Source organism: Moschus berezovskii, chromosome 6, assembly GCF_049115385.1.
Source record: "Moschus berezovskii isolate FMDL1 chromosome 6, NW_MosBer_1.0, whole genome shotgun sequence".
Lineage (NCBI taxonomy): Eukaryota > Metazoa > Chordata > Mammalia > Artiodactyla > Moschidae > Moschus > Moschus berezovskii.
In genome coordinates this window covers 106,737,366-107,008,203 of record NC_142465.1, presented here as the reverse complement: position 1 = coordinate 107,008,203, position 270,838 = coordinate 106,737,366, and the positions used below count along the sequence as shown (strand labels likewise).

The 270,838-nt window shown below is 42.9% G+C and overlaps 3 protein-coding genes and 1 pseudogene across 8 annotated transcripts; 2 read left to right on the top strand and 2 right to left on the bottom strand.

Moving 5' to 3' along the window:
* Positions 1-23,055: 23,055 nt before the first annotated feature.
* PEX5 (peroxisomal biogenesis factor 5) lies at positions 23,056-40,136 on the top strand. Of its 5 annotated transcripts, none has more exons than XM_055395652.2 (16): positions 23,056-23,143; positions 24,795-24,957; positions 25,270-25,305; positions 25,639-25,771; positions 26,194-26,325; positions 31,955-32,060; positions 32,586-32,676; positions 33,069-33,179; positions 33,434-33,526; positions 34,029-34,148; positions 36,668-36,811; positions 37,011-37,081; positions 37,458-37,670; positions 37,898-38,063; positions 38,387-38,544; positions 38,753-40,136. In XM_055395652.2, exons 2-16 carry the CDS (start codon positions 24,811-24,813, stop codon positions 38,952-38,954), a joined length of 1,923 nt encoding a protein of 640 aa, XP_055251627.1. In that variant the 5' UTR covers positions 23,056-23,143; positions 24,795-24,810; the 3' UTR covers positions 38,955-40,136. The 5 variants fall into 5 exon arrangements, with proteins under 5 accessions (XP_055251627.1, XP_055251628.1, XP_055251626.1 ...); XM_055395653.2 differs by lacking the exon at positions 23,056-23,143 and adding an exon at positions 24,045-24,179 and having other exon boundaries at positions 34,053-34,148; XM_055395651.2 differs by lacking the exon at positions 23,056-23,143 and adding an exon at positions 24,045-24,179.
* A 13,297-nt stretch (positions 40,137-53,433) lies between these two features.
* Positions 53,434-54,797, top strand: LOC129536143 (transmembrane emp24 domain-containing protein 7 pseudogene; annotated as a pseudogene).
* A 16,748-nt stretch (positions 54,798-71,545) lies between these two features.
* On the bottom strand, positions 71,546-213,392 carry LOC129536142 (scavenger receptor cysteine-rich domain-containing protein DMBT1-like). Its single transcript, XM_088837051.1, is given in 43 exon segments — positions 71,546-71,710; positions 75,286-75,423; positions 76,218-76,310; positions 76,700-76,837; positions 77,391-77,423; positions 77,678-77,906; positions 77,908-77,993; positions 78,083-78,124; positions 78,715-79,029; positions 80,237-80,551; positions 80,628-80,720; positions 83,829-84,146; positions 84,240-84,548; positions 88,772-89,086; positions 97,890-98,204; positions 100,537-100,851; positions 100,928-101,020; positions 112,418-112,735; positions 112,826-113,134; positions 125,672-125,992; positions 135,861-135,947; positions 146,764-146,846; positions 149,465-149,606; positions 151,022-151,165; positions 151,643-151,690; positions 151,962-152,054; positions 152,502-152,639; positions 153,194-153,226; positions 153,479-153,793; positions 153,883-153,924; positions 154,298-154,612; positions 155,825-156,139; positions 156,217-156,309; positions 165,495-165,812; positions 165,904-166,212; positions 171,540-171,854; positions 183,136-183,450; positions 184,478-184,792; positions 184,902-184,994; positions 191,538-191,855; positions 191,947-192,255; positions 204,156-204,485; positions 213,181-213,392. Coding segments are annotated over 43 exon segments (8,784 nt in total). The 5' UTR covers positions 213,254-213,392; the 3' UTR covers positions 71,546-71,564.
* A 12,901-nt stretch (positions 213,393-226,293) lies between these two features.
* On the bottom strand, positions 226,294-269,742 carry LOC148777721 (antigen WC1.1-like). 2 transcript variants are annotated; one of them, XM_088837370.1, is made up of 21 exons: positions 269,623-269,742; positions 264,429-264,749; positions 259,442-259,750; positions 259,031-259,348; positions 254,792-254,884; positions 254,400-254,714; positions 252,922-253,236; positions 241,408-241,722; positions 238,821-239,129; positions 238,412-238,729; positions 233,539-233,631; positions 233,127-233,441; positions 231,787-232,101; positions 231,401-231,442; positions 230,997-231,311; positions 230,710-230,742; positions 230,410-230,547; positions 229,929-230,021; positions 229,613-229,660; positions 228,375-228,518; positions 226,294-226,572 (listed from the first exon to the last, which is right to left on the bottom strand). In XM_088837370.1, exons 1-21 carry the CDS (start codon positions 269,693-269,695, stop codon positions 226,427-226,429), a joined length of 4,368 nt encoding a protein of 1,455 aa, XP_088693496.1. In that variant the 5' UTR covers positions 269,696-269,742; the 3' UTR covers positions 226,294-226,426. The 2 variants fall into 2 exon arrangements, with proteins under 2 accessions (XP_088693496.1, XP_088693497.1); XM_088837371.1 differs by lacking the exon at positions 229,929-230,021.
* Between the last annotated feature and the right edge of the window lie 1,096 nt (positions 269,743-270,838).

Sequence of the window (270,838 nt, the reverse complement as noted above, 5' to 3'; positions counted from 1 at the left end):
CCACCAAATGGGAAGTCCATTTACCCCTGGAGCCCCCACAGTGTGGCCAAGACTCAGGACCCAGGGTCTTCATTTAAGTTCAAGCCCCAGCTCTTGGGAGCAGGTGGGGCAAGTACACACATCGGCAGCACAGAGTCCATCTCTTAGTGTCTGCCCAGTCCCGGCCTCCCTGGATCATCCATCTCTGGGACCAACCGGGGTTTCTTCTGAAATGTACCTTTCTGCATTGGTTTCCTGGGGACTCTCCAGGGTCATGGACCACTGACTGTGTCTTATAGGGGCAGCCTTTCGTGTCCCTCCTGTTCATCCCTAGAGATGACACCCTAGATGCCAGCCCATGGCTGCCAGAACCTCCTGACATGACAGCTGGGCAGGTGGTCATGTCACCATGGGGTGGATGGGTGCCTGGAGAAGACACTGAAGCCCATGTGCCCCCACATTGCCCCAAGTGACCACTCTTGCTTGTGGGCTTATTCTCCTCTCTCAGTCTTTCTCTCTCTCTCACACACACACTGAAAATGGGAATCAGGGGTGAGGCAAGATGCCAACTCCCATTGTGCAGAGAAGGGGTGGCAGGCAGGAGTCCAAATGGGTTTCTCTTTTGTTGCTCAAGATCTCCTGGAAAGTTCCCCAACCTCCATCACAGAACCTCCCAAAGCCTCAGGACACCAGGACTTGGGCAGGGTTTCCCATTTCTCTCCTCATGCAATTTGATACAGCAAACATCTCCTTTGGCCTCATTCGGATCTTCTCTTTCACACTGAAAGCCTGTTTTCCTCTTAAGTCCATTCTCTGCAGTGAAAATTGATGAGCTTCCTGGAAAGTGCATGATGGAGAGCCAGATCCTTGAAAGAAGCTGTAGCGGCAGAGATGGTAACCAAGTGATCAAGAATCAAGTGTGTCTGCAACCTATTACTAGACCAGAGACCTGAACGTTCACCTTTGCGTCTTCTGGGAAGGGGGACATGCACGCGCACACACACACACACACACCAGGGCTCTGACCACGTCAGGATTCCACCACACTGCAACCTTTCCACGATCCCCAAACCTGCATTTCGGCAGCTGCCAGCCCCTGCCTTGGGGGCTTTGCTGGGACAGGTCAGGCATGACATGTCTGCTCCCAGTCTCCTAGCACCCATGGAAGAGCTCATATTACCTTCACATTTTAATCTCCATGTTGTCCCCCCAAAATATGTCCTCTGGTTCCCCTCGGGGATCCTCTGGACCAGTCGACTGGTGAGTCACCTAGACCCTGGCCTTTCCTGGTGGCTCAGATGGTAAAGAATCTGCCTGCAATGCAGGATCCCTGGGTTGGGAAGACCCCCTGGAGGAGGGAATAGCAACCCACTCCAGTATTCTTGTTTGGAGAATCCCATGGACAGAGGAGCCTGGTGGGCTACAGTCCATAGGATTGCAAAGAGTTGGACACGACCGAACGACTAACACACACACACCTAGACGCTAGGATGTTCCAGGGTGCCTGTAGCATGAGCTGAGCTTGCATCCTCAGTGCTCCTCGGTACACTGCGGGACGACTCCTCCCTGGAGTCCTCTTCTCCCCCAGCGTCCTACTGAGGCCTCCCGCTCCGGGGCGCCCCCTCCTGGAGAGACGAGGAGCGGCAGGAAGGGAGCCGGTGCGGAGGGAGAGGGGAGAGTCCAGGCCGGCAGGCAGGCGCATCTGAGAGACGGGAGAACTGGCACGCTTATTTTCATCGCGCTGGTGTCGCTGCGTCTCCCGCGGCACCACGCTGCTGTCGCTCCCTAAAATAACCTCGTTCTACAGGAAAAGGACAGATGAGGGTTTAAATTTAGCAACGGTGGGTGGGAGGGGGTGGGGGAGTGCAGACTCTGGGATGTGATGGGGCTGGCTTTGTCATTGAAGGAATTGGAAGCCGCTGATGCCTGCCTGAGGATTCTCACCCACAGGATGAGGGGACGTCCAGTCCGAATGTAATGTCCAGTCTCGAAGACCTTCCCTAAATATCCGAGGTTCTCACCCCAAGTCTGCAGTCCCGCCCACCTCCTCACCAGACGTGATCTTTTCCCTTAAACAGCTGAGTTGGGGTTACGCTGCCATTTCTCCACGGGCTTTTGCGTGGCTGGTTCTTTGGGGAGAGGCTGTTAAAGGGCAAAAGCAGAAGTTGAGAAACCCTTGATTTTCAGTTAGGCTAAGGAAGGGAGAGGAGAGAAGAAGTCCAAAAGTCACAGGAGCTGTGGAGAGACGGTGATGTCACTTCCAAATGACAGAGGGCAAAGACCCAGGGTACCAGGCCCAGGTGACTCGTCCCCCTTGAAGTTCGGCAGCCCCCCACAGACCACCCAGCCAATGACCCTCCACCTCGGGGCCCTGCTCTTCCTGCATTATCTTGCTGTTTTGAGGAAATTCCAAAGCACAGGGGGCACCTCCTGCCAGGGATGGGATGGGGAGGATGAGTGAGGGAGGAGGGAGGAGGGATTGAGGAGTCCCCATCTCAGCAGCTGAGTGTTCGGCCTTGGTCTTCAGCTTCTCTAAGTGATGGCTCATTGGCTGTCAAAAGAATTGCTTACTCCAAGGGTTCAGTGAGGCTTCAATATGATCCCTTTTGCTGGCCCACTCCATGAACAGCCTAGGGGAGGTTTGCACCAACTGCGCGAGTGCAGCCACCAGTGCTTCAGAGTACTTCAGTCACTGGTTTGCCGAGAAGTTCCTCAGGGCGCACTGCTCCAGGGACCCATGCACTGACCTCTTCAAGCAGCACCATCTGTGTGTTCAGATCAGAAAGCAATAATGGAGAAGGAGATTCCCATTGAAGGACTGGAGTTCATGGGTCATGGCAAAGAAAAGTCTGAAAGCTCTTCTTGACCTTGATAGTCACCTTGAAAATGGATGTCTCAATTCAGGACATTGAGGACTCTGGTTCTTGTCAGTTAGAACTGAAGACAGCATTGATTTGATTAATTTAGGAGGGAGGAGTTTCCTCCTTCATATTTTTCTCTCACTTGTAAAAGATGATGAACCGTCACTCTTTGCTTTGAGATTTCTGGCTTTGGCATCTCAGCAGGAACTCGGTGTTCTAAATAATGGGATTTTGGGGGATTATGGTTGTAATACTTGGTCTGGGGTCAGTTTTAAATATATCTTGTATGAAAACACTCGTAACCTTGTCAGGATGTCTAAGATTGCCTGACCTTGAGTCATTCTTTGAAGGACATTAAAGGCACTCTACTGGGGTTATTTGTTCTTGGAAGTAACTGGTTAAGATCTCTTTTCTCTGAGGGAACTAGTGCTCCGGAAAGGGTTCCCAGCACAACAGTTGCAGTCAATGCTTGGGAGTGCAGTTTTATTTTTATATAGTAATTTAACTGTTAAGGTTGCTAGTGGACTGGGTTAGCTAAGAGGAAGACAGCTTTCAGTCTTCCTGTTAAGACAGTTCCCTATCTTAACAAGAGGTGTCAGAGCTCATATTAAGATGTAAAAGCTTCATGAATGCTGCATTTCAGAGTTCATGGGGTAGTTTAGGAATTAAAATCCTTGAAGTGGCTATGGAGAAAGATCCTAAATTACAAAGATTTGCTGCTGCCAGCTTCCAAACTAAGTCAATGAATTAAGTCAACCTGTGTATCGTGAAAATGCCAAAATGCTGCCCATGATTAAATGGGGGTGGGGTGGGTGGAAAAGAGATCGCTTTATTTGCCTTGTTTGTTCACCCTGCCCTGTAATGCCTGTAATCATGAAACTGGAATAAATTGTAATATTTAGTTTAAAAAAAATCACTTTTTCTGACGCAACTCAGAATCGGCATAATATGCATGAGCTATCATTATCATTAATTATTGGGAGATGGGCAGGTGATGAAGGGGTCTTTAAAACATGGCCTCTAGGGGATGGCAGGATCCCTGAGGATCCTGGTGCCCATCCACCACCGCCCCCAGACACCAACAGCATGGCTTGTAGAAAAAAACAAACAGTGATTGTATTTATTTCTAATGTGTATTTGTTTATTTTTTTGACTGTGCTATGCAGCATGTGAGATCTTAGTTCCCCGACAACGGATGGAACTCACAACCCCTGCATTGGGAGCACAAAGTCCTAACCACTGGACTGCCAGGGAAGTCCCCGGGCTTGTGGTTTCGAACACATGCTTTGGAGCTTGACATGTCTGGGTTTTTCTTCACTTGGCAGCTTACAGATTATTGTTGCTAATGCCCATAGGAGAGTGGCTGTTTTCATAGTTTTCAGGCTGATTTAGATAAGCACAGGGTTGTTTTTTTTTTTAATAGGTGGGGGATCTTAGCCACAGGAGTGGCTAAGGTCTCTATAAGCAAGAGCTCACTGGCTTTCAGTGAGCTGAAAGCCACTGACTTCCTGGTCAGAGGTGACCTGGTACTATAGATAAGGCAAAAATAGGTTACTATAGATAACCAATAGATGGTCTTTCCTCAAAATGGGCAGGATCTTAGCTATAAATGTTTTCCAGGTAAAACTCTGGTGGATGGAATAACTTTTTGTTCTGTAATGGTTTTCAGTCAGATTTTTAGGTTGAGCCTCAGACCTCAAAAGGAGCTGAGATTCATGTTTCATTCCTGACTGTGTGTCTGTGAGCCTTGTGCAGGCCCAGGTAGGCCATACCTGTCCTTGTGAACTGTGTCAGTCAGGGACAAGGGAGTGAAGTGTGGAGAGTTCAATATCTCAGGTCATTAGGCTTATCCACAAGCTCTCAAGAGATACTCACAACTATCTCCAGGTAGCTCTGGAATTGTAACCTTTGTCATTCTTTGGTCAAGTATATAGTCCTTGGCCTAGAATTTGAATTTTGGACTGTGGTTTTAGCTACCAAGGGTGGTATATTTTTTTCCAATGAAGATATCAAAAGGAGTGAAGATTGCTTATTTAATAGAGGATATGCCATTTTCATGTGAAGAATAATCGAACTTATTACCCTTATATACAGGGGCTTGTGAAGGCAATTCAAGAGGGCAGTGTCTGGAATATTCTGAGTCTAAGAAGCATGTTTCATCAAGGAGTCAAGAAAGAACTGCTTAAAAACAACAACAACACAATAACAATATAGGATTTGACCTTTCTCCTGGAGTATGAAAGGTGAAACTTTTGAAGGAAAAATACTGGGTTGGCCAAAAAGTTCATTCAGAGTTTTTGTATGATGTTATAGAAACAATTCGAATGAACTCTTTGGCCAATGCAATGCAAGGCTGATTGAGCTGGAGGAAGACGTCAATTTCTTTGGAAGAAAGGTCTGTGGTCTTTGAAGACAGGCTAGACACATATGAGAGGCGTGCGAGGTCTTGGAGGTCAGGCAGGTTTGAATAGGAATAGAAGGTTTATGTGGGTGGGTCTGATGACCCTTAATTAGAGGCTTAGAGAAAAGAGGCCATTGACAGGATCAGGTTAAAAAAAAAGGGTGCTCAGTTGCATCTGACTTTGCAACTCCATGGACCTCAGCCTTCCAGGCTCCTCTGTCTATGGAATTTTCCAGGCAAGACTCTTCCCCACCCAGGGATCGAACCCATGTCTCCTGAATTGCAGGCAGATTCTTTATCGCTGAGTGACCGAGAAAGCCCCCCAAAGAAAAATACAGCAGACTTAATAAGTGAAGGAAATTTGCTGACCTCTAGGTGGGAGTGTGGTAGCAGTCCATCTACCCAAGGTGGGATAAAGATGCCCTGCTGCTGTGAACTGTGAGCTAGTCCAGCTGAAAGATCGCCCTGCGGTCAGCGGTCAGCGGAGGTAACTCCACCTGGAGAAGTCTCAGTAAGTTCACGGGGGTGGAGGTAGGGGGTTATTGTGACTGCCTGTAGCCCCCGAGCTCTCCCACTCTGCTCTTCAATCTGACAGCCAACTGTTTACGGCACTAATTTTTTGACCTACTAACATCAGCCTTTCCAACAAGGTCAAACTGGTCTCCTGAGGAGGTGTAGAATTTAGTATAGAGACGGTGAAGTAATCGTAATATTTTGATGTTCAGGTAAGCTTTGTGTTTCCAACTTGAAATATCTGTTGATTTCAGAATTATGATTTTTAGTTGAAAGGTGTAAGACACTGCTCAAGTTTATAAACAAATAAATAAATAAACAAATTTAAACAAACAAAAAATATAAACAAATAAATAAAGTATTAGAACATTTAAGAGAAATCAAACAGCAGAACACAGTAAATTAAGTAATTAGATTTACAAGAGCTGCGTATATTATAAGGATGATTTTGTGAGTACTTTTAAGTCTACCTTGTCATGCAATTGAAGTGCACAAGGGGAAAAAAATCAGATATATCAAGCATATGAATATGGTGTAAAACAGTTATGGAAATTTCACTAACTTTGTAAATGAGACTAACTGTTAAGGAAATGTAAATTGTTCAAGTTGATTTAAACATCAATCAAAGAACAAGTAGAAGCAATTTTTGAAAAATTAGTGTACATTTGGAAATAGAATTTCAAGATTTGCAAGTTGAATTTCAAGGTTTGAGCAAAACTGTGTTTTATACTCACAATTTTAATAAATTATACATTAGTTTAAACCCCAGGTAACTGGAAATAGACTTTTCTATGCACATCAGACATCACTAATATTCACAATGATGGGGTGTTTGTGGAGCTGGTATCAGTGATTGGATCAGAAACTGATGGATCCAAAGAAATCTGAGATGGAGAAGGCATGGCCTGGACAAGACAGGGTGTGCCAGAAGGGCGCTCCCATCCAGGACACAACCGAGTGCTGTGCTGTGCTAAGTCGCTTTAGTCATGTCTGACTCTGCAGCTTTATCCACTGTAGCCTACCAGGCTCCTCTGTCCATGGCACTCTCCAGGTAAGAATACTGGAGTGGGTTGCCATGCCCTTCTCCAGGGGATCCTCTCCATCCAGGAGAGGGTCCCTCACATCTGCAGTACAGTTCACAAGGGAACAACTGAAAACTAGAAACAGCCCTGCCAACCCTTGGTTGGAAAATGCTTTCAGTGGAGTTTAATTTCATCATCTCTGGTACAGCATCACAATGGTAACCAGAAGGGTGGACTGTTGTAGATCGTCAGCTTCTCACCAAACCTTAGTCCAGCCCACTGTAGGCATTCAGCTAAATTATATTTCCCAGCCTCCTCTGCTACTAAGGTGACCAAAAGGCTGAGCCAATGGAGTGTGGGCTTAACATCACATCAGCCTCCTGATTGGAGAATCCTTTCAACAAAGTTTAATTTCATTGTCACTGGCATAGCCTGACCCTGAAACCAATATTTCCCCCATTATTCATTTTCTCTAGTTACTTCTAAACCTTAATTTTACTACGGGATTTGGCTGCATAGCCACGGAGTCTCTCACCTGCAATCCTGAAATCTACAAAATTTTGAAAACCGAAAGTGTTTTTAGGTAGTCTAATGCCAAAATTCATCCTGCCCTGAACAGGTAAAACTATTTATAGACTTCATTTCAAAGTAAATATTCATATTTTTTCTGAAGAAATATTTTAATTAATTAATTAATTTGATGCTTTTGAACTGTGGTGTTGGAGAAGACTCTTGAGAGTCCCTTGGACTGCAAGGAGATTAAACCAGTCAATCCTAAGGGAAATCAGTCCTGAATAGTCATTGGAAGGACTGATGCTGAAGCTGAAACTCAAATACTTTGGCCACCTGATGCAAAGAACTGACTCATTGGAAAAAGACCCTGATGCTGGGAAAGATTGAAGCCAGGAGGAGAAGGGGATGACAGAGGATGAGATGGTTGGATGGCATCACCAACTCGATGGACATGCGTTTGAGCAAACTCTGGGAGATGGTGAAGGACAGGGAAGCCTGGCATGCTGCAGTCCATGGGGTTGCAAAGAGGACATGACTGAGTGGCTGAACTGAACTGAACTGAATTAATTTGACTGCGCCAGGCCAGGTCTTAGTTGTGGCAAATGTGATCTTTACTTTTCGCGTGTGGAATCTGTTTTTTTTTTTTTTTTTTAGTTGAGGCATGGAAACTGTTAGTTGCCACATTTGGGATCTAGTTCCTTGAAGGGATCAAACCTGGGCCCCCTGCATTGAGACCGAGAAGTCTTAGCCCCTGGACCACCAGGGAAGTCCCCAGAAGAAATATTAATGTGCTTGATTCTGAGGGACTGCCCCAGAGCTGGCCGGGGAAGGTATGTAATTCACATATACTAGCGTATAAACATAGCCTATGTTTACCTCAATAAAATCCCCAGAGAGCTGGGTACTGACACATGTGCTGTGCTGCGCTTAGTCACTCAGTCATGGCTGACTCTTTGCGACCCCATGGACTGTAGCCCGCCAGGCTCCTCTGTCCATGGGATTTTCCAGGCAAGGATATTGGAGTGGATTGCCATTCCTTCCTCCAGGGGATCTTCCCAACTCAGGAATCGAACCGAGGTCAGATTGCAGGCAGATTCTTTACCATCTGAGCCACCAGGGAAGCCCTACTGAAACAAAACTGGTCCCAAGAGTTTAAGATGAAGGAATGTGGACCTGAGCAAATATATGTATCTGATTTGTATTGTGTATTGTTCCAGGTTCTGGGAGCACTGCTTTGCTTGGTCCAATCACTTTGAATTAGAGACCCAGGCTGTATCCATCTGTGCCTCAGCCGTTTCCAACATAGGATTTCCAAGGTCACCGTGTACGGTTGGCTGTACCAAGCTGGAAAGAGCAAGTATCAGAAGATGGCACGTGGAGGGATTTCACAGACCAGGCCTGGAATGGGTGATTATCATTCTGATCAGTTTCCATTGGCGACCACCCAGTCATTTGGCCACTTACACAGCTGGGGAGGCTTGGAAATGTAGTTCAGCTGTGTGCCCAGGGTGAGGAGGAGTGTTTCAGTAATCAGCGGGCAGTCTCTGCAGTAGTCCATCCTCCTGGTGTTTTGAGTGCAATATCCATTTCACCCTTCTTCCCACATGGAGAATACACACCCCTCCTTCCCAAGAGACACATCAGAGTCCCTGGAGTGGGGTGTCATCACCTTCTCCGGGTGTATATAGAGCCTTCTCCATATGACTCTTCATTGTCTGGTGACTTATGAGCTGAAGACATAAGTTATCCGAACACTGTCTCCTCCCCACAACCTTTGCTATGACTGCATTGGAGTTCAATTTTTTTTTTCCAATTTGGGAATATTACGGCCTTCCCAGGTGGTGCTAGTGGTAAATAATCCACCTGCCAAGGGAGGAGATGCGAAAAACTTGGGTTTGATCCCTGGGTCAGGAAGATCCCTTGGAGGAGGAATGGCAGCCCACTCCAGTATTCTTGCCTGGAAAATTCCATGGACAGAGGAGCCTGGCAGGTTATAGTCTATGGGAATACAAAAAGCCAGACATGGCTGAGGGACTGAGCACTACTTGTGAATATTATAGGCAATGCTGTTGTGTACATTTTTATACCTGTGTACCACCAGACATATATGTGTAAGAGTGTTCCTAGGTAAGCATGATAGAAGTTTGGTTATGTAATGATAAACAGACTTTTTTTTGTTTGTTTTTTGGCCACATCATGTGGTATATAGGATCTTAGTTCCCTGACCAGGGATCGAATCTGAGCCCCTTGCAGTGGAAATGTGGAGTTTTAACAACTGGACCACCAGAGACGTCCCATGACAAACTGACTTCTGCTCAGTAAATCAATTTATCTATTTGTCAGTACATTAATTTATCTGTTCTTATATCAAATACCATATTGTTTATAACTCTTGATATCTGGTAAAGCAAATGCTCTCATCTTGTTCTTCCTTGTCTGTATCTTTATTACTGGTTCATAGGGTTAGAGTATGCTTAATTTTGTCTTCCAAAGTGACTATACCAGTTTGCATTTCCACCAGCTATGAATGAGAGTTCTTTTTGCTCCACTACCCCACCAGCATTTGGTGTTCTCAGAATTTTAGATGTTGGCCATTCTAATAAGTGTGTTCTGTTCAGTTCAGTTCATTTTAGTCACTCAGTCGTGTCCGACTCTTTGCGACCCCATGAATCACAGCACGCCAGGCCTCCCTGTCCATCACCAACTCCCGGAGTTCACTCAAATTCATGTCCATCGAGTCGGTGATGCCATCTAGCCATCTCATTCTCTGTCGTCCCCTTCTCCTCCCGCCCCCAATCCCTCTCAGCATCAGAGTCTTTTCCAATGAGTCAACTTGTCGCATGAGGTGGCCAAAGTATTGGAGTTTCAGCTTTAGCATCAGTCCTTCCAATGAACACCCAGGATTGATCTCCTTTAGGATGGACTGGTTGGATCTCCTTGCAGTCCAAGGGACTCTCAAGAGTCTTTTCCAACTTGTTTCAATTTGCATTTCCCTAATTGACTCATAGGAAAAGACTCTGATGCTGGGAGGGATTGGGGGCAGGAGGAGAAGGGGACAACAGAGAAAGAGATGGCTGTTCAGTTCAGTTGAAAGAGATGGCATCACCAACTCGATGGACATGAATCTGAGTGAACTCCGGGAGTTGGTGATGGACAGGGAGACCTGGCGTGCTGTGATTCAGGGGGTCACAAAGAGTCGGACATGACTGAGCGAATGAACTGAACTGAATGACATTTGATGTTGAGCATCTTTTCACATGCTTGTCTTCCATCTGTATATCATCTTTGGTGAGCTGTCTCTTCAGATCTTTTGCTCATTTTAAAATTGGATTGTCATCTTCCTATTGAGTTTTGAGTGTTCTCATAGCTCAGACGCTGCTGTTCTGCTGCTTAATCCTGTCTGACTCTTTGCGAGCCCATGGACTGTAGCCTGCCAGGCTTCTGTGTCCATAGGATTTCCCAGGCAGGAATACTGGAGTGGGTTGCCATTTCCTTCTCCAGGGGATCTTCCTGACCCAGGGATTGAACTTGAATCTCCTGCATTGCAGGAGGGTTCTTTACCACTGGATGACACTCCTTTATCAGACATGTGTTTTGCAAATGTTTTGTTCCAGTCTGTAGCTCATCTTCTTATTTTCCTGAAGTGATATTTTTTAGAATCAAGGAATTCCACAGGGGCCTCGATGGAAGTCAGGTTGGGAAGCTGGGTGGGAGCAGCCTCTTTTAGGTTGCTACTAAGGGCAGGATATTGTCACCCTGCTTATTTAACTTATATGCAGAGTACATCATGAGGAACGCTGGGCTGGAAGAAGCCCAAGCTGGAATCAAGATTGCTGGGAGAAATATCAATAACCTCAGATATGCAGATGACACCACCCTTATGGCAGAAAGTGAAGAGGAACTCAAAAGCCTCTTGATGAAAGTCAAAGAGGAGAGTGAAAAGGTTGGCTTGAAGCTCAACATTCAGAAAACAAAGATCATGGCATCGGGTCCCATCACTTCATGGGAAATAGATGGAAAAACAGTGGAAACAGTGTCAGACTTTATTTTTTTGGGCTCCAAAATCACTGCAGATGCTGATTGCAGCCATGAAATTAAAAGACGCTTACTCCTTGGAAGGAAAGTTATGACCAACTTTGATAGTGTATTAAAAAGCAGAGACACTACTTTGCTAACAAAGGTCCATCTAGTCAAGGCTATGGTTTTTCCCGTGGTCATGTATGGATGTGAGAGTTGGACTGTGAAGAAAGCTGATCGCCGAATAATTGATGTTTTTGAACTGTGGTGTTGGAGAAGACTCTTGAGATTCCCTTGGACTGCAAGGAGATCCAACTGGTCTATTCTAAAGGAGATCAGTCCTGGGTGTTCATTGGAAGGACTGATGCTAAAGCTGAAACTGCAATACTTTGGCCACCTCATGCGATGAGTTGACTCATTGGAAAAGACTCTGATGCTGGGAAAGGTTGGGGGCAGGAGGAGAAGGGGACGACAGAGAATGAGATGGCTGGATGGCATCACCAACTCTGTGGACGTGAGTTTGAGTGAACTCCAGGAGTTGGTGATAGACAGGGAGGCCTGGCGTGCTGTGATTCATGGGGTCGCGGAGAGTCGGACACGACTAAGCGACAGAACTGAACTGAAGGGCAGGAGGTGTTGTGTGTGGTGCTGCTGGTGGGATAGGAAAGGTTAAGCCCCGGGAGTAGGATTTAAAGGTGATGTAAGTATCTGGTCAAGGCCTTTTACCAGTGTAAATAATAAGGAATTAGGGAATTAGCATAGGGGCTTGTGTTTGATGCATATTTACTGAAGTACTGAAATAAAATGGACTATCACACTGGCTTTTACGGAGGGCATTTAGCATTATTCACTGAATGACAGTCACAGCCTAACATCACAGATTTTCTAGATGGAGACCTTGTAGATATTTAATGAGTTCTATCTCCCCCAGGTTGTAAACGAGAAAATGAGGGGTCAGGTCAAAGTTACTGCAACTCATAGACAGTGAATATAACCAGCCAGCAGGAGAATTGTGATTCAAATCCATGTTTCATGCTTTTAGCTGGTGCTTATTCCAAACAGCAGTGCTATAATTTTGTTTCAACTGTCAAGCACATTTTAGAAAACCCAAGCCTATTGTATTGATCGGTATTTTTGCTTAGTATATTCTTTCTTCTTTTACGATGTTCCAAGAGTTTTTCTTAGAGAACTCGTTCTAGCCCTTCATTTAAGGCAGATCTGTGGTGACAGATTCTCTGTAGTTTTCCTTTATCGAGATTGTGTTGATGTTCCCTTCTTTAAAAAAAGAATGTATGTATTTATTTAGCTGCTCGGGTCTCAGCTGTGGCCATGTGGAACCCTTCACTGTGGTGCATGGACACTAGTTGTGGTGCCTTGGCTCAGTGGTTGCAGCACGTTGGGCTTAGCTGCTCCACGGCACGTGGGATCTTAGTTTCCCGACCAAGGGATCAAACCCACATTCTCTGCACTGCAAGGTGGATTCTTAACCTCTGGATCGCCAGGGAAGTCCTGATTTTCCCTTCATTTCTGAAGGATATTTTCAATAGTGTGGCGCAGAATCATGTCCCCTGAAAGATGCCTACGTCATAATCCCTGGAACCTATGGATATTTTAGACAAAAGGGGAATTAGGTTTGCAGGTGCATTAAGGTTGCTAATCAGTTGATCCTAATATGCGGAGATTATCCTGGATTATCCAAATGAGCTCAGTGCACTCACAGAGGTCTTTATAATTAGAAGAAGGAGGCAAAGAGGGAAGAAAGAGGGTTGGTAGTGTGAGAAGAACTTGGCATGACCTTGCTGGCTGAATGGAGATTGGAGGGAGGAGGCCATGAAACAAATAATCTGGGTAGCCTCTAGTGTCTTGAGAGACAGGAAATAGGCTTTCCTGAGAAGGAATAGAGCTCTGTTGGTTTTGGCTTAGTGGTAAAGAAAACACCTCCAAGGCAGGAAATACACAGAAGATGTGGGTTCCATCCCTGGGTCTGGAAGATCCTCTGGAACAGGAAATGGCAACCCACTCCAGAATTCTTGTTTGGACATGGACAGAGGAGCCTGGCAGGCTACAGCCCATAGAGTCTCAAAGAGTCGGACATGACTGAGCATGCACGTACAAACTGTCAGGTTACCTTAATTTGATCCTGGAGAGACCCATTTCAGGCTTTTGACCTCTAGGATGGTAAGTGAATTAATTTCTCCTATAGGCAAGATGTCATTTTCCTCTGGTAGTTTTTGAATAATTTTTCTTTGTCTTTGGTTTTCTGAAAGTTAATTTTGATGTATCTTGGTATATTCCTGTGGGTTAATCCTGTCAAGTCTTTTCTCAGTTTCATAATCTGTAGGATTATGTTTCTTGGCAAATTGGAGTTTTCAGCCATTATTACATTGACTGTTTATTTCAGCCCTGCCCTCTTTATCTTCTGGGACTGTGATGATACATACAAAAATTACATCTTTTGTTATAGGCCCAAAGATCCCTGAGACTCCGGGTTTTTTGTTTTTTCTTTCTGGTCTAATTTTTTTCTGTTGTAATTTCTATTGTTCTACCTTCCAGTTAACTGATTTCCCCCGCTCTGTCTTATCCATTCTATCATTGAGCTCATTTGCTCAGCTTTTAATTTGGTTACTGTATTTTTAAGTTATAAAAGTTTTCCTTTGTAATTTGTATGTATTTGCTTGTTGGAGCATATTTATCATGGCTGCCTGAAAATAACTCTAATATCTCTATCATCTCAGCATTAGCATCTACTGGTTGACATTTTTCATTCAGCTTGAGATCTGCCTGGTTCTGGATATGATGACTGATTTCTTATTGAAACCTGGATAATTTCTGCCTTTTGTTATGGACTCTGGATCTTCACTCTTTACAGGCTGATTTGTTCATTTTTAGCGGCAATGGGCCTTCACGGCTGCGCACTAGTTCTAGTTGCTCTGTTCTTCCTTGCGGTGTACCGTCTTCTCACTGCGTAGTTTCTGTGCTGTGGAGCACGGGCTCTGGGTGTGCAGGCTTCAGTAGTTGTGGCACGTCAGCTCAGAAGTTGTGGTGCAAGGGCTTATTTGCTCTGTGGCATGTGGGGTCTTCCCGGACCAGGGGTCGAACCTGTGTCCCGTACGTTGGCAGTCGAATCCCCAACCTCTAGTCCACTAGGGAAACCCTGTGTATTTTGTTTGACTGGGTTTGAATGGGTTATTTTTACATCACTTTTGCAGGGAGAGGGGGGGCACTGCCTTATCCTTACTACTTGGAGATTGAAGTCCAGAGTCCCCATTTGACCTTTGTTGACACCTGAAGGGCTGGGGCTTCTCCTACTGCTGGGCAGACTATCACACTGGTCCCCACTGACACTGCAGGGAATGGGGAAGAGTCTAATGACTGGTCTGTGGGAATGGGCTCTTACCTGGCCTCTCTGACATATCCTAGGGTGGGGTGTCTTGTTACAGTCTCATGAGGTTAGAAGTCTAGTCTTCCCTCTTGGCCTTTGCTGGTGTGGATATGAGTGGCTCCACAGTTTTTCAGTGGGCATTTGGCTAGAGCAGAGTGTTTATTTTCTGTTTAATTTTATTTTGTAGATTACCCCTTTTTTGTGTTTTTGGCTAGATGGCAGACTTTATCAGAGCTTATTTTTTGGTCTACGCATGCTGGTGCTTCCAGGTTGCTGACCTCCCTAGTATCAAGTCTGGGATGTATAAGGTAAAAAGAAAACCCATGAAATTCACTACCATCTTGTTTGTTGGGTCCTAGCCAGTCTGCTTTCTTTTTTCCACCTTTCAGAATTCTTCTTATGTTTGTTCTACATATAATATCCAGGGTTTTCAGTTGTATTTAATGGGAGAAATAGAGAAAAGTATGTCTGTGCCATCTTCTCCCAAACAGAAGTCTTCCTCCAAACAAACAAGTCAACATACAAACATATTGTGTATCTATATATGCTATAGATGTTTAGGAAAAATCCTGAAAAGGGAGCAAAACCACTAATTTGGGGAAATACTCCCAAGTCAAAAAACCTTGAATTGTTTTTTCCTCCCTTCTGTTCTTTGGGGGAAAAGGATCAAAGGTTTTCTAATTGGATTTTGGCAAGGGTGACAGATCTCTTGCCTAGTGGCGCAGATGGTAAAGAATCTGCCTGCAATGCAGGAGACCCAGGTTCAATCTTTGGGTTGGGAAGATCCCCTGGAGAAGGGAATGGAAACCCACTCCAGTATTCTTGCTTGGGAAATTCCATGGACAAAGAAACTTGGTGGGCTACAGTTTGTGAGGTCACAAGAGTTGGACACGACTGAGCAACTAACACACACACACACACACACAAGGGTGACAGACTGAATCCTCCCTGTGTTGCTAAAAATGGTAAGATTCTGCTCCAAGGAGGGATAAAGGGAATATGCACAGTCCTTGTTGCTGTCTGAGAGGAATTCCCTGCTATGTGTCCAGGCGATGGAGTTAGGTATCCAAATGTACATTGGGTTTATACCCAAACCTGAATTGGTAGTGCTGGCTGTATCTAGATTTCATTACTCTGAACACTTTTAAAGCAAAGCGAGCTTTGTCCAGGTATATTAGATGGAGACAGACAAAGCTTAGATGAATCCAGGTTTTCGATTGGCTCCATCTACACAAACAGCTTTCTTCCCTTGCCCAGCTGTCTCCACCACTGATGTCAACTGAAGGAGAAAGGATCATGTGTAAACACGCTCAACAAGCCCTTCCAACTGTACATACGTGAAGGCTGTACCTTCATTTGCATCTTCCAGAGCATGGACATTTCCATTACATTGCATCTTATGTCATCAAAAAACCAAAGAATCAAACCAGATAAGGAAATTCCTCTTTTCCAATTTTTCTCCCAACAAAAAGCAACAAAGTAACTCAACACCTACAAAAGGAATGACATTCACATACCCAAGTGAAGTTGTGAAAGAAATTAGTTGCACCTTGAATGAGACAATAAAAACTAGATAAGATTGTAACTTGTAACATTAGCAGTTGAAGCAAATGGCCTTGGGGAATCCATGACACAGGAGACAGACTTCATCTTTAAAAATGGGTTGAGAGTGTTTGCTTGTGACTGAAACAGCATCATCTTGGGAGTATGCAGGTCCTAAGTTTTGTCTTATCCTCTGTCATTCCCTTCTTCTGCCTTCTATCTTTCCCAGCATCAGGGTCTTTTCAAATGAGTCTGCTCTTTGCATCCAGTGGCCAAAGTATTGGAGTTTCAGCTTCAACATCAGTCCTTCCAATGAATATTCAGATTGATTTCCTTTAGGATGGACCGGTTTGATCTTGCAGTCCAAGGGACTCTCAAGAGTCTTCTCCAACAGCACAGTTCAAAAGCATCAATTCTTCGGTGCTCAGCTTTCTTTATAGTCCAACCCTCACATCCATACATGACTACTGGAAAAACCATAGCCTTAACTAGATAGACCTTTGTTGGCAAAGTAATGTTTCTGCTTTTTAATATGCTATATAGGTTGGTCATAACTTTTCTACCAAGGAGTAAGCGTCTTTTAATTTCATGGCTGCAGTCACCATCTGCAGTGATTTTGGAACCCCCACAAAAAAAGTCTGCCACTGTTTCTCCATCTATTTGCCATGAAGTGTGGGACTGGATGCCATGATCTTTATTTTCTGCATGTTGAGCTTGAAGTCAACTTTTTCACTCTCCTCTTTCACTTTCATCAAGAGGATCTTTAGTTATTCTTCACTTTCTGCCATAAGGGTGGTGTCATCTGCATATCTGAGGTTACTGATATATCTCCCAGCAATCTTGATTCCAGCTTGTGCTTCAACCAGCCCAGCGTTTCTCATGATGTAATGTGCATATAAGTTAAATAAGCAGGGTGACAATATACAGCCTTGACGTACTCCTTTTCCTATTTGGAACCAGTCTGTTGTTCCATGTCCAGTTCTAACTGTTGCTTCCTGACCTGCATACAGGTTTCTCAAGAGGCAGGTCAGGTGGTCTGGGATTCCCATCTCTTCCAGAATTTTCCAGAATTTATTGTGATCCACATAGTCAAAGGCTTTGGCCTAGTCAATAAAGCAGAAATAGATGTTTTTCTGGAACTCTCTTGCTTTTTCTATGATCCAGTGGATGTTGGCAATTTGATCTTTGGTTCCTATGCCTTTTCTAAAACTAGCGTGGACATCTGGAAGATCATGGTTCACATATTGTTGAAGCCTGGCTTCAAGAATTTTGAGCATTACTTTACCAGCGTGTGAGATGAGTGCAATTGTATAGTAGTTTGAGCATTCTTTGGCATTGCTTTTCTTTGGGATTGGAATGAAAACTGAGTTTTTCCAGTCCTGTGGCCACTGCTGAGTTTTCTAAATTTGCTGACATATTGAATGAAGCACTTTCACAGCATCATCTTTTAGGATTTGGAAGAGCTTAACTGGAATTCCATCACCTCCACTAGCTTTGGTCATAGTGATGCTTCCTAAGGCCCACTTGACTTCTCATTCCAGGATGTCGGGCTCTAGGTGAGTGATCACACCATCATGATTATCTGGGTCATGAAGATCTTTTCTGTACAATTCTTCGGTGTATTCTTGCCACCTCTTCTTAATATCTTCTGCTTCTGTTAGGTCCATACCATTTCTGTCCTTTATTGACCCCATTTTTGCATGAAATGTTCCCTTGGTAGCTCTGATTTTCTTGAAGAGATCTCTAGTGTTTCCCATTCCATTGTTTTCCTCTATTTCTTTGCACTGATCACTGAGGAAGGCTTTTTTATCTCTCCTTGTTATCCTTGGGAACTCTGCATTCAAATGGGTATATCTTTCCTTTTCTCCTTTGCTTTTCACTTCTCTTCTTTTCTCAGCTATTTGTAAGGCCTCCTCAGACAGCCATTTTGCTTTTTTGCATTTCTTTTTTTGGGGGATGGTCTTGCTCCCTGTCTCCTGTACAATATCATGAACCTCCGTCCATAGTTCATCATGCACTCTATAAGATCTAGTCCCTTAAATCTATTTTTCATTTCCACTGTATAATTTTTAGCGACTTAATTTAGGGCATATCTGAATGATCTAGTGATTTTCCCTACTTTCTTCAATTTAAGTCTGAGTTTGGCAATAAGGAGTTCATGATCTGAGCCACAGTCAGGTCCTGGGCTTGTTTTTGCTAACTGTATAGAGCTTCTTCCATCTTTGGCTGCAAAGAATATAATCAGTCTGATTTCGGTGTTGGCCATCTGGTGATGTCCATGTGTAGAGTTTTTTCTTGTGTTGTTGGAAGAGGGTGTTTGCTATGAGCAGTGTGTTCTCTTGGTGGAACTCTATTAGCGTTTGCCCTGCTTTATTCTGTACTCCAAGGCCAAATTTGCCTGTTACTGCAGGTGTTTCTTGACTTCTTACTTTTGAATTCCAGTCCCCTGTAATGCAGAGGACATCTTTTTTGGGTGTTAATTCTAGAAGGTCTTGTAGGTCTTCATAGAAACATTCAACTTCAGCTTCTTCAGCATTACTGGTTGGGGCATAGACTTGGATTACCATGCTATTGAATGGTTTGCCTTGAAAATGAACAGAGATCATTCTGTCATTTTTGAGACTGCATCCAAGTACTGCATTTTGGACTCTTGTTTGCTATGATGGCTACTCCATTTCTGTAAGGGATTCTTGACCACAGTAGTAGATATAATGCCATCTGAGTTAAATTCACCCATTCCAGTCCATTTTAGTTCACTGATTCCTAGAATGTCTCTTGCCATCTCCTGTTTGACCACTTCCAATTTGCCTTGATTCATGGATCTAATATTCCAGGTTCCTCTGCAATATTGCTCTTTACAGCATTGGACCTTGCTTCCATCACCAGTCACATCCACAACTGGGTGTTGGTTTTCCTTTGGCTCCGTCTCTTCATTCTTTCTGGATTTGTTTTTCCACTGATCTCCAGTAGCATATTGGACACCTACCGACCTGGGGAGTTCATCTTTCAGTGACCTATCTTTTTGCCTTTTCATACTGTTCATTGGTTTCTCAAGGCAAGAATACTGAAGTGGTTTGCCATTCCCTTCTCCAGTGGACCACATTCTGTCAGACCTCTCCACCATGATTTGTCCATATTGGATGGCCCTGCATGGCAGAGGATGAAATCGTTGGATGGAATCACCGACTCAATGGACATGAGTTTAAGCAAACTCTGGATTTGGTGATGGACAGGGAGACCTGGCATGCTGCAGTCCATGGGGTTGTAAAGATTTGGACATGACTGAGTGACTGAACTTAACTGATTGAATGGAACTGAAGTTTTGTCTTGGTCTCAGATCTCTGATCTTTAAGTACCTGTACAGTGGTTAAAATTTAACCCAGTAATTTTTACCTACCCGAGCCAGTAAATTTGCTTTCCAGATGTATGTATGTATTATAAATTTAAGTGTTTGATGTTTAAGAGAGTCTAATGTATTAACCTTCAATGTGGGAAGTAAAGTTTTATTTATTTATTTATTTTTTATTACAGAGAAGTTTTACTAAATGTTCAAGAAACAGATTATTCTAAATGTCCAGAATGTTTTCCAGATAAATGAAAAGAAAGGAGTATTCTTCCAAAGGATGAATGTAACTTAGAATCAAAATCAAAGACTGTATAGAAAAAAATCATAGGTCAGTCTCACTCATAAACATAGATTAAAAAAATCACAACAAAATTTTGACAGATTTAACAATGAATTTTTAAAAAAAGCATAGTATATACTTATCCCAGAAATGTAAGTTTGGCTCATCACAAATAAATAGAACCAAAAATAGCCAAGATAATTTACCACATAAATTATAGGAGAAACACCTATAGATTATAGGAGAAACATCTCAAAAGATACAGAGAAAGCATTTGATAAATTTCAATACTCATTTGTGGTAAAAAATCTCTAACAAACTAGGTATAGAAAATAAATTTCTTTATCTAATACAAGAGATCAAAAATCTATAATAAAAACACATCCAAAGCTTTTGTTTGAATCACATATAAGATGTATCTGAACTGAACTGAAGGTAGGATATTTAAAGAAGTAAAGTTTTAGACTTGAGATTTTAAGAGGACTAAGATGATTTGAAAAATGTTTATGTGTGATCTATTAGACTTACAAGGTTGACTATGGGTTTAGAAATTTTGCCTATAGGGTTGTGTGAGCTGTCAGGCATATAAAGTGCTTAAAAGGGACTTGCTTGGTAGTTAAGAATCTAACTGCTAATGCAAGGGACATGGTTTTGATACCTGGTCCAGGAAGATTTCTTATGCCTCGGGGCAACTTGCCCTATGTGGCACGACTACTGAAGCCTTCACACCCTAGAGCCTGTACTCCTCAACAAGAGAAGCCACTGCAGAGAGGCCCATGCAACACAGCTAGAGAGTAGCTCCCACTTGCTGAAATTGGAGAAAGCCTGTGAGCAGCAACAAAGACTCAGAACAGCCAAAATTAAATTAAAAAATGTAAAAAGTGCTTTAAAATATGTATTTAAGTGCCATGTAATTTAAAATATTTAAAGAAATAATTGAATTTTTTTCCAAAGGGTAAGTCTAACATAATGCTTAATAGCAGGGATTCTGGGAGCAGGTTTGTAGGTCAGGGATCATTAAACTATGTCCTATTGTCTGTTTCTGTACAGTCTGTAAGCTAAGAATGGATTTGACATTTAAATGGTTGAGAAAAATCAAAAGAAGACTAATATCTTGTGACATTAAAAAATAATATAAAACTCAAACTTCAGTGTCCATAACAAATTTTATGGGGTTATAGTCATTGTTGTTCAGTTGCCAAGTCATGTCCAACTCTTTGCCGCCCCATGAACTGCAGCACTCCAGGCCTCCCTGTCCCTCACCATCTCCCAGAGTTTGCCCAAGTTCATGTCCATTGAATTGGTGATGTCATCCAACTATCTCATCCTCTGTTGCCCTCTTCTCCTTCTGCCCTCAATCTTTCCCAGTATCAGGGTCTTTTCCAATGAGTTGGCTGTTTGCGGCAGGTGGCCAAAGTATTGGAGCTTCAGTTTCAGCATCAGTCCTACCAAAGAGTATTCAGGGTTGATTTCCTTTAAGATTGACTGGTTTGATCTTCCCGCTGTTCAAGGGACTCTCAAGAGTCTTCTCCAACACCACAGTTCAAAAGCATCAATTCTTTGGTTCTCTGCCTTTATTATGGTCCAGCTCTCATACCTGTACATGACTACTGGAAAGACTATATGGACCTTTGTCAGCAAAGTGATGTCTTGGCTTTTTAATACACTGTCTGGGTTTGCCAAGAAACAATAGTCTTTTAATTTCATGGTTGTCACCATCCATAGCCATTCCTTTATGTATCGTCAATGACTGCTTTTATGCTACAACTGAAGAGCTGAATGGTTGTGACAAAGACATATACCTGCCAAGACAAACATATTTTCTGCTTGGCCCTTTACAGATAAACTTTGATGACCCTGGTGGAGGTTCAAACCACAGCTTTGCTACTTACTAGTACAAGCTTGGCATGTCACCTAACTTCTCTGTGCCTCCATTTCCTCATCCGTAAAATGGGGATGATAATAGTTATTATCATGAGAATTAAATAAATAATCAGTATTTGAAAAATGCTTCAGAATAATGCCTGTTGCATAGTAAATACAATGTAATTGTTTAAAAATTGGAGAAAATTTAGCTGTGTGTTTTTGGCCAAGTCTTATTTGTGAAGTGAGACCACAGTTCTTGCTTCATAGGGGTATTAGGCAGATTAGAAGTGTTAATGTACATAAAATGTTTAGTGGGATGCCTGGATTTTAGTAAGAATTCAGTAAACATCAGTAATTATCATTGTTACCATTCTCCTGAAAGTGGCATACATAGTGAGTTATTGCTGCTGCTGCTGCTGCTAAGTCGCTTCAGTTGTGTCCGACTCTGTGCAACCCCATAGACAGCAGCCCATCAGGCTCCCCCGTCCCTGGGATTCTCCAGGCAAGAATACTGGAGTGGGTTGCCAAGCTAATCAGTTACTAAATGCCTAGCAGAGCTGAAGGTTATGTGTGTGCTATTGAATGGTACTGGCATCTGGTTGCCTTGATTTTCTGACATTCTACTGTATCAATGTGTTTTCAGTTAAACATTGTTCTGTCCAGGGATCCTCTTTTTTTTTTTTCTTATTTATTTTTATTCAAGTATGATGGCCTTCCTTGGTGGCTCAGTGGTAAAGAATCCACCTGCCAATGCAGGAGACATGGGTTTGATCCCTGGGTCATGAAGATCCCCTGGAGAAGGAAATGGCAACCCACTCCAGTATTCTTGCCTGGGAAATCCTGTGGACAGAGGAGCCTGGAGGGCTGCAGTCCATGGGGTCGCAGAATCAGACATGACTTAGTGACTAAACAACAATAGCAGCATTGAAGTATAGTTGATTTACAATGCTACTAATTCCTGAGGGATCCTCTTTTTAAAGTATGCACTTTCCAAAGGGGCATCCCTTCCTCCTTGGCATGGTTTAGTTTATTTAGGTACAGGTATTTGCTTTACAGTGGCAGCCTGAGAACAGAGTACAGGCAAGGGTTGGGATCTCTGGTAAAAAGCTAAGGAAAAGGAGAAATTTTGCAGTCTCAGATTTTCCCTGCCATTCTGTTTATCATCAGGGACATGTTTTCACAGCCTTGCCCTTAAGGTCCTGTGGGGCTTCCACCTTTGAATTCTACTGCACAGCCAGGAAGCAAGCGTGGCCCAGGGCGCCACCTGCTGATAACCTTCCTCTCCTGCACCCTAGGCTGGGATGGTACTCTTTTTTTTTTTTTTCCTTTTGGCACAAACTTGTCCTTGCTCAACTGCCCACAGCCCTGCGCACCTCCTGCCCTTCTTCATGACGTCAGGACACCCTGGGACTTGGAGGCCGGTGAGATTTCAGGGTTTGTCTTCCACTGTCCTTGAGGTTTGACACCAGAGTCAATTTTGTGGCAGATGGTGGGACCTGAGGCTTAGTCTGTGATTAAAAATCGTTTCTTGCATCGATAGTTGTGCTTTCCCAGTCTGGGGCCGTGGGAATAGGGTCACCACGGTGACCTTGACAGGTGGCAACGGAGGAAGGAGGAGAGAGAAGTGACTCACTGTGCACCTTCCCTGTAGGTTACCAGCTTGAAGTCTCAGGATGTGTTGAACCCTATTTTAGTCACCGGAATTTGTTGTCATTTTGTACTATTTTCCCCTATACGCAGATGTGGCTGAGGGATTCGGGGGCAGGCCTCTGTTACCATGGAAACTGTGACGCTGTCCTACTAGGGGCAGTTTGGAAGCAGGGAGGCCTGGAAGGCTGGGGAAGTCCCCGGATTTGACCTCCACTAAATGGCAGCCCACTCCAGTGTTCTTGCCTGGAGAATCCCAGGGACAGGAGAGCCTGGTGGGCTTCCGTCTATGGGGTCACACAGAGTCGGACACGACTGAAGTGACTTAGCAGCAGCAGCAGCAGCAGCAGCCGCATTTAGGGCCTTTCTCTAAAACCGAGACCCAGAAAGGGAGGGAACATTCCGGGGTCACAGTGCGCCCCCCGGGAAGAGGCAGAACGATCTGAGCCCACGATCCGCGTGCCTGGTTTTCCCACAAAACCCAGAAAGCCCTCCTAGCTCCATTCTTATTTGAGATTTCCATCAAATAAGTCCTAGCGTCCACGATCTTTTCGAACGCTCGCCTAGTCGATGCTCCAAGACTTCCCCTTTAAGGCTCTCTTCCCCTTTAAGCCCATGACCCCGCCCATTACGCTGCGCCTCATACTTAAAGCCCCGCCCTCTCCAACAGCTTCCGCAGGGCAGCGGCGGCCGGGACTGTCACTGCCCCTTTAAGCCCGAGCCCCGCCCCTGGCTCCCCGCCCCCTCCGCTCCCGTCCCCTCCGGCCAGCACCAGGTGCCGGGCCTGATCGTGCGGCTCCGCGCGCGGCGGTGAGCTCTGGGCCCCGAGGGCCGCGAGGACACCTTCCTGGTCTCCCCCCGGCCCTTGCGGTGTCCTCGCGGGGCGCGGGGGCGGGGCTTGCGCTGCTACCGGGGCGGGAGAGATGGGGTGCTAGGAGCGCGGGAAGGGTGGGCCAGGACCGGCCGAACAGGGGGAGGGGCCCAGGTGTCTCGGGGGGCGGGAATGGCCCCCCGCGGTGCTCGCCGGCGACAGGGGTGTGGGGGCCCGTACTGACGGCCCCGCGGCGTGCCCCCTCTTCCTTGCCCGGCCGGTGTCCGCGTACAGCTCAGCTGCGGAACCCTGGGTTCCTTGGGGTCCAGGCCCGTCTGTGGGGGTCGGTCGCTGTCCGTCCCGCTGCCTGAGATCGCAGTCGTGGAGGCCGCCGGAGAGGCCCCGGCGGAGCGCGGTAGCCTTTGAGGGGGGCGGCAGGAGGGCACCGGCCCCCACCCTCCTGGCAGAGGTGGGGGCAAGCCGAGAAGGCGCAGTGGCCCGCGGCCAATCACCTGGGACAGACGTCTGCCCGCCTCCCTCAGATCCGGGCAGAGTTGTGGGTTGGGGAAAAGGGTTTGGCTCTTGGACCTCAGTTCCAAACCTCTGCCCATCAGAGAGCCGGCGGTCACCATGGCAATGCGGGAGCTGGTGGAGGCGGAATGTGGGGGTGCCAACCCGCTCATGAAGCTGGCCGGGCACTTCACCCAGGACAAGGCCCTTCGACAGGAGGGCTTGAGGCCCGGCCCCTGGCCTCCAGGAGCCCCAGCCTCGGAGGCGGTGAGTGCTCTTGAGGTGGAAACCCTAGTGGGGACCTGGGATGGAGGGTCCAGATGCACACTTTGGGATAACTGCTTGCTTTATTGTGTTTCAAATAATAGCAGTTACTGCAGAGTCAGCGTTACTGTATTAGGCATTGAACTTTGTATAGAGGAAGGCAACCATTTTATAGATGAAGAAACTGAGGCTCAGAGAAGTTTTGTCACTTGCCCAAGGTCATGTGAATGGAAGAGCTGGAATTTTTACCCAGGGCTGAGTTATGGGTCTGTGATCTTCTGCTGTACCATATCATCACCCTTTCTTTTGTCTTAGGTCTCTAAGCCTTTGGGGGTAGCCTCTGAAGATGAGGTAAACATACCAGTCTTTCCTGTCTCATTTTTTGTTTGCTCACTGTGTTTTTACTTTAAATTTGGCTCACGCGTATTTCAGTCTGCAGACTTCCCTGATCCCATGAGAGTTGCCTCAGCTATCTTGTTTTAGTTTATTCTTTTTTTTTAAAACTTATTTGTTTTTTAATTGAAGGGTAATTGCTTTACAGAATTTTGTCGTTTTACGGGTTCTTTGAGCGTTTCAGAATCTATGGGTTCTGTGTTTCCCTTTCCTTGTGTTTGATGTTTGTGTCCCTCATGGGGTGGGCCCCTGTTTCTTGCTGGGTTGGCTTTACCATCTCTCTTCTGACAGTTGGTGGCTGAGTTCCTCCAGGACCAGAATGCACCTCTCGTGTCCCGTGCCCCTCAGACCTTCAAGATGGATGACCTCCTGGCCGAGATGCAGGAGATTGAACAGTCAAACTTTCGCCAGGCACCCCAGAGAGGTGGGTCCAGAGTCTGGTGTTAGGGAGGGGAATCACCGTTTTCTGTGCAGATGGGGACAAGGGGGTTTTGTATTTGGAAGCCGCTGATATTGGGGAACTGAGTTACAGAAGGAGACAGATAGAGTGTTTTCACGTGTACTCAGGGCTTCCCTGGTGGCTCAGACGGTAAAGAATGTGCCTGCCAATGCAGGAGTCGCAGGTTTGATTCCTGGATCTGGAAGATCCCCTGGAGGAGGAAATGGCAACCTACTCCAATATTCTTGCCTGGAGACTCCCATGGACAGAGAAACCTGGTGGGCTACAGTCCATGGGGTTGCAAAGAGTCGGACATGACTTAGAGACTAAACAAGAGCAACAGGGTTCCTGAGGCCTGATGGAATGATGTGTATTTTCCTCAGTTCTCTCTCTGTCTTTCTTTGAAGCTCCTGGTGTGGCAGACTTGGCCTTGTCCGAGAACTGGGCCCAGGAGTTTCTCGCAGCTGGAGATGCTGTGGATGTCACTCAGGAGTATAATGAGACTGACTGGTCCCAAGAGTTCATCTCTGAAGTTACAGGTGAGGCTTGTCATGGGAAAATCTAAAATGGTTCCTATGATGCAGTGTTCTACACTGTTATCCTCATTCATGTTTTTTTTTTTTTTTTAACCCTCATTCATTTTAAGATACAGAGTGATTTCAGCTGCTTATGACCTTCCTGAACTCTTGACTCTTCTATAGCACACTGAACCAGATTTCTCTTAGATGGTAATAGGGAATTGAAACTTATATTATGCAGAGGAGTGGGTTTGAACTGGTTAAGAGACTGTGAGGAAAGAGAGAACACGAGGAGTTAGGTTTTCTTTTTTGTTACCTGGAACTTTATTATTGTAGTTTGGTGGAGAGGATCCTCGGATTGAATGGGTGGCAGTGTTGCCTAGGAAGAAAGAGCTGTTCACGGCATCCCTGGGTATTTTGGCATTAAGTCATCCTGAGAACGAGTTTGGAGGCTTGGAAAGTGGGATTGTAGAGTTCAGAGGCCTGAAGTGTATGGTCTTGGTGATGATAATAAAAATTAATAATATTAGCTAATGTTTACTTTGCCATGAGCTAGGCTTTGTTTTAGTGCTTTAAATGCATTGTCCATTTAATCTCCCTGAAAACCCTTAAGGTTGTTAACGATTTTATTCTTAGTATATAGGTAAGAAAACTGAGGCTGAGGGATTAAGTAATTTGCCCAAGGAATCACGGCTTTGTAAGTGGTGGAGTTGGAATTTGACTCTGAGTTTGAATGATTCCAGAATTGGTGGGCTTACCCATTATGCTGTACTGCCAGGCCTGCATCTTGAGCTCTTCAGGGTCCTAGCCTAATTTTCCATCTTTGAGTTGTCCGAGGTCATCACACCCTGTGGGACTGCTTCTTCTCTCCTCAGCCTGTCTGATGACAGGCCTGAGCAAGGGTCTTCTCTTCAGAGCTTTGCTCTTCCTGATTGCTCTCAAAGTGAGCACTGTTTGGCTATTTCCATTTAAGAAATTAAGAATAGCAAGAGAGAAAAAGGGAGAAAGTCACAAAGATTCTGGCCTCTCAGGGTCCTCCTGTCATCATAGTTACTGAATTTTCATGACACGATTAATGACCTAATGGGTACCTCCCGCCCCCAATCATTTTTATTCTCCTAAAGATAGGCCTTCCTCTACGCATAGGAGAAAACCCCCAAAATCTAGCAACTAAAATAAAATAAAACTGCTGGTTTCTTTTATCACGACTCCCTTCCCTCTTTTAAATTGGAGTTTAAGGAAGAACGGTGGGTGTTCTTGGTTTCTGGGAACTTTATATTCTCAAAGCCAGTTGAGCTTCACAGTGACACACAAGGTAGATACTCCGCCTGCATTTTATAGACACAGAAATTGAGTTTTGAAAAGGTTAATATTTTGTCTGAAATCATTCAGTAACAGAGATGATATTCACACTTATGTCTGACTCCAGACTCTGTACTTAGAACCATTACACTATCATTGAGAATCTTCTTTGGAATTGCCCCAACTGGAAAATCTGAGCTTTCACCACAAAGTTCCCTCTACCCGGCTAGTACTCGCCTTTTTGTACAAACCTTAGCTTTAAGTGCCCTCTCTTATTACAGAGATACTTCTGTTATAACTCATGAGCATCAGTCATTTTTGATAACTCAGGATGAGTTTTTTGTTATTATTGATGAGATTTTTGTTATTACAATTACTCAAGTGCTCGGAGCCATTGAAATCTTCCTTATCCTGTAAATGAAGAACTACTTTAGAAAAATGTGTTGGACCTGTCTTACGTGTTAAATTCTCTTTGGGAGATCTCTCTCTTCCTCCTCTTGTTTCCTGGAGGCAAGGATGTGGAAAACTGGAAAGGAAAGTTGAGCTATGTGGGATCTATCTATGTAAATCTATGTAAATGCCCTGTTGCAGTAATATATTGCTTTGTATGTAGTGGCCCTTCAGGATTTATTGAGTGAAAGAGTTGAGATCTGGCAGAAAGAACTAGAGGGAACTGACTTCCTAGTACAGTCCTTTGTGGTATCTGCAGAGGTTTGGTTTCAGGACCGCTGTGGATGCGCAAGTCCTTTGTATAAAATTGCATTATATTTGCATAGAACCTAACCTCCCATATGCTTTAAATCTTTGGATTAATTGTAATATCTAATACAGTGCCAATGCTTTGTAAATAGTCGCCAGCATGGGACAAACTCACGTTTTACTTTTTGGGACTTTTTGTAATTCCCCTGCCCCACTCCTTCTGAATATTTTCCATCTGTAATTGGTTGACTCCATGTACGTGGAATCCCTGGACACTAACCTCATAGCATTTATGGCTGATATTTTCAGAGTAGTGACATAGCCTGTTTCTTTGTGGATAAGTAGACTTCAAGTTGAGAGAAGGTTATATTCTTTAAATCTTTATTATTTTTAAGTCCCCATTGTAAGGATTCCAGAATCTAGTTTAAAAGGAAACCGTTTTTTCTTGTTTTAATGTTGTATTTGGAAATATAGTTCCTATGGAAGTGGCAAAAAACATGTACAGAAAGTTTCTGTTTGTCTTTCCCTCTGTTTTCGCCATTGGTCATATTTTGCATTTGTTTGTTATGTACAGTATCAAAATCAGAAAATTGCCATGATCCATGTATCTCATTAGATTTCACCAGTTTTACGTACTTTTATATGTGTGTTTATAGTTTCATGTAGTTTTATCACATGCAGATTTGTGTAACTATCACTGCAGGATCAAGGTTCAGAATTATTCCATTACCACATGAAGCTCATTTTTTAGTCTGACGTATTTCCTGATGGAACTCCAACCTTCCCCCCTTATTGACAATCTTCTGGGCCAAATAACTATCCATCTTGTGACTGCTCAGCTCTGGAGAAGAGAAACATCTTTAAGGGGTTTTGAGTTTAGACTGCCTCAGGTAACATGGTGTGTGGGGTTTACGTGAGAGTCATGAGAGATAAACCTGCCCTTTCATAGGAAGACTGGTGGCCAGAATTAGCAGATGGTGATTGGCGATAGATCTCCCCTTGATGGCAGCAGAAAGGCTGTGGAATAAAAGGAATAACAATCTCATTATGATGTTTCCACTTTTGTGTGTCTTTGCCTTGAGCAGACAGGAATGATGATAGTAGCTGATACTTGTTACTCTGTGCTTTACCCTGGCATTATCCCATCTGGTCTTCACAAGAATCCTGGTGAGGAAGCTATTATTATCTCTGTTTCACAGATAAGGACTTAGAAACTTAGGGGGTTGACTGATTCGTGGGGAGGGAGTCGTGGGGCAGGAGATGCACAGTGAATCAGTGATAGAGTTGGGATCTGAGTGCAGGTAGGCTGACCCTAGAACCTGCCTTCTTTCTTTCTTTTTATTTTTTTAATTTAATGAATTAATTTGGCTGTGTCAGGTCTTAGTTGCGGCACACAGGCTTCTCTCTGGTCGTATCAAGAGGGCTCCAGAGGGCGGGGTCTGTAGTTGTGGCATGTGGGCTTAGTTGCCGTGCAGAGTGTGGGATCTTTGTTTCCCGAATCAGGGATCAAACCTGTGTCTCCTGCGTTGGAAGGCGGATTCTTAATGGCCCACTCGGGAAGGCCCTAGAACCTGCCTCTGGACCACTGTGTTATTTAGCAGATGTGGAAACTTCCATCGGTAGAGGTAGGCAATTCTGAGTTTTTGACTGTTGAGTTCACGTTCATGTTTCTAGATGAAATGAACACACACCGAGAATTGATGTGAGGTGGAGGCTCTGAGTCAGATGTCTGGTATCTAGGTTAGGTTGCTGGGTATCACTCTAGGATCTCCTGACTTTGGATAGTCCCTCCCACTCAGCAGGCCTTAGTTCCTTCAATCTCACAGGCAAGGAGATGGATCTGGTTTTCTATAAGATTTTCTCAAAAAGCATTGAAGGCCAGGTAGTATTCTTTTGATTATTTTATTTTACATCCTTTGTTGGAGTAGATTCCCAGTGCCAGAAAATCCTGAATCTCATGGTCAGTATGGTTAAATACCAAATTATGGCTCTTTGATGATGATGCATTGCTGGGATTTTTTTTTTTTTTTACCTTAACTTCTTGTCCATTGTAGTCTGGATCATTTTGTATTTTTTCTGTTACTTCTTGTCCTGTAAGGGAGGATTGCACAGAACTGGTGTTCTCTGTATCTGTGGCCAGAATATGCTTTTGCGAAACACTCCAGCTGAAAGCATGACTGGAGGTTGAGGAGAAGGGACTGGTTATTCTTCAACAGAACAGGATAGGGATATTAGGCATTTCCTTGTTAGGTCTCCAGACTTGAGCCAACAGTCTAGCTGGGGCAAAGGAAGGAGAAATGTTGCCTATAAAAGCCAGTGAGGGAAATCAGGATATAAATGTTAGGAGCTTTTGAAATTAAGAGACCAAGTCCATGATCAGAAAAGTTGTCAACCGTATCTTTCATTTTATTGCTGATTAGTTACTCATTATTTATAATTAGGTGATAATCTGTGAGTCTTGATTTTTTTTTTTTCTTTTTCAGATGTTGGCATTGTTTTCTCAGATGTTGAGATTAGCTTGTTGAAATTATTCAGACAGAGTGTCCGTTCAGTGGAATAGAAAGTTCTGTTATAAATCAGTACTGAGGTCAACTTGCCTCCTTGGTGTTAAAAGTGGTGACAGAGCTTCAAAAGACAGGGTGATCATGTGTAAGGGCAAGAGGGCAGAGCCGAAGGAAAGAAGACCACAAGCCCATCATTCACTTCGTGTACTAATTCCTTCAGTTCAGTTCAGTCGCTCAGTTGTGTCCGACTCTTTGTGACCCCATGAATCACAGCACGCCAGGCCTCCCTGTCCTTAGGGCCCTTTAAATCCTTTAATCTGTCTCTCTCTCTCTCTCTATTTCTGGCCTCACAATAGTAAAGAGCAAAGTCCTGCAGGTTGAGAAAAGTTCAGCAGCCTCATTTGTTATGTTTATTCTGAGATTGCCTTGGTGCAACCTTTGTCATGAGAGCTTCTGAGACAATTTCTGGAATTAGACTGAAAAACGTAGCTCTCAAAACCAGTCTGAAGTGACGGAAGTCAGAATAGTGTTTATCCCGGGTGGAGCGGTGGTGGAGGCCTGCAAGAAGCCGCAAGGGAACTGGAGATGGTCCGTGCTGTGGTTGGGAGTGTGTTCATAGGTAGAAATGAATGAAGCAGCACACCTAAATCTGGCTCACTCTACATACTTTCATGTTTGTATGTTACATCTCAAAAAAACAAGATCCAGTGGGCAGAGTGGACCCATGCATCCTGCTCCTCAGATTCTCTGGGTGGTTCATTATGTTGGGATTAAATACGAGCCTCCTGTGACCTGGGGGTCATGAACTGTATAGACAGAGGACAGACAGAGGCTTGATTACGGAGTGGGAGTGCCCATGTCTCCCCGGTCCCCAAGCCGGAGGCCCGACACCTGCTGTCTCAGTGAGTGCTCTTGTATTTCAAACAAAAAGAGTTTGGTCCATACCCCTCTCCTGAGCCGCCTCATTTGGTCTCTGTCCCCAGCTCAGTACACTTGTCCCCCAGGCCCCTGGGGAGTAGTTGGATATTGAAAACTTGGTAATGTTTTCTTCTGACCAGGGGTGTCTGTGGGATTCTGCCTTGACTTGGTTCATATTCTCCCCTCCCTGCTCCCTTGCCGACTGCCCATCTCTCTGCTCCTTGCAGATCCTTTGTCCGTGTCCCCGGCCCGCTGGGCTGAGGAGTACCTGGAGCAGTCAGAGGAGAAGCTGTGGCTGGGAGAGTCGGAGGGAACGGCTGCCGCTGATCGCTGGTGAGTCCAGCCTCTTCTCTCTGGATGGGCCCCATGGAACGAACGTTGGACAGTCCCCTCCCTCAACCCCCTGTGTGCTCCCGTGCCCCACCAAGCTCCTCCATCCTCATCCTCAAACCTACTTGCAGCCCCTTCATTGCCTGCTCTAAGGCTTCCACTTGTACTATTACCCAGTTCATTTATGTCTCAAATGTAATTGAATCAAGAACCCTAACTGTTGTACCAAGAATTCATAGCTTTATCTGACGCACCTGTTTCCCTTAATTTGGAGCCTGCTACTGTCTGTTCGTTCTCTCTGTCCCAAAGATGGTTTGGGGAAGAGAGAGGTAGAAGCACGTAGTTAGTGCTCTGCCCCTCCTGCTCAGAGGTCCTTCTTTAATGTAAAGTGGAATCCGTAGGAGTATGGTCACCCTCTTTGTTCCCCGATGAGAACTCTTCAACTTCCTCGGGCGGGGAGTGGGGAATGGCGAGGGCAAGGTAGCGGCAGACCCACAAGTACAGTTAGTGCGTCCTCGCCTGTTCCAGGTATGATGAATACCAGCCTGAGGAGGACCTGCAGCACACAGCCAGTGACTTTGTGGCCAAGGTGGATGACCCCAAGCTGGCTAACTCTGAGGTGAGCCGCATCTCACCACCACTGCTTCATCTGAGAAGTCAGGAGAACCCTTCCCTTACCCCTGTTTAGTTTAAAGAGAAAGAGCTGGGACCCGGGGTCCACTCCTTCCTCTGTGGGGAGCAGAGACTTAGGGCCCTGCCTCTTCCCCAAGTCTTCTTGTCCCCACTTCCTTCCCTGCTAACCTTCTGTCTTTTCTGTGCCTTCTCCCATCTTTAGAGCCAGAGATGCCCCTCTCTTTGCTCTCTGCTTTTGTCAGGGTCCTTAGCGTATCTTGTCTGCAGCTAGAGGTGGTCCTCAGGGGGAGGGGTCAGTGCAGGCTCCTCTGGGCATGGTCGAGAGGGCACACCTGCAAGTCCTCTCCCAAGTGGCCTGTGTGTGTCTCTGTGCCCCAGTTCCTGAAATTCGTGCGGCAGATTGGCGAGGGGCAGGTGTCCCTGGAGTCCGGAGCAGGGTCAGGCCGAGCTCAGGCAGAGCAGTGGGCAGCTGAGTTTATTCAGCAGCAGGTAGGCTCCTATCACCTCCCAGCCCCACCTTGGAGCTGCTGGTGCCCCCAGCCGTGGGCTCAGGGGTCCCAAAGGGTGAAGGGAACCTATTGCCAGCTTGTTTGGTAGCATCCAGGTCCTTCATGGGCGGGAAAGAGATTCTGAGAATGTTCTTCTCAGAAGTGCCCAGGTTGGTGGTGTCTAATGGGTGTTCATTGGGTGTTTAGTGGGTAGAAAATCGGTGGTGGTGCTATGACCAGCGTGCTTTGTTACAGGGCACGTCAGAAGCCTGGGTTGACCAGTTCACAAGACCAGTAAACACGTCTGCCCTCGATATGGAGTTTGAACGAGCCAAGTCGGCCATAGAGGTGAGAACACCTGGCGAAGTGTGACCAGGCCAGGAGGAAATGCTTCTGTGGAGAGAGTGGACGTCCCAGCATCAGAGATGACGGACATTGTATTTCATAATGTTTTGGATTATCTGTGTCAGAATTACTTGGGATGGGGTATGAATGTGAGTGATAGTCACTCAGTCGTGTCTGACTCTTTGTGACTACATGGATTGTAGCCTGCCACGCTCCTCTGTCCATGGAATTCTCCAGGCAGGAATACTGGAGTGGGTTGCCATTTCCTTTGCCATGGGATGGTGTGGGTGCCTGTCAGAAACACCAGTTCCTGGGCCTCCTAGACCACTGAGTCAGGATCTGAGAACAGCATCTGGGAAGAGCAGCAAAGGAAAACTTTTCGGTGATCTGAGACATGTGGGAAAGGAAGAGCTACTGCCACAGGGAGCCCATCGTAGTGGCACTCAGAGCGGGGCGGGGCGGTCATAATGGACCTTCTTCCCTATTTGCCCTCCCTCCCTTACAGTCTGATGTCGATTTCTGGGACAAGTTGCAGGCAGAGTTGGAGGAGATGGCAAAACGTGACGCTGAGGCCCACCCCTGGCTCTCTGACCATGACGACCTCACATCCGCTTCCTATGACAAGGTGAAAAGTGGCTGTTTTCACATTGCAGGGTTTCCTTCTTTTATTGTCTCTCTTTTAATCCTGAATTTGAAGGGTACCCACATTTAAGTAATCATTTTCTTGAGCCCCCTTCCATGAAAAGGAAGCCTGGATTACTCCCTAGCAGGCTAAGTCACTTCAGTGGTGTCCAACTCTTTGCGGCCCCATGGACTGTAGCCTGCCAGGATCCTCTGTCCATGGGATTCTCCAGGCAAGAATACTGGAGTGGGTAGCCATTCCCTTCTCCAGGGGATCTTCCCAACTCAGGGATTGAACCTGTGTCTTTTAAATCTCCTGCTTTGGCATGTGGGTTCTTTACTATTAGGGTCACTCCGTGTTCTTCTCCAATCATTGAAAGTATTCTTTATTTTTAGGATATAAAAATTAATAATAAAAACAATAATAAATGACATAGTTCCTGAAATAGAGGTTTCATGAAATAGAGGTTTCATTCTTAGCATGATGCGTTAAGAGCACAGAAGAAGGAGCTGTGCTCTGGAGGTTGGTTGAAAGCATTTTAAAAACATTGATAGCTCCTTTGGTAGAAAATGTTAGGTAGTAGGCCATCTCTGCCCTCTTAGTATCTATTTACTTATTGTTTTAAAAAATTAATTTATTCTTTTGGCCACTCTGCAGGGCACATGGGATCTTAGTTCCCCGACCAGGTCCCCTGCACTGGGAGGCAGACTCTCAACCTCTGGACTGCCAGGGAAGTCCCCGTTTTTAGATTCTTGAACCCTGTTTTGACATCATTGATACCTTGGGTGGGATATTGCAAAATTAGGATTAGAAACATTTGAATTAATGTTCCACAAAAATAAGCTAAACTTTATTTTCACATATGAACAATCCAGGTTTTATCTGCCTTTTGCTGTTATTGAATTATATGTCAGTAGTATGTTTTTTTTTTTTTTTTCTAGATGTGGCTCTGACTCTGTCAAGTAAATTCATGGGTCTCTGAATGTAAATTTTTTTATTCGTCGTCCTTAAATTTGCAAGACTGCTATACCTTGAGCAGCTATTGTAGACTGTTAAAATGAAGGAGAAAATTCTATGATGGGATACACTCTACTTAGTAGTGATCCTGTTTTTGCAGTATGAACCTATGAAAGTTTGAGCAGACCAGACAATGGATCAGGCCTAATGATTAGACTTTTTAGGCTGCAACAGTGATCCCAAGCTTATCTTGCATCTTGTAGGTTGTTATGGGCTTCCCTGGTGGCTCAGACAGTAAAGAATCTGCCTGCGATGCAGGAGAACCAGGCTTGATCCCTGCATAGGGAAGATCCCTGGAGAAGGGAATGGCTGCCCACTCCAATATTCTTGCCTGGAGAATCCCATGGACAGAGGAGCCTGGTGGGCTACAGTCCATGGGGTCACACAGAATTGGACACGACTTAGTGACTGAGCAACAACAACATCCCAAGTCCATCTCCTGTATGTTGTATTTCTTAAAATGCCATTGTAATTATTTTTTATCTGTCACAAACAATTTGCATCTGATGGCTTCCAGTGGTTTAGAACTTTGCTGGCAGGATTTGAGCATTTCTGGTTCTTGAGCTCTTTCACAATGATAGTGAAGAAGGGCCTCATCTATGTCCTTATTTCGTAGTTTTATTCTGGTTTGTCCTTCAAAAAGGGCCTTGCCCTGTGTTTTGCATCTTGTTTTCATTCTGGTGTGTTGTTTTGTGGTGGTGACCCCTGCTTTCCTCAAAGGAGTGTTTTGTTCCCTTGTCACAGTCACATGCTTACCTGGAATCCAGTTTACCTCACACCTCTCTGCTGCGTGGATGGCCCTGGGACAGGACTCAGCACAATAGCATCCTAACCCCTCAAATGAGAACACCTCCGCTAGAACAGAATGTGACTCTGAAGCCTTTTCTGCCCTCAGGATTTTGGAATTTAGCTTTCACTTACTATCAGATACAGATTAATGCTAATAACTTTTCAGAATGAAACTGGAGAATAAATTAAGTTTTTCAAAGTGCTCGAACACATACTATCCTGTCAGTGCGCACAGGACTCTGTGAGCTGGGTGAGAGTTGCATTTGAATAGCAGAGCCTCAGATACCATTTCCTTTATATATTATCTCACTATTGCAAGATAACAAGAAATGCCCTTTGAATAGTTAAAGAGAGCTTATCTCATACCCTAAGCAGATCCTGTGAAGAAATGTGCTCTGTCCAGTGCTGAGGAGTCAAGGATGTGGAAATAGCAGCCGATAAAGACTTCCTAAAAATAAGTTTAATTGCAGTGTGGATCAGTTTGCCAGGCTTTCCAGCTGCTGGGAGCAGGGTAGCAGTGTGGGCCCGGCGCGGGGTGACTTCACTGTGGTCGCGAACAGTCTCTTTCGTGACACAGAGGGTTTGCCAGCGTTTCCCCGGATCCCTTGTGGAGGCCCTCCGCTTCCTCTCCGCGTCTTGGTTGCCTGCTTCATGGTGGCTACCTCTGAGATCGCTCCCTCTGAGACTGGCTCTCACCTGGCTCCTCTTCCTTGTAGGGGTACCACTTTGAGGAGGAGAACCCCCTGCGGGACCACCCCCAGCCTTTTGAGGAGGGGCTGCGGCGGCTCCAGGAGGGGGACCTGCCCAACGCCGTGCTGCTCTTCGAGGCGGCCGTGCAGCAGGACCCCAAGCACATGGAAGTGAGCGGCTCCTCCTTCTGAGCTGATTAGAGAGGGCTCCGCCAGTCTTGAGGGAGGGCCCGAGGCCGGTAGTGCACAAGGCTTAGGGTCTGGGTGACGGCCTGGGGTGGGGGCCTGGGAGTGAGATGGTGAGTCTGTGGGGAGCCAGAGGAAGGGACGATGAATACCCAGGTGATGAAATCCGGCACCTTCTCTCTAGGCTTGGCAGTATCTGGGGACCACACAGGCAGAGAACGAGCAAGAACTTTTAGCCATCAGCGCGCTGCGGAAGTGAGTACTCTGGAGAGGGGGCGTGAGTGGGGAGGGGCGAGGTGGTCTTGGAGCTCTGCAAGCAGCGTTTGGAATGACAGGTCCTGGCCTTCTCTCTGGCCACTAACGAGTGTTTTCTCATGATGAAACTCTAAGGTTTGGAGTGAACTTGGGAATAACTGTCTCCATTCCCTCCCCAGCTTTTGGTTTTATTTGGGGGACCCTGGCTGGTTCCTTAGCTGCTGAAATGTCACCTTTCTCAGACCTGTGACTTTATTAATAACCCACCAGTAGGGGATTCCTCTGCATCTGAATGGAGGGAGTTGGCAAGTAACTCTTGGCTTGGATTGCAGGGTGCCGCTGCTAAAACCAGCCCCGTCCCTCTCGGTCCAAACAGGTGCCTAGAGCTAAAGCCAGACAACCGGACGGCCCTGATGGCACTGGCTGTGAGCTTCACCAATGAGTCCCTGCAGCGGCAGGCCTGTGAGACCCTACGAGACTGGCTACGCTACACGCCTGCCTATGCCCACCTGGTGGCATCCAGGGAGGAGGAGGCCGGTGGGGTGGGCCTGGGCTCCAGCAAGCGCATCCTGGGGTCCCTATTGTCCGAGTGAGTGGCGGGCTCCTGGTGTGGCGGGTGGTGACCAGGGAGAGGGAGGAGCTGGACAGTGGAAGTTGGGATAGATTGCCGCTCAGTTCTGGGGGGATGGGAGACTTGGGGTTGGAAGGAAGGAAGGGTGCAGGTGGACGGATGCATCGTGGGTTAGTGAAGGGAGCACTGGGAATAGAGACGCATCCACCCACCTGCCCGTCTGCATCTTTGTCTTCCCCACCCAGCTCCCTGTTTCTTGAGGTGAAAGAGCTCTTCCTGGCGGCTGTGCGCCTGGACCCGACATCCATCGACCCTGGCGTTCAGTGTGGCCTGGGGGTCCTCTTCAACCTGAGCGGGGAGTATGACAAGGCGGTGGACTGCTTCACCGCTGCGCTCAGCGTCCGCCCCGACGTGAGCGTCTGGGGAGGAGGGGAGAGAGGCCCTGACTCCGTGCCCCAGGGAGGAGTCATTTGTTGGGACCTTCAGTGTCACGGGGTGTTTCCTTCCAGTTCTGCGTTCTGGTTTCCTCGGGAGAATTGGGAGGGGAAGGGCGGGAGTCCAAGCTCACCCGGGCTTGGCGGAGTCTGTGGGGGTTAGTGGTTATGTCATGACCTGTGGAGACAGGAATGGGATCGTAACATGCTAAAGAAATAGAGTGGGGAACCAGGGGAGTTGGGGCAGAGTTGGATATGAGCCTGGCTGGTGTTTCTAACCCTTGGCCATCCCTGTCTTAGGACTATTTGCTGTGGAATAAGCTAGGGGCCACCCTGGCCAATGGAAACCAGAGTGAAGAAGCAGTAGCTGCATACCGCCGGGCCCTTGAGCTCCAGCCTGGCTATATCCGGTCCCGCTACAACCTGGGCATCAGCTGTATCAACCTTGGGGCCCACCGGTAAGAGTGTCTGCCGAGGAGGGAGTGAGTGAACAAGTGAATGAGTGAGTGAGTGAATGAATTAACTCCTCCCTGCCCTGGGCCCTGGCTCCTTCTCCTCTGACCTGTTACTTGACCACCAGGCCCAGCTTGCTTTCTCCCCTCGCCCACTGACCTGCCTCCTTCCCTGGGTTGTCCTCTCACCAGCTCTCATGCTTCTGCCCTACAGGGAGGCTGTGGAGCACTTTCTGGAGGCCCTGAACATGCAGAGGAAGAGCCGGGGCCCTCGGGGTGAAGGGGGCGCCATGTCAGAGAATATCTGGAGCACCCTGCGTCTGGCCTTGTCCATGTTAGGCCAGAGCGATGCCTACAGGGCAGCCGATGCCCGGGACCTGCCCACCCTCCTGGCGATGTTTGGCCTGCCCCAGTGACAGTGGGATGGGCTGCCCTGCGAGTGTCTGCTTGGAGGGGTCCCTGCTCTGGACATGATTCCCTCTCCCCAAATGGGCCTACCAAGGGGGCGGGCTGATGACCACAAGCAGTACCACCTCTCAGGGGCCGCCTCCACATAGGGGTGGGTAGTCTGCATTCTAGTTCCTGCATAATTGTAGGAAAAGGAGCCGTGTCATTGAAGCCCTTGGTAATTCAAGGGCTGTCCGTCCAGCTCCCTGTCTGTGCTCATCATGCTCTTTCTTGGTGCTGCTTTTTGGTTAGGACCCAAAGATAGAGGGTAACTGTTGTCATCAGCTGCTGTTTCTGATGGGTCTGCCACATTTGTAACATCTGTCCTCCCCCGACCTTTCCCAGGAATTGATAATCACGCAGCCTCCTCAGGCAGTGGTGTGGGGCAGGTCCTACCGAGCACCTCTGTGATAACCGTGTCTAGGGTGGCATGTGAGATTGAAGTGTAGATCTGGCTCAGCGAAGCCGGGTTTTTAGGGGTGCTTGTGCTTCTGTCATCCTTGGACCTCCCCTGGCTGCAGCTTGGGTTTCCTGGTTGCTGCTGCACAGTGATGGGCATCATTGCGGGAGGGGTCTTCAGGGGCTGCTGGGGTCAGTTGCTGCAGAGTGTTTGGGTGGGGGGATTGGGGAGGAAGGCTTGTTGTGGACTGAGCCTCGAAGGGACCAGATGGGCTCAGGTCCAGGGCTCTGGTCTGGGGCCTGCAGAGGGAGGACAGAGCAGGTGGGACGAGGACTGTCCTGAGTGCGCCCATCCCCTCCACTTAGAACCACCTGCGAGTCAGAATTGAGCCAGCTCTTCTGGAAAGCCAGTTCAGAAATTGCCACCTTGCCAGATCCCCAACAAAGAGGGAGTTCAGCATTACCTTGAGCCTCTGCCTTCCTTCTTCCCATGTACCACCTCCACAGGGGAAGGTGAGCATGGATTCTGCCAGGAGACACACTCACCCCAAAAATGCCTGTGGTGGCCACGAAGCCGCTTGCCTTGTCTTCAGTAGCTAGTGACCAGAGAGATTTTTTTTTTTTTAAACTACCATGGTCCCAAGGTTCCATCCTGAAATTTATTTTTCTTTGTATGAATATGTGTAAATGATTTAAAAAATAAAGCTGTAAAATATTTGTATGAAGAATAAATGAAACTGACTTGGCTTTGAGTCCTGCTATTGGGTGTGCAGTTGATGTGGCAGGAGGGGAGTTGCTGTTTGGATGTTGGTGTTCAACAGTTTTTCTCTCTTCATCTTTCAAATTCTCATTGGAACGTTGATTACCCAGCATCTACCCAGTAATTATTCAGCACCTAATACATGGGAGGTGCATGAATGAGATGGTCAGGGTCCCTGTGTTCATGGTGCTCATGGTTTAGCAGGAGAGACAGGTGCTTAGCAATCATGCATTTTTTACTGTGTTACTTAAATATAGAAAAATACGGGGTACAATATAATTGCTTGGTATTTTTTATTACAGATTATTACATGGAAGATATCAGTAGTCTTTCTCAATGCTTAGGGCAGTGAGATGCCAGCATTTCAATGCTGGCTCCACCGGGTTTTATCAGAAACTAGAGACATATCCAGGTGGGTCTCCATCCTAGGGAAAAATGTTAAAATATGCATATTTATATTTGCAGGTAAATGTCTGCGGCCATGTTAGAATTTGAAATGTCTAAAAGAGAACTGGTTCAGTAATCGAGACGGTAAAATATTATTTAGCTATTTAGTTATATTTAGGGAACAATATCCAATGACAAAGCTAACAATACAATGAGAAAGAAAGGTTAGCAAACTTTTTACAAGTTATCTCAAGAAAATGCATTGAAAAGAAATTCCCAGTATGTTAAATGTGTCAAGATTGTGAGCGAGTTTTGCCCGGCTTTGTCATACTTCTCTGTAATTTACAAATTTCCTTAGTGTGTGTGTAATATTTTTATAGGAAAAAAAAAAAAAAAGACAATGGGGAGGAGAGCATCTGTTGCTGGCACCTGGGTCTCTGTAGGGCAGTTGAGCAGGTCCCACAGTCCTGGGAGTGGGCTGGGCAGGCTGATGCAGAAGTTTGCGGTGTGGAGATAAGAAGAAATGTCTGGCAGAGTAAATAGCCTAGGAGTTGAGTTAACTTCTGGTTTAAGCAAAATCTCTAGGTTGATCTACTCTGCCTTGTGTTTGGCAGCATGAAGATGTCCAAGTGGATGCTTTTTTCATCAGGGCTAGATGCATCTTGAGTCCACATCAAATTCAGCCAGTATTTATTGAGCCCCCATCATGAACCAGATGCTTTTGGGTACCAGGGATGCCATTCACAAGGCAGACAAGGTCCCTGCTCTCATGGCTAATGTACTAGTTGAAGGAGCAACACAATAAACAAATAAGAAAACCTCAGGGACCTCTCTGGTGGTTCAGTGGCTAAGACGCTATGCTTCCAGTGTAGGAGTCTTGGGTTTGATCCCTGGTCAATGAACTAGATCCCACAAGCTGCAACTAAAGATTTCTCATGCTGCAGCTAAGACCTAGGGCAGCCAAATACAATGCACGAATAAAAAGAAAACCTCAGTCAATGTGCTGTGAAGAAATAAAATCACATGTTACACTAGAGAGTACAGTGGAGGGTTTGTCGGGGCAACGTTAGTATGGTCAGGAAAGGCCTTTGTCGTGGTCTGAGCGGGAGGAGCCAGTGGTATGGGAGGTTCTGGTGGGAGCCTGGTTGAGATCCCAGGGGGAAAGAGAAAGGCTCTGATCCGAGGCTAGAAGAGCCCCATGCAGCCCACAGGGAAGGAGCTGGAGTGTAGGGAGAGGAGTAGCAGACAGGGTGGAGGTGGTCAGGAGCATGATAGCTGGGCTCTTTTTAATTATAGTGGAGAATTTCAATTTTATTCTAAATTCCACAAGAAAACGCTAGAGAGTTTTAAGCAGACAAGTGACATGGTATGATTTAGTTTTAAAATCTGGGAGCTTCCATGGTGGCTCAGTGGTAAAGAATCTGCCCGCTAATGCAGGGGACACGGGTTTGATCCCTAATTTGAGAAGATGCCACATGCTGCAGAGCAACCAAGTCCCTGCACCACATCTATTGAGTCGGTGCTCTAGAGCCCAGGAGCTGCAACATACAGCACCTACTGAAGGCTGCATGCCCTAGAGCCCATGCTCCCCAATAAGAGAAGCCACTGCAATGAGAAACCGGAGCACCACAGTTAGAAAGTAGCTCCTGCTCACCACAACTAGAGAAACTGTGCAGCAATGAAGACCCAACGCAACCAAAAATAGTAAATAAAAAAGACAGCTCTGGTTGCGGGGTCTAGGCTGGAGATGACTTGAGGATAGGGATGGGTGGCAGAGAGATGCAGGAAATGGGACGGATTTTCTACAGCTGTTAGAACTTGCTGCTGGACTGGATGTAGAGGGTGAGGTTAGGAAGTGAAGGCTGACTCCTTGGCTTTTGGCCTCAACAACTGCAGGAATGGTGTTGCCCTCAACTGAGAAAGGGGAAACTGGGTGGAGCAGGTTTGGGAAGGAAAATACCAAGATCTATATGGAACACGTGAGATGGGAGGCAGAGATCTCTCCAAGTAGAGATATCAAGTATCGATAGATGAATTGTATATGTAAGTCTCGGGAAAAGTCAGGGCTTGGTATATAAATTTGAGAGTCTTATCTGTATAGATGGTGTTTAAAGCCCCAAGACTGGATATGTTTGCCTAAAAACTTAATCTAATTTCTCCCTCCCTACTGGCTCATTTAGGCTTTCCTGGTGGCTCAGTGGTAAAGAATCACCTGCTGATGCAGGAGATGTGGGTTCAGTCCCTGGTCCAGGAAGATCCCCTGGAGAAGGAAGTGGTGACCCACTCCAGTATTCTTGCCTGGGAAATCCCATGGACAGAGAAGCTTGGAGGGCTAAAGTCCATGGGGTTGCAAAAGAATCAGACACGACTTAGCAACTGAACAACAACTGGCTCTTTCATTTCATTAAATAAGCGTGCTCAATTATTTTTCATGCTAAACAGAACAAAAATCAAACCGATCCCCTGATCAATCAGCAACAAAATAATCTTTTCTCAGCCATGAATCCCCCCACCCCCAGCCTGGCCCCTATCTCAAGAAGCCAAGCTCCTTCAGGAACCATGCTGAGTCTGATGGAGCAGGGTTTTCCTTGACCATCAAAGGTGTTGCAGAGGACACTGACAGATGACAAGTTGCTCCCTGGTGACTGAGGGTGTTGCATGCTTGTTGGCCCTGCTTTCATTTACATGGGCTGGGAGGAAGGGGGAGGGTATTGGAACAGAGCTCCTCCATGGCCAATTGATAAGAGAGTCAGAAGAGAACTCCATAAACCACACACAGGATTCTCAAGAAAATGTCAATAGAGCATAAAAGGACTTCTTTGGACTAATAAACATTATTTTTAAAAAAACTTATTGAGTTGATTTACAGTGTTGCCTTAGTTTCTGCTGTACAGCAAAGGGAATCATTTATACATATACATGTATCCATTTTTAAAAAGACTCTTTTCCCATGTAGGTCATTACAGATTATTGAGTAGAGTTGCCTGTGCTATACAGTTGTTTAGTTGTTCAGTCATGTCTGACTCTTTTGCAACACCATGGACTATATGCTGCCAGGCTCCTCTGTCCATGGGATTCTCCAGGCAAGAATATTGTAGTGGGTTGCCATGTCCTCCTCCAGAGGGTCTTCCTGACCTAGGGATTGCACTCATGTTTTCTACATTGGTAGGCAGATCAGTAACCACTGAGCCACCAGGGGAGCCCAAATACAGTAGGTGCTCATTACTTAACTATCTTGTATACAGTAGTGTGTACATGTCCATCCCAATCTCCCTATTTATCCACCCCCTTTGCCCCTGGTAACCATAAGATTAATAACACGATTTTCTAAGTGAAAATGCAATAGAGAAACAAAAGGAGGACGATCACTACTGAGAACCAAACTGATGGTCTGAAAAGCAAGCAAAAACTGTAGAAAGTTATAAAAAAGCAGACATAATAATGAGGGGAAAGACAAGGGATTGGGACGACAGATCTAGGAAACCTAATGTGTAAAACTTAGAAATTGCAAAAGAAGAATAAACGAATAAGTAAATTAAATGAATAATGAAAATTGTCCTGGGGCTCATGGCTCAATTAAAAAGCTCTTCCAGGATCCTACCAACCCAAGTGACACCACAATTTTTAATTAATCTTAAAAGCTGTACTGAGCCCCATATAATTAATTGAAAATTGTACTTCCTAGCATCAGTTGGGATGATGGTAGGACTCTGAACAGCAGAGGCTGTTTGGAGACACTTAATCATAAGAGCAAGGCAGCCATAATCACTGTAATAGTTGGCAAGGTTGGAATGGAAATCAGACGACCTCTGACCCATAGGAAGCTAGGGCAATGACTAACAGACCGTAGCGTTCCATGGAGTGAGTGGTGGAAGTCCAAGAGAGAATTGCAACGGGCTGACGTCAGTTGCTGCGATGGAAAAGCACAATCCCGTGACCAGGTTCAAGGTCTTAGTTATTGATTGAAAGGAAAGCTACTTTCTTTGGAAAGGAGACCTGCAATGCTACCACAAATACATTCAGTAAATATTCTCCAAATCCTCTCTGAAGAGACCTATGGCTATATATCAGAGTACTCATATACTAGGCAAAGGAGATTTTTAAGAGACCCAGATTTTTAAGGGACATAAAATGCCATCAGTGACCTTGTCTGGTAAACTGAGGAGTGAATGGAAGCCGGGAGTAAATGGAGTTGGGACCCAAATCTTCCTCCTGTGGGTTTGATGTGTTTCCTTCAACATCTAGCTTTTCCTGACTAATGCAATTAGATAATAACTAAAAGCATCCTCCCCTCCAGTTTCCCACACTGGAAACCTTCCTTCCAACTCTCCCTCACTCCCACAGCGCATCGGTTACTAAATTGTAACTGAACCTTCCTTACTCATTGTTTAAAATGATCAGTTACATAACTCTTACTCCAAAGACTTCATTCAATTTAACACATAATTTATGAACACAATCAAGAAATCCCTTTTAACTTCCCAAGAATGTTATCAGTGGCATCGAAACTCTGCTTCCCTCTGTTTTTTACCTCCCTGCCTTTTCCTCCAAAGTAACCACTATCCTACTTTTTACAAAATACTTTTATCACACATTTATGCTTCTCTGTCGGACACGACTGAGCGACTGAACTGAACTGAAACAGTAATGTGTTTATTTTAGAGTTTTCTAAAAATGATATTCTGTTGTAGTTTTCTGAGATTAGTTTGTCTTCATTTAACATTGTATTTTGCAACCATTCTTATCTTGGTGCAGAGCTGCAAGTTCTTTGTTCATCCTTCTGTTGATTAATATTTTGGTTGTTTCCACTTTGGGCTATAATGAATGAATTATTGCTATAGAGTATTCTTGTTGCTGCCTCCTGGTGCACACGGGCAAGAGATTTCTGAGTATATCCCAAGGAATAGAATTATGAATGTTTAATCTATAAGATAATGCTTAATTGTTTCAAAATTGAGTGTGCCAGCTTCCTTTACCACTGGCAGTGTGTAAGAACTCCCACTGATCTGTATTGCCCCCGTACTTAGTGTTGCTGAATTCCAACTTGTTCTCTAACTTGGTATTAACTATTGTTGTTCAGTTGTTAAATGGTGTCCAACTCTGTGACCCCAAATGCAGCATCTTTAAGTTTTACTCAGGTTGTGCAAATGGGCTACGTTAGTAGTCTATGGAACTTAACTAATGACTAAGATTAAGAAAATCATTTTAAAAGACATTATTTGAATTATTAAATTTAAATATTAATAGAATAAACTTGTTTAAACATCCATGTGCCCACCTACACACTTTTATATGCTCTTAATAATGACAAAGGTAATAACTTACTTTATCTCTAAAGCAAGTATAAATAATTTAGGATGTTTCATTTAATCTTTAGGCTTTTATTTAAAAAAATTTTTTTAATTGGAGGCTAATTATTTTACAATATTATATTGGTTGGTTTTGCCATACATTGACATGAATCTGCCCCGGGTGTATATGAGTTCCCCTTTCTGAACCCCCCTCCCACCTCCCTCCTCTCCTTATCCTCCCTCTGGGTCATCCCCGCACACCAGCACCGAGCATCCTGTATTATGCATTGACCCTGAACTGGCGATTCGTTTCACATATGATAATATATATGTTTCAATGCCATTCTCCCAAATCATCCCACCCTCACCCTCTCCCACAGAGTCCCAAAGACTGTTCTATACATCTGTGTCTCGTATACAGGGTTATCATTTCCATCTTTCTAAATTCCATATATATGCGTTAGTATACTGTATTGGTGTTTTTCTTTCTGGCTTACTTCACTCTGTATAATAGGCTCCAGTTTTATCCACCTCATTAGAACTGATTCAAATGCATTCTTTTTAATGGCCGAGTAATACTCCACTGTGTATATGTAACAAAGCTTTCTTATCCATTTGTCTGCAGATGGACATCTAGGTTGCTTCCATGTCCTGGCTATTATAAACAGTGCTGCGATGAACATTGGAGTACATGTGTCTCTTTCAATTCTGGGTTCCTCGGTGTGTATGCCCAGGAGTGCGATTGCTGGGTCATATGGCAGTTCTATTTCTGGTTTTTTAAGGAATCTCCACACTGTTCTCCATAGTGGCTGTACTAGTTTGCATTCCCACCAACAGTGTAAGAGGGTTCCTTTCTCTCCATACCCTCTCCAGCATTTATTGCATGTAGAAAGAAAAATTCAAAGTCTTACATAAGGGTTAATGCCATATTTGCATTTTTATTTTACAATGTGGGAAAAATCAGAACAAAAATATATAGAAATCTTTTATGTCCAAAGTTCATGTACCAATTTACTTCAGTTTGAATGAACTTGGATTAAAATTTAATTCTCATTTATTTTTGCTATTGTAACTTCTATTTTTTGATTTTAAGATCTTAGGACAAGAAGATTTTAAAATATCTTTCAATTTGCAGCAATACATTTGAAGAGAATTTAGACCTGAAATCTTCTATATTCATTTTTACTTTCTCTTCAGCCTTTTATGGCTGATTGCCCATTAGCTTATTGTCGATTTGTATTTCTTTTGCACTTTTTCTGGGAACAGTGTGGGCTTGAGCTCATAAAACCAAAGTAATATTTCTTTATTTTCTTCCAAAAGTCCTTTAAAGGATTTTTTTTTTCTTAGAGAATTATTAAGAATTTGTTAGTTTATATACACTCATCCATATGTATCTAGTTTTTTTCTTCTTGTCAATGTACTATTTACTTCTAATCAAAGGATTTAAAATTCAAAGCATTTCAATGTTTCATTTGAAAAATTCTTTTCCAAGTAGAAAATCTCATCATTTTAAGATTTAGTTCTATGGGAATTCCCTGGCAGTCCAGTGGTTAGAACTTGACGCTTTCACTACCAAGGTCTGGTCTGGGTTCTATCCCTGGTTGGGGAACTTAAGATTTAAAAAAAAAGTTAGTCTTATGATCTATTATTTCATAGGAGATGCTAATGCATTTAATATATTTGGGCAAATTGGAGTGTAGCAACATACTGTACTTTCATTTTCCAACTAGAAAGTGAGTGAAAGTCACTCAGTCATGTCCAACTGTGGTTCTCTAGGCCAGAATTTTGGAGTGGGTAGCCTTTCCCTTTTCCAGGGGATCTTCCCAACCCAGGGATCGAATCCAGGTCTTCTAGCATTGCAGGCGGATTCTTTACCAGCTGAGCCACAAGTGAAGCCCAAGAATACTGGAATGGGTAGCCTATCCCTTTTCCAGGGCATGTTCCTGACCTAGGAATCGAACCAGGGTCTCCTGCATTGCAGGCGGATTCTTTACCAACTGAGCTATTAGGGAAGCCCTTTCAACTAGGAAACTTCTCAAAGAGCCAGTGTACTTAAAGTTTGGTTGGATATTTAGATTTTGTTCAGTTCAGTCACTCAGTCATGTCGAACTCCAATCTCAAAGAAAGGCAATGCCAAAGAATGCTCAAACTACTGCACAGCTGCACTCATCTCACACGCTAGTAAAGTAATGCTCAAAATTCTGCAAGCCAGGCGTTAATAGTACATGAACCGTGAACTTCCAGATGTTCAAGCTGGAATTAGAAAAGCCAGAGGAACCAGAGATCAAATTGCCAACATCCACTGGATCACTGAAAAAGCAAGAGAGTTCCAGAAAAACATCTATTTCTGCTTTATTGACTATGCCAAAGCCTTTGACTGTGTGGACCACAGCAAACTCTAAAAAGATTTTGTTGGGAGATGTATTAATTTTCTCTTGCTGCAAAAGCAGAAAACAAACAAACAAAAAACCACCCTGAAACCTAGTGGCTTAAAACAACAGTAATGCTTGATTTCTTCTCCTTTTTTTCTTTTTATGTCTCCTCCCTCTTGGACCTCCCTCCCACCTCCCACCCCACCCATCCCTCTAAAATCAGGTGCTCTGCGCGTGATTATTTCTCATGAACTGGGGTTGGCATCCCAGGTAGTTCTGCTGTACCTACTTGGGTCCCCTCATGGGGCTGCCCACAGTCATCTGATGGTTCATGAAGGGCCCATGATTGTTCAGGGTGTCAAAAGGGAACCAACAGGAATTACAAGACCTTTTATGACCAAGTCTCTGGGGCTCACACAGTCTGACTTTTGTCACCTTTTACTGGTCAAGGCAAATCATTTATTTTACAAAATTATACGTGAAACGATTCAAGGGTGTGAAGAAATAGACTTTGTCTCTTGGTGAGAAGAGGTGACACATTACAGAGATGCAGACACAGGAAGTGTGAGCTCTTTCTGTTTTTCAACATAACTCATTTTTTTATGAGCCAGACTCACGAGTAAACTTTTGTTATACCTTAGCTGCTTCATTTACTCCACAATAGTTTAATAGATGCCATTCAGAAAAAACAGTGCTTGAGTAAGCATGACATGTTTTGTTTCAAATATATAGCCAGACAGTTTGGAAAAAATATGAGTAAAGTTAACATTTGTTATAAATCAAACATGTCTTTTATAATTGCCAGAAAAGAAACTCCAGAAAAAATTATATTATTCACTCATTGCTAGATAAAAATAAATCGAAACTAATCAGAAGAATCACATTTTAGCTATGAAAAATAATATTTAAGAAAATTAAGTTTCAAGTTTGTATTCTAATTTTTTTTACAAAGGATGGAAATATAAATACAGATTTAAGAGTAATTGCAGTTACTATCACATGTGAATCCTCAGGAAGTTTGATTTCTTTGAGGACTGTGTTACAGTGATCTACCACAGTAGCCTTTGAGATTTCTTCCAGGATATATGTAGAATGCTTAATGGGCTTTCTTATATCATCCATAGCAATTTAGGCATTTCCTGGCCTTTAAATTTAAAAATATTCTAGAGACAGGCAAATGAATCGTGATCAAATTTTCCTTTAGTGGAGAATATACAAATGGGTTTTATTCAATTTATCACTTTTCTTCTTTTAAATTGTTGGTGTTCAGTTATTAAGTCGTATCCAACTCTTTGTGACTCCATGGACTGCAGCATGCCAGGTCTCCCTGTCCTTCACTATCTCCTGGAATTTGCTCAAACTTATGTCCATTGAGCTCATGATGCCACTACAAAACAATTTAAATTGAAGTAGTAGTTGATTTATAATCTTTTATTAGTTTCAGATATGTTGTACAACAGAGTGATTCAATCTTTTTGCGGATTATACTCTATTAAAAGTTATCACAAAAATAATAGCTATATTTCCCTGTGTTGTAAAAAATATCCTTGCTGCTTATCTATTTATACAGAGTAGTTTTATCTCTTAATCCAATACCCTGATCTTAATTTTCTGTATCTGTGATTCAGTTTCTGTTTTCAATTTAGCCATTTCTTTTCTCCAGAAATATATCACCGCTGCAGATGCTGCTTTTGAGTCCAAAGGCTGGAGTTCCCTTGAGGTCCAGACATTGCAGTTTTCTGCTCACTGTCTTTCAATGTTCCTGGGCACTCATATAGGGAAACCAGCTGCCAGTTGTTCATACAATAGATGAAAATTATTAAAGTTTGGTCACATTGGCCATTACAGGGAGTCTTGCGTTTCAAAGAAAAGAAAAGAAATAGCCCAATCAGGGGGAAAATCCCTGCCCACAATCTCAGGAAAAGATACTTAAACAGAGTGTCCTAGGATTTCTAGTAAATCATACATTTATCCCACACTTTAAGGCAGTGGGGCCCTTGTCTTGAGAAAAGGCTGTCACCTAAAGTCATATCTTTTGTTCTCCTTTAAGTTCTATTTTGGGCTTCCTAGGTGGCTCAGTGGTAAAGAATCTGCCTACCAACTCAGAAGCCTTGCTGGAGGAGGAAATGGTGACCCACTCCAGTATTCTTGCCTAGAGAATAAAGGAGTCTGGTGGGCTACAGTCCATGGGGTTGCAAAAGAGTTGGACACAACTTAGTGACTAAAGAACAACAACAGCAAATTCTATTAATATTCCAGTAAAAGTTTCCTAGAAGTTTGGGAATACTCACACCTCTTTCCTGCTGGGCAACTTAATTGCAAATGTCACAAAGAAAGAAATTATTTGTCTCAAGTTGAATAAATGTGTATCTAACTTGGTAGCATCTTCAGATAATTTTGAAAAAATTCAAGAGGAGAGAGGATATATCACTTTTCCTGTAAACTTGACTCCACAGGCTTCATCGGTTCAAAATATTTATGTGCTGATGCCACTAACAACATCTGGGAACCACCACTGTGCAGAAAAAACTATGACTGCCACCACTGTTATATATTTGAAGTTCTCTTACATGTTGATGGTTCTCAAAGCCAAAGTAATTTCAAGTTCTTTGGACCAGGTTAAGGTAAGCGCAAGTCAGACCAGCACCAAAACTCAGAGAGGAAAACTCATCTTGGAATCTTCATCTTCTGCCTTTCAATCCTTCCCAGTTTAATCAACCAGTTCAAGGTACCATAGGTTAAATGAGAACCAGTTAATCTCAGTCTCTTTATTTGAATAAATGATCCAAACATAAGAAGAAAACATCATATGCATATGATCCAGTAAGAGGAAGAAAAAACCATTAGAAGGAACCCAGACCGTTTGCTAGTGCCAACCCCGAACCAACAGCAGATGGCGCCAAAGGACCTCAGTAGGAGCCAATAGCTTTGCTACCATTATTACCTTCTATTTCCCACACCATTTACCCAGGATTTCTAGGGAGGAGTCATGGTTCGGAGCATAGACTCTGGAGTCAGACTGCCTGGCTTCACAATACCGCAATTGCTAGCTGAGTGACCTTGGATCAGTCTTGAACTTGGCTTTCCTCTTTGTGGAATAGGGATGTTAAAAGCTCTATCTTGCAGGATTGTTGTGAAGATTATGTGAATTCTTACATATAATCACAGGCAATGGCTTCTTGCACACAATGATCTTTCAAAGTGTTATTTGTCAGTGGACACACAATATGAAAAGAAGTTCTGTTGTGAGAGCAAAAGCATAATATTTAGGAGGGTGAGCAAAAGGGTAAATTTTGTGGAGGATTGAAATTAAGTTTCTATCAGAATAAAATTGACTGTAAGTTCTCTCTGTAAAGTGTTTTTTGTAAGCTTCTTGGACACCAAAAAGTAAAAACCTACAGTAGACATGCAAAAGGTAGAGAGAAGGACATCAAAGCACACCATCATCCAAAATTATCAATTTACAAAGGAAGATCACAAGTAAGGAAGAAGCAAGAAACTAAAAATGTAGGGGCAAGAAACCAATAGGATGGCATTAGTAATTACCTATCAGTAATTATTTTAAATGTAAATGGATTCAATTCTCCAATCAAAATAGAGTGGCTGAATGAATAAAAAAACAAAGCCCAGCTATATGTTGCTACAAGAGAGTCACTTCACTTTTAAGGATACATATAGGCTCATTAAAAAGATGGAAAATGATATTCCACGAAAATAGAAACCAAAAGAGAGCTGAGGTCCTATACTTATATCAAACAAAATAGACCTTAATTCAAAAGCTGTAAAAAGAGACAAAGATGGCTATTATATTAGAATAAAGGGTTCAATTTATCAAGGATAATCAATCATCATTATACATATACATCCAACATCAGAACACCTAAATATAAAAGCAAGTACTAACATCTCTAAAAGGAGAAATAGATTACACTACAGTCAGGAGGCCAAGAATAGTCAATGGAGAAAGGATAGTCTTTTCAACAGAAGGTACTGGGAAAACTGGATAACCATGTGCAAAAGAATAAAATTGGATCCCTATCTTACTCAACATATGCACATCGACTTGAAATGTATTAATATTAAAGACTTAAATGTAAGCTCTGAATCTATAAAATCTTAAAAGAAAACATAGAGGAAAACTCCATAACATTGGTTTTGGCAATGATTTTCTGGAAAAGACACCAAAAGCAAAAATCAAGTGGGACTACCTCCAGCTAAAAAGCTTCTGCTTTTAAATGAAAATGAAAAGGCAGCCTGTGGAAGGGAGGAATATATTTTCAGACCATATATCTGACAACAAGTTATTATCCAAAATACGTGAAGAGCTAATATGATTGCATGGCAAAATAATAAATAACATGATTAAAAGATCTGAATAGACATTTTTTCCCCCAGAAAAAGACATACAAATAGCCAAGAGATACACAAAAGGATGCTCAACATCACTAATCATCAGGGAAATATACATTAAATCACAGTCAGATTTCATATCACATTGTCAGGATAACTGTCATCAAAAAGCTAGGAGGTAAGTGTTGGTGAGAATTTGGAGACAAGGGACTCCCCCTTAAGCACTTTTGGTGAAAAAGTAAACTGTTGTAGCCACTATAGAAAATGGTTCGGAGGTTCCTCAAAAAATAAAAGCAGGATTACCATGTGATTAGCAATCTCACTTCTGGGTATATATTCAAAGGAAATGAAATTATTCATTTTCATTATTCAAAATAATGAAATTATTTTTCAGAGGTATTTGCAACTCCATGTTCATTGCAGCATAGTTCATAATAGGCAAGACAGGGAAACAACTTGAGTGTACATCACTGGAAGAATTTTAAGGATAATATATACATATATATATGTGTGTGTGTACATACACACAGAGTGGAATATTATGCAGCCATAGAAAAGGAAATCTTGCCATTTGAGACAAGGTTGTGGGACCTTGAGGGCATTATGCTAATGTAATAAGTCTGATCAAGAAATAAAAATAACTTTTTTTTTTGCCTGTTCTCTGTTCACTATATTTCTGCTCCCCAGGTTGTTCTGGCCCCTGGGCCCTGGTCGCTCAGTACCTTCCACCATACCCAGCAACTCATTCCGCATCTTCAATTCCTCTGAGGCTCGGAGCAACTCGGCGGTGAGTCTTCGTGGTGCCACCTCAGCTGAGGCCTGCAGCGCCTAGTGAGTCAGTGCAGACCCAACCCCGCGTCTCCACAGCTCCACTGAGGCCACCGCCTCAATGCCCCGCACAGTGCGGGTGGCCGCTGTGGGCCGTTGGTACTGTAGGCTGCTCCTGCTGCTGCTGTTCCTGGTGCCAGGCTCTGGCAGCGCCTCCGAGATCAACTTCGAGCTGTCTGACAATGCCAAGCAGTGTTTCCACGAGGACATCATGCAGGGCACCAAGTGCACCCTCGAGTTCAAGGTAATTGCTGGTGGTCACTATGCTGTAGATGGTCGACTAGAAGATCCTGATGGTAGCGTGTTGTACAAGGAGATGAAGAATCAGTATGATAGCTATACCTTCACAGCCTCCAAAAACGGGACATACAAATTTTGCTTCAGCAAAGAATTTTCTACTTTTACACATAAAACTGTATATTTTGATTTTCAAGTTGGAGAAGATCCACCTTTGTTTCCTGGTGAGAACCGAGTCAGGCCTCTTACCCAGATGCAATTTGTCTGTGTTTCAATTCACGAAGCCCTGACATCTGTCATTGACTATCAGACTCACTTCCAATTGAGAGAAGCTCAAGGCTGAAGCAGCGCTGAGGATCTAAATACAAGAGTGGCCTACTGGTTAGTAAGAGAAGCCCTCGGTAACCTTAACCCTGTATACGAGACAGCAAAAGAGACATAGGTGTATAGAACAGTCTCTGGGACTCTGTGGGAGAGGGTGAAGGTGGGATGATTTGGGAGAATGGCATTGTAGCATGTATATTATCATATGTGAAATGAATCACCAGTCCAGGTTCGATGCATGATACAGGATGCTTGGGGCTGGTGCACAGGGATGACCTGGAGGGAGGATATGGGGAAGAGGGAGGTGGGAGTGGGGTTCAAGAAGGGGAAAACATGTACACCCGGGGCGGATTCGTGTCAATGTATGGCAAAATCAACCAATATATCTTGAGAGTCCCTTGTACCGCAAGGAGATCCAACCAGTCCATTCTAAAGGAGATCAATCCTGGGTGTTCATTGGAAGGACTGATGCTAAGGCTGAAACTGCAATACTTTGGCCACCTCATGCGACGAGTTGACTCACTGGAAAAGACTCTGATGCTGGGAAAGGTTGGGGGCGGGAGGAGAAGGGGACGACAGAGAATGAGATGGCTGGATGGCATCACTGACTCTGTGGACATGAGTTTGAGTGAACTCCGGGAGTTGGTGATGGACAGGGAGGCCTGGCGTGCTGTGGTTCATGGGGTCGCGGAGAGTCGGACACGACTGAGCGACTGAACTGAACTGAACTGAACTGAATTTGCCTCCAATAAAAAAAAATAAGAAAGAGAAGCCCTCCTTCTGGTGGTTAGCATAGGGCAGGTATTTCTTTTAAGAAGCTTTTTCTCAGATAAAAGAACCAGGAGGACTTGTGTTGAATCGTAACTACGTTTTGAGAATTGATGCACCATTGCCACTGCAATATTGCTGTCCTCTAATTAACTTTAGCTACAGAAGAACTCAATATTGGCAACATTTTTAGACTCTTATACACTTTGGGGGCGGGGGGTGGGGATGTACAATGCATATCCCCAAGCTGTGGAAAGGACACCTTTTTTTATTTGTAAAGGTAGAAAAACTTTGGGGCTTATTTTGGGCTATTCAAAAATATTCAACACTTTTCTGAGTTGTTTCTTTCTACTCTTCGCACACTAAACTTTGGTCGTTTTGATAACTTTTATCTATTTAAAAGTACTTTTCTAGTAAGTTATGATTATTTTTAAAGCCTTTAGTTTAATGTCAACATGCGTTGTGGAGGAAGAAATTTACCTTTTAGTTGTTTATAGTAAAAAGTTTTGCTTTTAAGAAAACCAAATGTGATTAACTGTAGCTCAAACCCTATTCTGCACTGTTTAATTTTATGAGGAAAAATATCTACCATAGAAATGTTAGTTAATATTGATAAAATTTAAAATTGACACATCATGGTTTAATTTTTTTCTCAGTAGCTTGGAAAATGTCATTTTTATTCTTTGGGTTTATTCTATGATCTATAACCAGTTATGTTATATTTTTTTCCATAAAGACATTCTGACCACACAGGAGCTAGTATGTTTCAGTAACATAACAGAGTTTACACAAACCTTAAAAATCAGACTATTGTTAACAGGTAGAATAATTACAGAATAAGACACTACATTGGGAGCAAATGACATGAGAAAACTTTTAGTGAGTTGTTAGCACTGTTTCTCTTGGAGCTTTTACAAAGAAAGAAGGTGATCTGTTTCATTGTAGACGTTTGAATTGACTAGTTCTTGCTCTGCTGCTGCTGCTGCTGCTAAGTTGCTTCAGTCGTGTCCGACTCTGCGTGACCCCAGAGACGGCAGCCCACCAGGCTCCCCCGTCCCTGGGATTCTCCAGGCAAGAACACCAAAATTGGTTACCATTTCCTTCTCCAGTGTGTGAAAGGGAAAAGTGAAAGTGAAGTCACTCAGTTGTGTCCGATTCTTAGCGACCCCATGGACTGCAGCCTACCAGGCTCGTCCATCCATGGGATTTTCCAGGCAAGAGTACTGGAGTGGGATTCCACTGCCTTCTCCGGTTCTTGCGCTAATGTGGCTTTTATGTCTGGAGTCATTCCCAGCTTAAATTGACAGTTGTTAATATAAAAGTAAAAGTGTAAAAGTGCCATACCTTTTATTCTAGTGGGTGTGATGCACTGAGAAGTTAGTTTCTGTGTTTTTTTCTTTCTTTTTCTTTTTTGTTGTTTTTTGTCTTGCACATGTAATTTGTACGATCTCTGATTTAGCAGCCCTAAGATGATTTAAAAATTTAAAATGTTGTGTGTGTTTTTCTTATTTGATAATCTTCATTGGGTTCGTTGAGTATTAATACTGCATTTAATGAGTATTAAATGGTGCATTTTCTGTACACTATAGGGTTTAGTCTGTGTTCATATTTTATAACTTGTATAGATTGAGCTGACTGAAATAAGATTTTGTTCCAAGTATTCTAAGGATAGAACACAAGATGATGCAAAATTGTGTTTAGAGCTCTTATGCTGTTTTTTTTAAAAAAATTACGACTGCTTTTTCCGTGTTTCTCTTCCCTACCTAAAAGTGATGAGTGCTGGCAATATGATATTGTTAGGACTTTGGTATGTGGCACCACAGAACACTGGACAGCGATTTTAGTCACTTACCGCCGTGGACTAGAAGTTAGCTCTTAATTCTTAGTTGTCTTAGAATGCACATACACTTCTGCATATAAGAGCAAGATGAATTCAGGTTGTCCTGCTTGCTAATTTAAAATGCTACAGTGTAGCAAAGGATGAACATATTTTCAACCCTTTAATTCTAAAATGTTTGAAGACCAAATAGCTACTCCTTCAACAATATTTATCAATGGATTAAGAACTGAGTCAAGGCAATGGTTTTTCCCATGGTCATGTATGGATGTGAGAGTTGGACTGTGAAGAAGGCTGATCGCCGAAGAGTCGATGCTTTTGAACTGTGGTGTTGGAGAAGACTCTTGAGAGTCCCTTGGACTGCAAGGAGATCCAACCAGTCCATTCTAAAGGAGATCAATCCTGGATGTTCATTGGAAGGACTGATGCTAAAGCTGAAACTCCAATACTTTGGCCACCTCATGCGAGGAGTTGACTCACTGGAAAAGACTCTGATGCTGGGAAAGGTTGGGGGCGGGAGGAGAAGGGGACGACGGAGAATGAGATGGCTGGATGGCATCACCGACTCTGTGGACATGAGTTTGAGTGTACTCCGGGAGTTGGTGATGGACAGGGAGGCCTGGCGTGCTGTGATTCATGGGGTCGCGGAGAGTCGGACACGACTGAGCGACTGAACTGAACTGAACTGAACTGAAGAACTGAAGTTTAAGATTTTGCAGGTTTCTCTGTTGGGGTTCTTATATTGGAGTTGTCCTGCAGCTTTTTAAGTGTCCCTCTATATTTAGATCTGCAAATTTTAAGCAGTAATATTAAAGTGATAAAGCTGAGAGTATGTTAAATGTCCCTTTCTGGTTGCCTGCCTACTCTGTTGTGTTCAGATAGTTATACCATAATTAACCAGAGTTGGGTATCATTAAAGTGCTGAGTTTGGCATCAGTTCAGTTCAGTCGCTCAGTCATGTCCGACTCTTTGTGACCCCATGAATCACAGCACACCAGGCCTCCCTGTCCATCACCAACTCCCGAAGTTCACTCAAACTCATGTCCATTGAGTCGGTGATGCCATCCAGCCATCTCATTCTCTGTCGTCCCCTTCTCCTCCTGCCCCCCAATCCCTCCCAGCATCAGAGTCTTTTCCAGTGAGTCAACTCGTCGCATGAGGTGGCCAAAGTTGGAGCTTCAGCTTTAGCATCAGTCCTTCCAATGAACACCCAGGACTGATCTCCTTTAGAATGGACTGGTTGGATCTCCTTGCAGTACAAGGGACTCTCAAGAGTATTCTCCAGCACCACAGTTCAAAAGCATCAATTCTTTGGCGATCAGCTTTCTTCACAGTCCAACTCTCACATCTATACATGACCACGGGAAAAGCCATAGCCTTGACTAGCCGGACCTTTGTTGGCAAAGTAATGTCTCTGCTTTTTAATATACTACCTAGGTTGGTCATAACTTTCCTTCCAAGGAGGAAGCGTCTTTTAATTTCATGACTGCAATCAGCATCCGCAGTGATTTTGGAGCCCAAAAGAATAAAGTCTGACACTGTTTCTACTGTTTCCCCATCTATTTCCCATGAAGTGATGGAGTGTGGCATAGATAATGCATTTATTTAATCTGTGCCTATCAAAACTTCATGAAATTTAAAGACTATTACCACAGATAACTTGTAATGAAACTACTGAGGTGTATTAAAAAGTTTTAAATCACCACTGTTACTTGTTGTAGAAAATAATACTGACTTAATCTAGTCTGTAACTTGTTAAAGTTTGATGGCTCGTCTATACTCAATAGATATGTATATAAAAATTAGAAAATACATATCTACCTGGATATGATTATTACATAGAACTTTTCCTTCTATATAATTTGTAGCTCATCCTTTTTCTTTAATCCTTTCATAACTTGTTGCAACAGTTTAAATTTTATATTTGGACACATGGCTCAGAATACTTATTTAAATATCATTAGCTGTATATATTTTTAAAGTAGAATAAATAATGGGAAGGGACTTGATATGCAAGTTTATATTAAAATTCCAACTGTGTGAAGATACATTTAAAAATGTTACTTTGCTAATAATCTAAACATTCTTTTTATTAAAGAAGCAGATGGTCTGGGGTTCACAGCTTTCTTCCTGGTTTGATGATAATCAACTTTGAAAACACAGTGGACTGAAAAGCAATTTTATTCTTTTAAAGGTTTCCTTTAAATCTCTGTATTATCCATTTTTGCTCCAGTTTGTAAATATGTAACATTTTTTTGTTAAATAGGGCAAAGCAGACCCTATGACTATTGTTTTCAAAAATTAAACAGATATATATATACATAAAGAAATAAAAATGCGGTACAATTGTTTTGCAGAACGTTTTCACTTTTGTCTCAGGTTCAAAGGATTTTTTAGCAAAATAAGCCACTTGTTCTATATAAATTAGTAATATTTCTTAGAGAATTATCTAGCTTGCTTTCAACACACTAACAGTAAAAGGAAAAAGAAATAGAAGAGGACACATCACCAAATTGGGTTTTGGCCAACATCTTCTAGGTGTAAACAGCGCTGGGCAGTCCTGTGACACAGCACATCTGGAATCCCCACTGGGAAAAGGTCCTAGGCAGCCCATCTGTCCACTCCATGTGTGAGGCTTTGGACTGCTGTCTGTGGGCTCCCGCTCACAATCTCCAGGCCACAAATGGTATCATCAGCCTGTGAGCAAGACTGCAGTTCTCTATTATGTTTTTATTTTTATTTTTACAATGCTGTTTGCTTTGGTCTTCAAATCTTGGAATGTAGTCAAGTCCCCAGTTGGCTCGATCCTCTCCAGGGGCTCAACAGACTCCAAGATCTGCCCTCTTGTCTATCTATGGTGCCTCTGAGCCAGCACTCACAGCAGGAGTGGCTGACACAGCAGTAATCAGGGCAGGGTCAAGCAGGTTAGAAGCAGGGTCTGAGGCCTGCTCTACTTTGCCTCTGAAGCCTAAACAAGACTATCTATTTAATTTCTCTCACTTATATGTGGCATCTAAGAAAGCCAAACTCATAGAAACTGAATAGGATATTAGCTGACAGGAGCTGGGGTTGGGGAAATGTGGAGATGTTGACAAATGGGTACCAACTTCCAGTTATAAGATGAATAAGTTCTGGGAGTCTAATGGACAGTATGGTGACTATAGGTAGCAATATGGTATTATATACTTGAAAGCTGCTGAGAGAGTAGATCTTAAAAGTTATCATTGTAAAATTAAAAAATGGTAATTATTGTATTGTATGTATGTGAAAATTGCTCGGTTGTGTCCAACTCTTTGCGACCCCATGGACTGCAGCCTGCCAAGCTCCTCTGCCCATGGGATTCTCTGGGCAAGAATAGTGGATGGGTTGCCATTTCATCCTCCAGGGGATCTTCCTGACCCAGGCATCGAACCTGGGCTCCCACATTGCAGGCAGATTCTTTACTGTCTGAGCCACCAGAGACATTTTGCAATATTTACATGTATCAAATTATCATGCACATCTTAAACTTACAAATATGTCAATTATATGTCTAAAGAACTGGAAAAAAAGAGTTCCTATTTTGTTTTAGGATGGGGAAATGTTATATTGCAAGGAGCAGAAGCTTCTGGGTATTGAGAGCCTGGGTATGGAGGTTTTACTGGGTTAGTCACGCTGCTTAAGAGGGCTGAGGACCCCATGGATTCGGATGGTGACTGTTAACATATAGTTAATGATATTGTGTTGTGTATTGGAAGTTGCTAAGAGAGTAGATCTCAGAAGTTCTCATCACAAGAAAAAAACGGTAACTATAGTGTGATGGATGTTAACCACACTGGTGCTAAACATTTTGTAACATATGCATTCAGTAATCCCCACTCACCTGCAGTTTCCCTTTCTGGTGGTTCAGTTACCACCAGAAAATAGCAAATGGAAAATCCCATAAATAAATAAATGAATGAGTTGCAAACTGTTCACTGTCCTGAGATGGTGATGAGATCTTGCACCTCCTTCCTTCCTCCAACCTGGTGTATGAATCAACCCTTTGTTCCGTGTATGCAGTTGTAGGTGCTACTCACCATTCATCGCTTAACAACCATCCACAGTTAACAAACTGACTGTCTGGACATCGCCGTGCTTGTGTTTAAGTAACCTTTATGTTACTTAAGGGCTTCCCTGATAGCTCAGTTGGTAAAGAGTCCGCCTGCACTGCAGGAGATCCCGGGTTGATTTCTGGGTCGGAAAGATCTGCTGAGGAAAGGATAAGACACTCACTCCAGTATTCTTGGGCTTCCTTTGTGGCTCAGCTGGAAAAGAATCTGCCTGCAAAGAGGGAGACCTGGGTTTGATCCCCTGGAGAAGGGAAAGGCTACCCACTCCAGTATTTTGGCCTGGAGAATTTCATGGGCTGTGTAAGTCAACGGGGTCGCAAAGAGTTGGATATGACTGAGCGACTTTCATTTTATGTTACTCATAATGGCCCTGCAGCACAAGAATAACGATGCTTGCAATTCAGATAGTCTCTTACTGTGCTAATTTGTAAATTAAACTTCATCACACATAGGTATGTATAGGAAAAAGCAGTTTGTAATAGGATTTGATACTGTCTATGGTGGCATGTATTCTCTGGGGGTCTTGGAATGTATCTTCTGAGAATAAAAGGAGACTGCTGTATATCAAATGATTATGTTGTACACATGAAATGAACATACTATTATATGTTAATTGTAGCTCAATTAAAGTAAAAGAATCAGGGAATAGAGACAATAGCTGAAGGAGCATCTAGGGTCAGAAACCCTCTCTTCATGGGTGAGACAGAAGTCATTGAAGTACTGGAAGGTGAAGTGCTGGCCTCCTCCTTAAAGTGTTATGATGGTAAATCTCCTTAGTATGGGGACCAGAATGGATTGCATCTGGAGAATCTCACCAGAAAATAATTCAGAAATCATCAGGGCATCAGGAAATGGATTTGATCCTGAGCCATGCAGGTTCCAGAAAGCTACAGGTTGGATTCCTCACCTAGGCCTCCTCCAAACTTCCTCACTTTCTTCCAGTGAAGCACTCTTAGGACAGAGTGAAGTTCTTCACAATTAACCTGTGTTCCAGGGACTAAAGCACTCCATTTCTGTAACACACAGTTTATATTCTTCTTACTTCCCACTTGACACTTTTTCTACCATCCTCTAAATAATCTTGAGCTTTTGGTATTTGAGGTTTGGTACAGGTGCTTCATTGGTTGTGTTGTTTACCCAGGCAGCAGCCCATCATCCTATGGTGGGAGGAGGCAGATCCAGTTTTAGCTGCAGTCTATCTGTATTAACCATACCATTCATGCATCTGCCTTTCTTCTACTTGAGAAATACCACTTTCTTTAAAACATGTATTTTGTGTGATGTGAGGATTTCCATGGGCTTTCTCTTCCACTCTCTTTTATGGGAAAAATTCCTACAGGAATTATTCTGGTAAATTCATATAAAATATGATTCTGGATTTCTAGTTGGATTCTATAATTCACTCTCTTCTGGGTTTCAATATCTTGATTCTTTCTTTGTCCTTGTAGCTCTTTGTCTCTGGAAAGTGATATTTAGCACCCATAATTCTTCGTGCTAAATCTCCCTGTCTCCCCCAACCCCCACAAGTACCTTTCTGCTAAGAGTGTGGATGGCATGGCGGCATATTCTTGGTATTTTTACTGAATGCTTTGGTAAGCTAAGTTGGTTTCTTGTTACTATATATAAATATTACAGTTTACCAATTTTGGAAAAGTCCATATAGAAAAGCCTTACCAGCCACTCTGTTTTCTAAAATTTAGAAAGTCATGCAAATTCAAAGCCAAAAAGAACTCAAACTGGACTTTCCTTGTGGTACAGAGGATTAGAATTTGCCTGCCAATGCAGGTGACACAGGTTCGATCCCTGGGGAGAGTCCACATGCCGTGGGTCACTGAGCCTGAGTGCCACAACTACTGAAGCCTGGGTGACCTGGAGCCTCTGCCCTGCAAAGAGAAGCCACCATAACGAGAAGCCTGTGTACCAGAATGAAGAGTTCTCGCTGCAACTAGAGAAGGTAATCACAGAGCAACAAAGACCCAGCACAACCCAAAATAAATAAATTATAAAAAAGGGGATATAAGACTTCAAAACAAGTATCACTTTTTTAAAAAAAAGAACCCAAACTTCCTGTATTTGATCATGAACATCTGTGAAATCCAGATGATAGAGCCAATCAATCAATTAATTAATCATTAACTTCTCTATAAGGTTGCGTCTCTGCAGTCTTACTTAGATGGATGCCTCAAAGCCCCTGTTTCCTGGCATTCTCTCATACTTTGATTTCTTTCCTTCCCTTCTCACACTTAAGGGTACATCTTGCTACATTACCTGAGTTAATGAGGTGACATGTGTGTGTATGAGCATTTTAATTTCATCTTTAATGACTAATTTCTTTCTGCTTTGGGAAAGTAGCAATAAGTTACAGATCAGGGAGGTCCAGACTTCTTGGGCCATGGAGTCTCCGGGGAAAATCCTAGCAATTTGTCAGGACTAATACGTCCTGTCTCAGTAGCCTGACTCTCTTGCTCCTCCTCTGACTGGTTGTACAAAGCAATTGAACTGTCTGGGTTCTACGGCATCCTTCAAAGTCAGATCCAGAGGGCTCTCCTCTCGTAAAGTGAAAGACTAATGAAGCTGTTTTCGTTTTTAAGCAAAAAGAAGCCTTCTTGCTCATCTCCTTCCTGATGTCATATAGACGAGGCTGCAGTACTTTTTTAATTGCAGTTTTTCTTCCTGTGATGTTCCTGTGTGGTTTTCACTTGAAAAGCAGCCAAATGATAAATCACATATAAATATCCTGTCTCCTCTATCAGATCTGATAAGACTTCATAAGAAGCCACATGGCCTTCACCTTCTGGTATGTTGTGATTTGTCTTGTATATATCTTTAGAGACTGAGATTTGCAGAACTGGTTGTTATGTTAGCAACAAGCTGCTTGTTTTTGAAGATTAAATTTGCCTTATTAATTGCTGAAATCCTATATTTTTTAAAAAATAACTATCTGCTTATTTTTATTTTGGACTGCGCTGGGTCTTTGTTGTTGCACAGGCTTTTCTCTAGTTGCAGCGAGCAGGGCTACTCTCTCACGGGCTTCTTGTTGCAGTAGCTTCTCCTGTTGCAGAGCTCAGGCTGTAGGGCTTGTGGGCTTCAGTAGTTACTGCTCACAGGCTCTAGAGTGCAGGCTCAGTAGTTGTGGCGCATGGGCTTAGTTGCTCTGAGGCACGTGGGATCTTTCGATCAGGGATAGAGCCTGTGTCTCCTGCATTGGCAGCTGGATTCTTTACCACTGAGCCACCAGGGAAACCCCTTAAATCTTATATTTTTAAAGTGAAAATAGCAATAACATAAGCAATGTCCTAAAAATATTCCTTCTTATTTAAGGTAATTTCTTTTAAATGTCTAGCACAGTGCCATTCAGTCATTCAATAGACATTAGTTGTTGTGGTGGTAGTTTAGTGGCTAAGTTGTGTCCAGCTCTTGCGATCCTGTAGACTGTAGCCTGTCAGGCTCCTCTGTCCGTGGGATTCTCCAGGCAAGAATACTGGAGTGGTCTGCCATTTCCTTCTCCAGGGGATCTTCCTGACCCAGGAATTGAACCAGGGTGTCCTGCATTGCAGGCAGATGATTTACCAACTGAGCTATGAGAGAAGCTCCCCTGATATTAGTTGAGCATCTATTAAATTATAGAGAGCATCTATTAAATTATATAAACAATACAGAGCCAGTCTCCTCGAAATCTGGTTTGGGAGAGTAAGCGGCACACAACAAAATGAGCTAAAAACTTCTGGGGCAGGAAAGAGAGACACTAGAGAGTCATACTCAGACTTTTCATGCCTCCACTTACAAGTGACACAGGTGACACCACCCACATTTCATTGGCCAGAATGAATCACCAAGGACTAGAAAAATAACTGTTTGATGAGTAATACTGTCTATGCCACATCCTTCAGTACAACTCTTGATAACAGTGCTGTCAGTTTTTTCTTGCCTTGGAGAAGCTTCTGAGGTACAGCTTTGTGCAGAAATTGAACGTGATCTGACCCTCCCTGAGGAGGATTTGAAGGCATTTTCTATGTGATTCCTTTGGCTGGTGTGTCTCTGACTCCTTCGGTAATAATTATCTTGCCGATTTTATGTTCACACTCCCTGCTGAAATTGATTTTTCAGCAGACATCTTCACTGTTTATCTTTCCGAGATGGTGTCTGGGACAAGCGGGTGTCTTCTCTCCAGTGGCAGTGGGGAAGGGTCCTTGGTCTGCATGCTCTCCACTTAAAATCTGCTTGTCTTTGATTTAGTAGCTTTGATCTGGTCTGGTCTCTGGGCATCTGATGCTGGACCTGTGGAGAAATGAATGAGGCCAATTCAGGGCCAACCTCTTTGTTAGACGTTGCTGATCATAGACTGCAAAAGGCTGAACAAAGATGATGGGCTGGACCTCAGCTAGCTCATGACCTTGCTCCTTCCTTCACGCCCTTGTGATGAAGTGATCTTTGGTAAAGGAGCCTTTACTAATCCCGGTACCATCCATGCAAGGAACACAGATGATGAGGTGGGTCTCCAAAAGTTTGGTATAATATCTCAATTAATTATTTCCTCTTAAAATTATATAAATCATTTTTAAGTCAAAACTATCTTGTAAATTAGTCACTGATTGGTCCTGAGGGAATGTTGCTCATGTGAGGATGCTTAATTATTAACTTCCCCAGGAAAGAGATTAACTTCGCATCTTAAACCTCCACTTTCTAATGTGCATACTGGGAATAATACTGCTACATTACAATGTTGTTGTAGCATGTTGTACCGCCTTACAATCCACCAGGCCAGTTAAAGTTGTCCTAAGACAAAGAACGGAGTTCTCTCTGCTCTTTACTTCTGCACTTCTCAACACAGAAACTGTTGAGCAAAATGTTTTTTTATAACAAAATTTTCTTCCTGTTACAGTCATGTGTGGTTTGGATTGAAAACATGACAAATGGTAAATATATCAACATCCTGCCCTCTTGGCCATATCTGATTAAGACCAGAACATGAGACTTCAGGTTTTCACCTGTCAGTGAGTTCTGGTTTGTCAACTGTATCTTTGGATACACAGACACTTGCTGCATCCATACAGTTTTAGAACTGGCTGTCTCAGCACTGCTCTGAGAATGGAGTTACCTTTGTTTCTGGTTATTGGAAATTACTGCATTCATTGCAGAAATGTCAAAGTTGTAGTGAACTGTACATAGCTCGTACCATTTAATAGTATTGAAATGTCATTACAACCAATGATGCAAATTGCAGTGTGCTGTTAAGCCCTCACAACAAGTTGAATTGTGTTTTCGAAACAATTCTTTTTAATAGGGATGATTTGTGCAAAACACCTCTCAGTACCATTCATTCATTTATTCAACAGACATCATTTGGCACTGGGGATACGGGGTTGAATTAGACACAGAACTTTTACCAAGTATATTCCAGCTTATGAAGCAAAATGAGCAAGTGCACAACTTAATTCATGACAGTGCACGGATAGCAAGATAGTTTCACGAGCAGCGCAGTGGTGGCACAGGCTTCCAGCGTGGCTCAGTGGTAAAGAATCCACCTGTAATACTTGGAAACGTGGGTTTGATCCCTGAATCTGGAAGATCCCCTGGAGGAGGAAATGGCAACCCACTCCAGTATTCTTGCCTGGAGAACTCCATGGACAGAGGGGTCTGGTGGGCTATAGTCCATGGGGTTGCTAAGTGACTGAGTGACTAATGCTTTCACTTTCACTCTTCTGTCTGGGGCAGTTCCTTTAAATTATATTTTGTATCTTCTTTAGATATGGTTTATAAAACAGTTGTGTTCAGAATCCTACCAAATCAAACCCTCAATATACAAAGGGGAAATATGTGAAGTTTAGAAATGCTTCGTCTTTCTAAATTATGTATTTTCTTCTTGGTCTCCAAAATCATATTTTGGAGGGCTAGAGTTGAATGATGACTCCTACTTTCTCTTTATTTCCTGTAACAACAATCTCTTTCTCTCCCTGAAACATTAATTGGTGACTAGCTGAAATGTAATAAAAGGAAAGAGATTTAACATGTTTTAAAAGCCCCTTACATGTACATATTGTGTCTCTGTATCTACGTATCAATATATTCATCTGTCACCATCAATCCATCCTTAAATCTATCTATTTCTTTAGTGTCTATCTATATTTCTATTGCAGTTTATTTCTTTATAGTTCAAACAATGAAATTCTGATGTCTTTATCAACAGACCATTCTAAGATATTTAAATATGAAAATAATATTGTGATCGTCTAAAAAATACCAAGCACTTAAATTTTACTTGACCCTACCTTCTGGGAATTTGTCATTCCCAGCTCTGCCACCTTGTGGTAATTCTGTAAACTGCATGCTTACAAAGTGGAACCTGATCGTGATTGATATTAGCTGAGCAAGGTAATGCTCAAAATCCTTCAAGCGAGGCTTCAACAATATGTGAACTGAAAACTTCCAAATGTACAAGTTGGATTTAGAAAAGGCAGAGGAACCAGAGATCAAATTGCCAACATCCACTGGATCATAGAAAAAGCAAGGGAATTAAAAAAATCTGCTCCATTGACAATGCTGAAACTTTTGTGTGGATCATAACAAACTGTGGAAAATTTTTCAAAAGAGATGGGAATACCAGACCATCTTACTTATCTCCTGAGAAACCTGTATGTAGAACAAGAAGCAACAGTTAGAATCAGACATGGAACAATGGACGGGTTCCAAATTGGGAAAGGAGCACATCAAAGGCTGTATACTGTTACCCTGATTATTTAATGTATATACAGAGTACATCATGAGAAATGCTGGGCTGGATGAATCACAAGCTGGAATCAAGACTGCTGGGAGAAACACCAACAACCTCAGATATACAGATGATACCATTCTAAAGGCAGAAAGTGGAGAGGAACTAAAGAGTTTCTTGATGAAAGTGAAAGAGGAGAGTGAAAAAGTTGGCTTAAAACTCAGCATTCAAAAAGCTAAGATCATGGCATCTGGTCCCATCACTTCATGGGAAATAGATGGAGAAACAATGGAAACAGTGTCAGACTTTATTTTTTTGGGCTCCAAAATCACTGTGGATGCGGATTGCAGCCATGAAATTAAAAGATGCTTACTCCTTGGAAGGAAAGTTATGACCAACCTAGATAGCATATTGAAAAGCAGAGACATTACTTTGCCAACAAAGGTCCGTCTAGTCAAGGCTATGGTTTTTCCAGTGGTTATATATGGATGTGAGAGTTGGACTGAAGAAAGCTGAGCACTGAAGAATTGATGCTTGTGAACTGTGGTGTTGGAGAAGACTCTTGAGAGTCCCTTGGACTGCAAGGAGATCCAACCAGTCCATTCTAAAGGAGATCAATCCTGGGTGTTCATTGGAAGGACTGATGCTAAAGCTGAAACTCCAATACTTTGGCTATCTCATGCAATGAGTTGACTCACTGGAAAAGACTCTGATGCTGGGAGGGATTGGGGGCGGGAGGAGAAGGGGACGACAGAGGATGAGATGGCTGGATGGCATCACCGACTCGATGGACATGAGTTTGAGTGAACTCCGGGAGTTGGTGATGGACAGGGAGGCCTGGTGTGCTGTGATTCATGGGGTCGCAAAGAGTCGGGCACGACTGAATGACTGAACTGAACTGATACTTTCTGTATTTGATGTCAGAATTTACCTCTCTTTATATTGTATATCCAGTAACAAAATATTTTTCTCTATAGTTATTTTAATATTTCCTTTAGAGTTAATTGGTTAGCACACTACCATATTACAGTGTTAGAGTATCCTGAATTGGATTGCATATTTAGGTTTACATGTGTGTTGTATATTTTTATTTCTTTCATATAATAATTAACATCCTTCATTTAGCTTGAAAAACTCCCCTCAGCAATCTTGTAAGGAAAACCTGTGTTGGTGAGCTCCCTTTCAGCTGTTGTTTGGGAAAGTCTTCATCTTGTCTTCATTTCTGAAAGACAACCTTCCTGAGAAAAGTATTCTTGGCTGGCAGGTTTACTTTCATCAGTTTGAATATATCATCCCTTTCTCTCCTGGCTTAACAAGTTTCTTCTCCAAAGTCTACTGATATTCTTAAGGGAATTTCTCTTTTGTGAGCATTTGCTTTTCTCTTGATGCTTCTAAAATTCTCTCTGTGTTGATTATAAACAATGTGTATTGGAGACAGTCATTTTGAATGAACTCCGAGGGATGATCTATTAGCTACATGAACTTTATATTTTATATATATCATCAGATGTGGAACTTATCTGGTATTATTTCTTTAAGTACAGTCTCTGTCCCTTTCTCCCTGTCTTCTGCTTCTGGGACTCTAATAATGTTGTTTCTGTGAATGTTATCCGATTGTTCACACAGGTTGTTTCACACTTTTTTGTTCTTTTTTCTTCTTCATCCCCTGGCTGGGTAATTCAGTTGTCTTGTCTTTGGCCTTACAGAGTCTTCTGCTGTTGCTGATGCTCTCTGTAGCATTTTTCATTTTGCTGCATTTCATTCACTGTAATCTTAAACAACAGAATTTCTATTTGTTTCATTTGTCTGGTTCTTTTTTTTTTTCCTTTGCCTCACTGCACAGCTTGAGGGATCTCAGTTCCCTGACCAGGATTGAATCCAGCCACAGTAGTAAATGCATAGAATCCTAACCACTAAGCCATCAGTAAACTCCCTGTTTGTTTCCTTTTTTATGATTTATATCTCTGTAAAAAAAAAAAAGATTCTGAATTTATTCTGCAGAGCAGCTCAGCCTGTGCACAACAAATACTGAACCTGTGTGCTGGGCCCTTAAGCCACAAATACGAGCTCGCATTCTGCAACTACTGAAACCTGCTTGTCTAGAACCTGGGCTTCACAGCAAGAGAAGCCACTGCATAGAGAAGCCGCAAAGAAGAGTAGCCCCTGCTTGCCACAACTAGAGTGCTGGTGGCAGCAACAAAGAGCAAGTGCAACCAAAAATTAAAAGCAGTAACAAAAATGATGTTAAACGGTTTCTTAAAAATTCTTATTTTGTCCACATATTCTCTTCCTGAATTTGTTCAATAGTATATTTGCGTCTTCTTGGAGTTCACTGAACTTCTGTTTGGATATACTTTATTTCTTTCATCAAATGTTATTTGTTTCCTCTCTTCTCAATGGCGAATGGCCATGTGAGCTGCACTGGGAGAAGTCCTGGGCATCTTCCCATTCCCAAGCACAGCCGCGAACTATGAGGACTGAAGGCATGAGTGTAGGTCGGAGCTCTGGGTCATGCATCAACGAAGTAACTGGGTGGGTTCAGCTCACGTCCAGGCCACCACTCTCAGGTCTTATGTTAGATCAGCAGCTTCTCCACATGTCCACAATGGAATGGGGGGCGGGCTGGGTAAATGTAACCTTGACTTAGGCACTCCTACATGACAGCTCTCTCTACCCTGAGGAATCATAGCAGGATCATGTTTATATTTTCAGTAGTAGCCAGATTAAGGCAATCTTGAAACAGCATGTTTTCAGAGAAGCCCATTGGTCTGAAATTCTTCCTTTAAGAGTTTAGTCATATCAGACCCCTCCATCCACATCTTTGAAACAAGTAGTCAAAAGTTCCTGATCATTCTGTCTACATCCCTTCTTCTAGATCGCATCTGCTTAGGTCTTTCTTGCCCTCTCGTCTGACCTGGATGCAGGTATGGGTGAGCACCAATATGTGCTCCATCAGCTTGAAGAGGTATGTAAGCTGATATAATTCACTTAGAAGAGATAACTGGAGAGACAAGAAATAGCAGCATCCTGAAGAAGTAGTAGGAAGTGATGGAGAGGAAAGGATGGATTGATAAGGATTTGATAACCAACTGGACATGGGGGAAGAGCAAGGAGGAGCCTGTACCAGCTTGAGGAATAAACAGATAAAGTAACCAGGGAATGACAGATGAAAAAGGAGGAGATAGTTGTGCAGAGTTCCATTTTTAATCGGCCTGTGAAAATTTAGTCAGGATAAGGAAAACTGTATCCATTCTCTCCCACCAACTAACTTCCCTCTTTGAAACTCACATCCAACTCCGGTGCCCAAGAACAGGTGATGTGACATCTCAGGAAAGAACACACAGGATTAGTTTTTTTCCACTAGTTTGTGAAATGAAAATATTTCCTGCCATATCAATAAACAAGAAATGTCACAGCCACCAGCGATTTCTGGCCTCCAAAGGTAAATGAGGGCTCCCAAAACTTTGATCCTGGGGATGCTGCCACTCCCCATGGTGACTGCTGAGGAGCTGGGGGAATGCAAGAAGCAGCCATCTGCCATTCCTTAAGGTGAACAAGGAAACGGGATTGGCCCCAGATAGCTGATATGCATATGAAAGAATTGAATTCAGTGAGTCCAGAGGCTTGCATCTTCTCATATATAGAACACTAAATTCCTTAACTTGGTACCTGATCTTTGATCTTCAGACTGCATGCTTCCTTTGTTGCCAACTCATGTATAGCCTGACTTGCCCTCCTGCCTTTTTGGAGCAGTTTACTCAGAGTTACTGAGATGCTGTCTCCAGGGCCTGGAGTCCTAAACATTCCCACCAAATAAAATAACACTACTTTCAGGTTCTGACTATAGTTTTTGGTTGAGAAGTTCATTTTGCTAGGAAGGAGGGTGTGAATGTGGACCAAGTTTAGATTCTTTTTCTAAGTAAGAGTGACCTGGAGCATTTGTGATCCTAGGCAAAGTCATGCCCTCTTTAACCTTTGAAGGAGGTGAGAAAACAGGGCAGTGCACTCATCTTGTATTTCCTTTGAGGAAAATGGTGTTTGAGGGCCAATCATCTAAAAGCATCTGACACGGAACTTGCTAAATTATCAACAAAGCAAAAAAGTTACTTTATTCAGAATATTTCATTTTGAGCAATTTTCATGTAACACAATTACATGTCAACATTGCTCTATTGAAATACAGGCAATTAGAATATCTGAGGCTTCATCTCATATTTAATACACCATCACCAGAAAGTTACTGTGGATGTTCCCGGGACACTGAGTTCACCATCATCATACTCAGGGTTCCCTTTCTCCCCCTGGAGCAGCCAGGGGCTCTCTTCTCCTTCCCCAGGATTAGCTTCCTCTCTAGAGACATTTAGAGAAGAGCCTGAAAGAGCAAAGAGAAGTACAATTAGAACTGAGACAAGGAGACCAGACCGTGTTGTGGAAGTGAGTCAAGTAAGTGGTGATGACAAAGCACCCCTGGGACCCAGGTGTGGGCAGGAGGCTCAGGCTATTTCACATCAGTTACAGTGAGGATGGACCCGGGCTGTCCTCTCAGATCCGGTCCATGTGGTCTCTGGGGCCTCAGCTCATGTGGAAACCCTGCATCACAGGAGACCTGTGCTCACACAGGAGCTCTGGCAAGACCTGCCTCCAGGCTACACAATCAGCAGGGAGATGCCCAGGAATGGTAAGAATCATAACAACGAATTTAAATGTTCTCCTCTCACAACAGACAGACATGAAATCACAATGAGAGAGTGGAGACAGGAAAACCTGAGTTCCTCACTCACAAACCAGCTCTGCTCTTAGCTGACTTGACTCCTGTTCCCAAATGTCCACAAATACTATCACAGGTGCAGCCACAGAGGCCCCTCCCCAGGGACTACTTAGGCCCTCAGATGGAGAAATGTTCTTTTCCATAGAATGAGTGTCTTCTTTTGGCTACTGAAACATCTGGAGCAAATTAGACTTTCAGTTCAGTTCAGTTCAGTTGCTCAGTCATGTCCGACTCTTTGCAACCCCATGAATCACAGCACGCCAGGTCTCCCTGTCCATCACCAACTCCCGGAGTTCACTCAGACTCATGTCCATCGAGTCGGTGATGCCATCCAGCCATCTCATCCTCTGTTGTCCCCTTCTCCTCCCACCCCCAATCCTTCCCAGCATCAGTCTTTTCCAGTGAGTCAACTCGTCGCATGAGGTAGCCAAAGTATTGCAGTTTCAGCTTTAGCATCAGTCCTTCCAATGAACACCCAGGATTGATCTCCTTTAGCTGACCTCAAACTCTGAGTCCATGACCCACCTAATTGCCTTAATGTTAAGGCCACCGTGTATCATTGATGCTTTTGCACTGTGGTGTTGGAGAAGACTCTTGAGAGTCCCTTGGACTGAAAGGAAATCCAACCAGTCCATCCTGAAGGAAATCAGTCCTGAATATTCATTGGAAGGACTGATGTTGAGCTAAAACTCTAATACTTTGGCCACCTGATGCGAAGAGCTGACTCATTGGGAAAGACCTTGAAACTGGGAAAGATTGAAGGCAGGAAGAGAAGGGGATGACAGAGGATGACATGGTTGGATGGCATCACCGACTCAGTGGGCAGGAGTTTGAGTAAACTCCGGGAGATGGTGATGGACAGGGAGGCCTGGCAAGCTGCAGTCCATGGGGTTGCAAAGAGTTGGACATGACTGAGTGACTAAACTGACTGACTGGCCGTGTATCATAGATTTGTACATGTTAGTGCTGACACATAAACAGAGCTCATCTTAAATTATCAGAATGCCTCACAAATTCAATACAGCAGTACATTTTAAAAAAATCTCTAGATACTTTTCATGCATAAGACAACACAAAGGTGTTATCAAATATTTGTTTTATTTTTGGATTTCGTAATGGAAGGACTGATGCTAAGGTTGAAACTCCAATACTTTGGCCACCTCATGCGATGAGTTGACTCACTGGAAAAGACTCTGATGTTGGGAAGGATTGGGGGCGGGAGGAGAAGAGGATGACAGAGAATAAGATGGCTGGATGGCATCACCGACTCGATGGACATGAGTCTGAGTGAACTCCGGGAGTTGGTGATGGACAGGGAGGCTTGGCGTGCTGTGATTTAAGGGGTCACAGAGTCGGACACGACTGAGCAACTGAAGTGAACTGAACTGAACTGAAATATGCTCAATTAATCTATAAGTTTTCTTTTTCTTTTGGCCACTGAGCAATGCTTGTGGGATCTTAGTTGCTTGACCAGGGACTGAACTCAGTTCCTAGCAGTGAAAGCACAGAATCCTAACCACTGGATTGTCAGGAAATGCCCTAATCTTTAAATTCTAATGTAAGCATATCACATAATTTATGTTGTAGTACTTCAAGCAGGTTTTAGAAAAGGCAGAGGCACCAGAGATCAAATTGCCAACATCCGCTGGATCATGGAGAAAGCAAGAGAGTTTCAGAAAAACATCTATTTCTGCTTCATTGACTATGCCAAAGCCTTTGACTGTGTGGATCACAATAAACTGTGGAACATTCTGAAAGAGATGGGAATCCCAGACCACCTGACCTGCCTCTTGAGAAACCTGTATGCAGGTCAGGAAGCAGAAGTTAGAACTGGACATGGAACAACAGACTGGTTCCAAATAGGAAAAGGTGTACGTCAAGGTTGTATATTGTCACCTTGCTTATTTAACTTATATGCAGAGTACATCATGAGGAACGCTGGGCTGGAAGAAGCACAAGCTAGAATCAAGATTGCCGGGAGAAATATCAATAACCTCAGATATGCAGATGACACTACCCTTATGGCAGAAAGTGAAGAGGAACTCAAAAGCCTCCTGATGAAAGTGAAAGAGGAGAGTGAAAAGGTTGGTTTGAAGCTCAACATTCAGAAAACAAAGATCATGGCATCTGGTCCCATCACTTCATGGGAAATAGATGGAAAAACAGTGGAAACAGTGTCAGACTTTGTTTTTTTGGGCTCCAAAATCACTGCAGATGCTGATTGCAGCCATGAAATTAAAAGACGCTTGCTCCTTGGAAGGAAAGTTATGACCAACCTTGATAGTATATTAAAAAGCAGAGACATTACTTTGCCAACCAAGGTCCGTCTAGTCAAGGCAATGGTTTTTCCCGTGGTCATGTATGGATGTGAGAGTTGCACTGTGAAGAAGGCTGACCGCCGAAGAATCGATGCTTTTGAACTGTGGTGTTGGAGAAGACTCTTGAGAGTCCCTTGGACTGCAAGGAGATCCAACCAGTCCATTCTGAAGGAGATCAATCCTGGATGTTCATTGGAGGGACTGATGCTAAAGCTGAAACTGCAATACTTTGGCCACCTCATGCGACGAGTTGACTCACTGGAAAAGACTCTGATGCTGGGAAAGGTTGGGGGCGGGAGGAGAAGGGGACGACGGAGAATGAGATGGCTGGATGGCATCACCGCCTCTGTGGACATGAGTTTGAGTGTACTCCGGGAGTTGGTGATGGACAGGGAGGCCTGGCGTGCTGTGATTCATGGGGTCGCAGAGAGTCGGACACGACTGAGCGACTGAACTGAACTGAACTGAACAGAGACATAAATGCCAAAAGGAGAGTGATTCCTCACTGCCAAAGAGTATGACACCATTAAAGAAAGCATATGGTTGAGAAGTGAAGTGATACTCAGTCGTGTCCAACTCTTTGTGACCCCATGGACTGCAGCCCAGCATGCTTCTCTGTCCATGGGATTCTCCAGGCAAGAATACTACAGTGGGTTGCTATTCCCTTGTCCAGGAGATCTTCTCATCCAGGGATCAAGCCCAGGTCTCCTGCACTCCACGGATATTCTTTACCATCTGAGTCATCAAATGCATGAGACTGCCCAAATTTGAAACTCTAGAGAGGCTGGGCGTTGAGGAGCTCAGATTAGCCCTTTCCATGACAGGAGAAAAGACTGCAGGAGATCAGCTAACCCCACTCACCTGTCTGAGAGGACCTCATCCCATCTTCCTTCTCTGGGAGCACTTCCTCTTCATTACCCTGAGAGGCAGGAGGAACTCCAGGCACTGGCACCTCTTCAGCATCATCATAATCCTCACCAGGGGCATCAGTCCTCTGATCTGGGGCTTCCAAGGGCAGAGCAGAGGTCAGATGAAACCACAGTATAAGTGGGTGATCTGGGAAATAACTAAGATCCCTTCTGACCCAGAGTTTCTGAGCTGCTAAATAGAAGCACCTTGTTTCAAAAGATTTTTTTCTCTAAGACCATGTTTCAGTTTGAAGTGTCTAGAAGCCAAAGCATGATTTTACACATCTTTCTCAAATGAATTCTTATACCATCGAGCATTACTAAAGTATTTTCACAAATTATGCTTTCCAGATGTTATTTTTAAAAACATCGTGTGCCTGTCATGATTCTGGACACAGAGAGCCCAGCCCCAATGTGACACATCACAGAACAGTCAGAGAAGAGAAAGGGCAGACCCCATCTGGAGACAAGGGATGCCTCTGGTCTATCAAAGGAAGACTGTTCCCCTTACATCTTATCTCTATGAGGGAAACTCTCCTCCCCAAAGCCCAGCCGAGGTGGGTCCACCTCTATCACCTGGAGTGGACCTGGAGTCATTGTTGTCCTCACCATCTGACAGGAAGGCTAAAGTGGAGACAAACATCACACGACACACAGAATGACCCTCCCCACACCCACAGGACCTGTGTTAAGGTGAAGAAGGGACAGACTTGGCTCCTGCAGTGTAGGCTGGGAACTCTCAGGGCTCTGAGAGGCCATCCTACCACTTTGGAGGAGCCGCCTCTGTGAGCCTGGGGCACACATGGGGTCTGCAGACGTTGAGATGCACACAGCCAGTGGGGGGTGACAATCGAAGATCCCAGGAGGGCAGACAGAGACACGCACCTGGGCTGCCCAGAAGACCCTCCTTCTGAGTCACAAGGTAATCGAGCTCCTCATACACGGCTTCAGCAAGAGCATCTTCATAGCTGGAAAAGGCTGAGAGATGCCCCAGCAGGTCAGAGAAGCTTCCCCAGACACCCAGGTCCAGCAGGTCCACTTCATCTCCCCAGCGCTCACATGGGGGCTGCCAGGGCCTCAGCATCGTCTCCCACCCCGTGCACCATGTCAGCACTTTCTCCCATCACCTGACCTGAATCCACAGCTCAGCCCTGACTCTTTCTGGTCTCACAGGAGAGGCCATGACTTGTGAGAGTTCACACCCCAGTCCTAAGAACCTCTGCACACTCAGCCCTAAGAGCTCAGCACAGAGCACGTGGAGCTCTACAGACTCAGAACAGCACCTGGCCCAGGTTCCCCTCCTCACACCTGCCCCATCTCCTGCCTCCACACACTCTCCCTGGCCCCCAGGTCCCCCTGCAGCCCACCTCTGCACTCTGCTCTCCATCTGAGCAGCTGAGTCACCAGGATGATGAGGACCAGGAAGAGAAGGGCCCCCAGGATGAGGCAGAGGACCCCAGGCAGGGAGAAGATGCCAGGGAGAGGATTCGAGGCTGGTCTGGTCCCTAGGAGAGCAAGGCAAGTGGGTGTGGAGAAGGTCATACAGAGGCACAGACAAACCCCTGTGCCAGCATTTCCAGAGGCTCCGGACAATGGTGTCCCAGCCTCAGACTCAAGTGAGCTGACAGTGACTGGGGTTCTCAGGGCCTTGTCCTGAGACAAGTCAATTCCATTCAAGCCGAGGCAGAGCCAGGGATTGTCAGGGACATGTCCTGCCAAGATAGCCTCTGAGGACCTGGCTCATCCCCTCTCCTTGGGCTTCAGAAGACAGGGCAAACAGTTCTGGGACCTGCACCTCACTGATGAGGAGCAACACTCAGGGGCAGGTGGGAGAACCTTAGCATCTACACCATGGGAACCAGACTCACTAGGACCCTGGGCATGAGAACCTTCTGACCCCAGGAACCAAGGCAGGGAATTTCCCCAAAGTAATGCCCTGGCTCCTCCCCACCAGCCAGGGCTCCTCAGGCTCTTTCCTCTCCTGAGCTGTCAGAAAGCCCGCAGAACAGACCCCCAGTATTTGAGTATTCTCCCCTGCCCATGGATGGATCACAGTACCTGCTGTATTTGGGGACAATGTTGTCCTTGCACCTAGAAAGAAAAACAGCAGATTGGAGCAGGATGATTGGCCAGAATGTGGGGCAGCCCATTTTTCCTTCCTGAGCCTGAAATCATCCCTCAGTCTCAACAACGTCAGTGTCCGGTCCTTCCAGCTCCTCCGTCCTAGATCAGAGCCCCAGCACCGGGACACTGTCCAAACACAAACTCCCCACCACGCCCGGCCCAGCCCAGTACCCCTGCGCTGCCCCAGCTCACCCAGGGCGGACCCCGAGCCCCTCACTCACCAGAGCACCTCACACCGGCATCCTCCTCGTGCTTGCAGTCGCTCTGCCCCCAGGGCTCCGCAGCACAGTCCCACAGGGAGGACTCCCGGCCCCTGCACCGCACCTCATCCAGCCAGATGCTCCCGTTTCCAGGGCCAAACGCTGCAGCCTGCACGGCTTCCAGGGCCTGGCCACAGCCCAGCTGCTGACACACCACCTCGGCCTCTGCCAGGCTCCAGGAGTCATCGCACAACGGTGCCCCAGGAGCCGCTGTGCCAGACCTCCACCCGCCCTGAGCACTCGCTGTCTCCTCCCCTGAGCCAGAGCTTCTCTCTGTCTGAAAAGGCAGCAGCCCCTCCTGTGACTGCCCCTGGTGGGAGGAAGGCGCCCCTGGGGGCCACGGGGGAGGGGGCGGGGCTGACGTACCTGTGCAGGGGGCAGCACTTGGACAGCTCTTGGGTCTTCTTCCTGCAGAAGCAACAATGGGAAGCTCTGGTTCAGGGACAACTGGGGGAGGTCTTGTCCCCATACATGAGTAACTAAGGTTTTTGCTGCTGCTAAGTTGCTTCAGTCGTGTCCGACTCTGTACGACCCCATAGACGGCAGCCCACCAGGCTTCCCCGTCCCTGGGATTCTCCAGGCAAGAACACTGGAGTGGGTTGCCATTTCCTTCTCCAATGTGTGAAAGTGAAAAGTGAAAGTGAAGTCGCTCAGTCGTGTCCGACTAGTAGCAACCCCATGGACTTAGCCCACCAGGCTCCTCTGTCCATGGGATTTTAGTCACAGTCAAATGACAAGAGACAACAGAAGCTTCACCATCTACTTGGCTGAGAGGTTCACTGCTTATTATCAGCAGCTGAAATTACTTTATCTAATTAGTAGTTTACCAGACTCCACATCCCATAACAACAGCAAACAAACAGACACAGAGACAAATACAAACATTCACCTACCTTTCGTAGACTGAACCAAAACCCATGAATTAGATCTGAAAATGTAAAATCATACTAACGACATCCTACATGGTTGGGAGTGACACAGAAACAGACATAAGTCACCTGCACACGAGATGTAGGCCTCCTCCTTCGGAGAGCATGAGTTGTAGTCCCAAGGGTCAGAAGGACACTGCCAGAGAGAGGTATCAGTTCTCTGACACTGGATTCCATCTACCCAGCGGGGTCTAGAACCTTCTCTAAGAGCAGGAGGAGAGTTGAGACTTCCACTGTCCCCACAGCCAAGCTGCCTGCAGATCATGGACACAGTGATGTCTTCCATGGGGCTTCGGCAGACACTGCCCCAGGTCCCGTTGTAGAAAACTTCCAGCCACCCAGCACACTGATGGTCCTCGCTGACCATCCTGAGGGCCAGGAACTCTAAGGTTGAAAGGGGAAGAGACAGGACACAGTGAACACTCCACTCAGTGTTTTGGGTTTTCCTCTCCCCCAGAAGTTGTGACCATACATCCCTGACCCAGCAGAGGAGATGCCCACTGGGTAACAAGACTGACTTTTGCCTCCCTTTCACCTGACTTTGTCCATTAACGTCTGTATACCTATTTCTACCACAACAATGTCGATACGAACAGAGAGCAAGACGAACCTGGGCAGCTGCAGAGACAGGAGCTGATTCCTGCTTCCCGACAAAACTTCTAAGAGAACAGAATGTGATGTGGACAGTGAGGTGGTCGACAGAATAATGGACCCCCAGAGGCGTCCACAGCCTAATCCCCGAACCTGTGACATGTTACCTTACATTTCAAAAGGGACATTACAGATGTGATTAATAAGGACTTTGGGATGGAGACATAAAGCTCAAATATTGTGGATTAACCATGTGAGCCCCGCCTAACACATCTTTAAACCCAGTACATTGAGAAATGCATCATCTTTCCCAGCCCCAGTCAGAGGGAAATGTGTGAGGGAGAACAGTCAGGAGAGGCACTGTTGTCTGAAGAAGAGGGCTCTGAGCCAAGAAATGAGGCCACACAGAAACCATAAAAGGCTGGGAAAGGAGTCCTCCCCAGAGACTCCAGGAAGAACGCAGCCCTGTAGACACTGGGATGTTGGCCAACAGAGACCCTCGTCAGACTCCTAGCAAACAGAACTGTAAAGGAAAAATCTGAGTTTTCACTATGCCAGGCTCCTCCGTCCATGGGATTCTCAGGAAGAATACTGGAATGGGTTGCCATGCCCTCCTCCAGGGGATCTTCCTAACCCAGGGACTGAACCCGCATCCCTTACATGTCCTGCTTTGGCAGGCAGATTCTTTACCACTAGTGCAACTTGAGAAGCCCAGGATTTCAAGGTGTTACTACCACAGGTAACTGCAGAATGAGCCCTGCTTTCAAGTGGAAACTGTAAGGAATGACTCTGCCAGGAAACACTGGTGAGAAGAAAGGACCAGAATCTCAGCTGCTGCGGGAGGCAGTGAAAGCACCTCATCTTCACGGCTACTGGAAAGACAGTTTCCATGGGAGGAAGCTTCCTTCTCTGGTCCTTTTAGCATCTCTCCATCAGCGCTCAGACCCCGTCCTCCAGGGCCCTCCCCTCCCCCAGCCTGTGGAGAGTGTGCAGCGCGGACCTGAGCAGATGACCCCCGCGTCCTCCTTGTGTCTGCAGTCGTGCCGCCCCCAGCCCCGGGAAGGGCACCTCCACACGTGGGACTCCTTTCCTGTGCAGTTCAGGTCGTCCAGCCAGATGGGCCCTGATCCCGCCCCGAAGTGAGCAGACCTCGTGGCATTGAGGGCTTCTCCACAGCCCAGCTGCCTGCACACCACGCGGGCATCGTCCAGGTCCCAGCCGTCATCACAGATGGTGCCCCAGGAGCCCTGGTCAAAGATCTCCACTCTCCCGGCGCAGGGCCCGCCCCCGTCCACCAGGCGGAGGGGCCTGCTGTCTGAGGAGAGAGAAATGGGACAATGGGACGTTGACCTGGGGAATGAGAAGGGTCTTCTGTCCTGTGGGACCCTCACCTGAGCAGTAGGGGGCGCTCTGCTCTGAGGCCGCAGAGCCTGCTGGTTCTGACAGGGAGTCATTGCACTGGGGCAGCACCTGGGTCTGGTTTCCTGCAGAAACAGCGATGATCAGGGTGTTGGTGATTGAAAAACAGGAAACTGAATTAAACTAAATAATGACAAGCAGTGGGGTCTGAGAAGAAAAATGGAACATAACAGGTTTTGGAGTTGTTTCGTTGCTCAGTAGTTTCCAACTCTTTTTGTCCCTATGGACTGTAGTACACCAAGCTCCTCTGCCCATGGGATTCTCCAGGCAAGAATACTGGAGTGGACTGACATTTCCTCCTCCAGGGGATCTTCCCTACCTAGGAATCGAAATGTCATCTCCTGTATTTCCTGCATTGGCCAGCGGATTCTTTACCACTGAGCCTTTAGGGAAGCCCAGGTTAACATAGTAGTAAAATTTTCATAACTGTATGTTCGCCTTTGCTATGGAGAGTTCTGCTTCTAACAGTGCGTCATTTTTTGTCTCAAGCACTAAGAATGAGTGAAATAAGTTCTGTCCCTAAATCTATCCCTAAATAGAAGAAGCAAAATAAAACACTTTCTGAAGTATTTCTACAATTTGTCATCTACAATGTCTGTTTTAAAAAATATTTATTGAAAATAGATCTCATGAGAAACCAAGAGGACATGTAGGCATTAGAAACAATTTCCCAGGATACCCAGCTACTAGAGTTACTTGACAGAGATTTTAAAAAGGCTTGATTAAGGTGCCCATGGAATTAACTGACAAAATGTGTACCCTGATGGAAAAAAACAAATAATGATAACAACAGCAAAAACAAAAACAATTAAAAAATCTAGAGCTGAAAAACTTAGTAGTTTTGAAATTAAGAACTAAAGAATGAACATACCAGCACATTAGCTCAGCATAAGGGAGAATCAATAAAGTGGAAGGTCATAGGACAAATACGCCTCTAGTTAGAAAGGCAGGCCACATGATAAGTGTCCCGATTACACTGCTGTATAACACATTACAAAAACAGCCTCTGAAGCTAGATATGTATATCTCCACACTCTTCATTTTCTTAAGACTTCCTGGGTCAGTAATTTGAGAAAGACTCAACTTGGCAGTTGTGTCTTGGGATCTTTCATGTAGTTGCACTTAGATATTAACTGGGGTTGAAGTCAGCTGAGGACTTGATTGAACTTTGGTTAATAAGGAAATTTCTTGAATTATTTTAAGGATAAAAGGACATCATGACTGCAACCTAATTCAGAAAGACTTTATATATTTATGGAGAAATGGGGCAGGAGGGGGACAGAGAGAGAGAGAAAGAGAGGAAGATTAAAGCAAAATACTAATATTGAGAGATCTAGGTAAAAGTCATCTGGGAATTTTTATACTATTTTTGCGACTTTCATGTCTCACATTAGATCAAAATAAAAAAAAATTAAAAGGTGAAAATAAGTCAGAAAGAATTAATTCCTAGGACACTTTCACTAAAAGAAACACAAATAATTTCAAAAACGTGAAACACCTAGGAGAAAATCTAATAAAAGATGGGCAAAACCTCTGATAGACCTAACTGAATGGATGGATATGTCATGTCAGTGAATGGGGAGACTCAAAATAGTCAAAGTCAGTCATCCTCAAATTTCTGGTAGACTAAATATAACCTCAATCAAAATACATTTATGAAGTTTCTTTTGGTGAAAAATAACAAACCAATTCCAAAATTTTTTTTAAACATAAAAGGCCAAGAATGATCAACACAGTTGGCAAGAAAAGCAACATAGTTAATATAAAGTAACTCTTGTAAATTAAAATTACCTAAACTTACTGTAAAATTACAATAATTAAGAAAATACAGTATTGGTGCAAGGATAGACAAATGATACAATGGAACAGAACAGAGAGTCTCAAAAAGGCTTAGACACACATGCCCTTCTGCTTATGGCAAAACTGGCACACAGTGGAGACAAAACCTTTTCAGAAAAAGATTCTGAGTCACTTAGATGTCAATATGAAACTTGACCCTTATCTTATATAGATATCAATCTCAGAAGGAATATACAATTATATGCAAGAGAAAAATAAACTTCTATAAGATACTATTGAAGAATGTTTTTATGGTCTTGGAGTAAGCAAAGTTCTTTTCAAAAGGATGTAAGAAATACTAAAGATACCAGGAAAAACTAGTAAGTTATATTTCCTTAGGATTAAGAACTTTGCTCATCTGAGGACATGGTACCATTAAGAAAATGAAAATAAAAGACCAAGGATTAAATAAATAGCATAGATTTTCACCAAAAGGCATTGTCATGTTAAGTTGTGGCATCATATTTGTAATACTCAAGGACAGAAAACAATTAAAATCTCTACCATCAGTCGAATGGATCAGTATATTGTTATGTGATCATTCAAAGAACTACTCTACAGTAATAAAAATGAATAGTCAGCTGCTGCAAACAACATCATGAGTGAATCCCCAACATAATGTTGAGTCAAAGAAGTCAGACACACAAGAAACATACTGCATGATTTTATATAAAGTTCAAAAATCAATAAAATATCCTATGGTGTTGTTATTATTGTTGTTCAATTGCCCAGTCATGTCCAACCTTTGTGACCTCATGGACTGCAGCATGCCAGGCCTCCCTGTCCCTCACTGTCTCCCGGAGTTTGCCCAAGTTCATGTTCATTGCATCAGTAATGCCATCTAGACATCTCATCCTCCGACACCCTCTTCTCCTGCCCTCAACCTTTCCCAGCATCAGAGACTTTCCCAACGAGTCATCTGTTCACATCAGATGATCAAAGTACTGGAACTTCAGTCCTTCCAGTGAATATTCTATGGTAGTAGAAGTTAAACTGTTTCACTGGAGAGAACACAGGACATAGTTACTAGGAGGCAACAGTGACTCTGTAGTGCTGGGAATGTTCTCTTGGCTTATCTAGGTTGGGGAACATGACTGAGGTCTACACTTACTGCTGGTACATTGTTTTCTATGATTATTTGTAAATAATAATGCTGCTTAAAAATATATTATTCCCCTTCACACTTCTTGCCCTGACCTGAAAAATGAATGAACAATGAGAGGAAGCATATTTCACCATGAAATATCTGATTTTTGAAGCCAAGTTTCCCTTACTCTCTGCTCTTGGGGACATCTCACTCCACAAGTACCAGTAACCCTTCTCCCTTCTCTTACCTGAGCAGATCACATAGGCTGTGTTGCCATGGGAACAGTCAAGACCACCCAGGGCAGTCACAGGGCATGTCCATAAGAAGGGCTCAGCCCCCGAGCAGTGAAATCTGACTGTTGAGATCTGATCACCTTCTTCTACAAAGTGTGGTCCTCTGGGGGTGGAGATGGCAACTCCACAGCTGAGCTGACGACAGACAACATTGGCGTTGGCCAGACTCCAGTGGGAGGCACAGAGCACTCTCCATTGTCCAGAAATGTTCATCTCCACCTGCCCCTCACACTGAGAGGAGCCGTTTGTCATGAGCCGGACTTCCGAGTATGCTGGTAGAAGAAGACAGGATTTCAGTAAAACCTCATTTTTTAAAAAACCTGAACAGACTGTGCAGGAAGGTTAAGTCCTGACCTACATCTCACCTGAACAGACAACCTGAGCAGCTCCACTGTGGTGACAAGTGCCCCCTGGACAGGGCACTCGGGGGCAGACCCAGAGCTCAGGCTCCTCCCCTTTACACCTGAACTCTTCAGCCCAGATCCGGCCATCTGACTCTCTGAAGGGCACATGTCCCAGGACAGACACAGCCTTGCCACATCCCAGCTCTGCACAGATGACCTGGGCAGTGGAGAATGTGAAGTTTCCATCAGGCACTGGGGTCCAGTCTTCTCCAGAATGTACTTCTACTCGCCCTGAGCAGGGTCCTTCTCCTCCAGCCAGACGCACAAATCCTAAGGGAACCAATCAACAGCAGCAACAAAATTTGACAGTTATTGTCAGAATTGTATTAATATTTTCATGAGCAAATTTATGAAAAGAAACCCAGAAAAATTTGCAGTCAGTAAGAATGCATATTTTGAGGTTGATTAGGATGAGGATTCCAGAGAAGGCAGTGGCAAGCCACTCCAGTACTCTTGCCTAGAAAATCCCATGGATGGAGGAGCCTGGTAGGCTGCAGTCCATGGGGTCGCTAAGGGTCGGACACAACTGAGCGACTTCACTTTCAATTTTCACTTTCACACACTGGAGAAGGAAATGGCAACCCACTCCAGTATTCTTGACTGGAGAATCCCAGGGACGGGTGAGCCTGGTGGGCTTCCGTCTATGGGGTCACACAGAGTCGGACACGACTGAAGTGACTTAGCAGCAGCAGCAGCAGCAGGATGAGAATTCCTCATCTAGGGGCCTGGAAACGACAAGGCCCAAGGAAACTGCATTGCAGTGGGCATCAGACTTGAGCACAGAGCTGAACTAACCCAGAGTGAAGTAGGTTTATGGGATTCAATAGTTTAAAGGACTAAGATCCAGACAAAATTAGAAGGCCATCTGAGATTTCTGGAGCTAGAATTCTGGCCAGTTTTCTCTCAGGAGCCAATAATCAAGTCACTGAAGACAGGGAACCTCATAGCGGGATATCTATTAATTCAGGCTAGACTGTAGACAGAGTTAGGGCTCACAGGAGGAAAGCTAGACATCATACCAAGTCTACAAGTTTATTATGATTTGATATATATTATAACAAGCCTATTATGATTTCACATATATTGGCATTGGAAACAGCACAATTATTTCTCATAATTCTTGATGGTGAAAAATTCCCAGAATTTCTTAGGTGACTTGATTGTGAAAAGAAGTTGTCTATAGATGAGTTTGAATATTAAGAAAGTTCAGAGAGTCATAGGAGAGGGAGGGGCTGGTCCTAGCCATCTTTCTTGAAAGCCTAGGATTTATCAAGGGAGAGAATGAGTTTTCAGTGGGAGTATGCAAATCAGCTGAGTTTGATTACTTTCTGCTAGACATGGTGATGGACAGGGAGGCCTGGCGTGCTGTGATTCATGGGGTCTCAAAGAGTCGGTCACAACTGAGCGACTGAACTGAACTGAACTGAACTGAGACATGGAAATCTAAGACATAGGAATCTTAGCAAATACTAAGAAATTATTATAATTTAATGTATTTTAATCTTACATATATGGTAACTGCGTATTCCTTTCCTATTTGGATTCTTGAGAAATAGCTAGCATGCGTAAATAAAGGAGAGGGAAAGAAAGAGAGCAGAGAGCAAACAAGCCATATGTAATTTAGAGATTTCCAAATGCAAAAGCCTCAATATAGATGAAAGATTGACAGACTTGAGGAAAATATTTGTCCAAGTTTTTGACACATTTTATCCACTGTGCTCCTCCCATCTGGCCACTTAACTCTGCCACCCTTTCCCATTTTACCCACTGCAGACAAGAGAACAATCTTAAAAGCTACAAATGGATGGAAAGGAGACTCTGAAAGGGAAGAACATCTGTAGGAGTGGAGTGTGGGTGGGATGTGTGGTAGATTAAACTGGGATGGAGTATAAAACTGAAAGAAATCAAACTGGTCTGGTGGGGAGTTCGATTACAGGCTACTCTTTCTAATTAAATAATTTTTACTCAACACCCTGTTAGTTTCTGTATTAATCCCACCAGATTAAGAATTTAGAAAGAACAAATATTGCTTACATGTTATTGTAGATAGCCTGACACATGTTAGACACTCAGATATATTTGGAACAAAGTCTTATATATATCAGGATAGTCTCCGGAGACAAATTATTTCTTTTTTACTTTATATTTGCCTTTAAATTTTACATGGAAAAATAAGTGTGTGAACATTGTAAGAAAATTTATGAACTAGAAGGCTGATGTGAGGGGTAAGTTATTAAAAATAATAAAATCAACTATGTTCTTTTATAACAACAGAGAGAATGGAGCAGAATATAAATATCTAACAGACACAAAGACATACACACACAGAAATTTAGTATTTGAAGAAGGTAATACTTTATATCATCAGAGAAGACAAACTGTTCAATAAATAGGCAGAAACTCTTTTTGGCCTCCATTTTCCAAGTTTAGTCCATTTGCAAGAAAGACCTCAACCTGAATCATAGGAGGGACCTCAGGGGCCAGGCTGTCAGGAAAGGATTCTTTCTGCACCTGTGCCTGGGCCTGGGAGAGATCTGATTTTCTGTATCTCAGCTTCTTCTTAGGGTCCTTTGTCCCAAAGGCTATCTCACTGTTATAGCTTTGGGGCTGGATTTTATCCAGGGAACCACGAGGGCATAAGGGACGGGGTGGGTTTTCTTCATTGTTCATGTACATCACATCCTTATTTCTCTCCCTCTGATCAAGGTGGCCTCCACTCTTCTTCCTGTAGCTGGGATGCATCTGCCTCCAGACCAACTCTCAGCCCTCTGACTTTCAGCCTCACCTGACCCTGGACCCTCTGGCTCTTCACCCATCACTCTGGACTCCTACTGGTTTGACTGGAACAGAGCACTGTGTGGCCTGAGGTGTAGGAAGTATCTCTGTTGGATGAGGTATCTGGCCTTTCAGAGATCCTCAAAATGAGGTATCTGGCCTTTCAGAGATCCACAGTGATCAAGTATCTTCCTAGAAGACCAGACCTGCCCTTAACCCTTGGGCTGACCATTCCCCTCTGAAAACCAGAGGGGATCAGTGTGAACTTTACATCAAGGTACATCAAAGGCCAAGAAGGGTGGGTCCCTAGAGGCCCAGAAATAGAACCTCTGATTGGGAAATGAAATGGAGAGAGAGGAGAGGCTGCAAAGGAGTCATATCTGAATCCTCTGCAGAGGTCTGATGTTTAAGTAGGAGGATGTTATTTTGAAGGCAATATTGAGAATCTATTTTCATGTGGTTTATTACAAATACAAGCATCTTTTTAGAGTCTGTTATATTCAGGAATTCTGGCTGATGTTGGGAATGTAAATCACAATAAAACAATGCTCTTATCTTTTTAGAAGTGCAGGAGAAAAACAAGTAGACAGTTTTAAGTCCTCTAAAATGTTTATGAGAGACTTGGATAATCAAAGGGAAACTGCCCTTTCAGAGGGCCATTTATTTATATGAATCAACAGCAACAAAGGCAAAATGAAACTGTGGTCAGATATATCCTTGTCTGGTCTCTTGCTATACGGACAGCCTGTGTCCTTAGGCACACATAGCATCCTCCACACCACACCTGGACCCTCAGTGCTGCTCAGAGAACCCCACAGGTGCCTTTGTCAGATCCCATTTCCCTGCCATCCCTCTTAGCTATGATAACTCTCTTTCAGCTTCTTCAAAAATTATTTTTGTCTCCTTATTTCTAGCAAATAAACTCCCAAGTGTAATTCTCTTATAGCACTGAAATCATCAAGTGTGAACTATATAATCTCTTACTATAAAACACAGAATCAATATTTCATTGCCTCCACCATTGATGTGTCAGTGAGCAACACATGGCTAAGTGTTCTTTCAAAGTTCTGGTTTATGCAGATGTTTTAAAAGAAAACATGGACAAAGAATCTTTTCTAATAACAACGGAAGGAGAAGCTATGACTCAGAGCATTTCATCCACAGTTCTCTGGTTCTACCAGCGAAATGGCTATGAATATTTACATTTAAATTTGCAAAGGAGACTTAAAATTTGGCATAAATCCATAAATTTCTTTATGATTTATTTAATGATATCCCCTGTGCCTCCACTTCTACTGTGCTTTCCACTTCTAGTGCAAAATAGTGTGTCATAGGGTAACTATGGAAACAACTCCACCCAGGGAGGTGCACCCTCATTCTTGTCACTCCCTCCTATGGGTTCACTGCGCAAAGGGGTGTGTGTGTGGTGATTTGTATTTCACTATTTCAAAAATTATATTAAAAATTATGAAGATTAATTTTAATTGGGAATAATAGATTAAACTCTGTCAGGTAAGATAACTGAGGAAGAAATATCAGAGACTGACAAGAGGAAAGCAGTTGAAGCCCATCGCTCACAGGTAAATGTGCCCTCAGGGAGGATGGGTAGATGTCTTATACCTCTCTAACTCAGTCATCTTCTATTGCCCAGGTGATCAGACACCAACTTCCTTGGAACTTTCTACTTTCTTAGCCCATGGACAATGCACTGACCGTACCTGAGCAGACGACCCCAGCATCCTCTACATGCCCACAGTCGTGCCGTCCCCAGCCCCGGGAAGGGCACCTCCACACGTGGGTCTCCTTTCCTCCGCAGTTCAGTTCATCCAGCCAGATGGGTCCTGATCCCTGACCTAATTGAGCAAATTTCAAGGCATCGAGGGCTTCTCCACAACCCAGCTGCCTGCACACCACGCGGGCATCGTCCAGGTCCCAGCCGTCATCACAGATGGTGCCCCAGGAGCCCTGGTCAAGGATCTCCACTCTCCCGGCGCAGGGCCCGCCCCCGTCCACCAGGCGGAGCTGTCTGCTGTCTGAGGAGGGAGAAATGGGACAATGGGGCGTTGACGCGGGCGTCGGGGAGTGGGATGGGGCGGTGGGGATGAGAAGAGTCTTCTGGTCCTGAGTCTCCTCTGAGGCTGCAGAGCCTGCTGGTTTTGAGACACAGAGTTTTTGCATTTGGGCAAGTTCCTGGGTCTGGTTTCTTATAGCAGCAATGAGAATAATGAGGTTGAAAATGGGCAAAAATAGGAAACATCACTCTACTGAGTAGTGTGAGACAGATGTTGTTACCCAAGTCCTATTGGTATTAACCTTCTGATTTGTAGAGTTCTGCATTGTTGTGGTGGAGTCCCCAAGTCATGTCTGACTCGCTTGTGACCACATGGACAGTAGTTTGCCAGGCTTCTCTGTCCGTGGGATTTCCCAGGCAAGAACACTGGAGTAGGTTGCCATTTCATTCTCCAGGGGATCTTCCCAACCCATCGATCAACTGGATATCTCCTGCACTGGCAGGTAGATTCTTTAACACTGAGCCACCAGGGAAGCCTGACAAAGGTCTGTCTAGTCAAAGCTATGGTTTTTCCAGTAGTCATGTATGGATGTGGGAGTTGGACTATAAAGAAAGCTGAGCACAGAAGAACTGATGCTTTTGAACTGTGGTGTTGGAGAAGACTCTTGAGAGTCCCTTGGACTGCAAGGATATCCAACCAGTCCATCCTAAAGGAAATCAGTCCTGAATATTCATTGTAAGGACTGATGCTGAAGCTGAAACTCCACCCCTTTGACCACATGATGGGAAGAACTGACTCACTGGAAAAGATCCTGATGCTGGGAAAGACTGAAGGCAGGAGGAGAGGGGGATGACAGAGGATGAGATGGTTGAATGGTATCACCGACTCAAGGGACATGAGTTTGAGCAAGCTCTGGGAGTTGGTGATAGACAGGGAAGCCTGGCATGCTTCAGTCCATGGAGTCACAAAGAGTCGGACACAACTGAGTGACTGAACTGACTGATAAATAAATAAGAAAATTTTAAACATTCTAGAGAAAAATAAAAATGGTAATGAAACCTATCATAAAGTCTTCTAAAATAACTTTAAATATTTACTTGTTTATAACTCCTTGCATCTAATAACAAATATAGAAACAGATATACAGACATCTCCAAATGTGTACACACACACACCCCTACCTGAATTAAAGTTTCACTAGAGGAAGGTCTTTGCATATCTTATTTACCCTGTGTTTCTGCTATTAGGACAGTGCCTACATATTGTACGCACTCATTCAACAAGATTCAACAAGTATTATATTGAGAAGCTTTTCTAAATACCTTGATAGTTGCTTAATAAATATTTATTGAATCAATGTGTAGATGAATAAAATTCAGTGAAACAGAAGTCCTTTCAGTTCAGTCCAGTTCAGTTCAGTTCAGTCACTCAGTCGTGTCCGACTCTTCGCGACCCCATGAATCACAGCACACCAGGCCTCCCTGTCTATCACCAACTCCCAGAATTCACTCAAACTCATATCCATCTAGTCGGTGATGCCATCCAGCCATCTCATTCTCTGTCATCCCCGTCTCCTCCCACCCCCAATCCCTCCCAGCATCAGACTCTTTTCCAGTGAGTCAACTCGTCGCATGAGGTGGCCAAAGTATTGGAGTTTCAGCTTTAGCATCAGTCCTTCCATATTAATAGTAAAGCAAATATAAATTAAAGGTAATGGTTTATGATAATAAATAGTGCATATTAAAAATAAGTTTAATTTAACACACAGCATTGCTATAGATAGGCATTGTTGGGTTTCCCCAGTGGCTCAGTGGTAAGGAATCTGCTAGAAATACAGAAGATACAGGTGTGATCCCTGGGTCAGGAAGATCCCCTGGAGAAGGAAATGGAAACCCACTCCAGTATTCTTGCCTGGGAAATCCCATGGGTAGAAGAGCCTGGCAGGCTACAGTTCATGGGGTGGAAAAGAGTTGAACACAACTTAGTGACTAAACAACAGCAACAAAGTTAATTTGTCCATAAGCACAGAATTAATTTATATTCAAAATTTCACTTACATAATGTTAAAGGAAAATTATTAAATAGATTCTAAAGCTACTCTTATCTATTATTCATATGACACATAGGCAATTGTACAAGAACAATAAAATACTTAGGGATAAATTTAACAAAGGAGGTGAAAATCTTGAACAGTGAAAGCTATAGGACACTGATGAAAGATATTGAAGAAGACACAAATAAATGAAAAGATAACCTGTGGTCATGGGTTGGAAGACCTTATATTGTTAAGATGCTCATGCTACACAAAGAAATTGAGAGATTCACTGTAATCCTTAACAAAATTCAAGTGTACATTTTCACACATATGGAATAAACAATCCTAAAGTTTCTATGGGGCCACAAAAGACCCTGAATATCAAAATCAGTCTTGAGAAAGAAGAACAGTACTGGAGGTGTCATGCATCCTGATTTCAAGCTATATTACAAAGTTATAGTAATCAAAACAGTATGGTATTGGTATAAAAAGGAACACAGACATCAACAGAATAGACAGCCCAGAAATAAACCCAAATATATACAGTCAATTAGCTTTTGACAAAGGATCCAAGAATACACAACAGGAAAATGACAGTCTCTTCAATAAATGGTGTTAGGAAAGTTGAACAGTCACATGCAAAAGATGCAAAGGCACCACTATCATACACTATTCACAAAAGTCAACTCAAAATGGATGAAAGACTTGATCATAAGTCCTGAAGTCATAAAAATCCTAGAAGAAAAAGTAAGGGAAAAAATGTCCTTGACCTCAGTCTTTGTGATGATGCTTTGGATTTGATGCCAAAAACAAAGGCAAAAAAAGAAATATAACCAAGTGAAACTACATAAAAGTTAAAAACTTCTGCATAACAAAGGAAATGATACACAGAATGAAAAGACAATCTACGGAATTAGAGAAAATATTAGCAAATTAAATGTACTTGATAAGAGTTAGTATTCAGACTATTAATATTTAAAGAACTCATACAACTCAATAACAGAAAAAAAAGGTCTGATTTCAAAATGGGCAGAAGACCTCAATAGACATTTTTTTTTTCCCACAGTAAACATACATCTGGTCAACATGTACATGAAAAGGTGCACAATATTACTAGTCACCAGGTCAATGGCAAATCAAAACCTCAATAAGATATCACCTCACAGAATTGCTTTTATCAAAAAAGAAAACAACAAGAAATAACAAGAGTTGTGATAATGTGGAGAGAAGAAAAAGTTTATACACAGTTGCAGGAGTGTAAGTTGATGCGTCCCCTATGGAAAACAGTTTTGAGGTTCCTGAAAAATTAAAAACAGAACTGCTGTATGATTTAGCAATTTTCCTTTTGGGTATTTATCTGAAGGAAATGAAAACACTAACTTGAAAATATATGTGAAACCCAATGTTCACTGCAGAATTATTTACAATCCCAGACAATGTAAGCTTTCATTGATGGGTAAATGGATAAAGAAAATGTTACATATATATATATGTATACACAGCCACCAAAAAAAGAAGAAATTCTCATCATTTGCAACAACATGAATGTACCTTGAAGGCATTATGCTAAATGGGCTAAGAAAAATATCATATAGTCTCATTTATATGTGGAATCATAAAATAGCTTTTTTGAAAAAGGGTTCAGAGATGCAGAGAGCAATTTGGTGGTTGTCAGAGGTGGGTTGGTGTAGGCAAAATGGATGAAGGTAGTCAAAAGGCACAAACTTCCAGCACTGAAATTAATGTCATGAGGATGTGATGTACAGTATGGGGAGTACAGTTAATGTGTGCATGTGTGTGTACTCAGTCTTGTCCATCTGTTTGTGACCCTATGGACTATAGCCTGAGAGGTTTCTCTATCCATGGGATTTCCCAGGCAAGAATACTGGAGTGAGTTGCCATTTCCTTCTCCAGGAGATCTTCACAACCCAGGGAGGGAACCCACATCTCTTATGTCTCCTGCACTGGCAAGGGAATTCTTTACCACTAGTGTCACCTGGGTTAATACTATATCATATATTAGAAAGTTGGTAACAAAGTACATCTTACAAGTTCTCATCACAAGAAAAAAGTAAGGGTTTCCCTAGTGGTCCAGTGGTTAAGAATCCACCTTGCAATGCAGGGGACACTGGTTCTATCTCTGACACAGGAAGAGCCCACATGCCACAGGGCAGCTAAGACTGTGTGCCACAATTACTAAGCCTGTGCTCTGGAGCCCTTGGACCAGAACTACTGAGTCAAGAGTGAACATTGACATTCTAGGAATCAGTGAACTAAAATGGACTGGAATGGGTGAATTTAACTCAGATGACCATTATATCTACTACTGTGGGCAGGAATCCCTTAGAAGAAATGGAGTAGCCATCATGGTCAACGAAAGAGTCCAAAATGCAGTACTTGGATGCAATCTTAAAAATGACAGAATGATTTCTGTTCGTTTCCAAGGCAAACCATTCAATATTACAGTAATTCAAGTCTATGCCCCAACCAGTAATGCTGAAGAAGCCGAAGTTGAATGGTTCTATGAAGACCTACAAGAACTTTTAGAACTAACACCCAAAAAAGATGTCCTTTTCATTATAGGGGACTGGAATGCAAAAGTAGGAAGTCAAGAAACACCTGGAGTAACAGGCAAATTTGGCCTTGGAGCATGAAATGAAGCAGGGAAAAGGCTAATAGAGTTTTGCCAAGAGAACGCACTGGTCATAGCAAACACCCTCTTCCCACAACACAAGAGAAGACTCTACACATGGACATCACCAGATGGTCAACACCGAAATCAGATTGATTATATTCTTTGCAGCCAAAGATGGAGAAGCTCTATACAGTCAGCAAAAACAAGACCAGGAGCTGACTGTGGTTCAGATCATGAACTCCTTATTGCCAAATTCAGACTTAAATTGAAGAAAGTAGGGGAAACCACTAGACCATTCAGATATGACCTAAATCAAATCCCTTATGATTATACAGTGGAAGTAAGAAATAGATTTAAGGGTCTAGATCTGATAGATAGAGTGCCTGATGAACTCTGGATGGAGGTTCATGACATTGTACAGGAGACAGGGACCAAGATCATCCCCATGGAAAAGAAATGCAAAAAAGCAAAATGGCTATCTGAGGAGGCCTTACAAATAGCTGTGAAAAGAAGAGAAGCGAAAAGCAAAGGAGAAAAGGAAGGTTATAAGCATCTGAATGCTGAGTTCCAAAGAATAGCAAGGAGAGATAAGAAAGCCTTCCTCAGCGATCAATGCAAAGAAATAGAGGAAAACAACAGAATAGGAAAAATAGATCTTTTCAAGAAAATTAGAGATATCAAGGGAATATTTCATGCAAAGATGGGTTCGATAAAGGACAGAAATGGTATGGACTTAATAGAAGCAGAAGATATTAAGAAGAGGTGGCAAGAATACACAGAAGAACTGTACAAAAAAGATCTTCACGACCAAGATAATCACGATGACATGATCAGTCACCTGGAGCCAGACATCTTGGAATGTGAAGTCAAGTGGTCCTTAGAGAGCATCACTACAAACAAAGCTAGAGGAGGTGATGGAATTCCAATTGAGCTATTTCAAATCCTGAAAGATGATGCTGTGAAAGTGCTACACTCAATATCCCAGCAAATTTGGAAAACTCAGCAGTGGCCACAGGACTGGAAAATGTCAGTCTTCATTCCAATCCCAAAGAAAGGCAATGCCAAAGAATGCTCAAACTACCGCACAATTGCACTCATCTCATACACTAGTGAAGTCATGCTCAAAATTCTCCAAGCCAGGCTTCAGCAGTATGTGAACCGTGAACTTCCAGACGTTCAAGCAGGTTTTAGAAAAGGCAGGGGCACCAGAGATCAAATTGCCAACATCCGCTGGATCATGGAGAAAGCAAGAGAGTTCCAGGAAAGCATCTATGTCTGCTTCATTGACTATGCCAAAGCCTTTGACTGTGTGGATCACAATAAACTGTGGAACATTCTGAAAGACATGGGAATCCTAGACCACCTGACCTGCCTCTTGAGAAACCTGTATGCCAGTCAGGAAGCAACAGTTAGAACTGGACATGGAACAACAGACTGGTTCCAAATAGGAAAAGGAGTACGTCAAGGTTGTATATTGTCACCCTGCTTATTTAACTTCTATGCAGAGTATATCATGAGGAACGCTGGGTTGGAAGAAGCACAAGCTGGTATCAAGATTTCCGGGAGAAATATCAATAACCTCAGATATGCAGATGACACCACGTTATGGCAGAAAGTGAAGAGGAACTCAAAAGCCTCTTGATGAAAGTGAAAGAGGAGAGTGAAAAGGTTGGCTTGAAGCTCAACATTCAGAAAACGAAGATCATGGCATCTGGTCCCATCACTTCATGGGAAATAGATGGGAAAACAGTGGAAACAGTGTCAGACTTTATTTTTGGGGGCTCCAAAATCACTGCAGATGCTGATTGCAGCCATGAAATTAAAAGACGCTTACTCCTTGGAAGGAAAGTTATGACCAACCTAGATAGCATATTAAAAAGCAGAGACATTACTTTGCCAACAAAGGTCCATCTAGTCAAGTTTATGATTTTTCCAGTGGTTGTGTATGGATGTGAGAGTTGGACTGTGAAGAAAGCTGATCGCCGAAGAATTGATGCTTTTGAACTGTGGTGTTGGAGAAGACTCTTGAGAGTCCCTTGTACTGCAAGGAGATCCAACCAGTCCATTCTAAAGGAGATCAATCCTGGGTGTTCATTGGAAGGACTGATGCTAAAGCTGAAACTCCAATACTTTGGCCACCTCATATGACGAGTTGACTCACTGGAAAAGACTCTGATGCTGGGAGGGATTGGGGGTTGGAGGAGATGGGGATGACAGAGAATGAGATGGCTGGATGGCATCACCGACTCGATGGACATGAGTTTGAGTGAACTCCGGGAGTTGGTGATGGACAGGGAGGCCTGGTGTGCTGTGATTCATGGGGTCACAAAGAGTCGGACACAACTGAGTGACTGAACTGAACTGAACTGAACTGAAGGGAACATTTCATGCAAAGATGAGCATAATCAAGGATGGAAATGGTATGGAACTAGCAGAAGTGGAAGATAATAAGAAGTGGCAAGAATGCACAGAAGAGCTATACAAAATGGATCTTCATGACCCAGATAACCACGATGGTGTGATCATTCACTTAGAGACAGACATATTGGAATGTGAAGTCAAGGGGGCCTTAAGAAGCAACATTAGGAACTAAGCTAGTGGAGGTGATGGAATTCCAGTTGAGCTATTTCAAATTCTAAAAGATGGTGCTGTAAAAGTGCTGCACTCAATACACCAGCAAATTTGGAAAACTCAGCAGTGGCCACAGGACTGGAATAGGTCAATTTTCATTCCAATCCTAAAGAAAGGCAATGCCAAAAAATGCTCAAACTATTGCACAATTGTACCCATCTCACAAGCTAGCAAACTAATGCTCAAAATTCTTCAAGCCAGGCTTCAACAGTACACAAACTCTGAACTTCCGTATATTCAAGCTGGATTTAGAAAAGGCAGAGGAGCCAGAGATCAAATTTCAAACATCTGTCAGATCAGTGAAAAAGCAAGAGAGTTCCAGAAAAACATCTACTTCTGCTTTACTGACTACACCAAAGCCTTTGACTGTGTGTATCACAACAAAGTGGAAAATTATTCAAGAGATGGGAACACCAGACCACCTGACCTGTCTCCTGAGAAATCTGTATGCAGGTCAAGAAGCAACAGTTAGAACTGGATATGGAACAACAGACTGGTTCCAAATAGGGAAAGGAGTGTGTCAAGGCTGTATATTGTCACCCTGCTTATTTAAGTTATATGAAGAGTACATCGTGAGAAATGCTGGGCTGGATGAACCACAAGCTGGAATCAAGATTGCCAAGAGAAATATAAATAACCTCGGATATGCAGATGACACCACCCTTATGGCAGAAAGTGAAGAATAACTAAAGAGTCTCTTGATGAAAGTGAAAGAGGAGAGTAAAAAAGTTGGCTTAAAGCTCGACATTCAGAAAATTAAGCTCATGGCATCTGGACCTATCACTTCATGACAAATAGATGGGGAAACAATGGAAACAGTGACAGATTTTACTTTTCCGAGCTCCAAAATCACTGCAGATGGTGACTGCAGCCATGAAATTAAAAGCTACTTGCTCCTTGGGAGAAAAGATATGACTAACCTAGACAGCATATTAAAAAAGCAGAGACATTACTTTGCCAACAAAGGTCCATCTAGTTAAGGCTATGGTTTTTCCAGTAGTCATGTATGGATGTGAGAGTTGGACTATAAAGAAAGCTGAGCCCTGAAGAATTGATGCTTTTGAACTGTGGTGTTGGAGAAGACTCTTGAGAGTCACTTGGCCAGTCAATCCTAAAGGAAATCAGTTCTGAATATTCATTAGAAGGACTGATGCTGAAGCTGAAACTCTAATACTTTGGCCAGCTGATGCGAAGAGCTGACTCAATGGAGAAGACCCTGATGCTGTGAGAGATTGAAGGTGGAGGAGAAGGGGATGACAGAGGGTGAGATGGTTGGATGGCATCACCGATGCGATGGACATGAGTTTGAGTAGGCCCTGGGAATTGGTGATGGACAGGGAGGCCTGGCCTGCTGCAGTCCATGGGGTCACAAGGAGTCAGACACAATTGAGTGATTGAACTGAACTGGTCTTAACTTCATTTAGTGGACCCATGGTAAATTCATGAGTTAAATATGAAGATATAAAATCTCACTATTAACAGTCTATGCGTTTAAGACAGACACAGAAGCAGACATAAGTCACCTGTACATGAGATGTAGGCTTCCTCCTTGGGAGAGCAGGAACTGTAATTCCAAGGGTCAGAAGGACACTGCCAGAGAGAGGTATCAGTGTTCCGACACTGGATTCCATCTACCCAGCGGGGTCTAGAACCTTCTCTAAGAGCAGGAGAAGAGTTGAGACTTCCACTGTCCCCACAGCCAAGCTGACTGCAGATGATGGACATGGTGACACCGTCCATGGGGCTTTGGCAGACACTACCCCAGGTCCCGTTGTAGAAAACTTCCAGCCACCCAGCACACTTCTGGTCCTCGCTGACCATCCGGAGGGCCAGGAACTCTATGATCAAAAGGGAGGAATCAGGACTGGTGAGAACTTCACTCAGTACTCTGGGTTTTCCTCTCCCAGAAATAGTGGCCTTTCATCCTTGAACCAGCTGAGGAGATATCCATTAGGTGATAAGACTGAAAGTTATCTCCTTTTTACCTGACTTTCCATTTGTGCCTATCTTTCTAAAACCTTTCTACCACCATGACGTAGTGAATATGAGCAGAGAGGAAGAGAAACCTGGGCACCTTCAAGGAGGAGAGATGAATTCAGCTTCCTGACAAAATCTCTAAGAGAGTGTGAAAGGGATGTGATATGATATTGGGGAGGTGGCAGAATAATGAACCCTCAGATGTCTCATGCAAATCCCTGGAACCATTAATATGTTTCCTTACCGGGCAAAAGGGATTTCACAGATGTGATTAAGGTAAGTATCACATGGGATGGTGAGATTAAGTTGGACTATTGTGGATTAACTATGTGAACCCAGTCTAATCACATTCTTATTGGGGTGACCAGAAAGTTCCTTTGCTTTTTAAGTAAAAATAAAAGATATTTTTCATGTTCACCAAGAACTTGACTGAACAGCATATTCATCATTTTGTTACACTACCTTCTTCCATTTTCAGCCAACTTCATATTTCCCTCTTCCTAAAACTTTTATCTTTCTAAGCAAAAACTATTCTAAGTATGTTTTATAGTCTTCCAGGGAATTTAAACTTTTTTCCACTAAGAGAATTTTGTAAAGATCTAAATAAATGGAAAGCTGAAACTTCAATGTCTGGTAAATACAGCTGATGAATCAGAACTAGCCAAACTGTGGCAGATTTTGCCTGGCCTACAAAGAAATATGTGGTCTTACATTATCCTGATGTGAGATTATGCATTTTCTTTGGATCAGTTCTGAATGGTTTTCATTAAGTACTGCTTTCAGTTGGTCTAATGGGGAATTATCATTCAGTTTTCTGGAAGGTACTCCCTTAATAGAGGACTCCCTTCCAATACCGCCACATATACAACATCACCTTCTTTGGAGGAAGACTGGCCTTTGATGTGGTTGGCGGTGGTTCATTTCACTTGCCACAATCTCTTCCATTCCATATTATTGTGCAGTATTGACTTTTCATCACCCATCACAATTTGTTTTAAAAACGAAATGTTTTCATTATGCTTAAGTAGAAAATCTCATGTAGAAATACACCATGATGGTTTTTTCACTTATGTGAAACTCAAACATCAAAGCAAATAATATAACCAAGCTGGTACAAATGACTATTGAAGCTTGATTTGGATATTTTGAGTATATTGGCTATCTCTTGCATTGTTTAACATTGATTGTTTTCAAGTACTATCTCAATTTGACTGCTCTCAACTTCAACTGGTCTACCCTACCGTGCAGTACTGTCCAGTGAGAAATCTCCAACACAAAACTTCATAAACCACTTCTGATGAGTTTGATCAGTCACCACACTTCCATACACTCCACAAATTTGTTTTTAATTTCAGTTGCATCTCTATCCTTTCTTGAAATAATAAAGCACGATATGCCAAAAATGTTGCTTTTTCTTCCATTTTCAATATTAAAATGACTACACAAAAATTCAACAATTTTGATTTTTTTTTTTAAAAAGACGCATGTTGATGTGATAGTTGTCACAAAACAATCTAACAAAATCGTTTCAAATGAAGTGAAAGACAACTGTTACTGACCATCTTACAGGAAAAAAAGAAAGAACCTTTTGGCCAAACCTATAGAGCACTCTTTCTTGACTCTGGCTAGAGGGAGGTGTGACTCTGGATAATGGTTGGAAACCTGCAGTATTGCTGGTCTGATGATGGATCAAGGGGGTCTATGAGCAAAGGAATGCAGAAGGTTTTAAAAGAAACTTGATATAAAAAATAGGATTCTTCACCAAAGCCTCAGAAATGCTGAAACCCTGATTCAAGCCCAGGGAGATCCTGTTGAACCTTGAACCTACAGAACTCTAAGACAATAAATATATGTTGTTTTAAACCACTATGTGGTAATTTGTCACAGAAGCAAACAGAAACTAGTACCATGGACTTAAGATTTTTGTCCCATATGTAAGGCAAGGTAAATCCAGATTTCAACTGGAAATTCTAAGAAATGGCTCTGCCAGGAAACTCTGCTGAGAAGAAAGGACTAGAATGTCAGCTGCTGCAGGAGGAAGTACAAATGCCTCGTCTTCACGTCTGCTGGAAAGACAGGCTCCATGGGAGGAAGCCTCCTTCTCTGGTCCTTTCAGCATCTCTCCATCAGCGCTCAGACCCCATCCTCCTGAGCCCTCCCCTCCCCAGCCTGTGGAGAGTGTGCAGCGCGGACCTGAGCAGATGACCCCCGCGTCCTGCTTGTGTCTGCAGTCGTGCCGCCCCCAGCCCCGGGAAGGGCACCTCCACACGTGGGACTCCTTTCCTGTGCAGTTCAGGTCGTCCAGCCAGATGGGCCCTGATCCCGCCCCGAAGTGAGCAGACCTCGTGGCATTGAGGGCTTCTCCACAGCCCAGCTGCCTGCACACCACGCGGGCATCGTCCAGGTCCCAGCCGTCATCACAGATGGTGCCCCAGGAACCCTGGTCAAGGATCTCCACTCTCCCGGCGCAGGGCCCGCCCCCGTCCACCAGGCGGAGCTGCCTGCTGTCTGAGGAGAGAGAAATGGGACAATGGGGCTTTGACCTTGGGAATGAGAAGGGTCTTCTGTCCTGTGGGACCCTCACCTGAGCAGTAGGGGGCGGTCTCCTCTGAGGCTGCAGAGCTTGCTGGTTCAGACAGGGAGTCATTGCACTGGGGCAGCACCTGGGTCTGGTTTCCTGTAGAAACAGCAATGATTAGAGGGTTGGTGGGTTGAAGAACAGGAAATTGAATTAAGCTAAATAATGACCTAGTGATGAAGTCTGAGTTAAACAAAATTAATGTTCAGTTCAGTTCAGTCACTCAGTCGTGTCCAACTCTTTGCGACCCCATGGACTGAATGCAAGCCAGGCCTCCTTGTCCATCACCACCTCCCGGAGTTTATTCAGACTCATGTCCATCAAGTCAGTGATGCCGTCCAACCATCTCATCCCTCTGTCGTCCCCTTTTTCTCCCACCTTCAATCTTTCCCAACATCAGGGTATTTGCAAATGAGTCAGTTCTTCACATCAGCTGGCCAAAGTATTGGAGTTTCAGCTTCAGCATCAATCCTTCTAATGCATATTCAGGACTGATTTCCTTTAGGATGGACTGGTTGGATCGCCTTACAATCCAAGGGACTCTCAAGAGTCTTCTCCAACACCACAGTTCAAAAGCATCAGTTCTTCAGTGCTCAGCTTTCTTTATAGTCCAACTCTTACATCCATATGTGATTACTGGAAAAATCATAGCCTTGACTAGATGGACCTTTGTTGGCAAAGAAATGTCTCTGCTTTTCAATATGCTGTCTAGATTGGTCAAAACTTTTCTTCCAAGGAGGAAGCATCTTTTAATTTCATGACTGAGGTCATCATCTGCAGTGATTTTGGAGCACCACCGCCCCCCCCCCAAAAAAAAAAAATTAAGTCTGTCACTGTTTCCATTGTTTCCTCATCTATTTGCCATGAAGTTATGGGACCAGATGAATGTTGAGTTTTAAACCAACTTTTCCACTCTCTTCTTTCACTTTCATCAAAAGGTTCTTTAGTTCTTCTTCACTTTCTGCCATAAGGGTGCTGTCATCTGCATATCTCAGGTTATTGATATTTCTTCTGGCAATCTTGATCCCAGCTCATCCAGCCTGGTATTTCACATGATGTACTCTGCATAAAAGTTAAATAAGCAGGGTGACAATGTACAGCCTTGACATACTCCTTTCCCTATTTGGAAACAGTCAGTTGTTCCATGTCCAGTTCTAACTGTTGCTTCCTGACCTGCATACAGATTTCTCAAGAGGCAGGTCAGGTGGTCTGGTATTCCCATCTCTTTCAGAATTTTCCACAGTTTGTGGTTGTTCACACAGTCAAAAACTTTGACATATTCAGTAAACCAGAAGATGTTTTTCTGGAACTCTCTTGATTTTTTGGTGGTCCAGCAGATGTTGGCAATTTGATCTCTGTGGTTCCTCTGCCTTTTCTAAAACCAGCTTGAACATCTGAAAATTCATGTTTCATGTACTGTTGAAATGTAACAGTAAGGTTATCAATTTAGGGTTCAACTTCTCTAGGGAGAACTCTGCTTCTGACAGTGCTACAATTGTTTTCAGCCAACCATTGTGCTAAGAATGAGTTAAATAAGCTGTTCTGTCTCTAAATCTACTCATAAACAGAAAAAGTGAAATAAAATATTTCCCAAAGGGATTCTACCACTTTTTCATCTACAGTGTTTGTTACTAAAAGCAATACACATATAAAAGAAATCTCATAGAAAACCAGGAGGAAAAAGACATTAGAAAGAATTTCCCAAGTTATTCAGTTACTAGAGTTATCTGATGGAGAATTTAAATAGCTGTGATTGAAGGCCTCATGGAATTAACTGACAAAAAATGTGACAAAATAAAGACATAAAAATTCTAGTGCTGAAAAACTGAACAGCTGATGTTAAGATATAAAGGATGACCGTTTCAGCACATTAGTTTGGCATAAAGTAGAAACAGTAAACAGAAGATCAGAAGACAAATAGTCTTCTATTTAGAGATGCAGGTCTTATAATAAGTGTCCTGGTTGCTATTGTTGTTTAGTCACTCAATCTTGTCTGATACTTTTCGGGGTCATATGGACTATAGCCCACCAAGCTCCTCTGTCCATGGGATTTCTCAGGCAATAAAATTGGAGTGGGTTTCCATTTCTTTCTCCAGGGAATCTTTAACATCCAGGGGCAGAACTCATGTTTCCTGACGTGGCGGGAAGGTTCTTTACCACTGAGCCACCAGGGAGGTGTGTCCTGGTTAGATTGCTGTATAATAAATTTCCCCATAGAGTTTAGCCTCATAAGCAAAAATATATACTTTATTTTGCTTAAGACTTCCTGGGTAAGTAATTTCGGGAAGATTGCACTTGGCAGTTCTGTCTTAGAGTCGTTCATGTGGTTGCACTTAGATGTCATCTGGACAAGTGGTCTGATGACTTGACTGAAATGTGGTTACATAAGGAAATCCCTTGAAACATTTTAGAGGTAAAGAGACATCATGTCTGCAACCTAATTCAGAAAGACTTTACATATTCATGGAGAAATGTGGTGGGAGGGGGACAGAGTGAAAGATAGAAACAGAGATAGACAGAGATGTCAACTGGGGGGAGAGATTAAAGCAGAACACCAACACTGGGAAATCCAGCTGAAGGTCTTCTGGATTTTTATATTATTCTTACAGCTTTTCTGTAAGTCTCAAAGTACATCAAAATAAAAAAAGGGAAAAGTAAAAACAAGTCAGAGATAAATCATTCCTAGGACACTTTCACTAAAAGAAATACTTATAACACCAAAAACATAAAACGCCTAGGAGAAAAACCTAGCAGAAGATGGGCAAAACCTCCGAGAGAAATTGGAAACCTAACTGAATGGAGGGATATATATATAAATATAGTGTCAGTGAATTGGAAGACTGAACATTGTCAGTCAGTCACCTCAAATTTCCATGTAGATTAACTCTAATCTCAAAAAAGACACACTTTTTTTTTTGGTGTAAAATGACAAGCTGAGGGATGTTTCTCCCGGTCCAGTGATTGAGAATCAGCCATGCAATGCAGAGAACTCAGATTCGATCCTTGGTGTGAGAACTAAGATCCCACATGCCACAGAGCATCTCAGCTGGAGCCTCACAACTAGGCAGTCCATGTGTCATAACAGAAGATCCCTCAAGACATAATGAAGATCCATAAGCTGCAACTAATGCCCAACACTATCAACCAAATACACAATTTTTTTTAAAAAAATGAAAAACTGATTCCAAAATTGAAATAATATACAAAAGAACAAGAATGACCAACACAGTTGACCAAAACAGCAACAAAGGTAGAAGAGTTAATATTATAAAGTAACTCTTTATATTAAAATTATCCAGACTTACTATAAAGTTACAATAATAAATGCAGTATTGGAGCAGTGGAATAGAATAGAGAGTCTTAAAAAGACTCAGACATATGCTTTTCTTATGACAAAAGTGGCACTGCAGTGGGGAAAAGTGTGTTTTCAGAAAAAGATTGAGTCAAGTGGATGTCATATGAAACTTGATCTTATCTTACACAGACATCAATTGCAGAAGGGATGCACAATTCTATGCAAGAGAAAAATAATTAAACTTATATGAGATACTTTTGGAGAATGTTTTTATGGTCTTGGAGTAGACAAAGTTCTTTTGAAAGGATATAAGAAGCATTAAAAGTAAAGGAAGAAGTTGATAAATTGTAATTTCTTAAGATTAAGAGCTTGGCTCATCAAAGAACACCATACCATTAAGAAAATGAAAATGAAAGACCAAAGGTTAAACACACAAGATAAATAACATGTTTGCACCCAAAGTCATTGTCATGGTAAGTTGTAGCATCATATTTGTAATAGTCAAGAACAGGAAACAACTCAAATCTCTACTATCTATTGTGGAATGGACCAATTCATGGTCGTGTAATCTTTCAAAGACATACTTTACAGTAATAAAAATGAATAAAATGCTTCTATAAGCAACCTCATGAGTGAATCTCAAATATAATGGTGAGGCAAAGTTATTCACAAAAGAGAACACACTGCATAATTTTTTAAATTTTTATTTATTTTAATTAGAGGCTAATTACTTCACAATATTGTATTGGTTTTGCCATACATTGACATGAATCCGCCCCGGGTATACATGTGTTCCTATCTTGAAACACCTCCCACCTCCCTCCCCATAGCATCCCTCTGGGTCATCCCATTGCACCAGCCCCGAGCATCGAACCTGGACTGGTGATTCATTTCACATATGATAATATACATGTTTCAATGCCATTCTCCCAAATCATTCCACCCTCTCCCTCTCCCACAGAGTCCAAAAGACTGTTCTATACATCTGTGTCTCTTTTGCTATCTCGTATACAGGGTTATCGTTACCTTCCTTCTAAATTCCATACATATGCATTCAGTTCAGTTCAGTCACTCAGTCGTGTCCGACTCTTTGCGACCCCATGATTATATACTGTATTGGTATTTTCCTTTCTGGTTTACTTCACTCTGTATAATAGGCTCCAGTTTCATCCACCACATTAGAACTGATTCAAATGCAGTCTTTTTAATGTCTTTTTAATATACTCCATTGTGTATATGTACCAAAACTTTCTTATCCATTTGTCTGCAGATGGACATCTAGGTTGCTTCCATGTCCTCGCTATTATAAACAGTGCTGCGATGAACGTTGGAGTATATGTGTCTCTTTCAATTCTGGTTTCCTCGGTGAGTATGCCCAGGAGTGCGATTGCTGGGTTATATGGCAGTTCTATTTCCAGTTTTTTAAGGAATCTCCACACTGTTCTCCGTAGTGGTTGTACTAGTTTTCATTCCCACCAACAGTGTAAGAGGGTTCCCTTTTTTCCACACCCTCTTCAGCATATATTGCTTGTAGACTTTTGGATAGCAGTCATTCTGACTGGCGTGAAATGGTACCTCATTGTGGTTTTGATAAGAGTGATGTTGAGCATCTTTTCATGTGTTTGTTAGCCATCTGTATGTCTTCTTCGGAGAAATGTCTGTTTAGTTATTTGGCCCATTTTTTGATTTGGTAGTTTATTTTTCTGGAATTGAGCTGCAGGAGTTGCTTGTATATTTTTGAGATTAATTCTTTGTCAGTTGCTTCATATGCTATTATTTTCTCCCATTCTGAAGGCTGTCTTTTCACCTTGATTATAGTTCCCTTTGCTGTGCAGAAGCTTTGATTTTTAATTAGGTCCCATTTGTTTATTTTTGCTTTTATTTCCAATATTCTGGGAGGTGGGTCATGGAGGATCCTGCTGTGATTTATGTCGGAGTGTTTTGCCTGTGTTCTCCTCTAGGAGTTTTATAGTTTCTGGTCTTATGTTTAGATCTTTAATCCATTCTGAGTTTATTTTTGTGTATGGTGTTAGGGAGTGTTCTAGTTTCATATTTTCACAGGTGGTTGACCAGTTTTCCCAGCACCACTTGTTAAAGAGATTGTCTTCTCTCTATTGAATATTCTTGCCTCCTTTGTCAAAGATAAGGTGTCCATAGGTGCGTGGATTTATCTCTGGGCTTTATATTTTGTTCCATTGATCTATATTTCTGTCTTTATGCCAGTACCATACTATCTTGATGACTGTGGCTTTGTAGTAGAGCCTGAAGTCCGGCAGGTTGATTCCCCCAGTTCCATTCTTCTTTCTCAAGATTGCTTTGGCTATTCGAGGTTTTTTGTATTTCCATACGAATTGTGAAATTATTTGTTCTAGCTCTGTGAAAAATACAGTTGGTAGCTTAATAAGGATTACATTGAACTTATAAATTACTTTGGGTAATATACTCATTTTCACAATATTTATTCTTCCAATCCATGTACATGGTACATTTCTCCATCTATTGCTGTCCTCTCTGATTTCTTTCACCAGTGTTTTATAGTTTTCTATATATAGGTCTTTTGTTTCTTTAGGTAGATATATTCCTAAGTATTTTATTCTTTTCGTTGCAACGGTGAATGGAATTGTTTCCTTAATTTCTATTTCTATTTTCTCATTATTAGTGTATAGGAATGCAAGGGATTTCTGTGTGTTGATTTTATATCCTGCCACTTTACTATATTCATTGATTAGCTCTAGTAATTTTCTGGTAGAGTCTTTAGGGTTTTCTGTGTAGAGGATCATGTCATCTGCAAACAGTGAAGAGTTTTACTTCTTTTCCAATTTGGATTCCCTTTATGTCTTTTTCTTCTCTGGTTGCTGTGGCCAAAACTTCCAAAACTATGTTGAATAGTAGTGATTAGAGTGGGCACCCTTGTCTTGTTCCTGACTTTAGGGGAAACGCTTTCAGTTTTTCACCATTGAGGATAATGTTTGCTGTGGGTTTGTCACATATAGCTTTTATTATGTTGATGAATGTTCCTTCTATTCCCTCCTTCTGGAGGGTTTTTATCATAAATGGATGTTGAATTTTTTCAGGCTTTCTGTGCATCTATTCTCTGCATCTATTGAGATAATCATATGGTTTTTATTTTTCATTTTGTTAATGTGGTGTATGACATTGATTGATTTTTGGATATTGAAGAATACTTGCATCCCTGGGATAAAGCCCACTTGGTCATGATGCATTATCTTTTTAATGTGTTGTTGGATTCTGATTGCTAGAATTTTTTGAAGGATTTTTGCTTCTATGTTCATCAGTGATATTGGCCTATAGTTCTCTTTTTTTGTGGCATCTTTGTCAGGTTTTGGTATTAGGGTGATGGTGGTCTCATAGAATGAGTTTGGAAGTTTACCTTCCTCTGCAATTTTCTGGAAGAGTTTAAGTAGGATAGGTGTTAGCTGTTCTCTAAATTTTTGGTAGAATTCAGCTGTGAAGCCATCTGGACCTGGACTTTTGTTTACTGAAAGATTTCTCATTACAGTTTCAATTTCCATGCTTGTGATGGGTCTGTTAAGATTTTCTATTTCTTCCTGGTTCAGTTTTGGAAAGTTGTATTTTTCTAAGAACTTGTCCATTTCTTCCAAGTTGTCCATTTTATTGTCATATAATTGCTGGTAGTAGTCTCTTATGATCCTTTGTATTTCTGTGTTGTCTGTTGTGATCTCTCCATTTTCATTTCTAATTTTATTGATTTGGTTTTTCTCCCTTTGTTTCTTGATGAGTCTGGCTAGTGGTTTGTCAATTTTACTTATTCTCTTGAAGAAGCAGCTTTTGGCTTTGTTGATTTTGGCTATGGTCTCTTTTGTTTCTCTTGCATTTATTTCTGCCCTAATTTTAAAGATTTCTTTCCTTCTACTCACCCTGGGGTTCTTCATTTCTTCCTTTTCTAGTTTCTTTAGGTGTAGAGTTAGGTTATTTAGCTGACTTTTTTCTTGTTTCTTGAGGTATGCCTGTATTGCTATGAACCTTCCCCTTAGCACTGCTTTTACAGTGTCCCACAGATTTTGGGTTGTTGTGTTTCATTTTCATTCGTTTCTATGCATATTTTTATTTCTTTTTTTATTTCTTCTATGATTTGTTGGTTATTCAGCAGCGTGTTGTTCAGCTTCCATATGTTGAACTTTTTAATAGTTTTTCTCCTGTAATTGAGATATAATCTTTCTGCATTGTGATCAGAAAAGATGCTTGGAGTGATTTCAATTTTTTTTTAATTTACCAAGGCTAAATTTATGGCCCAGGATGTGATCTATCCTGGAGAAGGTTCCGTGCGCCCTTGAGAAGAAGGTGAAATTCATTGTTTTGGGGAGAAATGTCCTATAGATATCAATTAGGTCTAACTGGTCTATTGTATCATTTAACGTTTATGTTTCCTTGTTAATTTTCTGTTTAGTTGATCTGTCCATAGGTGTGTGTGGGTTATTAAAGTCTCCCACTATTATTGTGTTATTGTTAATTTCCCCTTTCATACTTGTTAGCATTTGTCTTACATATTGCGGTGCTCCTATGTTGGGTGCATATATATTGATAATTGTTATATCTTCTTGGACTGATCCTTTGATCATTATGTAGTGTCCTTCTTTGTCCCTTTCACAGCCTTTGTTTTAAAGTCTATTTTATCTGATATGAGTATTGCTACTCCTGCTTTCTTTTGGTCTCTATTTGTGTGGAATATCTTTTTCCAGCCCTTCACTTTCAGTCTATATGTGTCCCTCATTTCGAGGTGGGTCTCTTGTATGCAACATATGTACCATTCAGCCAGTCTTTGTCTTTTGGTTGGGGCATTCAACCCATTTACATTCAAGGTAATTATTGATAAGCATGATCCTGTTGCCATTTACTTTCTTGTTTTGGGTTTGAGTTTATACACTCTTTCTGTGTTTTCAGTCTAGAGAAGATCCTTTAGCATTTGTTGGAGAGCCGGTTTGGTGATGCTGAATTCTCTCAGCTTTTGCTTGTCTGTAAAGCTTTTGATTTCTCCTTCATATTTGAATGAGATCCTTGCTGGGTACAGTAATCTGGGCTGTAGGTTATTTTCTTTCATCACTTTAAGTATGCCCTGCCATTCCCTCCTGGCCTGAAGAGTTTCTATTGAAAGATCAGCCGTTATCCTTATGGGGATCCCCTTGTGTGTTATTTGCTGCTTTTCCCTTGCTGTTTTTAATATTTGTTCTTTGTGTTTGATTTTTGTTAATTTGATTAATATGTGTCTTGGGATATTTCGCCTTGGGTTTATCCTGTTTGGGACTCTCTGGGTTTCTTGGACTTGGGTGATTATTTCCTTCCCCATTTTAGGGACGTTTTCAACTATTATCTCCTCAAGTATTCTCTCATGGTCTTTCTTTTTGTCTTCTTCTTCTGGGACTCCTATGATTTGGATGTTGGGGCATTTAAAATTGTCCCAGAGGTCTCTGAGATTGTCCTCATTTCTTTTAATTCATTTTTCTTTTTTCCTCTCTTCTTAATTTATTTCTACCATTCTATCTTCTAACTCACTTATCCTATCTTTTGCCTCCGTTATTTTACTGTTGGTTCCCTCCAGAGTGTTTTTGATCTCATCTATTGCATTATGGCTGGATGGCATCACCGACTCAATGGACATGAGTTTGAGTGAACTCTGGGAGTTGGTGATGGACAGGGAGGCCTGGCGTGCTGTGATTCATGGGGTCAGAAAGAGTCGGACACGACTGAGCGACTGAACTGAACTAAACTGATTGCATCATTCATTGCATATTGACTCTTTTTTTTTATTTCTTCTAGATCCTTATTAAACCTTTCTTGCATCTTCTCGATCCTTGTCTCCAGGTTATTTATCTGTAACTCCAATTTGTTTTCAAGATTTTGTATCATTTTCACTATCATTATTTGGAATTCTTTATCAGGTAGGTTTCCTATCTCTTCCTCTTTTGTTTGGGTTGGTGGGCATTTATCCTGTTCCTTTACTTGCTGGGTATTTCTCTGCCTCTTCATTTTGCTTATATTGTTGTGTTTGGGATGGCCTTTCCATCTTCTGGCAGTTTGTGGAGTTCTTTTTATTGTGGAGTTTCCTCGCTGTGGGTGAAGTTGGACGGGTGGCTTGTTAGGGAAGCTTGTGTTGGTGTTCTGGTGGGTGGAGCTGGATTTCTTCTCTCTGGAGTGCAATGAAGTGTCCGGTAATGAGTTATGAGGTATCAGTGGGTTTGGAGTGACTTTGGGCAGCCTGTATATTGAAGCTCAGGACTAATTTCCTGTGTTGCTGGAGAATTTGCGTGGTATGTCTTGCTCTGGAACTTGTTGACCCTTGGATGGTGCTTGGTTTCAGCGTAGGTGTGGAGGTGTTTGATGAGCTCCTATCGACTAATGTTCCCTAGAGTCAGGAGTTCTCTGTTGTTTTCAGGATTTGGACTTAAGCCTCCTGCTCTAGTTTTCAGTCTTATTCTTGCAGTAGCCTCAAGACTTCTCCATCTGTCACTTCCAAAGTGGTTCCCTCTGTTTTAGCTTCTTCTGTTTGCTGGTCTCTTCAGTGTCTAATTTCTGTCCTGACACTAGGGGGTGGTGGTGGACACTTTTTAAGGCTCACTTGTTCAGTCATGCTGTGGGGAGGGAGGAACGCTGCAGACAAATATCACTGGCATCTTTGGGAAGTGCTCGCAGTGTCTTGGCCACACTGGGTTTGCCACCACTCACGGCATGTGTGCTGTCCCAGTCTACCCTGCACAGGCTCTAGTTTGCTCTGCCAGGAACTGTCTGAGGCTGGCGCTGGGTTGCATGCACATTCCAGGTCTAAGCCGCTCAGGTTCAGGTACTCAGGTACTCCACAAAGGCGCAGACTTGGCTGGGCCTGCATTTTGTGCCCTTTCCTGATCTGAGCAGCACAGGTGGACCAGGTGTTTGGCGAGTGCAGTCGCTGCCACTTAGCGCCTCCCTAGTCCCTGCTGTTAGGTTTTCTGGGTGTACAACTGGTGCATCTTCTGAGGCAGATGTCGACTGGCCAGAACCCAAGAAGTCTTGGTTAGCAATGAAGCCTGCTTGCAGTTTGGTATTGGATGCCTCTCTGGGGCCGTGATTGCCTCCTTCCGGCTCTGGCAGCCCTCCGCTGCCTGTCTCGGCGGGGGATGGGGGATAAGCTGTCGCAGCAGGGAACTCTATACAGTCCTTTGTTCTGTGAGCGTGTCTGGGGTGTCTTAGGTTAGGGCTTTTCACCTTTTTGCAGGGTAGCTATCCCACAGTCTGCTTTGCTATCTCAAGTTAGTTCCCTCAGTTTGCCCTCGGGGCATTTAGGCCCGGTCCTCTTTCTAAGCAATGCAGCTGGCGCCTCCCTGCCCAGGCCCTGCTTGCTAGTTGCGGATGAGGGTGTCTGCGCTGCTTCTCCACTGGGAGTTACCATCATGTGCATAATCTGTGGGTTTTAATTATTTATTTATTTTTCTTCCCAGTTATGTTGCCATCTGAGTTTCCAAGGCTCGCCACAGACTCGCCAGTGAGAGTGTTTCCTGGTGTTTGGAAACTTCTCTCTTTTTTAAGCCTCCTTTCCCAGGGCAGATCTGCTTCCCGGCCTCTTTTGTTTCTCTTTTTATCTTTTATATTATTTCCTACCTTTGTATTATTTCCTGCCTTTTGAAGACAATGGGCTTCTTTTCTGGGTGCCTGATGTCCTCTGCCGGCATTCAGAAGTTGTTTTGTGGAATTTACTCAGCGTTCAAATGTTCTTTTGATGAATTTGTGGGGGAGAAAGTGGTCTCCCCATCCTATTCCTCCCTCCCCCCTAAATGAATCCACAATGCATAATTTTATATACAGTTCAAACAATGACAAAAGACTCTATGGTAGTAGAAATTAGGTAAGCAGTCTTAACTGGAGAGGAGGGAGACACAGTTATGGGGAGGAAACAGCGACTGTGGTGCTGGGAATGTTCTCTTTGATGATCTGGGTACATGACTGAAGCCTACACTTACTGCTTATACATTGGTTTCTATGATTATATTTAAATAATAGTGTTGCTTAAAATTACATTATTTCCCCTTACCACTTCTTGCCCTGGCTTGGAAAATGAATGAACAATGAGAAGAACCACAGTTCACCATGAAATATCTGACTTTTGAAGCCAGTTTCCTGTCACTGTCTGCTCTTCAGGACATTTCACTCAGGAGCATCCTGAGTACCAGTAACCGTTCACCCTCTCTTACCTGAGCAGATCACAGAGGCTGTGTTGCCATGGGAACAGTCAGGACCACCCAGGGTAGTCACAGGACAACTCCATAGGAGGGACTCAGCCCCCAAGCAGTGAAATCTGACTGTTGAGATCTGATCACCTCCTTCCACAAAGTGTGGTCCTCTGGGGGTGGAGATGGCGACTCCACAACCGAGCTGACGACAGACAACATTGGCATTGGCCAGACTCCAGTGGGAGGCACAAAGAGCTCTCCATCGCCCAGAAATATTCATCTCCACCTGCCCCTCACACTGAGAGGGGCCATTTTTCATGAGTCGGACTTCTGTGTACATTGGTAGAAGAAAACAGGGTTTCAGCAAACTCTGATTTTCTCACCTGAACAAGGTAAGCAGAGAGGTTATAAACTTGATCTACATCTCACCTGAACAAACAACCTGAACAGCTCCACTGTGTTGACAAGTGCCCCCTGGACAGGGCACTCTGGGGCAGGACCAGAGCTCAGGCTCCTCCCCTTTACACCTGAACTCTTCAGCCCAGACCTGGCCACCTGACTCTCTGAAGGGCACATGTCCCAGGACAGACACAACCTTGCCGCATCCGCGTTCTGCACAGATGACCTGGGCAGTGGGGAATGTAAAGTTTCCATCAGACACTGGGGTCCAGTCTTCTCCAGAATGAACTTCTACTCTCCCTGAGCAGGGTCCATCTCCTTCAGCTAAACGCATGAATCCTAAGAGAAACAGACAAGCAAATCCAGTGAATGTTCTTGATCCTGACTTGACAAATGAAAACAGCACATCACAGGCAATGATGTGAATGCTTTTCTTTTCCAGGAATGGGGCATGGAGAGAGAATTTGATAGTTGGTTCCAGAATTGCCTTTTCATGAACAAGATTCTGAAGAGAAATTCAGAAGAATTTGCAGGGTCAGCTTGGGATGACTGTATCCCAACAATGTATACTCTGAGAATGGATAGAAATATGAATTCCTTATCTACAGACCTGGAAACTACAGAGTCCAAGACCTATCATCAGAAATGGCTGAATACCAGGAACATGTAATTTATCATTGATTGGAGAAGTGAATTTCACATTTAGGAGCCCAGGACTACAGAGCCCAAGGAAATTGCATAATGTGTTGGCACTCAAATATGAATGCAGACATATGAAGAACAGAACCACCCCAGAGAGACATAGACTATGACAGAGTAGACATCTGTCCTCCAGACAAAGTTAGAAAACTTTCCTGAGACTTGTGAGGGTATTATTTTGAATAGTTTTCTCTCCCAGGAGCTAGTCCTCAAGTGACTTAGGTAAGGAAAATCATGAAGCAGGATCTAAGAGTGCATGCCAACCTGTAGGGAGGTTGTCTAAGAGAAGAAATATAGGCATTATAAATAATCAACATTTATGGTTTTTATAATTTTCTGATAATTTTTAATGGCAAAAATTCCAAGAATTTCTCAGGTGACTTCAGGGGAAAGAGCATGAGTTAAGAAAGCTCAAAGAGTCATAGAAGAGGGGGTGTGGTTCTAATCATCTCTCTTGAAACCCCAAGATTTGTCAATGAACTTGGGAGAGAGTGAGTTCTGATTGGAAGTTTATGGGACTGTGAGTTTGCCAAACGGTTCCTATTACAGGTTTTTCTTCTGAGACAGAAATCACAGAAAATCTAAGGGGTGATTTAACTGATATTAATTCTATTATTTCACTTTTTCTGTGTTCATATCTGACATCAAGATGACAGAAAAGGAGATTCCCCTGCCCTCATCCTCCCACAGAAACATGGCTGCCAACTTCAGACAGAACTGTGGACTGAAAATCAGCTCCATCATGTTGCTCCAATCCTGCACCACCGTGGTCCTGGGCAGTCCTGTCTGCCCAGACATACAGAGGAGGCACAACCTGTTGGCAACTCTGGTAATAGGATGGCCAATTGCAGAACTGAGTACAGGTTATGAAGCAGCCCTTTGACTTGAGTCCAGACCCATTCTACCACAGTAGGGAGGCAATCCTGACCATGCCAGAACCCAGAGAAAAACACACCCATCCATGTCTTTTCTACATACCCACTGACCATAGACCCCAAAGCAGCTCCAGTAGCAGCCACCTAACCTGACTCCAGCTTTGCTAGTCCATGATTCCAGAGGCAGTCCTATCAGTTCAAGGACAAGGTAGTAAACCTTTACTTGTGGAAACCAGTCTGTAAAGTCTGGAAGAAGTGTCTGCTTCTTCAAATGCACAGTCATCAGTGCAAGCCTACCCAAATCATGAAGAATCTAGCAAACATGACAACATCAAAGGAAACTAATAAAGCTCCAAAACTGATACTAAAGAAATAGAGATCTATGAACTGTTTGATACAAAATTCAAATTCATTGTTTTGAAGCTTAGTGACCTACAAGAGACTACAGAGAGACAAGTAAACACAATCAGGAAAACTATACATGAACAAAATGAGAAGTTTCATAATGAACTAGAAAACATAAAAAAAGAAACCAAACAGAAAATCTGGAGCTCAAGGATTCAATAATTGAATTACAAATCCAAAGGAAAGCATCAAGCAAACTCTATCATGGAAATCAAAGAATCAGTAAGCTTGAAGAAATTCCATTCGAAATTATCAAGTTAGAAAAAAAAAAAGTGAACAGAATACATAGCACATATGGGATACCACAAGCAATATATATATATATATATATTTGAGAATCCCAGTAGGAAAAAAGAAAGAAAGGAGCAGAAAGCTTATTCAAAGAAATAATAACTGAGAAATTCCCAAATCTAGGGAGGGAAATGGACATCTTGATTCATGAAGCTGATGAATTTCTAATTAGTTGGAACTCAAAGAGGTCCACACCAAGACATGCTATGATTAAATAACCAAAATTTAAAGACAAAGAGAAATTTTTGAAAACAGAAAAAAAAGTGACTTGTCACCAAGAAAAACCCTTTAAAACTAGAAATCTTGAAGGCCAGGAGAGCAGCATGATACTTCAAAAGTACCACAGGAAAAAAAACCTTGTCAACCCAATCATCAAAACTTTACATGGCTAAACTGTCCTTTACAAATGGAAGTATTAGATATATGTATGTGTGTATACATATGTGTGTATGTACACACAAAAGGGCTTCCCACGTTGCTCAGAGGTAAAGAATCAGTCTGCCAATGCAGGAGATGCAGGTTTAATCTCAACCACCACCACCACCAAAACAATAATAATATATGTATATTATATATGTTATATAATACATGTGTGTATATGCTATATAATGTATACATGTTATACATACATTTCTGTGTGTGTTAGTTGTTCAGTAATGTCCAACTCTTTGTGACCCCATGAACTATATATAGCCTACCAGGTTCTTCTGTCCATGGAATTCTCTAGGCAAGAATACTAGAATGGGTAGACAATCCCTTCTCCAGGGGATCTTCCAAACCCAGGGACTGAATCTGGGTATCCTTCACTGTAGGAAGATTTTTCTTTTACCATTTGAGCCACCAGGGAAGCATACACATATAATATATACATATACATATATCATATCATATATATATATACACACTATATATATATATCATATATAAAAATAAATGACAAGCAAAATCTGAAGGATTTCATCATCACTACATTACCAAAGTGCTAAAAGGAGTTCTTCAAGTTTAAATTAATAAACAAAATAGTGATACAAAAGTATCTTCATATATGAAAGTATAAATCTTATTGGTAAATCTAAAGAGAAATACAGAATATTGTAATACTGCAATAGTGGTACATAACTTGCTTTTAACATTGGTATGCAAATATAAATCAAAAGACAATCATAAAAGTAAAATTACAGAAAGCTGCTGTTGGAAACACAATATAGAAAGAAGTAAAATCTGATATCAATCACTTAAAATGTAGGGGAGGAGTAAAACACAGCTTCTGCATGCTATTGAAATTAAGGTGCTTTCATAACAGTACTTCTGCTATATACTGTTATAGTTATAAAATGTTTTATACAAGTTCCATGGTAACTACAATAAAAAGTATAGTACATACACACAAAAAAAGAGAAATTAATCAAAGCATCCCACTATAAGAAATCATCAAGCCACAAATGCAACACCGAAGAAAGCAGGAGCAAGAAATTATAAAACAGAAAACAATTAATAAAATGGCAATGAAAGTCCTTATCTTTCAATATGATTATAAATGTGAATGTACTACACTTTCAAATGAAAAGATATAGATTATCTGAATGGATCAAAAACAAGATCCAACTACATTCTGTGTATAAGAGACTCCCTTTAGATTTTATGACTCACGTAGGCTGAAAGTGAACAAGTGGAGAAAGAGATGCCATGCAAATAATAACTAAAAGAGATAAAAGTCAGGCAAAAGAGACTTTAAGTCAATAACTGTCACAAGAAACAGTTCAACTGGAAGATATAACAACTATAGATATATATGCACCCAACATTATAGCATTTCAATATATAAGACAGCATGGACAGCTCTTAAGGGAGAAGTAAAAGCAATACATCAACAGTAGAAAACTTTAGTATCCCACTCTCTATAATTAATAGATTGTTCAAACAGAAAATCAATATGCATTTTTCTCAAGCAAAATGAAAATTTGAATCATTCCAAGTATCTTTTCTGACCACAATGGAATGAAACTAAAAGTCAATAATGGTAAGAAAACAAAAAAATCATGAATAGATTTAAAGTAAATAATGTACATATTTTAGACTGTATTTTAAGATTGTATTTTCTATATCTATAATGAATGCCTTTGGACTTTTGAGGGGGAGTGCATAAAGCCTGTAGATTACTTTGAGTAGTGTAGACATTTTAACAGTATTGATTCTTCCAGTCCATGAATACAGGATACTTTTTCGTTTATTTGTATCTTCAATTTCTTTCATAAATGTTTTATCATTTTGAAAGAAGGTGGCATGCTGCCAAAAGAGAGGGAGAAGGGAGTAAGAAGGAAGCAGAAATCAAGTAAGGCCTAATTTGTAGAGTTCTGAGTTTCAAAATCCTCAATTTGTATAAAATACACAAGTATTTGGGGAAAATAATCGTTAAATTAGTAATTAGCATATTTCATTGCACTCTACTTCTCCTATGTGCCACCTGACTGTTCCATCCTTTCCCATTTCTCCCACTTCAGACAAGCAAACACAATTTTAAAACATGGATGGATGGCAAAGAAAATCCATAACGTAATTTATGTATGTGGCAAGCAAAAGTGGGATAACAAGAAGTTTTGAAGTTAAAGTAGAGAAACCAAAATAAAAATGTATCACTTTGTCACCCAAGGAACATATTTTGAAGAGAATGCAATGTAATTCAACGTAAAACATTGTTTGATTCATCAAGTACAATTCCCTGCCATCTGACTGTATTCTGATTCTTTATTGCTAGAATTCTTTCTGTTAAAGGACTTCCAAGCAATGCCTAACATCCAATAAAAAAAATTACAAGCCTTTATAAAAAGAAAAATGTAACTCATAGCAAAATTTTAAAAGAGCAATCACTGAAAACAGATTCCAGAATTACAGAAATTATTTAACTGACTGCTAATATTTTAAAACACCAATATAAATATGCTTTATGTAGCAGCAAAATAAAGCAGAGAGAAAAAACTAGAAAAAAAAAGACATGGAACTTCTAAAATCGAAAAATCAATATATGTAATGAAAAATTGTCTGAATTAACATAAAAAGAGATTAGATAGGGCAGAACAAAAAAAGGGGATGGGGAAATTAAGCACATATCAATAGAGACTATCCAAACTAACCAGAGAGAAAAAAAGGCAGGAAACAAACCATTAGTGGAAACTGTGGCACTTGGGACAAGAGTAAACCATGTGAAAATGTGTATTTGGAGACTCAGAATAAGGGATGAGTAGAAAACTAGTAGTAAATAATGGACGGAATTTTTTCCAAATTTAATGAAGGCTATAAACCAAACTAAGAAGCTAAACAAACTCTAAAAGGTAAAAATAAGAAAAACTACCTCAGACACTTGATAATATAATTGTGGACAACCAGTGATAAACAAACAAACAAAAATACTCAGAAGCACCATGAAATATTGACATGTTATGTAAAAGGGGACAAAAATAAGTATTACTGGCTATTTATTAGAGGCAATGCTAGCCATAAGCCAATATAAAAATATCTTTAAGATAGTGTGGCAAAATTTTCTAAACTAGAACTCAGTCACCAGTGAAAATATTTTTAAAAATTATTAAAAGTTAAAATGTTTCATATAAAAAAGATGATAGAATTTGAGACCACTAGACCATCACTACACAAAAATGTTACAGTAAGTTATTCAAGCTACAAAAAAGTGATAACATGTGAAAACTTGGGTCTACCCAAAGCTATAAAGACTGCTCTAAATGATAATTCTGTGGGTAAATACAAAAACTATTGCGCATTTTTGAGATAATAGAATATTTAATACAAAAATAGCAGCAACATTGTATAAGGTTTATTAATTTGTTTTATTATTTGTTAAAGAGCTTCTTGATGAAAGTAAAAGAGGAGAGTGAAAAAGTTGGCTTAAAGCTCAACATTCAGAAAACTAAGATCATGGCATCTGGTCCCATCACTTCATGACAGATAGATGGGGAAACAGTGGAAACAGTGACATACTTTATTTTTTGGGGCTCCAAAATCACTGCAGATGGTGACTGTATCCATGAAATAAAAAGATGTTTACTCCTTGGAAGAAAAGTTATGAATGACCTAGACAGCATATATAAAAGCAGAGACATTACTTTGCCAACAAAGGTCCATCTAGTCAAGGCTATGGTTTTTCCAGCAGTCATGTATGGATGTGAGAGTTGGACTAGAAAGAAAGCTGAGCACTGAAGAATTGATACTTTTGAACTGTGGTGTTGGAGAAGACTCTTGAGAGTCCCTTGGACTGCAAGGAGATCCAACCAGTCCATCCTAAAGGAAATCAGTCCTGAATATTCATAGGAAGGATTGATGTTGAAACTGAAACTCCAATACTTTGGCCAACTGATGCGAAGAGCTGACTCATTTGAAAAGATCCTGATGTTGGGTAAGATTGAAGGTGGGCGGAGAAGGGAATGACAGAGGATGAGATGGTTGGATGGCATCACTGACTCAGTGGACATGAGTTTGAGTAAATTCTGGGAGTTTGGTGATGGACAGGGAAGCCTGGCATGCTGCATGCAGTCCATGGGGTTGCAAAGAGTCAGACACGACTGAGTGACTGAACTGAAATGAACTGAACTGAACTGACAAACTACATTTTAAGGGCTTCCCTGTGAAAGTGCTGCACTCAATATGCCCTCAAATTTGGAAAACTCAGCAATGGCCACAGGACTGGAAAAGGTCAGTCTTCATCCCAATCCCAAAGAAAGGCAATGCCAAAGAATGCTCAAACTACTGCACAATTGCACTCATCTCACATACTAGTAAAGTCATGCTCAAAATTCTCCAAGCCAGGCTTCAGCAGTATGTGAACCGTGAACTCCCAGATGTTCAAGCAGATTTTGGAAAAGGCAGAGGCACCAGAGATCAAATTGCCAACATCCACTGGATCATGGAGAAAGCAAGAGAGTTCCAGAAAAACATCTATTTCTGCTTCATTGACTATGCCAAAGCCTTTGACTGTGTGGATCACAATAAACTCTGGAAAATTCTGAAAGAAATGGGAATCCCAGACCACCTGACCTGCCTCTTGAGAAACCTGTATGCAGGTCAGGAAGCAACAGTCAGAACTGTACATGGAACAACAGACTGGTTCCAAATAGGAAAAGGAGTACGTCAAGGTTGTGTCTTGTCACCCTGCTTATTTAACCTATATGCAGAGTACATCATGAGGAACACTGGGCTGGAAGAAGCACAAGCTGGAATCAAGATTGCCGGGAGAAATATCAATAACCTCAGATATGCTGATGACACTACCCTTATGGCAGAAAGTGAAGAGGAACTCAAAAGCCTCTTGATGAAAGTGAAAGAGGAGAGTGAAAAGGTTGGCTTGAAGCTCAACATTTAGAAAACAAAGATCATGGCATCTGGTCCCATCACTTCTTGGGAAATAGATGGAAAAAACAGTGGAAACAGTGTCAGACTTTATTTTTTTGGGCTCCAAAATCACTGCAGATGCTGATTGCAGCCATGAAATTAAAAGACACTTACTCCTTGGAAGGAAAGTTATGACCAACTTTGATAGTATATTAAAAAGCAGAGACATTACTTTGCCAACAAAGGTCCGTCTAGTCAAGGCTATGGTTTTTCCCATGGTCGTGTATGGATGTGAGAGTTGGACTGTGAAGAAAGCTGATCGCCGAAGAATTGATGCTTTTGAACTGTGGTGTTGGAGAAGACTCTTGAGAGTCCCTTGGACTGCAAGGAGATCCAAGCAGTCCATTCTAAAGGAGATCAATCCTGGGTGTTCATTGGAAGGACTGATGCTAAAGCTGAAACTGCAATACTTTGGCCACCTCATGCAACGAGTTGACTCACTGGAAAAGACTCTGATGCTGGGAAAGGTTGGGGGTGGGAGGATACGGGGACGACCGAGAATGAGATGGCTGGATGGCATCAGCGACTCTGTGGACCTGAGTTTGAGTGAACTCTGGGAGTTGGTGATGGACAGGGAGGCCTGGTGTGCTGTGATTCATGGGGTTGCGGAGAGTCGGACACGACTGAGTGACTGAACTGAACTGAATTGATTAACTCAGTTGGTAAAGAATCTGCCTGCAATGCAAAGGACTCCAGTTCGACTCCTGGGTCAGGAAGATCCACTGGAGAAAATATAGGCTACCCACTCCAGTATTCTTGGGCTTCCTTTGTGGCTCAACTGGTAAAGTATCCACCTGCAATGTGGGAGACCTGGGTTCTATCCCTGGGTTGGGAAGATTCCCTGGGATAGGGAAAGGATACCCACGCCAGTATTCCAGCCTGGAGAATTCCATGGACTGTATAATCGTCCATGTGGTTGTAAAGTGTTGGACATGACTAAGCGACTTTCATTTTCAGTTTTCACTTATCATTTTAAGGTAATATGTGCAAGATGGCAAAGTATAAGGACTTAAGCTCACCTCCTCTCAAAAAAGCACCAAAATCAAGACTAGCTGCTGAACAACCATCAACAAAAAAAGAGTGTAACTTATCAAAGAAGATATTCTACATCCAAAGAGAAAGAGGAAGCCACAATAAGATGGTAGGAGGGGTGCATTTACAAGATAACCAAATCTCATGCCCACTAGGTGAGTGATCCACAAACTGGAAAATATTTATATGACAGATTCTCCACTGAATGCTTCTGAAACTCAGGTCAAGCTCCCCACCCTGGGGGTCTGGCATCAGGAAGAGGAGCCCCCAGAGCACTTGGTTTTGAAGGCTAGGGGGTTTGATCACAGGAACTCCACAGGAACAAGGGAAGTGAAGTGAAATTCGCTCAGTCATGTCCAGCTCTTTGCAACCCCATGAACTGTAGCCTGCCAGTCTCCTCTGTCCATGGAACTATCCAGGCCAGAATACTGGAGTGGGTAGCCTTTCCCTCCTCCAGGGGATCTGCTCAACCCAGGGATTGAACACAGGTCTCTTGCATTACAGGCAAATTCTTTATTGTCTGAGCCACCAGGAAAGCCCAAGAACACTGGAGTGGGTAGCCTATTCCTTTTCCAGTGGGTTTTCCCAACCCAGGAATTGAACTGGGATCTCCTGCATTGTAGGCAAATTCTTTACCAGCTGAGCTCCCAGGGAAGCCCACTGGGGCCCAGGGAAAAAGCCATGACTTCACAAAAGCCAAAGCCAGGCCTACCTGCTTGTCTTATAGGGTCTCCTAGGGAGGTGGGGACAGCTGTGGCTCACTGCAGGGAAAAAGACATTGGCGTCAGAAATACCAGGGAGTACTCATTGGCATGAGTTCCCCTGGAGGCTGCCATTTTGTCACCAAGATCTGGCCCCACCCAACAGCCTGCAGGCTCCAGTGATGGGATGCCTCAGGTCAAACAACCCACAGGGCAGGGACACAGCCCTGCCCATTAGCAGATAGGCAGTCTAAAGTATTTCTGAGCCCACAACTGCCTTTATACACATATTTTGGCATGGCTCTGCACACCAGAAGATCAAGGACTAGCTCCACCCACTAGTCAGTAGGCACCAATCCCTCCCACCAGGAAGCCTGCACAAGCCTCCAGCTGAGTCTCACCCACCACGGGGCAGACACCAAAAGGAAGAAAAAGGACAATCTTCCAACCTGTGGAAGAGTAATCATAAATGCAGAAAGTTAGGCAAAATGAGATAGCAGAGGAATATATTCCAGGCAAAGGAACAAGATAAAATTCCAGAAGAACAACTAAGTGAAGTGGACATAGGCAATCTGCCTGTAAAAAAAATGCAGAGTAATGATAGTAAAGATGATCCAAGATTTTGGAAAAAGAATGGAGGCATGGAATGAGATGATGCAAGAAATGTTTAACAGAGAGCAAGGAGACCCACCCAGTCCATCCTAAAGGAGATCAGTCCTGGGTGTACATTGGAAGGGCTGATGCTGAAGCTGAAACTCCAATGCAAACTCCAATGGCCACCTCATGCAAAGAGTTGACTCATTGGAAAAGACCTTGTTGCTGGGAGGGATTGGGGACAGGGGGAGAAGGGAACGACAGAGGATGAGATGGCTGGATGGCTTCACCAACTCGATGGACATGAGTTTGGGTGAACTCCGGGAGTTGGTGATGGACAGGGAGGCCTGGTGTGCTGTGATTCATGGGGTCGCAAAGAGTCAGACATGACTGAGCAACTGCACTGAACTGAGAAGATATACAGAACAGAATTGAAGAATAATGCAGAAAAAGATATGAAAAGTATGCTGAAGGAATCAATAGAAGAATAAATGAGGCAGAAAAATAGATAAGTGAGCTAGAAGACAGAATGGTGAAAAATCACTGGTATGGGACAGAAAAAAGAATGAAAAAATGTGAGAACAGTTTAAGAAACCTCTGGGACAACATTAAATGTACAAACATTCACATTGTAGGGGTCCCAGAAGGAGAAGAAGACTGAGAAAATATTTGAAAAGATAATTGCTGTAAACTTCTCTAACATAGGAAGGGAAATAGTTACTGAAGTCCAGAAAGCACAGACTCCTAAAGGGGATAAACTCAAGAAAGAACATATCAAGAAACACATTAATCAAACTGACAAAAGCTAAAGACAAAGAGAAACTATTAAAAGCAACAAGGAAAGAACAATAAATAACTTACAAGGAATCCTCATCAGTTTATCAGCTGCTTTTTCAACAGAAACTTTGCAGGCCAGAAGGGAGTGGCATGATATATTTAAACTGATAGAAGGGGGAAACCTACAATCAAGGATACTCTACCCAGCAAGGCTCTTGTTCAGATTCTATGGAGAAATCAAAAGGTTTACAGACAAGAAAAAGCTAAAAGAATTCAGCACCACTATCAGTCAGTCAGTCCAATCACTCAGTCATGTCTGACTCTGCGACCCCATGGACTGCAGCACACCAGGCCTCCCTGTCCATCACCAACTCCTGGAGCTTACTCAAACTCCTGTCCATTGAATCAGTGATGCCATCCAATCATCTCATCCTCTGTCATCCCCTTCTCCTCCTGCCTTCAATCTTTCCCAGAAACAGAGTCTTTTCAAATGAGTCAGCTCTTCGCATCAGGTGACCAAAGTATTGGAGTTTCAGCTTCAACATCAGTCCTTCCAATGAACACCCAGGACTGATCTCCTTTAGGATGGACTGGTTGGACCTCCTTGCAATACAAGGGACTCTCAAGAGTCTTCTCCAACACTACAATTCAAAAGCATCAATTCTTTGGTGATCAGCTTTCTTTATAGTCCAACTCTCACACCCATACATGACTATTGGAAAAACCATAGCCTTGATTAGACAGACCTTTGTTGGCAAAGTAATGTCTGTGCTTTTTAATATGCTGTCTAGGTTGCTCATACCTTTTCTTCCAATAAGTAAGCATCTTTTTATTTCATGGCTGCAGTCACCATCTGCAGTGATTTTGGAGCCCCAAAAAATAAAGTCTGCCACTCTTTCCACTGTTTCTACTGTTTCTACGTCTATTTGCCAAGAAGTGATGGGACCGGATGCTGTGATCTTTGTTTTCTGAATATTGAGCTGAATGTTTTCTGAATGTTGATTGAAAAAGTTGGCTTAAAGCTCAACATTCAGCACCACTGTATCAACTTCCAAGTGCTAAAGCAACTTCTCTAGACAGAAAATTAAAAGGCCAGAGAAGAAAAAAGAAAGTATGAATGAGAAAGCTTGCCAGTAAAAGCAACATGCAGTAAAGTTAGGAAAGCTTTCACACACAAATATGATACCAAAACTAGCAATCATGAAGAGAGTAAAAATGCAAGATATTGGAAACACATTGGAAATTATGAGACCAGCAACTTACAATAGACTGCATTCAAAACCTCATGGTATCCACAAATCAAAAATCTACAGCATATATTCACACAAAAAAGAAAAAGGAATCTAAACACAACATTGAAGATAGCCATCAAATAATGAGAAGAGAACCAAAGAGGAAGGGGAAAAAAAAAAAAAGACCTACCAAAAAAAAAATACAAAGCAAATAACAGAATGTCAGTAAGAACATATATTTCCATAATTCCCTTAAATGTAAACTGATTCAATGCTCTAACCAAAAGACATAGATTGGCTGGATGAAAACAAAAACAAGACCCATATATATGTATTGTCACTTGTTCATGGGTCCTCACATTCCATTTTGGAGGCACCACTGCTTGGATCAGGATGTTCTATTGGCACCTCCCCCAAGTACCCACCTACTGATATTCTGTCTCTCTAGGACCTGTAAGTATAATAAATTCACACCTCTCCTTACCTTTACCTCTCCTATATCACCTCTTATAGCTGCACTTGTCTGACCATCCCATGGAAAAACAAAAATCTACCATGATGAACCTAATTAATATAAGTTCAACCAAGCAGTTGTACATGTATGATATATTTAATCTCATCTCACTGCCTCCTGTGACACATCACACAAACCTGAAGGGTACAGTGACCAATGGATCTGGAACTTTTACTGTTCAGGGCCAAGCAAGCCCTCTGCTCCCTTGAACACCTAACGCTCTAGGAATAACTATGTGACTGGAATCTTCACCCACGAATGTACTAAAGGCTGTGATCTGTATTTTTATAGTTAGGCTGGGAATGAGACTGAGGCTTTTCCTGCTAGAGATCCCCCCTAGACCAGACAGGACTTACCTGAGCAGACTGCTCCAGCATCGTGATCATGGGATAAGCCCTCAGGACGATAGTCTTTAACAGTAGGATAAGAACACTCTGTGATAGCTGACTCTGTCCCACTGCAGTGAATTACAAAAAGCCAAATGGGGCCAACTGCTGGTCCAAAGTAAGCTCCTTGGGGAGCATCAACAACAGCTCCACACCCCAGCTGTCTGCACACCACAGTTGCCTCTTCTAAGCTCCACTTGTAATCACTCACTGTGCCCCATTCTCCTTGGTGCTTCAATTCCACTCTTCCCTCACAGCGGTGACCTCCATCCTTCAGCCTCAGCTCCAGATCTGCAAGAGAGACACAGACACAAATGCAGGACAGGTCTTAGGATACCATGCATTAGCGTGCTGCCAAGTAATAAAAAATGAACACTCTGATCTCTGGAAAAAATTCTCTGTGTATAGCATTTGTTGACTTCTGTGGTATATATATTCCCACCATGACCAACTCTAAGCTCCCAAAGTGCCATCACTGAACATGGAGCAGGAAGGGAGGCACCAGGTATTTCTCATGAACCTGTACAACAAGCTCCAGGAACACCACCGAGGACAGGCCTTCAGAAACTCTGGATGCTGCCCTCCCTGTAGATGTGCCCAAGGCTACTAGGGCCCAGCTTCCCCATCTCAGTTACAGCTCATGGCCCGGGATCCAGGGAGGAATCCTCTCTCTCCTTCCCTATTCATAGGGAGCATCTCATCCAGCTTAGGAACAGGGCTGGGGTAGTACATCATGAGGAACGCTGGGCTGGAAGAAGCACAAGCTGGAATCAAGATTGCTGGGAGAAATATCAATAACCTCAGATATGCAGATGACAGTACCCTTATGGCAGAAAGTGAAGAGGAACTCAAAAGCCTCTTGATGAAAGTGAAAGAGGAGAGTGAAAAGGTTGGCTTGAAGCTCAACATTCAGAAAACAAAGATCATGGCATCTGGTCCCATCACTTCATGGGAAATAGATGGAAAAACAGTGGAAACAGTGTCAGACTTTATTTTTTTGGGCTCCAAAATCACTGCAGATGCTGATTGCAGCCATGAAATTAAAAGATGCTTGCTCCTTGGAAGGAAAGTTATGACCAACCTTGATAATATATTAAAAAGCAGAGACATTACTTTGCCAACCAAGGTCCGTTTAGTCAAGGCAATGGTTTTTCCCGTGGTCATGTATGGATGTGAGAGTTGGACTGTGAAGAAGGCTGATTGCCGAAGAATCGATGCTTTTGAACTGTGGTGTTGGAGAAGACTCTTGAGAGTCCCTTGGACTGCAAGGAGATCCAACCAGTCCATTCTAAGGGAGATCAATCCTGGATGTTCATTGGAGGGACTGATGCTAAAGCTGAAACTGCAATACTTTGGCCACCTCATGCAACGAGTTGACTCACTGGAAAAGACTCTGATGCTGGGAAAGGTTGGGGGCGGGAGGAGAAGGGGACGACGGAGAATGAGATGGCTGCATGGCATCAGCGACTCTGTGGACATGAGTTTGAGTGTACTCCGGGAGTTGGTGATGGACAGGGAGGCCTGGCGTGCTGTGATTCATGGGGTCTTGGAGAGTCGGACACGACTGAGTGACTGAACTGAACTGAACAGGATCTAAAGTGTTCTGATTATTTCTGCTGCTTGGTATTCACATCCTTGTGTAATTCCCACACTCAAATGTACCTAGTAACATGCATCTAATAAATGGAATTTGGCAAAAGTGATGAGATGTCACTTATGAGATTAGATTTCAGTTCAACAATCTACCAAAGTCTGAATGCTGCTAACAACCAGGTAAGTCCATGGGCAATATCCTCCCCTGGTTGAACCTTCAGATGATGGCATCCTTGTGAGACATCATGACTCCGAGGACCCAGGTAAGCCATGTCAATTCTTGACCCACAGAAAGTGTGAGATACTAGGTGTTTGCTGACTTCAGCTGCCGAGTTCAGCAGTAATTGGTTGCACAACACATAACTGATGCAGAGCTTCCCTTCAGAGTCAGAAGACAGCAGGTGAACAAGCTGGAGGTTTATCTGTGAGGCTTCACTGCTTCATCCAGACGAGACTTCTTCCTGTGACCAGGTCTGCTGCCTGGTCCCCCCTGGAACTGGAACCCAAACCCCCTCTCTCTATCACATCAGGTCTCACCCAGTGTCCCAGGCTCCTGCCTGCCTATCAGGAACTGAGAAGTGAGTTCCCTGAGACCTTGATCAGCTCCATTAGCTTTAAATTCAGATCAGAAAATGAGAATCTCTCTTATAGTCTAACGAGACGTTGTCCCTGGGGCACCCTTAACACCGCTCAGATTTCTGCCCTGCCCCATGTGCTCTCACTCTGGAAACCAAAGTGGTGCATCACAGAGGGAACATCTGGGGAAATGCTGAACTGGAGAAGATCCTAGTGTATAGTCAGATCAGGCAGGCAGCCACCCAAAAAAACAGAGTCTGGCTGGTTAAAAAACAGAAATTATTTTTCTTATCACAGTTCTGGGGGCTGGTAAGTCCGAGATCAACGTGCTGGCAAGGCTGTGTTCACTGTGAGACCTCTGCTCTTGGCTTGTAGCCATGGCTCCCTCACTGTGTGCTCACCTGGCCTTTCCCTGGGACACATGCACAGGGAGAGAGGGAGGGAGATCTGTCTCATCCTTTTCTTATAAAGTCACCTATTGGATTAGGGCCACATCCTTAGGACCTTATTAAACCTTGGTGTTAGAGGTTTAGTGGCTAAATTGTGTCCAGCTCTTGCCACGTCATGGACTATAGTCTGCCAGGCTCCTCTGTCCTTGGGTTTTCCCAAGCAAGAGTATTGGAATAGGTTGTCATTTCCTTCTCCAGGGGATCCTCCTGACCCAGGGATCAAACTTGCCTCTCCTGCATTGGCAAGAGGATTCTTTACCACTGAGCCACCAGGGAAGCCTATTTAACCTCAATTACTTCCTAAAGACCTTATCTCCAGTGGTCACCCTAGGGTCTAGGATTCAACATATTAATTATGGAGGGACACAGTTTACTCCACAGACCCAGGGAGGTCCATTCTAAGCAGGAAATATAGATACTTGGGGTGGGGGGTAAGGGAAACAGGAGAAGTAGACTTCTACTATGGTGCTGAATCAGATTTTTTAGAATTCTGACACTGATGTAAGAATAAAGGATTGAAAAGGATTCTGAAAGCACACAAGAAAATACTTTTATTAATACTAAATATTTTAAATCTTATTAATGATAAAATTATCTGTGGAGATGCAGGTCTTTTTTAAGTACTATAAATACAGAAAATAATAAGACAATGTCCTTGCCTACATGGAGCTTTCATCTAATTTATGACACAAACACATGGGTGATTTCATTACTGTCAAGAGTTCTAGGAGATTTTCTCGGTAATGGTGGGCTTGCTTATTGACGCTATCTTTTCTGGTGAAAAAGTGGAATTAACTTACTAAAAATTATCTAAAAGCATTAAAGACCTGATAAAATAGAAGGGGAAAATCAGCCCAAATCTGATGGGAGCTTATAAATTCATTGAGTTTTAAACAGATAGAAAACATTAAGAAAACCCCAAAAAACTAACCAGAAATTCTGGAGCTTCAATACAATGAGTGAACTGAAGAATTCAACACAGAGCATCAAAAACAGACTTGACTATCAGAGAAGGAGAAATATCATATGATATCCCTTATATATGAATCTAAAAAGAAATTTTAAAAATGGATTTATTTACAAAACAGAAAGAAACTCACAGATTAGAGAACTTAACTTATGGTCGCCAAGAGAAAAGAATGAAGGGAAGGGATACTCAAGGAATTTGGGACCGACTCCTACACACTGCTATATTTAAAATGGGTAATCAACAAGGGCCGACTGTACAGCACAGGGAACTCTATTGAATGTTAATGTATGGCAGCCTGGATGAGAGGGGAGTTTGTGGGAGAATGGATACACACATATATATGTATGGCTGAGTTTCTTTGCTGTTCACCTGAAGCTATCAAAATATTGTTAACTGGCTATACTCCAATATGAAACAAAAAGTTTTAAAATATGCAGACTTGACCAAGCAGAAGACTCAATGAAATAAAACAAAGATCAGTTGAAATTATCCAATCAGAGGAGCAAAAAGAATGCAAAAGAATAAAGAAAAGCTATAGGAATTATGGATGCCATCAGGAGAAACAAGGTATCCAAGATGCCTGCTCAGTCGCGTTTGACTCTTTGCAATGCCATGGACTTAGTCGGCCAGGCTCCTCTGTCCATGGGATTCTCCAGGCAAGAATACTGGAGTGGGTTGCCATGCCCTTCTCCATGTGATCTTTCTGACCCAGGGATAGAACCCATGTCTCTTACATCTCCTGCATTGGCAGGTGGCTTCTTTACCACTAATACCACCTGGAAAGGCCAATGCTCGGGTTCTAATTTTACCAGTGCTACTTACTCAAATCTTAATCTGTCTTATTTAGGCAGGTGATTTTGGAGAAGGAAATGGCAACCCACTCCAGTATTCTTGCCTGGAAAATCTCATAGACAGAGGAGCCTGGTAGGCTACAGTCCATGGGGTCGCATGACTGAGCGACTTCACTTTCACTTTTCACTTAACTTTGCTTTGCCTCAGTTTCCTAATCTGTTTTTTGAGATAAATGTATCCTGCCTTGTAGGACTGTTGTGCACTCAAATTCATATAGGTAACAACTAGTGGAAGTGATGGAATTCCAGCTGAGCTATTTCAAATCCTAAAAGATGATGCTGTGAAAGTGCTGCACTCAATATGCCAGCAAATTTGGAAAACCCAGCAGTGGCCACAGGACTGGAAATGATTAGTTTTCATTCCAATCCCAAAGAAAGGCAATGCCAAAGAATGCTCAAACTACTGCACAATTGCACTCATCTCACACACTAGCAAAGTAATGCTCAAAATTCTCCAAGCCAGGATTCAACAGTACATAAACTGTGAACTTCCAGAACTTTGAGCTGTATTTAGAAAAGGCAGAGGAACCAGAGATAAAATTGCCAAAATTGCTGGGTCATCGAAAAAGCAAGAGAGTTCCAGAAAAACATCTACTTCTGCTTCATTGACTACACCAAAGCTTTTGACTGTGTGGATCACAACAAACTGTGGGAAATTCTTAAAGAGATGGGAACACCGGAACACCATACCACCTTACCTGCCTCCTGAGAAATCTGTATGCAGGTCAGGAAGCAGCAGTTAGAACTGTACATAGAACAACAGACTGGTTCCAAATTGGGAAAGAAGTACGTCAAGACTGTTTATTATCATCCTGCTTATTTAACTTATATGCAGAGTACATCATGAGAAATGCCAGGCTAAATGGAGCACAAGCTGGAATCAAGATTGCCCGGAAAAGTATCAATAACCTCAGATATGCTGATGACACCACCCTTATGGCAGAAAGTGAAGAAGAACTAAAGAGCCTCTTGATGAAAGTGAAAGAGGAGAATAAAAAGTTGGCTTTAAGCTCAACATTCAAAAAACTAAGACATGGCATCTGGTTCCATCACTTCATGGCAAATAGATGGGAAAACAATGAGAATAGTGGCTGACTTTATTTTGCGGGGCTTGAAAATCACTGCAGAAGGTGACTGCAGCCATGAAATTAAAAGACACTTGCTTCCTGGAAGAAAAGCTATGACCAACCTAGACAGCATATTAAAAAGCAGATACATTACTTTGCTGACAAAAGTCCATCTAGCTGAAGCTATGGTTTTCCCAGTAGTCATGTATGGATGTGAGAATTGGACCATAAAGAAAGCTGAGCACTGAAGAATTGATGCATATGGACTGTGCTAAAATGGACTGGAATGGGTGAATTTAACTCAGATGACCATTATATCTACTACTGTTGGCAGGAATCCCTTAGAAGAAATGGAGTAGCCATCATGGTCAACAAAAGAGTCCAAAATGCAGTACTTGGATGCAATCTTAAAAACGACAGAATGATTTCTGTTCGTTTCCAAGGCAAACCATTCAATATTACAGTAATCCAGGCCTATGCCCCAACCAGTAACGCTGAAGAAGCTGAAGTTGAACGGTTCTATGAAGACCTACAAGACCTTTTAGAACTAACACCCAAAAAAGATGTCCTTTTCATTATAGGGGACTGGAATGCAAAAGTAGGAAGTCAAGAAACACCTGGAGTAACAGGCAAATTTGGCCTTGGAGCACGGAATGAAGCAGGGCAAAGGCTAATAGAGTTTTGTCAAGAGAAGTCACTGGTCATAGCAAACACCCTCTTCCAACAACACAAGAGAAGACTCTACACATGGACATCACCAGGTGGTCAACACCGAAATCAGATTGATTATGTTCTTTGCAGCCAAAGATGGAGAAGCTGTATACAGTTAGCAAAAACAAGACCAGGAGCTGACTGTGGCTCAGATCATGAACTCCTTATTGCCAAATTCAGACTTAAATTGAAGAAAGTAGGGGAAACCACTAGACCATTCAGATATGACCTCAATCAAATCCCTTATGATTATACAGTGGAAGTGAGGAATAGATTTAAGGGACTAGATCTGATAGAGTGCCTGATGAACTCTGGACGGAGGTTCGTGACATTGTAAAGGAGACAGGGACCAAGATCATCCCCATGGAAAAGGAATGCAAAAAAGCAAAATGGCTATCTGAGGAGGCCTTACAAATAGCTGTGAAAAGAAGAGAAGCGAAAAGCAAAGGAGAAAAGGAAAGATATAAGCATCTGAATGCAGAGTTCCAAAGAATAGCAAGGAGAGATAAGAAAGCCTTCCTCAGCGATCAATGCAAAGAAATAGAGGAAAACAATAGAAAAGGAAAAACAAGAGATCTCTTCAAGAAAATTAGAGATTCCAAGGGAACATTTCGTGCAAAGATGGGCTTGATAAAGGACAGAAATGGTATGGACCTAACAGAAGCAGAAGATATTAAGAAGAGGTGGCAAGAATACACAGAAGAACTGTACAAAAAAGATCTTCACGACCAAGATAGTCACAATAACGTGATCACTGACCTAGAGCCAGACATCTTGGAATGTGAAGTCAAGTGGGCCTTAGAAAGTATCACTACGAACAAAGCTAGTGGTGGTGATGGAATTCCAGTTGAGCTATTTCAAATCTTGAAAGATGATGCTGTGAAAGTGCTGCACTCAATATGCCAGCAAATTTGGAAAACTCAGCAGTGGCCACAGGACTGGAAAAGGTCAGTCTTCATTCCAATCCCAAAGAAAGGCAATGCCAAAGAATGCTTAAACTACTGCACAATTGCACTCATCTCACATGCTAGTAAAGTGATGCTCAAAATTCTCCAAGCCAGGCTTCAGCAGTATGTGAACCGTGAACTCCCAGATGTTCAAGCAGGTTTTAGAAAAGGCAGAGGCACCAGAGATCAAATTGCCAACATCCGCTGGATCATGGAGAAAGCAAGAGAGTTCCAGAAAAACATCTATGTCTGCTTCATTGACTATGCCAAAGCCTTTGACTGTGTGGATCACAATAAACTCTGGAAAATTCTGAAAGAAATGGGAATCCCAGACCACCTGACCTGCCTCTTGAGAAACCTGTATGCAGGTCAGGAAGCAACAGTCAGAACTGGACATGGAACAACAGATTGGTTCCAAATAGGAAAAGGAGTGTGTCAAGGCTGTATATTGTCACCTTGCTTATTTAACTTATATGCAGAGTACATCATGAGGAACGCTGGGCTGGAAGAAGCACAAGCTGGAATCAAGATTGCCGGGAGAAATATCAATAACCTCAGATATGCTGATGACACTACCATTACGGCAGAAAGTGAAGAGGAACTCAAAAGCCTCTTGATGAAAGTGAAAGAGGAGAGTGAAAAGGTTGGCTTGAAGCTCAACATTCAGAAAGCAAAGATCATGGCATCTGGTCCCATCACTTCATGGGAAATAGATGGAAAAACAGTAGAAACAGTGTCAGACTTTATTTTTTGGGGCTCCAAAATCACTGCAGATGCTGATTGCAGCCATGAAATTAAAAGACGCTTACTCCTTGGAAAGAAAGTTATGACCAACCTTGATAATATATTAAAAAGCAGAGACATTACTTTGCCAACCAAGGTCCGTCTAGTCAAGGCTATGGTATTTCCCGTGGTTATGTATGGATGTGAGAGTTGGACTGTGAAGAAAGCTGATCACCGAAGAATTGATGCTTTTGAACTGTGGTGTTGGAGAAGACTCTTGAGAGTCCCTTGTACTGCAAGGAGATCCAACCAGTCCATTCTAAGGGAGATCGATCCTGGGTGTTCATTGGAAGGACGGATGCTAAAGCTGAAACTGCAATACTTTGGCCACCTCATGCAACAAGTTTACTCACTGGAAAAGACTCTGATGATGGGAAATGTTGGGGGCGGGAGGAGAAGGGGACGACCGAGAATGAGATGGCTGGATGGCATCACTGACTCTGTGGACATGAGTTTGAGTGAACTCTGGGAGTTGGTGATGGACAGGGAGGTCTGGCGTGCTGTGATTCATGGGGTCGCGGAGAGTCGGACACGACTGAGCGACTGAACTGAACTGAACTGATTGGAGAAGACTCTTGAGAGTCCCTTGGACTGCAAGGAGATCAAAGCAGTCAATACTAAAGGAAATCAGTCCTGAATATTCATTGGAAAGACTGATGCTGAAGCTCCAATACTTTGGCCACCTAATGGGAAGAACTGACTCATTTGAAAAGACCCTGATACTGGGAAATATTGAAGGCAGGAGAAGAAGTGGAAGGGAAGATGAGATGGTTGGATGGCATCACCGACTCGAGGGACATGAGTTTGAGCAAGTTCCAGGAGCTGATGATGGATAGGGAAGCCTGGCGTGCTGCAGTCCATGGGGTCGCAAATAGGCAGACACAGCTGAGTGACTGAACTGAACTGGCGTAGTAGTCACAGTTGTAGTATGCTGCTGCTGCTGCTGCTAAGTCGCTTCAGTCATGTCTGACTCTGTGCGACCCCATAGATGGCAGCCCACCAGGCTCCTCTATCCTGGGATTTTCCAGGCAAGAGTACTGGAGTGGGTTGCCATTGCCTTCTCTGACAGTCATAGTATAGAGAGCTCCAATATAAATCATGCCAAAATGACAAACATCACAGTTTAAAAAGCACAGATGTCATGAGGAAGCAATGAGGGAGGAAATGAAGCATTAAATTAGTGAATATATGCTAGTTTTTGCCTATGAAACTGGATAAGATTTTAAAGCTTGGTAAAAAGCAAATGTAGGTGAGGGTAAGTGGAAACTAATATTCTCACACAATACTAGTGGAAATAAAACTCAGTGCAAATGTTTCAAAAAGCACATACTCTCTATGTACCAAAAGCCTTAAGGATATTCACAGCCCATGAAACAACAGTTCCACCCAGAGAATATCATTAGAGAAATAATCATGAATGGTCCTTATATTTAAATACAGAAAAGCTCAGAGCAACTTTTTTCATAATAGCAGAAATGTTGAAAACTACTAAATGCCTGATGAAATAAAATTTACATTTTGAGGCAGGACAAGAAATATGGGAGGCCAGAAGATGGAAGAGAGGACCCAGAGAGAGGCAGGCAGGTACACAATGATCTCTGATCTGGTTACATGCAGCAGACATGACACCCAGCCCTGTGGGCACCCTGTGTGCTTCACAGACCAACACCCCCAGTCCCTGCTCAGCAGTCCCATTCCTCTCACACAGCCAGGCTCCACACCCTCATACAGCCTCATACACCCACAGACAACCTTTACATGCCCCCTCACACACTACAAACACAAACACACACACACAGAGAAGCACAGAGCCCACAGGAGCACAGACACAGGAAACATGGGGACCCAGGGGCAGTGCTCACACACCAGGCTTGTGGAGCATGTGGGAACAGCCCAGAGTCCCAGCTGAGGTTAGTCGCTGGAGCTTGCACACACAGGGAGCCACTGGGACTCCTAGAAGCTCCCTGAGAACAAGGCAGACAGTGGAGGGACTCAGGCTGACCCAGCTCGGTCCAGACCAAACCTCACTGCTCTGTAAAATCTGCCGCTACGACAAGTGGACCCCCCCACAGGAGAGGGACCAGTGTTCACAGTCAGCGTGGCTCCTTTTTGGTCAAAAACACAGAGACTTGGCTCCAGAACTCCAGACACCTTTCCCTTCACCAAGGCATCCACTCCCTGCTGTGGACCCAGGACAGAGGGCAGCTTTTACCTTGACCACACACCATGGTGCCGAGGAGGAGGACACAGAGTCCGCGCAGGGCAAGGTGTCTGCTCAGAGCCATCCCGACTCCACGTCCTCAAGGTCACAGTCCCAGCTGCAGGATCAGCCTGTGAGGGGGCGTCAGGGTGCCGACCGGGGTCTATATAGACCACCCCTACACCCTCCCTCCTGAGAGCCAATAGCGACACCTGTCACCATTTCAGGCACTATCGGAGGCTGCATCTGCCCTTTTCTGAAGCTCAAACACCAATGAGCTTCTGAATCTTCCACATCTCCTTATATGAGCAACACGGTCCTTTGACCTCCTGCTTCTGTGGTCCCTAAGAGCCGGGCTCCGTGACAGAGGCTGGTGTAGAAAAGTTGCATCAAAAAGCATGACTGACATTTTCTCATCTGATCACCCTGACCAATACCATAGAGTGTGAGCTCTGACAGGGTTAGAGTGGGGGATCTTTTGGCCTGTGGAGAATATCTCTGGTGGAATCAAGGATTGATCTTCTATGGGACTGAGCTCAGGGACAAGGAAGGGCACTACAAGAAGGCTTGAAATACAAGAATATTTATCAGGCCAGCAGAAAGTGAGGACCAGGAGCACAGGAATTCATAGGTGACCACAGTGGGAGTGAGGTGGGATCCATCAAGTTGAGGGGATGAGTTTGCTGGTCTTTCCCCGCCTTCTCAGAAGGATCTGGAGCCTGGGTACTGGAGCACATGCATGCATTCTCAGTTGTGTCTGACTCTTTGCAACCCCATAGATTGTAGCCTACCAGGCTCCTCTGTCCACAGGATTTCCCAGGCAAGAATACTGGAGTGGGTTGCCATTTCCTTCTCTGGGGGATCTTTCTGACTCAGGGATTGAACCCATGTCTCCTGTGTCTCCTGGATTGGCAGGTGGGTTCTTTACTGCTGAGCCACCTGGGAAGCCCTGTAAGGGATTTTCAGACACACTAAATCCCTTCCCCTTTATTGCATTTCAGTTTTTGTGAAATATCCCTTTCGGCTAGCCACCAAATAATGCTTCAAGAGAGAAAGAGATTGCTGTTATAGGAAACAAAGAGAAAGTAGGAGTCATCATTCAACTCTAGCCTGCCAAAATAGGATTTGGGTATCTCTAGAATAAAACATACAGTTTAGAAAGACTTAGGTTTCCTAAACTTCACAATTTCCCCCTTTGCATATTGACAGTTTGGTTTGATAAGATTCATTGTATTATAAGCCATTACTAAAGAAGATGCAAAATATAATTTAAGGGAACTGCCCCAGACAGAAGGATAAATAGAAAGTATTCTGCTACACAGTAGCTGCAGTTCAGTTCAGTTCAGTTCAGTCGCTCAGTCGTGTCCGACTCTCCGCGACCCCATGAATCACAGCACGCCAGGCCTCCCTGTCCATCACCAACTCCCGGAGTTCCCTCAAACTCATGTCTCAGAGTCGGTGATGCCATCCAGCCATCTCATTCTCTGTCGTCCCCTTCTCCTCCCGCCCCCAACCTTTCCTAGCATCAGAGTCTTTTCCAGTGAGTCAACTCGTCGCATGAGGTGGCCAAAGTATTGCAGTTTTAGCTTTAGCATCCGTCCTTCCAATGAACACCCAGGACTGATCTCCTCTAGAATGGACTGGTTGGATCTCCTTGCAGTCCAAGGGACTCTCAAGAGTCTTCTCCAGTACCACAGTTCAAAAGCATCAATTCTTCGGTGATCAGCTTTCTTCACAGTCCAACTCTCACATCCATACATGACCACGGGAAAAACCATAGCCTTGACTAGACGGACCTTGGTTGGCAAAGTAATGTCTCTGCTTTTTAATATACTATCAAGGTTGGTCATAACTTTCCTTCCAAGGAGTAAGCGTCTTTTAATTTCATGGCTGCAATCAGCATCTGCAGTGATTTTGGAGCCCCAAAAAATAAAGTCTGACACTGTTTCCACTGTTTTTTCCATCTATTTCCCATGAGGTGATGGGACCGGATGCCGGCAAGGGGTCTAAATGAGGCCTGTGAAGCAGAAAAGAGAAGGGGTTCATGCTGCCCGAAATTATCAGTGACCCCACCTCCTTCATCCTACATTTAAGGGGAAAAGCAGTGACAAGAATGGAAGCCCAGGTGGATGAGGGGACAGAGAAAAGCAGAAGGGGCTGAAGTTCATGTGGCCATTGCTGCCTTGTTCTGTTTCCACTGATCAGAAGCTCCCAGATGGTAACCAGAAAGTAGTCCTGGGGTGAATAGAGACCGAGAAGGACAGTAAGGGGATATAAGATAGTGACAAAACTCAAGGTCACTAACATGCTCCCCCCATGCCTCATGCCTTCTCAGGCTAAAGATTCCCATGATGCACCCCTGTGGTCCACACAAGCCCACACTGAGGCCCCCTCACCCTGACTCTCATCATTTCAGCAGAGATGGGGGAAGGACAGATCTGTGACACACACACTTCAGAATCCCCACCAGAGCTCAGAGATGGATGGCTCCATGCACCCCCCACCCCCCCCACACACCTTGAGGTCTCAGTGAAGCCAACACTGAGGGCAGCTGTGGGCCAGTCCACAGCCCTGTCATATCCCCCACCAGATGGACTCCTCATCCTGGTCAGCAGACAGAGCTTCTCAGTCCTGTCATGCCCGTCCTTCCTATTTGAGACTCAGGTAAATGAAAAGGGAGAAAAGTCAATTGAACACATTTTTTTCTCTTTCTATTTAAAGGTGCTAATATTTTATTTTATAACAGTCACTTACTTGTTCTGTGTTCCTCTCACTTCCAAGCCCCCATCTGTACATGAACTCCATCTCCTTCTGGATGCTTGGCACAGTAGTGATAATAACTGATTATAAATGTCAGAACCAGAATATAAACTCAGGGGCTGGAATAGGACCAGGATCTGCTCAGTCACTTAGAGTCGATGCTCTACTCCCCCTGGGGCCCAGAGTCATCATTCCTTACCCAGTTATGGACTCCACAGCATCACCAGAATCCATGAGGCAGACACCTAGAACACAGGACATGCTTCCTGGGGTCCACTCATCCCTCCCACAGGATGACACAGGGATGCGTTTAGTGAACCAGATACACATGATCTCACCTCGGGATTGAGATATCACAGGTAAGACACTGTTAGGGGCTCCAGACTGTATTATAGGGAGGGGTGGGCTGCAAAGGCGGGGCTAACTCAGGGCTAGTATAGGGTCCCCAGCACCTGCGACCCCAAGAGCTGGGAGTGCAGCATCAACACGGACCAATTTACCCTCTGATGAAGGTATGTCTTCTCTGACGCATAAGAAAACCTCAGTGTCCAATCTCATCCAAGATTTGAAGGAGGAAAGCTTTAGGGAGGCCATTAACCAACTTTGTCTAAAATAAACTTGAGAGAGTGCAGGCTCAGGAACCAGTCTGCCCTGGCCTGACTCAGAGCTCAGCCACATGCCATGTGTGTGACTTTGTACAGGATCCTTACACTCTCTGTGTAGTGGCTTAGTCTGTAAAAGGAGAGTTATCTTTGTGCCTAATTGACAGAGTTTTGGTTAGAATTAAATGAGTTGGATTAGTAAGAGATATAACCACTAGTTAACAGTAGTACATAGTAGTGATGGAGAAGCAATATTAGGGCCCCTCTCTCCATCCCATCCCAGGAATCACAGAACTCTAAAACAGGAATTAAATTCTATTATCTGGAGCCTTGACTGGAGCTATCAAAACTCTCCTAGAGTTCTGACTTCTGTGATGGTGATTGGTGCCAGAGTTGTGAGTCTTCCACACGTCACCCCTTCTCTCTGTCCCCCATTCTACTGCTCATGAACTTTGACCCTACCAACTATGAACCTCATGAATTAAGTTGTTTACTTGCTAATTTTACTTTATTAATGGACTTGGTAAAAGTTCTGTGTCTAATTCACCTCCTTATCCCCAAAGCCTGCTAATAAAAAATCCTAAATGGTGTCTCTTGTATACCTGAATGAATGAATGAATGTCAGTCAGGTGTTTTACACAATTCATTTCAATCAAAAGAAATCTTTTGAGAAATAATTTAACTTGTTGTGAGGACTTAAGAGCACAATGCAAGTTGTGTCACTTGTAATGATATTTCAATATGATCAAATGGTATAAGCCATGGTTCACTTCAACACTTTGCTGCAATGAATGCAGTAAATTGCAATACCAGAAACAAGGCTAGCCCTATTCCAAGAGCAGTGCTGAGAGAGCCAGTTCTAAACACGTATAAAAAAGCTGCAAGTGTCTTTGTATATCTGAAGATAAAGAAGATAAACCACAGCACCCTGACAGGTGAAGGCCATGAAGCCTCCTGTTCTTGTCTTAATCAGATATGGCCAAGTGGTCAGGATGTTTATGTATTTATCATTTAGCACATTTTCAATTCAAACCACACATAACTGTAACAGGAAGAAATTTTTTTATAAAAATTTTATTTCAACAGCTTCCATATTGAATTAGAAGTGCAGAAGCAAAGAGCAGGAAGAATCCAGTTCTTTAACTTAGGCTAACTGTTTACTTGGTCTTATGGTAAAGCAATACAATCTGTAGCATTATTATTCCCAAATCACCATGAGAAAATAGAAGTTTCAGAGGTTCATTATTTTTATTATTATTTGCCAGGAAAGTTAATAATTAAACCTGCTTGCTTGAGGAACATTTCCTCAGGACTAATCAGACAGAGTGACTAAAATACAAGATATTTTAAAATTAAAATAGTGGTACACAATTTAAAAGGAAATAATTCATTGAGTTGTTACACCAAAGCATTGGAGACCTGCTTCACCATCTGTGTTCCTTGCGTGGATGGATGGGACTAGGGTTTGTAAAGTCTCCTTTACCAAAGACCACCTCATCACAAGGGCATAAAAGAAGGAGCAAGGTCATGAGCTGGTGACGTCCAGCCCATCATCTCTGTTCAGCCCTTTACGGTATATAACCAGCAATATCAAACAAAGAGTATGGCTCTGAATTGGCCTCATTTATTTCCCCATAGTGCAGCATCAGATACACAGAGACCAGAGACGATCAAAGCTACTAAATTAAGGACAAGCAGATTCTAAGTGGAGAGCAAACAGACCAAGAACCCTTCCCCATTGCTGTTGGAAAGGAAGAAGCCCTCCCACCCCAGACACCATCTGTGGGAGGAGAGACAAGAAGATGCTTCCTTAAATACAGGAAAACTGGTCTCAGCAGGGACCTTGAACTAGAAATGACAAGATAGTTATTACAATGAACCCAACCTAAGTTGCGGGACAAATTTTAAATAGGAGAGTCTGTGTTAACTTTATGGAACTTTCAATCCACACAAACATCCCTTGCTAGTGCACAAGATGAAAACAGTGATAAAAATAGAGAATATTACATTTATGTATATTTGAATTCTAGAGGACACATTTTTAAGCCTATTACAAAAAGAAAATTTATAAATCTCTTGTTTTTAAATGCATAGAGTTGTCACCTCTGTGAATTCTTTCTAATTCCTCCAGCTAAAACTTACTGCTGTATCTATTTAATCTATAAAACCTTTCATATATATACTATATTGTCTCCAAAGTGTGGGCTTCTGGAGAGCAAGTATAATGTCTTCAGTGTCTCCTTAAGGTCAAGTAAAGGCACATAGGAAGAGTTTAACAAATATTGGAAAGCTAAAGAAATGAATGCATGGACAAACGCTGAAAATCACCCTGCAGTCAGTGATACTGAGTGGAGAAGGCAGGTGGGGGATGGGGAGACACGAATCTGACTAATCCCACTCGGCATAGACTGAGGTGGAGTACAGAGTCAGGGACACACTAGCCAAAGGGTCCAAACAGAAAACGCCTTCAAATCCCACCCAGAGAGGGTAGCATCACGTTCAATGTCTGCACTGAGCTGTACCTCAGAAGCTTCTCCAAGGTGAGAAAAAACTGACAGCACTGCTCTCAAGAGTTGTACTGAAGGATGTAGATGGACAGTATTGCTCATCAAATAGCTGTATTTCTAGTCCTCAGTGACTCCTTCTGGGCAATGAAACACAGGCGGTGTCACCTGTGTCACTTCTGAGTGGAGGCATGAAAAGCCCAAGAGTGATTCTCTAGTCTCTCTCTTTTCTGTCCCAGAAGCTGTATGTTCCAGATGGTGGACATGAAAGAGTCTCACTGACCACAAATGACTATAGGTTGTGATGAGTGTGTGTGTGTGTGCATGTGTATGTATGTGTGTGTTTCTATATGTGTGTGTGTATGTGTCTATATGTGTGTATATGTGTGTGTGTTTGTGTCTATATGTGTGTGTGTATGTGTGAGATTTGGGGATCACTTCTTCCAGCGGCAGAGCAGAGTCTCTTCTGATGGATACAAAGGAAAAAGAAAACTTGAAAAGAAGACAGAATCTGTCACATGAAGCAGGTCCTTTCCTGGATCTCCTCTTCTTTCTGTGTCTTTGTTTTAAGCTAATCCCTCTGATCTCACCTTGCTTCCTCTGTTGGGCTTGGTTGTTTCTCAGTCACCATTTCTGATTTACAAACAACTAGATCTAAGTTCTGTTTAAGAGCACCCGCCCCTGCTGCATCTCCTGTTCCCTTTACATCACTCTGTGCTGACAGTCAGGCTCAGTTTCCCAAATTTGTCTCTTAGCGTCTCAACCTTCATCATTAAACAGCTCTCCTTTCCTCTGAGTTAGTCAGTCCATCATCTCTGATCTTATTTTTACCTTCCACCAATCAAGACGCTTACTCCTTGGAAGGAAAGTTATGACCAGCCTAGATGGCATATTAAAAAGCAGAGACATTACTTTGCTAACAAAGGTCCGTCTAGTCAAGGCTATGGTTTTTCCCATGGTCATGTATGGATGTGAGAGTTGGACTGTGAAGAAAGCTGATCGCCGAAGAATTGATGCTTTTGAACTGTGGTGCTGGAGAAGACTCTTGAGAGTCCCTTGGACTGCAAAGAGATCCAACCAGTCCATTCTAGAGGAGATCAATCCTGGGTGTTCATTGGAAGGACTGATGCTAAAGCTGAAACTCCAATACTTTGGCCACCTCATGTGACTAGTTGACTCACTGGAAAAGACTCTGATACTGGGAGCGATTGGGGGTAGGAGGAGACGGGGACGACAGAGAATGAGATGGCTGGATGGCATCACCGACTCTGTGGACATGAGTTTGAGTGAACTCCGGGAGTTGGTGATGGACAGGGAGGCCTTTCGTGTTGTGGTTCATGGGGTCGCTAAGAGTCGGACACGACTGAGCGACTGAACTGAACTGAACTGAATCCTGTACTAGTGAAAAGGCAGCATGTGCTTTCTAAGCCCCCTCAGTTTCTTCTTGATTTCCTGAACAAATCTGATTCCTGCATTTACTGCTCTATGCACGTAATTTACTTCTTCACCTTTCAGTTCAGTCTAGTCGATCAGTAGTGTCCAACTTTTTGTGACCCCGTGGACTGGAGCACACCAGGCTTCCCTGTATCACCAACTCCTGGAGCTTGCTCAACTCATGGCCATTGAGTCAGTGATGCCATCCAACCATCTCATCCTCTGTCGTCCTCTTCTCCTCTCATCTTCAATCTTTCCCAGCATCAGGGTTTTTTCCAATGAGTCAGTTCTTTGCATCAGGTGGCCAAAGTATTGGAGTTTCAGCTTCAACATCAGTCCTTCCAATGAATACTCAGTACTGATTTCCTTCAGGATTGACTGGTTGGATCTCCTTACAGTCCAAGAGACTTCTCCAACACCACAGTTCAAAAGCATCAATTTTTCGGTGCTAACCTTTCTTTATGGTCCAGCTCTCATATCCATACATGACTATTGGAAAAAAACATAGCTTTGACTAGATGGACCTTTGTTGGCAAAGTAATGTCTCTGCTTTTTAATATGCTGTCTAGGTTGGTCATAACTTTTCTTCCAAGAAGCAAGCATCTTTTAATTTCATGGCTGCAGTCACCATCTGCTTTGATTTTTGAGCCCCCCAAAATAGAGTCTTTCACTGTTTCCATTGTTTCTTCATCTATTTGCCATGGAGTGATGGGACCAGATGTGGTGATTTTCATTTTTTGAATGTTGTGTTTTAAGCCTGCTTTTTCACTCTCCTCTTTCACTTTCATCACGAGGCTCTTTAGTTCCTCTTCACTTTCTGCCATAAGGGTGCTGTCATCTGCATATCTAAGGTTATTGATATTTCTCCCGGCAATCTTGATTCCAGCCTGTGCTTCATCCAACCCAGCATTTCGCATGATGAACTCTGCATATAAGTTAAATAAGCAGGGTGACAATATACAACCTTGACATACTCCTTTCCCAATTTGGAACCAGTCCATTGTTCCATGTCTGGTTCTAACTCTTGCTTCTTGACTTGCATACAGATTTCTCAGGAGACAGATAAGGTGGCCCGGTATTCCCATCTTTGAAGAATTTTCCACAGAAAGAATTCTTCACCTTTGAGTAAGAAATAATTTTGCTAATTTTTTTTCCCCTCAACTCAATAAAATGGCACATTCAAAACTTATATCCTTGTGAGCACAGCCCTAGGGCCTGCCTCGGAACATAGGAGGAGTTGGTGCAAGGAGAGTCTGTGAAGGTGAGTCTTCATTACCTTCATGATTAATCCATCTCTGCTCAGAGTTGATGTAATTACCAACTCCAGAGCTATTGAGTTCTTGCAGGTGGTCATTCTTAAACCACTTAAATCCAAGATTAGTGCCACTGGGATGGCACTCAGTGTTCAAAGGCTGAGTGGTTGCTCAGACTTCAACTCTATGACCTGATTCTCTACTGCATGTGGAGCTTTGATGCAGCTGAGTCCAGCCTGCAGATCAGCCAGCCTAAAGTGAAGGTGAAAGTGAAGTCACTCAGTCATGTCTGACTCTTTGCGACTTCATAGACTGTAGCCCACCAGGCTTCTCCATCCATGGGGTTTTCCAGGTAAGAATACTGGAGTGGGTTGCCATTTCCTTCTCCAGGGGAATCTTCCCCACCCAGGGATCGAACCCAGGTCTCCCTCTTTGCAGGCAGATGCTTTACCCTCTGAGCCACCAGGGAAGCCCGCAGATCAGCCTAAGAACACTGGAAATACAGCAAAATGTGTTCCTCCTTTAACATCTAAAAATCTGTGAACACATTCTCTTTTCCTTATCATTGACTCCTTCCCCATCTGGGCATGTTGCCCAAGGCTCCTGCAGGCTGCAAGTATCTGCTAAGGCCCTTCCAGGGCCCAGGATTGGAGTGAGGCCTGTACCTGAGTATAAGCTCTGTATTTCCACTCTCTTTAACTTAATAGATGCTCAGATAATGTTTATTGAATGACTGAATTAGACCCTGCTAGACATTCAAGAGAAATTATCTTAAATACAGAGAACTATTTTTGAGGACATCACTTAGCTAACTGACATTTTTGTTTTAAAGGCAAAAGTTTTCAGCCATTAACAGGGCAAATTTTGATTTTCAAACAGAGGGAGCTTATCACCAACAGACATGTCCCAACAAACGATGCAAATCTCTATCTCTAAGGATATACAAGACAAACCGCAACATACTAACATGTGGCCTCCTATTAAGTCTTAATCAGACCCAACGAAGGAGACAGGGTATTCATATGATTTATCATTTGGCAGTTTTTCAAGTAAAACCTCACAGCGACATCACAGGAAGAAAGTTTGCAATTAAAAATTACAGCTGCACTGTCTGTATGACATAAGGAAGGAAATGAGCTCCAGAAAGAGTTCTTTTGCTTAAACAACAACAACAACAACAAGCAGACTAATTCATCTTTCACTTTGTGAAAGGAGAGTCCTCTGGGGCTGATCCTGAAGGATGCTGTAGAGACCAGGACAACTCAACTGTTCTGCACAACAGTTAGAACTGTGAGCTGATAACTTTGGATAATGGTGTGGTCTGACTCCTTTCTCTTTACTTTTTGTGACTCTACTGTAGGTTTTTACATTTTTGTTGCTGTGAGGCTCATATATAACATCTTATAGACACAACAGTGTATAGTACACTGATAAATTAATTTCAATCACATACAAAAGCTATACCTTTTTATCCCCTTACACTTTCTGTTTTTGATGTCAGAATTTGCCTTTCTTTATATTGTATATCCACTAACAAAAAACTTTTCTTTATAGTTATTTTAATACTTTCTTTAGACTACAGTTAACTGGTTAGCATACTACCATATTCAGTATTAGAGTATTCTGAATTGTATTGCACATTTACATTTACGAGTCCAAAGTATGTTTTGTGGGCTTCCCTGATAGCTCAGTTGGTAAAGAATCCACCTGCAATGCAGGAGACCCCGGTTCCTCTCCTGGGTCAGGAGGATCCCCTGAAGAAGGGATAGGCTATCCACTCCAGTATTCTGGCGTGGAGAATTCCATGGACAGTCCAGGGGGTTGTAAAGAGTTGGACACGACTGAGCGACTTTCACTTTCACTGTATAGTTTGTATATTAGAGTATTCTGAATTGGATTACATATTTACATTTACAAGTCTGTTGCATCTTCTTTCATATGATAATTAGTATCCTTCTTTTAGCTTGAAGAACTCCCTTCAGCAATCTTGTAAGACAAACCTGTGTTGGTGAACTTCCTCAACTGTTGTTTGTTTGGGAAAGTCTTGATATCATCTTCATTTCTGAAAGACAACCTTCCTGAGAAAAGTATTCTTGGTTGGCAGAGTTTTACTTTCATCAATTTGAATATATCATCCTATTCTCTCCTGGCCTGCCAGGTTTATTCTCAGAAACCCAGTGATATTCTTAAGGGAATTTCTTTTTGGTGAGCATTTACTTTTCTCTTAATGCTTCTAAAATTCTCTCTTTGTCTTGATTATAGGAAATGTGTCTTGGAGAGAATAGTTTTGAATGAACTCCGAGGGATGACCTATTAGCTACATGAACTTGGATGTCTAAATCGGATCCAGTTTGGGGCTTACCTGGTATTATTTCTTTAAGCACAATCTCTGTCTCTTCCTCCCTCTCTTCTCCGTCTGGGACTCCAATAATGTGCAGGCTGTTTCTGTGAATGTTACCCCATAGTTCACACAGGTTCTTTCACATTTTTTCTTCTTTGTCTTCTGGCTGGGTAACTTCAATTGTCTTCTACATTACAGATTCTCCTGCTGTTGCTGATGCTCTCTGTAGCATTTTTCATTTTGTTGCATTTCATTCATTGAATCTTAAGCAACAGAATTTCTTTGTGGTTCCTTCTTTTTTGGCCTCACTGCAGAGATTGAGGGATCTCAGTTCTCAGACCAGGATCGAATCCAGGCACAGCAGTGAAAGCATAGACTCCTAACCACTAAACCATCAGTAAACTCCTTGTTGCTTCCTTTTTTATGCTTTCTATCTCTGTAAAACAATCAATTTCCTTTGCGGAGCAACTCAGTCTGTGCACAACAACTCCTGAGCCCGTGCTCTGGTACCTGCAAAACGCAAATAGGAGCCTGCACGCTACCTCTACTGAAGCCTGAGTGCCTAGCGCCTGTGCTCCAAACAAGAGAAGCCCCCGCATAGAGAAGCCTGCTGCCCTCAAGAGTAGTGCCTGCTGTCCTCAAGAGCAGTGCCTCCTTGCTGCAACTAGAGAAAGTCCATGTGCAGCAACAAAGACCCAGTAAAACCAAAAATTAAAAAAAAATAATCATAATGATAAGAAATATTTTAAATCTCATTTTGTTCAAGTATTCTTTTCCTGAATTGGATTGTTTATCTGTGTTTTTTGGGGTTCACTGAGCTTCTTGGTGGGTATACTTTATTTCTTTTATCATATGTCATTGATTTCATCACTTCCTAATGGTGAATAGATATGTGAGCTGCCCTGGGAGAAGTCCTGGGCATCTTCCCATCCCCAAACACAGCCTAGAACTACGAAGACTGCAAGTGTGAGCGTAGGATAGAGCCCTGGACACCATGCAGGCCGTCAAGCAGTAAATGGGTGGACTCAGCTCACAGCCAGGCCAGCACTCTCAGTTCTTATATTAGTTCAGCAGCTTCTCCATGTCCACAATGGAATGGGGGTGGGGGGAGACGTGTTATGTAAAGGAAGGTAATATTTACTTGGCCGCTCCTACATGACAGCTGTCTCTACCCTGAAGAATCACAGCAGGATCATGTTTACATTTTCAATAGTAACCAGATTAAAGCAATCTTGAAACAATATGTTTTCAGAGAAGTTCACTAGTCTGAAATTCTTCCTCTAAATTTTCAATCATATCAGACACCCCCATCCACATATTTGAAACATAAATACCCAAATGTTCCTGATCTTCCCATCTACATCCTTTCTTCTGCATCCCCTTTGCCTAGGTCTCCACTTTCTTGCCCTCTTGTCCCACCTGGATGCAGGGTGTGGTGAGAACCAATTTGCCCTCCATCAACTTAGAAAGAGAGATGAGCTGATGTAATTCACTCAGAAGGATAGATAATGGCATAGACAAGAAATAGCAACATCCTGAAGAAATAGTACAAAGAGATGGAAAGAATGGATTCATAAAGATTTGGTAACCAACTAGATATGGGAGAAGAGCAAAAAGGAATCTATATCTGCTTGAGAAATAAACAGATAAAGTAACCTAGGGAATGAAAGATGAAAAAGGGAGATGTAGTTACCTAGATTTTTAACTGGTCCGTGAAAATTAAGGCAGGATAAGGAAAGCTGTATCCATTCTCTCCCACCAGCCAATGCCCCACTTTAAAACTCACATCCAAGTCTGGTGCCCAAGAATAGGTTAAAAACAGGTGATGTGACATCTCAGACAAGAACATACAGGAATGGGTTTTTTCCCATGAGTTTGTGAAATGAAAATATCTCCTGCCATATCAATAAAGAAGAAATGTCAGTGATTTCTGGCCTTCAGATGTGAATGAGGGCTCCAAAACTTTGATCCAGGGGATGCTGCCACCCACCATGGTGATTGCTGAGGAGCTGGGGGAATGCAAGAAGCAACCATCTGCCACACCTTAAGGTGAACAAGGAAACAGGATTGGCCCCATATAGCTGAGGTACATATGAAAGGAAAGAATTTAGTGAGTCAAGAGGCTTGCATCTTCCCAGAAACAGAATGCTAACTTCCTTAACTTGACACCTGATCTTTGATGTTCAGACTGTTCCCTTTGTTGCAAACTTGTATATAGGCTGACTTCCCATCCTGCCTCCTTGGAGCAGTTTTCTCAGAGCTACTGAGATGCAGTCTCCAGGGGCTGGAGTCCTAAACATTCCCACCAAATAAAATAACTCTATCGGGTTCTGACTATAATTTTTGGTTGACAAGTTCATTTTGCTAGAAATGAGGGTGTGAATGTGGACCAAGTTTGGATGCTTTTTCTAAGTAAGAGTGACCTGGAGCATTTGTGATCCTAGGCAAAGTCATGCCCTCATTAGCCTTTGAAGGAGGTGAGAAAAGAGGGCAGTACATCTTGTTTTCCTTTGAGGCAAATGGTGTTTGAGAACCAGACCAGTCCTTTAAAAGCATTTGACGTGGAACTTGCTAAATTAGCAACACAGCAAAAAGTTACTTTATTCAGAATATTTCATTTTGAACAATTTCCATATAACACAAATACAGGTCAGGATTACTCTTTTGAAATACAGGCAATTAGAATATCTCAGGCTTCATCTCATATTTAATATAACATCACGGGAAAGTCACTGTGGATGTTCCTGGGACACTGAGTTCAACGTCATCGTACCCAGGGTCCCCTTTATCCTCCTGGAACAGCCATGGGCTCTCTTCTCCTTCCCCAGGATCAGCTTCCTCTCCAAGGACGAACAGAGAAGAGTCTGAAATAGTAAAGAAAAGTACGATTAGAACTGAGACAAGGGGACCAGACCGTGTTGTGGAAGTGAGTCAAGTAAGTGGTGATGACAAAGCACCCCTGGGACCCAGGTGTGGCCAGGAGGCTCAGGCTATTTCACATCAGTTACAGTGAGGATGGACCCGGGCTGACCTCTCAGATCCGGTCCATGTAGTCTCTGGGGCCTCAGCTCATGTGGAAACCCTGCATCACAGGAGACCTGTGCTCACACAGGAGCTCTGGGAAGACCTGCCTCCAGGCTACACAATCAGCAGGGAGATGCACCAGAATGGTAAGAACAGACCAACGAATTTCATGTTCTCCTCTCACAACTGACAGACGTGAAATCACCATGAGAGGGAGAGTGGAGACAGGAAAACCTGAGTTCCTCACTCACAAACCAGCTCTGCTCCTAGTTAACGCCTGTTTCCAAATGTCCACAAATAGTATCAAGGTGCAGCCACAGGACACCCCTTCCCAGGGACCACACAGGCCCTCAGATGGAGAAATGATCTTTTCTAGAAAATGAGTGTCTTCTCTCGGCTACTGAAAAGTCTGGAGCAAATTAGACTTTAGCTGACCACAAACTCTGATCTATGAACTACCAACATGGCTTAATGTTGAGGCCACTGCATATCATAGATTTTGTACATTAGTGCTGACATATACACAGCTCATCTTAAATTATCAGAATACTTCACAAATTCAATACTGCAGTACATTTTTTAAAATCTCTGACTACCTTTCATGTATAAGACAGCACAGAAGAGTTATTAAAATACTTGTCCTATTTGTGGATTTCATAAATATGCTCAAATAATCAAGTTTTCTTTTCTTTTTGGCTACTGAACAATGCTTGTGGGATCTTAGTTGCTTGACCAGGGATTGAACTTGGGTCCCAGCAGTGAAAGTGCAGAGTCCTAACCACTGGCTTATCAGGAAATGCCCTAATCTGTACATTTTAATGCAAGCATATCACATATAAAGTGAAAATTTATGTTGCAGTATGGAGACGTAAATGCCAAAAGGAGAATGATTCCTCAACGCCAAGGAGTGTGATAGCATTAAATACAGTATATGGTTGAGACTGTCACGTCCAGCTCTTTGTGACCGTACCGGACTAGAGCCTGCCAGACTCCTCTGTCCATGGGATTCTCTAGGCAAGAATACTGGAGTGGGTTGCCATGCCCTTCTCCAGGAGATCTTCCCAACCAGGGATCAAACCTGGGTCTCCTGCATTGCAGGCAGATTCTTTACCATCTAAGACATCAGGGAAGCCCATCAAATGCATGAGATTACTGATGTTTTGAAATTCTAGAGAGGCTGGGCATTGAGGAGCTCAAATTTACCATTTCCAGGACAGATGCTGAAGATTGTAGGAGATGAGCTAACCCCACTCACCTGTCTGAGACCTCATCCCATCTTCCTTCTCTGGGAGTACTTCCTCTTCTCTCACCTGAGAGGCAGGAGGAGCCCCAGACACTGGTACCTCATCAGCATCATCGTAATCCTCACCAGGGGCATCAGTCCTCTGATCTGGGGCTTCTGAGGGCAGAGCAGGGGTCAGATGAAACCATGGTAAATGGGTTCATCTGGGAAATACCTAAGATCCCTTTTGACCCAGAGTTTCTGAGCCGCTAAATAGAGGCACCTTATTTCAAAAGATTTTTTTTCCTCTAAGACCATGTTTCAGTTTGAAGTGTCCATAAGCCAAAACATGATTTTACATATCTTTCTCAAAGGAACTCTTATACCATTAAGCATTACTAAAGCGTTTTGACAAATTGTGCTTTCCAGATGTTATTTTTAGAAACGATGTGTTTCTGTTGTGATTCTGGACACAGAGAGCCCAGCTCCAAATGTGAGACATGACTGAACAGCCAGAGAAGGCAAAGGATGGACTCCATCTCTACACAATGGATGCTACTGCTCCATCAAAGGAAGACTGTTTCCCTTGCCTCTCATCTCAGTGATGGAAACTCTCCTCCCCAACACCAGCTGAGGCAGGTCCATCTCTATTACCTGGAGCAGATTTGGAGTCAATGTTGTCCTCACCATCTGACAGGAAGCCTAATGTGGAGACAAATATCACACGATGCACAGAATGACCCTCCCCACACCCAAGGGACCAGTGTTAAGGTTGAAAAGGAACAGGCCTGTCTCATGCAGTGTAGACGAGGGCTGGGGGCTCACAGGGCTTTGAGAGGCCATCCCCACCACTTTGGAGGAGCTGCCTCTGTGAGTCTGGGGCATGCATGGGGGCTGTGGACACTGAGAAGATGCACACAGCCAATGTGAGGTGACAACCAGAGGTCCCAGGAGGGCAGGCAGAGACACCCACCTGGGCTGTCCAGAAGACCCTCCTTCCGTGTCACAAGGTAATCGAGCTCCTCATATACAGCTTCAGCAAGAGCATCTTCATAGCTGGAAAAGGCTAAGAGATCCCCCCAGCAGGTCAGAGATGCTGCCCCAGAGACCCTGGTCCAGCGGGCTGAGAGATCTTCCAGCAGGTCAGAGATGCCATCTGAGATACCACAATCCAGCAGACACACCCTTTATCTCCCCCTGTGCTCACACAGGGCTTGTCAGGACCTCAGGATAGCTTCCCACCCAGTTCACCAGCTGGCACCTTCTCCCCTCATCTGGCCCTGAACACAGCTCAGCCCCAACTCTGTCTCATCTCACAGGAGAGGCTATGACTTATGAGAGTTCATATACCAGTCCTAAAAGCCTCTGTCTACTCAGCCCTTAGAGCTCAGCACAGAGCACGTGGAGCTCTACAGACTCAGAACAGTACCTGGCCCAGGTTCCCCTCCTCACACCTGCCCCATCTCCTGCCTCCACACACTCTCCCTGGCCCCCAGGTCCCCCTGCAGCCCACCTCTGTGCTCTGCTCTCCATCTGAGCAGCTGAGTCACCAGGATGATGAGGACCAGGACGAGAAGGGCCCCCAGGATGAGGCAGAGGACCCAAGGCAGGGAGAAGATGCCAGGGAGAGGACTTGAGGCTGGTCTGGTCCCTAAGGAGAACAGACAAGAGGGCTGGGGAAGGTCCTGGGCAGAGAACCCCCGTGCCAGAATGTTCAGGAGCTCCGGACGAAGGCGTCCCAGCCTCAGGCTCAAGTGCGCTGACAGTACTCGCCAGGTCCCCTCCTCAGACAAGCCAACCTCTGTCTAGCCAGTGCTGCCCCAGGCAGAGCCAGGGATCGTCAGTGAGCTGCCCTGCCAAAACAGCCTCTGAGGACCCGGCTCATACCCTCTCCTTGGGCTTCAGGAGACAGGGCATCAAACAGTCCTGGGACCTGCACCTCACTGATGAGGAGCAACACTCAGGGGCAGGTGGGAGATCCTTAGATTCTGCAACATGGAAACCAGACCCACTTGGACCCTGGGCATGAGAACTTTCTGACCCTGGGAACCAGGGTAGAAGATACACCCCAATGTACCACCCTGGCTCTTCCCCAACAGCCAGGGGCTCCGCAGACTCTTTCCTCTCCTGAGCCGTCAGAGAAGCCCACAGAACAGGTCCCCAGAATCTCAGTATTCTCCCCTGCTCATAGATGGATCACAGTACCTGCTGTAGTTGGGGGCAAAGATGTCCTTGCACCTAAAGAGAAAAAGAGGAGTTTGGGTAAAGGGAATTGGTCAGAAGGCAGGGCAGACCCTTTTCCCCTCTTGAGCCTGAAATCACCCCTCAGTCTCCACGACAGCAGTGTCCAGTCTTCCTGGCTCACCTGTCCTAGATCAGAGCTCCAGCACTAGGGATGTCTGAACACAAACTCCCCACCACGCCCAGCCCAGCCCACTGCCCCCGCGCTGCCCCAGCTCACCCAGGGCGGACCCCGAGCCCCTCACTCACCAGAGCACCTCACACCGGCATCCTCCTCATGCTTGCAGTCGCTCTGCCCCCAGGGCTCCGCAGCACAGTCCCACAGGGAGGACTCCCGGCCCCCGCACCGCACCTCGTCCAGCCAGATGCTCCCGTTTCCAGGGCCAAACGCTGCGGCCCGCAAGGCTTCCAGGGCCTGGCCACAGCCCAGCTGCTGACACACCACCTCGGCCTCTGCCAGGCTCCAGGAATCATCACACACGGTGCCCCAGGAGCCGCTGTGCCAGACCTCCACCTGCCCTGAGCACTCGCTGTCTCCTCCCCTGAGCCGGAGCTTCTCTCTGTCTGAAAAGGCAGCAGTCCCTCCTGAGACTGCCCCTGGTGGGAGGAAGGCGCCCCTGGGGGCCACGGGGGAGGGGGCGGGGCTGACGTACCTGTGCAGGGGGCAGCAGTTGGACAGCTCTTGGGTCTTCTTCCTGCAGAAGCAACAGTGGGAAGCTCTGGTTCAGGGACAACTGGGGGAGGTCTTGTCCCCAGACATGAGTAGCTAAGGTTTTTGGTCACAGTCAAATGACAAGAGACAACAGAAACTTCATCTACTTGGCTGAGAGGTTCATTGCTTATTATCAGCAGCTGAAATTACTTTATCTAATTAGTAGTTTACCAGACTCCACATCCCATTACAACAGCAAACAGACAGACACAGAGACAAATACAAACATACACCTACCTTTCGTGGACTGAACCAAAACCCATGAATTACATCTGAAAATGTAAAATCATACTAACGACATCCTACATGGTTGGGAGTGACTTATGTCTGTAAAGAAACAGACAGACATAAGTCACCTGCACACGAGATGTGGGCCTCCTCCTTCGGAGAGCATGAGTCGTAATTCCAAGGGTGAGAAGGACACTGCCAGAGAGAGGTGTCAGTTCTCTGGCACTGGATTCCATCCACCCAGTGGGGTCTAGAACCTTCCCTGAGACCAACAGAGATGTCGAGATTTCCACTGTCCCCACAGCCAAGCTGACTGCAGATGATGGACACGGTGACATCATCCATGAGGCTGTGGCAGACACTGCCCCAGGTCCCGTTGTAGAAAACTTCCAGCCACCCAGCACACTGCTGGTCCTCGCTGACCATCCTGAGGGCCAGGAACTCTGATTGAAAGGGAAGAGACAGGATACAGTGAGCATTCCACTTGGTGCTCTGGGTTTTCCTCTCTCCCAGAAAGAGTGACCATACATCCCTGACCCAGCAGAGGAGATGCCCACTGGGTGACAAGACTGACTTTTACCTCCCTTTCACCTGACTTTGTCCATTAATGTCTGTACATCTATTTCTACCACAACGATGTAAATATGAACACAGAGGAAGACCAAACTGGGTAGCTGCAGTGATGGGAGCTGAATCCTGATTCCTGACAAAACTTCTAAAAGAACGGAATGTTATGTGGACAGTGAGGTGGTCGACAGGATAATGGACCCCTAGAGGTGTCCACAGCCTAATCCATGAACCTGTGACATGTTACCTTACATTTCAAAAGAGATTTTACAGATGTGATTAATAAGGACTTTGGGATGGAGACATAAACCTCAAATACTGTGGATTAACCATGTGAGGCCAGCCTAACACATCTTTAAACCCACTATGCTGAGAAATGCATCATCTTTCCCAGACCCAGTCAGAGGGAAATATGAGTGAGGGAGAACAGTCAGGAGAGGCACTGTTGTCTGAAGAAGAATAAAGATGGCTCTGAGCCAAGAAATGAGGCCACACGGGAAACCAGAAAAAGCTGAGAAAAGAGTCCTGCCCAGAGATTCCAGGAAGAACACAGCCCTGTGGACACTGAGATGTTGGCTCATGGAGACTCTCCTCAGACTCCCAGAAAACAGAACTGTAAAGGATAAATCTGTGCTTTCACTATGCCAGGCTCCTCTGTCCATGGGATTCTCAGGAAGAGTACTGGAATGGGTTGCCATGCCCTCCTCCAGGGGATCTTCGTAACCCAGGGACTGAACCCGCATCTCTTACATGTCCTGTATTGGCAGGCAGGTTCTTTACCACCAGCATAACCTGGGAAGCCTAGGTTTCCAGGTGTTACTCCCACAGATAACTGCAGAGTGAGCCCTGCTTTCAAGTGTTAACTGTAAGAAACGGCTCTGCCAGGAAACACTGCTGGGAAGAAAGGACCAGAATCTCAGCTGCTGGGGGAGGCAGTGAAAGCACCTCGCCTTCACGGCTGCTGGAAAGACAGGCTCCATGGGAGGAAGCCTCTTCTCTGGTCCTTTCAGCATCTCTCCATCAGTGCTCAGACCCCGTCCTCCTGGGCCCTCCCCTCCCCCAGCCTGTGGACAGTGTGCAGCGCGGACCTGAGCAAATGACCCCTGCGTCCTCCTTGTGTCTGCAGTCGTGCCGCCCCCAGCCCCGGGAAGGGCACCTCCACACGTGGGACTCCTTTCCTGTGCAGTTCAGGTCGTCCAGCCAGATGGGCCCTGATCCCGCCCCGAAGTGAGCAGACCTCGTGGCATTGAGGGCGTCTCCACAGCCCAGCTGCCTGCACACCACGCGGGCATCGTCCAGGTCCCAGCCGTCATCACAGATGGTGCCCCAGGAGCCCTGGTCAAGGATCTCCACTCTCCCGGCGCAGGGCCCGCCCCCGTCCACCAGGCGGAGCTGCCTGCTGTCTGAGGAGAGAGAAATGGGAGGATGGGGCGGTGACATCAGGGGTTGAGAAGCATCTTCTGTCCTGTGGGACCCTCACCTGAGCAGTAGGGGGCGCTCTGCTCTGAGGCCGCAGAGCCTGCTGGTTCAGACAGGGAGTCGTTGCACTGGGGCAGCACCTGGGTCTGGTTTCCTGCAGAAACAGCAATGATCAGGGGTCTGGTTGGGTTGAAGAAGAGGAAACTGGATTAAACTAAATAATAACCTAGTGATGTAAGCAAGAGAGTTCCAGAAAAAACATCTATTTCTGCTTTATTGACTATGCTAAAGCCTTTGACTGTGTGGATCACAATAAACTGTGGCAAATTCTGAAAGAGATGGGAATACCAGATCACCTGACCTGCCTCTTGAGAAACCTATATGCAGGTCAGGAAGCAACAGTTAGAACTGGACATGGAACAACAGACTGGTTCCAAATAGGAAAAGGAGTACATGAAGGCTGTATACTGTCACCCTGCTTATTTAACTTATATGCAGAGTACATCATGAGGAACACTGGGCTGGAAGAAGCACAAGCTGGAATCAAGATTTCTGGGAGAAATATCAATAACCTCAGACATACAGATGACACCACCCTTATGGCAGAAAGTGAAGAGGACCTAAAAAGCCTCTTGATGAAAGTGAAAGAGGAGAGTGAAAAAGTTGGCTTAAAGTTCAACATTCAGAAAATTAAGCTCATGGTGTCTGGTCCCATCACTTAATGGGAAATAGATGGGGACACAGTGGAAACAGTCAGGTTTTATTTTTTAGGCTCCAAAATCACTGTGGATGCTGATTGCAGCCATGAAATTAAAAGATGCTTACTCCTTGTAACCAACCTAGATAGCATATTAAAAAGCAGAGACATTACTTTGCCAACAAAGGTCCGTCTAGTCAGGGCTATGGTTTTTCCCGTGGTCATGTATGGATGTGAGAGTTGACTGTGAAGAAAGCTGATCACCGAAGAATTTATGCTTTTGAACTGTGGTGTTGGAGAAGACTCTTGAGAGTCCCTTGGACTGCAAGGAGATCCAACCATTCCATCCTAAAGGAGATCAGTCCTGGGTGTTCACTGGAAGGACTGATGCTAAAGCTGAAATTCCAATACTCTGGCCACCTCATGCGAAGAGTTGACTCATTGGAAAAGACTCTGATGCTGGGAGGGATTGGGGGCAGGAGGAGAAGGGGACGACAGAGAATGAGATGGCTGGATGGCATCAGCGACTCGATGGACGTGAGTTTGAGTGAACTCCGGGAGTTGGTGATGGACAGGGAGGCCTGGCGTGCTGTGATTCATGGGGTTGCAAAGAGTCAGACACGACTGAGCGACTGAACTGAACTGAACTGAGACTTATTATAAAGTTATAGTAATTAAGAAAATGCAGTATTGATGCAAAGATAGACAAATGATACAATGGAATAGAATAGAGCAGTGGGGAAAAAAGTCTTTTCAGAAAAAGATTCTGAGCTAATTGGATTGGATGTCCCTGTGAAATGTGACTTATCTTACACAGATATCAATCCCAGAAGGAATGTACAATTACATGCAAGAGAAAAAGAAAGTTTTGTAAGATACTCTAAGAGAATATTTTCATGATCTTGGAGTAGGGAAAGTTCTTTTTAAAGGGATATAAGAAGTATTAAATATACAGGTAAGGGAAGGAACAAGATGGCGGAGGAATAGGACGGTGAGACCACTCTTTCCCCCACAAATTCATCAAAAGAACATTTGAACGCGGAGTAAAGTCCACAAAACAACTTCTGAATGCTGGCAGAGGACGTCAGGCACCCAGAAAAGCAGCCCATTGTCTTCGAAAGAATGTAGGAAAAAACATAAAAGATAAAAAGCGAGACAAAAGAAGTAAGGACGGAGCTCCATCCCAGGAAGGGAGGCTTTAAAAAGAGAGGTTTCCAAACACCAGGAAACACTCTCACTGGCGAATCTGTGGGGAGCCTTGGAAGCTCAGAGGGCCACATAACCCTCTTTTTTTTTTAAGATTTTTTTAAAACCCACAAATTACCCGCCAAACGGTAACTCCCAGCGAAGAAGCTTGCAGACACCTGCATACGCCATTAGCAAGCGGGGGCTGGGCAGGGAGGAGCCGGCTGAACTGCTTAGAGAGAGGACTGGGCTTGAATGCCGCGAGAACAATTTGAGAGAACTGGGGAGAGCAAAACAGACTGTGGGATAGCTTCCCCATGAAAAGGCAGAAAGCTCTAACCTAAGACTCAGCCAGCCCCGCTCACAGAATAAAGGACTGAGCAGAGCGAGCCAGCTACGGCTGGCCCATCCCCCATCCCCCGCCGAGACAGGCAGGGAGCGCAGCCAGAGCCGGAGGGGGCAACCGCGGCCCCAGAAAGGCATCCGATACAAACTGCATGCAGGCTTGTTGCTAATCAGGACTTCTTGGGCTCGGGCCGGTCGATATCCCCCTGAGAAGGTGCACTGGTTGTACACCCAGAAAACTGAGTGGTGGGGACTGGGGAGGCAATAAGTCCCAGAGACCGTGCTTGCCAAACACCTGGTCCCCTGAGCTGCCGGGGAAGGCGCAAAACGCAGGCCCAACCAAGTCTGCGCCTTTGTGGAGTACCCGAGAACCTGAACTTGAGCTGCTCAGACCTGGGAAGTGCATACAACCCGGCGCCGGCCTCGGACAGTTCCCGGCAGAGCAACTTAGAGCCTGTGCAGCGTAGACTGGGACAGCATACGTGCTGTGAGCGGGGGCAAACCCAGTGTGGCCGAGACACTGCGAGCACTCCCCACAGAAGCCAGAGATATTCGTCTGCAGCTTTCCTCCCTTCCCAGAACAGGACTGAACAACTGAGCCTTAAAAAGTGTCCACCCACCCCCTAGTATCAGGGCGGAAATTAGACACTGAAGAGACCAGCAAACAGAAGCTAAAACAGAGGGAACCACCTTGGAAATGACAGATAGAGACGTCTAGAGGCTACTCCAAGAATAAGACCAAAAACCAGAGGCAAGAGGCTTAAGCCCGAATCCTGAGAACACCAGAGAACTCCTGACTCCAGGGAACATTAATCGATAGGAGCTCATCAAATGTCTCCATACCTACACTAAAACCAAGCACCACCCAAGGGGCAACAAGTTCCAGAGCAAGACATACCACGCAAATTCTCCAGTAACACAGGAAACTAGCCCTGAGCTTCAATATACAGGCTGCCCAAAGTCACTCCAAACCCACTGACATCTCATAACTCATTACTGGACACTTCATTGCACTCCAGAGAGAACAAATCCAGCTGCACCCACCAGAACACCGACACAAGCTTCCATAACCAGAGAACCTTGACAAGTCACCTGTTCAACCCCACACACAACGAGGAAACTACATAATAAAGAGAACTCCACAAATGGCCAGAAGAGGGAAAGGCCACCCCAAGCAAAGCATTATAAGCAAGATGAAGAGGCAGAGAAATACCCAGCAAGTAAAGGAACAAGATAAATGCCTACCAACACAAACAAAAGAGGAAGATATAGGGAATCTACCTGATAAAGAATTTCGAATTTTGGTGGTGAAAATGATTCAAAATCTTGAAAGCAAAATGGAGTTACAGATAAATAACCTGGAGAAAAGGATTGAGAAGATGGAAGAAAGGTTTAATAAGGACTTAGAGGAAATAAAAAAGAGTCAATATACAATGAATAATGCAATAGATGAGATCAGAAACACTCTGGAGGAAACAAACAGTAGAATAACAGAGGCAGAAGACAGGATAAGCGAGCTAGAAGATAGAATTGTAGAAATAAATGAAACAGAGAGGAAAAAAGAAAAACAAATTAAAAGAAATGAGAACAATATTAGAGACCTCTGGGACAATGTTAAATGTTCCAACATTCGAATCATAGGAATCCCAGAAGAAGACAAAAAGAAAGACCATGAAAGAATACTTGAGGAGATAATAGTTGAAAATTTCCCTAAAATAGGGAAAGAAATAATCACCCAAGTCCAAGAAACCCAGAGAGTTCCCAACAGGATAAACCCAAGGCGAAATACTCCAAGACACGTATTAATCAAATTAACAAAGATCAAACACAAAGAACAAATATTAAAAGCAGCAAGGGAAAAACAGCAAATAACACACAAGGGGATTCCCATAAGGATAACAGCCGATCTTTCAACAGAAACTCTTCAGGCCAGGAGGGAATGGCAAGACATACTTAAAGTGATGAAAGAAAATAACCTACAGCCCAGACTACTGTACCCAGCAAGGATCTCTTTCAAATATGAAGGAGAAATCAAAAGCTTTACAGACAAGCAAAAGCTGAGAGAATTCAGCATTACCAAACCAGCTCTCCAACAAATGCTAAAGGATCTTTCCTAGACAGGAAACACAGAAAGGGTGTTTAAACTCGAACCCAAAGCAGTAAAGAAAATGGCTATGGGATCGTACTTATCAATAATTACCTTAAACGTAAATGGGTTGAATGCCCCAACCAAAAGACAAAGGTTGGCTGAATGGATACAAAAACAAGACCCCCATATATGTTGTCTGCAAGAGACCCACCTCAAAACGAGGGACACATACAGACTGAAAGTGAAGGGCTGGAAAAAGATATTCCATGCAAATAGAGACCAAAAGAAAGCAGGAGTAGCAATACTCATATCAGATAAAATAGACTTTAAAACAAAGGCTGTGAAAAGAGACAAAGAAGGAAACTACATAATGATCAAAGGATCAATCCAAGATGAAGATATAACAATTATAAATATTTATGCACCCAACATAGGAGCACCGCAATATGTAAGACAATTACTAACAAGTATGAAAGGGGAAATTAACAATAATGCAATAATAGTGGGAGATTTTAATACCCCACTTACATCTATGGATAGATCAACTAAACAGAAAATTAACAAGGAAACACAAACTTTAAATGATGCAATAGACCGGTTAAACCTAATAGATATCTATAGGACATTTCACCCGAAAACAATGAATTTCACCTTTTTCTCAAGCGCACACGGAACCTTTTCCAGGATAGATCACATCCTGGGCCATAAATCTAGCCTTGGTAAATTCAAAAAAGTTGAAATCATTCCATGCATCTTTTCTGACCACAATGCAGTAAGATTAGATCTCAATTACAGGAGAAAAACTATTAAAAATGCCAACACATGGAGGTTGAACAACACACTGCTGAATAATGAACAAATCATAGAAGAAATCAAAAGAGAAATCAAAATATGCATAGAAATGAATGAAAATGAAAACACAACAACCCAAAACCTCTGGGACACTGTAAAAGCAATGCTAAGGGGGAAGTTCATAGCAATACAGGCACACCTCAAGAAACAAGAAAAAAGTCAACTAAATAACCTAACTCTACATCTAAAGCAACTAGAAAAGGAAGAAATGAAGAACCCCAGGGTCAGTAGAAGGAAAGAAATTGTAAAAATTAGGGCAGAGATAAATGCAAAAGAAACAAAAGAGACCATAGCAAAAATCAACAAAGCCAAAAGCTGGTTCTTTGAGAAGGTAAATAAAATTGACAAACTGCTAGCCAGACTTATCAAGAAACAAAGGGAGAAGAACCAAATCAATAAAATTTGAAATGAAAATGGAGAGATCACAACTGACAACACAGAAATACAAAGGATTATTAGAGAATACTATCAGCAATTATATGGCAATAAAATGAATAACCTGGAAGAAATGGACAAATTCCTAGAAAAGTACAACTTTCCAAAACTGAACCAGGAAGAAATAGAAAATCTGAACAGACCCATCACAAGCACGGAACTAGAGGCTGTAATCAGGAATCTTCCAGCAAACAAAAGCCCAGGTCCAGACGGCTTCACAGCCGAATTCTACCAAAAATTTAGAGAAGAGCTAACACCTATTCTACTCAAACTCTTCCAGAAAAGTGCTGAGGAAGGGAAATTTCCAAACTCATTCAATGAGGACACCATCACCCTAATCCAAAAACCTGGTAAAGACCCCACAAAAAAAGAAAACTACAGGCCAATATCACTGATGAACATAGATGCAAAAATCCTTAACAAAATTCTAGCAATCAGAATCCAACAACATATTAAGAAGATCATACATCATGACCAAGTGGGCTTTATCCCAGGAATGCAAGGATTCTTCAATATCCGCAAATCAATCAACGTAATACACCACATTAACAAACTGAAAAATAAAAATCATATGATTATCTCAATAGATGCAGAGAAAGCCTTCAACAAAATCCAACATCCATTTATGATAAAAACCCTCCAGAAAGTGGGAATAGAAGGGACATACCTCAACATAATAAAAGCTATATATGACAAACCCACAGCAAACATTATCCTCAATGGTGAAAAACTGAAAGCATTTCCCCTAAAGTCAGGAACAAGACAAGGGTGCCCACTCTCACCACTACTATTCAACATAGTTCTGGAAGTTTTGGCCACAGCAATCAGAGCAGAAAAAGACATAAAAGGAATCCAAATTGGAAAAGAAGAAGTAAAACTTTCACTGTTCGCTGATGACATGATCCTCTACACAGAAAACCCTAGAGACTCTACCAGAAAACTACTAGAGCTAATCAATGATTACAGTAACGTTGCAGGATATAAAATCAACACACAGAAATCCCTTGCATTCCTATACACTAATAATGAGAAAATAGAAAGAGAAATTAAAGAAACTATTCCATTCACTGTTGCAACGAAAAGAATTAAATACTTAGGAATATATCTACCTAAGGAAACAAAAGACTTGTACATAGAAAACTATAAAACACTACTGAAAGCAATCAAAGAGGACACTAATAGATGGAGAAATATACCATGTTCATGGATTGGAAGAATAAATATTGTGAAAATGAGTATACTACCCAAAGTAATTTATACATTCAATGCAATCCCTATCAAGCTACCAACGATATTTTTCACAGAACTAGAACAAATAATCTCACAATTTGTATAGAAATACAAAAAACTTCGAATAGCCAAAGCAATCTTGAGGAAGAAAAATGGAACTGGGGGAATTAACCTGCCGGACTTCAGGCTCTACTACAAAGCCACAGTCATCAAGACAGTATGGTACTGGCATAAAGACAGAAATATAGATCAATGGAACAAAATAGAAAGCCCAGAGATAAATCCACACACCTATGGACACCTCATCTTTGACAAAGGAGGCAAGAATATAAAATGGAGAAAAGACAGTCTCTTTAACAAGTGGTGCTGGGAAAACTGGTCAGCCACTTGTAAAAGAATGAAACTAGAACACTTCCTAACACCATACACCAAAATAAACTCAAAATGGATTAGAGAGCTAAATGTAAGACCAGAAACTATAAAACTCCTAGAGGAGAACGTAGGCAAAACACTCTCTGACATAAACCACAGCAGGATCCTCCATGACCCACCTCCCAGAATATTGGAAATAAAAGCAAAAATAAACAAATGGGACCTAATTAAAATCAAAAGCTTCTGCACAGCAAAGGAAACTATAAGTAAGGTGAAAAGACAGCCTTCAGAATGGGAGAAAATAATAGCAAATGAAGCAACGGATAAAGGATTAATCTCCAAAATATACAAGCAGCTCCTGCAGCTCAATTCCAGAAAAATAAATGAACCAATCAAAAAATGGGCCAAAGAACTAAACAGACATTTCTCCAAAGAAGACATACAGATGGCTAAGAAACACATGAAAAAATGCTCAACATCCCTCATAATCAGAGAGATGCAAATCAAAACCACAATGAGATACCATTTCACACCAGTCAGAATGGCTGCTATCCAAAAGTCTACAAGCAATAAATGCTGGAGAGGATGTGGAGAGAAAGGAACCCTCTTACACTGTTGGTGGGAATGCAAACTAGTACAGCCACTATGGAGAACAGTGTGGAGATTCCTCAAAAAACTGGAAATAGAACTGCCATATGATCCAGCAATCGCACTCCTGGACATACACACCGAGGAAACCAGAATTGAAAGAGACACATGTACTCCAATGTTCATCTCAGCACTGTTTATAATAGCCAGGACATGGAAGCAACCTAGATGTCCATCTGCAAACGAATGGATAAGAAAGCTTTGGTACATATACACAATGGAGTATTATTCAGCCATTAAAAAGAATACATTTGAATCAGTTCTAATGAGGTGGATGAAACTGGAGCCTATTATACAGAGTGAAGTAAGCCAGAAAGAAAAACACCAATACAGTATACTAACGCATATATATGGAATTTAGAAAGATGCAAATGATAACCCTGTATACGAGACAGCAAAAGAGACACAGATGTATAGAACAGTCTTTGGGACTCTGTGGGAGAGGGTGAGGGTGGGATGATTTGGGAGAATGGCATTGAAACACGTATGTTGTCATATGTGAAACGAATCACTAGTTCAGGGTCAATGCATGTTATAGGATGCTCGGGGCTGGCATGCGGGGATGACCCAGAGGGAGGATAAAGGGAGGAGGGAGGTGGGAGGGGGGTTCAGGAGGGGGAACTTATGTAAACCCAGGGCGAATTCATGTCAATGTATGGCAAAACCAACCAATATAATATTGTAAAATAATTTGCCTCCAATAAAAAATAAATTAATTACAATAAATAAATAAATATACAAGGAAAAGTTGGTAAGTTATATTAAGATTTCCTTCAAATTAAAAACTTGCTTCATTAAAGGATACTGTACCACTTAGAAAATGAAAAGACCAAATGTTAAACACACAAAATAAGTAACATATATTTGCGCCCCAAGTCATTGTCATGCTCCATTCTAGCATTGTATTTATAATAGTCAAGAGCAGGAAACAACAAATCTCTAATATCAGTTGAATGGATCAATGGCCATGTTATCAATGAAAGCAATATTCTACAGTAATAAAAATGAATAAAGTACTGCTATAAACAACATCATGAGTGAATCCTAAAGAACGATGGGTTGAAGAAGTCACACACAAAAGAAAACACACTGCCTGATTTTATGTAAATTTCAAAAACCAACAAAAGACTCTGTGGTAGCAGAAGTTAGATAAGCAGTTTTCCCTGGAGAGGAGGGGGCAGTTATTGGAGGCGGCAGTGACTGTGGTGCTGGGAATGTCCTCTTTGCTGCTCTGGGAACATGACTGAAGCCTATACATATTGCTTAAACACTGTTTTCTATGATCCTTATGTCAATAACAATGTTGCCTTAAAATATATTATTCCCCTTCACACTTCTTGCCCTAATCTGAAAAATGAGTGAACAATGAGAAGCACCATATTTCATTATGAAATATCTTCCAAAGCCAGTTTTCCCTCACTCTCTGCTCTTGGGGACATTTCACTTCAGGAGCATCCTAAGTACCAATAGCCCTTCCCTCTCTTACCTGAGCAGATCACAGAGGCCTTGTTGCCATGGGAACAGTCAAGACCACCCAGGGCAGTCACAGGACAACTCCACAGGAAGGACTCTGTCCCCGAGCAGTGAAATCGGACTGTTGAGATCTGATCACCTCCTTCTACAAACTGTGGTCTTCTTGGGGTGGAGATGGCGACTCCACAGCCGAGCTGATGACAGACAACATTGGCATTGGCCAGACTCCAGTGGGAGGCACAGAGCGCTCTCCATTGTCCAAAAATGTTCATCTCCACCTGCCCCTCACACTGAGAGGAGCTGTTTGTCATGAGCCGGACTTCTGAGTATGCTGGTAGAAGAAGACAGAAATTCAGAAAAATTTCATGATTTCTCACCTGAACAGAGTGTGCAGGGAGGTTAAGTCCTGATCTGCATCTCACCTGAACAAACAACCTGAGCAGCTCCACTGTGGTGACAAGTGCCTCCTGGACAGGGCACTCTGGGGCAGACCCAGAGCTTATGTTCCTCCCCCTCACACCTGAACTCTTCAGTCCAGACCTTGCCATCAGACTCTCTGAAGAGCTCGTGTCCCAGAACAGACACAGCCTTGCCACACCCCAGCTCTGCACAAATGACCTGGGCAGTGGGGAGTGTGAAGTTTCCATTAGACACAGAGATCCAGTCTTCTCCAGAACGTACTTCTACTCGTCCTGAGCATGGTCCATTGTCTCCAACCAGATGCACAAATCCTAAGAAAACAGCAACAAGAAATCCAGTGAGTGCCCATAGTCCTGGTCTGGCAATTAGAAACAATGTCACGGGCAATAATGTGAAAATTTTTCTTTTCCAGGAGTGGTGCCTGGAGAGAGAACTGGACAGTTATTCTCAGAATTTCATGAGCAAGTATTTTCATGAGCAAGTTTCTGAAAAGAAACCCTGAAGGATTTTCAGGGTCAGTTTGAAATGGCTGATTTCCAAAAACATGCATTTTGAGGCTAATTAGGAATGTGAATTCCTCATCTAGAGGCCTGGAAACTACAGAGCCTAAGGATACTGCTCTGTAGTGGGCACCAGACTCAGGTTCAGAACTGAACTAATCCAGAGTGAAGTAGATCCATGGGCCTCAAGAGGTTAGAGGACTAAGAGCCACACAAGGTTAGAAGGCCATCCCGAGATTTCTGAGGTCAGAATACTAGCCAGTTTTCTCTCAGGAACCGATACTCAAGTCACTGAAGATAAGGAAAATCACGCGGGCTGGATCTGTGAGTGCTCGCTGACAGTAAACAGACTTCTGGCTAACAGGAGGAAAGTTAGACATTATAACAAGTTTACTGTTATGATTTCACATATGTTTCTTATATTTTTTCATGGTGAAAAATTCCAAGAATTTCTTAGGTGACCTGATTTTGGAAAGTTGTCCAGAGATCAGTTTGGATAGGAAGAAAGCTCAGAGTCAAAGGAGAAGGGGCTGGTCATAGCCACCTTTCTCGAAAGATTCAGTTCAGTTCAGTTCAGTTGTGTCCGACTCTTTGCGACCCCATGAACCGCAGCACGCCAGGCGTCCCTGTCCATCACCAACTCCTGGAGTTCACTCAAACTCGTGTCCATCGAGTCGATGATGCCATCCAGCCATCTCATCCTCTGTCATCCCCTTCTCCTGCCCCCAATCTTTCCCAGCATCAGGGTCTTTTCAAATGAGTCAGCTCTTCTCATCAGGTGGCCAAAGTATTGGGAGTTTCACTTTCAACATCAGTCCCTCCAATGAACACCCAGGACTGATCTCCTTTAGGATGGACTGGTTGGATCTCCTTGCAGTCTTATCAAAGAACCTGGGAGAGAGTGAGTTCTCAGTGGGAGCATGCAAAACAGCTGAGGTTTTTCATACTAGATATGTAAACTTTAGGAAATGCTAAAGAGTAAAGATAAGTTAAAGTATTTTAATCCTGTCCATGTGCTAACTGTTTGTTCCTTTCCTATTTGGATTCTTGAGAAATAACTACTATGCTGTAAAGAAAGAGAGGAAGAGAGCAGAGGGCAAATAGTGAAGTGAAGTGAAAGCCACTCAGTCATGTCTGACTCTCTGCGACCCCATGGACTATACAGTCCATGGAATTCTCCAGGCCAGAATACTGGAGTGGGTTGCCTTTCCCTTCTCCAGGGGATCTTCCCAACCCAGGGATTGAACCCAGGTCTCCCGCATTTCAGGCAGATTCTTTACCAACTGAGCTACAAGGGAAGCCCAAGAATACTGGAGTGGGTAGCCTATCCTTCTCTGGTGGATCTTCCCAATCCAGGGGTCTGACTGGGGTCTCCTGCACTGGAGGTGGATTCTTTGCCAACTGAGCTATGAGGGGAGCCCAGCTATGAGGGGAACTTCAGTTCAGTTCAGTTCAGTCGCTCAGTTGTGTCCGACTCTTTGCGACCCCATGAATCACAGCACGCCAGGCCTCCCTGTCCATCACCAACTCCTGGAGTTCACTCAAACTCATGTCCATCGAGTCGCTGATGCCATCCAGCCATCTCATTCTCTGTCGTCCCCATCTCCTCCCACCCCCAATCCCTCCTAGCATCAGACTCTTTTCCAGTGAGTCAACTCATCGCATGAGGTGGCCAAAATATTGGAGTTTCAGCTTTAGCATCAGTCCTCCCAATGAACACCCAGGATTGATCTCCTTTAGAATGGACTGGTTGGATCTCCTTGCAGTCCAAGGGACTCTCAAGAGTCTTCTCCAGCACCACAGTTCAAAAGCATCAATTCTTCGGCAATCAGCTTTCTTCACAGTCAACTCTCACATCCATACATGACCACGGGAAAAAACCATAGCCTTGACTAGACGGACCTTGGTTGGCAAAGTAATGTCTCTGCTTTTTAATATGCTATCTAGGTTGGTCATAACTTTCCTTCCAAGGAGTAAGCGTCTTTTAATTTCATGGCTGCAATCAGCATCTGCAGTGATTTTGGAGCCTAAAAAATAAAGTCTGACACTGTTTCCACTGTTTCCCCATCTATTTCCCATGAAGTGATGGGACCAGATGCCATGATCTTCGTTTTCTGAATGTTGAGCTTCAAGCCAACTTTTTCACTCTCCTCTTTCACTTTCATCTAGAGGCTTTTGAGTTCCTCTTCACTTTCTGCCATAAGGGTAGTGTCATCTGCATATCTGAGGTTATTGATATTTCTCCCGGAAATTTTGATTCCAGCTTGTGCTTCTTCCAGCCCAGCATTCCTCATGATGTACTCTGCATATAAGTTAAATAAGCAGGGTGACAATATACAACCTTGACGTACTCCTTTTCCTATTTGGAACCAGTCTGTTGTTCCATGTCCAGTTCTGACTGTTGCTTCCTGACCTGCATACAGGTTTCTCAAGAGGCAGGTCAGGTGGTCTGGGATTCCCATCTCTTTCAGAATGTTCCACAGTTTATTGTGATCCACACAGTCAAAGGCTTTGGCATAGTCAATGAAGCAGAAATAGATGTTTTTCTGGAACTCTCTTGCTTTCTCCATGATCCAGCGGATGTTGGCAATTTGATCTCTGGTTCCTCTGCCTTTTCTAAAACCTGCTTGAACATCTGGGAGTTCACGGTTCACACACTGCTGAAGCCTGGCTTGGAGAATTTTGAGCATGACTTTACTAGCATGTGAGATGAGTGTAATTGTGTGGTAGTTTGAGTATTCCTTGGCATTGCCTTTCTTTGGGATTGGAATGAAGACTGACCTTTTCCAGTCCTGTGGCCACTGCTGAGTTTTCCAAATTTGCTGGCATATTGAGTGCAGCACTTTCACAGCATCATCTTTCAGGATTTGAAATAGCTCAATTGGAATTCCATCACCTCCACTAGCTTTGTTCGTAGTGATGCTCTCTAAGGCCCACTTGACTTCACATTCCAAGATGTCTGGCTCCAGGTGAGTGATCACGCCAACTTGATTATCTTCATCGTGAAGATCTTTTTTGTACAGTTCTTCTGTATATTCTTGCCACCTCTTCTTAATATCTTCTGCTTCTGTTGAGGGGAGCTTATGTATGTAAAATAAACCATACATAATTTAGAAATTTTCAAACTGCAGAAGCCTCAATATGGATGTAAGATAGAAGATTTGGGGAAAATACTTGTCCAACAAGTTTTTGACACATTTTATCCCCCGTGCTCCTCCCATCAACCTCTTCACCCTGCTACCTTTCCCATTTCTCCCACTGCAGACAAAACAATCTTAAGAACCACAAATGGGTGGAAAGGAAATTCTGAAAGGGAAGAACTTCTGTAGGAGTAGAGTGAGGTAGGGTGTTTGATAGGTTAAATGTGGAGTGGATGGCGTGCGAAACTGAGAGAGAGACCAAAGAAAAAACTCATGATCATAGTTTGAACTTCAGGGACCATATTTTGGGTAGAGGAAGGTAATCCAAATAAAAAAGAACCTACAACATAAAAGACTTTCTTTAACACACTTGTCTGATTTCAAAGTATGCTCATGATAATTTATGGACATGGTGAAATTCTTTCTGGTAAAGGATTCTGATTATATGTGAACTTTGAAGGTTCAGAAAGAATATTCTAACAAAATGAAAATCTACTACAGAAAACAGGAAAGAACAGAAAAGACTTAAAAGAAATTAAAGACTTGAAGAATCAGCTTGACCACTTATACAAGAGTGAATGATGAGACAGAAGATATTCTGCTTGCCTTTTATTATTTATCACTTTCATCTTCCCAGAGAGACACAGGTTAGAACTCCTACTCTGGTCTGGTTGGGAGTTCGCTCATAGGCGACACTTTCTAATTAAAGTATTTTTACTCAACACTTTTTAGTTGCTATATTAACCCCGTAAGATTACAGATTAGGCAGAACTTGAAAGAAATATTTGTTATATGCTGTTTTATGTACCCTGATACATGTTAAATGCTCGAAAATACACTGAATAATCAATAATGTCATATACACATAAGGATAGACTCTTCTGAGACAAATTATGACTTTTTTGTTTTCTATTTGATTTTAAAATTCATGTGGAAGATTATGTGTGTGAAAATTGTGAGGAAGTTTGTGGAATAGAAGGCTGACGTCAGTGGATAAGGATATTAAATATAATGAAAATATATCCTTCTCTTGTCTCTTGCTGTACAGACATTCTGCATCCTTAGGCACACACAGCATCCTCCACACCACACCTGGACCATCAGTGCTGCTCAGAACACCCCGTATGTGCCTTTTCCAGCTCCTATTACAATCCCTCTCCCTCCCAGCTGCTATAACTCTCTTCTACCTTCTTCAAAAATTACATCTGTCCCCTTACTCCTATTCATGTCAAACAAACCCCCAAATTAAATTCTCTTAAATCATTGAAGTCATCAGGTATAAACTATACAGTTTCTTACCATAAAACACAGAAATTGTTTTGCTTCCACTTTTGACTTGTCAGTGTATGGCTAAGTCTTCTTCCAAAGTTTGGGCCTATACAGATGTCTTAAAAGAAAAAATGGGCAGAGAATCTCTTATAGTAACAGTGGAATGAGAACCTATGACTCAAAGCACTTCATCCAAAGGTCTCTGGTCTTACCTGCAAAGGCCTACTAATATTTACATCTAAAATTTCAAAAGAGACTTGCAATTTGGCCCAAATCCTCCAGTTCCTGTCTGATCTGTTTAGTGACATCCTCTGTGCATCCACTTCTACTAACCTAGTGTAAAATAATGTCTCACTGTATATACAGAAACAACTCCATCCACAAAGGTGTGTTCTCATTCTAGCCCTCCCCTCCCATAGGCTCACTGTGCAAAGGAATTTGTGTGGTGATTTGAAAATGTCTCATGTGATTGATCTTCATTATGAAGATCAATTTTCATTGGAATAGTTTAACCTACTATGTCAGGTAAGATCACTGGAGAAGAAATAGCAGAGACTTAGAGCAGGAAAGTAAATGAAGCACATCACCCACAGAAGCTTTGTGCATTCAGGGAGGATGGGTCTGTCTCAGGCCTCTCCAGCCCATCTATATCCTGTTGCCCCAGTGATCAGACACCAGCTTCCATGGAACTTTTCATTCTGCCACCACAGGGCAATACACTGACCATACCTGAGCAGACGACTCCTGCATCGTTCTCATGACTGCAGTTGTGCCGTCCCCAGCCCTGGGAAGGGCACTTCCACACGTGGGATTCCTTTCCTCTGCAGTCCAATGTGTTCAGCCAGATGGGCCCTGATCCTGCCCCGAAGTGAGCAGACCTCGTGGCATTGAGGGCGTCTCCACAGCCCAGCTGCCTGCACACCACGCGGGCATCGTCCAGGTCCCAGCCGTCATCACAGATGGTGCCCCAGGAGCCCCGGTCAAGGATCTCCACTCTCCCGGCGCAGGGACCTCCTCCGTCCACCAGCCGGAGCTGTCTGCTGTCTGAAGAGAGAGAAATGGGACAAAGGGGCTTTGACAAGGGGAATGAAAAGGGTCTTCTGTCCTGTGGGACCTTCACCTGAGCAGTAGGGGGCGCTCTCCTCTGAGGCGTCAGAGTTCCCTGGTTCTGACAGGGAGTCTTTGCACTGGGGCAGCACCTGAGTCTGGTTTCTTACAGCAGTGATAAGAGAATACTAACATTGAAAATGGGCAAAAACAGGAAATATTACACTACTGAGTAGGGTGAGACAGAAGTGTTAACCTCTGATTTGTAGAGTTCTGCATAACATCTGAGAAAGATTTACAGGAAATGTTAGTCTCTCTACCCGGAGCAGTTGAATGAGTTCAGAATGGGCTGGCTGCTGGATGGATTCCTTATAAACCACGCACACGTTAGTGCCCTTGACCTGAGAGTTAAAGGGATTAGATTAAAGGAAATGGAGTCAGGAACCGTCCTCATCAGAAGCCTCAGGTAGCAGCCAAGAATCCTCTATCGTTAGAATCATTCTCCTTGGTACAGTCACGCAGAACTGAAAAACAAATGGACCTTGAGATGTCTTGGTTTGACCCAGAATATTTCACTGATGGTTCTAAGCTTCAGACTCCAGATCTGGATACTTTGTTTTAAGAAAATGTGATCTCTTTGAGTGGACTGGGCAACGTTGCATGAGAAATGTGTCAGGTGATGTTGATTGACATTGACCAGATTCCACTGGGAATCTTGGAATGCTGCCTCTTCTCTCAAGTAAATATCTTTTCTTGCACTTTGTGTCAGGAATCGCTATTATTCAAAGTTGGGGGTTATTTGTTCTCCAGGGGGAAAATATTACGCATTTCTAACTTTACCATAGAGCAGAAATAGGTTAAATTCTTGCTCTGAAAGTGCTTGAACAAACGATATTGACAGACTCACTGTGTTGTTCTTTAATACATAAAAAGCAATGTAAAGAAAGGTTGTGAAGTGAAGTGAAGTTGCTCAGTCATGTCCGACTCTTTGCGACCCTGTGGACTGTAGCCCACCAGGCTACTCCGTCCATGGGATTCTCCAGGCAAGAATACTGGAGTGGATTGCCATTTCCTTCTCCTGGGGATCTTCCTGACCCAGGGATCGAACCCAGGCCTTCTGCATTGCAGGCAGACGCTTTAACCTCTGAGCCACCAGGGAAGCCCCAAAGAAAGGTTAAATGATGTCTATTCAGTGTAGCACTTTAAGTGAATGATGAAGTAGAGAATAAAATCTAGAATTTTGTACTTCCATGAAGAAGGATTCCAATGGAGGGGTTCACAGCAGGCCAATGGTCTGCTGGATACAACTTTAAATGCTATAAAATGTTAGATAAAAAATGAAGATATTAGACATTTGTGGACACAATATGAACTAAACATGCTAAAATTCTAAAGAGTGGAGATCATTTCATTGTTAGCCAAGGATCTGAAGCTTCTCTTTCTCTATGGGAATTTCCCAATTTGTTGCCTGGGTTAATGGACCAAAGTGGGACAGAGAAGCCTGCATGATTTTGGGGTTACCTGGTGCTGCAGTGACAAAACTGGAGACTTGAGAGCCTCTCCCATACAGCAGATTTTCTCCTCAAATATCTGCCCAGTAAACACGCTGTCAGTGGCAGGTGGCCAAAGAACTGTGTCAAGCCCCTTGGAAACAGTGGATATTCCCTCATCCTCCTGACTGCTGGGCTACCAAAACATTCAAGTTTTCAGTTACAAACTCTGAAAGCCCATAACACAGGGGCAAAGAAATCAGAGGTAGACTGAGTGCTACAAATACTGCAACCCAGATGTGTTACAGCTCAACTCTAGCTAGTATTTAGACATCTGGGTGGTCTGAACCCCTTCTCCCACTTGCTTAACAAAACAGAATATGAATCCTTTCAGGTGTTAGAAAATGTATGTGGGATATCTTATTTTCTTATGCATCATTTCTCTCATTCAGTTAAAAACTGCATGGCATGTAAAGAGATGGAGGCCATGACAAATTTAAAAACTGAAAAAAGGAAGGTAAGAGAAGACAGAGACACATGCTAGACGTGCTGGAGTCAGCAGATGAGGATTTCAGCCGTGAGCAGCGTGTTTAGGGGAAGGGGGAAAGGAAAGAATCAATAGATGAAAATGAAAAGTTAACAAATAATTGTAGCTATAAGAAAATCAAAGGAACAGCTGCCAACTGAAAATAAAATATCTAGAATTAAGAACTGAATCCATAGGTTTAAAAGAACTTTAGATAGAACTGAACACAGAATTAGTGTCTTCCAGGAGTCCTAGAGTTGAGAGATGAGAAGGAGGAAAAAGAGAAGGAGGAGAAGGAAAAAGAGGGGGAATAGGAGGAGAAGCGAAACAAAGACAGTGCAGCAGAAGTAATACTTGAAGATATAATAATTAAGAATTTTTTTTTAGATGGATGGAAGGCTATGAAAACCTCCACATCTAGTAAAACTGCAGAAAATCGAAGGAAAATCTGGAATAAATTTGTTTAATACCAAAGAAAGTAAAAACGGAGAGAAAAAGGAACATGAAGCACATGGGTCAATTAAAAGGAAATGGTAGATACTAACCCAACAACAATTGGAGAAGGAAATGGCAACCCACTCCAGTATTCTTGCCTGGAGAATCCCAGGGACAGAGGAGCCCGTTGGGCTGCCATCTGTGGGGTCGCACAGAGTTGGACACGACTGACGTGACTTAGCAGCAGCAGCAGCAACCCAACAATATCAGTAATTGGATTTGCAATCTAATTACAATGGATTAGATACTTCAAATTAAAGCCCCTCTACTAACAGATAAACCAACAAAATTCATGTAAATGCCACCTGCAAGATACTCGCATTGTATATGAGAGCAAAGAAAGGTCAAAAGTAAAATGATGGGGGAAAATGTGTATATTATGTTAATACTAGGCTTCCCAGGTGGTGCTAGTGGTAAAGAACCCGCCTGCCAATGTAGGATACATAAGAGACGTGGGTTCAGTCCCTATCAGGAAGATCTCCTGGAGGAGGGCATGGCAACCCACTCCAGTATTCTTGCCTGGAGAATCCCATGGACAGAGGAGCCTGGCGGGCTACAGTCCTTAGCAAAGAGTTGGATATGACTGAAACGACTTAGCAAGCCCGCACACATGTGAATACTAACTGTAAGAAAGCTGCAGTAGCTATAGCAAGGTCATAGAAAGGAGACTTTAAGGGAAGATGTGCTAATTTTGTTAAAGAGAATATTTTCATGATTAGACAGTGATACGCCCTTAATAAAGATATTACAGATATCAGAATCCAGGGAAGATATCGAAACATAGCTTTGACATGCAGAATAATACTTGACAGAATGAAAAGAAGAAATAGACAAAATAACAATCAACCTGGGGGAACTTTAACAAATCTTTTTCAGTACCATGCAGACCAGGCATACAAAAAAGAAGGAAGACTATCATAGATGTAAAACACCACAATCAACACATTTAGCTAAATAACATATAAAAAGCAATGCACCCGATAATGAAAGAATTCACATTATTGTAAATGCACTAGGAACATTTATCAAAAATGACCATATGGTAGGACAAAAACCTTCAGATAATTGAATTTATACAGACTATTTACCCGACCACAGTGTAATTAAATTAAGAATTAATAAGAAAATATGGTTAGCCATCCTTATTTGGAGAAATAAAGCAACACCCTTCCAAAACAGTACCTGGGTCTGGGAATGAATTTGAATATTAGAAAATATTGTGAAATAGTGATAGCAAAGATATGATATAACTAAATTCTTCTAATGCAACTAAAGTAGTGCTTAAGGGAAATTTATATCTTAGATTTAGAAAAGAAGAAAGGCTGAAAATGAAAAAAACATGAAAGCTTCTATTTAAGAAACTAGGAGAAGAGAAAATAAAGCCTAAAGGATACAGAAGTTGGGATTAACAAAGAAAAAAACAAAAATTAATTTTATAAAAGAAGGTAAGGACGGTGGTAGTGATGGTGGTTTAGTCCCTAAGTCAAGTCCTACTTTTGCAACTCCATGGACTGTGGCCCACCAGGCTCCTCTGTCCATGGGATTTTAGGCAATAATATTGGGGTGGGTTGCCATTTCCTTCTCCTCGGGATCTTCTTAACCCAGAGACTGAACCTGTGTCTCCTGCATTGCAGGTGGTCTCCTGCATTGCAAGCGGATTATTGCTGAGCCACCAGGGAAGCCCAAGATAAGCATGATAGAGAAAACAGGAAAACCTTTCAAACATAGCTCCTTGAAAATTGATAACCACTGAGCAATACTAAACAAGAACAAAGAGAAAATGAAGTTAACAATACCAAGAATGAAGAAATGTCTCTATAAATCATACAAATTTTTTGGTCATAGTTTTATTGAGATTAAATTTACATATCTAATGTGGATAAATACTCAGAAGATTTTAAATTTCTCCACAACCTTGCCAACACTTATTCTTTTTTTTTTTTTTAAATCATAGCCATTTTGAGAGATGTGAGATGATATCTCTTATGGTTTTGATTTACATTTCCCTGATGACTAATAATGTTGAGCATATTTTCCTATACCTATTGGCTATTTCTATATCTTCTTTGGAGAAATGTCCATTCAAATCTCTGGCTAATTTTTTAATTGGGTTATTATGGTTTTCTCCTTGTTGTTGTTTTGCTCTTGAGTTGTAGGATTTTCTTATATATTTTGCAAATTGTCTATTTTTGCCTGTTCTTTTGGTGTCACATCCATTAAATCATGAAATAATGTATATTTATTTGGTGAGGAACTAAATTATCAGGTATCTAAAATGTAATTTGTTGATGATATTACAACATCACACACAGTAAAATAAATTCAGATTCAGTAAGGTTATAAATATTCTTTACTCAAATTGTAAAATTATTTGAAGAAAATAAAATGATCAAAAGCTATTTTGAGATGAAGAATGGCATCTGAAACACTGCATTAAAGGCAGAATTCATAAAAGTAAAACAGTATATTTGATCATATAACCACACCACATACACAACCCTAAAGACATATGCAAAAAATGGGGTAAATACTTTCAGTAGTATTTTAAAAAAGCAGTAAGCGGTGTTAATTTGTAGAAAGTTCCTATAAATAAATGAAATTTTAAACATTCTAGAGAAAAAATATAAACGATGATGGGAGATACCTTAAAGATATCTGAAATACCTTTGTGTATGTACTTGTTTATCATGTCAACATTCCACAACAAATACACACACACATATACCCCTGAATGAAAGTTCCACTAGAGGAAGGACCTTGCATATCTTATTTACCCCGTGTTTCTGCTACTAGGATGGTGATTGCACGTTCCCCGTTCAACAAGAGTGCATGGAGAAGCTTTTCTAAATACCATGATGGGGCTTGATAAATATTTATTGAATGAATAAGTAGATGAATAAAATTCAGTGAAATAGAATTTCTTTAAATTCATGGTAATCAGCAAAATAGTAAAGCAAATATAAATTAATGGTAATGTTTTCTGATAATAAATGGTTCATATTAAAAGTAATTAGTGCCTAAGCACAGAATTAATTTATATTCAAATTTCCACTTATGCAATTTTTTAAAAAGTTTTCTTAAATTTATTTTTTGCTGTACTGGGTCTTGGTGCTGCATGTGGGCTTTCTCTAGTTGTGGAGCACAGGCTTAGTTTTTCCATGGCATGTGGAATCTTCCTGGTGTGTGTGTGTGTGCTGTTTTTTCAGTCGTGTTTAATTCTGTGTGACCCCATGGACTATAGCCTGCCAGACTCACCTATTCATGGGATTCTCCAGACATGAATACTGGAGTGAGTTCCCATACCGTCCTCCAGAGGATCTTCCAGATGCAGGGATCAAACCTGCATCTCTTATATGTTCTGCACTGGCAGGCAGGTTCTTTACTACTTCCTGGATGGGAGATCAGACTCATGTCCTCTGCATCGACAGGTGGATTTTTAACCACTGGACCACCCGGGAAGCCCCACTTATGCAATCTTCAATGGACAATTATTAAATGAATTCTAAGCTACTGTGGAAAATTCTGAAAGAGATGGGAATACCAGACCACCTGACCTGCCTCTTGAGAAACCTGTATGCAGGTCAGGAAGCAACAGTTAGAACTGAACAACAGACTGGTTCCAAATAGGGAAAGGAGTGTGTCAAGGTTGTACATTGTCACCCTGCTTATTTAACTTATATGCAGAGCACATCATGAGGAACGCAGGGCTGGAAGAAGCACAAGCTGGAATCAAGGTTGCTGGGAGAAATATCAATAACCTCAGATATGCAGATGACTATGGAGATGACACCACCCTTATGGCAGAAAGTGAAGAGGACCTAAAAACCTTGTGATGAAAGTGAAAGTGAAAAAGTTGGCTTGAAGATCAACATTCAGAAAACAAAGATCATGGCATCTGGTCCCATCACTTCATGGGAAATAGATGTGGAAACAGTGGAAACAGTGTCAGACTTTATGGTTTTGGGCTCCAGAATCACTGTGGATGCTGAATGCAGCCAGGAAATTAAAAGACGCTTACTCCTTGGAAGGAAGGTTATGGCAAACATGGATAGTGTATTAAAAAGCAGAGACATTACTTTGCCAACCAAGGTCCTTCTAGTCAAGGCTATGGTTTTTCCCGTGGTCATGTATGGATGTGAGAGTTGGACTGTGAAGAAAGCTGATCGCTGAAGAACTGATGCTTTTGAACTGTGGTGCTGGAGAAGACTCTTGAGAGTCCCTTGGACTGCAAGGAGATCCAACCAGTCCATTCTAAGGGAGGTCAATCCTGGGTGTTCATTGGAAGGACTGATGCTAAAGCTGAAACTGCAATACTTTGGCCACCTCATGCAAAGAGTTGACTCACTGGAAAAGACTCTGATGCTGGGAAAGGTTGGGGGCGGGAGGAGAAGGGGACGACAGAGAATGAGATGGTTGGATGGCATCAGCGACTCAATAGACATGAGTTTGAGTGAACTTCGGGAGTTGGTGATGGACAGGGAGGCCTGGCATGCTGTGATTCATGGGATCACAAAGAGTCGGACACGACTGAGTGACTGAACTGAACTGAACTGAACTGAAGCCACTGTCATGTGTTATTCAGTCTGACATTGGTCAAGCAAAATTGCTGTGAAGAGAGAAAACTCTTAAAAAAGGGAATATATAGAAAAAAATCAGAAAAAAACCAAATAGCTACCTAGTAAGGCAGAAATGTGTGCATAGACTCAAATAAATTTTCTAAGAAAGATTTGTATTTAGAGGAAGCAAAAATAACCCCCAAAAAAGTCACAAAAGAATTGTAAGTGAAAGAAATACACATAAGTTCAAAAACAAGAAAATGGAAGTGTAAATGGTTCTTGTCATAAAATATGAGAACTTGTGTACTCTCTCCACATCATCCTAGCAAACTTTCTACCCACTTCATGGAGAGAACCTCTGAAAAAATGATGGCAGGGCCTCTGTGAGGTGATTGCTCACTTTCAGGGTCAGAGACTTCACCACAACCCATTTTATGATGCTTTGAACTGTGGTCCTGGAGAAGACTCTTGAGAGTCCCTTGTACTGCAAGGAGATCCAACCAGTCCATTCTAAAGGAGATCAATCCTGGGTGTTCATTAGAATGACTGATGCTAAAGCTGAAACTCCAATACTTTGGCCACCTCATGCGATGAGTTGACTCACTGGAAAAGACTCTGATGCTGGGAAAGGTTGGGGGCGGGAGGAGAAGGGGACGACAGAGAATGAGATGGCTGGATGGCATCACCGACTCTGTGGACATGAGTTTGAGTGAACTCTGGGAGTTGGTGATGGACAGGGAGGCCTGGTGTGCTGTGATTCATGGGGTTGCGGAGAGTTGGACACGACTGAGCGACTGAACTGAACTGAACTGATTGTCAAAAAAATATCATAAATAAAAGTTCAATAGTTTAACACTACTTTGGCCTTTGAATGAAAAGACAAAGATGAAGAAACAGAGGCAAAGAAAGGGACAAATCTCTGCTTTTGAAATATCTATCTCATTTAGTTTAATCTATCTCATTCTCTCATTTGTAGATTTCAGGCAAGGCCCAACATATCATTCAAGGAATACCTGAATGGGGTGTGTGTGGAAGGTGGGGAATAAGAGAGAGAAATGTTGAAGGAAGTAAGGTGCTATGGTTTGACTATTTGTCACCCCACCAACATTTTTTTTGAAATTCCAATTTCCAGTGTAATGGTATGAAGCGGTGGAGCCTCTCAAACTCTTCCAAAAAGGATGAAAGGAACACTTCCAAAGCCATTTTATGAGGCCGAGATTATCCTGATACCAAAACCAGACAAGGGCACCACAAGAAAAGAAAATACTGGCTAATATCCCAAATAAATATAGATGCAAAAATCCTCAACAAAATATTAGAAAACCAAATTCAAAAATACATGAAGAGAATACTGAACAACCCACTCTAGTATTCTTGCTGGGAAATCTAAGACAGAGGAGCCTAGTGAGCTATAGTTCATTGGATCGCAAAGTATCAGACAGAACTTAGCGACTAAACAACAACAATAACAACACCAAGATCAACAGAGATTTGTTCCAAGGATGCAAGGATGGTTCAATATTCACAAATTAATCAATGTGATACACCAAATAAGATAAAGGCAGAAATCATACCCTTTCAACACATGAAGAACAAATATTTGACAAAATTCAACAGCTGTTTATTCAACAAAAGATCTTTACAAAGTAGGTATAAAGGGATTACGCCTCAAAAAAATAAATATCATATGACAAACCCTCAGTAAACATCCTACTCACCTGCTCAACTGTAAAAAGCTGAAAGCTTTTCTTCTGAGATCAAACACAAGGCAAAAATGCCTACTCTCATCACTTATATTCAACATAGTTTTGGTAGTTCTAGTCAGAATCATCAAGCAAGCAAAAGAAAATAAGAACATCCAAATCTGAAAGGAAGAGTCCAAACTGAGACACTATTGAAAACTTTAAGACACTGTGAAAGATATTAAAGAAGGCACAAATAAATTGAAAGATATTCTGTACTCATGGATTGGAAGACCTAATATTGTTAAAATGATCATACTACACAAAGCAACGTACAGATTCACTACCATCCTTATCCAAATTTCAATGAAAATTTTCACAAATATGGAACAAACAATTCTGAAATTTGTGTGGAACCGCAAAGGACCATGAATAGCCAAAGAAATCTTGAGAAAGAATGACAGAAGGGTCATGCTTCCTGATTTCAGACTAGATTACAAAGCTGTATTAATCAAACAGTATTGCTATAAAAATGAACACATAAATCACTAGAACAGAACAGAGATCCCAGAAATAAACCCAAATATATGTGGTCAATAAATTTCTGACAAAATGTAGAGATTATAGCATTGGGAAAGGACTGTCTCTTCAAAAATGGTGTTGTGAAAACTGGACGGTTACATGCAAAAGAATTAAACTGAAAAACTCTTACACCATTCACAAAAATTAACTCATAATGGATTAAAGACTTGATCATAAATCCTGAAGCCATAAAAATCCTAGAAGAGGGGCTTCCCTTGTGGCTGTGGTAAAGCATCCACCCACCAATGCAGGAGACTCGAGTGTGATCCTTGATCCAGGAAGATCCCACATGCCACGGAGCAACTCAGCCCATTGGCCACAACTGTTGAACCTGTGCTTTAGAGCCCGGGAACCACAACTATTGAGCCCACGTGCCACAACAGCTGAAGTTTGGTGCCCTCCAGCCTGTTCTCAACAAAAGAAGTCACTGCAATAAGAAGCCTGTGCAATGCAATGAAGAGTAGCCCCTGCTCACTGCAACTAGAGAAAAGCCCGTGCAGCAACAAAGACCCAGCACAGCCAAAAACAAAGAAATTTTTAAAATTATAAAAAAATAATCCTAGAAGAAAAATTAGGATGAAAAGGTCCAGATATCAGTCATCGTGAGGATCTTTTGGGTTTGATGCCAAAAGCAAAAGCAACAAGAGCAAAAATAAGCATTGAAACTACAGAAAACTAAAAACTTCTGCACAACAAAGGGAAAAGTTCAACAAAATGAAAAGGTAATTTATGGAGTTGGAGAAAATATTTGCAAATTACATTTCTGACAAGAGTTAATATCTGAAATACTTAAAGAATTCATACATCTCAATAGCAAAAGCAAACCAGCAAACAATCTGATTAAAAAATGGGCAGAGGACCTGAATAGACATTTTTTTCCAAAGAAGACATAAAGCAGGCCAACAGGTACATGAAAAGGCGCACAATGTTATGTCATCAGAAAAATGCAAATCAAACTATAATGGGGTAATATCTCACATCTGTTAGAATGGCTTTTATCCAAAAGACAAGAAATAACAGGAGTTGCTGAAAACGTGGAGAGAAGGCAAATCTTGTGCACAGTTGGGGAGGGGGCAGGGGAGGGAATGTAAGTTGATGCAGGCCCTATGGAGAACAGTACTGAGGTTCTTAAAAAATTAAAAATAAAACTGTCATATGGTTCATCAATTTCACTTCTGGGTATTTATCTGAAGGAAACAAAATACCAACCTGAAAAAATATATGCAACCAAATGTTCATTGCAGCATTGTTTACAATAGCCAAACAACGTAAGTTTTCACTGATGGATACATGGGTGAGGAAAATGTGATATGTACGTATGTCCAGCCAACAAAAAGAAGAAAATCCTGCCATATGTAGCAACATGGATGAGCTTTGTGGGCATTATGCTAAGTGAAATAAATACCATATGATCTAATTTATATGTGGAATCTTAAATCAGATACAAAAAAAAAAGGGGTTCAGAGATGCAGAGAACAGTTTGGTGTTCACCAGAGGTGGACTGATGTGGGCAAAACAAGTGGAAGTAGTCAGAAGGTACAACCTTGCAGTTCTAAAGTGAATTCCATGAAGATGTAATGTACAGCATGGTGACTACAATGAATTCTGTACTGTATACTTGAAAGTTGGTAAGAAAAATTCCCCTCTTAATGAAAAAATTGTAATGATATATGGTGATGGATATTACTAGATTTACTGTAGTGATCATTTACTAATATACAGAAATATATAAGCTTTACATTTTACACCTGAAACTAATGTTATGTGAATTATATCCAAATTAAAACTCTAAATAACAAGGTTGAAATGTGGATTAAATTAGCTCCATCCTAACGTCATTTTGTGGGCCCAACTTAAACTCATCACTTAGATATTTTAAAATATAAAATCTCACTCCTGACATCCTACAGGGTTGGGACAGACACACAGAAACAGACAGTAAGTCACCTGCACACGAGATATAGGCCTCCTCCTTGGGAGAGCAGGAAGTATAATTCCAAGGGTCAGAAGGACACTGCCAGAGAGAGGTATCAGTTCTCTGACACCGGATTCCATCCACCCACCGGGGTCTAGAACCTTCTCTAAGAGCAACAGCAGAGTTGAGACTTCCACTTTCCCCACAGCCAAGTTGTCTGCAGATGATGAACACGGTGACATCTTCCATGGGGCTGCGGCAGACACTGCCCCAGGTCCCGTTGTAGAAAACTTCCAGCCACCCAGCACACTGCTGGTCCTCGCTGACCATCCTGAAGGCCAGGAACTCTAAGATTAAAAGGGAGGAGACAGGACACAGTGAGCACCCCACTCAGTGCTCTGGGTTTTCCTCTTGCCCAGAAATCATAAACACTCACTCCTGACCCAGCTGAGGAGATACCCACTAGGTGACAAGACTGAAATCTGTCTCCCTTTTACTTGACTTTGTCCATTAATGTCTGCCTTTCTATTTCTACCACAATGATGTAGTCAATATGAAGAGAGAAAGACCAACATAGGCACCTGCAGGGAAGGGCCCTGAGCCTTGTTTCCTGATAAAACCTGTAAAAGAGCATGTGAAAGGGATGTGGGTAGTGGAGAAACAGGCAAAACAGTGAATCCACAAATGTCTATGCTCCAGTCTTATATTTCAAAAGGGATTTTACAGATATTATTAAGACAGGAAACTTAGAAGCTTGCGAAGGTGAGACCAACCTGCAATATTATGAATTAACCATATAAGCCCAATCTAATTATCCCTAAAATTGGAATACTCTTCCTGAGTGTGGCTAGAGGAAGATGAGACACTGAAGAATGGTCAGAGGAGGGAAGGTTGAAGAAGAAGATGGGCTCCAAGTCAAGGAATGAGGCCACAGGAACCAGAAAAGACTGGGAAAGGAGTCCTCCCCAGGGCCTCCAGGAAGAATGCAGCCCTGTGGACACTGGGGTGTTGGTCTTGTCAGATCCCTTGTCAGACTCCTAGCATACAGAACTGAGCAGAATAAGTCCGTGCTTTCATTACAACATCAGCAGGATCTCCAGACTGTACTACCACAGGGAACTGAAGAGAGAGCCCTGTTTTCATGTGGAAACCATAAGAAATGGCTCTGCCAGGAAACACCACTGAGAAGAAAGGACCAGAATCTCAGCTGCTGCGGGAGGCAGTGAAAGCACCTGGTCTTCACGGCTGCTGGAAAGACAGGCTCCATGGGAGGAAGCCTCTTCTCTGGTCCTTTCAGCATCTCTCCATCAGCGCTCAGACCCCGTCCTCCTGGGCCCTCCCCTCCCCAGCCTGTGGACAGTGTGCAGCGCGGACCTGAGCAGATGACCCCCGCGTCCTGCTTGTGTCTGCAGTCGTGCCGCCCCCAGGCCCGGGAAGGGCACCTCCACACGTGGGACTCCTTTCCTGTGCAGTTCAGGTCGTCCAGCCAGATGGGCCCTGATCCCGCCCCGAAGTGAGCAGACCCGGTGGCATTGAGGGCGTCTCCACAGCCCAGCTGCCTGCACACCACGCGGGCATCGTCCAGGTCCCAGCCGTCATCACAGATGGTGCCCCAGGAGCCCTGGTCAAAGATCTCCACTCTCCCGGCGCAGGGCCCGCCCCCGTCCACCAGGCGGAGCTGCCTGCTGTCTGAGGACAGAGAAATGGGACAATGTGGCGGTGACAGGGGCGGTGACCCGGGAGGGTGGGCGGGGTTGGGGGCGGAGGATAAGCGCCTTCTGTCCTGTGGGACCCTCACCTGAGCAGTAGGGGGCGCTCTCTTCTGAGGCTGGAGAGCCTGTTGGTTCAGAGAGGGAGTTGCTGCACTGGGGCAGCACCTGGGTCTGGTTTCCTGCAGAAATAGCAATGATCAGAGGGACATGAATTAAAGCAAACTTCGGGAGATAGTGAAGGGTAGAAAAGCCTGGCGTGCTGCACTCCAGGGAATCGAAAAGAATTGGACACGATTGAGCGACTGAACAACAGCACATAATCTTTGCAGTTACATTCACTGAGAAGTGAGGTCTGTGTTTCCTTCCCTTAAAGTTCTGCTGACCTTCGTGAATTCCTAACAAGTAATGCTGCTGCTGCTAAGTCGCTTCAGTCGTGTCCGACTCTGTGCGACCCCCATAGACGGCAGCCCACCAGGCTTCTCTGTCCCTGGGATTCTCCAGTCAAGAATACTGGAGTGGGTTGCCATTTCCTTCTCCAATGCATGCATGCATGCCAAGCCTCCTCAGTCATGACCGACTCTGTAGTAATAGAAGGGAGTTAAAAAAAGCATCAATTCTTCGGTGATCAGCTTTCTTTACAGTCCAGCTCTCACATCCATACATGACCACGGGAAAACCATAGCCTTGACTAGACGGACCTTGGTTGGGAAAGTAATGTCTCTGCTTTTTAATACACTATCTAGGTTGGTCATAACTTTCCTTCCAAGGAGTAAGCATCTTTCAATTTCATGGCTGCAATCAGCATCTGCAGTGATTTTGGAGCCCAGAAAATAAAGTCTGATGCTGTTTCCACTGTTACCTCATCTATTTCCCAAGGACTGATGCTAAAGCTGAAACTGCAATATTTTGGCCACCTCATGGGACAAACTGACTCACTGGAGAAGACTCTGATGCTGGGAAAGGTTGGGGGCGGGAGGAGAAGGGGACGACAGAGAATGGGATGGCCGGGTGGCATCACCGACTCTATGGACATGAGTCTGAGTGAACTCCGGGAGTTGGTGATGGACAGGGAGGCCTGGCGTGCTGTGATTCATGGGGTCGCGGACAGTCGGACACGACTGAGTGACTGAACTGAACTGAACTGAAGGTAAAGTTGCTTGACTCTAAGCACTAGGTCTGAAAACTCTTGCAATCTCCTGTGAAATCACTGAGGACTTTTGCTTTAGGGCAAGTCTGCCCTGTTGAGACTCTCGTCCTGCGGAGACTGTCATATGCTGATCTCTGGTCACTCAGTTCAACCAAGCTGACCTTCCAGTTGCCAGGCTTGTCCTCATGAACCAACCTGGATCCCCAGCCCAGTTGTGTCCTCAGATGATGTCAGCCCCAGCTGATACTGGGCTGCAACCTGATAAGACTCCAAGACAGTACAAATCAGAGCACTTCCCAAATTCCTTCCCAAACTCCAGGAAATCGTGAGCAAAAGTAAAAAGGAGTGTTAAGATGCTAAGTTTTGGGGGAAATTTGGTTATGCACCAATAGTAACCAAACACTTATAATTACCATACTACTAAGTATTTACTGAAGACAAATGAAGTGTTTGTTTTCAGAAGAAAACTATATGCATTTGTATATGCATATATACCAAAGAGTAAGGCCACGTACAAATACAAATGGCCACATACAAATGAGTCCACTATACACATAAATTTCTATATGCATATGCAAAGCAAATGGCAATCCACTCCAGTGTTCATGCCTGGGGAATCCCAGGGACGGCGGAGCCTGGTCGGCTGCCGTCTATGGGGTCGCACAGAGTCAGACACGACTGAAGCGACTTAGTAGCAGCAGCAGCAGCAGCATGCATAGCATCTTTATCCATAATGGCCCAAATTTGGGATGCCACCTAAAACATGTGACATTGCTTTTGGAACAAAGTAACAGGCAAAAGTTAGAAGGGGTGGAGGATGTTATTAGCAGAAGCCTGATAGGCTTGGGCAATGCTGTCAATGAGGATTGAAAGGAAGTGAGGAAATACAATTGGGGCTGAAGGAAAAATATATGGTGATATTCATGCAAAATAAAATGGTTGCCATAAGTGACTAGATTTTGAAGTACTTTGTTACCTGGCAACAGTAACCAAGAACACCTTTCTTCAGTCTTAGTAACTATAGAGCAAAACAAGCAAAGCCAGTCACTAAATATTTAGAACATTTGAGTGGGGTGATTTAACAAACATACCTCTCAAAACTAGAGAATACACTTTATTCCAAGCCCTTACAGGTCATTTTCCAAGGCTGATCATATATTACACAAAAAGTGAGATGCAAAAAAGTTTCAAAGGGTAAAATAATTAAAAATATGTTTTTTTTAATTGAAGTAGAATTAAGCTAAAGACAAAAGACAAATAGTAAAATCTTCTGTTGTTTGTTTAGTAGCTAAGTCATGTCTGACTCTTTTGCAGCCTCCAGGGCAATAGCTCATCAGTCTCTATCCATGGGATTTCCCAGGCAAGAAGACTCGAGTGGGTTGCCATTTCCTTCTCCAAAAACCTTCTTTAGTGAGGTATAATTTTCATGCATTAAAATACACGTATTTTGAGTATGTTTTCATAAGTTTTGACAGTTGCATGTGCTAGCATAACCGTTACCACAGTTAAACTTCAGAATATATAGCATTATTCGCAAAGTTCCTATATGCCTCTTGCAACCAATAAAAGCCCCACAAACCCAGACCCAGGCAAATGCTGATCTGTCTCTTATCATAAATAGATTAGTTGTGTTTTTTGAAAATTTAATAAAATCATACAGTATGTAATCCCTTTTAGATGGTTTCTTTCATTTAGCATGCTTTGAGATTTTCTGTGTAGTTGGATTTATGAGTAGCTTTTTCTTGCTATTGTTAAAGCCTTACATTGTAGGAATATGCTAAAGAAAGCTTTTCTTTCTTTCATTAAAGAAAATTAGTGTGGCTTATACTTTTTAGTCTTTTAAATAAACATGTCTGACTTTTCTGCCTAAATTTTTTGAGGACATCTTTTCATCCCTCTTGGGTAACAGAAATTTTGGGTAACATAGAATTGCTAAGAATTGTTTTCTGTTACGTTATCATCAGCAATGTATAAAGGTTCTAGTGGATCAATAACCTTCTCTAAACTTTGAATTGTTAGTCTCCTTAATTCTAGCCCATCTAATTTGTGAATTTATACGTCATACTTTAATTTGAATTTCTTTCATAACTAATGATATTTGGTATCTTTTCATTTACTTATTGGCCATTTGTATATCATCTTTGGGAAAGTGTCTTAATATTTTGCCTATGCTTAAACTGGATAGTTCTTTTCTTATTTTTCTGTTATAAATTTTTCACTTATTTTTGTTACAAGTCCTTTGTTAGATATATGTATTGCAATTAATTTCTCCCTATCAGTTGAATGCTTTTTCATTTTCTTAATATTTTTTTTCAAAAAGCAAAAAGTTTTAATGAAAATCACATCTCATTTTTTAATGGTTAATGTCTTATCTGACTTAGGAAATGTTTGCCTATTCCACAATCATAATAATTTTTCTTACATTTTCTTCTACCGGTTTTATAATTAAATTTTATATGGGAATATCCATTTGTTTGAGATACCCTGATGGGTTGGGGTTTTTCTTCAGAGTGAGGAGGGGAGGAATGGCGCTTATTATGTGAAATAAGGATCACAGTTCATCTCCTCCCCCCATGCAGATATTCAATTAACAGATCAATTTTGAAAAGAATATATTTTCCCCTTTGAAATATCTCTATGCTTTTGTAGAATTTCAACACGTACATGGGTTTGGGTCTTTTACTGAACTTTATTGTGCTCTGTTGATCTATTTGGCTCTTCTTATTCAATGGCCATGTTGCTGTGGATATGTAGTAGGAAACTTGAAGTTAGCTTACTTCTTTTTGGCCCTTCTTTTTCAAAATTGTTTTGTCCATTCCACTTCTTTCCCATTTAAATAAATATTTAGAATTTGCTTGTAAAGTTCTACAAAAATATTGCTTGGCTTTTTATTAGGGTTAGATTTAGTTTGTATATTAAGTGAAGAGAACTGACAGCCTATTAAGTTTTCTAATCCATGAACATGGTATATGTCTTTATTTTTTTAGATGCTCTGTGACTTTCAATGCAAGCCCTTTAGATATTTTAAGTTTATTCTTACATATTTAATAGTTTTCATACTATAATTAATGGGATTTCCCCCTAGATTTTGCTAGTATAAAGAAGTACCACTTATGTCTGATTTATGGTTTATTGGTCATTAATGAAGACAGTCTGTCTACATGAATGAACTATATGTAAGTCATCAATCTGCAACCCTAAGCAATGTGAAAATGCTGGTCCTGCATCTGATCAGCAGTTTCAAATTTTAAACAGCACACTAAATAATCATTTAGTTATTCCACTTTATTCAATATTTTTTTCTGCTACTTTTACTGATTTTTTACAGTTTATAATATTTCTGAGAAAAGGTCTTTTGCATTAGGGTTATAAGGTGACCTATTAGTTTTATCAGCTTGAATTTTCGAGCCTTTCCCCAAGTTAGAAAAGTATTATTCATTTAAATACTCTTTTCCCCATCCTCTCCCTCTCTTCTCCTAGATAATTTTATGTTAGTGTAGACCCATAAATCAATAGGGTATATTCTTCCTTTTTTTACTCATTTTTAACCACTGATTCTATCTTTAATTTGATCTACTCTGTTGTAGATGCTCTCTGTTGCATTTTCCCCCATTTCATTTATTAAACTCTTTAGCACCAGAATTTCTGTTTGGTTCTTTTTAGGACTTGTCTTTGTTAAACTTCTCATTTTTTCATCTATTGTTTCCCTGATTTCACTGAATTGCCTTTCTGTCTTTTCTTACAGCTCATTCAGTTTCCTCAAAACAGCTGTGTTGGATTCTTTATAAGCTACATTACAAAGATCCATGTCATTGACATGTGTCTTTGTCAGTTTTGGAAAGTTACTGTTACTCTTTGGTGAGGACTACTTTCTTTAATTCTTCAGGTTCCTTGCAATTTTGCCCTGCTGCTTTTGCTTTAGATGCAGCAGACACCCATGAAATCTTTACTGATTACCTTCAGGTGGTATATACTGTTCTCTGACCTTATATAGACTCGCTCTACATTTCTTGCTTCCTTTTATAGAAAATACCTTAAGTTTTTATGTCTTCTTTGGTCCTTAAAACTCGGCAGGTTGCTGAAAACCTCTTTTGTTTTGCAGAATGTTGAGCTACAGCTGAAACCTGTGGTTACCTCCCTTCCCACAGACCCAAGTCTGTTTTTGGAGATCACTCCATTTACTGGAGTTTGCTTTCATCTCCATACTTGGAAACACATAAAAGCAGCTGTCAGAAGGGTGGCAGTAAAGATGATTTACTAAAGATTTAGTACCCTCAGGGACTTGGAGTATCTACGGACCCAGGGAGAGAGATCTTTGGGTGACATTCTCCTAGAGGCTTATGGATGGGCTTCCTGCTGAAGCCCTGAGTGTAGTCACAGGAATTGCATCCCTTTTACACTCTTTGACCTTATTAATGATCTTTCATATTTCCTTTCTCCCCTCAGTCATAGAGGTTCAACCCCAGAACTCTGGGTGCTGCTGGAGGGAAACTGGTTTCCCCAGCAATATCAAGTGGGCACTAGCTCACTGCTTTCCTTTTTGCCCATAAGAGAGGCCCCACTGGCTAGTTCAAATTTATGCTGTCACCTTGGGGTAAGGAGCAGCACTGGCAAAATCCTTTAATCCTCTCCAATAATTCAAACTTACTTTTCTTGCTCCAACAGAGTAATGAAATCTCCCTTCAGGAATCCTGGACTTCAAACAACTTCTATAGGTGTCTGACCAAATGAGCTCTCATCATGTTTCTCCATGTTTTCCCTGACCATGGCCCAGGGGGCTGGGACAGCTTCACTAGCTCCTGCTGGCTCCAGTCCATACCAATGTCTACCTGCCTGTTACTGGATGCCCAGGTGAGTGACCATCTTCCTGGTTCTTTGATATAAGTTATGGGATCCCACAACTTTCACAGAGGCACTTTTAATCATGGATGTATGGCTAATTAGTTGTTAAAAAGAGAAGCAAATAGGAAGGAAGCAAACCACCATGATGCTGACATCACTCTCTCTTTGCCAAAACTTTTACACAATTAGCTGAAGTAGAGAAATTCTTTGAATAGTTCCATTTGAAATGACATAAGGATGAATAGAAAATCTGAATAATTCTGATTTATTAAAAATATGGAATTTGTAGTTAAACCTTTCTACTATAACTTCAGAACAAAACAATTTCAAGTTCAGATGCATTTCAAAATAGTTAATAATGTTGTGTGAAATTGAAATTTCCTGAATTTGAATGAATGTCTTAAGAAATACATGCTGAGGTTGTCAGGTAAAGGAATCTGATGGGTATAGAAATTCTCACATGGTTCAGTGGGGGAAAATCCCTGACTGAGGTATACCCTTTTTGCTTATACATTGTTCGCTATGATTATACTTAAATAGCTATGTTTACTTAAAATATGTATTCACCTTTATACTTCTTGCCCTGATCTGAAACATGAATGAATAATGACAAAACCTGTATTTCATCATGAAATATCTAACTTTTGAGGTCAGTTTTCCATCACTCTCTGCTCTTGGAGACATATCACACCAAGAGAGTCCTGAGTACCAATAGCCCTTCCCTCTCTCTTACCTGAGCAGATCACAGAGGCAGTGTTGCCATGGGAACAGTCGGAACCACCCAGAGCAGTCACAGGGCAACTCCACAGGAAAGACTCGGCCCCCAAACAGTGAAATCGGACAGTTGAGATCTGGTCACCTCTGCCCACCAAGTGTGGTCCTCTGGGAGTGGAGATGGCAACTCCACAGCCGAGCTGACGACAGACAACATTGGCGTTGGCCAGACTCCAGTGGGAGGCACAGAGCACTCTCCATTGCCCAGAAATGTTCATCTCCACCTGCCCCTCACACTGAGAGGAGCCGTTTGTCATGAGCCGGACTTCTGAGTACACTGGTAGAAGAAGATAGGATTTCAGCAAAATCTCATGATTTTCTTACCCCAACAGAGAGTGCAGGGAGGTTAGTCGTGACATGCATCTCACCTGAACAGACAACCTGAGCAGCTCCACTGTGGTGACACGTGCCCCCTGGACAGGGCACTCTGGGGCAGACCCAGAGCCCAGTCTCCTCCCCCTCACACCTGAACTCTTCAGCCCAGACCTGGACATCAGACTCTCTGAAGGGCATGTGTTTCAGGACAGACACTGCCTTGCCGCATCCCAGCTCTGCACAGATGACCTGGGCAGTGGGGAGTGTGAAATTCCCGTCAGACACCGGGATCCAGGCTTTTCCAGAATGTACTTCTACACGCCCTGAGCAGGGTCTGTCCCCTCCAATCAGACGCACAGATCCTAAGATAAAAATAACAACAAACACAGTGAGCTTTCATTTTTCTTGCTTGCAAATTGAAAACTATGTCACAGGCAATGGTGTGAAAACTTTCCAGGAGTTGAGCATGAACTGAGAATTTAACAGTTAGTGTCAGAGTTGCATTTTCATGACCAAGTTTATAAAGAGAAACCCAGAAGCAGGGTCAATTTGGAATGACTGAACCCCAGCAAGGTATACTTTGAGGTTGGTTAGAAATGTGAATTCCTTATCTAAGGTCCAGGAAACTACAGGGACCAAGACAAATCATCTGTAATTGCTGAATACCAGGAACTTATATTTTATTTTGGCTGGAGAAGTTTCTCATTTAGGAGCCTGGGATCTACAGAGCCCAAGAAAATAATGCGTAATGTGTGGCACTCAAACTTGAGTATAGAGACAGGAAGAGCAGAACCAAACCAGAGCAAAATGGCTATGAGAGTGTAGAGATCTATCATTTAGACAAAGTTAGAAAGCTTTTCTGAGAGTTTCTGCTACTAGTCTAATCAGTTTTTTCCCCCATGAGCCACTCCTCAAGTGGCTTGGCATAGAGAAAATCATATAGGCTGGATCCATTAGTGCATGCCAATCTATAGACAGATAATGGCTCAAGAAAAGAAATACTGACATAATAACTAATTCACTTTTAAAGTAACAAATTTTATTTTTCTGATAATTTTTGATGACAAAATATTCCAAGATTTCTTAGATGACCTAAATGGGGAAAAATATGAGTCTGTTCTGTTAAGTAAGCTCAGAAAGTCACAGGAGAGAGAAGGGATGGTTTTAGACATTTCTCTTGAAAACTTGGTATTTGTCAACAAACCTGGGATAGAATGAGCTCTGAATGGAAATTTATAAGACAGTGAGTTTGCCAAAGAGTTCCTACTACAGACTTTTCTTCTGAAACAGAAATCATAGAAAACCATAAGGAGTGATATTAATTGATTTAAATTTTATCATCATGCTAATTCTGTATTCATATCTGATATTAGTGAGATGTCAAAAAAGGAGGTTACCCAACCCTCATTCTCCCACAGAAACAGTGTGCCCCCATCAAAATGCCTGCCAACTTCAGACAGAACTGACTCAGAAACTGCTCCCTGATGTGGCACCAACCCTGCACCACTGTGGTCCTGGGCAGTCCTGTCTGCCCAGACATCCAGAAGGAGTCACACCATTTGGCATCCCTGACAACAGGATTATCAACTGTGGATGTGAGTGTGAGTGCAGATTCTAGTGCACCCTGCCACCTAGGCTCAGTCTCACTTTACCACACTAGGGAGGCAATCCTGCCCACCTCAGCACCCAGAGGAAGCAACATCCATCCACGCACCTGCCAACAGGCCCACTGACCAGAGACACAACAGCATCCCTGGCAGCAGCCACATAACCTGACTCCAGCTTTGCTGGACCACAGGACCAGGGGCAGTCCTATCAGTTCAAGGACAAGGCAGTAGATCTTTATTTGTTGAAATCAGATTTCAACAAATCTTTATTTGTTGAAATTCTGGAAGAAGTGTCTGCTCCTTCAAATGCACACTCACCTATGCAAGGCTACACAGATCATGAAGAATCTGCAAAACAAGATGCCGCTTAAGGAAACCAATAAAACTCCAACAACCTACCCTGAACAAATGAAGATTTATGAACTGCTTGACAAAAAATTCAAAATAATTGGTTCAAACTCAATGGCTACAACAGAACAGAAACAGACAACTGAATACCATCAGGAAAAGTACGTGAACAAATGACAAAGTTTAATTAAAAAATAGAAAACACAGTGCTCACTTCAGCAGCACATATACTGAAAAACAGAAAACACAAAAAGAAACCAGACAGAACTGCTAAGAATACAATAACTGAACTGAATATTTCAATAGAATGCTTCAGGCAAACTATATTGTCCAAAACCAAGAATCAGAAAACTTAAGGACAGGTTATTTCAAATTATCTTGTTAGAGGAACAAATCAAGTACTGACAGAAGACTTGGACCATAAAGAAGGCTGAACACCAATGAATTGATGCTTTTGAATTGTGGTTCTGGAGAAGACGCTTGCGAGTCCCTTGGACATTCAAGAGATCAAACCAGTCAATCCTAAAGGAAATCATCCCTGAATATTCATTGAAAGGACTGATGCAGAAGCTGAAGCTCCAATAGTTTGGCCACCTAATATGAAGAGCCGACTTACTAGAAAAGACCTTGATGCTAGGAAATATTAAGGCAAAGGAAATGGGGGTGGCAGAGGATGAGACAGTTAAATAGCATCACTGGCTTGGACATGAATCTGAGCAAACTCTGGGACATAGTGAAGGACAGGGGAGCCTGGTGTGCTGCAGTCCATGGTGTTGTAAAGAGTCAGACATGACTTAGCAACTGAACAGCAACAACAAGATGAAAAAAAGTGAAAATTATTCATAACACAATACATGGGAAACCATACAGCAAAATTATTCATGCATTATGAGAGCTCCAGTAGGAAAAGAGAAAGAGGCAGAAGGCTTATTTAAAGATCTAATGACTGAAAATTTCCCAAATTTAGGGAGAGAAAAAGGACAACTTGATTTATGAAACCCAAAAGTTCAAAGGTAGGTAGAACCTGAAGAATTCTACACCAAGACTTGCTATAATTAAATTATCAAAATTCAAACACAAAGATAATTTTGAAAGCATTAAAAGAAAAGTGACTTATTACATATAAGGGAGTACCTGTCATAAAGTAGATTTCTCAGCAGAAACCTTGCTGACCAGAGAGAGCAGGGTAACATATACAAAGCACTTAGAGAAAAAAATCTGCCAATCATCAACTCTTTATCTAGCAAACTGTCCTTTAAAAATGAAGAGAGATTTAAAAAAGCAAAAACTGAGAAGTTTCATCATCACTAATCTTGTCTTGCCTCTCATTAGTAAAGATAAATATGAAGAGAAGTACAGAATACTGATATATTGTAATCTCAGCACGTGATTTTAACCATGTTTTGTAAATCAAAAGTCAAACACAGCAAGAATAACTATAACCACAGAAATTTGCTGGTGGAAAAAGAATATGTAAAGAAATAAAATCTGACGTCGATGATATAAAGTATTGCTGAGATAGTAAAATATAGAGTTTCTGTGTGCTATTAAATTTAAGTTGTTACCTTAATTGTACTTAACTTCACTTATAGACTATTATAGCTATCAGTTGCTTGATACAAGTTCCCAGGTAACCACAGTTGAAAGTATAGTGGATAACAACATAAGGAGAAGAGTCAGAGCATATCACTATGAAAAGTCACTTCACAAAGAAAGCAACAGAAGAGAACAAGAAAACTACAAAACAGACAGAAAACAATGAACAAAGTAGTAACAATAAGTCCTGACCTTTCAATAATGAGTTTAAATGTAACTGTATTAAACCTTCCAATTGAAAAATGTTGAGTGGCCTGAGTAGATTAAAAAACAAGACCCAACTACATACTTTAGATTTCATGACACACGTAGGATGACAGTGAAGAGGTAGAGACAGAGATTCCATGCAAATAGTAATCAAAAGAAAGCAAAGTCAGGCAAAAGAGAAGTTAAGCCAAAACCATCACAGGAGACATAATGATTAAATAGTCAGTTCAACAAGAATCGATAACCCTTGTAATTACATATATATTCAACATAAAAATGTAAATAAACAAAGCCAATATTGACAGATCTTAAGGAGAAATAGAAACAATACAAAAATATCCCACTGTTTATAATGGATGGGTCGTTCAGACAGAAAATCAATAAGAAAACAACAGAACTGAGCAACACTATAGGCTAAATGGCATTACCAGACACAGTGCACATTCACCCAATACAATGACCCATAGAGAACATTTTCACCCAATGTATAGAAAAATACACATTTTTCTCAGTGACACATGAAATATTCTCCAGGACATGCTAGATCACAAACAAGTCTCAGAAAATTTAGGAATATCAAAATAATTCCAAGTGTCTTTGCTGACCACAATGGTAGCTAGAAATCAAGAATGAAAAGAAAACAGGAAAAATTCATAAATACATGAAAACTAAATGACACACTCATATTTTGAGGCGTTTCTCTATTTATATAAATTTGCTATTAAGATTTTGATAGGGATTGCATCAAGTCTATAGATTACTTTGAGCAGTATAGACATTTTAACAATATTAATTCTTTCAATCTATTAACACAGAATGATTTTCCAATTATTTGTATCTTTAATTTTCCTTCATGCAGGTTTAATGTATCAAACATTTTATAATTTTAAAAGAAACTGACATTTTTAAAAAAAGGTAGACAATTAAAGTAAAGAGCAAGCAAGCCATTATTTGGAGAGCTCCTAATTGGAGAAAACCAAGATCATGGCATCCAGTCCCATCACTTCATGGCAAATAGATGGGGAAACAACGGAAACAGTGACAGACTTTATTTTGGGGGGCTCCAAAATCACTGTAAATGATGACTGCAGCCATGAAACTAAAAAATGTTTGCTCCTTGGAAAAGCTATGACCAATCTAGACAGTATATTAAAAAGCAGAGACATTACTTTGCTGGCAAACTTCCACCTAGTCAAAGCTATGGTTTATACAGTAGTCATGTATGGATGTGAGAGTTGGACTAGAAAGAAAGTTGATCACCGAAGAACTGATGCTTTTGAACTGTGGTGTTGGAGAAGACTCTTGAGAGTCCCCTGGACTACAAGGAGATCCAACCAGTCTATCCTAAAGGAAATCAGTCTTGAATATTCATTGGAAGGACTGATGCTGAAGCTGAAACTCCAATACTTTGGTCATGTGAATGTGAAGAACTGACTCATTGGAAAAGACCCTGATGCTGGGAAAAACTGAAGGTGGGAGGAGAAAGGGATGACAGAGGATGAGATGATTGGATGGCATCACCAACTCAATGGCCATGAGTTTGAGTAAGCTCTGGGAATTGGTGATGGACAGGAAAGTCTGGTGTGCTGCAGTCCATGGGGTCACAGAGTCAGACATGACTGAGCAACTGAACTGAAGTTGCATAAGCCTCAATACTGATAAGACACATAAATATTTTGGGAAAATATTAGTTGAATCAGTTTTTAGCATATTTCATTGGACTGTGAAGAAAGCTGATTGCTGAAGAATTGATGCTTTTGAACTGTGGTGCTGGAGAAGACTCTTGAGAGTCCCTTGGACTGCAAGGAGATCCAACCAGTCCATTCTAAAGGCGATCAATCCTGGGTGTTCATTGGAAGGACTGATGCTAAAGCTGAAACTCCAATACTTTGGCCACCTCGTGCGACGAGTTGACTCACTGGAAAAGACTCTGATGCTGGGAAGGATTGGGGGCAGGAGAAGATGGGGACGACAGAGAATGAGATGGCTGGATGGCGTCACTGACTCAATGGACATGAGTTTGAGTGAACTCCAGGAGTTGGTGATGGACAGGGAGGCCTGGCATGCTGTGATTCATGGGGTCGCAAAGAGTTGGACACGACTGAGTGACTGAACTGAACTGAACTGAACTGATCACCCTCTGGTCCTCCTATCTATCACCTCACCCTGATTTTGTCATTTCTCCCACTTCACACAAGTAAACATGATCTTAAATATACAAATGTTTATTGATTTAAAGATGGGTTTGTTGAAAAGGGAAGCAACTGCTGTAGAAGTGAAGGGTAGGTATACAGGTGGGACTTGTGGCAAGTAAGGTGAGATCATAAAAAGTTTTGAAGCTAAGGAGGCAAACCAAAATAACAATGTATCACTGGTCATCCAAGGAACATATTTTGAAAAGAATAAAAGGGAATCAATTAATTTTTTAAATTCCCTTGTTTCTGAGTATATTCTGATTATTTATTGCTAGAGTTCTTCCTGGTAAAAGACTACTTAGTAATGCCTGAATCCAGTCAAAAAACTAGACTTCCAAAGAAGAAAAATATAACCCATAAAAAAATTTTTAAATGAGCAATCATTAAAAGCAAATTCAGAAATTACAGAGTTGAGTTAATTGGCTGATAAGGTCTTTAAGCTTCTAATATAAATATACCTACTGAGGCATAAAAACAAAGTAGAGAAAAATAAATAAATGGAGCTTCTAAAACTAAAATACAATATCTGGAATGAAAAATTGTCTCGATTAACTTAACAAGAGAGTAGACATTGCAGAATAAAAGAATTGGAAATTCAACACATAGCAATTGACTATCCAAATAGAAGTAGAGAGAGAAAAATATGAGTAGAAATTAGTATCATGAAGGATAATATCAAACCATGTAAAATATGTTATTTGGAGATTCAGAATAAGGGATGAGTAGAAAAAAAATTTTTTAAATGATAGATGGAATTTTTCCAAATTTAATGAAGCTATAAACCCACTGATCCAAGAGGCTAAACAAACCTCAAACAAGATAAACTAAATAAAACCACCTAGGGCACCTGATAATATTTTGCTGAAACCCATTCATAAACAAAAATAACTCTTAAGAGCAGCCAGGAAATTTTGACACACTATATATAGGGGAACAATGTTAAGTATTACTGACTTCTTATTTGAAGTAATGCAAGCCAGATAATAATGTAAAAACATCTTTAGAGTACTTGGCAGGGGGAAAATATTTACATAGAATTCAGACATTTTTGAAAATAACATTCAAACCTGAAAGAAAATTAAAGTGTTTTCAGATGAATAACAGATGATAGAATGTGAGGCTATCAGACACACGCTACACAAAAATGTTATCTAAAGGTCTAAAAGTTAAAGGAAAGTGATAATAAATGAAAGCTTGGATCTACCCAAAGCTATAAGAACTGTATTAAATGATAATTTTGCAAGTAAATATTTTTAAAACTTCTTCTCATTTTTAAAATACTGCAATATTTAAGACAAAAATAACACTTTTGTATTACAAAATTCATAATATATTCATGAGTAGAATATATGACAACGGTAACATAAATAACAAGAACAGGGAAATAGAAGTATACTATAATAAGGTCTTACATTATATATTAAGTGACATGATATCTAAAGAAAAATGTGATTAAAGAGTAATATTTTCAACATTATGATAAGCTCTGCAAAAAGAGATATAGTCAATAAACCAACAGAGTACATAAAATAGAGTATTAAAATGCTCAATTAAAGATTAAAATAGGAACAAAAAAGCATAAAACAAACAGCAAGCTAGTAAAGTTAAACACAAGTATATAAATAATTACATTAAATTTAAATAATTTAAATACTCCAACTAAAAGCAAGATGATCAGACTAGATAAAGTAAGACACAATCAAACACTGTATAAACACATAACCATAGGGTCACAAAGATATTCCAGGCAAACGCTGATCAGAGAAAGCTGTATTATATATATTAATATTATACGAAGCAGGCCTATAGGATAAAGAATATACTCAGAGAGAAAAGTGCATTTCATGATGATAAAATACAAAAGAAATTATGTAGTTTCAAAATCAGTATGAAGCAACTGAAATGGTGTTTAGAGGAAAATTTACAACCTTTATGCTTCCTTGAGGCTTACATTAGAAAAGAAAAGAAACCTGAGAGCAAATGACCTAAGATTCCACCTCAAGAATCTATAAAAATACAGCAAATCAAAACCAAATGAGAAGAACAAAAACTAATAGAAATCAATGAAATAGGAAACATACACAATAAAGAAAATCAACAAAGTCAACTGGTAATTCTTTTTGAAAGGCTAATGAAACTGATAATCCTCTAGCAAAAAATTCAATCAAGAAAAACTAAGAGAACACAAATTTAACGACACCAAGAATGAAAGGGAGGTTATCACTTTAGATCTTACCAATATTTAAAAGATACATTGTTGTTCAGTCACTAAGTTGTTTCCAACTCTGTGACCCTATGGACTGCAGCACCCAAGGCTTCCCTGACTTTCACTATCTTCTGGAGTTTGCTCAAATTTATATCCATTGAGTCAGTGATGTCATCCAACCACCTTGTCCTCCGTCGTCCCTTCTCTTCCTGCTCTCAATCTTTCCCAGCATCAGGGTCTATTCCAATGAGTTGGCTCTTCACATCAGGTGGTCAAAGTATTGGAACTTCAGCTTCAGCATCAGTCCTTTCAATGAATATTCAAGGTTGATTTCCTTTAGGATTGACTGGTTTGATCTCCTTGTTGTCCAAGGGATTCTCAAAAGTCTTCTCTAGCACCACAGTTCAAAAACATCAGTTCTTTGGTGCTCAGTCTTCTTTATGGTTCAACTCTTACATCCATACTGGACTACTAGAATAAACATAGCTTTGACCTTTGTCAGCAAAGTGATTCTGCTTTTTAATATGCTGTCTAGGTTTATCATAGCTTTTCTTCCAAGGAGCAAGTATTTTTTAATTTCATGGTTGAAGTCACTGTCTGCAGTGCTTTTGGAACCCAAGAAAATAAAATCTGCCACTGTTTCCATTTCTCCCCCATATATTTGCTTCCCAAGTGATACTAGTGGTAAAGAACCTTCCTACCAATGCAGGTAGACATACGAGACGTGGGTTCGATTCCCTTCCATCCTGGGAAGATTCCCTGGAGGAGGGCATGGCAACCCACTCCAGTCTTCTTGCCTGGAAAATCCCATGAACAGAGGAGCCTGGCAGGCTACAGTCCATAGGGTTGCACAGAGTTGGACACAACTGAAGTGACTTAGCACTGCACATTTGCCATGAAGTGATGGGACTGGATGCCATGATCTTAGTTTTTTACCAATATCGGGCATGTTTAGGGTGGTGTGACCATAGACTGATCTTAGTTTTTGAATGTTGAATTTTAAGTCAGCTTTCTCACTCTCCTTTCACCTTCATCAAGAGGTTCTTTTGCTCCTCTTCACTTTCTGTCACTAGAGCGATAATATCTGCATATCTGAGGTTGTTGATATTTCTCCTGAAAATCTTGATTCCAGCTTGTGCTTCATCCAGCCCAGCATCTCGCATGATGTACTCTGCATATAAATCAAATAAGCAGGGTGACAACATACAGCCTTGTCATACTCCTTTTCCTGCGTTGAACCAGTCCATTGTTCCATGCTTGTTCTAACTGTGCTTCTTGACAGGTAAGGTAGTCTGGTATTCCCACCTTTTTAAGAATTTCTTACAGTTTGTTGTGATGCACACAGTCAAAAGATTTAGCATAGTCAATAAAGCAGAAGTAGATTTTTTTCTGGAATTCAATTGCTTTTTCTATGATCCAACAGATGTTGGCAATCTGATCTCTGGTTCTTCTTCCTTTTCTAAATTCAGCGTGTACATGTGGAAGTTCTCAGTTCATGTACAGTTGAAGCCTAGCTTGAAGGATTTTGAGCATTACCTTGCTAGCATATGAAATGAGTGCAGTTGTGTGGAACTTTAAACTTTCTTTGGCATTGTCCATCTTTGGGATTGAAATGAAAACAAACTGACCTTTTCCAGTCCTGTGGAACTCCCTTGCTGAGTTTTCCAAATTTGCTGGCATCTTGACTGCAGCACTCTAACAGTGTCATCTTTTAGGATTCGAACTAGCTTAGCTGGAATTCCATCACCTTCACTAGCTTTTTTCACCTTAAAGCTTCCTAAGGCCCACTTGACTTCAGACTCCAGGATATCTGGCTCTGGGTGAGTGACCACATCATCATCGTTATCTGAGTCAATAAGACCTTTTATGTGTAGTTCTTCTGTGTATTCCTGCTGCCTCTTTTTGATCTCTTTTACTTCTGTTAGGTCTTTGCCATGTCTTTCCTTGAAAATACAACTACCAATATTTGAAAGCACAAAAAATGGAAAATCTGAAAAAAATCTGAAGTTTCTTAAAAACTTCCCATTAAGAAAATTGCAGTCCTTCAATGTCAGCTCTTCCACAGAGCTCAGAAACGATTTTTACTCTGGATTTATCCTAAACACAGTACTTCACTTTCAACAATCTGATAGGGTGAAATTCTCTTTCACACCACTTTCCTAAAATTGAGAAGAAACTCCAAGACTTCAGTTTTAATTAGAGAATTGAAACAGACATGCTATTCTCTTCTTACTTCCCCTGTGTCACCACTTTGACCTGCCTTCACTAAAACATGTTTCTGAAAATGTAGAAGGGATAGACCAGAGGGAAGAAACTGACAAAGAGATTAGCACAACAAAACTGGAACAGTTCATAAACATGTGAAAATCTAAATTAGAGCAGCGTTAGGGAGTAAAAACCATAATCAAGGTTAAAATGCCATAGCACCCTGTTAATTTTTAAGTGTATCCTAACTGAAATTAATATTGAGACACTGATTTTCTCAAAACAGTAACATTAAGAGCTCCAACATCACATAAACTTACAGCACCACACACTGCATTTTTACTCAGATGCTGATTTATCAAAATAAGGTGGAAACCCATGCAGTGTTTCCACAAGTTTTTCTGCAATTGAAACCATGATTAGGGCATGGAGACAAGAGAAATGTTACTTGAAATGCCAGAAAACAGATTTTCTTAAAACAAAAATTTCCTATCTGAAACTCAAATGCCCCTTGAAACTAATTATTTTTAATAATAACAGAAGAAAACATTCCAGTGGTTAATAGGTTTTTGCATAGATCATGGTAATGATTTCACAGATGTATACTGACCTCCCAAAGTTCTAAGTTGTATACATTAAATATATACAGCTTTTTGTATGTCAGTCATACTTCAATAAAGTAGCTTAAAATGAAAGTAATTCTTTTCTTAGGGGTCTCAACTAGTGTCATCAAAGATCCGTTGAGGGTGAGATTGGAAACTTTTCCAGTGATCTTCCCCAAAAGAACTGATCAGCCATGAGCTGCTAGAAATGTACTGCAAATATTCTCAGGGTTTCCCCTGTCTCAACCACCAGATGGCTGACCATTTTTAAAGACTCAGCTACCTACATTAGGAATTCACTGTGATATCTGACTTTTCCTCTAGTTCACCTGGTCTGATGGGATTAACGTGTAAAGCATCTAGATCTTCCACCATTGTAATAACAACTGGAAACTGCGACCACCTACTCACACCCTAGTCTCACTGCTATCTTTACTGTCTCCACCTTGGCACAATCCAATGCACTTAGCACTGAGCACTTCTCGATGAGTCACTTCAGGTCCTATTAGCCTCACTGACTGTTACACTTGATGTGCTTCAGCTGCTGTGTTGTTAATTTCCAAGCTTCATATTTTGCTTCTCCTTCAACAACCCCACAAACAGAATGCGAGCTCCCCACGGAGGCAGCCAGGTGATGAGACTAGCTCCTGCCAAAATCCTCCTTCTTGCCCTGACTGTGACCTAGGGCCTTCAGATGCACCAGTGAAATCCCCTCAGACCTTTTCCCTGTGTTGCACCTTGACTCCCGCTGCTGTCGCTTCTCCGTGTGTCTTCACTCTCTCTTTTGGCTTCTCATACTTTGTTGAGTCAGCCTCCTCGCAGCCTCCCTGATATGACCCCTTCATGCCGCTGGTGACTCTGTTTCTTTAAGACCAGAGAGTGTAATAAACTATGCTTGCCTGCCCCTCTAGTATGCCCTCTCTTGTGGCCAAACCTGTCTGGCCATCTCAACAGAATAAAAAATAATCATGATGAAACTAATCTGTCACATCGTTGTATAAAAGTATAACCCAGCTGTTGTACCTGTTTGTAACATTTGACCTCACCTCCCTGCCTCTTATGACATATCACAGAAGTCTGAAGGGTCCAGCTGTCCACAAATCTGGAGTTTTTACTGTCCAGGGCCAAGCAAACCTTTACACCCCCTTGAGAATCTAATGCTGTTTATCAAGTGTGACCAGAGTCGACCCCCAAGGGTGCTCTAAAGTATGTGATCTGGTTTCCCCATGGTCATTCTGTGAATGAGACGGAGGTGTTTCCTGCTGGGAACCCCCTCCCAGACCAGACAGGCCTTACCTGAGCAGACTACTCCAATATCCTGGTCATGAGAGAAGGTGTCATTATAGTTTTTAAAATGAAGATGAACACACTTATAGAGACTCAAGGTTGATTCATCCTTTCTACTATCGCAGGAAACATACACAAGCCAAATGGGGCCAAGTCTTGGTCCAAAATAAGACCCTCTGGGAGCATCAATGGCAACTCCACATTTCAGTCGTCTGCACACGTCTTCTGCAGTTTCTGTGAGCCACTCCTCAGTATACACTGTGCCCCATTCCCCTTTGTACTTCGCTTCCACTCTCCCCTCACAGCGGTGGGCTCCATCCTTCAGCCTCAGCTCCAGATCTGCAAGAGAGACACAGACACAGGACACAGGGGAGATTTTAAGAAAGAGTGCAGTGGTGTACTGGTAAGTATTTTTTTTAAAAAATATCTCTGAGGGGAAAAAAAATCCCTGCATTTTTTGACTTTTATGGTATAAATATGGAGAAGGCAATGTCTAGCCACTCCAGTACTCTTGCCTAGAAAATCCCATGGATGGAGGAGCCTGGTAGGCTACAGTCCATGGGGTCACTCAGTCGGACACGACTGAGTGACCTCACTTTCACTTTTTACTTTCACTCATTGGAGAAGGAAATGGCAACCCACTCCAGTGTTCTTGCCTGGAGAATCCCAGGGACAGGGGAGCCTGGTGGGCTTCCGTCTATGGGGTCGCACAGAGTCGGACATGACTGAAGCGACTTAGCAGCAGCAGCAGCATGGTATAAATATTCCCACCATGGCCAACTAGAAGCTCCCAATGTGCCATCACTGAACACGGAGCAGGAAGGGAGGCACCAGGTATTTATCATGAGCCTGTGGAACCAGCTCCAGGGACACCACTGAGGACAGGCCTTCAGAGACTCTGGATGCTGCCCTTCCTATAGATGTGCCCAAGTCTACTAGGGCCCAGCTTTCCCGTCTCAGTTATAGCTCATGGCCCGGGATCCAGGGAGGAATCCTCTCTCTCCTTCCCTGTTCATAGGGAGCATCTCATCCAGCTTAGGAACAGAGCGCTGGGGTAACAGGCTCTAAAGTGTCCTGATTGTTCCTGTCACCTCGTGTTCACATCCTTGTGTAATCCTCATACTCGAACGTATCTAGTAACACACATGTAACAAATGGAATTTGGCAAAAGTGATGAGATGTCACTTAAGAGATTAGGTTTCAAGATGACTCTGGTTTCCCTTTGGTGACCTATCTTTCTCTCTTGCTCTAATGAAGCCAGCTGCCACGTTGCAAGCTGTGTATGGAGAAACCCTCATGACAAGGAACCAACGGAGGCCTCTTGGCAACAGCCGGCAAGAGACTGAGGTTCTTCCTAAAGTCTGAGTGCTGCCAACAACCAGGTGGGTTTGAGTGGTACCCACCCCTTGTTGAACCTTCAGATGATTGAACCAATGAGACAACAAGAGTCAGAGGACCCTGGTAATCCTTGTCGATTCCTAGCCCATGGAAATTATGAGGTGCTAGATGTTTGCTGCTTTAAGCTGTTGTTTTGTTTTATTTATTTATTTTTGGCTATGCTGGGTTTTTGTTGCCACTCACAGGCTTTCTCTAGTTACAGAGAGTGGAGGCTACTCTTCATTATGGTGTATGAGTCTCTCATGCCGGTGGCTTCTCTTGTTGCTGAGCACGGGCTCTAATCACGAGGGCTAAGATGCCAAGTTTTGCAGTAATTTGTAGCACAGCAACAATGGCACCCCACTCCAGTACTCTTGCCTGGAAAATCCCATGGATGGAGTAGCCTGGTAGGCTGCAATCCATGGGGTTGCTAAGAGTCGGACACGACTGAGCGACTTCACTTTCCCTTTTCACTTTCATGCATTGGAGAAGGAAATGGCAACCCACTCCAGTGTTCTTGCCTGGAGAATCCCAGGGATGGGGGAGCCTGTGGGCTTCTGTCTATGGGGTCGCACAGAGTCGGACACGACTTAAGCAACTTAGCAGCAGCAGCAACACATAACTAATGTAGGAAGGCATTATGCTAAGTGAAAGAAGTAAGACAGAGAAAAGCAAATACTGTTTGATCTCATTTATATGTGAATTCTAAAAAAAAGCCAAATTCATATATAAGGAGAGTAAATTGGTGGTTGCCTGGGTAGGGGTGGGAGTGGGAGGAAAGGATGATGGTGGTACAAAGTTTTATTTAGAACATAGATAAGCCCTGGGGATGGAATGTACATGTGACTGTAGTTGACAATTGTTGCTGTTTAGTCGCCAAGTCATGTCCTATTCTCTGCAAGCCCATGAACTTCAGCACATGAGGCTTCCCTGTCCTTCACTATTTCCTGGAGTTTGCTCAAACTCATGTCCATTGAGTTGGTGATGCCATCCAACTATCTCATCCTCTGTCACTCCTTTCTTCTCCTGCCCTCAGTCTTTCCCAACATCAGGGTCTTTTCCAGTGAATTGGCTCTTCATATCAGGTGGCCAAAGTATTGGAGCTTCAGCATCAGTCTTTCAATGAATATTCAGGGTTGATATCCTTTAGGATTGACAGATTTGATCTCCTCACTGTCCGAGGGACTCTCAAGAGGATTCTCCAGCACCACAGTTTGAAAACATATCTTCTTCGGCGCTCAACCTTTTTTATGGTCCAGCTCTCACAACCATACATGACTACTGGAAAAGCCATAGGTTTGATTATAGGGACCTTTGTTGGTAAAGTGATCTCTCTGTTTTTTAATATGCTGTCTAGATTTGCCATAGCTTTTCTTCCAAGGAGAAAACATCTTTTGATTTCATAGCTTCAGTCACCATCTATGGTGATTTTGGAGTCCAATCTGTCACGGTTTCCACTTTTTTACCCATCTTTTTGCCAAGAAATGATGGGTCATGATCTTAGTTGACAATACTGGATTGTATATTTGATCATTACTAATAAAGTCAATCTTAAAGTTCTCATAACATACACACAGTAACTATGTGATGTGATAAATGTGTTAACTAACTTAATTATGTTAATAGTTTCAAAATATATATACATTTCTTTTTTAATACTTTAATTTTTGGAATATAGTTGTTTTACAATGTTGTGTTAGTTTCAGGTGTACAGTAAAGTGACTCAGTTTTATGTTTTAATACATATACTCATTCTTTTTTAGATTCTTTTCTCTTATAGTTTATCACAGAATACTGATTAGACTTCCCTGTGCTATACAGTAGGTCCATGTTGATTATCTTTCATGTACAGAGTAAGGTGCGTGTGTGTTAATTTCAAATTCCTGATTTATCCCTCTCCGTAACTCCCAACATTTCCCCTTGTGTAACCATAAGTTGTTTTGGAAATCTGTAAGTCTGCTTCTGTTTTGTAAATAAGTTCATTTGTATCTTTTTAAGATTAATTTTTATTGGAGTATAGTTTCTTTCCCACTTGATTTTAATGAGTATCTTTAGACCTGCCACTATTGAGGGTGTTGGTCATTGATATGGAATATATGTTGAGAACCCTGGAGAAGGAAATGGCAACCCACTCCAGTACTCTTGCCTGGATAATCCCATGGACAGAGGAGCCTGGTGGGCTACAGTCCATGGGGTCGCGAAGAGTCAGATACGACTGAGCGACTTCACATCATCACCATCGTCATATCATAGCCGCTTTACGATGTTGTATTCCTCTGTACAGCAAAGTGAATCAGTGATTTGCTGTTGTTCAGTGGCTAAGTCATGTCTAACTCTTTGTGAATTCATGGACTGATGCACGCCAGGCTCACCTGTCCTCCACTATCTCCTGAAGCTTGCTCAAATTCATGATGATTTCTAACCATCATGCTATCTAACCATCTCCTCCTCTGCCGCCCCCTTCTCCTCTTGCCTTCAATGTTTCCCAGCATCATTCCCAATGAGTCTGCTCTTGGTTGAGTCCCTTTTCTCCACACCATCCCCAGCATTTATCATTTGTAGCATTTTTGATGATGGCCAGTTCTGACTGGTGTGAGGTGATGCCTCATTGTACTTTTGATTTGCATTTCTTGGATAATTAGTGATGCTTAGAATCTTTTCATGTGCGTTTTGGCCACCTGTATGTCTTCCCTGGCTCTAGGTGAGTGATCACTTGCCAACAAATGTGTCTAGTCAAAGCTATGGTTTTTCCAGTGGTCATGTATGAATGTGAGAGTTGGACTGTGAAGAAAGCTGAGCACCAAAGAATTGATGCTTTTGAACTGTGGTGTTGGAGAGGACTCTTGAGAGTCCCTTGGACTGCAAGGAGATCCAACCAGTCCATCCTAAGGGAGATCAATCCTGGGTGTTCATTGGAAGGACTAATGCTGAAGCAGAAACTCCAATACTTTGACCACCTCATGCAAAAAGTTGACTCATTGGAGAAGAGTCTGATGCTGGGAAGGATTGGGGGCAGGAGGAGAAGGGGACAACAGAGGATGAGATGACTGGATGGCATCACCGACTCGATGGACATGAGTTTGAGTGAACTCTGGGAGTTGGTGATGGACAGGGAGGCCTGGAGTGCTGTGATTCATGGGGTCGCAGAGAGTCGGACACGACTGAGCGACTGAACTGAACTGAACTGATGTCTTCACTGGAGAATATATACATATGTATTTCAAGTCATCATATTGTACACCTTTCACTTATATCTTATTATATGGTGATTACCTTCCAATAAAGCAGGAAACAATAGATAAAAAACTATATATAGAGACAAAAACTTTTGCAAATGCAAGGGAAAAAATGACAGCAATAATAGTAATGGGAGCTTGAAATATATTTCTCAGCTTTTAATACTTGAAATGGTCATCTGAATTAAATTCAATGTGGAAAAAGTGGAAGTAGTGACAGATTTTATTTTCTTGGGCTCCAAAATCCCTGTGGACAATGACTGCAACCATGAAATTAAAAGACACTTGCTCCTTGGAAGAAAAGCCATAACAAACCTAGTCAGTGTATTAAAAATCAGAGACATCACTTTGCCAACGAAAGTCCGTATAGTCAAAGCTGTGTTTTTTCCTGTGGTCATGTATGGATGTGAGAGTTGAACCAAAAAGAAAGCTGCATGCATGCATGCTAAGTCATTTCAGTAGTGTTCAACTCTTTGTGACCCTATGGACCACAGCCTGCCAGGTTTCTCTATCCATGGGATTCCCCAGGCAAGAATACTGGAGTGGATTGTCATTTCCTTCTCCAGGGGATCTTCCCAACCCAGGGTTTGAAGCTGCATCTCTTATGTCTCCTGCATTGGCAGGTGGGTCCTTTACCACTAGCACTACCCGGGAAGCAGCACCGAAAAATTGATGCTTTTGAACTGTGGTGTTGGAGAAGACTCTTGAGAGTGTCTTGGACTGTCAGGAAATCAAAACAGTCAATCCTAAAGGAAATCAACCCTGAATACTCATTGGAAGGACTGATACTGAAGTTGAAGCTCCAATACTTTGGCCACTTGATGCGAAGAGCCAACTCATTGGGAAAAAAAAAACAAAAAACCCTACTGGTGTCCCCACTGATGACACTTATCAGAGTTTATTATAATTTCTAGTTTTATTGTCCAGCTTCACTAGACTATCAGTTAATATGGGCCAAGGAGCTTTATTCACCATCATTAGGGCCTTAGCATCTGGTGAATTGCAAAGGGTATGGATTGAATGCCCCACAAACCCATCTTTAAATTAATAAGCATTTGTGGAATGAAAGTCTAAATAAATTCTGAAAAGAAGGAATGGAAATGATATAATTTAGCACATTTATGGTATTCAAATCAGTAAGAAAAGAAAAAGAAATAATTCAGGAATGACATTGGAAAAAATAAAATAAAATTAGGTAGAATGTCATATATAAAATAACTTACACAATTATTTAGTATTTCCACATTTAAATATATTCATAAAATTATTACAGATAAAAATAATTTATTTAACTTGAAGTGGGGAAGAACATGCTTGAAAGGCTCTGAAAGTGGAAACAAAAATGGAAAATTTTAACAGGCAATTAATATTATTAGAAACTTCCATGAGGGACTTCCCTGGTGGTCCAGCAATTAGAACTCTGCACTTCCAATGCAGGTAACACAGGCTTGATTCCTGGTCTGCTTTGGTACAGCCAAAAAAAATCAAACAATAAACTGAAGGAAGCATCTTCAGTCTATAAATAATGTAATTCAGTAAGACAGGGACTTGCACCCAAACTGCTTGGTTTCAAGTCTTACCTCTATTTCTTATAACTGACTCATCTTGGGCAAGTGACTTTGCTTTGCCTCAGTGATCTGTTTCATGGATAAAAAATATATTCTGCCTTGTTGGACTGTTGTGTGCTCAAATGAGTTCATATAAGTAAATGCACTGTAGGTTGTTGCAGTGATGATAGTAGTAATAGTATAAAGAGCTTCAATACAAATCATGACAAAGATGATAGACATCACAAGGTAAAGAGGACAAATGTAATGAGCAAAGTAATTCACAAACGAAGGATTAAATTAGCTAATATATGCCAGTATTTGCCTACCAAACTGGCTAAGATTTTAGAACCTCGTAAGAAGACAAAGTTAGTGAAGCCAAGTGGAAACTAACATTATCATTCACCATTTGTAGAACTAAAGTTCAGTGCAGCTACTTCTGGCAAGCATTAATCTCTATGTACAAAAAAACCTTAAAGGTATAGGTACAAAGTCTTAAAGACTTAGAGGTACTCAGCCTATAAAGCAACAACTCCACTTTTTTTTTCAACATTTAAATACTTGTTTACTTATCTATTTATTTGACTGCCCAGGTCTTAGTTGGCATATGCAGGATCTTTAGCTGCAGCATGCAGACTCTCAGTTGCCACATGTGGAATCTAGCTCCCTGACCAGAGATCGAATCTGGGACCCTGCACTGGGAGCATGGAGTGTTAGTTACTGGACCACCAGGGAATTCCTGGAAACCTCACCTTTAGAATATGATGAAGAGAAGCAGTCATGGATGGTCCTACATTTAAACACGGGGAAGTTCAGAGTAACATTTTTCATAATGGCAAAAAGTGTTGAAAACAACTAAATGCTCAATACAGACGGTCAGGTGAGCATATGGCATTTCTGCATATAGTGAAATTGCTGGAGGCAGTTAAAAAATTCAGTACTCTGCCTGTGATAGCCTGTATTTTTAAATTCTACGATAAAATGCTTTAGTGTGTAAAAGAATAGTTAATGATATAGAAAAATGCCCAAAATATATTCTGGATTGTAAAAACAGGATACAGAACAATACATGCCAAGTTATCTAATCTTGAGGATCTATGTTTTTGTGTCTAATGGCATTTGAGAGACAGTTTTATGCCAGTGCCCATCATGAATTTCAAGGTGGAGATTCCTGTAACATGTGAGAAATCATCAGGTGCTCAGAAAGGCCAAGACTGTTATTTTACAAGGAGCAAGTCTACTGTAACATGAAGTAGAAGAATAAACTGTTATAGGATAACTCTGAATCGTGTTGTTTCAAAGAAAATGAAAGTAGTGCTTGCTTTGGTGAAATATTCTTGCTTCTTAAAAAAAACTGATGAAATTTCCTATAATTTTCCTTGTAAGAGGAGGGGGCCATGCATCAAAACATCCATCATCTCCCCCTGTGCAACCAAAACCCACCTCTGACCTCCAGAGCCCTCAGAAGGAGATGCTTCACGAGCATCTGCCCAGCACTCAAGGAGCAGAGATGAGGAGGGAGGGGACTTCCCAAGGAGAACTGTGGACTCGAGGCTGAGGTCCAGGGGATGACAGTGAGCCCTGAGATGAGATGGGGCTGCACGGAGTCTCAGCCAGACCAGCACTCACATCTGAGAGAGCCGCCTCCTCCAGGCTGGAGACCAGATTCTCTGCAGCCCCAGCCCTGACGCCCGCCATCCTCTCACTCAAGGGAAACCAGCTCCAGGGAGGGACAGGACGGAGCACAGAGAGAAAGTGCTCCCTGCAGAGTTACAGCAGATCCTGGGAGGGGAAAGGACCATACCAGGCCCCCAGCACATCAGGAAATGTCACAGGGACCGGGGCAGGGACTGGGGAACTTATACACCTGGGACTGCACGTCACCTGGTCTCTACAGACAAGAGGTCCCCTCTCCTGGCTGTGGACTCCCCTCCTCCACAATGGACACCTGGTGGTAAGAGGTGAGGCCAGCAGGCAGAGCCTCTTACAGAGCCCAGTGCTGGGCAGACACGGCAACAAGCAGAGGGGAGCCCGGGGAATGGGGAGAGGAGCCAGAGAGAGGCAGGCAGATGCGACATTATCTCTGATCCGGTTACAGGCAGCAGACATGACCCCCAGCCCTGTGGGACCCTGTGTGCTTCACAGACTGACAGACTCAGTCCCTGCTCAGCAGCTCCGTTCCTCTCACAGAGGCAGGCTCCACACACTCCTCACACACACTCTCACACACACACAAACTCCTCAAACACTCCCACTACACACACACACACAAACTCCTCACTCACTCCTCACACACACACACACACTCACACACCCTCACACATGCCTCACAATCACACACACACAACCTCACACACTCCTCACACCCTCACACACTCCTCACTCACCCACTCACACACACACACACACATACTCCTTACCCTCACACACACCCTCACACACTCCTCACCATCACACACACACACACAAGCACAGAGCCCACAGGAGCACAGACAGGAAACATGGGGACCCAGGGCAGTGCTCACACACCAGGCACATGGAGTGTGTGGGAACAGCGCAGAGTCCAAGCTGAGGTCAGTTGCTGGACCTTCCACACACTGGGAGCCATTGGGACCCTAGAAGCTCCCTGAGAACAAGGCAGACAGTGGAGGGACTCAGGCTGACCCAGCTCGGTCCAGGCCAAACCTCACTGCTTTGTAAAATCTGCCGCTACGACCAGTGGACCCCCCACAGGAGAGGGACCAGTGATCACAGGCACCGTGGCTCCTTTTTGGTCAAAAACACTGAGGCTCGGCTCCACAGCTACAGACACCTTTCCCTTCACCAAGGCGCCACTCCCCTGCTATGGACCCAGGACAGAGGGGCAGCTCTTACCTTGACCACCCACCATGGTGCCGAGGAGGAGGACACAGAGTCCGCGCAGGACGAGGTGTCTACTCAGAGCCATCCCGATGCCACGTCCTCAAGGTCACAGTCCCAGCTGCAGGATCAGCCTGTGAGGGGGCGTCAGGGTGCCGACCAGGGTCTATATAGACCACCCCTACACCCTCCCTCCTGAGAGCCAATAGCGACACCTGTCACCATTTCAGGCACTATCGGAGGCTGCATCTGCCACTCTCTGAAGCTCAAACACCAATGAGCTTCTGAATCCTCCACATCTCCTTATTTGAGCAACACGCTCCTTTGACCTCCTGCTTCCGTGGTCCTGAGTGCCAGGCCCCCTGACCAGGGCTGGAGTAGAAAAGTCTCATCAAAAACTATGAGTACCATTCTTTCCTCTGATTACCTTGGCCAATTCTCAAGGACTGTAAGATCTTGCAGGGTCAGGTTGTGGAATTCACTGGACCATGGAGAATAACTTTAGTGGTATCAAGCATTGATCTTCCCCAGCACTGAGCTCAGGGTCAAGCAGAGTGCTACGAGAAGGCTTCAAACACAAGAATATTTCTTGGGCCAGCAGAAAATGAGGACAAGGATTTCAGGAATTCACAGGTGACCATGGAGAGGGTGGGGAGGGAACCATTAAGTTGAGGGGATGAGATTGCTGGTCTTTCTTCTCTTCTCAGAATGGTCTGGAGATTGGGTCCCAGAGAAAGTGCATGTGTGCTCAATTGTGTCCTACTTTTTGTGACCCCTGGACTGTAACCCGCCAGGCTCCTCTGTCCACAGGATTTCCTAGGCATGAATACTAGAGTGGGTTGCCATCGGCCCAGGCATTGAATCCACGTCTCTTATGTCTCCTGCATTGGCAGGTGGGTTCTTATTAATAAGTCACCTGGGAAGCCTATAAGGGATTTTCAGACATGCTAAGTCCCTTTCTCTTTATTGCATTAATTTTATGTGAAATATCCCTCTCAGCTAGTCAACAAACGATGCTTCGAGAGAGAGAGATTGCTATTACAGGAAGAAAAGAGAAAGTAGGAGTTATCATTCAACTCTAGCTTGCCAAAATAAGATTTGGGGATCTAAGAGAAGAAAATATATAACTTAGAAAGATTTAGGCTTTCTAAACTTCACATTGTCCCTCTTTGCATATTGAGAGTTTGGTTTTATAGGATTCAGAACACCCTTGTATTATAAGCCATAACTAAAGAAGATGCAAAATATTATTTAAGGGACCTGCCCCAGACAGAAGGTTAAACAGAAAGTATTCTGCTGCACAGTGGCTGCATGCAAGGGGCAAAGAAGAGGCGAGTGAAGCAGAAAACAGAAGAGGGTTCATTCATTCTGAGTCTAAGAGGAAAGTTGGCAGCAAGAATGGAATTCCGGGTGGATTGAGGGCACAGAGCCAAGCAGAAGGGATTGATGTCCAGTGGCCATTGCTGCCTTGTTCTGTTTCCACTGATCAGAGAAACTCCTAGATGCTCTCCAGAAAGTAGCCCAGGGATGAGTATAGAGACTGAGTAGGGCCATAAGTGATGCAAGATAGAGCTCCCCCATCGAAATTCAAGGTCAGTAACATACTGCCCTCATTCCTCATACTCCCTCAGGCTCAAGATTCCCAGATGCACCTTGTGGTCCACACAAACCCACCCTGAGGCCCCCTCACCCTGACTTCATCATTTCAGCACGAATGTGGGAAGGACCCACCTGTGGCACACACGCCCCAGCGTGCCCACCAGAGCTCAGAGATGGCTTCACATCCTCCCCCTCCTACACCTGAAGGTCCCAGTGGGGCCAACACTGAGGACAGCTATGGACCAGTCCACAGCCCTGTCACATCCCCCAATGGAAGGACCCCTCATCTCGTCAGCAGGCACAGCTTCTCTGTCCCTGAGACTCAGGTAAACGAAAAGGGAGAAAAGTCAATTGAACAATGCTTTTCTCCCTCTAAATATGCTGATATTAACCCATTATTTTACAACAGTCACTTATTTGCCCTGTGTTCCTCTGACTTCCAAGCCTCCACCTGTACTTGAATCCCATCTCCTCTGGATGCTTAAAACAGTAGTGATAATAACTGATTATAAATATCAGAACCAGAATATAAACTCAGGGACTGGAGTAGGAACAGGATCTGCTCAGCCACTAGAGTTGATGCTCTACTCCCCCTGGGGCCCAGAGTCACCATTCTTTACCCAGTTATGGACTCTGCAGCATCACCAGAAACCACCAGACAAACACTTAGAACACAGGACATGCTTCCTGAAGTCCAGTAATTTCTCCCACAGGATGACACAGGGATGCTTTTAGTGAACCAGGTACACATGGTCTCACCTCAGGATTGAGATCTCTCAGGTAACATACTGTTATGGACTCCATATCCTGTTATAAGGATGGAGTGGGCTGGAAGGAGGGGCTAACCAAGGGCTGGCAGGCTGTGCTCAAGCAGCACCCTCTACCCCAGAGCTGGGGATGCAGCATCAGCATGGACCAACTCACCCTCTGATGAATGTTTGTCTTTCGGACACATAAGGAAATCTTAGTGTCCAATCTCACCAAGATTTGAAGGAGGAAAGCTTTGGGGAGGACACTAACCCAGCTGTGTCCACGATGAACTTCAGGGGTCAGGAGAACAAACTTGGGAGCCAGTCTGCCTTGTCCTGACTCAGAGCTCAGCCACATTCCACGTGTGTGACCTTGAACAGGGTCCTTACACTCTCTATGTAGCAGTTCCATCTGTAAAAGAAGGGTTATACTTGTGTCTAGATGACAGAGTTTTGGTTAGAATCAAATGAGTTGGCATTAGTAAGAGATATAACCACTAGTTAACAGTAGTACCCAGTAGTAGTGGAGAAGCAATATTAGGGCCCCTCTCTCCATCCCATCCCAGCAATCACAGCACTCTAGAAAAGGAATTAAATTCTGTTACCTGGAGCCTTGACTGGTGCTGTCAGAACTCTCCCAGGAACCACATGCTGTGATGGTCATTGGTGCCAGAATTGTGAGTCTTCCACACATCACCCCTTCTCTCTGTGCCCCAGAGAGAGGTTGTACTGCTCATGAACCTCAAACTTACCAACTGTGAACCTCATGAATTAAGTTGTTTATTTGCTAATTTTACTTTATAAAATCAAACGGAATTGGAAAAGGTTCTGTGTCTAATTTACCTCCTCATCCCCAGTGCTTGCTAATTAAAAATCCTAAATGATGTCTCTTGTATATCCGAAAGAATGAATGTCAGCCTGGAATTTTATGCAAATAATTTCAATCAAAATAAATCTTTTGAGAAATAATTTAACTTGGTGTGAGGATTTAACAGCACAATAAAGTTATGTAAATTGTTGTAAAGATATTTCAATACAATTAAATGTTATAAGCTATGTATGGTTCACTTCTACACTTTTCTGCAATGAATGCAGTAAATTGAAATACTAGAAACAAGGCTAGCCCCATTCCAAGAGCAGTGCTGAGAGAGCCAGTTCTAAACACGTATAAACACTGCATCTTTGTATATCTGAAGATAAAGAAGACAAACCTCAGCACACTGACAGATGAACACCATGAAGCCTCCTGTTCTGGTCTTAATCAGATATGGCCATGTGGTCCGGATGTTTATATATTTATCATTTGGTATATTTTCAGTTCAAACCACACATAACTGTAACAGGAAGAAATTTTGTTATAAAAAATTTTAGTTTAACAAGTTCCATATTGAATTAGAAGTGCAGAAGTAAAGAGCAGGAAGAATCCTGTTCTTTAACTTAGACTGTTTATTCAGTCTCATGGATTGTAAAACAATACAATATGTAACATTCAGTTCAGTTCAGTTCAGTTCAGTCGCTCAGTCGTGTCCGACTCTCCGCGACCCCATGAATCAAAGCACGCCAGGCCTCCCTGTCCATCACCAACTCCCGGAGTTCACTCAAACTCATGTTCACAGAGTCGGTGATGCCATCCAGCCATCTCATTCTCCGTCGTCCCCTTCTCCTCCCGCCCCCAACCTTTCCCAGCATCAGAGTCTTTTCCAGTGAGTCAACTCGTCTCGTGAGGTGGGCAAAGTATTGGAGTTTCAGCTATAGCATCAGTCCCTCCAATGAACATCCAGGATTGATCTCCTTTAGAATGGACTGGTTGGATCTCCTTGCAGTATAAGGGACTCTCAAGAGTCTTCTCCAACACCACAGTTCAAAAGCATCGATTCTTCGGCGATCAGCTTTCTTCACAGTCCAACTCTCACATCCATACATGACCACGGGAAAAACCATTGCCTTGACTAGACGGACCTTGGTCGGCAAAGTAATGTCTCTGCTTTTTAATATACTATCAAGGTTGGTCATAACTTTCCTTCCAAGGAGCAAGCGTCTTTTAATTTCATGGCTGCAATCAGCATCTGCAGTGATTTTGGAGCCCAAAAAAACAAAGTCTGACACTGTTTCCATTGTTTTTCCATCTATTTCCCATGAAGTGATGGGACCAGATGCCATGATCTTTGTTTTCTGAATGTTGAGCTTCAAGCCAACCTTTTCACTCTCCTCTTTCACTTTCATCAAGAGGCTTTTGAGTTCCTCTTCACTTTCTGCCATAAGGGTAGTGTCATCTGCATATCTGAAGTTATTGATATTTCTCCCAGCAATCTTGATTCCAGCTTGTGCTTCTTCCAGCCCAGCGTTCCTCATGATGTACTCTGCATATAAGTTAAATAAGCAAGGTGACAATATACAACCTTGACGTACACCTTTTCCTATTTGGAACCAGTCTGTTGTTCCATATTATTATTCCCAAATCACCTTGAAAATATGGAGGTTTCAGAGGTTCAATAATCTCTTTGCTAGTAAAGTTAATAATTAAATATCCTTGGTAGAGGGACATTTTCAGGACCAATCAGAGTGACTAATATACAGAATATTTTTGAATTAAAAAAGAACTATACGACTTTAAAAGGAAACAATTCATTGAGTTGTTACACCAAAGTATTGGAGACCCACCTCACCATTTGTGTTCCTTGCATGGCTGGGACCAAGATTTGTAAAGGCTTCTTTACTAAAGACCATTTCCTCATAAGGGCATATGATGAGTTTGGTCATGAGCTGGTCATGAGCTGACTGAGGTCCAACCCATCATCTCTGTTCAACCCTTTACAGTATATTACCAACAACATCAAACAAAGAGTATGGCACTGAATTGGCCTCATTCATGCCTCCATAGTTCAACATCAGATACCCAGAGACCAGAGCAGATCAAAGCTACTAAATCAAAGACAAGCAGATTCTAAGTGGAGAGCGTGCAGACAAAGGGCCCTTCCCTGCTGCTGTTGGAAAGGAAGAAGCCCTCGCACCCCAGACACCATCTGTGGGAGGAGAAACAAGAAGATGCTTCCTGAAATAGAAGAAAACCAATCTTAGCAGGGAGCTTGAACTAGAGTTGACAAAGTAATTATTAACATAAATCCGAGCTAACTTGTGGGACAAATTTTAAATGGGAGAGTCTGTATTAACTTCATGGAACTTTCAGTCCATGTAAACAACCCTTGCTATTGCACAAGATAAAATTGTTATAAAAACAACAAATATTACATTTATACATATTTGAATCTAGAGGAAACATTTTCAAGCCCACTACAGAAAGAAAATATGTATAACTTCCTTTGTTTTTTCTTCTAGTTCAGAATTACTGCTGTGACTACTTAATTTGTAAAAACTTTCTTTTTGTCTCTAAAGTGGTGTTTCTTGAGAGCAAGTATTGTGTCTTGTTCTTTAATGCCTCCATAAGGTCAAGCAAAGACACACAGAAAGAGCTTAACAAATATCAGATAAGAAATGAATGCATGAAGAAATGCTGAACAATCACGGTGCAGTTAGCGATACTGTGTGGGGAAGGGAGGAGGGAGCAGGGGAGACACAAATCTGATTAATCCCATTCGAACAAGCTGAAGTGGAGTAAGGAGTCAGAGACACAGCAGACAAAGGAGCCAGATAAAAATGCCTTCAAATCCCACTCTGGGAGGGTCAGATCACGTTAAACCTCTGCACAAAGCTGTACCTAAGAAGCTTCTCCAAGGTGAGAAAAAACTGACAGCACTGCTCTCAAGAGTTCTACTGAAGGATGTGGATAGACAGTAATACTTGTCAAATAGCTGTATTTCTACTCCCCAGTGACTCATTATGGCCAATGAAACGTGGGCGGTGTCACCTGTGTCACTTATGAGTGGAGGCAGGAAAAGCCCAAGTGTGACTCTCTAGTCTGTCTCTTTTTCCTGCCCCAGAAGCTGCGTGTTCCAGATGGTGCACGTGCAAGAGCCTCACAGACCACAGACGTCTGTAGGTCATGATGAGTGTATGTGTATGTGTGTGTCTGTATATGAGTGTGTAAGTATGTGTTCATTTGTGTATGTGTGTGTATATGTATGTGTATGTGTGTGTGTGTTGCCACTGAGATTTGGGGGTCACTTTTTCCAGCAGCAGAACAGAGCCTCTTCTGATGGATACAAAGGAGAAAGAAGACTTGAAGACAGCATCTGTCACATGAAGCAGGTCCTTTCCTAGATCTCCTCTTCCTTCTGTGTCTTCATCTTAAGCTATTCCCTCTGATCTCACCTTGCTTCCTCTGTTGGGCTTGGTTGTTTCTCAGTCACCATTTCTGATTGACCAACAACTAGATATAAATCATGTTTAAGAGTACCCACCCGTAGTGCATCTCCTGTTCCCTTTACATCACTCTGTGCTGACAGTCAGGCTCAGTTTCCCAAATTTCTCTCTTAGCATCTTGACCTTCATCCTTAAACAGCTCTTCTTTCCTCTGAGTTAGCCAATCCATCATCTTTGATCCTGTTTTTACCTTCCACCAATCCTGTACTAATGAAAAGGCAGCATGTATTTCTAAGCCCCCTAAGTATTTTCTTGATTTCCTGAACAAATCTGATTCCTGGATTTAGTGCTCCATGCAGATAATTAACTACTTCACCTTTGATTAAGAAATAATTTTCTGAAATTTTTTTTCCCTCAACTCAAGAAAATGACACATTCAAAACCTATATTCTTGTGAGCACAGCCCTAGGACTCCCCTCACAGGACTTGGAAGGGGCTGGTGTAAGGAGAGGCTATGAAAGTGAAACTTTGTTAGTTTCATGATTAATCCACCTCTGTTCAGAGTTGATGTAATTGCCAACTCCAGAGTTATTGAGTTCTTGTGGGTGGTCATTCTTAAACCACTTAAATCCAAGATTAGTGCCACTGGAATGGCACTCAGAGTTCAAAGGATGAGTGGTTGCTCAGACTTGAACTCTATGACCTGATGCTCTATTGCACATGGAGCTTTGGTGCAGCTGAGTCCTGCCTGCAGACCAGCCTAAGAACACTGGAAATACAGCAAAATGTGTTCCTCCTTTAACGTCTTAAAGTCTGTGAACAGATTCTCTTTTCCTTATCATTGAATCCTTCCGTATCTGGGCATGATACCCAAGGCTCCTCCAGGCTGCAGGCATCTGCTGAGGGCCTGCCAAGGCCCAGGATTGGAGTGAGGCCTGTACCTGAGTATAAGCTCTGTATTTCCACTCTCTATAAGTCAATAGATGTTCATCTAAGGTTTATTGAATGATTGAATGGCACTATGTTAGACATTTAAGAGAAATTATCTTAAATATAAAGAACGATTTTTGAGGACATCATTTAGCTAATTGATATTTTTGTTTTAAAGGCAAATTTTTCAGCAATTAACAGGCCAAAATTTGATTTTCAAAAAGAATGTGCACATCATCACCAGATACATCACAACGAACTCTGCAAATCTCTATCTCTAAGGATACACAAGACAAACCACAACACACTCACATGTGGCTTCTTATTAAGTCTTAATCAGACCCAACAGAGGAGACAGGGTATTGGGATGATTTATCATTTGGCAGTTTTTCAATTAAAACCACACAGGAACATCACAAGAAGAAAACCTGCAATTAAAAAAGTACAGCTGCACCATCTATATGACATAAGGAAGGAAATGAGGTGCAGAGAGAGTTCTTTGGCTTAAAATAACAAACAGACTAATTAGTCTTTCACTTTGTGAAAGTAGGGTCCTCTGGGACTGATCTTGAAGGATGCTGTAGAGACCAGGACAATTCGACTCTTGTTACAACAGTTAGAACTGTGAACTGATGATTTTGGATAATGATGTGCTACGATTTTTCTCTCTCTACTTTTTGTGAATCTACTGTAAGTTTTTACATTTTTGTTGCCACATGGCTCACATAAAACATCTTATAGACACAATAATCTGTATTATACTGATAACAAATTAATTTCAATCACATACAAAAGCTCTACCTTTTGATCCTCTCCTATACTGTTTTTGATGTCAGAATTTATCTGTCTTTATATTGTATATCACTAACAAAATATTTTTCTCTATAGTTATTTTAATGCCTCCCTTAGACTAGAGCTAACTGATTAGCACACTACCATATTCAGTGTTAGAATATTCTGAATTTCATTACATATTTACATGTATGTTGTATATTTTCAGTTCTTTAATATAATAATTAGTACACTTCATTTAGCTTGAAGAACTCCCCTCAGCAATCTTGTAAGACAAAACTCTGTTGGTGAACTCGCTCAACTGTTATTTTTTGGGGAAAGTCTTTAACTCATCTTAATTTCTGAAAGACAACCTTCCTGAGAAAAGTATTCTTGGTTTGAAGGTTTTTTTCTTTCATCAGTTTGAATATATCATCTCTTTCTCTCTTGGCTTGTCAGCTTTCTTCTGAGAAGCCCTCTGATATTCTTAAGGTTCTTCAGGGAATTTCTTTTTTGTGAGCATTTGCTTTTACCTTGATGCTTCTAAAATTCTCTCTTTGTGTTGATTACAATGTGTCTTGGAGACAATCATTTTGAATGAACTCTGAGGAGTGACTTATTAGCTACATGAACTTGGATGTCTAAATCTTATCAGATGTGGAACTTATCTGGTATTATTTTTTAAGCACAGTCTCTGTCCCTTTCTCCCTCTCTTTTCCTTCTGGGACCCCAATAACGTGCAGGTTGTTTCTGTGAATGTTATCCCATTGTTCGCACAGGTTCTTTCACACCTTTTCATTCTTTTTTCTTCTTTGTCCCCTGGCTGGCTAATTTCAATTGTCTTGTCTTCTGCCTCAAACATTCTTCTGCTGTTGCTGATGCTCTCTGTAGCATTTTTCATTTTGTTGCATTTCATTCATTGTAATCTTAAGCAAAGAATTTCTGTTTGATTCCTTCTCTTTTTCTGCCTCATTGCACGGCTTCAGGGATCTCAGTTCTCTGACCAGGATTGAATCCAGGCACAGCAGTGAAAGCATCAAATCCTAACCACTAAACCAACAGCAAACTCCCTGTTTGCTTCCTTTTATATGATTTCAGTCTCTTAAAAAATAAAACTGAATTTATTCTGTGGAGCAACTCAGAGCCTGTGCACAACAAATGCTGAGCCTGTGCTCTAGGACCCGCAAACCACAAATAGGAGCCAGCATTCTGCAGCTACTGAAGCCTGAGCTCCTAGAGCCTGTGCTCCAAACAAGAGAAGCCCCCACGTAGAGAAGCCTGCTGTCCTCAAAGAAGAGTAGTGCCTGCTTGCTGCAACTAGAGAAAGCTCATGTGCAGCAACAAAGACCCAGTAAAGCCAAAAATTAAAAACAATAATGATAATAAATAATTTTAAATCTTATTTTGTTCACATATTCTTTTCCTGAATTTGATTGTTTATCTGTGTCTTTTGGAGTTCACTGAGCTTCTTGGTGGGTATACTTTATTTCTTTCATCATATGTCATTTATTTCATTACTTCCCAATGGTGAAGAGTCATGTGAGCTGCCCTGGGAGAAGTCCTGGGTAGCTTCCCATCCCCAAACACAGCCTAGAACTATGAAGACTGCAAGTGTAACTGTAGATCTGAGCACTGGACACCATACAGAGACATCATCCAGGAACTGGGTGGGTTCAACTCACAACCAGGCCATCACTCTCAGGTCTTCAGCAGCTTCTCCACATGTCCACAGTGGAATTGGGGGGAGAGGGATGTTGTGAAATGTAATACTTACTTGGCCACTCCTACATGACAGTTAGATTCTTCTACCCTGAAGAATCACAGCAGGATAACATTTACACTTTCAGTAGTAACCCGATTTAAGCAATCTTGAAACAGTGTGTTTTCAGAGAAGCCCATTAGCCTGAAATTCTTTAAGTTCTAGACTTACTTCATCAAGAGATGGGAATATCAGAAAACGTTATTGGTTCCTGAGAAATCTCTATGCAGGCCAAGAAGCAACAGTTAGAACTGGACATGGAACAACAGACTGGTTCCAAATCTGGAAAGCAGTATGTCAAGGCTGTATATTGTCACCCTGCTCATTTAACTTATATGCAGAGTACATCCCGAGAAATGCTGGGCTGGATGAAGCACAAGCTGGAATCAAGATTGCTGAGAGAAATATCAGTAATCTCAGATATGCAGATGACACCACCCTTATGGCAGAAAGAGAGGAAGAACTAAAGAGCCTCTTCATGAAAGTGAAGGAAGAGAGTGAAAAAGTTGGCTTAAAACTCAACATTCAGAAAACTAAGATCATGGCATCTGGTCCCATCACTTCGGCAAATAGATGGAGAAACAGTGGCTGACTTTGTTTTTTGGGCTCCCAAATCACTGAAGATGGTGACTGCAGCCATGAAGTTCAGTCAGTTCAGTTCAGTTCAGTCGCTCAGTCGTGTCCGACTCTCCGCGACCCCATGAATCACAGCACGCCAGGACCTCTGTCCATCACCAACTCCCAGAGTTCACTCAAACTCATGTCCACAGAGTCGGTGATGCCATCCAGCCATCTCATTCTCGGTCTTCCCCTTCTCCTCCCGCCCCCAACCTTTCCCAGCATCAGAGTCTTTTCCAGTGAGTCAACTCATCGCATGAGGTGGCCAAAGTATTGGAGTTTCAGCTTTAGCATCAGTCCTTCCAATGAACACCCAGGATCGATCTCCCTTAGAATGGACTGGTTGGATCTCCTTGCGGTACAAGGGACTCTCAAGAGTCTTCTCCAACACCACAGTTCAAAAGCATCAATTCTTCGGTGATCAGCTTTCTTCACAGTCCAACTCTCACATCCATACATGACCACGGGAAAAACCATAGCCTTGACTAGACGGACCTTTGTTGGCAAAGTAATGTCTCTGCTTTTTAATATATTATCAAGGTTGGTCATAACTTTCCTTCCGAGGAGTAAGCGTGGTGACATTTATTCCTTGGAAGAAAAGCTATGACCAAGCTAGATAGCATATTACAAAGCAGAAATATTGCTTTGCCAACAAAGGTACATCTAGTCAAATCTATGATTTTTCCAGTAGATATGTATGGATGTGAGAGTTGGACTATAAAGAAAGCTGAACACCGATTAGTAATACCTTTGAAGTGTGGTGTTGGAGAAGACTCTTGAGAGTCCCTGGACAGCAAGGAGATCCAACCAGTCCATCCTAAAGGAAATCAGTCCTGAACGTTCATTGGAAGGATGATGCTAAAGCTGAAACTCCAATACTTTGGCCACCTGATGGGAAGAATGGACTCATTTGAAAAGATCCTAATGCTGGGAAAGATTGAAGGTGGGAGGAAAAGGTGATGAGGTGGTTGGACGGCATCACTGACTCAATGAACATGAGTTTGAGTAAGCTCTGGGAGTTGGCGATAGACAGGGAAACCCGGCCTGCTGCAGTCCATGGGGTCACAAAGAGTCAGACACAACTGAGAGACTGACCTGAACTGAACTTCCTTTAAGAATTCAATCATATCAGATCGCTCCATCCACATCTTTGAAATGTAAATTGACAAACGTACCTGATCTTCCCATCTATATCCCTTCTTCTGGATCCCCTCTGCCTAGGTCTCCACTTTCTTGCTCTCTTGTCCCACGTGAATACAGGGTGTGGGTGAGCACCAATTTGCCATCCATCAGCTAGAGAGAGATATGAGCTGATACAATTCACTCAGAAGGATAGATAATTGGACAGACAAGAAATGGTAATGTCCTGAAGAAGAAATACAAAGGTATGGAAAGAATGGATTCATAAGGATTTGATAATCGACTAGACATGGGAGAGAACAAGGAGGAATCTATATCTGCTTGAGAAATAAACAGATAAAGTAACCTAGGGAATGAGAGATGAAAAAGGGAGAGGTAGTTAGGTAGAGTTAGAGTTTTAAATGGCCCATGAACACTTAGGCAGGGTAAAGAAAACTGTATCCCTTTTCTCCCAACAGCAAACTCCAACTTTGAAACTCACATCCAAGTCTGGTGACCAAGAACAGGTTAAAACAGGTGATGTGACATCTCAAGCAGAACATACAGGAATGTTCAGGATTGGGTTTTTTCCATGAGTTTGTGAAATGAAAATATCTCCTGCCATATCAGTAAACAAGAAATGTCACAGCCATCAGCAATTTCTGGCCTCCAAATGTGAATGAGGGCTCCCAAAACTGTGATCCAGGGGATGCTGCCATCCCCTGCATGGTGATTGCTGAGGAGTTGGGGGAATGCAAGAAGCAGCCATCTGGCACACCTTAAGGTGAACAAGGAAACAGGATTGGCCCCAGATAGCTGAGGTGCATATGAAAGAAATGAATTCAGTGAGTCCAGAGGCTTGCATCTTCCCACAAACAGAATGACAACTTCCTTAACTTGATACCTGATCTTTGATGTTCAGACTGCCTCTCCCTTTGTTGCAAACTTGTATATAGGCTGACTTCCCCTCCTGCCTCCTTGGAGCAGTTTTCTCAGAGCTGCTGAGATACTGTCTCCAGGGCTTGGAGTCCTAAGCATTCCCACCAAATAAAATAACTCCATCAGGTTCTGACTATATTTTCTGGTTGGCAAATTCATCTTGCTAGGAAGGAGAGTGTGAATGTGGACCAAGTTTAGATGCTTTTTCTAAGTAAGAGTGAAATGAAGAATTTGTGATCCCAGGCAAAGTCATGGCCTCATTAGCCTTTGAAGGAGGTGAGAAAACAGGGCAGTGTACTCATCTTGTATTTCCTTTGAGGAAAATGGTGTTTGAGGACCAATCATCAGAAAGCATTTGACACGAAACTTGGTAATTATTAACAAAGCAAAAGAAAAAGTTACTTTAATCAGAATATTTCATTTTGAGCAATTTCCATACAACATCATCACAGGTCAGCCTCTATTGAAATACAGGCAATTAGAATACCTGAGGCATCATCTTGTATTTAATACAACATCACAGGAAAGTCACTGGGGATGTTCCTGGGACACTGAGTTCAACATCATCATACCCAAGGTCCCCTTTCTCCCCCTGGAGTAGGCAGGGGCTCTCTTCTCCTTCCCCAGGATCAGCTTCCTCTCTAGAGATGTTTAGAGAAGAACCTGAAAGAGCAAAGAGAAGCATAATTAGAACTGAGACAAAGGAACTGAACAGTGTGTTGGAAGCGTGTTAAACAAGTGATGATGCCAAAGCATCCCTGGGACCCAGGTGTGGACAGGAGGCTCAGACTATTTCACACCAGTTACAGTGAGGATGGATCCAGGCTGTCCTCTCAGATCCAGTCCATGTGGTTTCTGCCTCAGTTCATATGAAAATTCTGCATCACAAGAGACCTGTGCTCACACAGGAGCTCTGGGAAGATTTGCCTCCAGGCTACACAATAACAAGGAGATGCCCAGGAACAGGAAGAGCATAACAACAAATTTAAATGTTCTCCTCTCACAGCTGACAGACATGAAATCACAATGAGTGGGAGAGTGGACACAGGGAAAATCTGAGTTCCTCACTCACAAACCAACTCTGCTCTTAGTTACCTTGACGCATGTTCCCAAATGTCCACAAAGAGTATCATGGGAGCATCCACAGATGGCCCCTCCCAGGGACCACACAGTCCCTCAGATGGATAAATACTCTTTTCCAGAGAAAAGGTGTTTTCTCTTGACCAGTGAAATATCTGGAGGAAATTAGACCTTAGCTGACCATAAGCTCTGAGTCAATGAACCACCAACATGGCTTAATGTTAAGGCCACCATATACCATAGACTTTGTACATGTTGTTGCAACCTTATACACAGAGCTCATCTTAAATTATCAGAATGCCTCACAAATTTCAATACTGCAATACATTTTTTAAATCTCTATCTTTCACGTGCAGGGCAGCACAGAGATGTTATCAAAACACTTGTCTGTTTTTGGATTTGATAAATATGCTCAATTAATCTATAAGCTATCTATTTCTTTTGACTACTACACAATGCTTGTGGGATCTTAGTTCCTTGACTAGGGATTGAACCCAGGTCCTAGCAGTGAAAGTGCAGAGTCCTAACCACCGGATTACCAGAAAAGTCCCTAATCTATAAATTTTAATGCAAGCATATCACAAATAAAATGAAAATTTATGTTGCATTATGGAGACATAACGGAGAAGGCAATGGCACCCCACCCCAGTACTCTTACCTGGAAAATCCCATGGACGGAGGAGCCTAGTAGACTGCAGTCCATGGGGTCGCGAAGTCGGATACGACTGAGCGACTTCACTTTCACTTTTCACTTTCATGCATTGGAGAAGGAAATGGCAACCCACTCCAGTGTTCTTGCCTGGAGAATCCCAGGGACGGTGGAGCCTGGTGGGCTGCCGTCTACCGGGTTGCACAGAGTCAGACACGACTGAAGCGACTTAGCAGCAGCAGCAGCAGCATGGAGACATAAATGCCAAAAGTAGAGGGATTCTTCACCCCCAAGGAGTCTGACAGCATTAAAGATGGCATATGGTTGAGAAGTGAAGTGTTAGTTACTCAGTCGTGTCTGACTCATTGCAATTGTAATGAGTTGTGGCCCACCAGGGCTACAGTTGTATGAATTGTAGCCCACCCGGCTACAGCCCACCATACAGTTGTATGAATTGTAGCCCACCAGGCTCCTCTGTCCATTGGATTCTCCAGGCAAGAATACTAGAGTGGGTAGACATTCCCTTCTTCAGGGGATCTTCCTGATCCAGTGATCAAACCCACGTCTCCTGCATTGCAGTTAGATTCTTTACTATCTGAGCCACTAGGGAAGCCCATCAAATGTATGAGATTACCCGTATTTTGAAACTTCAGAGAGGCTGGGCATTGAGGAGCTCAAAGTCACCTTTTCCATGACAAAGACCAAAGATTACAGGGGATCAGCTAACCCCGCTCACCTGTCTGAGACCTCATCCCATCTTCCTTCTCTGGGAGCACTTCCTCCTTACTCCCTTGAGAGTCAGGAGGAAACCCAGTCACTGGTACCTCTTCACCATCATCGTAATCCTCACCAAGGGCAACAGTCCTCTGATCTGGCGCTTCTGAGGGCAGAGCAGGGGTCAGATGAAACCACAGTAAGGCGATTGGTCTGGGAAATACCTAAGATCCTTCTGACCCAGAGCTTCTGAACTGCTAAATAGAGGCACCAGTCACTCCTTGTTTCAAAAGATTTTTTTTTCCTCTGAGACCATGTTTCATTTTGATGTGTCCATAAAACAAAACATGATTTTACATATCTTAATATTTCCTGATTGAAAATATATATACCAAAGCAACTCTCCCACCATTGAGCATTACTAAAATCACTGCAGATGCTGATTGCAGCCATGAAATTAAAAGATGCTTACTCCTTGGAAGGAAAGTTATGACCAACCTTGATAGTATATTAAAAAGCAGAGACATTACTTTGCCAACAAAGGTCCGTTTAGTCAAGGCTATGGTTTTTCCTGTGGTCATGTATGGATGTGAGAGTTGGACTATGAAGAAAGCTGATCACCGGAGAATTGATGCTTTTGAACTGTGGTGTTGGAGAAGACTCTTGAGAGTCCCTTGGACTGCAAGGAGATCCAACCAGTCCATTCTAAAGGAGATCAGTCCTGGGTGTTCATTGGAAGGACTGATGCTAAAGCTGAAACTGCAATACTTTGGCCACCTCATGCGACGAGTTGACTCACTGGAAAAGACTCTGATGCTGGGAAAGGTTGGGGGCGGGAGGAGACGGGGACGACAGAGAATGAGATGGCTGGATGGCATCACCGACTCTGTGGACATGAGTTTGAGTGAACTCCGGGAGTTGGTGATGGACAGGGAGGCCTGGCGTGCTGTGATTCATGGGGTCGCGGAGAGTTGGACACGACTGAGTGACTGAGCTGAACTGAACTGAAAGTATTTTGACAAATTGTGCTTTACAGAAATTTTAAAACCAGTGCGTGACTGTTGTGATTCTGGACACCGAGAGCCTGGCCCCAATGTGAGACATCACAGAACAGCCAGAGAAAGGGAAGGACGGACCCCATCTGGACATAAGGGATCCTTCTGGTCCAGCAAAGGAAGACTGTTCCCCTTACATCTCCTCTCTATGAGGAGGGAAACCCTCCTCCCCAAAGACCAGCCGAGGAGGGTCTACTTCTATTACCTGGAGCAGATCTGGAGTCATTTTTGTCCTCACCATCTGACAGGAGGCCTAAAGTGGAGAAAAACATCACATAACACACAGAATGACCCTCCCTACACCCATGGGACCTGTGTTAAGGCTGAGAAGGAACAGGCCTGGCTCGTGCAGTATAGATGGGGGCTGGGGCTCACAGGGCTCTGAGAGGCCATCCTGCCACTTTGGAGAGCCGCCTCTGTAAGCCTGGGACACACGTGGGGTCTGTGGACCCTGAGAAGATGTGCACTGCCAATGGGAGGTGACAACCAGAGATCCCAGGAGGGCAGGCAGAGACACCCACCTGGGCTGCCCAGAAGACCCTCCTTCTGAGTCACAAGGTAATCGAGCTCCTCATACATGGCTTCAGCAAGAGCATCTTCATAGCTGGATAAGGCTGAGAGACCCCCAGCAGGTCAGAGATGCCGCCCCAGACACCCTGGTCCAGCAGGTCCACCTTCATCTCTCCAGCACTCACAAGGGGGCTGCCAGGGCCTCGGCTTAACCTCCCACCCCGTGCACCATGTCAGGACCTTCTCCCCTGTCTGACCTGAATCCACAGCTCAGCCCCAACTCTGTCTGGTCTCAAAGGAGAGGCCATGACTTATGAGAGTTCACACCCCAGTCCTAAGAACCTCTGTCTATTCAACCCTTAGAGCTCAGCACAGAGCACGTGGAGCTCTACAGACTCAGAACAGTACCTGGCCCAGGTTCCCCTCCTCACACCTGCCCCATCTCCTGCCTCCACACACTCTCCCTGGCCCCCAGGTCCCCCTGCAGCCCACCTCTGCGCTCTGCTCTCCATCTGAGCAGCTGAGTCACCAGGATGACGAGGACCAGGAAGAGAAGGGCCCCCAGGATGAGGCAGAGGACCCCAGGCAGGGAGAAGATGCCAGGGAGAGGATTCGAGGCTGGTCTGGTCCCTAGGAGAGCAAGAGAAGCAGGCTGGAGAAGGTCCTGGGCACAGAGAAACCCCTGTGCCAGCATTTCTGGGGGCTCTGGGATGATGGTATCCCAGCCTCAGACACAAATCTCAGACACCAGAATCTGAGTATTCTCCCCTGCCTGTGGATGGATCACAGTACCTGCTGTAGTCGGGGGTAATGTTGTCCTCACACCTAAAGAGAAAAACAGGAGACTGGGTAAAGGGAATTGGCCAGATCACAGGGCAGCCCATTTTCCCCTTCTGAGTCTGAAATCACCCCTCAGTCTCCACAACACCAGTGTCCAGTCCTCCCAGCTTCCCTGTCCTAGATCAGAGCCCCAGTACCGGGACACTGTCCAAACACAAACTCCCCACTACTCCCCGCCCAGCCCACTGTTCCCTCTCTGCCCCAGTTCACCCAGGGCAGACCCCGAGCCCCTCACTCACCAGAGCACCTCACACCGGCATCCTCCTCGTGCTTGCAGTCGCTCTGCCCCCAGGGCTCCGCAGCACAGTCCCACAGGGAGGACTCCCGGCCCCCGCACCGCACCTCATCCAGCCAGATGCTCCCGTTTCCAGGGCCAAACGTTGCAGCCCGCACGGCTTCCAGGGCCTGGCCACAGCCCAGCTGCTGACACACCACCTCGGCCTCTGCCAGGCTCCAGGAGTCATCGCACACGGTGCCCCAGGAGCCGCTGTGCCAGACTTCCACCCGCCCTGAGCACTCGCTGTCTCCTCCCCTGAGTCGGAGCTTCTCTCTGTCTGAAAAGGCAGCAGCCCCTCCTGTGACTGCCCCTGGTGGGAGGAAGGCGCCCCTGGGAGCCACGGGGGAGGGGGCGGGGCTGACGTACCTGTGCAGGGGGCAGCAGTTGGACAGCTCTTGGGTCTTCTTCCTGCAAACAACGGGGAAACAGTGAATCAGAAACAGCTGGGGGTGGTCCTGTCCCAACATAAGATTATCTAAGGTCTAACTCAGTGCAAATGACACGGGAAAACACAGGCTGATTATCTCCTGGTCTGAGACATTCAACGCATGTGATCATCAGCTGAAATAACTGTAACTGTTCATCATTTATTGGTCTCCACACCCTACAACAAATACAAACACACACACAGACACAGGCACATAGACATTTTGCAGACTCAACTTAAAATCATCACTTAGATTGGAAAGCATAAAATCACTCTAACAACATCCTTCGGGGTTGACACAGACACAGAAGCAGACATAAGTCACCTGTACACGAGATGTAGGCTTCCTCCTTGGGAGAGCAGGACCTGTATTTCCAAGGGTCAGAAGGACACTGCCAGAGAGAGGTGTCAGTTTTCTGACACTGGATTCCATCCACCCATCGGGGTCTAGAACCTTCCCTAAGAGCAACAGAAAAGTTGAGGTTTCCGCTGTCCCCACAGCCAAGCTGTCTACAGATCACGGACACGGTGATGTCTTCCATGGGGCTTCGGCAGACACTGCCCCAGGTCCCGTTGTAGAAAACTTCCAGCCACCCAGCACACTGCTGGTCCTCGCTGACCATCCTGAGGGCCAGGAACTCTAAGGTTGAAAGGGAGGAGACAGGACACAATGAGCACTCCACTCGGTGCTCTGGGTTTTCCTCTCTCCCAGAAACTGTGACCATACACCCCTGACCCAACTGAGGAGATACCCACCAGTTGACAATACTCTCATTGCCTCACTTTTACCTGATTTTGTCCGTTTGTGTCTGTCTTTCTATTTCTACCACGATAATGTAGTGGATACAACCTGAGAGAGACCAACCGGGGCACCTGCAGGATGGAGAACTGACTCCTGCTTCCTGACAAAAACTCTAAAACAGTTTGTGGATGGAATGTGATGTGGGTATTTGGGGATGGAAGCAAAATAATGGAGCCACAGATGTCCACATACCAATTAGTACCTGTGAATATGTTACCTGACCTGGCAAAAGGGACTTTACAGATGTAACTAACTTAAGGACCTTGGGATGTTTAGACCCCAGTTTAAACACCTCCTTAGCCCCACAGTCCTTAGAAATGGACAACCTTTCCCAGTTCCAGTCAGAGGGAAATGTGAGTGAGGAAGAATGGCCGGAAGAGGCGCTGTTGTTGAAGAAGAAAGACATCTCCAAGCCAAGGAATGAGACCACACAGAAACCAGGAAAGGCTGGGAAAGGGGTCCTCCAGGAAGAATGTAGCCCTGTGGACACTGGGGTGTTGGCCCATGGAGACCCTCATCAGACTCCTAGCATACAGAACTGAACAGAATAAATCCGTGCTTTCATTACAGCATCAACAGGATCTCCACACTGTACTCCCACAGGGAACTGAAGAGAGAGCCCTGCTTTCACGTGGAAACTGTCGGAAACGGCTCTGCCAGGAAACACTGCTGGGAAGAAAGGACCAGAATCTCAGCTGCTGCGGGGGGAAGTGAGAGCACCTCGTCTTCACGGCTGCTGGAAAGACAGGTTCCATGGGAGGAAGCCTCTTCTCTGGTCCTTTCAGCATCTCTCCATCAGCGCTCAGATCCCGTCCTCCAGGGCCCTCCCCTCCCCCAGCCTGTGGACAGTGTGCAGCGCGGACCTGAGCAGATGACCCCCGCGTCCTCCTTGTGTCTGCAGTCGTGCTGCCCCCAGCCCCGGGAAGGGCACCTCCACACGTGGGACTCCTTTCCTGTGCAGTTTAGGTCGTCCAGCCAGATGGGCCCTGATCCCGCCCCGAAGTGAGCAGACCCGGTGGCATTGAGGGCGTCTCCACAGCCCAGCTGCCTGCACACCACGCGGGCATCGTCCAGGTCCCAGCCGTCATCACAGATGGTGCCCCAGGAGCCCTGGTCAAGGATCTCCACTCTCCCGGCGCAGGGCCCGCCCCCGTCCACCAGGCGGAGCTGCCTGCTGTCTGAGGAGAGAGAAATGGGACAATGGGGCGTTGACAGGGGGCGAGGGGGCGAGGGGGCAAGGGGTGAGAAGAGTTTTCTGTCCTGTGGGACCCTCACCTGAGCCGTAGGGGGCGCTCTCCTCTGAGGCCGCAGGGCCTGCCGGTTCCCGCGCAGAGTCATTGTACTGGGGCAGCACCTGGGTGTGGTTTCCTAAAGAAACAGCAGTGATCAGAGGGCTGGGATGGTTGAAGTCCCGAAAACTAAATTAAGGTTAAAAAATGACCTAGTAGTGGAGCCTGAAATGACAGCTGTGACGTATCAGTAAAGTTACCATAACTTTAGTATCCACTCTCTCTATTGAGAATTCTGCTTCTGACAGTGCCATGATTTTGGTTTAAGCCAAGTGTTGTACTAAGAATGAGTCAAATAAGGTGTGTTACTCCTAAATCTATCCCTAAGTAGAAGAAGCAAAACAAAATCCTTTCCGAAGAATTTCTACAGTTCTTCATCTTCAATGTTATCATTTAAACAAATACTTATACAAAAGAGATTTCATGGAAACTCAAGAGGCAAAAGGAAACATTGGAAAGAATATCCCAGGGTATCCAGCTATTAGAGTTACCAGACAGAGAATTTATTTTATTTTGTTAATTTATTATTTTTATTACTGGAATATAGTTGCTTTACAATGTTGTGTTAGATTCTGGTGTACAACAACGTGAATCAGCCATAAGTATATATATATACCCTCCCTCTCAAGCATCCCTCCCACCCCATCCACCATCCCACCCTTTTAGGTCATCACAGAGCATCTAGCTGAGCTCCCTGTGCTATATAGCAGCTTCCTGCTACCATCTATTTCACATGTGACAGTGTATATATGTCAGCGCTACTCTCTCAATTCATCCTGCCCTCTTGTAACCACCGCAGTGTGTTTACATCTGTTCTCTAGGTCTTCATCTCTATTTCATCTCTATTTCTGCTCTGTATCCTTTTTCTAGATTCCATTGACAGAGAATTTAAAAGCCATGATTAAAATGCTCATAAAATTAACTCACAAGATATGTATCTTGGCAAGGAAATGATTACAAAAACAAATAAAAATTCTAGAGCTAAAAAACTTAATAGCTGGAATTGAGAACTAGAGAATGAGTGTATCTCTGTGTTATCTCGGCATAAGGTAGAAAGAGTAAAGTGGAAGATCAGAGGACAAATATGCCTCTGTTTAGAAATGCTGGTCACGTGGTAAGTGTCCTAGTTATAGTGCTGCAAAACAAATTCCTCCCCAAACTTAGCAACTAAAGCAAAAAAATATACTTCAGTTTGCTTATGATTTCCTGGGTGTAATCTGAGAAAGACTCAACTTGGCAGTTCTGTCTTGGGGTTTTTCATGTGGTTGCACTTAGATGTTATCTGGGGCTGAAGTCTGCTGAGACTTCACTGACTGTGGTTAATAACTGTGGAAATTCTCTCAAGTATTTTAGGGATAAAGGGACATCATGTCTGGAACCTAATTCAGAAATTTACATATTTAGGGACAAATGGAACAGGAGGGGGACAGACAGAAAAAGAGAGGGAGACAGACAGAAAAAGAGAGGGAGACAGACAGAGAGATAAAGATTAAAGCAAAATAGGACTTCCAATTCAAGATGGCAGCGTAGAAAGACTGAATATGGAATAGAAAAAGTGAAACATACTAGATTAAAGGAAAAGTCATGTTTCACTTTTTCTATTTCATATTCAGTCCTCCCATTTCATTTAGTTTATGTGCTCTGATTTCTCCATCTCTTCTTTTTTTGAATGTTCTTACTCAAGCCTTTATCAAGTGTAGTAGAAAAGCTTTTGTACACACATATATATAAATATGTATAATGTGCATATTTTAGAAAACTTATAAATTTTTGCCTAACTAAAAAATGTATGACATTTTGATTCCAGTGGTTTGACTTAGTATGAATAGAATGCTAGATTTCTAATTAAAAAAATAGATATGCAACAAGTAACAGTGGTTTACTGTATAGCAAAGGGAACTATAGTCAATATCATGTAATAACCTATGATGGAAAAATATTTCAAAAATAATAATGTGTATTTGTATAACTGAATCACTTTGCTGTGCACCTGAAACATTCTAAGTCAACTATACTTCAATAAAAATATATATTTAATGTATATATTTTTAAAAGATTAAAACAAAATACTAACACTGGGAAATCCAGGTAAAGGTCATCTGGGAATTTTTATATTATTCTTACAACTTTTCTGTAAGTCTCAAAAAAAATATTAAAAGGTGAAACAAGTCCAAAAAATTCATTCTTAGGACACTTTTACATATATAAAATTACTAATAGCATCAAAAACAAAATGCCTAAGAGAAAACCTAGTAGAAGATGGGCAAAACCTCTGAGAGAAATTCAAGACCTAATTGAATGGAGGGATATATGATGTCAATGAATTGGGAGACTCAAACTTGTTAATCATCCTCAGATTTATACATAGATTCAATCTAGTCACAATCAAAATACATTTAGGCTTTGGTGGGGGGTGGTGAAAAATAACAAGCTGATTCCAAAATTTATACAAAATCCAAAAGACCTAGAGAGACCAACACAGTTGGCAAGAAAAGAAACAGTGTTAGAGGAGTCATAAATTAAAATCATCCAGACAATATAAAGATAAAACAATTAAGAAATACTGTATTGGTGCCAGGATAGACAAATAATACAATGGAACAGAGTAGACTGTCATAAGGGACAGACACACATGCCCTTCTGCTTATGACAAAGGTGACACTGCAGTGGGGAAAAGAGCCTTTTCAGTAAAAGATTCTGAGTCAGTTGGATGTCCATATGAAACCTGACCCTTATCTTACACAGATATCAATCCCAGAAGGAATGTACAATTATATGCAAGAGAAAATAATTAAATTGCTATAATATTTCACCATGAAATATCTACCTTTTGAGACACAGATGCAAGAACAGACGTTTGGACTCACTGGGAGGAGTTGTTGTGCAGTCGCTCAGTCGTGTCTGATTCTTTGCAACTCCATGGACTGCAGCACACCAGTCTTTCCTGTGCTTCACCATCTCCCAGAGCTTGCTCAAACTCATGTCCATTGAGTCAGGGATGCCATCTAACCATCTCATCCTCTGTCGTCCCCTTCTCCTCCTGCTTTCAGTCTTTCCCAGCATAAAGGTCTTTTCTAATGAGCCAGATCTTCGAATCAGGTGGCCAAAGTATTGGAGCTTTAGCTTTAGAATCCGTCCTTCTAATGAATATTCAGAACTGATTTCCTTTAGGATTGATGGGTTTGATCTCCTTGCAGTCCAGGGGACTCTCTAGAGGTTTCTCCGACACCAGAGCTCAAAAGCATCAATTCTTCAGCATTCAGCCTTCTTTATGGTCCAACTCTCACATCCATACAGGACTACTGGAAAACCATGGCTTTGACTATATGGACCTTCATTGACAAAGTAATGTCTCTGCTTTTTAATATGCTGTCTAGGTTGGACATAGTTTTTCTTTCAAAGAGCAAGTGTCTTTTAATTTCGTGGCTGCAATCACCATCTGCAGTGAATCTGGAGCCCAAGAAAATAAAGTCTGGCACTGGTTCCATTGTTTCCCCATCTATTTGCCATGAAGTGATGGGATCAGATGCCATAATCTTCATTTTTTGAATGTTGAGTTTTAAGTCAGCTTTTTCACTCTGTTCTGTCACCTTCATCAAGAGGCTCTTTAGTTCCTCTTCACATTCTGCCATAAATGTGCTGTCATCTGCCCATCTGAGGTTATTGATATTTCTCCTGGAAATCTTGATTCCAGCTTGTGCTTCACCCAGCCTGTCATTTCTCATGATGTACTCTGCATATAAGTTAAATAAGCAGGGTGACAATATATGGCCTTGGCGCACTCCTTTCCCAATTTGGAACCAGTCCATTTTTCCATATCCTGTGGTCACTGCTGAGTTTTCCATATTTGCTGGCATATTGAGTGCAGCATTTTCACAGCATCCTGTTTTAGGATTTGAAATAGCTCAGCTAGAATTCCATCTAGCTTTGTTGGTAGTTATACTTCCTAAAGCCCATTTGACTTTGTACTCCAGGATGTCTGGCTGAAGATGAGTGATTATCTGGGTCATTAAGATTATCAGGGTCATTAAATTTTTTGTGTCGTTCTTCTGTGTATTCTTGCCACCTCTTCTCAATATCCTCTGCTCTATTAGGTCCATACTGTTTCTGTACTATACTGTGCCCATCTTTGCATGAAATGTTCCCTCGGTGTCTCTAATTTTCTTGAACAGATCTCTAGTTTTTCCCATTCTATTGTTTTCCTCTATTTCTTTGCATTCTTCACTTAGGATGGCTTTCTTATCTCTCCTTGATAAACTTTGGACCTCTGCATTCAGATGGGTATATCTTTCCTTTTTTCCTTTGCCTTTTACTTCTATTATTTTCTCAGCTATTTGTAAGGCCTCCTCAGACAGCCATTTTGCCTTTTTGCATTTCTTTTTCTTGGGGATGGTTTTGATCACCACCTCCTGTACAATGTCATGAACCTCTGTCCATAGCCCTTGAGGCACTCTATCAGATCTAATCTCTTGAATCTATTTGTCAATGGAGGGATGATTTGAGAGAATACCATCGAAACATATATATTACCATGTACAAAATAGATAGCCATTGAGAGTTTGATGTGTAGTGCAGGGCACTCAAAGTTGGTGATCTGTGACAATCTGGAGGGATGGGGTGGAGAGGAACGTGGGAGGAGGGTACAGGATGGAGGGGACAAATGGATGCCTATGGCTGATTCATACTGATGTACGGCAAAAACCATCACAATACTATAAAGTAATTATCCTCCAATTAAAATAAATAAATTTTAAAAAGAGAAATTACTTTTTAAAGCCAGTTTTCCCTCACCCTCTGCTTTTGGGGACATTTCACTTCAGGAGCATCCTAAGTACTACTAGCCCTTCCCTCTCTCTTACCTGAGCAGATCACAGAGGCCGTGTTGCCATGGGAACAGTCAGGACCACCCAGGGCAGTCACAGGGCAACTCCACAGGAAGGACTCTGCTCCCAAGCAGTGAAATCGGGCTGTTGAGATCCGATCACCTCCTTCCACCAAGTGTGGTCCTCTGGGGGTGGAGACAGCAACTCCACAGCCGAGCTGACGACAGACAACATTGGCATTGGCCAGACTCCAGTGGGAGGCACAGAGCACTCTCCATCGTCCAGAAATGTTCATCTCCACCTGCCCCTCACACTGAGAGGAGCCGTTTGTCATGAGCCGGACTTCTGAGTATGCTGGATACGAGATAACAGAATTTGAGAAACATCTCATGATTTCTCACCTGAACAGAGTGTGCAGGGAGGTTAGTCCTGACCTGCATCTCACCTGAACAGACAAGCTGAACAGCTCCACTGTGGTGACAAGTGCCCCCTGGACAGGGCGCTCTGGGGCAGGACCACAGCTTAGGCTCCTCCCCTTCACACCTGAACTCTTCAGCCCAGACCTGGCCATCTGACTCTCTGAAAAGCTTGTGTCCCAGGACAGACACAGCTTTGCCACACCCCAGCTCTGCGCAAATGACTTGGGCAGTGGGGAGTGTAAAGTTCCCATCAGACACTGGGATCCAGTCTTCTCCAGAATAAACTTCTACTCGCCCTGAGCAGGGTCCATCATCTCCAACCAGATGCACAAATCCTGAAAGAAACAAATAAATAAACCCACTGCATGTTCATGATCCTGGCTTGGCAACTGGAAACATGTCACAGGCAATGGTGTGAAAGCTTTTATTTTCCAGTACTGAGGCATGAAGAGAAAATTTGACAGTGTCAGAATTGCATTTTCATGAGCAAGTTTTGGAAGAGAAATCCAGAAGGATTTGCAGAGTCAGTTTGGAATGACTGAATTCAAAAAACCTATATTTTGATGTTGGTTAGGATAAGAATTCCTCATTTAAGGGCCTGGAAGCTATAGAGCCCAAGGAAACTGCACTGCAATGGGCATCAGACTTGGGTGCAGAACTGAGCTAACTCAGAGTGAAATAGGTCCTTGGGATTCAAGAGGTTAGAGGACTAAGATCCAGACAAGGTTAGAAGGCCATCCTGAAATTTCTGGGGCTAGAGGTCCAACCAGTTTTCTCTCGGGAGCCAATACTCAAGTCACTGATACAAGGAAAAATCATTCGAGAGATCTGAGTGCAAGTCAGTCTATAAACAGACTTATGGCTCAAGGAAGGAAAGCTGGATATTATAACAAGTCTACTTTTTATGATTCCCATATATTTCTCATAATCTCTGACGGTGAAAAATTCCATGAATTTCTTAGCCAACTTGAATTGTGAAAAGAAGTTTTCCACAGATGAGTTTCAATATGAAGAAAGGTCAGAGTCATAGGAGAAGGGGTTGGTCCTAGCCATCTTTCAAGAAAGCCTAGGATTTACCAATGAACCAGGGAGAGAACGAGTTCTCAGTGGGACTAAACAAGATGACTAACTGTGTTGATTACTTCATATTAGTGGTTTTCTTCCAACACATGAGAATCTTAGCAAATGCTAAGGAGTGAAGGTAATGTTTTTTTTATTCTATCTATATGCTAAATGGAGCTTCCCAGGTGGCACTAGTGGTAAAAAACCCGACTGCCAATGCACGGGTTCAATCCCTGGGAGGAGGGCATAGCAACCCACTCCAGTATTCTGTCCTGGAGAATCCCACGGATGAGGGAGCCTGATGGGCTACAGTTCATAGAGTCACAAAGAGTCAGACGTGACTGAAGAGATCTAGCATGCGCGCATATGCTAACTGCAAACTAATCTCCTATTTCTTGAGAAACAGTCCTCATGCTGTAAAAAAAGGAGAGGGAGAAGAAGAGAAGACAGAGCAAACAGCCATATATAACTTACAGATTTCTACATTACAGAAGCCTCAGTAGGGGTGAAAGAAAGATTTGGGGAAAATATTTGTCCAGCAAGTTTTAAACACATTTTACCCCTGTGCTCTTTCCATCTGCAACCTAACCCGTTTCCGTTTCCCATTTCTCCCACTGCAGACAAGAGAAAACAATCCTAAGACCTACAAATGGATGGAAAAGAGACTCTGAAAGGAAAGAACTTCTGTAGGGGTGGAGTGTGGCTGGTATGAGGGTTAGGTTAAACTGGGAGTAGACGGGGTATGAAACTGAAAGAGGGAGACTAAGGGAAAGACTCATGACATGATTTGACCTCCAGGGACCATATTTTGGATAGAAGGAAGGTAACCTTGATAGTATATTAAAAAGCAGAGACATTACTTTGCCAACCAAGGTCTGTCTAGTCAAGGCAATGGTTTTTCCCGTGGTCATGTATGGATGTGAGAGTTGGACTGTGAAGAAAGCTGATCGCCAAAGAATCGATGCTTTTGAACTGTGGTGTTGGAGAAGACTCTTGAGAGTCTCTTATACTGCAAGGAGATCCAACCAGTCCATTCTAGAGGAGATCAATCCTGGATGTTCATTGGAGGGACTGATGCTAAAGCTGAAGCTGCAATACTTTGGTCACCTCATGCGACGAGTTGACTCACTGGAAAAGACTCTGATGCTGGGAAAGGTTGGGGGCGGGAGGAGAAGGGGACGACGGAGAATGAGATGGCTGGATGGCATCACCAACTCTGTGGACATGAGTTTGAGTGAACTCCGGGAGTTGGTGATGGACAGGGAGGCCTGGCGTGCTGTGATTCATGGGGTTGCGGAGAGTCGGACACGACTGAGCGACTGAACTGAACTGAACTGAAAGATGAGAGATAAAGAGAAGAGGAGGAGGAGATAGCAAAGAGTTGGACATCACTGAGTGACTGAACTGAACTGATCACTCACAGATACGTGGTGCATTCAAGGAGGATATCTCAGCCGTCTCTAGCTGACACATCTATTGCCCTGGTGATCAGAAACCATCTTCCTTGGAGCTTTCTGTTCTTTCAGTGAGTGGGCAATTCACTGATCATACCTGAGCAGATAACTCCTGCATCCTCGTCATGACCGCAGTTGTGCCGCCCCCAGCCTCGGGAAGGGCACTGCCACACATGGGACTCCATTCTTCCACAATACACGTGGTCCAGCCAGATGGGTCCTGATCCCGCCCCAAAGGGAGCAGACTCCACGGCACTGAGGGCTTCTCCACAGCCCAGCTGCCTGCACACCACGTGGGCATCGTCCAGGTCCCAGCCGTCATCACAGATGGTGCCCCAGGAACCCTGGTGAAGGATCTCCACTCTCCCGGCGCAGGGCCCGCCCCCGTCCACCAGGCGGAGCTGTCTGCTGTCTGAGGAGAGAGAAATGGGACAATGGGGTTCAGTTCAGTTCAGTCGCTCAGTCGTGTCCGACCCTCCGAGACCCCATGAATCACAGCACTGCCAGGCCTCCCTGTCCATCACCAACTCCCGGAGTTCACGCAAACTCATGTCCACAGTGTCGGTGATGCCATCCAGCCATCTCATTCTCGGTCGTCCCCTTCTCCTCCCGCCCCCAACCTTTCCCAGCATCAGAGTCTTTCCAGTGAGTCAACTCGTCGCATGAGGTGGCCAAAGTATTGGAGTTTCAGTTTTAGCATCAGTCCTTCCAATGAACACCCAGGACTGATCTCCTTTAGAATGGACTGGTTGGATCTCCTTGCAGTCCAGGGGACTCTCAAGAGTCTTCTCCAGCACCACAGTTCAAAAGCATCGATTCTTTGGCGATCAGCTTTCTTCACAGTCCAACTCTCGCATCCATCCATGACCACAGGAAAAACCATAGCCTTGACTTGACTGACCTTGGTTGGCAAAGTAATGTCTCTGCTTTTTAATATACTATCAAGGTTGGTCATAACTTTCCTTCCAAGGAGCAAGCGTCTTTTAATTTCATGGCTGCAATCAGCATCTGCAGTGATTTTGGAGCCCAAAAATATAAAGTCTGACACTGTTTCCACTGTTTCCCCATCTATTTCCCATGAAGTGATGGGACCAGATGCCATGATCTTTGTTTTCTGAATGTTGAGCTTCAAGCCAACCTTTTCACTCTCCTCTTTCACTTTCATCAAGAGGCTTTTGAGTTCCTCTTCACTTTGTGCCATAAGGTTAGTGTCATCTGCATATCTGAGGTTATTGATATTTCTCCCAGCAATCTTGATTCCAGCTTGTGCTTCTTCCAGCCCAGCGTTCCTCATGATGTACTCTGCATATAAGTTAAATAAGCAAGGTGACAATATACAGCCTTGACGTACTCCTTTTCCTATTTGGAACCAGTCTGTTGTTCTATGTCCAGTTCTAACTGTTGCTTCCTGACCTGCATACAGGTTTCTCAAGAGGCAGGTCAGGTGGCCTGGTATTCCCATCTCTTTCAGAATGTTCCACAGTTTATTGTGATCCACACAGTCAAAGGCTTTGGCATAGTCAATGAAGCAGAAATAGATGTTTTTCTGGAACTCTTTTGCTTTCTCCATGATCCAGAGGATGTTGGCAATTTGATCTCTGGTGTCTCTGCCTTTTCTAAAACCTGCTTGAACATCTGGAAGTTCACGGTTCACATATTGCTGAAGCCTGGCTTGGAGAATTTTGAGCATGACTTTACTAGCGTGTGAGATGAGTGCAATTGTGTGGTAGTTTGAGCATTCTTTGGCATTGCCTTTCTTTGGGATTGGAATGAAGACTGACCTCTTACAGTCCTGTAGCCACTGCTGAGTTTTCCAAATCTGCTGGCATATTGAGTGCAGCCCTTTCACAGCATCAACCTTCAAGACTCAAATAGCTCAACTGGAATTCCATCACCTCCACTAGCTTTGTTCGTAGTGATGCTCTCTAAGGCCCACTTGACTTCACATTCCAAGATGTCTGGCTCTAGGTCAGTGATCACGTTATCGTGACTATCTTGGTCGTGAAGATCTCTTTTGTACAGTTCTTCTGTGTATTCTTGCCACCTCTTCTTAATATCTTCTGCTTCTGTTAGGTCCATACCATTTCTGTCCTTTATCGAGCCCATCTTTGCATGAAATGTTCCCTTGGAGTCTCTAATTTTCTTGAAGAGGTCTCTTGTTTTTCCTATTCTGTTGTTTTCCTCTATTTCTTTGCATTGATCACTGAGGAAGGCTTTCTTATCTCTCCTTGCTATTCTTTGGAACTCTGCATTCAGATGCTTATATCTTTCCTTTTCTCCTTTGCTTTTTGCTTCTCTTCTTTTCACAGCTATTTGTAAGGTCTCCTCAGACAGCCATTTCGCTTTTTTGTATTTCTTTTCCATGGGGATGGTCTTGGTCCCTGTCTCCTATACAGTGTCATGAACCTCCGTCCAGAGTTCATCAGGCACTCTATCTATCAGGTCTAGTCCCTTAAATCTATTTCTCACTTCCACTGTATAATCATAAGGGATTTGATTTAGGTCATATCTGAATGGTCTAGTGGTTTTCCCCAGTTTCTTCAGTATAAGTCTGAATTTGGCAATAAGGAGTTCATGATCTGAGCCACAATCAGCTCCTGGTCTTGTTTTCGCTAACTGTATACAGCTTCTCCATCTTTGGTTGCAAAGAATATAATCAATCTGATTTCGGAGTTGACCATCTGGTGATGTCCATGTGTAGAGTCTTCTCTTGTGTTGTTGGAAGAGGGTGTTTGCTATGACCAGTGCGTTCTCTTGACAAAACTCTATTAGCCTTTGCCCTGCTTCATTCCGTGTTCCAAGGCCAAATTTGCCTGTTACTCCAGATGTTTCTTGACTTCCTACTTTTGCATTCCAGTCCCCTATAATGAAAAGGACATCTTTTTTGGGTGTTAGGTCTAAAAGGTCTTGTAGGTCTTCATCAGTTCAGTTCAGTTCAGTCGCTCAGTCGTGTCCGACTCTCCGCGACCCCATGAATTACAGCACACCAGGCCTCCCTGTCCATCACCAACTCCCGGAGTACACTCAAACTCATGTCCACAGAGTCAGTGATGCCATCCAGCCATCTCATTCTCCGTCGTCCCCTTCTCCTCCCGCCCCCAACCTTTCCCAGCATCAGAGTCTTTTCCAGTGAGTCAACTCGTTGCATGAGGTGGCCAAAGTATTGCAGTTTCAGCTTCAGCATCAGTCCTTCCAATGAACACCCAGGATTGATCTCCTTTAGAATGGACTGGTTGGATCTCCTTGCAGTATAAGGGACTCTCAAGAGTCTTCTCCAGCACCACAGTTTAAAAGCATCGATTCTTCGGCGATCAGCTTTCTTCACAGTCCAACTCTCACATCCATACATGACCACGGGAAAAACCATTGCCTTGACTAGACAGACCTTGGTTGGCAAAGTAATGTCTCTGCTTTTTAATATACTATCAAGGTTGGTCATAACTTTCCTTCCAAGGAGCAAGCGTCTTTTAATTTCATGGCTGCAATCAGCATCTGCAGTGATTTTGGAGCCCCCCAAAAAAAGTCTGACACTGTTTCCACTGTTTTTCCATCTATTTCCCATGAAGTGATGGGACCAGATGCCATGATCTTTGTTTTCTGAATGTTGTGCTTCAAGCCAACCTTTTCACTCTCCTCTTTCACTTTCATCAAGAGGCTTTTGAGTTCCTCTTCACTTTCTGCCATAAGGGTAGTGTCATCTGCATATCTGAGGTTATTGATATTTCTCCCAGCAATCTTGATTCCAGCTTGTGCTTCTTCCAGCCCAGCGTTCCTCATGATGTACTCTGCATATAAGTTAAATAAGCAAGGTGACAATATACAACCTTGACGTACACCTTTTCCTATTTGGAACCAGTCTGATGTTCCATGTCCAGTTCTAACTGTTGCTTCCTGACCTGCATACGGGTTTCTCAAGAGGCAGTTCAGGTGGTCTGGGATTCCCATCTCTTTCATAATGTTCCACAGTTTATTGTGATCGACATAAACACAGATGTCTATAAATGTACACACATACATACACACCCTTGAATGAAGAAAGGACCTTGCATACTTTAATTATCCTGTGTTTCTTCTATTAAGAAGTACTTGCACATTGTATGCACTCATTCAACAAGTATGGATGGAGAACATTTTCTAAATACCATGAAAGGTGCTTGTTAAATATTTATTAAATAAATGAGCAGATGAATAAAATTCAGTAAAATAAATTTTCTTTAAATCAATGCTAATCAACAAAATAGTGAAGCAAATATAAATTAATGATAATGGTTTATGATAATAAAGTGTATTAAGGAAAATTAGTCCATAAACACAGAATAAATTTATATTTAAAATTTCACTTACATAATTTTTAATGGAAAATAGTTAAATAGATTCTAAATGACAGGGAAGCCTGGCGTGCTATGATTCATGGGGTCGCAGAGAGTTGGACATGACTGAGTGACTGAACTGAACTGAAACTACTCTCATCTATTATTCAGTATAACATATGGGCAAGTGAATATTTTTGTAGTAAGAGGAAACTTTTTAAGGGTATATACAGATTTACCAAGTAGACTTCAGAAAAAGATAGACAAATATCTACTGAGTAAAGCAAAACCCTCCTTGCCATTCTTTGGAACTCTGCATTCAAATGGGTATATCTTTCCTTTTCTCCTTTGCTTTTCGCTTCTCTTCTTTTCACAACTATTTGTAAGATCTCCTCAGACAGCCATTTTGCTTTTTTGCATTTCTTTTCTTGGGGATGGTCTTGCTCCCTGTCTCCTGTACAATGTCATGAACCTCCGTCCATAGATCATCAGGCACTCTGTCTATCAGATCTACTCCCTTAAATCTATTTGTCACTTCCACTGTATAATCGTAAGGGATTTGATTTAGGTCATACCTGAATGATCTAGTGGTTTTCCCTTAAGTCTGAATTTGGCAACAAGGAGTTCATGATCTGAGCCACAATCAGCCCCTGATCTTGTTTTTGCTGACAGTATAGAGCTTCTTCATCTTCAGCTGCAAAGAATATGTAATCAGTCTGATTTCGGTGTTGACCATCTGGTGATGTCCATGTGTAGAGTCCTCTCTTGTGTTGTTGGAAGACGGTGTTGCTATAACCAGTGTGTTCTCTTGGCAAAACTCTGTTAGCATTTGCCCTGCTTCATTCCTTACTCCAAGGCCAAATTTGCTTGTTACTCCAGGTGTTTCTTGATTTCCTACTTTTGCACTCCAGTCCCCTATAATGAAAGGGACATCTTTTGGGGGTGTTAGTTCTAGAAGGTCTTGTAGGTCTTCATAGAACCATTCAACTTCAGCTTCTTCAGCATTACTGATTGGGGCATAGACTTGGATTACTGTGATATTGAACGGTTTGCCTTGGAAATGAACAAAGATCATTCTGTTGTTTTTGAGATTGTATCCAAGTACTGCATTTTGGACTCTTTTGTTTGCTATGATGGCTACTCCATTTCTTCTAAGGGATTCTTGCTCACAGTAGTAGATATAATGGTCATCTAAGTTAAATTCACCCATTCCAGTCCATTTTAGTTCACTGATTCCTAAAATGTCGACGTTCACTTTTGCCATCTCCTGTTACCACTTGCAATTTGCCTTGATTAATGGACCTATGCAGGTTCCTATGTAATATTGTTTTTCACAGCATTGGACTTTGCTTGTATCACCAGTCACATCCACAACTGGGTGTTGTCTTTGCTTTAGCTCTGTCTCGCCATTCTTTCTGGAGTTATTTCTCCACTGATCTTCACTAGCAATTTGTACACCTACCATTCTGGGGAATTCATCTTTCAATGTCCTATCTTTTTGCCTTTTCATACTGTTCATGGGGTTCTCAAGGCAGGAATACTCAAGTGGTTTGCCATTCCCTTCTCCAGTGGACCACATTTTGTCAGGACTCTCCACCATGACCCGTCCGTCTTAGGTGGCCGTATTGGCATGGCTCATAATTTCACTGAGTTAGGCAAGGCTGTGGTCCATGTGATCAGATTGGTCAGTTTTCTGTGATTGTGGTTTTCAGTCTGTATGCCCTCTGATGGAGAAGGATAAGAGGCTTATGGAAGCTCCCTGAAGGGAGAGAATAGCAAGGAGAGATAAGAAAGTCTTCCACAGTGATCAGTGCAAAGAAATAGGGGAAACCAACAGAATGGGAAAGACTAGAGATCTCTTCAAGAAAATTAGAGATACCAAGGGAATATTTAATGTAAAGATGGGCTCAATAAAGGACAGAAATGGTATGGACCTAACAGAAGCAGAAGATATTAAGAAGAGTTGGCACGAATACACAGAAGAACTATGCAAAAAAGATCTTCATGACCCAGATAATCACGATGGTATGATCACTCACCTAGAGTCAGACATCCTGGTATGTGAACTCAAGTGTGCCTTAGGAAGCATCACTACAAACAAAGTTAGTGGAGGTGATGGAATTCCAGTTGAGCTATTTCAAATCCTGAAAGATGATGCTGTGAAAGTGCTACACTCAATATGCCAGCAAATCTGGAAAACTCAGTAGTGGCCACAGGACTGGAAAGGGTCAGTTTTCATTCCAATCTCAAAGAAAGGCAATGTCTAAAAATGTTCAAACTACCACACAATTGCACTCATCTCACACGCTATAAAAGTAATGCTGAAAATTCTCCAAGCCAGGCTTCAACAATACATGAACCATGAACTTCCAGATGTTCAAACTGGTTTTAGAGAAGGCATAGGAACCAGAGATCAAATTGCCAACATCTGCTGGATCATCAAAAAAGCAAGAGAGTTCCAGGAAAACATCTGTTTCTGTTTTATTTACTATGCCAAAGCTTTTGACTATGTGGATCACAACAAACTGTGGAAAATTCTGAAAAGATGGGAATACCAGACCACCTGACCTACCTCTTGAGAAATCTGTATGCATGTCAGGAAGCAACAGGTAGAACTAGACGTGGAACAACAGACTGGTTCCTAATATGGAAAGAACTACATCAAGGCTGTATATTGTCACCCTGTTTATTTAACCTGTATGCAGAGTACATCATGAGAAATGCTGGGCTGGATGAAGCACATGCTGGAATCAAGATTGCTGGGAGAAATATCAATAACCTCAGATATGCAGATGACACCACCGTTATGGTAGAAAATGAAGGAGAACTAAAGAGCCTCTTGAAAGTGAAAGAGGAGAGTGAAAAAGTTGTCCTAAAGCTCAACATTCAGAAAATTAAGATCATGGCATCTGGTTCCATCACTTCATGACAAATAGATGGGGAAACAATGGAAACAGTGACAGACTTTATTTTGGGGGGCTCCAAAATCACTGCAGATGGTGACTGCAGCCATGAAATTAAAAGATGCTTACTCCTTGTAAGAAAAGTTATGACCAACCTAGACAGCAAATTAAAAAGCAGAGACATTACTTTGCCAACAAAGGTCTGTCTAGTCAAGGCTATGGTTTTTTCAATAGTCATGTATGGATGTGAGAGTTGAACTATAAGGAAAGCTGAGCACCAAAGAATTGATGCTTTTGAACTGTAGTGTTGGAGAAGACTCTTGAGAGTCCCTTGGACTGCAAGGAGGTCAAACCAGTCCATCCTAAAGGAAATCAGTCCTGAATATTCATTGGAAGGACTGTTGCTGAAGCCGAAATTGCAATACTTCGGTCACCTGATGTGAAGAACTGACTCATTGGAAAAGACCCTGATGCTGGCAAAGATTGAAAGCAGGAGGAGAAGGGGACGACAGAGGATGAGATGACTGGATGGTATCACCGACTCAATGGACGTGAGTTTGAGTAAACTCTAGGAGTTGGTGATGGACAGGGAGGCCTGGCGTGCCTCAGCCATGGGGTTACAAGGAGTCGGACACGACTGAGTGACTGAACTGAAAGTACGACTGTCTGCAATATACTTGAATAGATATACTGAGAAAGCTACGTAATCAGAGGAAATAGAAATTACAAAGAAAACAAGAAAAAGGCACAAAAACCTGAAACTGAATGAAATATACATAAGTGTAAAATGTACCTGTTAAAAAATATCAGTATTAATGTGTTCTTTCCATATCATCCTATCAAACCTCCTACCCAATCTGTATAGAGATCCTCTGAGAAAGTGATGGCAAGATCTCTGTGAGGTGGTTACTCACTTTCAGGGTCAGAGACTTAACCACCTCCCACTTCCTGGTGCTTTACTGTAGGAAAAATATCATCAACAAAAGGTTTAATAGTTTAATACTTCTTTAGCCTTCAAGTGGAAAAGACAAAGAGATGAGGAAAGAGAGGCAAGGAGTGGTGAATATACGTTTTTGAAATATCTATCACCACATTCTCTCAGGCAACACCCAGCATATCATTCAAGATATATCTGAATGGGGTGTATGGGTTTGTATATGTAGGAAAGAGAGAGAGAGAGAGAAATGTTGGAGGGAATAAGCACTTTGGTTTGAATATCTGTCACCCCCAACATTTATTTATTTCATTCAGCACTTACTGTTGAAATCCCAACTCCCAGTGTAATGATATTAAGTGGTGGAACCTTCTCAGCCTCTTCCAAAAGCAGAAGAAAGGAATGCTGCCAAACTCATTTTATGAGGCCAACATTGTTCTGATATCAAAACCATACAAGGACTCCACAAGAAATATCTCTGATAAACAGAGGGACAAACATCCTCAATAAAATATTAGAAAACAAAACATAATTCAATAATGCATTCAAAGGATCATGCATAATGATTAAGTGAGATTTGTTCCAAAGGATGCAAGGATGGTTCAATATTCACAGATTAATCAATGTGATACACCAAGTAAACAAAATGGAAATGAAAATCATATCCTCTCAGTAGATGTAGAAAAAACATTTGAAAACATTAACATCCATTTCTGATTTTAAAAATCTCTATAAAGTAGAAATAGAGGGATTATACCTCATCATAATAAATACCATATGACAAACTCACAGCTAACCTCATACTCAACAGTAAAAAGATGAATACTTTTTCTCTGAGATCAGATGCAAGACAAAAATGCCTAATCACCACTTTTATGCAACATAGTTTTGGTATTCCTAGCCAAAACAATCAGGCAAGGAAAAAATTAAGGACACACAAATCTGAAAGGAAGAGGCAAAACTGATGCTATTTGGAGATTTCATGATATTATATATAGAAAACCCTAAAGCCCCCACCAAAATCTGTTAGAACTAATACAATCAGTGAAGTCGCAAGATACAAACTTCATATAAAAAAATCAGCTGCATTTCTATACACTAATAACAAATTGCCATAAGGAAAAATTAAGAAAACAATTCTATTTACAATTGAACAAAAAACTGACAAATTATTAGGAACAAATTTAACCAAAGAGGTGATAGTCCTGCACACTGAAACTCTAGGACACTGATGAAAGATAACGGATTTTGTTATCAAAACTCCAAAAGAAATTGTCACAGACATGGAACAAATAATCCTAAAATTTGTATGGAACCACAAAGGACCCTGAATAGCCAAAGCATTCTTGAGAAAGAAAAACAATGTTGGAGCTGCCATGTTTCCTGATTTAAACCTATGCTTCAAAGCTGTATTAAGCAAAACAGTATAGTGTTGGTATAAAAATGGGTGCAGAGATCAACAGAATAGAATAGAGAGCCCAGAAATAAATCCAAATACATACAGTTAATTAATTTTTGACAGAAGAACTAGGAATATGCAATGCAGAAAGGACAGTCTCTTCAATAAATGGTGTTGGGAAAACTGGACAGCTACATGCAAAAAATAAAACTAGACCACTTTCTTATATCATTCACAGAAATTAATTCAAAATGTATCAAAGACTTAATCATAAGTCCTGCAGCCATAAAAATCCTGGAAGAAAAAGTCCTAGACATCAGATTTGGTGGTGGCTTTTTGGATTTGATGCCAAAAGCAAAGGCAACGAGAGCAAAACAAACTAAGTAGGATGACATAAAACTAAAAAGCTTCTGCACAACAAAGGATACCATCAGCAAAATGAGGAATTTGCCAGGCAGTCCAGTGGTCAGGACTCAGCGCTTTCACTGCCATGGCCCAGATTCAATCTCTGTTTGGGGAACTAAGATCCAGTAGGCCACGCAAGTTGGTAAATATATAAATAAAGGGCAAAGATACTGTGGTGAAAAAAATAATTATTTTTAATGGAAAGACAAGTATTGGAGAAAATATTTGCAAAATTTATTTCTGATATGGGTTAATATGTGGAATACCTAAAGAATTCATACAACTCAACAGCAAAAGAATAAAATCTCATTTAAAAATGGGCAGAGGACCCGAATAGACATTTTTTCAAAGAAAACATACAGTTGTTCATGAAAAGGTACATGAAAAGATATATAACATTACTAATCATCAGGAAAATGCAAATCAAAACCACAATGAAATATCACCTCATAGAGTTGCTTTTATCAAAAAGACAAGAAATAACAAGAATTTTTGAGAACTTGGAGAGAAGGGAAAGCTTGTGCATAGTTGGGGGAAAGGTAAGTTGGTGCAGGCACCACTGAAAACTATTAAGGTTCCTCAATAGGAACTCAAACCTAAAAATAGAACTGCCATGTGATTTAGTAATTTCACTTTGGGATATTTATCTGAAGAAAATAAAAACACTAACTTAAAAAGATATGTGCAACCCAATGTTCATTGCAGAATTATTTAAAATAGCCAAACAACATTAAGCCTTTTTCGATGGATGAATGGATAAATAAAATTTGCTATGTACATATATCCAACCATAAAGAAGAAGAAAATCTTGCCATTTGCAACATGGATGGAACCTGAGGGCATTATGCTAAATGAACTAAATCATATAGAGAAATAAAAATACCATGATCTTATTTGTATGTGGATTATTAAAAACAAAATCCAAAACAGAAAAATTAGTTCAGAGATGCAAAGAACAGTTTGGTGGTTTCCAGAGAGTCAATGTGGTCAAAATGGGATGGGTGAAGGTAGCCAAAAGATACAGACTTCCAGGTCTAAAATTAATGTCATGAGGATGTAATGTACAGCATGGTGACTACAGTTAACCCTGTATTTTATACTTGAGAGTAGGTAGGAAAATACATCTTAATGTTTTCATCATAAGAAAAAAAATTGTAACTACACGTTGTGATGGATATTACTATATATGTGGTGATTATTTACCAATATGTACAAATACATAAATACTATGCTGTGCAATTAGGACTAGTACAATGTTACAAGAATTACATCTCAAAAATTTTAACAAACAAGATTGGAATACATGAATTAAATTAGTTCCATCCTTACCTCATTTAGGCTTCTCTGGTGGCTGAGACAGTAAAGAATCTGACTGCAGTGCGGAAGACCGATTTTGATACCTGGGGTCAGGACGATCCCCTGGAGAAGGGAATGGCAACCCATTCCAGTATTCTTGCCTGGAAATTCCATGGACAGAGGAACTTGGCAGGCTATACAGTCCATGGAGTTGCAAAGGGTCAGACACGACTGAGCGACTAACATTTTTACTTAATGTCATTTTGTGGACCCAAATTAAACTCATCACTTAGATTTTAAAATATCAAATCTCACTGCATCCTACAGGGTTGGGACAGACACACAGAAACAGACAGTAAGTCACCTGCACACGAGATGTAGGCTTCCTCCTTGGGAGAGCAGGAAGTGTAATTCCAAGGGTCAGAAGGACACTGCCAGAGAGAGGTGTCAGTTTTCCGACACCGGATTCCATCCACCCATTGGGGTCTAGAACCTTCCCTGAGACCAACAGAAGAGTTGAGGGTTCCACTGTCCCCACAGCCAAGCTGTCTGCAGATCACGGACACAGTGATGTCTTCCATGGGGCTGCGGCAGACACTGCCCCAGGTCCCGTTGTAGAAAACTTCCAGCCACCCAGCACACTGCTGGTCTTCACTCACCATCCTGAGGGCCAGGAACTCTAAGGTTGAAAGGGAGGAGAGGGACACAGTGAAAACTTTGCTGGATGTTCTAGGTTTTCCTTTCTTCTAGAAATGGTGAACATTCATCTCTGACCTTGTTCAAGAGATACCCACTAGATGACAAGACTGACATCACCTCCCTTTTAACTGACTTTGTCCATTTGTATCTGTCCTTCTATTTCTAGCTCAATGGTGTAGTGGATTTGAACTGAGAGGAAGACCAAACTGCGTGGGTGAGGGGGAGAAGCTGAATCCTGCTCCCTGATGAAATCTTTAAAGAGTATGTCAAAGGGATGTGATGTGGATATTGGGGAGATGGGCAAAATAATTAACCCCAAAATGTCCATATCCCAATCTCTTGCAACTTGTGAATCTGTTACCATATCTGAAAAGAGGGATTTACAAATGTGATTAAGGTAAGGACCGTGGGATGGTGAGTTTAAGCTAGAATATTGTATTAGCAATGTGAGCCAAATCTAACCATATCCTTAGCCCCACTGTCTTTAAAAGTAGAATACTTTTCTTAGCTCTAGTTAGAGAGAGAGATATAACTCTGTATAATGGTTGAAGACAGGCAGCATTGCTGATCTGAAAATGGATGAAGGGGGCTATGAACCAAAGAATGTAGGCAGTTTCTAGAAGCTTGAAAAGACAAGAAACAGATTTGCCCCTAAAAGTTATAACGCAAAAGTTATGTGGCGCTGCTGAATCCTTGATCCCAGACCAGTGAGATCCGTGCTGGACATCTAAGCAACAGAAATAAGGCAATGAACACATACTGTTTTAAACCACTAGTTGGTATATTGTTACCTAAGCAAGTGGAAACTAGTACTGTGGGTTTAAATTTTTTTGTATGTAAGGGTTGAGAGAGCCCTGCTTTCAAGAAAACCTGTAATCGCTTCTCGGCCTTTTGGCTAAGATCAAGTGTAAGAAAACCTGTAAGAAACGGCTCTGCCAGGAAACACTGCTGAGAAGAACGGACCAGAATCTCAGCTGCTGCAGGAGGAAGTGAAAGCACCTAGTCTTCATATCTTCTGGAAAGACAGGCTCCATGGGAAGAAGCCTCCTTCTCTGGTCCTTTCAGCATCTCTCCATCAGCGCTCAGATCCCCGTCCTTCAGGGCCCCACCCTTTCCAGCCTGTGGACAGCGTGGAGTGCTGACCTGAACAGATGACCCCTGCGTCCTGCTTGTGTCTGCAGTCGTGCCGCCCCCAGCCCCGGGAAGGGCACCTCCACACGTGGGACTCCTTTCCTGTGCAGTTCAGGTCGTCCAGCCAGATGGGTCCAGATCCCGCCCCGAAGTGAGCAGACCCGGTGGCATTGAGGGCTTCTCCACAGCCCAGCTGCCTGCACACCACGCGGGCATCGTCCAGGTCCCAGCCGTCATCACAGATGGTGCCCCAGGAGCCCTGGTCAAGGATCTCCACTCTCCCGGCGCAGGGCCCGCCCCCGTCCACCAGGCGGAGCTGCCTGCTGTCTGAGGAGAGAGAAATGGGACAATGGGGCAGTGATCCCAGGGGTTGAGAAGGGTCTTCTGTCCTGTGGCACCCTCACCTGAGCAGTAGGGGACACTGTCCTCTGAGGCCGTAGAGCCTGCTGGTTCAGATACGGAGTTGTTGCATTGAGGCAGCACCTGGGTGTGATTTCCTGCAGAAACAGCAATGATCAGAAGTCTGGAAGGGTTGAAGAACAGGAAACTGTTAAGGGAAATAATGACCTAGTGATGGAGCCTAAGATGAAAGTTGTGACCCAGCAGTAAAGTTATCATAATCTTAGTGGTCATATTCTCCAAGGAGAGTTCTGCTTCTGACAGTACCGCAATTTTTGTTTTAACCCAAGTGTTGCTGTAAGAATGAGTCAAGATGTTTTATCGCTAAATCCATCCCTGAGCTGTGCTTAGTTACTCAGTCTTGTCTGACTCTTTGCAACCCTATGAACTATAGCCCTCCAAGCTCCTCTGTCCATGCTGATTCTCCAGGCAAGAATACTGGAGTGGGTTGCCATGCCCTCCTCTACGGGATCTTCCCAACCCAGGGATGGAAGCCACGTCTCCAGCTTTGATGCTTTACCGTCTAAGCCACCAGGGAAGCCCAAATCTACACCTAAATAGAAGCAAAACAAAATTGTTTCTGAAGGAGTTCTACAATTTCTTCAATATCTATATTTAAAACAAACACATATAAAATAGATCTCATGAAGAACGGAAAGGAAAAAGGAGACATTAGAAAGAATTTCCCAGGTTTTTCAGCTGCTAGAGTTGCCTGACCAAGAATTTAAATAGCCATGATTAAAGTGCTTGTGGAATTAAGCACTGACAAAATGTGTATCTTTGTAGAGAAATTATAACAAAAACCAAATACTTCTAGAGCACAAACACTTGTTACCTGAAACTAAGAACTAAAGAATAAGTGTAGCCACATATTGCCTCTGCATAAGGTACAAATATCAAAATGCAAGATCAGAGGATATTCTTCAAATTAGAAATTTAGGTTCTGGTTATATTGTTGCATAGCAGATTTTTCCCCAAAACTTAGTTCAGTCACTCAGCCATGTCTGACTCTTTGCGACCACATGGACTGCAGCCCACCAGGCTTCACTGTCCGTCACCAACTCCCGGAGCTTGCTCAAACTCATATCCATCAAGTCGCTGATGCCATCCAACCATCTCATCCTCTGGTTTCCCCTTCTCCTCCTGCCTTCAATCTTTCCCAGTATCAGGGTCTTTCCAGATGAGTCAGTTCTTCACATCAGGTGGCCAAAGTATTGGAACTTCAGCTTCAGCAACAATCCTTCCAATGAATATTCAGGACTGATTTCCTTAGGACTGACTGGTTTGATTTCCTTGCAGTCCAAGGGACTCTCAAGAGTCTTCTTCAACACCACAGTTCAAAAGCATCAGTTCTTCAGTACTCAGCCTTCTTTATGGTCCACCTCTCACATTCATACATGACTACTGGAAAAACGATAGCTTTGACTAGACGGGTCTTTGCTGGCAAACCAATGTCTCTGCTTTTTTTTTTTTTTTTGGTCTGTACTTTCTGTTTTTTTTTTTTGGTAATTAATTTATTTTTTATTGGAGGCAAATTATAATATGCTGTCTAGGTTGGTCATAGGTTTTCTTCCAAGGAGTAAGCATCTTTTAATTTCATGGCTACAATCACCATCTGCAGTGATTTTGGAGCCCCCCCAAAATAGTCTGTCACTGTTTCCATTGTTTCCCTATCTGTTTGCCATGAAGTGATGGGACTGGATGTCATGATCTTTGGTTTTTGAATGTTGAGTTTTAAGCCAACTATTTCACTCTCCTCTTTCACTTTCATCAAGAGGCTCTTCAGTTCCTGTTCCTTTTCTGCCTTAAAGGTAGTGTCATTAGCATATCTGAGGTTTGTGATATTTCTCTTTGCAATCTTGATTCCAACTTGTGACTCAGCCAGCCTGTCATTTCGCATGATACACTCTGCATATAAGTTAAATAAGCAGGGTGACAATATACAGCCTTGACGTACTCCTTTCCCTATTTGGAAACAGTCTGTTGTTCCTTGTCCAGTTCTAACTGTTGCTTCTTGACCCACATACAGATTTCCCAGGAGGTAGGTAAGGTGGTCTGGTATTCCCATTTCTTGAAGAATTTTCCACAGTTTGTTATGATCCACATAGTCAAAGGTTTGGCGTAGTCAACAATGCAGAAGTAGATTTTTTCTGGAACTCTCTTGCTTTTTCTGTGATTCAACAGATGCTAGCAATTTGATCATTATGAAAAGGCAAAATTTAGTTGCTGAAGGAAAAATATATATACTTCATTTTGCTTATGACTTTGGGTCATTAATCAGAAAAAGACTCAGTTTGGCAGTCTTTCAGTCAGCTCTTTCAGTGCTGCAATTAGATATCACCTGGAGCTGAAGTCATTTACAGACTTGACTGAACTCTGGTTCTGTAAGGAAATTCCCAGAAGTGTCTTAAAGGTAAAGGAACATCATGTTTTCAACTTAATTCAGAAAGATTTTGCATATTCAGGAAGAAAAGGGGCTGAAGGGAAACAGAGAAGGAAGGCCAGAGAGAGAGAGAGAGAGATTAAAGAAAATGTTGATAGTAACATTGATAAATCCAGGTAAACATCATAAGGGAATTTTTATATTATTTTCCCAACATTTTTATAAGTCTCAAGTTACATCAAAATTTAAAAATTAAAAGATGAACACAAGTCAAAGAGAATTCTTTGCCAGGACACTTTCACAAAAATACCCATAACATCAAAAATAAAATACCTCGGGAAAACCTAGTAGAAGATGGGCAAAATCTCTGAGAGAAATTCAAGATCTAACTGAATGGAGGTATGTATTATGTCAACATTGTCAATGTCAATCATCCTCAAATTTCTATATCTCCTCTCAAATTTCTAAACCTAATCTCAATGTAAATACCCATAAGCTTTTCTTTTGGTGAAAAATGACAAATTGATTTCTAAATTCATACAAAATACGAGCAACCAAGAGTGACCAGCACAGTTGGTAAGAAAAGCAATGATGTTAGAGGAGCTAATATAAAGTAACTCTTGTAAATTAAAATTATTCAGACTTACTACAAAGTTTGAAACTCGGGGAGATAGTGAAGGACAGGGAAGCCTGGTGTGCTGTAGTCCATGGGGTCACAAAGAGTCAGACATGACTTAGCAACTGAACAGCAACTGTAAAGTTATCATAATTAAGAAAATTCAGTATTGGTGAAGGATAGACAATGATAACATGGAACAGAATAGAGAGTCTCAAATAAGACAGACATACTTGTCCTTCTGCTTATGACAAAGGCAGCACTGCAGTGGGGAAAAGAGTCTTTTCAGAAATTGACTCTGAGTCAATTGGATGTCCATATGAAACCTGACCCTTATCTTACACAGATATCAATCCCAGAAGGAATGCACAATAATATGCAAGAGAAAAAATGATAAAATTTCCATGAGATACTCTTGGAAAATGTTTTTAAGATCTTGGAGTAGGCAAAATTCTTTTCTAAAGGATATAAGAAGCATTAAATGTACATTAAAAAGTTGGTAAGTTATGTTTCCATAAGATTAAGAAATGAGTTCATCAAAGGACACCATTTGATTAAGAAAATGAAAATAAAAGACCAAGGGTTAAACATGGAAAATAAGTAACACATATTTGTGTCCAAAGACACTGTCATGGTAAGTTGTCACATCATATTTGTAATAGTCAAGAACAGGAAACAGCTCAGATATCTACTGTCAGTCAAATAGATCAGTACATGGTCATGTACTGATACTCTAAAGTAATAAAAAAAGTAAGGTGCTACAATAAACAGCATCATGTGTGAATCCCAAACATAATTTTGAGGCTGAGAAATTAGATACAAAAGATGCAACATACTGCATCATTTTATAGGAAGTTCAAACATTGATAAAACACTCCATGTTAGCAGAAGTTAGCTAAGTGATTTTCCCTTCAGAGGAGGGAGGACACAGTTACTGGGGACAACAGTGACTGTGGTGCTGGGGACAATGTCTTTGTTGCTCTGGACTGGGGTTCATACTGAGGTCTATACTTACTGCTTATACATTGTTTTCTAGGATTACATGTAAGCAAAAATGTTGCTTAAAAATATATTATTCCCCTCCACACTTCTTGCCCTGGCCTGAAAAATGAATGAACAATGAGAAGATCCATATTTCACCATGAAATGTCTGACTTTGAAGTCCGTTTTCCCTCCCTTTCTGCTCTTCAGGACATTTCACTCCAGGAGCATCCTAAGTACCAGTAGCCCTTCCCCCTCTCTTACCTGAGCAGATCACAGAGGCCGTGTTGCCATGGGAACAGTCAGGACCACCCAAGGCAGTCACAGGACAACTCCAAAGGAAGGACTCAGCCCCTGAGCAGTGAAATCGGACTGTTGAGATCTGGTCACCTCCTTCCACGAAGTGTGGTCCTCTGGGAGTGGAGATGGCAACTCCACAACCGAGCTGATGACAGACAACATTGGCATTGGCCAGACTCCAGTGGGAGGCACAGAGCGCTCTCCATCGTCCAGAAATATTCATCTCTACCTGCCCCTCACACTGAGAGGAGCCGTTTGTCATGAGCCGGACTTCTGAGTATGCTGGTAGAAGAAGACAGAGTTTCAGCAAAATCACATGACGTTCTCACCTGAACAGGGTGTTCACAGAGATGAAAGGCCTGACCTGCATCTCACCTGAACAGACAACCTGAGCAGCTCCACTGTGGTGACAAGTGCCTCCTGGACAGGGCACTCTGGGGCAGACCCAGAGCTCAGGCTCCTCCCCTTTACACCTGAACTCTTCAGCCCAGACCTGGCCATCAGACTCTCTGAAGAGCTCATGTCCCAGGACAGACACAGCCTTGCCACACCCCAGCTCTGCACAAATGACCTGGGCAGTGGGGAGTGTGAAGTTCCCATCAGACACTGAGGTCCAAGCTTCTCCAGAATACACTTCTACTCGCCCTGAGCAGGGTTGATCCCCTCCAGCCAGACGCACAAATCCTAAGAGGAAACAACAAAACCAGTGGGTGTTCATGGTACTGACTCGGCAATTGGAGACCGCACATCACAGGGAGCGGTATGAAAGATTTTTTTTCTAGGAGTGGAGCATGTAGAGAGTCTTTGACAGTTAGTGTCCTAATTGAATTTTCATGAGTAGGTTTCTGAAGAAAAATCCAGAAGGATTACAGGGTCAGTTTGGAATGGCTGAATCTCAAGAACATACATTTTGAGACTGGTTAGAAATGTGAATTCCTTGGTCTAAGAGCCTGGAAACTACAGAGCCCAATTCAGATCATTAGAAAGGCTGAATACTGGAAACACATGTTTTAGCATTGGTTGGAGAAGTGAATTTCTCATTTAGCAGCCTAGGACCTACAGATCCAAGGATAATGTATAATATGCAGTCACTTGAATGTAGAGATACACAGAACAGAAGCCATCCAGAGGGACGTGGGCTATGAGATGAGAGACCTAGCATCCAGACAAGCTTAGAAAACTTTCATGGGACTTGTGGGGCTAATATTCTGACCAGTTTTCTCTCCCAGGAGCTAGTCCTCAAGTGACTTAAGTTAGGGAAGGTCCTGAGGTTGGATCCATGCGGGCATGCCAACCTGTAGGTGGGTGATGGCTTCAGAGAAGAAATATAGACACTATAATTAATTCACATTTATGTCATCACATCTTGTCTTTCTGATACTTTTTGATGCCAAAAAATTCCATGAATTTCTTCAGTGACCTCAGTAGGAAAGAAAATGAGTTAAGAAAACCCAGAGAGTCATAGAGAGTCCCAGCCATCTCTCTTGAAATTCTAGGATTTGTCAAAGAACCTGGGAGAGAGTGTGTTCTCAGTTGGAGTTTACCAGACAGTTCAGTTTCCAGATAGTCTCCTATTAAAGGTTTTTCTTCTGAGACAGGACTCATAGAAAATGCTGAGGGCTGATAATAATTGATTTTAATACTATCATTGTACTAATTCTAACCACAGAAAAATATACATTCTTCTCAAGCACATCCGGAATATTCTCCAGACTAGGTTACAAATAAGTCTTAACAAATTCAAAAATATTAAAACAATACCAAGTGTCTTACATGACCATAACGGAATGGAACTAAAATTCAGTAATGATAAGAAAACAGGAAATTCATGAATATATAAAAATTAAACCACATGCTCATATTTTAAGATTGTTTTCTCTATTTCTGTAAAGAATGTCTTTAGTATTTAGATAGGATTTGCATTAAATCTGTAGATCACTTTGACAAGTATAGACATATTAACAATATAAATTCTTCCAAGCCAGAGCACAGAATGGCTTTCTACTGATCATATTGTCTTTAATTTATTTCATGAATGTTTTATAATTCTAAAAGAAGATGGCATGTTAAATGTTTTACAATTCTAAAAGAAGGAGGAAGAAGAAGGAGGAAGAGGAAGTGAGCAAGCAAGCCATGATTTGGAGAGTTCCAAGTTGAAAAAGCCTCAATATGGATAAAATATGCAAATATTTGTGGGAAACACTCGTTGAATAGGTTGTTCAGTTCAGTTCAGTCACTCAGTCATGTCCGACTCTTTGCGACCCCATGAATCACAACACGCCAGGCCTCCCTGTCCATCAACCAACTCCCGGAGTTCACCCAAACTCATGTGCATCAAGTCGGTGATGCCACCCAGCCATCTCATCCTCTGTCATCCCCTTCTCCTGCTGCCCCCAATCCCTCCCAGCATAAGGGTCTTTTCCAGTGAGTCAACCCTTCACATGAGGTGGCCAAAGTATTGGAGTTTCAGCTTCAGCATCAGTCCTTCCAATGAACACCCAGGACTGATCTCCTTTAAGATGTACTGGTTGGACCTCCTTGCAGTCCAAGGGACTCTCAAGAGTCTTCTCCAACACCACAGTTCAAAAGCATCAATTCTTCAGCACTCAGCTTTCTTCACACTCCAACTCTCACATCCATACATGACCACTGGAAAAACCATAGCCTTAACTAGATGGACCTTGGTTGGCAAAGTAATGTCTCTGTTTTTTAGTATGTTATCTAGGTTGGTCATAACTTTCCTTCCAAGGAGTAAGCGTCTTTTAATTTCATGGCTGCAATCACCATCTGAAGTGATTTTGGAGCCCCAAAAAATAAAGTCTGACACTGTTTCCACTGTTTCCCCATCTATTTCCCATGAAGTGATGGGAACAGATGCCATGATCTTAGTTTTCTGAATGTTGAGCTTTAAGCCAACTTTTTCACTCTCTTCTTTCACTTTCATCAAGAGGCTTGTTAGGTCCTCTTCACTTTCTGCCATAAGGGTGGTGTCATCTGCATATCTGAGGTTATTGATATTTCTCCCAGCAATCTGGATTCCAGCTTGTGCTTCTTCCAGCCCAGCATTCCTCATGATGTACTCTGTATATAAGTTAAATAAGCAGGGTGACAATATACAACCTTCACGTACTCCTTTTCCTATTTGGAACCAGTCTGTTGTTCCATGTATAGTTCTAACAGTTGCTTCCTGACCTGCATACAGGTTTCTCAAGAGGCAGGTCAGGTGGTCTGGTATTTCCATCTCTTTCAGAATTTTCCACAGTTTGTTGTGATCCACACAGTTAAAGGCTTTGGCATAGTCAATGAAGCAGAAATAGATGTTTTTCTGGAACTTTCTTGCTTTCTCCATGATCCAGTGGATGTTGGCTATTTGATCTCTGGTGCCTCTGCCTTTTCTAAAACCAGCTGGAATATCTGGAAGTTCACGGTTCACGTATTGCTGAAGCCTGGCTTGGAGAATTTTGAGCATGACTTTACTAGTGTGTGAGATGAGTGCAATTGTGCAGTAGTTTGAGCATTCTTTGGCATTGCCTTTCTTTGGGATTGGAATGAAGACTGACCTTTTCCAGTCCTGTGGCCACTGCTGAGTTTTCCAAATTTGCTGGGATATTGAGTGTAGCACTTTCACAGCATCATCTTTCAGGATTTGAAATAGCTCAACTGGAATTCCATCACTTCCACTAGCTTTGTTCATAGTGATGCTTTCTAAGGCCCACTTGACTTCGCATTCCAAGATGTCTGGCTCTAGGTGAGTGATCACACTATCGTGATTATCTTGGTCATGAAGATCTTTTCTGTACAGTTCTTCTGTGTATTCTTGCCACCTCTTCTTCTGCTTCTGTTAGGTCCATACCATTTCTGTCCTTTATCGAGCCCATCTTTGCATGAAATATTCCCTTGGTATCTAATTTTCTTGAAGAGATCTGCTGTCTTTCCTATTCTGTTGTTTTCCTCTATTTCTTTGCATTGATCACTGAGGAAGGCTTTTTTATCTCACCTTGCTATTCTTTGGAACTCTGCATTCAGATGCTTACATCTTTCCTTTTCTCCTTTGCTTTTCACTACTCTTCTTTTCACAGCTATTTGTAAGGCCTCCTCAGACAGCCATTTTTCTTTTTTGCATTTCTTTTCCATGGAGATGGTCTTGGTCCCTGTCTCCTGTACAATGTCACGAACCTCTGTCCATAGTTCATCAGGCACTCTATCTATCAGATCTAGTCCCTTAAATACTTTTTAAAAGGAAAAGAATTGCTTCCTTAAGGGCCTCACCTAGAATCATCAAAGATATGCTGAAGGTGAGATTAGAAAAGATCACTTTTCCAAACATCTTCCTGGACATAACACCCAATAGCTGATTGGCTGTGGTATTAAGGGCCTACTGTAGATGACCTCAGGGCTCCTCTGTCCCAGTATCTCATCAGATGGGGTACTACTCGCCTAAGCCCAACGTCTTACCTTAGGGACTTCACTGTGATAACTGACAATATCTTCCTCCAGTCCAGCCGCTCTCATGGGATTAATAACCTGGACATACAATCTGCAGTTGTGATAACAACTAGAAGCATCTCTGCCAAACACTGTGAGCAGCCACTCACACCCTGGTTTCACTGCTGTCTTTACTACATCTACCTTGGCACTTGTCAAACACACAGACAGCACTGAACACTGCTTAGGAATCACTTCAGGTCCTCTTAGTTTCACTGCCTACTGTGTTGTAAACATCAAGACTACATTTTCCTGCTCCCTCAACATCCCTACAAATGTGATGTGAGCTCCCCATTCTCTTGATCAGGTGCACAAGTGTGATGAGACTGTTCCCTGCCACGAGTCCCACTGCTGGCCTCCTCTGACTGTGACCCAGGGACATTTAAATGCACCAGTGAAATCCCCTCACACCTTTTCCTTGTGTAACTGAATCCTGACCCCCATTATGGTCACTTGTCCACAGGTCTTCATATGCCATTTGTGGTCACCATGCTTGGTTGAGCCTATTCTATTGTCACATCCTCCACATATCAACATGATGGAGTGTGTGACTCTGACGTTTAGACCCTATGAGTATGATAAACCTTGTTGCCCACAACTTTCCTGTGACCACCCCCCCCACCATGTAGCCACACCCTACTGACCATTACTTCAAAGAAAACAGAACAATTACCATGATGAAACTACGTCATAGAAGTCGAACCCAGAAGCTGTATCTGTATGAAACTTTGACCTCACCTTTCAGCCTCCTGTGACACATCACAAAGATCCTTCACCCAAGTATGTTCTAAAGGCTGTATCCATAATCTTGAGTCATTCTGGTAATAAGACAGGCTTTTCCTGCTAGAGATCCCTTCCCAGATCAGACAGGACTTACCTGAGCAGACTACTCCAGCATCCCAGTCATGGAAATAGCTTTTATTACGATGGTCTTTAAGTTCAGAATGCCTACAGTCACTGACAGTTGACTCTACCCCTTTACATGAAACACTCAGAAGCCAAATGGGGCCAAGTCCTGGTCCAAAATAAGCCCCTCCAGGAAAACCAACGGCAGCTCCACACCCCAGCTGTCTGCACACTACTGATGCATCCTCCATGCTCCAGTTGTGATCATCCACTGTGCCCCATTCTCCTTGGTGCTTCACTTCCACTCTCCCCTCACAGCGGTGGGCTCCATCCTTCAACCTCAGCTCCAAAACTGCAAAAGAGACACAGACACAGGACACAGGAAAGATTTTAGGAGATTTGCAGTAATATAAGTATTTAAAATATCAGCTCTCTAAGGAGCAAAAAAGTGCATGGTATATAGTATTTGTTGACTTCTGCGGTATAAATATTCCCACTGTGGCCAACTCTAGGCTCCCAATGTGCCATCACTGAACATGGAGCAGGAAGGGAGGCACAGGTATTTCTTACAAGCCTGTAGAATCAGCTCTAGGGACACCACCGAGGACAGGCCTTCAGAGATTCTGGATGCTGCCCTTCCTGTAGATGTGCTCGAGGCTGTTAGGGCCCAGCTTCTCCATCTCAGTTACAGCTCATGGCCCGGGATCCAGGGAGGAATCCGCCCTCTACTTCCCTGTCCATAGGGAGCATCTCATCCAGCTTAGATAAAAAGGATGTGGAAACAGGCTCTAAAATGTCCTGGCGATTCCTGCCATCTGGTGTTCATGTCCTTGTGTAATCCACACTCGAATGTACCTAGTAACATGTATCTAACAAATGGAATTTGACAAAAGTGATCAGATGTCACTTTAGCAATTAAGTTAGACAACTCTGGTTTCTTCATATAAAAAGGAGTTCATTTGTAGGAACGTCATAGATGGAGACATTATTAGTGTTCAGCAACACTATGAGCATGTGAAAATAGTAATATTTCCTTGCCTGTTTGAAGTTAAGCATAACCCTGTGATCTAGCTCATTCAATGAAGTCAAGAGCAAATGATGTCAGTTCCACACAGAAATATTTAAGAGCCAATATATTTTTCTACCACAGCAAATACTGAAGCCTTGTGTTGCAGTGGTAGCATAATAAAATTGTGGAGTATTCAACAACCTGAGTGCTTGAATAATTATGACAGCAGAAGTCCTGCAAAAGTGAACAGAACAAGCATACAAGGATAAATTTTGTTTTTAGTTACTACAACATACCTAGCTTACTTTTACTAAAATGGAAAATAACAGCAGAAAATTGACAAAAAGAAAAACATTGAGATAAAGATTAGGTATATAAAATTGAGAAACAACTATACTAACATCTAAACCCCCCAAAACAAAAAGAGATGCCAGGGTAGAGTATATTGAAACTTTAGATTTACTGAAAGGAAAAAAAAAATTGCCAATCTAAAATTCTACACTCAAAACCATTCTCTCAAGGAATAAAGACCTCAAACGTGCCATTACCAAAATGCTGATGTAGGAGACAGCAGACTCCATCCTCTTAAAAAAGACCAAAAGATAGACAGTGATCAGTAATAAAAACAGCTCCAAAAAGATCCGGAGTACTCTAAGAAGTTGGCCATGCTGAGACACTGTCATTTTGGCGGCATCATTCCATCCTTCAAACCAGCATCACTCAGAGTTCCTCTCACCAGGAGGGTAAGAGCAGGCTGAGAAACCAGTGTTCCTGGCCTTTGGGGATACCATATGAAAGTCCTGCTTCGGGTTCACTTCCCACAGACCTGCAAAGCTGAGCCAGTCTTATAGAGATGGCTAGGCATAAGAAAGAAGAGCAAAGGACCAATAGCAACCACGTGGAAGGGGAAATCACAGTTCACAGTGACCTGCTCTGCAGACAGATGCAGCAGATTTTTACCCCTGAAAGAATTAATAACCAGCACAGATGATGGTTTTCCAGTAGTCATGTATGGATGTGAGAGTTGGACCACAAAGAAGGCTGAGCACCGAAGAATGGATTCTTCTGAACTGTGGTGCTAGAGAAGACTCTTGAGAGTTCTTTGGACAGCAAGGAGATCAAACCAGTCAATCCTAAAGGGAATCAACCCTGAATATTGATTGAAAGGACTGATGATGAGGCTGAAGCTCCAATATTTTGACCACCTGGTGCAAAGAGCTGACTCCTTGGAAAAGACCCTGATGCTGGGAAAGACTGAAGGAAAAGGAGAAGAGCAGCACAGGACGAGATGGTTAGATGGCATCACCAACTCAACGGACACGAGTTTGAGCAAAGAATCATTGCTGGTCTCGGTCTTTGCTGCCTTCCTAGGCCCTCCCACAACCTGAACACCTGCAACCATCATCTCCCCCCACAGAGGCACATGCAACAGGCCCCTAAAGCCTAATGTGTGCACACCATTGGCTCTGCCCACAACCACTGCTGGTCATGATCCCTGGGCTTTGGAACCAGAGGCGCTGCTGAGGACACCAACAGCCATTCCAATGATGGCAGGCCCCCTGCAGCGCTTGTGAAACTCCACACAGTTGTCAATGCTGTGGACTTCAGCAGCCTGAGCCAAAAGGATCTCAGGTCCTCCCAGACCCAATGCCACCTTATGCCTCTGCATTTAACACTCTGCTGAACATTCCAGTGTGCCCCTATCCAGAGGTGAAAGCCTTTCCCTACTGAAATCATAATATAGATTCTGGTACAGATGACTGCTTTCTTAAATGTGCAGACATCTACAAGAGAATAAGACATCAAGAAGAATGGGGAAGCAAAATCCCACCAAAGGAATACAGTAAACCTCCGGTAACCGGCTCAAAGTAATGGAGATCCAGGAATTGCCCGACAAAGAATTCAAAATAATACTTCAAAAGATGCTCAGAGAGTTACAAGATAACTCAAATATTTAAGGATACCAATAAAACAATGCAAATAAAATAAGAAGAACAATAAAGATATAAAAAATATTTTATAACTAACCAGATATCTTGAAACTGAATAATAAATGAATGGGCTTCCCAGGTGGTGCTAGTAGTAAAGAAGCTGCCTGCCAATGCAGGAGATGTAAGAGACTTGGGTTCAATCCCTGGGTCCAGAAGATCCCCTGAGGAGGGCATGGCAACCCACTCCAGTGTTCTTGCCTGGAGAATACCATGGACAGGGGAGCCTGGTGGGCTACAGTCCATAGGGTCACAAAGAGTCAGACATGACTGAGGCGACTTAGCAACCACACAATATAATGAGTAAACTGAAACATTCAATACAGAGATTCAACAACAGACTTGACCGAGGGAAAGAAAAAGAAAAAAAGAATCAATGAGTTAGAAGAAAGATCAGTTGAAAGTATCCACGTAGAGAAGCAAAAAAAGAAGGAAAGGAATATAGAAATCCAGTGGGAACTGTGGACACCATGAAGAGGAACAATGTATGCAGTGGAGTCAGGGCAGGAGAAGTGAGCGACGAAAGAATTAAGGGCTGAGGACTTCCTGGTGGTGCAGTGGATAAGAGTCCACCTGCCAATGCAGGGGACATGAGTTCAATCCCTGGCCCAGGAAGACTCCACATGCCACAGAGAAACTAAGCCAGTGCGCCACAGCTACTGAAACCCGTGCACCTAGAGCCTGGGCTCTGCACCAAGAGAAGCCAGCACAGTGAGAAGCCTGTGCACTGCAGCGAGGAGTAGCCCCTGCTTACCACAGCTAGAGAAAGCCCGCAGCAGGAGACCCAGCACAACCAAAAACAAACCATTAAAACAGAAAAGAGAAAACATAGGCTGAGAATTTCCCAAGCCTGAGGAAAGATCTGGACATCTGAGTTCAAGAAGCTAATAAGTCACCCCAAAATTTCAATACAAAACAACCTTTTCTAAGACTCATGGAGTAAACTGTCCAAATGCAAAGACAAAGAGAATTCTAAAGGTCTAAAGAGAAGAAAAAAATGCTGTCACCCAAGAGGACTCCCATAAGGAGATCAGCGGATTTGTCCAAAGAAACCTTGCAGACCACGACAGAAGGACTGATAAGATACTCCACTCCCACTCAGCGGAAAGCAGCTCCCAGGGAGGGACAGGAGAGGGCACGAGAGAAACAGTGCTCCCTACAGAGTCACAGCAGATCCTGGGAGGGGAAAGGACCATCCCAGGCCTCCAGCACGACAGGAAACATCGCAGGGACCAGGGCAGGGACTTAGGAACTTATACACCTGAGGCTGTGCTTCAAGTGATCTCTACAGACAAGAGGTCCCCTCTCCTGGCTGCAGGCTCCTCTGATCCACAATGAACACCTGGTGGGAACAGGCAAGGCAAGAAGGCAGAGCCTCTCACAGAGCCCAGTGCTGGGCAGACAGGTCAACAAGCAGAGGGGAGCCCGGGGAATGGGGGAGAGGAGCCAGAGAGAGGCAGGCAGGTGCACCATTATCTCTGATCTGGTTACATGCAGAGGCATGACACCCAGCCCTGTGGGACCCTGTGTGCTTCACAGACCGACGGACAAAGTCCCTGCTCAGCAGCCCCATACCAGTCACACAGACAGGCTGTGTCACCCCTTACACACACGTGCACACACACACACACAACATCACACACCCTCACACACTCCACAAACACACACACCATTCACACCCTCACACACACATTCTCTTCACATACACACACACCGTCACGTACACACACCCTCACACATTCCTCACACACTCATACACATACTCCTCATACCCTCACACACACACACCCTCACACACTCCTCACCCTCACACACACACACACACAGAGCCCACAGGAGCACAGACACAGGAAACACGGGGACCTGGGACAGTGTTCACACACCAGGCACGTGGAGCATGTGGGAACAGCCCAGAGTCCCAGCTGAGGTCAGTTGCTGGGCCTTCCACACACTGGGAGCCACTGGGACCCTAGAAGCTCCCTGAGAACAAGGCAGACAGTGGAGGGACTCAGGCTGACCCAGCTCGGTCCAGACCAAACCTCACTGCTCTGTAAAATCTGCCGCTACGACCAGTGGACCCCCCACAGGAGAGGGACCAGTGATCACAGTCGGCGTGGCTCCTTTTTGGTCAAAAACACAGAGACCATGGCGCCACAGCTCCAGACACCTTTCCCTTCACCAAGGGGTCCACTCCCTGCTGTGGACCAAGACAGAGGGGTAGCTCTTACCTTGACCACCCACCACGGTGCCGAGGAGGAGAACACAGAGTCCGCGCAGGACGAGGTGTCTTCCCAGAGCCATCCCGACGCCACGTCCTCAAGGTCACAGTCCCAGCTGCAGGATCAGCCTGTGAGGGGGCGTCAGGGTGCCGACTGGGGTCTATATAGACCACCCCTACACCCTCCCTCCTGAGAGCCAATAGCGACACCTCTCACCATTTCAGGCAATATCGGAGGCTGCATCTGCCCCTTTCTGAAGCTCAGACACCAATGAGCTTCTGAATCTTCAAAATCTCCTTATATGAGCAATACGGTCCTTTGACCTCCTGCTTCCGTGGTCCTGAGAGCCTGGTCCCATGACCGGCTCTGGGATAGAAAAGGTGCATCAAAAACCATGATTGCCTTTCTCCTAATCACCCTGGTTGACATCTGCAAACTGTGAGAACTCACAGGGTCTGGGTGTGGGATCTGTTGACCTGTGGAGAATATCTTTTGTAGAATCAAGTAATGATTTTCCCCAGCACTGAGCTCAGGGTGAAAGCAGAGACCTACAAGAAGTCTTGAAATACAGTAATAGTTATCAGGTCAGCAGAAAATGAGGGCCAGGAGTACAAAAACTCACAGGTGACTGTGGAGGCATGAAGTGAGACCCATCAAGTTGTGGGGATGAGATTGCAGGTCTTTTCCCCCTTCTCAGAATGATCTGGAGACTGGGTCCTGGAGCATGTGCCTGCGTGCTCAATCGTGTCTGACACTTTGCAACCCCTGGACTGTAGCTTGCCAGCCTCCTCTGTCCAACGGATTTCCCAGGCAAGAGTACTGGAGTGGGTTGCTATTTCCTTCTAAAAGGATCTTCCTGAGTCAAGGATCAAAACCATGTCACCTGTGTCTCCTGCATTGGCAGTCGGGTTCCCTATAGGGACGTTCAGACAGGTTAAATCCCTTTCCCTTTATTGCATTTCATTTTTTGTGAAGTATCTCTTTCAGCTAGTCACCAAAACATGTTTATGGAGAGAAAGAGATTGCTATTAAAGGAAACAAAGAGAGGAGGAATCATCATTCAACTCTATTCTTCCAAAATCATAGCGGGGATCTCTAGAAGAAAGCGTTGACCTTCCCTGATGGCTCAACAGTGAAGAATCCACCCGCAAAGCAGGAGATGTGGATTTGATCCCTGGGTCAGGAAGATCTCCTGGGTAAGGAAATGGCAACCCACTCCAGTGTT

Bases quoted from the DNA above. Each gene is read 5' to 3' on its own strand.
- PEX5 (XM_055395652.2), top strand. From the start codon at position 24,811: ATGGCAATGCGGGAGCTGGTGGAGGCGGAATGTGGGGGTGCCAACCCG. The intron at 24,958-25,269 runs GTGAGTGCTCTT...CTTTTGTCTTAG, and splicing joins GAGCCCCAGCCTCGGAGGCG to GTCTCTAAGCCTTTGGGGGT. The intron at 37,082-37,457 runs GTGAGTACTCTG...CGGTCCAAACAG, and splicing joins GCCATCAGCGCGCTGCGGAA to GTGCCTAGAGCTAAAGCCAG.
- LOC148777721 (XM_088837370.1), bottom strand. From the start codon at position 269,695: ATGGCTCTGGGAAGACACCTCGTCCTGCGCGGACTCTGTGTTCTCCTC. The intron at 231,443-231,786 runs GTGACTTATGTC...CGTTGTTTGCAG, and splicing joins AGCCTACATCTCGTGTACAG to GAAGAAGACCCAAGAGCTGT. The intron at 230,022-230,409 runs GTGGGCTGCAGG...GGGGTCTCTCAG, and splicing joins ATGGAGAGCAGAGCGCAGAG to CCTTATCCAGCTATGAAGAT.